At 42.6% G+C, this 288,358-nt stretch overlaps 2 protein-coding genes across 2 annotated transcripts; both read right to left on the bottom strand.

The window, feature by feature from the left end:
- Window positions 1–9,967: 9,967 nt before the first annotated feature.
- On the bottom strand, window positions 9,968–86,012 carry per2 (period circadian clock 2). Its single transcript, XM_041213982.1, has 23 exons — window positions 85,980–86,012; window positions 83,923–84,027; window positions 80,673–80,771; window positions 79,096–79,250; window positions 78,167–78,288; window positions 63,634–63,835; window positions 60,260–60,311; window positions 57,204–57,346; window positions 55,717–55,795; window positions 54,948–55,054; window positions 52,464–52,617; window positions 49,465–49,573; window positions 49,223–49,354; window positions 40,583–40,691; window positions 39,080–39,248; window positions 37,115–37,221; window positions 36,413–36,604; window positions 34,491–34,757; window positions 30,479–31,302; window positions 27,314–27,497; window positions 24,118–24,307; window positions 14,808–14,958; window positions 9,968–10,581 (listed from the first exon to the last, which is right to left on the bottom strand). The coding sequence occupies exons 2-23, from the start codon at window positions 83,958–83,960 to the stop codon at window positions 10,369–10,371; spliced, it is 3,798 nt and encodes a 1,265-aa protein (XP_041069916.1). The 5' UTR covers window positions 83,961–84,027; window positions 85,980–86,012; the 3' UTR covers window positions 9,968–10,368.
- A 65,115-nt stretch (window positions 86,013–151,127) lies between these two features.
- LOC121287514 (vesicle-associated membrane protein 2-like) lies at window positions 151,128–288,018 on the bottom strand. The gene is made up of 4 exons (XM_041205451.1): window positions 287,846–288,018; window positions 155,673–155,808; window positions 152,830–152,988; window positions 151,128–151,205 (listed from the first exon to the last, which is right to left on the bottom strand). Exons 1-4 carry the CDS (start codon window positions 288,016–288,018, stop codon window positions 151,128–151,130), a joined length of 546 nt encoding a protein of 181 aa, XP_041061385.1.
- Between the last annotated feature and the right edge of the window lie 340 nt (window positions 288,019–288,358).

The raw sequence follows: 288,358 nt of genomic DNA, 5'->3' as shown, positions 1-288,358 counted from the left end.
CACCTCTCTGTCTCTCTATCTCTCCGCCCCCCACACACACACCTTAAACCAGCTTATATTTCAACTCTTTCTTGGACTCGAACGCAAGTTCTGTCGAAGGGTCATGAGGACTCGAAACGTCAACTCTTTTCTTCTCCGCCGATGCTGCCAGACCTGCTGAGTTTTTCCAGGTAATTCTGTTTTTGTTTTCATGTTTCTTAAATGTTGGAGCAGGCTTGAGGGGGCCATATGATCTACTCCTGCTCTTATTTTTCATGTCTGTGTGAAAGGGATTCAACACCCTCAATGTCCAGCTGGTATGTGTGACCATAGACAGTAAATCATGCCGGTCAATACCTGGTATCCTGGCAGCAGTCATGATGCCATCATTCTGCAGCAGTCTGCTGTGCCAACTGCATTTGGGCCACCATGGCAAAAACAAAGAGTGGCTACTAGGCAACAATGGCTATCTTTCACCAACATGGCTGATGACTCTGGTGCACAACCCACATACTAGTGTTGTGTCTATAAGACATGAAAAAGATCATAAATTGTTTAAATCAAACCTTACTTTCTGCCTGTTTAAAAATGGACATTGTTGGACTAAAAACAATGCTGCTACAGGTCACATGATTTGCAAGTTGACTACAATTTTGGAAACTTCCAACAGTAATTACTGGACGAAGCTCACCCTCATTCTTGTGGAATCTCACACTTATCATTGTGTGGACCCATTATAATCAACAAAACAAGGGAGCAGCAGATGATCTGTCTCCCCAACTCCCCTGGACTTATAACAAAGAGAGAGCCATTGAAATCCGTTATTCTTGTGGAGGTGCTAATAGCCACCATCTATCTCCTAAGGTGAATAATGGATTTTGACCAGGGGCATTAAAACTGGCCCTCTATCCAGCTTTACCTGTCCCACCCCCCTCTACCAGCTTATATTTCGCCTCATTTATATATTCCCTCAGTTCTGATGAAGAGTCATACGGACTTGAAACATTAACTCTCTGCAGATGCTGTCAGACCTGCTGAGTTTTTCCAGGTATTTTTGTTTTTGTTCAGATTTCCAGCATCCGCAGTATTTTGCTTTTATCATTGAAACTGATTCTCACCCTGAAATTGACTCATCAATGGATAACCCCAAACAAAAACAGAATTACCTGGAAAAACTCAGCAGGTCTGGCAGCATCGGCGGAGAAGAAAAGAGTTGACATTTCGAGTCCTCATGACCCTTTGACAGAACTTGAGTTTGAGTCCAAGAAAGAGTTGAAATATAAGCTGGTTTAAGGTGTGTGTGTGGGGGGCGGAGAGATAGAGAGAGAGAGGGGGGTGTGTGGTTGTAGGGACAAACAAGCAGTGATAGAAGCAGATCATCAAAAGATGTCAACGACAATAGTACAATAGAACACATAGGTGTTAAAGTTAAAGTTGGTGATATTATCTAAACGAATGTGCTAATTAAGAATGGATGGTAGGGCACTCAAGGTATAGCTCTAGTGGGTTTTTTTTTATATAATGGAAATAGGTGGGAAAAGGAAAATCTTTATAATTTATTGGAAAAAAAAGGAAGGGGGAAACAGAAAGGGGGTGGGGATGGGGGAGGGAGCTCACGACCTAAAGTTGTTGAATTCAATATTCAGTCCGGAAGGCTGTAAAGTCCCTAGTCGGAAGATGAGGTGTTGTTCCTCCAGTTTACGTTGGGCTTCACTGGAACAATGCAGCAAGCCAAGGACAGACATGTGGGCAAGAGAGCAGGGTGGAGTGTTAAAATGGCAAGCGACAGGGAGGTTTGGGTCATTCTTGCGGACAGAACACAGGTGTTCTGCAAAGCGGTCGCCCAGTTTACGTTTGGTCTCTCCAATGTAGAGGAGACCACATTGGGAGCAACGAATGCAGTAGACTAAGTTGGGGGAAATGCAAGTGAAATGCTGCTTCACTTCAAAGGAGTGTTTGGGTCTTTGGACGGTGAGGAGAGAGGAAGTGAAGGGGCAGGTATTGCATCTTTTGTGTGGGCATGGGGTGGTGCCATAGGAGGGGGTTGAGGAGTAGGGGGTGATGGAGGAGTGGACCAGGGTGTCCCGGAGGGAGCGATCTCTATGGAATGCCGATAAGGGGGGGTGAAGGGAAGATGTGTTTGGTGGTGGCATCATGCTGGAGTTGGCGGAAATGGCGGAGGATGATCCTTTGAATGCGGAGGCTGGTGGGGTGATAAGTGAGGACAAGAGGGACCCTATCATGTTTCTGGGAGGGAGGAGAAGGCGTGAGGGCAGATGCGCGGGAGATGGGCCGGACAGGCTGAGCGTCAACTCGCAGACACTTCCTCCTACCTCTCCCTGGACCATGACCCCACCACTGAACATCAAGCCATTGTTTCCAGGACTGTCACTGACCTCATCTCCTCTGGGGATCTCCCTCCCACAGCTTCCAACCTGATAGTCGCCCAACCTCGGACGGCCCGCTTCTATCTCCTACCCAAAATCCACAAACAGAACTGCCCCGGTAGACCGACCGTCTCAGCTTTCTCCTGCCCCACAGAACTCATTTCTCGTTATCTTGACTCCCTTCTCTATCCCCTTGTCCATTCCCTCCCACCTACATCCGTGATTCCTCTGACACCTTACGTCACATCAACAATTTCCAGTTCCCTGGCCCCAACCGCTTCCTCTTCACCATGGACGTCCAATCCCTCTTCACCTCCATCCCCCACCAGGACGTCCAATCCCTCTACACCTCCATCCCCCACCAGGATGGTCTGAGGGCCCTTAGCTTCTTCCTCGAACAGAGGCCCGAACAATCCCCATCCACCACTACTCTCCTCCATCTGGCTGAACTTGTTCTCACGCTGAACAATTTCTCCTTCAACTCCTCTCACTTCCTCCAAATAAAAAGTGTGGCTATGGGTACCCGCATGGGCCCCAGCTATGCCTGTCTCTTTATGGGGTATGTGGAACATTCCTTGTTACAGTCCTACTCCGGCCCCCTTCCACAACTCTTTCTCCGGTACATCGATGATTACTTCGGTGCCGCTTCATGATCTCGTCGGAACTTGGAAAAATTTATTAATTTTGCTTCCAATCTCCACCCCTCCATCATTTTCACGTGGTCCATCTCTGACACTTCCCTTCCCTTCCTTGACCTCTCTGTCTCAATCTCTGGTGATAGACTGTCTACCAATATCCATTACAAACCCACCGACTCCCACAGCTATCTCGATACAGCTCCTCACACCCCACTTCCTGTAAGGACTCCATCCCATTCTCTCAGTTCCTTCGCCTCCGTCGCATCTGTTCCGATGATGCTACATTCAAAAACAGTTCCTCTGACATGTCCTCCTTCTTCCTTAACCGAGGTTTTCCACCCACGGTCATTGACAGGGCCCTCAACCGTGTCCGGCCCATCTCCCGCGCATCCGCCCTCATGCCTTCTCCTCCCTCCCAGAAACATGATAGGGTCCCCCTTGTCCTCACCTATCACCCCACCAGCCTCCGCATTCAAAGGATCATCCTCCGCCATTTCCGCCAACTCCAGCATGATGCCACCACCAAACACATCTTCCCTTCACCCCCCTTATCGGCATTCCGTAGGGATCGCTCCCTCCGGGACACCCTGGTCCACTGCTCCATCACCCCCTACTCCTCAACCCCCTCCTATGGCACCACCCGATGCCCACGCAAAAGATGCAACACCTGCCCCTTCACTTCCTCTCTCCTCACCTTCCAAGGACCCAAACACTCCTTTCAAGTGAAGCAGCATTTCACTTGCATTTCCCCCAACTTAGTCTATTGCATTCGTTGCTCCCAATGTGGTCTCCTCTACATTGGAGAGACCAAACGTAAACTGGGCGACCGCTTTGCAGAACACCTGCGGTCTGTCCGCAAGAATGACCCAAACCTCCCTGTCGCTTGCCATTTTAACACTCCACCCTGCTCTCTTGCCCACATGTCTGTCCTTGGCTTGCTGCATTGTTCCAGTGAAGCCCAACGTAATCTGGAGGAACAACACCTCATCTTCCGACTAGGGACTTTACAGCCTTCCGGACTGAATATTGAATTCAACAACTGTGGTCGTGGGCTCCCTCCCCCATCCCCACCCCCTTTCTGTTTCCCCCTTTTTTTTTTTTCCCAATAAATTATAAAGATTTTCCTTTTCCATTATTAAAAAAAAACCCACTAGAGCTATACCTTGAGTGCCCTACCATCCATTCTTAATTAGCACATTCGTTTAGATAATATCACCAACTTTAACTTTAACACCTATGTGTTCTATTGTACTATTGTCGTTGATATCTTTTGATGATCTGCTTCTATCATTGGTTGTTTGTCCCTACAACCACACCAACCCCCTCCACCTCTCTGTCTCTCTATCTCTCCGCCCCCCACACACACACCTTAAACCAGCTTATATTTCAGCTCTTTCCTGGACTCGAACTCAAGTTCTGTCGAAGGGTCATGAGGACTCGAAACGTCAACTCTTTTCTTCTCCGCCGATGCTGCCAGACCTGCTGAGTTTTTCCAGGTAATTCTGTTTTTGTTCTTGGAAGCTAAGATGCCCAAGATCAAACATTTTCTTATCTTGAAAAGAATCATACCCTCACCTTGCAGGAAACCTGTGGCAGTGGGGGCAGTGTCAGGGGAGCCACAGTTATTATAGACAAAGGTTCTATGATTACCAAATAGCGGGAGAGACCAGGAATCCAAGTATGACTGAGGTCTGGACAAGGTTTTGATGATTGATTCGGCCTTATTTCCTGTGGTAGCTGGTAAGTGCTTGCCTATCAGTTGGTGCAAAAATGTTTAAGATTTAGACCCTCTGTTGTGGAATCTGTGCAACATTTCTGAAGCTGCATGATACCAAGTTTTGAAACATCCTGAAATGTGTAAATACAGTCCTTCTTGGTCTTGTACTATATTTTATTTACTGTCTCTTTGCACTTTATAATATCCACAATTGATTGGGCCAAGATGCTCATCCACAAGTAGTATAGTTTCCATGAAGCCTGGAACTGGATCACTAATATTTGTGTGACTGTCAGTAGGGTGGACCATATGACAGACACTGTATGACTAATGATTCCTCTTTCTCTGCGGTTGAAATCAGAAATCAAGTGAAGCCAGAGCCAGCGAGGTGCTCTATTACCAAGTCGCTGCCTGTTTGAATAATAAAGGGAAAGACAGCACCATGGAGCAAAGTGCCTTACAGTGGTTCTTGAAGTCATTTTGAAAAAATGAAGAGCTGCCACCATGGATATTCATTGGTAGTGCCTGACGTAACTAAATAACCACGTTGAAAAAAATTGCTGTGGTAGAGCTGTAGAGTTAATTTTACATTGTTGTGCAGCAGTATATTTGTTATAAAACAAAAACAGAATTACCTGGAAAAACTCAGCAGGTCTGGCAGCATCGGCGGAGAAGAAAAGAGTTGACGTTTCGAGTCCTCATGACCCTTCGACAGAACTGTCCACAACTACTTCTTAGAGGCGTGTTTTCACAATTCTGGTTCACACACTTCTAGTTATTCACCTTTCTTGTATAGTTTCCATTTAAGCATGATATAAAAAAGTTTTGCAAAAGGTGCATGCACAACAGACAAAATCACCACTTGCATTGTACTCTACATTATTGACAACACTTTTTTTATCTTAATGGATGAGTGGATAAAACAGGCTTATATTTTAGTAAAGTTTGAACACAGAGTATGCCACTTATTATTTTCAGCATTCACCCCTTATCGAGGGGACAAGGTTACATCAATTCTAAACTAGTTTCTCTGCAGATAAGAAAAAACAACGGAGAGAATGAAGGAGTGGATATGGTCACTGAGTATTTGTGAACAATTTTCCCATTTTAAGAGAACAGAATGTTGTAAAGAAGAGTGGTGCTTTTCACTGCAGTTTTGGGCTCTAGTATTGCATAGGGCAACGTTTTCCCCCTGTTGGTGGGGGGGGGGGGGGGATGATGTGCGGGAGCGGGTGTGGGTGGGCGAGTTCCTGATTGGGGTCGCGCCGCCATTTTATGTGGGCGGGCCAATTAAGGCCACCCAGCGCGATGTGCGCCAGAAAGCACTATGCGCTCCCTGTGAGGGGATTCCCTGAGCCGGAGTGTGCATTTTCGTGCATGCGCGCCAAAGAATGTGCAGATCTCCCTCAGGCAAAGTGCTGCCTCAGGGAGATCGGCTCAGACTTCAAACTTTAAATAAAAGATGAGGAAATAGTTTCGCTGCCATGTCCCTTCATGTGACACTGTCTCATGAGTTGGGACACATCCATAACTTTTATTTTAACACACTCTGAAATTTAAAAATCCCTCATGAAACCTCATCCCGCCCGTGGATGAGGTTTCATGCTTTTTCAGAAGCCCACAAGGGCTCCCGGCCTGCTGGTCAACCTTAAGGTTGGACAGGCAGATCCATTAATGGTTTCAATTAATTTTTTGGCCTTAATAGGCTGTTGATAGGTCAGCGAGGGCACAGCCGAATCAGCTGTACACCTGCCGACCTGAGAATGTAAATAACACGGGGTAACGTCGGGACGCACACCCGACGTCACCTGCGTCATTTTACGCGTTGGCGAATAGAAGATTCTAGCCATAGAATACGTGAAGAAAAAAGGCGAGGGAGATATTGATCACAGATGTTTGTTCAAATTACACTTTTTTTGTAGCCTTCCTAAAGCCTTGTCAAACAAAATACCTTCAACTACTGCTGACATATTGAACTATGAAGTTTGTTAATCTAACGATATTGTGAACATTTAATAATTGTTTAAGAAATAAAAGCAACCTGGAATAATGAGAAGGTTAGAAAGAGATGGCTTAGAAATTGAAGGCAAGACCCATCTTGCTAAATTATTTAGCTATTAGGAAATCACTGCACAAGATCTGCTGATGTCAGTGGTGTAATTGGCGGTGCACATTTTTTCCACATTTGTGGACTTCCCAAACTACAGATTTTGACACTACAATACATTAAGCAAAAGCAACAGCTTAAGATTGAACTGAAGCAGTTTATTTGTAAAAGAAAAACTCACTCAGGTGTTTGCAATATAAAACAATGAACAAAAGATGGTATAACATAGACTTTCAATCTATTAAATAGTCAAAGTGATCAAAATATATACCCTTTCTATTTTTAAGAATTCCTCAATAGACTTAGGGGAATGGTGCCATAGGCTTGGATGGCAATAACCAATAGTCACAAATCTATTAAAGTTTATCATTTAAAAAATGCAATATCACTCTCCATTTTACATTAAGAGCTAGAAATAAAACATCCCATTTGAAGAGGAAACCTTCAATTAGAAGCCAACTCCAGAATTTAAGGATGGTCACCAGGAAAGAATCCCACTTCTCAGATTTCATGGATTGTGGATAACAGCAATGCAAATTCAAAATTTCTAATTTTCCTTCTTATAAAAACAAGGCCATGATAATGCAAAAAAAGAACTTAGTTATTCTGTAGAATTGAGTTGATGATACATTCAAAACAAATCTCAATATTAGGGTTTTATAAATAAAAAATTGTAGTTACTAAGATGCTTTTGATAAGTTGTATAAGTAACCTTTGTTAAACAGTGGACTGATGATATTGTGTGGGTATTGGCTTGGGAGAATTATCCCGTTCACCTGTGCCATATACTGTTTACAATTGTTGTTGACTAACCCTTGGCTGAATGATCAACTCTGTTTTTTATGCTATTTTATATGGTCAGGCTCAGCATTTCCTTCAAGCCAGCCCTTAAACAGAGCCATCAGCACTCATTATTGTTACTTCTGAATACATTTTTGCAGAGTGTGTGGTGACATCCCATGTAGCATGAGGAAAATTAAGCATTTGAAATCATACTGGACATCTAGAGTAGGATCTGCTGCACAACTAACATGGATAAGATTAGGTCTCTGTTCTACTTCAGCATCTCCATTCTCTCAGCAGCCAGAAAATCAAGTCGCTGTTTGTTTGCCATTCGCAATAAAATGGCTCAGTATTGAAATAACAACCTGAAGTCTTCAATTAAATGATTTTTTGCAAACCAAATCTTTCAAATATTAGAAAATTTCAATAATAAAATTAATTTTTGCACTTAAAAATTCATGGACAGCCCAACGATACACAAATATGCTATGCCTTAATATCAGGGCATAGATTCTGTTGCTATGATTCTTCATAAGCTTCTGGTCATACAAAGATCTGGAGAGACTCCAAACAGAAATAAGGCACTGCCACATAACAAGGGTGTATGTGTGTTAGGAGCTCAGGCAGGTAAGGAAAAGAAAATCAAACTGCGCTATTTTTATTAATCAGCACTTTGCAAAGCAAGGAAACAACCTTCAGTCTGGAAAAGATGCATTTATCTTTTCAATTAGGGAGCAGAATTTGGACATGAGGAACAAAATCAGTGATATTCTGGGGCAAAGTTACTGGTCCGGACGGTACAGCATCAATGGAGCTGCTAAATTTCAAAACTAAAATGTTCTGTAGGAGAAAATAGGAATGACCTGGTTTACTGAGTGTTCTCAAATCTTAGGTGTGCTGCATAACATGCTCTTTCACCATATCTAGTACTCTTATCTCGCTCCTCTATAGGAAGGGATAGAAGGGAAAGTAGTACATACATTCCCACATTTTCTTTCATGTAGTTTGGCATATCCATATAGAGTTTAAAACCAGAGCTGAGATGAGACAAATTTATTTTATGAAGCAAGCCACTTTTTGACTAGTGAACTCCAAAACCCACAATGCCAAAACACATTCATTCCCATCTTCTGCATCACAGGTCCACTATTATTTGTCTGTGAGGCCACTGAAAATAATAGAGGATGTTCTAATTGAAGGAGATGGGACAAACTCTCTCAAAAGAAAGAAAACTATTTAACACTGGAGGCAGGAGAGAAAAGGAGAAGTCAGTAAACTGGCCAAGAGTAGGAGCACAGCAGCCAATAGAAATAGCTGCAGTGCATAATTCACATGCCTGTGCTTTAGGTGCGTGACCAAGAGATATTGCACACACTACAGTAAAACTTCCAATTTTATTGGACACTAGAAATCCTACAGATCAGCAAGTATCTGGAATTCCTTCCTTATATCTGCATTCTTGCCCGGAAACCCCAGACATGGGAGTATAAATTAACATCTAATATCTTAATTATGCTACCCAATGTCAAATAAGGCAAATTGTAGAACACCATTTTATAAAATTATCACATTTCACATCACATTAATGTTATTTGAGATAACTTATAAAATTCCTAGCATTTATGGACAAGTTATACATAAAGTTTAAATTTCCATAAGGAAAGCTGACAATTAGGATGTTTTATGAAAACAAGACTTTTTAAAAAATCTAAGCTAGAAAGTTTATAAATTGGTAAAACACTGTTTACACCTTGTGATGTGACATTGTGCAGAGTTAAGTCCCACATCATACTACCTCAAATACACAACTGCTTCATGACTGTACTTCTTTCACAACTGCTAGAACACAATATTTAGGAGGGAATCTAACGAAGCACTGGACTGTTCCTTGTCCTGTGGGTTCTAAGATTGGAAAAATTATCCACGTTTCATTTTTGTTTACTTTAGCCTTTCTTGGGTCCACTGTTTATTTCTTTGGTTCTGAATTGGTGTGTCACTGTAATTACACTTCTCTAAATGTTCGCTGTTGTACATCTTGCTTGTCCGTTCCAAAGAGGTCCAATGTTCAAAATACCAGCTTTGGTGCATATTCCAATTAAGATCCAATGAAGATCCAGAATTAGAATGACTGAGTTAAAGGCTACAGTTGATTGTCCAAATTCAGGGATCTGCTTGTACACCAGTTGAAATCACAATTACACTTATAGCTCATCACCAAGTATCCAGTCATCGCCGTGTACATTTCCAACCATTGGAATATTGTTAAAATATTTAATTTCATGAAACAAAGCTCTTTCCCACCCAACCCACTACAAATTTAATGCAACTAGATAGCATATTTTGTAAAAGATATTACAAAATTCCACAAGAATATTTAACTATATGGTGAAATTAATACATAAACAATTGACTGTCAAAATAGTTTTATGATTAACAGCAAAAAGACTAGATACATTCAGAAATACTAGTGCCTCATTTACAATAGACATAGATACTTAAAGGTTTGTCAGGTACAATAACACCAGACTCCACAAATATATATTAAAAACTGCAGTTACATTTAGAAATAATTCAACTTGAAGCAACACATCTTATGCTTTTAAATACCTCCGCTTAAAAAAAGTTCCATAAATCTTGCACTTTTCTTCAGCTTGAACATTTCAGTTAAGTGCGATGCAATTTCTTGAAACTCCCAAAAAAGAGTTTTGGGCATTCATACCTATTCAGCAGAAGTCCTTTTGCCAAGTCCAAAAACTTTCAGCTTGCAGACTTTCCAAATGTGCTTGTTGCTATTTCCAGATTAGTGACTGCTATTTCTGCATGTTTTTGCTCTTCAGTTGCAAAGTTCAAGGGCTGATAGCCAACATCGTGGCTTGGTTCCATCAATCCATTTAACTCTAGATTATGGATTTCTGCATCAAATGTCATTGAGTTGCTTTGTGACACATTTTTCTCCCAGCAAACCAAATCCTAAATTAACAAGAGTTAGAATTCAATATAAACCAAATCACTGATGCAATTCTATATCTTAAATCCACTGCCAACCAAAATCATATTTTAGAATGAAAGATTACAATTCTTTTAAAATATTTTGTCTTCTCCATCTCTTTTCTTTCAGTCTTTACATGTTTTAATTGTTCAGAGAGAACACGCTTGCTGAATTTAGTAAACTGGACACCTGCCCGTTTTTGGCCAACCCAAAATTAATTCCATAATTAGTAATCAAAAAAAGGTTTGTTGACACCAAGATCAGATTCATGTAAAAAATGAATCATCTGGGCCCATGGTGATATTTAACTTTGTCTGTTTTAAAAAGCTGCCGACCTTATAGTTATTTGTCCGTTAGCTCTATAGTGTTGGAATAAACCTTGCAAAATAAATCAACAAGTGCATTGGCTGCTTCTCCAACACTGCAGCAAAATCCTATGCCTGTCTGAACCATATGTGGTTCTATTTGATCAGCACCATTCTCCTTACATACAGATACGTTTAATAAACCTGTTCATCATTTCTTATATTCCATTATTTGTCAATAAGCAGTGCAACCAGTTCTAGTATCAGTCAATTTATTTTTCATTTATCAAAATTTATTTTTCTCCCTTGATTTCTATCAAGCAGATCCAATTCTCAATGTTTAAACAGTGATTTTTTTGTGCATTCGAACTAATGCATTTCACAGACTAACTACCTGAAGCATGAACAACTGCACTCCATAAGAAATCAGATGAAACTGTAATCTTATGGCATTTTTGATTGTGTTCTCTACAGAGAAGTGGAGTAATTACTCCTGTTTGATCCATTTATTTATTCACAGGATATGGGTGTCAATGGCAAGGTCAGCATTAATTGCCCATCCCTAAACTCCCTTGAGAAGGTGGTGGTGAGCCACCTTCTTGAGCTGCTGTAGTTCATATGGTGAAAGTAATCCCACTATGCTGTTTGGGGCGGTGGGGGGGGGGGGGGGGAGAGAATGTTTGTTCCAGGATTTTGGCCCAGGAACGATGAATAATGGTTTACAAGTAGAACTTGTAAAACCTCAATTTCTTCTTAAAAGAAGACCTTTTTCATAGAAAAGAATTCAGAATGTTGCGGAAATTTCAACACAATTGTGGAACCAGACCTGCAGCATTGCTATGGTGAGATGACCATATTTCTCATGCAAAATCCATCATCTATGTACACCGCAAATTAAAACAGGTTGTGATGCTTGGGTCCAAATTTGAATTTTGACATTAGAACTGAAGTTTTCAAATTGATGGTCAAAACATCAGACTGAAGATTTCTTAGAATCAGACCAAATATCGAAATATTCTACCTATCTTTAGTTTGGTATGTTTTAGGACAAAACAAAAAACATTTAAGTAAAGAAAAAACAGTAAGTGCCAGAAACACTCCACATCAGGCAGCATTTGTGGAGTGAGAAACATTTCAGGTTAATGATCTACCATCAGAACAGGAGAGATTTAACTGTTTTTGAGCGAGTGCAAAACTAAGGAAAATTGGGATAGAAGAAATAATTAAATTATTTCTAAGGTTTAGACAGCCAGAGTTTTGGTCTCTCGGGATGTGAGGAGCACGTGGGAAAATGGAGTTGAAGCCCAAGATCAGCTGTGATCATAGTGAATGGTGGCGCAAGCTCCATGGGCCACGTGGTCTACTCCTGCTCCTACTTCTTATGTTCTTAAACAGGGTAGATGGTTGGATGTGAAATTTTTAACTTCTTCTAGTTCTGATGAAAAATCAGTGAGCTGAAACATTAGCTCTGTTTCTCTCTCTCTCCACAGATCCTAACTGACCAGAATATTTCCAGAATGTTTGGGTCAAAAATTGATTTTACGTCTATTTTTAAGCATGGAGGTCGCAATCTGCAATCAGTTCACACTTTGTCCTATTAAGGCAGCCAGCACTCAAACTTTGTGCTACCTTCTCATTTCCATGATTGCAGTGTTCAGCTGAGTACGGCAAATGCTGCTGGCTGGTTAAATGTTGGAGGGGTCCAGCAACATGCATGGCTAGCTCATGTTGCAGTGAGCCTGCAACTCTTAAAGGCAGTCTGGTCCCCTTAAAAGGGAGCTGCACTCATTAAGGAAGCGGCTGCTGACTGTATCTTTAGGAGCTGGCTTTAAAGGGAAGCACCCCAAATCAAGCAAAAGGGAAGAGAGGTGGTTCCCAATGTTCAACGAAGAGTGCAGGAGGGCATGCCAGGAGCAGCACCAGGCATACCTCAAAATGAGGGGCCAACCTGGTGAAGCTACAACACAGGACAACTTGTATGCCAAACAGCAGAAGCAGCGTGCAAATGACAAAGTTAAGCAATTCCGCAACCAACGGATCAGATCCAAGTCCTGTAGTCCTGCCACATCCAGTTGTGAATGGTAGTGGACAATGAAACAACTAACAGGAGGTGGCTGGCTCCACAAATATCGCCAACCTCAACGATGGGGGAGCCCAGCACATAAGTGCAAAAGACAAGGCTGCAGCATTTGTAACCATCAAACAGAAGTGTCGGGTGGATGATTCATCCTGGCTTCCTCTCAAGGTCCCCAGCGAGACAGATGCCAGTCTTCAGCCAATTCAATTCACTCCATGTGATATTAAGAAACAGCTGAAGGCACTGAACACTATAAGGACTAAGGGCACTGATAACATTCCAGCAATAGTACTGAAGACTTATGCTCCAGAACTAGCTGCACCACTAGCCAAACTATTCCAGCACAGCTACAACACTGGCATCTACCTAGCAATGTGGAAAATTGTCCCAGTATGTCCTGTCTACAAAAAGCAGGGCAAATCCATCCCAGCCAATTACTGCCCCATCAATCTACTCTTGATAACCAAGAGTGATGGAAAATGTCGTCGACAGTACTATCAAGCAGCAGTTATTCAGCAATAACCTGCTCAATGACACTTGGTTTGGATTCTACCAGGGCCACTTAGCTCATGACATCAATACAGCCTTGGTCTAAATAGTATATGTATATATTATTTATATATGCATGTGCATATATCTCAGCTCCTATATATATCAACATGGATAGAGGATTGGCCACCTAACAAAAAACAGAATTGGGATAAATGGATCATTTTAGATTGGCAAACTGAGGCCTCAACAATTTACAATCTATGTTAATGATTTGGACAAAGGGACAGATTTTATTGTAGCCAGATTTACTACGATACAAAGATAGGTAGGAAAACAAGTTGTGAGGAGGATACAAAGAGTCTGCAAAGGAATATAGGTAGGTTAAGGTGAATGGGAAAAAAGTTGGCAGGTGGAGTATGATGTGGGAAAATGCAAGGTTGTCCACTTTGGCAGAAAGAATAGAAAAGCAGAATATTATTTTTTTAAAAAATACTACAGAATGCTGCGGTATAGAGGGATCCAGGTGTTCTTGTACACGAATCACAAAAAGTCAGCATGCAGGTACAGCAAGTAATTAAGGCAAATGGAATGTTGGCTTTAATGAGACCACACCTAGTGTACTGTGTACTGTTTTGATCACAAAGGAAGGATATATACTTGCATTGGGAGCAGTTCAGAGAAGGTTAGCTGATTCCTGGGATGATGAGTTTGACTTATGAGGAAAGGTTGATTAGGTAGGGCCTACACTCATTGGAATTTAGAAGAATGTGAGGTGATCTTATTGACATATAAGATTCTGAGGGAGCTTGGCAGGGTAGATGCTGAGAGGATGTTTCCCCTCCTGGGGGAATCTAGAACTTGGGGGCACAGTTTTAAAAGCAGGGTTGTCCCATTTAAGAAGGAGATGAGGAGGATTTTTTTCACTCAGAAGGTCATTAGTGTTTTGGAATTCTCTTCTCCAGAGAGCAGTAAAGACTGGGTCATTGAATCTATTCAAGGTGGAGTTGGAAAGATTTTTGATTGACAAGGGAGTCAAGGGTTAAGGAAGACAGGTATGAAAATGCATTTTAAGACCACATCAGAAAAACCATGATCTTCTTGACTGGTGGAGGCTTGAGGGGCCAAATGGCTTACCCCTGCTCCTATTTCTTATGTTAAGAGATTAGTTTTAAGGTATATTGTTGGGACAGAAAGGAGGGAACCTTACTGGAACACTGGCTGTACTATGCTTTATCTGAAAGCACTGAATATGGGCAGGTGAGAAAATGGGTGGACATAATTCACTTTTACTACCAAACTAAATTAAGGAAATTTGGAAAAAAAAAATACTTACTGTGATCTCCAAGGTCTTTGGTAGCATAGTTGTCTTAAACCAGGGAAATACTTCAGAAAGCTCTTTTTTCTGGTCCTCCGTGAATTTGGGTTGGTTTCTCTGCATCATTTTCAACTTTTCTCTGTCTTCCTTTAGAACTGTTTCAATGTCCCTAAATTGTAACAATTATGATCAGCATGCTGATTGCACAACAACTATAGATAAAATTGCATAACAAAATACTAAAAGCAAACCTGTCAGCGATAATTATACTTAACGTATAAATCATAGCAGTCTCTTGACAAGGTGACCACTACAAAACACCATAAAGTCAATAAGGGAAAAAAAAACACACTTCAGCACTGAAATTTCTTTCCTCACAAGTGATGCTTCATCTGTCAGCTTATAACTCAGTCATTCTAGTAAAGGCATAATCCATTTTAAATAATTGTGTTAACACTCAAGATAAAAACAGGAATAAATTCAGATGAAGACATTAACTGTTTATATGCTAGTAATACTAATAGGTTTGTAATGCTAAATCCTACTTTGTAAGCATATCTCAACTCAACCAAGCCAGTTTGATGTCGTACTTTCCCATTTATTTCCCAATATTTAAAGCAACTAGTGAAACTTAGAGGCTGCGAAATTTGGCTCCATAGCCCCCATATTTTCAGCACTAAGCATTTTGTTTAGCCTTCAATGGCATCTATGGTGCATGCACACTTCTGATTGGACGCCATTTTGACGAGGGTGTTTGCACACACACAGAAAGCATACACTGGAAGTATGTAGAGTAGACAGATCATGACATCAATCAGTGTGTAATACCGATCTGATGCCCGTGCTGACATTTTGGAGCGGATCTCTCCAACTCATGCCCTCTCTCAACCTTGCACAGCTAAACCTGTCAGTGTTTGAACTGATGATTGTGAGTGCAGGAGTGAGTGACAGTGTTTCATCTTCATCACTCTCTTCTTGATCTTCCATCATTGCCTGGCCCGGTTTGGGTAATTAGGTATCTGAAAGGAGAAAGGCACAAGGGTAAGGGCGTGGTGAAGGTAAGGGAATAAGCAAGAGTGGGGCTTACACCACCTTCAGCTTGAAACACAGGAGAGATTGTGGGATAAGGGACGTAGTTTGTGAGAAGGTGGATTAGGTATGAGGATACCATCATCTTCAATGGTTTCTGACTGCCACTGGCCATTGTCTCAGTCATAACCATGCCAATAATGACCAGCACCGTCTCCTCCATGGGGAGCAGGACATGCAGCCATGCCTGTCTCTTACCAGTTAGAACTCACTGCCTCCAGCTATGTGATTCCTTGTCCTACGAGAGACAGAGAGAGAGAGAGAATGAAATGTGTTAGTGAACGTAGTGCAGTATATTTGGGTGATGTGCCTGTGCAGTTGCAAAGCTGGCACTGTGTGAAAGCTGTATGTGGGTGTCAGGCTTCCAGCAGTACCTAATGTGTGAGGGTGAAGTGAAGCTATGAGCAATACATAGGAGTTGTTTTTTTCATTATTCATTCATGGGATCTGAGCTTACTGGCTGGGCCAGCATTTGTTGCCCATCCCTAGTTGCCCTTGAGAAGGTGGTGGTGAGCTGCCTTCTTGAACTGCTGCAGTTCATGTGGTGTAGATACACACAGTGTTGTTATGGAGAGAGTTCCAGGATTTTGACCCAGCTGCAGTGAAGGAACGGCGATATAGTTCCAAGTCAGGGTGGTGAGTGACTTGGAGGGGAACTTCCAGTTGGTGGTGTTCCGATCTCTCTGCTGGCCTTGTCCTTCTAGATGGTAGTGGTCGTGGGTTTGGAAGGTGCTGTTGAAGGAGCCTTGGTGAATTCCTGCAGTGCATCTTGCAGATGGTTCACACTGCTGCTACTGTGCGTCAGTGGTGGAGAGTATAAATGTTTGTGGATGTAGTGCCAATCAAGCGGGCTGCTTTGTCCTGGACGGTGTCGAGCTTCGAGTGTTGTGGGAGTTGCACTCATCCAGGCAAGTGGGAAGTATTCCATCGTACTCCTGAATTGTGCCTTGTAGATAGTGGACAGGCTTTGGGGAGTCAGGAGGTGAGTTACTTATTGCAGGATTCCTAGCTCTTGTAGCCACGGTATCTATATGGCTATTCCAGTTCAGTTTCTGGTCAATGGTAACCTCGAGGATGTTGCTAGTGCAGGATTCAGTGATGGTAATGCCACTGAACATCGAGGGGCAGTGGTTGGATTTTCTCTTGTTGGAGATGGTCATTGTCTGACACTTATGTGGCGCAAATGTGATTAATAGAGATCATTGATAGGTGAGTTATGGGGTTGTGGTGCATTGAGCTGTGCTTAGGCTAACTGTACAGTTGGTTGAATGTCGCTTTTGAAAATGCATTCACTGCCTTTGATCACTCGTGCATCTCCAGCACTGCATCCAGGTCCTCGAGGCCTAAGATTCCAGGCACACGCTGGAAGGGTTTCCTGGTCTCGTGTGGATAGGCAACATCTCTTCTCTCAACTTTGTGCAGCAAAACACCTAATACAGCATCAGAAAACCTTGTAGCCAACAATTGCCATGTTGTGTCATTATTGTTTTCTCCCCAAAGCAAAATCATGTTTAGAATAACTTCCAGCACTTTCCCCACCCACAATGCACCTACCCTTTAAGCACATTGTTTGAGTGGCTGCACACTACAGCTACTTAAATTAGCAGGCAACATTGCACATTGCCTGCATTGGCAGCATCAGGCATGGGGCAATCTCGCATCAGGATCTTGGATCCAGCTTTCAGGTCTGTCCAATTTTGCAGCCACAATCTTTTGTATGCTTTTTTTACAACTCCATCCTACCATCAAGAGAATCATAATTAGATTATTTGGACAATTTTACATCTTCAAATGTAAATTCCATCATGCCACTTGTATGCATCTGCAGGGAGTTACTGCAATGTCAGAAATATAAATGTGGGGAATAAGTCTCAGTCAAATTACCACATAAACTAAAACATTTAGCAACTGAAAAAAAATTCAAAATCTGCTGGATTGCTGTCTCAAGGTTGTAATATTCATAAAGCACTCTTATTTGGAAAAAAAAGTACACGCAAAAGCAGAATGTAACTCCATTCAATACTGATGATTTCCAAAACACCTGCTGTCATTTTCAAATTGCTTATCTTTTTGTGCAAGAAGTGTATCAACTCATGGAGGACAGATTGATAGCATTGACACTAACAACTAATGTTGGCATAAAAACAGACCATATATCAAGAACCCATTTATATATATAAAGCATACTTTCTAATAGATAGCAGGGAATGATTGGAAAATGGTTCTCTTGTCTCCGGAGTTCAGAGGGTTATAAACTGCTCAACGTGGTGATAGCTCTTTGATATTATCCAAAACCAAAGGTTAGATTACCAGACTATCCTGTACTCACCACCAGGGGTAAAATTTTTTGCTTGGCGGGCAGGCACGCACCCAACTGAAAGTAAAATGATGTGCGATGATGTCAGGCGTGCGCGATATTTCGGTCGGCATGCGCGCGCCAGAGTCGGCAGTACACCTGACAATTAAAAGGCCGATTAAGGCCATTGAAAAGTTAATTAAAAGAAATTTCTTGCTGCCTGTCCAACCTTACGGTTGGCGGGCAGGCGAAAAGGCCAAGCGGTCTTTGCACTTTTTTGGAAACCTCATCCAAAAGCAAATAAAAATCAAAAATCTCTATTTTTTCATTAATAACATATATTTGCTCACATGACACAGTCACATGAGGGGAAATCAGTTAATCTCCCCGAGGCAGCTCTCTGACTTGGAGATTATGTAGCGCGCATGCGCGAAGGCTGTGCTAGTCCTGCTTGCCCCCGCCCCTCTGGGCCCGCGCTGCCACTCATGTTTCACGCCAGGTTGGCCTTAATTGGCCTGCCAGCGTGAAATTGCCTTTTAGGCCCGATCATGGGTGGCAGTCGGCTTCCCGACTGTCCCTGCCGAGCCTGCACACCAAGCACAAAGGTATTTCTTATTCTTTACAGTACATTGCAATCAGGGATCAATCATCTAACCACAGATAGAAATATTGTAACTGTCCTGGCAGATTAGTACTGCTGCAAAGTTTAATCCTCAGTGCAGAGTTTGTTGATCTCACCCATGGCAAAGGTTGGAGCACCACAAAACATGCTCAGGAGCCCAGGGCCTGGAGTTGTGGGAAAGGGAAATTAAAATAAAATCATCCAGGTTTTATGACTATTATTTTCCACATGGGGAGCCTGGCCTGGCATGAGGTCATGTTGGATGAAGATGAGATTAGAGGTATGTTTGATGTCCATCACTCTTGACCACCTAGAGTGCCGTTCAATCACTGCCGTATCAATACGTGGGCAGCAATTTTAATGTAAAAAACAGAACTGACCATGACTTTGAAATTATACAAGAGAAGTGACAAAGAGGAAATTTAAATGCCGGAGTATAATGAGCGCTGTTTAGTACAATGACACAGAGACCATGTTGCAAAAATTCCTGTCAAACGTATGCAATTCCAACTTCTCATGCTCTCAGGATGAAAATGGATCTTGTTTTTTTTTTAACCTTCCATGAGTGTACTGTCATTCGAACAGTGATGACCCTGCTGCAGTTAGAGACCACGGGATAGATTTTCAAACTGCCACTCAAGAGTAAAACTGGCCTAGTGAATCACCTGCATATTACAGAAACTGCCTTGTTTTCTTTTTTAGGAAGTCAACCGAAATAAAAGACAAGGTATTTTTCTCAACATAGCCAATTCCTTAACATCAGTTTCAGACCCAGGCAGCAAATTTTAAGTCTACCCCTACCCCAGACTGCAAAAAAAAAGTTCTTATGGCATCAGACCAGAATGGGAGGATCGCAAAGTGAAGAAGCACCTCAGTTTATATTATTGAGTTTGCAAAGACTGTCCTTGTCCCAGTCCAGGGAGAGGAGGGCATGTCAGCCCAGTCTCAGTCATGCCCAGCATGTTGTGAGCAGGGCTTTGTCATAACATCACACGCCTCAGGCTGTGGGGTTTCTGGCATAATACCGGGCCCGCAGATGGCACACTAGTCAGGTGAGGCAGCTGCAGCCAACAAATGGGGAAAAGGCATTGTGGCGGTATCTGAGGATGTGTCGGGGGTATATGTTTAACTGCAAGTGGTCACAAGATGGGGGAGGGGTGAGGTCCACACGGGGCATAGGCACATCCACCTCAAAATGTGCAGGGGCTAACAAACGGATATCCACCACAATCACAACTGGATTAAGGAATACAGGAGGAGGATTGAGAGGTCTGAGGGAGGGAAACCTAACCTTAAGCTCCTCTGCGATGATGGGAGAAGTAGTGAGAGCTTAACACCACCATCTTCCAACCTGCAGCGATGGCGCAATACAAAATTAAAATGAGGGGTAACTCTGCTGGTGAGGGCTCAGAGGACGGATTGGAGGACAGGTGCATGCACTGGGGGCACGATTAAAGGGGCACCAACTGAACTGTGTATTCCCAAATGAGGAGAGATGCACAGCTGAGACATGGTGGGAGCCTTTTAATGACAATGCAGGGAATCAGGAAAGTGAAGCAATGATATGTGCTCATGTAGGACTAATCCCGCTAAGTGACACTAATTGATCTCCTTATATTAACCCCTTGTTCACAACGTGGAAATTCCCCAGAGCGATAACGAACTCCAGAGCCTTTGGGCGACTGGACAAGCTTCAGTTATGTGTCAGAAGTCTCAGGCTCCCCTCAAATCATCTAATTTCCTGACTAAACATTTTCCCTCATGTTTACTCTAGTGTAGTATTAGAGTGCAGTGAATGAGGATTCCAGCGCCTGGGCTGAAAGCAGCACACACAAGTGCCTGGCCATAGTTGCTGACACTGGAACAAAGCCCTTGAACCCACAGTCACTGACGAGTTATTTACAGAAATAGGACCTTTGGAGGCTAAAGCTGACTCTGGTCTGATTCTCATCGATGCTGCAGAGGGGAGGCCACCAGGAAGGTAGAGCCTGGGTTTATTGCAACTGCATAATCATATACAGGCAGGAGAGGAGGAGAAGATTGAAAAGGAGACACCCGGCTCACCAAAGGGTGGAGCAAAACCTTCAAGGCCAAGGAGCAGCAGGGTCCCCCCGGACGCAGAGGATGAGGCTCACAGAAATGTCTTGCCGGGGCGATTCGCAAGATCAAGGGCTTACAGATCTCACATGTCTTACTTCCAGATGAGCGAGAGATCGTGTTGCCGGTGCCTTCGCATGTCCAGGGATCTGGTGACTCACGTTTGCCACATTCTTCAGGAATTGGCACCATGGGGACTGGGAGGGCTTCCATTACCAGCGGCTCTGAAAGTAATGGCCACACTGAACTTCTATGCGAGTGGCTCCTTCCAGGGCTCTAATGGGGACCTCTGCGGGATCTCTCAAGTATCCACTCACAAATACATGAGGTCATGGACACCCTTTTTGCCAAGGCCCACAATTACATCAACTTCTACAGAGATCAAGCAAGCCGGCCTGCCAGAGCACTGAGCTTTGCTGAGATTTCTAGATTCCCATAGTTGCAGGGTGTCATCGAATGCACTCGTGTGGGAGACACCATGGTATCCCACATGACTGACAGCAATACAGCTCATCATAAAAAGGAGGCAAGACAAGATGGGATGTGAAATGGGTATGATTCTATTTATACTCGTGAACATTATATAAATGTTGTGAATACCCATGTCACCGTTGTGCTCCTAAGTTTTAACTTTCCTAACCCTATTACTACGTCTTGGTGCTCCTCCCTCATCCACAGCAGAGGTGCAGGCAGCCTGCTGATCACTACGCCATGTTGGCTGTGATGACTTTAGTGGGCAGAGACCTGGATGGAGGGCGCTGGCCTGTTTTGGGTGCCCTACTGTGTGACAGGTGCACCCTCCTCAGCCTGTGGAGCTGGAGGTGATGGGGTCACAGGAAAAGGGGACCGGGATCAGCCAAATAGTCCTGGAGCCAACTGGGTGCATGGCCCCGGGGTGACCAGCTGCTGGTCCTCCTCCCTATGGGTGCTCGAGGGCCCCTAGCTTACTCCTTGAGTAGAAGGGGCAGCTGGAGTGAGATTGAGGTTCCCCGTCCCCCTCTTGCATAGCCACTAATGGATGCCACCAATGGTTATAGTGATGGAGTGCTGCTGCAACAGTGGAGCATCAATGTCCTGGACCAAGGTCTCCATGGCAGCCGCCATCCTATCACCGTTGACCTCAGTACGCTGACATGCTGGCACTATCACCTCAGACTGAATATGGATGGAATCCATCATCTGTTGTAATCCGGGGAATGCAGCTGACATCTCTTCCTGATGTTCCCGTGACTGTCACTGCAGTTCCACCAGCTGATTTAGGACCGAGTCCTGAGGCTCGTCATCTGACTTGGACTCCACAGATTCCTGGCTTCCAACACTCCAAGTGCCAGTGACCTCAGATGTCTCTGCCTCCACCTGCTGTGGATCAGATTGTGTGCTATGGCAACAGATTGTGACCCCGAGGCTGCTCTGGAACTAGGTCCCACTGAGGTGTGTTTCTCTGCACTGCTGGAAAGTGTGGGTGAGCACTATGATGGGTCTTCTATGGTGCTCTCCTCTGGTTCCTCATCTTAGGTGTCATCGGGACAGGAGCTGAGGGCCCAGCTTGTGAGTATCGTCAGGCACTTTCCAGTGGTGCCTATGAAAGAAAGGAGAGATAATTAGTCCATGGCAGGTGACTCTAAAACAGGACAATGCACTCACAGTATGGTTGTCCGAGAGATGAGGTGGTGCAGGATCTTCACTTGGGTGTGCGCTGCCCACCTCACCATCACTGCAGGCATAGTCCACATCCTCTCCAGCCAGTTCTATGGCTTGATTCTTGTAGGGAGTGAGGACCTTGATTTTGGCCACTCAGACCTCTTCCTTTGATTGTGTGCGAGCTTGTCCTGTTTGAAGATGGAGTGTGAGCAGGACACATGCCAGGGTAGATGATATGGATGCCTGCCACGTGTGGGTGGTGAGTGCAGCCACAGATGAGGTAAGGATGCAAACTGCAGAGGATATGAGTCCAGGTGGAGTTGCGAAGGTGTTGTGGGAGTGAGTGGTGATGTCCCTTGAGCTGGCAGTGTCTGAGATGCCAATGAATGTCTGATGGGCTAGTAAGCGTGAGAGTTGAGAGTGAGGAAATGATTGACTTACCCTAGCAGCACGGATGAGAACATTCATCCTTTTTCTGCACTGGGCGGCTGACCTCTTCTGTGCTGCGTTGGCACTGGCAACTGCTGCCACCGCTGCCCAAGCCGGAGCAGTGAGGTTGGTGGGCCTCCTCTGGCCATCATGGGGTAAGTAACACTGTGGTGGGTCTCAACTGCATCTAGCAGGTGTTCTAGGGAGGTGTCGCTGAATTTGGGCATAGCTGTCTTCCTCCCTTTTGGGGCCATCTCTCTCTTCTGTGGCAGTCCTGGGCTACAGACATTGAAAGAGCTCTGCATGGATGCTGTTTAAACATGGCACCCGGAGTGTGAGGACGTGGTGAGCTCACGGCGGGGTGTGAATCAGAGGCCACCTGCCTGCGATCCAGCATGTTTCCCAGGCATGCATAATTAATATAATGGGAAGCAGGCAACGCGGCATGAAAACCCGCCATTGCGGCCAGCGGGAGAGCACTGTTTTTCATGCCTGCCACCACGCTTAATGCATGGGGGTGGGGGGGAATCCCACTCACTGGTCTTCCTCATATTGCTTCCTTCAAAAGAATACAGCTGTTTAACATTCCTATTTCTCCTACAGGTTACGTGGTCTATATTATTCCTATCTCTAGTGAAGAAATGCACTTTTCAAACAAAAAACCTCACTTTTTACAGGATAGGAGGAGGAGGCAGAAGGCATCAACTAAGATTACTGGGTAACTACATGCTAACAAAAGGTCAAAACATAAAAAGTTATAAAAAGGTGAAATCTGTTTATCCCTCAGCCATCTCTTCTTAACAAATTTATGCTTCAAAACTACTGGCCAGAGGCAGCTCTTATCAAACATCATTAAATAAGTGCCGCACAGAACCCACCATTCCTGTTCAGTGGGGTCAATTTCCAGGTGATCGCAGCAAAGAATTTCAATATAAAATGCCAGTCGCAAGGCAGTGCCCAAATAGAATTAAAATCACAAGATTCAGTAACAATGAAAAAATTGGGTAACAGTAACATTAAGGGTCAAGTGAAAATAAGCAAAATAAGCATCCCCATAGTATTTTCAGCATAATTGCAGATTGTGTCAGGAGCACTGCTGACATGAAGAGCTTCAACCGCATCATCGAATCTCCTTTTGGATTCTCAGCACTCACCTCGATGGAAGTTGGTAGGTCATCATGGTTCTCTCATCTATATTTGCCATTGATAGCCAGACTGGGTCCTGGAGTACACAATTAGTGATGTGGTCAATCTTCTTGGTGTTTCTTAGTTTTGATTTGTGGTCATTCTCCGAGGAGTCAATGCTTCCAAAATATTTGCTGGTGTTGCTTAAATGGCTACTTCCTAATAATGATTAAAAAAACACAACTTAGGAGGAGGAAAATAGTCAGAGGAGACACTAAAGTTCAAAAACAGACAAACATGGAACTAGTAAAGGCTATTCCGTTGATCAAAGCTTGCTCCTTCCACAGGAATATGCAATCTACCCTAAATGGAGTTTATTTCATTTCATCAACCAAAGACAGGTTTCATAAAAATCCAATCCAAAAGCAAAATACTGTGGATGCTGGTAATCTGAAATAAAAACAGAAAATGCTGGAAATATCCAGCAGGTCAGCCAGCATCTGTGGAAAGGGAAACCTTCATCAGACCCGGGAAAAGTTAGAAACATAATAGGTCTTAAGCAGGTGAAACAGAGGACAGGGGAAAAAGAACATAAGGGAATGTCTGTGATAGGGAAAAAGACAGATGTTAAATGACAAAAGAGTTGGCAGTGCATTGTCAAAGGGACAAGTAAAGAAACAAAAGGTGTGTCCAGGGGAGGTGTGAATGACAGAATAATGAAAAGCTGCTGTCCAAAAGGAAAATAGGAGAAAAAACATTAAGACTGAAACATGCAATGAAAGGAAAATAGACAGGAGCAGAGATTTCAGTCAGAAATTGTTGAAAGTAATGACGAGCCCAGATGGTTGCAAAGATGAGGTGCTGCTACTCAAGCTTGCAATGAGCTTCATTGGAACACTGTAATATTTCAAGGACAGAGGTCAGCATAAGAACAAGGTGAAGAATTAAAACAACAGGCCACTTAAAACTTGGGGCCGTGCTTGCAGATAGAACAGAGGTGTTCCACAAACTCATGTGTGATCTCCCAATTTAGAGCAGACCGCATTGTGAGCAGTGAATCAAGTATACTAAATTTAAAGTAGTACAGGCAAATCCCGGATTCACCGGGCTGTTTAGGGCTATGGACTGAGAAGAGTGAAGGCAAAAGGACAGGTGCTTTGCAATGGGAAGATGCCATGAAAAGGGGACTGGGCGTTGGGTGTAATTGAGGAGTGAATCAGGATATCATGGAGGAAACAAACCCTTAGATAGCCCAAAGGGGGGCAGGGGAAGATGTGTTTGGTGGTGGCGACACGCGAGAGTCTTTGGAAAAAATGGAGGATAAATATGTTGAATACAGAAGCTGCTGAAGTGGAAAGTGATGACAATGGGAGCCCCATCGTGCTTCTGGGAGGGAGGGGAAAAGTTGAGAGCAGAAATGCTAGAAATGGGTAGGACATGGTTGAATGAGGTGAATCCTTGGATAAGGGAAAAGGAAAGCATAACAGAAGCCAGTATTGACAGTACTGGTGTCGTTGCCTGGTCTCACCATGAACTGGAAAACATCAACCACTTTATTTCCAATTTCAATCCTTCTCTCATCTCATGATCAATCTCTGACACACCCTACATCTTATTAGGATTCCATTCCATCCACCCAGTTTCTCTGTTTCCGTCACATCTGTTCTGAAGATGCAATGTTCCACATCAGCGCTTCTGATAGGTCTTTCTTTTCCCTCATCCAAGAATGTCCCCACTTGATCACGTCAGATGCATTTTCTTCCATTTTACTCTCACCTCTTTCCCCCCCCACCAACTCCTAGAACCACGAGAGGGTTTCCCTTGTCCTCAACTTCTACTCCACTAGTCTCCCATATTTGAAGAATCATCCTCCACCAGTTCCATCTCCTCCAGTGTGATACCACCACTAAACAGACCTTCACCTTCCCTTTCAGTATTCGAAGGGTCCATTCCCTCCACGGCACCCTGGTCAACTGGTCAATTTCCAGGCATAACATCTTGCACCTGACCGTCCCCAGAAGTATGCCTTTTGACAAACTAGCAGCTGCGATTTCAGAGTGCCAGCAGTACCTGCCTAAAGGTAGGGTGACTACTGCCAGAGGCCACTAATACCAGATGCCACTGCGATACACAGGAGATGACGTCATCACATAAAGAAAGATTAATCGCAGTTTGTGATGGCAAAGACCTAATTGCAAGAAACAGAGTAACAACAGTGCCAGGGGCTGGTGGGGCACGGGGTGTGGATTATGAAGACTAACTTCTGTTTCTGCATCCCTGCCTGTTTGAGGCTTCTGCAGCCAGGGAGAGAACAAGTACATACCCCTGCTGGTACTGCTCTGTGGTGCATGTACTAAGGCACAAAATACCAGACATAAAGCCATCTTGTTCTAGGAGTGGCCAGACCGGCTAAGAAACCGGACTGTCCAGTATGAAACTGAACAATTGGCCAAAACAGATTTTAGGCATCCTGAATATGCTAATCAGGGACCTGGTTGTCACATGGGTTGGTAACTGTTGGGAGATAGGAGATAGTAGGAATACAGTGAACATAATATATTTGACGGGATGCGGCCCAAGTTTGCAGATAACACTAATTGCAGAGGCACTGTAAATTGCATAGATGGGAAACAGGAAGTTACAAAGAGGCATAGACAGATTAATTGATTGGACAAAACTGTGCGAGTGTCCACACATGGACAGATCTCCACTTTGTGCAATAAGGTTAAACAGGTGATTAATGAATCAACAGCCAATTCATATCTCTCCCCACTTTTATTTCCACTCACTTCAGTGGAAGTAAAAATCAGTGAAGATGTAGTATGAGCTGCCAACTCCCTTTTGCACATTTTGCATAAAGTCAAGATTTACCCCACAGTCTCCAACTGTGAACCTACAGAACAGAGGCTAATTTGGGCTTCCAACAGTACACCCACTCAGAAGTTAAAAAGGACTTGCATTTGTATAGCATTTTTCATGACCACAGGACGTCCCAAAGTACCTTACAGCCAATAAAGGTGCCTTTTAAATGTAGTCACTGTTGTACTTTAGTCCACCAAATGAATTTATTAGTGAGCTCATGTCTTTGTTTGTATGAATATTGATTTAAAGCATGGCAGGAGGAGGAGGGGTACTTCCAGTTTGTGGCCATTTTTAAATCTTTGGTAAAATGAAGCAGATCTCAAAACTCTGCTAGAGTAAAAACAATTATTCATACAAAGTTACCTGTGTCAGTTCCTGACATTCCACAAACATTAGATGGAGAGCCCGAAGAGCCCGAGGCTGTTGATGCAACATTGCCCGAGCCTGCAGAGCCAGTGCCTGATAGAGAATCCTGAAGTAGCAGATCCAATAGGTCAGTGGAAGTTGAGTGAGCATCACTATTCTGGGCTTCAGCAGGTGATACAGCCTTTAAAAAAACAAAGCAAATGAATTCAGAAATGTTTAGCCTAGTGGCAGCCATTCATTTTATGAATCACAATTGCAAACTGCTGCAATGACCAGTATATTCAGCAGATGTTTTGCATTGAATCAGACAGTATTCGTGAACCAACATGCTACATCAAGTAATGGGTGGACAAAGGTACATTTGCAATCCCCACATTGTAAACTCTGCACTCTGGCTTTGCCATATTGTAAGTTATCCTCTGGAAACACAGTAGATTATTAGCAGAGAGCTGGGTTTAGGCCACTCATCAAAAATTGTATGGGATTTTGGGGATGAGAATGAGCAAAAAAAAAGAAACAGTGAGAGAGAAAACTTTTAGCCAAGACCCATCATGTGGAAAATACTTTAATGCGTTCCGCTCTTGTGACCACTGCTAGCATACAGGGCAAACATTGCTGTTTTCTTGGATCTAGAAGCAGCTGTAGAACCAAAATATATATTTGCCTTGCTCACACACTTCAGGAATATTGTGTTTTCCATGAAAAGAGAATCTCTTAATTTATATCCATTTCAAAAACCAAAACATTAAAAAGGGCAGTGGCATCATAAAAAAAAATACCAAAACAAACAACCACTGTTCAAACAGAATGTATGAGATTCTCCACTAGTTTGCGCACAAAGGTGAAAATCACTGCAATTTTCCTGTCCCCAAACTAAAATATCATAAGTATCATAGCAACTTGAGCACTGATGGGACACTTTTATACAATATATCCTTGTGCCTGAACTGTTGCTCCCTCTACAGCACAGCTAACCACTCTGACCCAATTTTCTCTCTTTTATATGCTGTATTCTCCAATATTTAAACTTTAAATATTCACCAAAATTCCCTCTTAAATTTCATCATAAGCCCAGTTTCAATAGCCACTTGCAGTGCATTCCTTTTCCTAATAATTATTTCCAAATAAGTATTCTTCTAAATTCTCCCTTTATGGTTTTCATATTAATCCCAACTACATATCCATTTGTCAATAATGTTGCTATTTGGCCTCTCAAATAGTCTCATAATTCTCATTGGTTATTATATTCACTTGCTTAACTTTTCTGCACCAGTGAATACAGTCCTTATTTTTCCAAGCCTCTCAATTTTGCAAGCTTTGCAATGTGGGTCAGGAGATCAGAGGCAGAGTATAGCTGTTAAAGGAAATGTACCAATTGGCAGGATGCGACTAGTTGATGTTCATCAGAGAAGGGAAGGGCAGGATCTTCTGGTCGGTGAGGGGGGCGGAACTCCCGACATCACCCTGCGTCATTTCCATTTTCAGGTCGGCAGGGACGCAGCCGAGTTAGCTGCGCACCCACCGACCTGTCAACGGCCTATAGAGGCCATTGAAAAACTAATTAATGGACCTACCCATCCAGCCTTAAGGTTGGCAGGCAGGCCGGGAGCCCTGGCGGGCTTCGGAAAAAGCATGAAACCTCATCCATGGGCAGAATGAGGTTTCATGAGGTTATTTAAATTTTTATCAAATCTTTCAATAAAAGTTATGGACATGTCCCAACTCATGTAACAGTGCCACATGAAGGGATGTCAGGAAAATTTTTTTATCATTTCAATTTAAAATTTTAGTTCCGAGCCGATCTCCAAGGCAGCACTTAGCCTCAGGGAGATCTGTGCGTTCTTTTGCGCGGGTGCACACAGCGCTTCCTGGTGGATGTCATGTAAAATGGCAGCATGCCCCCCAATCAGGGGCGCCGACCCACGCCCGCACTCCTCATCACCCCCCCACCAAATGGGGGAATATTTTCCCCCAGGTTTTGCAGATGATACAAAATTAGGAGGCACAGTAAATTCTGTGAATGAAAGCAGGAAATTACAAATTGCCATTGGCAGATCAAGTGAGTGGGCAAACAGTGGAAAGCAAAAGTTCAAATGTGAGCAAGTGTGGAGTCATCCATTTTGAATTAATTTATCATTTTCTTTTTTTTTTTACATAAAATATAAAAATTGGAGTTTTTTTTAAAATGGCAGTAAAACTAACTTTAAAACACCTGCGGTACATTTATTTTCTGTTCTCCTCCCCCCCCTCCAAAATGCAAACCATCAAATTTATCATCACAGAATTGTAAATCTTACTAAACATTTTCTTTGATGACATTTTTCACCATTTGCTATTTATTTGCTCACTTGATCTCCATCATCTCATTTTAGCTGGTTTATATTTAAACAGGGAGTGACAATGACATCACCAGGAAATTCCAGCTCGTTTGACTATGCTAAGACGGGCCTGGTCGCAGAACTGAATTGAAGGAAAAGGCAAAGCCAAAAGGAATGTGTTTATTAATAACAAACACTTAGTCAAAGAATACCTCAGATAGGTCTGCTGAAGAAAAGAGGGTGTATTCAGGGCTTCCTGTGGGGATTGCTAAATACAAACATTTCACAAGAAAACTTCAGCTCCCTCAACTTGGGTTCTATAAACTATCCTAGGTGTAGGAGTAAAAAAAACTTACTCATTCACCTAATCATATATTGGTCATTTCTTTTCAGTTCTAAAGTTCAGTAGTCCTTTATCAAATCTAACCAGGATTTAAAGATTCAAAGCTTTCAAACCTTTTCTTTTATTTTTATCTGACCTCTTCATTTTCTCTCATCCTGTGGCTAAAGATACCTTTAGGCTTTGGGTCAGTATGACTTTTGGTCACTAGAGCCAGTTTTTAACTTTTCTCTTCCTTGTACCCCTTGCCCCAAGACAAAAATCACCCAATCTAATTTTAAGAAATTCTGAAACAAGAATTATACACTTTTGGGTCTGTTGATTTTTTTAGGTTACCGAGCTTTTCCTTTAAAACTTGGAACTTCACACTACAAAATATTCCATGTCTATAAAATGAAAAAAAAGTGTTGAGATACGTTGCCTTTAAAACTTAATTCACACAAGGATCCAACGTGAATTGTAAGGAAAAAAATTTATACGTTTTTAAATCTATAGGTCACTTACCAGTTCTGCTTCATCCTTTGTCATGATGTCCACATTTGTAACGTTGGCACTGTTGTTTATCGTTCCTCCATCAGCCATTGATCCACTTCCACCTACAATTCCAACAAATGCAATTCCTTCCGATGATTTGGGCATTTCTTCCAACTGTAGCAGATTCAGCTGTAAAGGCGAACTGCACCTGGACTGGAACAATGGAGGGGAAGCGTGGCCCTGTGGTCCTACTGACTGTGGAGTGCAGCAACATGATGGGACACCTCGAAATTCTGGGGCAGGCGCCTTCTCACCTTCTGCTGGTAGATCATAATGTTGTGATGCAAACTGTGGCTGAGACTGGAATGAAGTCTGTGCAGAAAATGGAGCTTGCGGCAAAAGGACTGACTGTGATGGGAATGGTGACTGACTCGCAAAAAATGGCTGGTGCACAGTGTCGTTCATCTGCGGCAGCATGTAATTTGGGAGCACAAATGCCACCATAGGAGTTACCAGGGGTGCAGAGTATGGTGGAGGTTGAATGCTGCAATGAACACCTTGAGCATTTTCAAAGTTAGGCAGAGATGGGTCAGTGACTGGAAGCATACCTCCATGGGCAGAAAATACAGGCAGTTGATAGGGTGGCATAACTGTTGTAAACGGCATAGCTGAATACCTACTCTGAGAGACAGCAGATGGGGACCAGGAGGGTAGTTTATGTTGGTTCGTGCAGGATGCAGTACTGTCAGACAATTCCTGCTGCTTGATGCGTTTTGATTTAAGCTTCTTATTCTTCCCGCCTTTTTTGTACACAGGTTCTGCACGATTCCATCCAGCTTTAAGTCCTTGAGAGCCTGTAGTATGAGTAAACAGAAAGTTGTAAGGACTCACTTCAAATTTTGTTTTTAACATTTTAATACTTGAAAATAAGTGACTAAAGTGACACAGAGGGATTGATTCAAATATTTATAGCACAAGTGATGAAGTGATAATTTTTAAAATTGACCCTATAAGCCAAATCTTTCACTCTTAGTTCCATAATGTTGTCAGGGACTGGAGATTGACAGATCTTCAAGAACTATTAAGTAGATCTTACTATAGCAACTTTTGGAAGAGTTGCACTAACAAAAATCAACATAACAATATTGGTATGTTGGAATAAAAGGAAAAAAAGCTTATCAACTTGTAATAATTTGTCACTAGTATTTCATGTCACCTTGGATGAAAAGAGCAATTCAATATTGGTTTCTCAATTTGAGTACTAGGGTTGTTCAATTTAGTAATTGAAACTGATATTCACAAAGGATGGGACTCTGATAAAAACTGGTCAAAATGTTCCAAACAATCGCAAAAACAGGGGTGGACCCCCCCACCCCGCGGACATGTCAAACCTTGAAGAGATCAAAATGAATCTTAAGCTGAAACAATGGTTTGGCCCGCAATTAGCACAAGAAGTGAGATCTTGATAACTGAGTTGAAGCTTGCGCTGTCCCGAGGATTGTTAAGGAGTGATCATCATTTAAATTGCCTACCAGCACTCATTAAGGAGGCTGCACGGCATTTGATGGATAGAGCTTGAACTAATGCCCTCTCCAAACAGCGACCAGTTGACTAGGAGTAAGCAAGTCATTGTAGATCATTTCAAGCACTACTTAAAAAGTAGATCACCTTTATTGATCACTTTCTGCTGGAGGTTTGGAGAAGACTTTTGAAACATATCGGGAGGCTTTTGCAGACATTTGGGCAAGACATCACCAACTCTATCAACAATTATTCTAAGGATTACATTTAAAAAAAGAGTGAGGGCTATGCTGCTCTACTTTTTAGAAACCTTATAGGGTTCACCAGGAGGAAGAAAGTGCTCAGTTATTAGTACTTTGCTAGGGATTTCTCTTTGTCCATAGGAGGAATGGGAGGATAAGAAGCCAGGCAGAGAGTAGCAGATGCTGCAAGAAAGGAAGGGAGAGGCGGGATGAGTACAGGACATCATCTCAGCTCCAGGACATTACTGCAGGAGTTCCTCAGGGTAGTGTCCTAGGCCTAACCATCTTCAGCTGCTTCATCAATAACCTTCCTTCCATCATAAAATCAGAAGTGGGGATGTTCACTGATGATTGCACATTGTTCAACACCATTCACGACTCCTCAGATACTGAAGCAGTTCATGTCCAAATGTAGCAAGACCTGGACAATATCCAGGCTTGAGCTGACATATGGCAAGTAGTGTTTGTGCCACATAAGTGCCAGGCAATGACAACATCCAATAAGAGAGAATCTAACCATCACCCCATGACATTCAATGGCATTATCATCACTGAATCCCCCCCTATTAACATCCTGGAGGTTACCATTGACCAGAAGCTGAACTGGACTAGCTATCTAAATACTGTAGCTACAAATGCAGGTCACAGGCTAGGAATCCTGTGGCAAGTAACTCATCTCCTGACTCCCCAAAGCCTGTCCACCATCTACAAGGCACGAGCCAGGAGCATGATGGAATCCTCTCCACTGACCTGGATGAGTGCAGCTCCAACAACACTCAAGAAGTTGGACACCATCCAGGGCAAAGCAGCCCATTTGATTTGCACTCCATCACAAATATTCATCCCTCCACCACTGGCATACAGTAGCAGCAGTGTGTACCATCTACAAGATGCACTACAGGAATTCACCAAGGCTCCTTAGACAACATCTTCCAAACCCACGGCCACTACCATCAGGAAGGACAAGGGCAGCAGCCACATGGGAGTTCCCCTCCAAGCCACTCACCATCCTGACTTAGAAATATATCGCCATTCCTTCACTGTCGCTGGGTCAAAATCCTGGAACTCCCTTCTTAACAGCACTGAGGGTGTAACTACATCACAGGTACTGCAGCAGTTCAAGAAGGCAGCTCACCACCACTTTCTCAAGGATAATTAGCGATTAGTAATAAATGCTGGTCTAGCCAAAGATGCCCTCATCCCATGTATGAATGAAAAAAAACAGGGCCTCCTGTGTCACATCTGAGAACGTGTGCACCCTCTCAACCAGTACCTGAGCTTTCGTGAAACTGCTGGGGCAGAATTTTGCCCTTGGCAGGCGGGCCCGGGGGTGGTTGGGAAGCCGACTGAGATCAGGCCCTGATCACGATTTCATACTGGCTGGCCAATTGACGGCCAGCCAGCATGAATTGCATGCTGCAGTGCTGCCATGGTGGGGGCGGCAGGAACTTGAGCAGTGAAGTTCACACATGCGCACGGGTGCATGCAGTTAAAGCTCCCTAAGGCACAAAGTTGCCTCAGGGAGCTGAAGATTTTTTATCAATGTAAACAATTTTAAAATAATGAAAACATGTCCCCTCATGCGACATGTAAAATACGAGTGCAAAAAGTAATTTTTTTTAAAATCACTGGATGAGACTTCATCCTGTCCGATGAGGTTTCGCCAAAACACAAAGGCTGCTTGGCCTTTTTGCCCACCCGCCAATTGAAAGGTTGGATGGATAGTGAAAAATTCCAAACAATTACTTAACGGCCTTAAGAGGCTGCTTAATTGTCAGTGGGTGTGCTGCCGACTCCCATGTGCACCCGCTGACTGAAATAACGCGCAAGTGTGAGATCAGGACGCTTGCCGGAGTGTCATCACACATCATTTTACGCTCGCTCAGGGTTGGGTGGCCACCCGCCCAATGAGAGCAATATTTTGCCCCTGCTGTATGTCAGCCAACCCACCACACATCTTCAGTGCTGCTCCACAAAAATTGCATCACATTAGCACTAAACCTGCACATATCTGTTTCAGCACCTCCAGCAAGTTTCAATTATGATAGTCGCCAGTCAGGCCCAGAATTGGGTGCTAAACCAGACTTTTAAACAGGTGTATATCATACTTGACAATATACAGCATTTTAACATGCAAATATGTATAACAGTACATCAATTTTCATTCTTCCTCTTCTCACATGCTACATCAAATTCAACAGATCTTATACCATATAATACTTTGCGCTCTTGCATTTGAAGGGAAGAAGTAAAATTAAGCCATGTTTGCAGGTTCTTACCACAATCTCCTGAACATTCTTTGCAGTGATCCTGTAAGTACGACTTGCAAGAAGGTTCAAATGTTTTTAATTTACTCAGCTCCTTGAACTTGCTCAAGAATATCTGCTCTTCTTTTTGTGTATGAGCCGCTAAAACTTCTTTGGTAAGGCCAAGTTTCTTGTATGGCTCCTTTTCCTGGTTCACAGAGGGCGTAGTGGTGACCAGCGTAGTAGATGCCATGTTCTCTGCAGGATCAGCAATACCAATTCCATCCTCCAACAGGACTTCTATCAAATTTCAAATTTATAATTGTAGTTACAAGAAAGCATAAGACTTTAGATAATAACATTGCAAAAAATCTGATTTAACAGCTCCATTAGTATAAATGGATAAAAGATTCGGATGCTGCAAAGTCATATAGGTCAGGTATAAGCTCTTCAGTGTGCTGCTAGATATTCTTAACCAGAGTTGCAGTAGGGCTGCAACAATTAGTATCACCACTCCTGGGCTGGGGTGGAAAGGAAAAATATATATCTGTGCTACATAGCATGCATGCAAACATGATTATGTATCAAGCACAGCTATGGTGACTTATAACAGTGTAATAGCTTTGAAGCTTCATTGATAAGTGGCCAAATATCAACATAAGTGGAACTGTTCCTGAGAAGGAGTTTGTGCCCTTAGAAGTGAGAAGCAACTGGGGGATGAAAAAAAAAGCTTGACATTACAACAACAGCTTGCATTTATGTAACACCTTCAAAGTAGCAAAATATTTCAAGATACTTTGCAAGAAAAATTATCAAAGAAAATCAAAAATTGCAAACTGATGATTGCTAGTGTATCACACTGTTGAACTGAAATTGATTCCGGAAAAATGTGCTTAAACAGTTCATTGCTATATTTTGAACTTGACAAAGTTGGTCAAGTTTCAAAGATCTATTTGTTTTAAAAGAAGTAACACTTTTTAAGAAAGACTCAATTAGGAATTATTAAAATTCTTAAACTCTAGGGGAGAGACAGTTTATGTTTTCTTTCCAGCTTCAAAGTTTGTTTACTGAATGTGGGAGGATAACAGCTTACATTTAAATTGCACTTGAACATAGTAAGCCATGGCGTTTTACAAAGAAAATTTAATATCAAACCTCAGAGGTAACAGGATAGATGATCAGAAGCTTAATGAAAGACATAAGTTTAAAGAAGCATCTTAAAGGATGGGAGAGGGGCAGAGAAAGAGAGAAATAGGGAACGAATTTCAGAATTTTGGGCCTAACCAGCTGAAAGTACAGCCATCAATATTGGAGCAATTGAAATAGGGAAGTGCAAAAAGCCCAGAATTGAAGGATCACAGAGGATATAGCTCTGGCTGGAGTAGGTTATAGAAATAGGGAGAGGCGAGTCCAATAGGAATTGGAGAGGTTGAATTAACACAGTCAAGTAACATGATCGCTGAAACATTCAGATTTGTTAAACGCCTCTTTATTAATGCTACGTTGATGCAGTTTCTCACACTGCTGTGCGCAGCAATTCTGACAGATGGCCGCACAAAATGATACATTTCAGTTTAAAGGAGGAAGGATTCTTTCCCACAGTTCAGTTCATAGCAGTTACAGTTCAGAAATTATGAAAGTATGAAGACTATGTTGTTAGACAGCTGCCTGCACATAAAGTGGGTAATTCTGATTTTGGGTGCTAAAATTGGTAATATCAGATCAGCTGCCCATTATAAATCTGTCCTAGACTTTCATTTCCATTGAGATCAAATAGGATGAAAATCAACAGAGATATATAAAGGCTGACAGATCATATATCTCCTTAAATACTCAGAACATCCTTGTCCGATCACATCATTAAGAATTTACAGATGAATTGTACTAGGACTCATGTTATCCAAACAATTATCTTGTACATTCTACTGATACTCTTTAACAAGCATGTACAGTACCTGCATCTGCTTGGAACTTCTTGTCTCCCACGTGGACAATAGTGCTGCTGTAACTGCACTGGCTGGTGACACTTGCTGCCTTTCTTGGCAAGGAGAGTGGCGCTAGGGGTGTACCAACAACAGCTCCAGTGGGCACCTCTTTTGCAGCCTTAAATGGAACTTGGATAGACTGATGTGGTAATGGTGATGCTTCTGCCAAATTAACAGAAGTTATTTCTAATTGGTTGTATTTCTACTTTGTTTCTACTCTGTAATATAGATGACAACCATATGAAGAATTCAAAAGCTGAAGTTTTTATGTTTAAGACTTTCTATTTACAATCTTAAGAATGGGTATTTTACATGCAGAATTTTGGTTCTGGAAGCTAGCAACTCCAAGGAAAGTACTTTTGTAGGTCAAGTATTCATGTTTGTACTTTCCTTCTAATGGATTGTCTTTCTGGAACAAATTCTGAATTTTAATTTTGTGATAGGAGCCATGAAAAGTTTGTACTTGGTACACAACAGCAAAAGAAAACGTTGGCACCCAGGGTAAATATGCATACAGGAACCTCATGGCACAATCATTCTTGCTGATTAAATTATTCATTTTCAGTTAAGTCAGAAATGTCAAATTATTCTACACATACTGTATGTTACTGGGTTTTTTTGATAAAGTATTTCAAAGACAGTTTAGATAAATGACAAAATACTACGAAATACCTTTAGGCACCTGCACATTATGAATTTTTTCTTTATCTTCATCAGATGCTGATGAAGACTCACACTTCCTTTTCACAGTGCTTGGGATATTGTAGCTGTCCAAATACCTGCAAATACCAGAGACAAAATAAACTATGCTACAGGAGGTGAACAGGTCAATCCACACCAACTTTAAAACAGTCTATTGCTACTATTCAACCCCAACTACTAAAAAAGGAGTGCACAAAAGTTACATTTTATATAACTGCATTTTAAGGTTTTCAGATCTTACAAGACAAGTGTCAGATAACTCAATAGTATCACCCTTGCCCAAGCCAAGAAGTTACACACTTAATTCTAATTCTTGAAGACAATCTATGCTTGGGAGTGCTGCATTGCTAGAGGTAATGGCTTTCAGCTGCAATGTTGAAGTAAAAGTAGAGAATGCTGGAAATACTCAGCAAGTCAGGCAGCATCCATTGGAAGATCATCGATCTGAAATGTTAATTCTGTTTTTACCTCCACAGATGCGGCCTGTCCTAAATATTTCCTGCATTCTCCATTTTTATTTCACATTTCCAGCACCTTCAGTGCTTTGCTTTTGTATTAATGTTAAATGGAAGCCCTGAAGAGCATGGAGCTTCCAATGTCTTTGCTGGCAATTATTCCTCAGCCAATGGCAGCAAATCAAACTAAGTGGTCATTCATCTTACTGCCATGGGTGGAAACTTGTTATGAGAAAGTGGGCTGCTGAACTTTCTTACATGTCAATAGTAGCTAATTCACTGGCTATGAAAACTTTGAGATGTACTGAGAATGCGTAACGTGCTAGCAAGTTTCCGATACAACTTTTCCTTTAGCTTTATCCTGTATTCCTTTATAGTTTCAAAAATAAAGTTGATCATATGCTTAATGCTGGGAAGTTCATTAAAACCTTGGTTCCATACACTTGACTTTTGTTACACAGCATCACAGCAAAAGATATACCTAATTTTTAGAATTAAGACAGTTAAAATTAAAATGAAACTAAGCCATATTGTCAACAGATTTTTAAAACTTTCTTTTGATAATAATGCTACAAAAGATAAAATCCCTATGCTCACATTTATGATGAGATTATCTTTGGTAATTTGTTGTTTGAAGATATGTAGGATTTGTTAATGCATTTTTCTGCAACTTGCACAACACAGCTTTGTCTGACCTGGCACTAAATCTAAAACAAAGGGAGTTTTACAAGTATGCAAACCAGCTATAACATCCCTTTCAAAAGGAGCCATCACTTGCATAACTGCACAGGTAGAGTTTTTAAGGTTGGCTTCCAGGCGTGAGCAGCTAGGGAATGGACTGCCACCCGCGATTGGCCCTCAACCACGATTTCACGCTGGCTGGCCAATTAGCGGCTATCCAGCGTGAAGCGTGCACTGAAATGCTCAGCGCTGCTGGAGTGGGGGCAGGCGAAGGGCGGGTGCTGACGTAAGCACGGACGAGAGCGGAATGAAAGCAGAGAGCTGCCTCAGGTAGCTGAAGACTTCAAATATATTAAATAAAGATTTGAAAATCATAACAAAAATGTCCAAGCAGCACTAACAGCCACCTGAACATATAACATTATAAAAATTTTGTCCATAGATTTTTATTATATTTAAAAAATTTAATAATGGAAACCTCATCCCGCCATTGCTGGAGGTTTCAACAAAAACGCAAAGGCCGCCTGGCCAATTCGCCCGTCCTCCAACCATGAGGTTGAATAGGTGATGAAAAAGCGGGACAATTGGAACTTTAATGGGCTTAATTGCCCACTTAATTGTCGGCGGGCGCGTTTCTGACTTTTGTGCGCGCTGACCGAAATTTCGTACGAGCGTGGGATGATGTCGGGACACTTGCCCAACGTCATTACGTGCAATTTTACGCTTGAGCGGGTCGGGCACATGCCCACACGCCAACCTGAAAATTCTGCCCCAGGAAAACAACCGTGGTCTCACTCACCTTATTACGCTGTCCAAGCAGTTGATTTGCTGATAACAATATACTGGCTGTTCCTTGCATCTTGAATCATCCAAGAGCACATTTTTAATGGCACTGCTAGGTGAAGCACCCTTGGATGAGTTGGCTTTAAAGTCTCTGATCTGGCCACTAGTCTCTTTTTGTTGTGTTACTGCAAAACATATGTGCTTCTAGCATTAGGACAAGCTGTTTCCAACATGAAACTTAAAAAAGAAACTTTAACATAACCTTAGAGTGAACTGATCTGGGCCCAATGGCCTAAAAATTGGATCTTAGCCCAACTGGATATTTTTTAAAAAGAAAAATACCCTTCAGTTAAAATGGGGTGGGGGAGAACATCTATTTTAGCTGGATTGACACAGTTTCTAAGTTGCAAGACATTTAGGAAACACTTCAGCAAATCATTTAACATAAAATTTAATCTCCATTCGTTTATCCTTCTCCAAGATACAAAGCGTGCCTAAATTGTGTTTGAAGATGCTCACTGGTACTTTCACAATACAGTGATACATGATATGTGAATACTTGCAATTTTTATGAATCTACATGGTTGGGGTGGGCATCATTCAGCACACACCATTGTAGAATAATGAAAAGTCAAGTAATTCTATAATTTAACAATTGAGGTTTTGGATTATGGGAACCTGCGATATAAAGAATAGGTGGTGACTTGTACTGAACTTGGCTCCCCAGTACATCAACTATCAAATTGACATTTCTTCATGTGAGAGCCTTGTCAGTGAACACTGGCAGGGTATTCAACAATCACAGAGTTTGCAAGAATAAGATGTTCAGCTAGAATTTTAAAAAGATAAATACTATGTGAAACCTGGTTAACTTTCTAATATCAGAGGTATGCACTTCTTGAGTCGTACGTCACATCTACTTTTGGAATAGCATTCACCTTTTCACATATCTGAAGAACCTGTTCTATAGTTAGATTTTTTTTTTGAAGAAAACAAGTGGAGAGGCAAGGAGAAACCAGGAATCACTGTTTGTTAAAATTAAAAATTCAGATAATGTGATTTCCTCTTTAAAATGACTGCCCTTCAAATATTTGTATCGCGAAACTGTAATTCCTCATGTTGCCAAATATACTTCCTTCCTCCCATTCTTGTTTTGTGTTATTACTTAGACAAAATCAAAAATGACAGGAACTGAATGTTTACACACAAGGAAAGTACACCACACTCAGGTAGAATTATATTTCAGTAATATTTAAAAATAAACTACAGTGTTTTAAAGTTGTTGCTTTTACTGTGCCTTTCCAAGTGACCCCAAACTATTGCAACCCATCCAGGTAAACAGAATAATGCTGTTCCACGTCAACTGCCAACGTAGCTACCAGATATGAATAGCTGCAACTCTAACAGCTGTTTAGACTCAACACATGTACAAAGTCAAGATGCATTTCAGTCGAAATTACTTCAAGCCAATTTATCACGCATTTCTAGATAATGACTGGAAAATAATTAAGCCCATTACCAGTTTTGTGCCTGCGCTTTGATTCGCTCTTTCCTCTGCTCTCAAAGAACATGGTTTGTCCTTGATTTTTGACTAAATGCACATCCTTACGAATTTTCTGAAACGTCATCTGAAAGAAACAAAGGATTGAACGCCTATAATTTTCCTCTAAAATGACTGCATGTTTTGTCTAGCTGGCAAAATCTGCTTTTGAGATGTGACAAAACTACACAAAGAACGAGACAAAAAGGCTTGAGACTTCAGCAAATCACTGAAAACTCAAAAAATAATGAAAGCTTTGATGGCAGAGTCACTAACTCATTAAAACATACTAACTATTTTACATCATTTGAATTCAATTCAACTGGCGAATATTTTTAGCTCGACTAATCAACATTCAAATTAAGAGTTAGCCATTGTCTCAGTGGCAGCATTCTCAGCTCAGCCAGGTTGTAGGTTCCAGCCCCAATCCAGAGACGTGAGCGCATAATCTTGGCTGGCATCCATATGCAGTACTAAGGGAGCGCTAACTGTCACAGAAGCTGCCTTTCAATGAGATGCTAAACTGAGCTCCTGTCTTCTTTCTGTAAAAGATTCCCTTGCACTATATGAAGAGCAGACAGATACAGGCCAATATTAATCCCTTAGTCAATATAGCTAAAATAGGTTATATACTTCCAATATAGCTCCAACAACTCATCGACACCAACACCCATCTAGGACCCTCCACCCTTGCCTGTCCCTCCGTCCCCACCCCATCTTCCAATCCCAACCCCAGCCGTGTATTCACTATACCCCCTGACCTTCCCCTCTCCGATGCTGAACGTTCAGTGCTCAGCAAAGGACTTCGTTTCATATCCTTACGCCCTCATCTCAATGAATTTCAGGCTCGGCATGATGCTGAACTCTTCTTCCGCCGTCTTCGTCTCTGGGCTCACTTCTTTGGGCAGGAGTCCTCTCCCAGTTCAACTTTTACCCATGTCCAATATTCTCCCTCCACCTGGACCCCTCCCTCTGGATTCTTACCTTCTCTTGATCTTTTCATTGAGAACTGTCGGCGCGACATTAGTCGTCTCAATTTCTCTGCTCCTCTCACCCATTCTAACCTGTCTCTCTCTGAACTTACTGCACTCCATTCTCTCAAGTCCAACCCTGACATTGTCATCAAACCCGCTGACAAGGGTGGTGCTGTTGTTGTCTGGCGCACTGACCTCTACCTCGCGGAGGCTGAGCGTCAACTCGCAGACACTTCCTCCTACCTCTCCCTGGACCATGACCCCACCACTGAACATCAAGCCATTGTTTCCAGGACTGCCACTGACCTCATCTCCTCTGGGGATCTCCCTCCCACAGCTTCCAACCTGATAGTCGCCCAACCTCGGACGGCCCGCTTCTATCTCCTACCCAAAATCCACAAACAGAACTGCCCCGGTAGACTGATCGTCTCAGCTTGCTCCTGCCCCACAGAACTCATTTCTCGTTATCTTGACTCCCTTCTCTCTCCCCTTGTCCAGTCCCTTCCCACCTACACCCGTGATTCCTCTGACACCTTACGTCACATCAACAATTTCCAGTTCCCTGGCCCCAACCGCTTCCTCTTCACCATGGACATCCAATCCCTCTACACCTCCATCCCCCACCAGGATGGTCTGAGGGCCCTTAGCTTCTTCCTCGAACAGAGGCCCGAACAATCCCCATCCACCACTACTCTCCTCCGTCTGGCTGAACTTGTTCTCACGCTGAACAATTTCTCCTTCAACTCCTCTCACTTCCTCCAAATAAAAGGTGTGGCTATGGGTACCCGCATGGGCCCCAGCTATGCCTGTCTCTTTATGGGGTATGTGGAACATTCCTTGTTACAGTCCTACTCCGGCCCCCTTCCACAACTCTTTCTCCGGTACATCGATGATTACTTCGGTGCCGCTTCATACTCTCGTCGGGACTTGGAAAAATTTATTAATTTTGCTTCCAATCTCCACTCCTCCATTATTTTCACGTGGTCCATCTCTGACACTTCCCTTCCCTTCCTTGACCTCTCTGTCTCAATCTCTGGTGATAGACTGTCCACCAATATCCATTACAAACCCACCGACTCCCACAGCTATCTAGACTACAGCTCCTCACACCCCGCTTCCTGTAAGGACTCCATCCCATTCTCTCAGTTCCTTCGCCTCCGTCGCATCTGTTCCGATGATGCTACCTTCAAAAACAGTTCCTCTGACATGTCCTCCTTTATCCTTAGCCGAGGTTTTCCACCCACGGTCGTTGACAGGGCCCTCAACCGTGTCCGGCCCATCTCCCGCGCATCCGCCCTCACGCCTTCTCCTCCCTCCCAGAAACATGATAGGGTCCCCCTTGTCCTCACTTATCACCCCACCAGCCTCCGCATTCAAAGGATCATCCTCCGCCATTTCCGCCAACTCCAGCATGATGCCACCACCAAACACATCTTCCCTTCACCCCCCATCGGCATTCCATAGGGATCGCTCCCTCCGGAACACCCTGGTCCACTCCTCCATCACCCCCTACTCCTCCACCCCTCCTATGGCACCACCCGATGCCCACACAAAAGATGCAACACCTGCCCCTTCACTTCCTCTCTCCTCACCGTCCAAGGACCCAAACACTCCTTTCAAGTGAAGCAGCATTTCACTTGCATTTCCCCCAACTTAGTCTACTGCATTCGTTGCTCCTAATGTGGTCTCCTCTACATTGGAGAGACCAAACGTAAACTGGGCGACCACTTTGCAGAACACCTGCGGTCTGTCCGCAAGAATGACCCAAACCTCCCTGTCGCTTGCCATTTTAACACTCCACCCTGCTCTCTTGCCCACATGTCTGTCCTTGGCTTGCTGCATTGTTCCAGTGAAGCCCAACGCAAACTGGAGGAACAACACCTCATCTTCCGACTAGGCACTTTACAGCCTTCCGGACTGAATATTGAATTCAACAACTTTAGGTCGTGAGCTCCCTCCCCCATCCCCACCCCTTTCTTTTTCCCCCTTCCTTTTTTTTTCCAATAAATTATATAGATTTTCCTTTTCCCACCTATTTCCATTATTTTTAAAAATTTTTTTAAAAATCTTTTATGCTCTCCCCACCCCCACTAGAGCTATACCTTGAGTGCCCTACCATCCATTCTTAATTAGCACATTCATTTAGATAATATCACCAACTTTAACTTTACCACCTATGTGTTCTATTGTACTATAGTTGTTGACATCTTTTGACGATCTGCTTCTATCACTGCTTGTTTGTCCCTACAACCACACCCCCACTCCACTTCTCTCTCTCTCTGCCCCCCACACACACACCTTAAACCAGCTTATATTTCAACTCTTTCTTGGACTCGAACTCAAGTTCTGTCGAAGGGCATGAGGACTCGAAACGTCAACTCTTTTCTTCTCTGCCGATGCTGCCAGACCTGCTGAGTTTTTCCAGGTAATTCTGTTTTTGTTTTTATATACTTCCTTGCTGTTTCTAGGCAAAATGGGCTGCTGTAATTCTCTATTTTCCATCAGTGACTACACTACAGTCATCCTGAGGTCATGAAAGGTGTTATATAAATGCAAGTTCTTTATAAGGCTACCATGGCTTACAACCAGACATTTTGTATTTTTTGTGTTTCACTTAGGCCAACTATTTCCACTGCTACATTCATTTAATTGATTCTCTTACTGACTAGCTTTTAGTTCTATTTGCTTCAAGTGCCAAGCTTTCCAGCTTATAGATGGACTATGACACCAACTTTTTCAACTGACTGCAAGTATTTACAATTCATAAATAACAGAAAAAAATTATTCAATTCCCACAAAATAGAAACTAAATACTACTAGTTATTAAAATACTTGAATTTTGCATTGGTGCTATAAATGATGAACAATGAAAGATACAAGGCATTTATTTATTCCCTTTTCAGGTAACTCGCATGCGAGTTTTTCCTCAGATTTGATACAAATAATGAACTCTCAACCATAACAAACCAGGAGGTTCAGATCTGACACCCAGCTTGAGCTACATTAGTGATCTCAGCTAGGTAACTGCATTCTCTCAATTAGCTTCAATGAATCTGGGCTGATAGTTTTCTCTTGGGGTGGGGAGTGCAAGGAAGAGGCAGGAGGAATAGCACAGGGAAGGTGGCGCATGTGGTCATTACATAATGATTCCTGCTCAAAAAGCGCACCGATAAATACTGTACTGAGGCCAATAGAAGGCTCAGCACTGATGCTGTACATCATGAAGTAATCTTTCAGTGCTCAAAGTTCAAATGAAGATCAGTTGCGTGAAGCATCACAAGGCTGGTAAAACCCATGTAACAGTAGCCGAGCCAGTATCAACACCAACAGGAAGGGTAGTGGCAGAAAACTGTGGGGAAAATACTTGTACTCCACAGTCGCTCACTGAGAAACAGTTAATAAACAGCAAGTCTTTGCTTAACGTTGTAGTTAAAGTTGCACTTTACAGGAACTTAAGTGGAACAATGTTAAGCAAACCAGATTCTCCCATTATAACCAATGTAAAAGTTGTAGTTATGTTCGGTAGGAGCTGTCTCATCAGAAAAAAAAACATTATATCCTGTAAGTTGAAATACTGTACATTCCTAAATTCCTACATTTATAAACAAAATAACTTTTTAAAATAAAATAAATTTTAAAACATTTTTAAAATGCTAACTCTTTCTACTTCACACCTGGCTCGCTGATCTTCCAGCTCACCAACCCTCCCGCTCCTGGACCTTCCTGTTCATTGCCTCTCCCACTCGCTACTACCCTCCCCAATCCTCCTTCTCACTTGTCACTTCCCTCTCCTGAACCCTTGCTGTGAGTGAGGGCTTGGGAGAGGGGTGGAGAGAGGGGGGAAGCAAGCTAGAGAGTGAGGAGATACGAGTGGAAGGGTCGGCTAGGAAAGCAGCAACCAGGAGAGAATCAGTGAGTGTGTCACAGGAATATTGTGTACAGGCTGCACAATCAATACTTCTGGCATAGATATTCTTTAAACAAAAAAGTCATTGGTGCAATCGAACACTTCTTACACTTGGAACAAAATGGTGCCAATCATGCGGCGCTACGTAGGCCCTGGCATGAAGCAATGGTAAAGCAGAAATCCCAATGCTAAGTGCGCACACCAGTTCCAATATGTACTCAATGTTAAAGCAGAATGACACTGAATGAGGCAACTTAAAATGCGGACTTAGTTAAGTTGAAATATAGCCCACTTAAAGTCACTGGGATAGACTTTCAATGCAACCCAGGTGAATCGGGCACTCATAATAGAAGCTGCTGTTAGAATCATCTCTCTTGAGACTGGATTTACTTTTTATTATTTGGACATTTGAGGCTGCCTGAGAGTTTATTTTAAAAAAAGGGTCATAAGTTCACTTTGGAACTGTCGACAAGCAGACCTCTTCCAAGCAATCACCTAAGCTATATGGTATTTGGGAAGTAGTTGCTTGTTTGTTTTGGACCACAAAGCAATTTAATTAGTGAAAAGCTGGAAGACAAAAAGGCAATCACATGATAGAAACAAACCTTAAGTCTGAACCTGTGGTTTTTGCTTTCAGTCTTGTTGGGGAAAGGCCGAGAACCGAAGGCTACCCCGACCAGCTCTCTCTGCCTCTCTGCTTTGTGAAACTATGTGTGGTGCATTTGTTACACTTCCAGATTACAATCTTGTGTCAATCAGTTCTTGAAACTTGTTTAAAAGGAATTTTGTTTTATAATAAATTAAATCATTAAGTTTTTTGAAAGAAGGCTGATCGGAGCCTCTTTTCTTCTGGGCACTAGAAGTATAGATACACAATTGGCCATTTTGGTGAAAAAATTAAACATTTAAATTAATGGTACAGCCTGCGGGGTGTGAGCTTGATCATTCACGCACTCCTCCCATCCCGGTTGTAACACTGCCCAACTTCAATTTCAATGAAAACCAATGGATATGTAAATCAACAGTTTCAATTATGGCTGGCTGCTCTACAGCACTAGTTCACTAGTTTTGTCTGGGTAACAAAAAAAAAAAAAACAAAAAAACTGCGGATGCTGGAAATCCAAAACAAAAACAGAATTACCTGGAAAAACTCAGCAGGTCTGGCAGCATCGGCGGAGAAGAAAAGAGTTGACGTTTCGAGTCCTCATGACCCTTCGACAGAACTTGAGTTCGAGTCCAGGAAAGAGCTGAAATATAAGCTGGTTTAAGGTGTGTGTGTGGGGGGCGGAGAGATAGAGAGACAGAGAGGTGGAGGGGGTTGGTGTGGTTGTAGCGACAAACAAGCAGTGATAGAAGCAGATCATCAAAAGATGTCAACAACAATAGTACAATAGAACACATAGGTGTTAAAGTTAAAGTTGGTGATATTATCTAAACGAATGTGCTAATTAAGAATGGATGGTAGGGCACTCAAGGTATAGCTCTAGTGGGTTTTTTTTTTATATAATGGAAATAGGTGGGAAAAGGAAAATCTTTATAATTTATTGGGAAAAAAAAGAAGGGGGAAACAGAAAGGGGGTGGGGATGGGGGAGGGGACTCACGACCTAAAGTTGTTGAATTCAATATTCAGTCCGGAAGGCTGTAAAGTCCCTAGTCGGAAGATGAGGTGTTGTTCCTCCAGTTTGCGTTGGGCTTCACTGGAACAATGCAGCAAGCCAAGGACAGACATGTGGGCAAGAGAGCAGGGTGGAGTGTTAAAATGGCAAGCGACAGGGAGGTTTGGGTCATTCTTGCGGACAGACCGCAGGTGTTCTGCAAACGGTCGCCCAGTTTACGTTTGGTCTCTCCAATGTAGAGGAGACCACATTGGGAGCAACGAATGCAGTAGACTAAGTTGGGGGAAATGCAAGTGAAATGCTGCTTCACTTGAAAGGAGTGTTTGGGTCCTTGGACGGTGAGGAGAGAGGAAGTGAAGGGGCAGGTGTTGCATCTTTTGCGTGGGCAAGGGGTTGTGCCATAGGAGGGGGTTGAGGAGTAGGGGGTGATGGAGGAGTGGACCAGGGTGTCCCGGAGGGAGCGATCCCTACGGAATGCCGATAAGGGGGGTGAAGGGAAGATGTGTTTGGTAGTGGCATCATGCTGGAGTTGGCGGAAATGGCGGAGGATGATCCTTTGAATGCGGAGGCTGGTGGGGTCATTTTCACGTGGTCCATCTCTGACACTTCCCTTCCCTTCCTTGACCTCTCTGTCTCAATCTCTGGTGATAGACTGTCCACCAATATCCATTACAAACCCACCGACACCCACAGCTATCTCGACTACAGCTCCTCACACCCCACTTCCTGTAAGGACTCCATCCCATTCTCTCAGTTCCTTCGCCTCCGTCGCATCTGTTCCGATGATGCTACATTCAAAAACAGTTCCTCTGACATGTCCTCCTTCTTCCTTAACCGAGGTTTTCCACCCACGGTCGTTGACAGGGCCCTCAACCGTGTCCGGCCCATCTCCCGCGCATCCGCCCTCACTCCTTCTCCTCCCTCCCAGAAACATGATAGGGTCCCCCTTGTCCTCACTTATCACCCCACCAGCCTCCGCATTCAAAGGATCATCCTCCGCCATTTCCGCCAACTCCAGCATGATGCCACTACCAAACACATCCTCCCTTCACCCCCCTTATCGGCATTCCGTAGGGATCGCTCCCTCCGGGACACCCTGGTCCACTCCTCCATCACCCCCTACTCCTCAACCCCCTCCTATGGCACAACCCCTTGCCCACGCAAAAGATGCAACACCTGCCCCTTCACTTCCTCTCTCCTCACCGTCCAAGGACCCAAACACTCCTTTCAAGTGAAGCAGCATTTCACTTGCATTTCCCCCAACTTAGTCTACTGCATTCGTTGCTCCCAATGTGGTCTCCTCTACATTGGAGAGACCAAACGTAAACTGGGCGACCGCTTTGCAGAACACCTGCGGTCTGTCCGCAAGAATGACCCAAACCTCCCTGTCGCTTGCCATTTTAACACTCCACCCTGCTCTCTTGCCCACATGTCTGTCCTTGGCTTGCTGCATTGTTCCAGTGAAGCCCAACGCAAACTGGAGGAACAACACCTCATCTTCCGACTAGGGACTTTACAGCCTTCCGGACTGAATATTGAATTCAACAACTTTAGGTCGTGAGTCCCCTCCCCCATCCCCACCCCCTTTCTGTTTCCCCCTTCTTTTTTTTCCCAATAAATTATAAAGATTTTCCTTTTCCCACCTATTTCCATTATATAAAAAAAAACCCACTAGAGCTATACCTTGAGTGCCCTACCATCCATTCTTAATTAGCACATTCGTTTAGATAATATCACCAACTTTAACTTTAACACCTATGTGTTCTATTGTACTATTGTTGTTGACATCTTTTGATGATCTGCTTCTATCACTGCTTGTTTGTCGCTACAACCACACCAACCCCCTCCACCTCTCTGTCTCTCTATCTCTCCGCCCCCCACACACACACCTTAAACCAGCTTATATTTCAGCTCTTTCCTGGACTCGAACTCAAGTTCTGTCGAAGGGTCATGAGGACTCGAAACGTCAACTCTTTTCTTCTCCGCCGATGCTGCCAGACCTGCTGAGTTTTTCCAGGTAATTCTGTTTTTGTTTTGTCTGGGTAACAAGTTGACAATTTATCTTGTCAATTTATCTTATCTTGTTTGCATAGGATAGGTCACAACAGAGATCAAACTTACAGGCTTGCCCCAGTGGCTCTCTTCATTGATGTTACCATTACTATCACTGGAAGAGGCTACACTCATGAACTGTGCATGAGATCCATTACTTCCCAAACTTCCATACCCACTGGAACCATTGTTGTAAACTGGCTAAAATAGAAAGGGATGGAAAAGGTAAAAGTTTTAATAGGCAATGTACTAACCAGAGATAAATTATGTTAATGCCTGAGTACAGTTTGAACAATGTGAATTAGCTTTACCTGTAGCAAGAGCTGACGAATCTGCTCAGTGATAGTCTGTATTTCAGGATTGAGTGTCTTCATTTCAGTAAATCCTGGACTAGCAAATACATCTTCAGTCAAAGGACCCCTACATATATTGGAGGTTAAGTAGAGATTTTGTGCAGTGAGTACCTCTTTTATAACATTTAAAAATACTTCTCTGTAGCTTTCTAATACACATTATTTGGAATATTTGATATTTTAAGGGTGATTTTGTCATCATTTGACAGTTAAGTATTCACAAAGAAAGATCGCTTCTAAATTTGTTCCATGGGACATGAGGTGAACAGCTCTGGTCAGAGCAAAAAAGGTCAGAAACAACCCTCACTCTGATTTCTGTCCCCAATTTCTTCCCAAAAGGATAAAACCCCAATCAATTAGATACACTATACGCCAAAACCTCATTTATTTTAAAGATAGTTTAAAGAAAAGTTCATTAAAACAAGTACATTATTTAACAGTTGTGACACAATATCATTCCTTCAAGGGCATTTTGTAAATAAATGAAATTTTTCTTCACATTCTTTCACCTCCTCCCACAGCCACCCAACAGCTTGGAATTTCTGCAGCCCGCGTAGTATCTGACCAACATACAAGTGCTACAAACTGCTCATCTAGTTGAAAACAAAGTAGTGGAGAAGAAACACTTCTACACCGAAACAGTGTACGCAAAACAAAAAACGCTGGCTGCAAAATTAGGTTCCACAGCATCAAGCTTTTGGCACCACAGGTGCCTTATTGGTACCAAAGTGATATCCGCACTGACAACCCACACCGAATGCCATCTCGTTAAGGGCATCAAGAGCATGCTTGTAATACCTAAATAGCCAAGTGGTTATGGTACTGTGTTTGTAACCCCAAGATCAAGAGTTCAAATCTCACAATGGCAAACTATGAAACAATGTAACTTCATCTGAATAGGAACAGATGGAAACGTGTTTGTACTCGAAAGAGTTTTATTAGGCAGATTGTGATGTCAATGTGTAACCCTGATTTCATGTCAGTGCTGCCAATTGGGATCTTCTCATTCCAGACAACGTGCTCTCACATAACCATAGCTGAACATGTGCTCAGCAGCAGGAAATATGCCACCACCATCCTCCCCCTTCCTCCATCACTAGTTCTATTTAATGGAATTATCAGTTACTCTCAGGCTAGCTGCTGATTCATTTCTACTGGCTCTGTTTGCGTTTGTGGAACTGCTTGGTGCTTTGAGGAGTTGGTAAAGTCGAGAAAAAGTGGTTCTTGACATGGAGAAGACCTTGTGGTGACTGCATGGGTTGTGGTCAGATCACTTTCTCCCATGCACGGTACCACAGTTGCAATTCCCCTTGAGCTGCAACATGAGAGGGAAATTGAGCAGAGGCAGCAAAGGAGTAGGGTAGAAGGGCACTCAGCTGGAGGCCTTATCCACTCAGGACTGTCCAGGTGCATTTCTCTTGCCTCCACCTAAACCAGGAGCAGTGTTGTCTCACCTGCACTTTATGAAAGAGGTGTTCACAGAACCTGAAACATCAGAACAGTGCAAGCACAGCACTACCAGTGGTTGAAAAGGTGATTGTGGCTCTGTTTTTTCACTGTACAAGCTACAGCAAATGACATATGTAATGCCTCTCTGCTGCAGAGAGGTGACAGATGTTTTTTATGCCAAGAGAGCATAGCTCATTGCGTTCTCTGTGAACAGAGGAAAGCAGGCAGTGTGTACAGGGCTCTTTCAGGATAGTGGGCTTTCCCAGTGTGCCAATGAATGCCACATATGACTTTGGCAATGCCACATCTAAATGCAGAGAAGTTCTCCAACCGTAAAGGTTATCATTAGCTGAACGTGAAATTGATATGTGACCAATAATGCACAGAATGCCCACTATGCTGTTAGCAATCACAATGCTTTCAATTGGCAGCAACCTGCTGTTCCCTCAGTCTCTCAGCCACATCAAAACAAAGGTTGGCTGCTAAGCCACAAGGGCAATCTTCTTTAAACCTGGCTCATGATTGTACACCACAACCTATCCCACATGTGGCCAGCATATGTATAATAAGCCATGCAAAACAACATAGAGAAGACCATTAGGGTCCTGAGGCAACTATTCTGCTGTATGGACCACTCTGGAGGAGCTCTCTACATGTTCTGTTGTATTTGTCACAATTAAGCCATCATGTAGGCATAGTCCTTGTCACCAGGGATAAGGCAAGAAGCTCAGAAGGAGGGTGGGAAGAGGCAGCTGGCACAATGCCAGTGAACACAATCCCAAATCCCCAACTTGGACAAAGAGGGTATGGAATGGTTATTTTGTTGCTGCTTTTATTCCAGGATTGTGGCCAAGATGATACTGTGATGGTTCGTAGTAGAGGAAAGATAAGATATGGAACCACTATATAGTGGGGATTTGGAGTTGTGTTCACTGGAATTATGCCAGCTGCTTCTTCCCTTCCTCCTTATGAGCTTCTTGCTTTATCACTGGTGGCAAGGACTATGCCTGCAAGGTGGCTACATTGTGGAGGATATAGCAGAACATGTGCACCAGTGCATAGATGACTTCTCTGCTCCTGTGAACTTTCAATGCTGCAGCAGAGAATCTTGGAGCATGTTTCCTGGTCTGTTGCACCATTACCACTCTTCTTTTGTCCAAAAGACTCTTCTTGAGCCAGTTCCAGCAGGGCACCAGAGATACAAGCTGGCTTGAAGCAGTGTAGGCTAGCATCAAGTGGTGCTAGCCTTGCATGAACTTGGACCACCTCCTGAGGCATACAGCAACTCCACAGCAAGTTTGGCACTGGCTACATGCCACCATTAATTAAATTAGCAGGCAGCACAAATTTTACATGGTGTCTGCATTGCTACAAATGGGCACAGGTTCTTCATGCTGATTAATGGCCTAATCCAATTTTTTACCCCGAGATTTAATTCTATTTTTTTTAATTACTTCCAAATTTCAAGTTCAATCAAACAAATCATTTTGATTAAAAAAACTACTTACGTTCTGACTTTGTGCCTTCCAATTATGAAGGATACTTTTCTGCTCCATGGATTAACAAAGCTTGACCAACTGGTGTCAATAGTGACGTATTCACCATTCTGAGAGCAGAATCGGATAGGTGAATGTTCAAAAGGTTGCCCAGCATGTTTCAATACTAAAAGAAAAAAAGAACATGTTTTAAAAAACAACAAAGAGCTGATTTCTTTACGTCTGGTAACTCAATTACCAACAATCCAACAAATACTCAAACCATAATGCTGAAATCATGGAGTGATTGCATACTGTTGCAGCATTAAAAACACCATGGGCAGAATTTTGCCGTCGGCGAGCAGGGGGCGGGGCCCGCTCGCTGACACGTAAAAAGACGCAGGATGACATTGGGTGGAACCCCTTATGTCATCGTGTCCCATTTAAATTTTCAGGAAGGCAGGGGCGCAGCAAAATCAGCCATGGAACCGCTGACCTGTCAATGGCCAATTGAGGCCATTGACAGGATCATTTAAACAATTAAAAGGACCTGCCTGTCCAACCTTAAGGTTGGTGGGCAGGCCAGGAGCCCTGGCGGGAACTAGAAAAAACATAAAACCTCATCTAGCGGTGGGATGAGGTTTCATGCAGGGTTTTAAAAAGTTTAATAAAGTTATTCTGTAAATTATGAACATGTCCCATCTCCTCTGACATTGTCACATAAGGGGCACATGTTAGGGAATTTTTTTCCTCTATTTTTAATCTTTTTCAAAGTAGAAGCGATCTCCCGCTTCTCCAGCAGGGATCAGCTCCCCGCCCACCGGAGATTGGGTCGGGCCCGCCCGCGCGGTAGGCAGAAAATTCTGCCCCATAAATTTAACAAGTTAATTCTTACTAAGGTGTTATCTTCTTCTTTGACCATTAAAAAAAAAATCAAATAAATATGGCACAAACAGTTAATGCAAAATAAAGATTTAACCGTATCTCTGCAAGCTGCATACGCAGTGTAAAGACTAAACTGGAAGTGTCAAATTTTGTCAATACATCTATCCTTTTATTAAATCCTGAATTCATAATCACTCATATAGGAGGCCAAATAGAAACAGCAGTGGGCCATTCAGGCCCTTGAGTCTGTTGTGCTACTTGATTAGATCATGGCTGGTGACCTGAAGCAAAATATCAAAATGAATTTTACTTCCTTACATTTTAATTGCATCTCCTTTAGAAATTCACGTTATTAATTCTCACATATAGAAGGACTGTCATTTCGGCTGGTAGCAAGTGAGTCCACTTGCTGAGGTAAGGCTGGGAGGAAACTACATAATGATTCTATATGGAACCTGGAAAGAAGGGACATTATGAATTGGATGGTCGATTCACATGGCCTGAGTTTTTCAGTCGGCATGAGGGGAGGACCCAATCGCAACGCGTTAAATGACACGTGATAATCTCAGGCGTGCATCCCGATGTCATTGCGCTGTCTCACGATGTTTTGTTCGGCGGGCGCGCTGCTGATAACCGATAGGCCTATTAAGGCCATTAACGATTTAATTAATGTAATTGTTTCGCTGCCCGTCCAACCTTAAGGTTGGCAGGCAAGCAAAAAGGCCGAGCGGCCTCCATGTTTTTTAGGAAACCTCATCCACGAGCGGGATGAGGTTTCCTAAAGATTTTATTAATTAAATAAAAAAACTTTCTGAAATATAAAGACATGTCCCATCTCATGTGACAGAGTCACATGAAGGAACATGTTGAATTAAATTTTTTATCCATTTATTTATTTATTTTTAACAATCCTTCAATTTCGGAGGCAGCTCCATGCCTCAGGGAGATCGAAGCGCTCTTTCATGTGCATGCACGAAAGAGCACTGGCCCTGACTCTCCCTCCTTCCCCCGTCTGCACATGTAGCGCTGAGCGCTACGGCTCATGTATTAGACTGGGCGGGTCTTAATTGGCCCGCATGCATAAAATGGCGGTGTGGAGCTGATCACGGGCGATGATCGGCTCCGCGGCTGCCCCTGCCCACTCCTGCAGAGCCTGCCCACCGACTGAAAAATTCAGGCCCATGTTTCTTAACGTGGGCGCAGATGCTACCAGCAGTAAAGAAACTTCCGGCCTCTGGCTGCAGCAAAGTGCAATTACATTAGCACCAATAATAGTCAAAACTGCCCCCAAAATGGGAAGGGGTTACCTAATCCAACCCACCATCCAATTTTAGAGGGAGCTGGCACCAGCAGCTAAGACATGAAAAGATTTGAAAAATAGTCTGTCTACCCCATGGGGGTAGTTTAATTTGACATCTTGGCCCTCTCTTCGCTTAGACAAAATCGATTCAGTTTTTCTTTACCCCTTAAAAAATACACTGGCCAGATCCAAATGAAATAACATTGGCATAGCTCAGTGGGCATCAATAGTCTGTTCCTTAGGAAACACTGCTGACATTCATAGCAGATAAATTCAAAGCAAGGAGAAAAATAGTACTCGTCATTTTTTTAAAAAATTAGCATCAAACTTACTTTTCTTATGGATGCCTAGCATCAAAGGCCGATCATCTGGGTGCAGATGCATCAGCACAGGCATCCCTATGAGGTCTTGAGGCAAATAACCCAACAGAGGAACAGCCCTTTAAAAGAAAATTGAAGATTCTGATATTCCACACAATGTACATCTACAATAAAATTTTAAAATGTGTAAATGGAACTCATGTGCTTTGACAGACAAATAATGGACAAAAAGCATACAAACTGGATGAACAGAATAGAATCAAAAATCCCAATAACTGTAGCTTATGACAAATGAAACACCAATTTATTTTTAATGCTAGTGTTTTGTTTTCCATAATTGGATATTTTCCACTTTATTTCTCATCCTTCAATATCTATTCACCACTTGCTTGTTCCTTCTGTTGGCCAGCACGATGCACTCCATTGTAAGGAAGTAGGAGAAAGCTTGGGGAAGGACAAGGAGTGCAACAAAGTGAGGGAGGAATGAAGAAACTTTTTTGGAAATGACAGCTAGGTACAATATTCATAAAAAACGTAAACATCGCATATACACCATTTAGTCAGCAGGGGACATTGCAAACCACATAAAAAGACAAGTTTTCGGAACACTTTTGGTCACTTTGACATGATACCCACTAAGGTGGAACTAAATTTTAAAGTTTATTGGAACTTAAAAAGGGTTGGAATTTTCATTTTAAAAAAAAGCACCAAGCTCTCAAGTTGCTGTAAATAGATTTTTCATATGTATATTGTTTAGAAAACCGAAGTAGTGGACTCATACCTCTCATCAACATCTTGGAACACGCAGCTGGATGTGTGAGTCGTGGTAAAAACCCTCTTATCATGAGGAATTCTTGGTGCTGAAAACAAGTTACTTTTCAATGAAATTGGCAGACATAAAAATAGACATTAAAATAGGAAAATGATTTTAATATTACAGAATCCACTTGGCTAACTTAGGCTGGAAGCATAACTATTATTGTAAAACAACTCCCTAATGGCATTTGTGAACTAACTTGGGAAAAAAACCGCTTGATCCAACAATTCACACGTCCATGGTTTTATTCAAACATCCTTAGTAAATAGTTAACGAACATGTCAAATTAAGCTTTTGTATAAAAAACTTCATACAAAATTTAAAAGCAGATCCTCCTAAAACTTAAGATACAAAATATGAATAAATATTCATTTACTTGGAGCTGAAAATAATCTAAACTGCACAAATATTTACAAATTATAGGACATTACCATTATTTTGGTTAGAATAATGTTCACTACAATCCTGACCGATAACAGGTACATTTACGTTATACAATCTTGCAAATAATGAACTGTGTGATATTGAAGATCTTGCTATAAATCCTCTCTGCTTGGTTCCTGTCTTTAGACTAAAACTGTACTGAATTTTACTTTGACATAACAAAGTAAAAACTCAACATATCGAAGTTATCTATAGGTTTACACAAATGCACTGACCTGCTTCTCAGCTGTTCCCACTCTCCAGGAGCAATCAGCTGGTCTCCCAACTGTTCTAGACTGCTGCACGCATATATTGTATCTAAAACTGGTTGGACTCAATTCTGTGGTTGTCTCCCTTATTACTCACCAACTCTGGTCTGCTACTCATTGACTCTCAAGTCAGTAGCAGAATGATCAATTTGGGAGTCAGAACAGTCAGCATTGTTCTCATTTGTCACTAGGTTTGTTGGCTGGAAAGTGATGGCCCCAGCAGCATTCAAAACATTAGATTTCAATAAGGGTCACTTAATAGTGGGTTTATTCATCAATCAGGGAGTTATAATGAGGCCAGCATGGGATGTAGGATCAGGCCAAGAGCAGATACCTCAATACAAAATTAGTGTTCCTGTGGACTTGAAGATATTGGAGACTCCACACTAAGTACATTTTTGGAGGAGATTGTCTCCCATCCTGATCTATTTGGTTGTTAACAAGGCTATTGCACATGTGTACCTAGCCTGCAGTGAGATCATGAATGTAGCTATACTCACTTAGATCTACACAGGTGATCAAATACTATATGACATATCTGTCTTGTGCACTTATTGTTACATATATGGCATGTGAAAAGTTATCAGTCCAAGTTGAACAAAAAGAGTTGCAAAGTGCAATCATTCACAACTAAAATATTCACTTATCTCAGGAAATTAATTGGAAGGAGGGAATCTGGCTCAGTGAGAGTTGAAGGAACCTTTCTCCTTTTATATGCTCTTATGCATAGCATGTCAAATCAAAACAGAAAACTCTTACCTTCATAGCCTGAGTGCACTCTTTCAGCAAGCAACAGACAGCACAGTTGATCGTCATCATCTTCAGACACCCGCACCTTTGTGAGATAAGTAGTCACACGAAAAGGATAGTAATGGATGCCATGATCTCGCTGCCGGTCTCCACTGTGAAACAGATGCCAGCATAAATACAAAGTAGGACAACCAATCCAAAATATAATATTCACCATAAAAACCAACAAAACTACCCCCACCAACTTCTGAGCCTATACTTATGAGTAACAAGGGTGTGAAGCAACATGTTAAGCTACAAAAATAGTGGTTTGTCATCTCAATTTCAAAACACTGTTGGAATTTTCCACCCCTGTTGGTGTTGGGCATCATGGCAGGCATGAGCAGACAATATGGCCAGAAGGCCAAAAATTGGTTTTATGCCGTTGTGAAACCAGCTTGCAATCATTCGCTCCACCAGTCAATGGTGGGCCGCTGTTCCTGCCATCCAACGTCAGGAACCTAATTTCAATGCATTTGCATCTCATCTTGCCTGCCCGCAGCAATCATTTACTGCCCACATTAGTGGGAAAACACGCTGGTCCAGATAATGGCCAGAGTTTTCCGGCCCTCGTCGCAGGCGGGACCCACCGTGGGCAAGGCGGTGCCTCAGCCAGAAGCCCATTGACTTGTGGCAGGACCGGAAGATCGTGGCAGCAGACGGGTGCAGAAAATCCCACCTAATGTCTTGACAAGTGTGACGTGCAGAAGTCAGGACTTAACAATAGGGCCTTGCTCACCTCGTGGACATCAGAGGAGCAGAAGATGCTGGAGCCCTAACAGTTACCAGACCCTGGAGGAACACATGCATCGTAAACTGAATGGATTCTCATGGACATTGCTCTGCCACAGAAACAGTTCGCGGAAGGTGGGAGGTCTCTGTTGGGACATCACGGTCTTGGCCATGGGCTGCTATGAATGATTGTTGAGGAGGGAGAGGAAGGTGTACTGAAGGGGTTGGGAGAGGAAAATCTAGGCTTGGCTGGGAGAGGAAGGTGTCCGGGATGGGGGGTGGTGATGTTGGGAGGGAGTAGGGAGTACAATGGCTGGGTGGGGAGGGTGTAACAGCAGAGAATGCAGCACCTGGGGAAGGAAGGTGTGGGGAAGGAGTCCAGAGCAGCAGTGGTGGGGGGAGTCAAGGAGTCAGAGAGGGGGAGGAAGAGTCCAGGGCCGGGAAGGAGTCCGGAGGGGGAAAAGGAGTCTGGGGGGGTTATGGAGGGAGATGTCTAGGTCAATGCGCATGGGAGGGATCTGTGTGACTGCCTCCTGGGGAGCGAACCATGGCTGGGCATGATAGGAGGGAATGGTGAGTATCAGAGGAGGCAGAGTGAGCCGGAAGGGTGGGAGTGTGTGGGTGCAATGGTAGCGGTAGAAGGGGCGACCAGAGTGGTTGGTGGGGACTCCAATAGATACAGCCTCTGGGGGTGGGAAGGAGCTCAGGGAGGTCAATGTGAATGGGGGTGGGGTTCTCAGGAAGGTAGGGAATACACTCATTCACCTGGACATCCAGGAAAGAAAAGGGTTCTGGTCGGTAGGTGACAGTGGGGAGATGGAAGGTGAAGCCAGGGCATCAGTGATGGAGGAAAAGGACATGGGAAAGGACAGGGGAGTTGAGCAAAATCTGACTACGACCTTGGCTGTAATTTTCCAGAACCTGCTGGGGTAGGATCCCCCGCAGCAGGGGTGGCAAGCCACTGAAATCTCCATTCATAACGGAGGAACCGGATGATCCCGCTGGCGTGAGGGACTAGAAAATTCCGGCATTACCATTGCTCAATTCCCCACTATTAACATCCTGAGGTTACCATTGAGCAAAAGCCGAACTGGACCAGCCATATAAATACCGTGACCACAAGAGCAGGTCTAAAGCTGGAGATTCTGCAGTGAGTAACTCACCTTCTGACTCTCCAAAGCTTGTCCCCATTCACACGGATAACACTCAAGCAGCTCAGTGAGAAAAACTGAATGTGGCCCCCCCATGTGAGAAGGTTGGACAAGCATGGTTTAATGTCTTATCCAAAAGTCTAACAATGCAGCACCGGAGTGTCAGCCAAGATTCTTGTCCTGAAGTGGGGCTTGAACCCCCAGTCTTCTGGTTCAGAGGTGAACATGCTATCTACTGAGTACATGCTACCTACTGACACTGGCTGAATTATTCTCTTTAAGTTTGCTGAATGAAGATACAAGTGCAAAAGGGTTTCACATTACAGAAGGACAATATAAAACTTTGGACGGGGTCGGGGGTGGGGGAGCTGAAGGACAGAGAAGAATAAATATGGGAACTCTGTCTCATTTACTAAACCCTGAAGTCTGTCTGATCAGGGTCAAATTAAAATAAAAAAAGCACACACACTCATGCACTTATTAATTTTAATTAAGCATTAAAAACACAAATATTTAGAATCCGTACAAACGGATTAGATGACTCCAGAGTGCATTCAGCATTCAAAGTAAGAACATGAACAAAAGAATCCCTTAATTAAGTTTACTCCCAATTTTGAGAAGAACAAAATGTTGACAGAACAAAGAGTTCAAAAAGGATATCACTGCAGATTGCAAAAGATCACACTGCTCGTTTACTCCTCTGAGGTCACTGGAGTGTTCTACTTAATGAACGATCAAATTCTTGTGAATGCAAGATATTAGACCTCCACCCCCACCTTACTGAGGATCACTAATCTTTCAGATTCAAGGTGCCCTTGTATTATAAATGCAAATGCTTCAGCATACAACATTTAGCAAACTCTGTGGGCAAAAGGTACGTGTACCTATCAGCAGGTAGTGGCATGAGTTTTAACATTGAACTACCACCAATTTAAAACTCCTAAAACCCAAAAGCCACAAATCAACATTATGCAAATATTAAAAAGGCAAATTGAAGGTATGTTTTCAAAAGCATCACCCCAGATGATTAATTTAATTTTCCTCTTTACCACTCAGATGACATCATTGTCTATACGATTTATTTCTACTCTTCCTTTGCACAAACTCCTCAGTTTGCGAAATTCCAGTCCTTTGAGTACCCACCTAATACGGCAAAAGAAAGACTTCTCTTGCATACAATCTGGAGATGATGAATCTGAAAGACAGTTATTGTAACAAATTACAGCTTCACAATAAAATTGTTGGAAGGGGAGAAAAAGAGTAAAGATGGTCTTAAAAACTCTGCTGGTATAGTGAATGTTCCCTGCAACTTCACTATTAATGTAATGTTTTGTGAAAATTATTAAGGCTTTAGTGACTCGGCACAAAAGAATCAAATCTAAAATAGTTACATTTGGCAATAATTTTCACAACCAATGCAATACTTTTCCTGTGCATTTTGTTGTGGAAACAAAAACAAGTTGCTCATCACTCCCAAGTAAGAGAAAAGAAAAACAACATTTTCCAGTTGAGCCAGGGAGAGCAGAGATCCACCAATTTATAGGAATCAGGAGAGGCAAGGACAGAGGCATTGCTTTGCTTTTTACTTAATATGGGAGTAAGAGATCTGGAACAAGGTTTCTGTATTAAGTGGAATGCAACAGTGCCACTGTCTCTCCCACTCCTGTCATCAAAATCAATATTTCTTGACCTTTTTAACATTTTCCCTGTTTTGTTGTGGGGAAGAAATTCCTTAGCAAAAACAAATTTGCCGGAAATTTTCATGGCTGCAGATATGAGACATGTGGGACAGTGATAATATATCAGGAGATGAGCAAGCAGGTTAGATAAGGTGATAAGCATGTGGAACATCAAAAGCCAATATAATACAGGGTAACCTGTTTCAAGGTTCAGAAATATATACCAGGAATTTTCATTGGTTGGGCAGGCTTGGCGGGAGCGAGCAGGGGCGGTTGCGGAGCTGACCGCTACCTGCGATTGGCTCCCACCGGGATTTCATGTGGGCAGGCCTCCAGTGTGGAACACGAGCGGCAGCGCTGAGCTCTACCTGTGAGGGCTGGGGGAGAAGGGAGAGTCGGATCCAATGCTCTTTCACGCATGTGTGCGAAAGAGGGCTTCAATCTCCGAGGCATGGAGCTGCCTCAGGGAGATTGAAGCGATTGTTAACAAGACATAAATACAGTAAAAATTTAATACGAGACATTGTGTCACATGAGATGGGACATGTTTTCAATATTTTCAAAGAAAATTTTTATTCAAATTGTAATAACTTTAGGAAACCTCATCCCACTCGTGGATTAGATTTCCTAAAAAAATGTAAAGGTCGCTTGGCCTATTCGCCTGCCAACCAACTGTTAGATTGGATGGGCAGCATAAATGTGAAATTAATTAGTTTGTTAATGGCCTTAAAAGGCCTTCCAATTATCAGCGGGCAGGCAGCCGACTCTGGTGCACGCCTGCCTAACGAAATACCACGAGACAGTGCGATGACGTCAGGACGCACACTCAACGTCATCGCACATCATTTTACGCTCCGGCACGTTAGGCCCGCCCCTGCACACCGACTGTAAAATTCTGCCCATAGTAACCTATCTTTATCCCCACCACCAGACAGTAAGTGAAGCAGCCATGAAATCTATCAGTACAACACTGACCACACATTCCTGCTTGACACCTACGTCTCCATCATTTTGGTGAGGACCTTGAAACGCAAGGCTAAGCTGTCACTGGAAACATGCTGGAGTCTCACTAACTTTGTTGGCATATGATACCAATTTTCATAAAAGGACCATGCTGCAATTTACTGATGGACAAGTGTGCATGGTGTACAATCCCCCGCTGACATTTGGAATTGACCAGCCATCTTTGAGGGGCCACTGCAGGCCACTCGGAAGAAGTGGAAAACATAAGTTTGTAAATCATTTTTGTGGGGCCAGAAGCACCCATCCCCGACGACTTACCTATCCCTCCAACAAATCTGCAGTGACTTGGCTCCACAGTAAAGCTGCCAGATTTCACAAGCTCTCTAATCAGCAGTCTGCTCACCGGAGGAATATCAATGAGGCCTGATTCTAATACTAGTTTGGCTTCAGAGTGCTTAAATTGAGTTAGTGGTAATGCTCACTCTGCCTGATGGAAACAGTCAACTAATTGCAGTTATGAGCAATCACAGGATATAAATTGCACAAGACAACAGACCAACTTAGGGCTGAAGTATAAAACATTAAATGGATCTTAATGAATGACGCATGCATGGTTTAATCACACAAGCTCTAATCTATTTAACATGAACTTAGATCAATGGTGGTATCATATTTGGAATAAAAAGTGTGCAATTTTGGGCACCTATCTTCCAGAAAACACATAAGATTGAAAGGGTGACTAGAATTCTTATGGAATTTAGGAACCCAACCCAAGGAAATTCAGGTCATGATCACAGATAATGTAGACAAAAGCAGTCTATGTATCTGCGTCAGCACAGCATTTAAAAGACAAGGGTTAAAATAATCAAGCATGTTAAGAGATTAGAAGGAACCTCCCCCTCCCCAGACAAATGAATACTCAGAACCTAATACAGCTTTAGCAGCTTTAAGAGTAACTCCTCAATAAAAACTGGATAAACACAGTCTTTTGGCAATGATGATGAAGATTACAAGAATAAAGACAGATAAATACATAAAATTATACATACAATGTACAGCACAGAAACAGGCCATTGTGCCCAATTGGCCCATGTTTGATGAGTCTCCTTCCACCACTCATCTAACCCCATCAACAAAGCCTTCTATTCCTTTCTTCCTCATGTGTTCATCTAATTTCCTTTTCCTATTTGGCTCAACTACTCCAAGTGGTAGGAGGTTCCACATCTGACTACACTCTGGGAAAAGAAGCTGCTCTGGAATTCCCCGTTAGATTTATTGAATTCCCCACTGAATTTTATTAAACCCCATTTAAGACTGCTATTCTCCTTGCTCTTCCTAGCGAAATGCACCACCTCACATTTAATCTATACTGAAAATAATTTGCCAATTACAAATCCATCCTGCAAGTTTATCATCTTGTAATTTGATACTTTGTTGTTCACAGTAGTTCCTGCATTGCTATTAGTTGCTGGGGGAGCAGGAGGGGTGTGGGGGTCTTGAATAAGAGAAGGAAACATGCGTTGTCTATAGGCAGACAGCCAGGACTGAATAATGGAGGTGTGAAGATTGATAATTAATTTGCAAGTCTGCTCAATGACTTTAGGGAATGGAGAATTTACACATGAATTCTCTCAGCAGAATAAATGGCTTTGAGTCCACAATGTTGTATTTCCACGAAAAGTGTGGCTGAATGACCCGTTGTTATTGTGTTGTCTCATGTTATAAGGTCATTTGGAAAACTGATTACTAGATTACATAATTGGACAGCTGTATTTTCAATATCTGTGTACCAACCAGCTGCTGGCAACCATTATATAACAAACTATATTTCAAGAGCTGCAAAAGGATCTGTTAATATAATAAACACACACTCACCAGCAGCTGTGCACACACTCCACAGAGGCAGTTGAGATGGCTTGGTAAAGCTGTAGAAAACACCAACGTCCTGTGGAGCAAGGAGCTCTGTGAACTTTACATTTTTGAAGACATCCTTATTGCAATTCAGAATCGAGGAGGCTTGGTCAGAGATATATACAATCTGCCCCGTGATCAAGGAGACAGTTACAGCAAAGATATCCTGCAAAACAGGCCCAAACCGGTGAGTTGAGAAAGATACAAATGAAGCAAATGGTTATTATTACATTCAGTTTCTACATATATACAAACAAGTAAATTTTGTAAATTCTTAATTTACCATTTAGAGACAGGTCTAAGTTATAAAGAAACTGAAGTGCTGTAATGGTGAATTGTACTGTAGCATCCAATATAGCTTTAGAACTGCTACAAGGAGATGATTGTCTCACGCTTCGCCCATTCTACACTGTAATTTCAGCTGCAATTACACATGTAACTGGGATTTCTGCCACTGTTATAGAGATGGAACAAAGCCCAAAAGAAATTTGCTCACAAGGTCTTTAACAGCTTAAAAAAACCCTCCTTTATAAGAATATAAGAAATAGGAGCAAGAGAAGTCCTTATGGCCCCTTGAGTCTCCTTTGCCACTTAACAAGTGCCTGGCTGATCCTTGACCTCAAAAACACTTTCTTGCCCTATCCCCATATCTTCTGATTCCCTTAAGATTCAAAAAATACAATTATATCAGCCTTCAATACACTCCATGACTGAGCATCCACAGCAATCGAGGTAGATAATTCCAAAGGTTGTCAACCCTTTGAGTGAAGGAGTTTCTTATCATCTCAGTCTTTATCCTAAGATTATGATATGAACATATGAACTAGGAGCAGCAGTAGGCCACTCGGCCCTTCAAGCCTCCTCCACCATTCAATAAGATCATGGCTGATCTGATTGTAACCTTTCGCCAACCCCCAATAATCTTTCACCCCGTGTTAATCAAGAATCTATCTAGCTCTGCATCAAATCTGGTCACTTATCTTGCTGCTTTCTTGGGAGCTTGCTGTGCGCAAATTGGCTGCAACGTTTGCCTATGTTACCACAGGATAACACTTTAATAGTTAATTGACTATGAAATGCTTTGTGACAACCTGGGATGTGAAAGGTGTTATATGATTGCAAGTTCCTATTACAGTTGACAAAGTGAGTGAAACAGCAGGCTTTGTACTGGAACAGAGGACATAAACTTTATTATTCTCCGGTCCTGGTTCCTACTTAAACTCTGATACTCCAATGAATTAGCGTGGCATAGACCTAACTTTAATTGCAACCCTCACAGCACAACATTATTTCAAAATATCCAAAAACACTGCTTTCACTGCCTTTTGAGGAAGACTTATGACACTCAAAAAATTTATCCTCATCTCTGTCTTAAATGAAAGACCCCTTATTTTAAACTGTGACCCCTAGTTCTAGATTCTCCCACAAGAGGAAACATCCTCTCCACATCCACTCTGTCAAGACCGCTCAGGATTTTAAAGGTTTCGATCAAGTCACCTCTTGCTCTTCTAAACTCCAATGGATACAAGCCTAGCCATTCCTCATAAGACAACCCACCCATTCCTGGTATTAGTCTAGTAAACTTACATGAACTGCTTCTAACACATTTACATATTTCCTTAACCAATACTGTACGCAGTACTCCACATGTGGTCTCACTAGTGCTTGTACAACTGAAGCATAACCTTCCTACTTTGGTATTCAATTCCCCTCACAATAAATGATAACATTCTATTAGCTTTTTAATACTTGCTGTACCTGCATACTAGTCTTGCGTGATTCATGCACTAGGGCACCCAGATTCCTCTGAATCCGAGCTCTGCGATCGCTCACCATTTAGATAATATGCTTCCTTTTTACTCTTCCTGCCAAAATGTACAATTTCACATTTATCCACATTATACTCCATTTGCCAGGTCTTTGCCCACTCACTTAACCTACCTATGTCCCTTTGTAGCTTCCTTACATACTCTTCACTATAAGACCATAAGACATAGGAGCAGAAATTAGGCCAATCGGCCCATCGAGTCTGCTCCGCCATTCAATCGTGGCTGATAAGTTTCTCAACCACATTCTCCTGCCTTCTCCCCGTAATCTTTGATCCCCTTACCAATCAAGAACCTATCTATCTCGGTCTTAAATACACTCAATGACCTGGCCTCCACAGCCTTCTGTGGCAACGAATTCCATAGATTCACCACTCTCTGGTTAAATAAGTTTCTCCTCATATCTTTCTAAAAGCTCCTCCCTTTACTCTGAGGATGTGCCCTCGGGTCCTAGTCTCTCTTACTAATGGAAACATCTTCCCCATGTCCACTCTATCCAGGCCTTTCAGTGTTCTGTAGGTTTCAATCAGACCCCCCCTCATCCTTCTAAACTCTATCGAGTATAGACAGAGAGTCCTCAAACATTCCTCATAAGTTAAGCCTTTCATTCCTGGGATCATTCTCTTCTGGACCCTCTCCAGGGCCAGCACATCCTTCCTGAGATATGGGGCCCAAAATTGCTCACAATATACTAAATGTGGTCTGACCAGAGTCTTATAAAGCCTCAGCAGCACATGCCTGTTTTTGTATTCTGGTCCTCTCGAAATAAATGCCAACATTGCATTTGCCTTCCTAACTACTGACTCAACCCTGCAAGTTAACCTTAAGAGAATCCTGGACTAGGACTCCCAAGTCCCTTTGCACTCCAGATTTCTGAATTCTCTCCCAATTTAGAAAGTAGTCCATGCCTCTATTCTTCCTACCAAAGTGCATGACCTCACACTTGCCCACGTTGTATTCCATCTGCCACTTTGCCCATTCTCCTAACCTGTCCAAATCCTTCTGCAGCCTCCCCGCCTCCTCAATACTACCTGTCCCTCCACCTATCTTTATATCATCTGCAAACTTAGCCAGGCTGCCCTCAGTTCCTTCATCTAGATCATTAATGTATAAAGTGAAAAGTTGTGGTCCCAACACTGACCCCTGCGAAACTCCACTAGTCACCGGCCGCCATCCTGAGAAGGACCCCCTTATCCCCACTCTCTGCCTCCTGCCAGACAGCCAATCTTCTATCCATGCTAATACCTTGCCTCTAACACCATGGGTTCTTATCTTACAGAGCAGCCTCCTGTGCGCCACCTTGTCAAAAGCCTTCTGGAAGTCCAAGTAGATAACATCCATTGGCTCTCCGTTATCTAACCTACTCGTTACCTCCTCAAAGAATTCTAACAGATTTGTCAGGCATGACCTCCCCTTGATGAAACCATGCTGGCTTTGCTCGATTTTACCATGCACTTCCAAGTATTCTGAAATCTCATCCTTAATAATGGACTCTAAAATCTTACCAACGACCGACGCCAGGCTAATCGGCCTGTAATTTCCTGTGTTTTGCCTCACTCCCTTCTTAAACAGGGGGGGTTACATTAGCGATTTTCCAGTCCTCTGGGACCTTTCCTGACTCCAGTGATTCCTGAAAGATCGCCACTAACGCCTCTACTATCTCTTCAGCTATCTGCTTATTTCACTACTGATTTTCCTAATCATCTTTGTCTCATCAGCAAATTTAGCAACCATACCATCTATCTCTTCATCCAAGTCATTTACATAAATTGTAAAAAGTTGAGGCCCCAGCACTGATCCCTGTGGCACACCACTCGTTACGTCCTGCTAACCAGAAAAAGACCATTTGTGGCTACCCTCTGCTTCCTGTTAGCTAGCCAATCTTCTCTTCATGTCAATATGTTACCCCCTACACCATGGGCTTTTATTTTCTGCAATAACCTTTGATGTGGTACTTTATCAAATGCCCTCTGGAAATCTAAGTACAGTACAGCCACCGGTTCCCTTTTATCCATAGCACATGTGACTCCTTCAAAGAACTCCAATAAATTGTTTAAATCTGATTTTCCTTTCACAAAACCATGTTGACTCTGCCTGATTGCCTTAAACGTTTCTAAGTGCCATGCTCTCACATCTTTAATAACAGTTTCTAACATTTTCCCTATGATAGATGTTAAGCTAACTGGCCTGTAGTTCCCTGTTTTCTCTTTCCCTCCCTTTTTGAATAAAGGAGTTACATTTGCTATTTATAATGGAACCTTTTCCTTTTTAATTTTGGAAAATTAAAATCAAAGCATCAACTACCTCATGAGCCATTTCTTTCAAGACTCCAGGGTGAACTCCATCAGGACCTGAGAAAGGATTTTCCAGTTGGTGAGCAGGGGCAGGGCCCACTCGCCGACTCTTAAAATAACGCACGGTGACGTCGGGCGGGCATTGCGACGTCACCACATGTCATTTCGATTTTCAGTTCGGTGGGCGCACAAATTAAGGCCTGTTAAAAACCTAATTAAAACAGTTAAATGAGCTGCCCGTCCAACCTGGTTGGTGGGCAGGTTAAGAGCCCGGCGGCCTTTGCATTTTTCATGAAGCCACAGGTGGGATGAGGTTTCATGAAGTGTTTTCAAATTCACTGAAAATTATTTAAAGAGTTCAGTGATATGTCCCAGCTCACGTGACACTGTCACGAGGGGGCACATTTTGAAAGTTTTTCTTTTCTTTATTTAAACTTTAAAACCTTAAACTGATCTCCCTGAGGCACCAGAGGTGCATCCGGGAGATTTCTGCGCATGTGCGAAAGAGTGCAGGCCCCGGCTCAAGGAATCTCCCCCCACCCCTGCCCACACAGGGAGCGCACAGCGCCTCCGGGCGAGTGACATGCTGGGTGGGCCTTAATTGGCCCATCTACAAAATGGCGGCGCAGACCCAATCGGGTTCGCGGTCGCACCCGCCCACCCCCCCCAACGTTGGGAAAATTCAGCCCTGGAGATTTGTCAGCCCTCAGCTCCAATAATTTGTTCAATACCACTTCTTTGGTGATTGTAATTTTTCTGAGTTCCTCTCTCCCTTCCATTTCCAGATTTACAGCTATTTCTGAGATGTTACTCGTATCCTCTATAGTGAAGACTGCTGCAAAATGCCTATTCAATTCATCTGCCATCTCCTTACTTTCGACTATTAATTTCCCAGACTCACTTATTATAGGACCAACACTCACTTTATTAACTCTTTTCTTATTTATTATCAATAGAAATTTTTACTATCCATCTTTGTATATCCAGCTAGCTTTCTCTCATACTCCTAATTTTTATTTCCTTATTAATCTTTGTCATTCTTTGTTGTTCTTTATATTCTGTCCAATCTTCTGACCTGCCACCTATCTTTGCGCAATTATATGCCATTTCTTTAAGCTTAATACCGTCTTTAACTTTTTTGGTTAACCACAGATGGTGGGTTCACCCCATGGAAGTTTTCTTTCTCACTGGAATGTATCTATCCTGTGTATTCTGAAGTATCCTTTTAAAAGTCTGCCACTGCATCCCTATGGATCTTAACATCATTTGTCAGTTCACTCTAGCTAGCTCTGCTTTCATGTCCTCATAATTACCCTTATTTAAGCTCAAAATACTAGCCTTGAACCCACTCTTCTCTCTCACAAACAATGTAAAATTGAATCATGTTATGATTGCTGTTACTTAGGGATGCCTTCACTATGAGGTTATCAATTAATCCCATCTTGTTGCACAGTACCAGGTTTAGTATAGCCTGCTCTCTGGTTGGCTTCAGAAAGTTTCTTGGAATAGCACAATCCCAAAAACATTCTATGAATTCCTCATCTAGGCTACCTGTGCCCATCTTATTTTTCCAGTCTATCTGTAGATTAAAATCCCCCATGATTATCATTTTCTGACAAGCTCCCATCATCTCTTCCTTTATACTCTGACCTATCGTGTAGTTACAATTAGTGGGCCTGTACACCACTCCAACAAGTGACTGTTTGCTGTTATTGTTTCTCATCTTAACCCAAACTGCTTCTACATTCTGGTTTCCTGAACTAAGGTCATCCCTCTCTAATGTGCTAATACCATCATTAATTAACAGAGCCACCCCTCCACCTTTTCCAGCTTCTTGTCCTTCCTAAATGTCACAAATCCTTCAACATTCAGGTCCTAATCCAAGTCATCCTGCAGCCATGTCTCTGTAACGGCTATCAGACCATACTTATTTCTATATGCACTATCAGTTCATCTCTTTTGTTTCAAACACCATGTGCATTTAGATATGGAGCCTTTAATTTTGTCCTTTTATTATTTTTTTAATGTCTAGCCTTATCTGCTGATTTAATCTCTCCGTCCCTTCCTGTCATGTTCTGTTTATAATTTCCCATATTAGTACCTTGCTCTCTTGCCTTGTCTCTACTCTTTGGTTTACCACATTGTCCCAAATTTGATCCCTTGCCCCCACTATTTAGTTCAAAGCACTCTCACTTCCCTAGTTATGCAGCTCGCTCGAACATCAGTCCCAGCACAGTTCAGGTGTAGACCATCCCAATGATACAGCCCCACTTCCCCGCGCACTGATGCCAGTGCCCCACAAACTGGAACCCCCTTCTCCCAGACTAGTCTTTCAGCCACGCATTCATTTCTCTAATTTTATTTCCGCTATGCCAATTTGCATGTGGCTCAGCTAATAATTCAGAGATTATTACCTTTGAGGTTCTGCCTCTTAATTTTGTGCCTAGCTCCTCAAACTGCCTATGCAGAACCTCCTGCCTTGTCCTGCCTATGTCTTTGGTACCTACATGGACCATGACAACTGGATCCTCCCCCTCACACTACGTTCCCCTCCAGCCCCAAGCAAATGTCCGGAACTCCGGCACTATGCAGGCAACACAGCTGTCTGGATTCTCGCTCTTGGCTACAGAGAACAGTGTCAATCCCCCTTACTATACTACCACTACATTCCTTTTTGCTCCCCCCACTTGAATGGCTACCTGTACCACTGTGCTATGGTCTGACAGCTCATCCACCCTGCAGCCCTCACTCCCTGCCAAACAAGCTGAGAGAACCTCAAACCTGTAGGACAATTGAAGAGGCTGACACTCCTGCATTCCTGGCCTTTGGGACCCTTACCTGCCTCATTCACAGCCTCCTTTCCTTAACCACATTCCAAATCAGAAGACTCTATCCTAAGGGGTGTAACTGCCTTCTGGCACATGATCCTAGTTCTAGACCAGCAGTGAGCAAACTACAGGCTTTGAGAGCTTTTCATCTGGCCCTCAAGCTGCACTGTGTTCTAACAAGTTTTTAATACTTGTACTGAGAATCAGACACAGAGGACATGGAAATCAGATTATCCGTTTTATCTGCATAGAATAGAATGACCTTTATTGATTGACCACAGGAAGTGGCCCAGGTAAGTCAATGAGCAACGGCAAGTGGCAGGCTTTTTGTGGGCTAGAAACTGAGTGCATCTGCCATGTACTAGGATGTGAGCACATATGGAGGAGCACTGCGAATAGCACAAAGGTTTGCAACATGAGTAACCCTCTGATTATCTCTTTGATTCATGCCGACTGTGTGTTGAGCATTGGAACAGATTTAACTAAAGAGTTTAAAAGTGCCAGTGAGCATAACATATAGGTAGGTTATTTACCAGTTATTATGCCTATCAAATATTTTCATTGAACAAGCATTTATGATGTTCTGTTGAAATATTTTAGAGTAGATGTTGGATTGTTGGTATGTGATTTGTTTTTATCTATAATTGTTAAAATGCTATCTTCTTAAAGCTTATAATTCTTTAAAGTTTTCTGTTATTTAACAAAATTTACAACAGTTGTCAAGTAACCAGTTTTACAGTTTTAATAATGGCACAATAATATTGATAGTTAAGAAAGATTTCAGGTAAACCTGTACACAAATCACAGAAAATTAACATGCAGGTACAGCAGGCAATTAGGAAGACAACTGGCATGTTGGCCTTTATTGCTAGTACGTGGGAGTAAGGAAATCTTGTTGCAATTACACAGAGCTCTGGTGAGACCGCTCCTTGAACACTGGAGACCAAAACTGTATACATCTAAAAAAGGATATATTTGAGAAGGCATGTTCATTAGCATGTTAATAAGTGTCATTTTGCTTAAGTGTGGAAATTACATGGTGTTCTTGATACAATAATTGCCATAACAAATTTGAATGGCAGCTGTTAATACAATTAATTTTGATCATCCAGCCCAAATAATTGCCTATCCCTGTTCCGGACTCTCCAACCAGGGAAACAGCCACTCAGCATCTACTCTATCAAGACCTCTGAAAATCTCATATGTGTAAGTTAAATCACTTCTCATTCTTCTAAACTCCAGAGATTACAGGCTCACTCTGCTCAATCTCTCCTTGTAGGAAGATCTTCTTACCCCAGGAAACAATCCTGTGAACCCTCGTTGCACTAAGACAAAATATATCCTTCGTTAGATATGAGACCAAAACTGTAAACAGTACTCCAGTTGTGTTCTCACCAAAGCCCCGTCTAATTGCAGCTAGACTCCCTTACTCCAACACTCTTGCAACAAAGATCAACGTGCCATTTGCCTTCCTAAATGACTGCTGTACCTACGTGTTAATTTTCTGTGATTTGTGTACAAGGACAGCCAAATCCTTCTGAACCCCAACATTTAATAGCTTCTCACCATTTAAAAAAAATTGTTTCTGTCCTTCCTAGCAAAGCAAATAACCTAATTTCCAACGTTATGCTTCATCTGCCATCTTCTTGCCCACTTATCCAACCTTTGCAGATTCCCTTTGCAGACTCACTACCTATTTTCCTACTGAGCTTTGTACCACCAACAAACTTGTGTACATTACGCTCCGTTCCTCCATCTAAGTTATTAATATAGGTTGTAAGTAGTTGAGGCACTAACCAACACAGATTCTTGTGGCACCCCATGAATTACAGCCTGCCACTCCAAAAATGGCCCATTTATTCCTATTCTGTTTTCTGTCCTTTAACCAATTCTCTATCCATGCTAAGATGTTACCCAACAAACCTTTATTTGTGTGGCACTTTATTGAATATCCTTTGAAAATCCACTGGTTCCCCTTTATCTAACCTGCTTTGTTACATCCCCAAAAAAGCTGTTAATGGATTTGTCAAACACAATTGCCATTCATAAAACCATGTTGACTCTCCACAATGCTATTATGATGTTTTAAGTGCTCTGTTACCACTCCCTTAACAATGGATTCCAGCATTTTCCTGATGACTGCTGTCAGACTAACTCCTGTTGTTCCCTGTTTTTTTCTGCCTCCTTTATTGAATAGTGGTGTTATAGTTGCTGGGAACATTCTACAATCTAAGGAATTTTAGAAGATCACGAGCAGTGCATCCACTATCGCTGCAGCCAAATCTTTTAGAACCTTAGGATGTAAGCCGTCAGGTCCAGGTGGTTTGTTGGCTTTCAGTCCCATTAATTTCCCTAGTAATTTTTGTTAAGTATTAATTACTTTAACGGCAGAATTTTGCCCTTGGCATGCAGGCTTGACGGGGGCGGGAGAGAAGCCGATCGCGATTGGGCCCAGAAGGCAATTTCACACTGGTGGGCCAGTTAAGGCCTGTCCAGCGTGAAACATGAGTGGCAGTGCTCAGCGCTGCCTGTGCAGGCAGGGGGAGGATGGCAAGCTGGCCAAGCGTGAACTTCGCACATGCACACAAGTGTGCGCTACATAATCTCCCTGAGACAGAGTTGCCTCAGGAAGATGAAGATGTATGAAAAAAATAACTAAAAAAAATGTAACGAGACGTCCCCTCATGTGACTCTGTCACATGAGCAGGGACATGTTATTAATGAAAAAATAAAGTTTTCATTTACTTTTTATTTGCTTTTGGAAACCTCATCCCACCCATGGATGAGGTTTCCAAAAAAGTGCAAAGGCCGTTTAGCCTTTTTGTTTGCCCACTAGGTCGGATGGCAGCGAAAAATTTATATTAACTTTTTAATGGCCTTAATAGGCCTTTTAACTGTCAACGGGCACGCTGCTGACTTCGGCGCGCACCCGCCGACCAAAATGTCGGGGCGCATGCCTGACGTCATCGCACATCATTTTATGCTTGGTCGCGCTCACCCGCCAAGCTAAGCATTTTGCCTTAAATTCCCTGCTCAGATTAGACCCTTGGTTTCTCACTATTTCTGAGATATTTTTGTGACTTCTACTATGAAGACAGCCAAAATTGTTTATTTAATGCCATTTCCTTATTCCCCATTATAATTTCTCCTGCCTCAGCCTCTAAGGGACCCATGTATACTTCCACTACTCTTGTTGTTTTTATATACTGTTAAAGCTCTTACAATCTGTTTTTACGTTTCTGGTTAGTTTACTCTCATTCTATTTTCTCTATTAATTTTTCGGTCATCCTTTGCAGGTATCTAAAATTCTTCCAGTCCTCAAGTTCACTAATCTCAGCAATATTTTAATTCCTTCCTTTTAAGGTAATACCTCTTTAGATGACCACAGATGGATTTCTTTTCTCATTAAGCTTTTATTTCTCAATGGATCGTAGCTCATTAAGAATTATTGACTGGTTCTTTAAATGTTTGCTTTGGTTTATCTGTTGTCAAACCTTTTAAACTAATTTCCTAGTCTATCGTAGTCAACTAGTTCCTTATATCCATGTAATTGGCTTTATTTAAGCTCAATCACAAAGGTCTATTAATATTCAAGTTGTCTGATAAAAATTAGTTTGAAGCATTAAGGGGAGAATTTTCTCCCCGTCGGGGGGGTTGGACGGGAGCGAATGCAGAACCAATCGCTGCCTGCGATCGGTTGCGTGCCGTCATTTTACGTGAAGCGTACCTGGAAGCGCTGAGCGCTCCCTGTGCAAGCAGGGAGAGTAGGCTGAGTTGGGGTCTGTGCTCTTTCATGCATACCCACAAAAGAGTGCAGAAATCTCCCTGAGACACAGAGCTGCCTCAGGGAGATTAGTATCATTTTTAAAATTTTTAATTAAAAAAAAAAGAATTTTTTTAACCTGAGCTGGGACATGTCAATGAACTTTAATTAAAACTTTCATTCAATTTATAAACACTTCATGAAACCTCATCCCGCCTGTGGATGAGGTTTCATGATAAATGCGAAGGCTGCCTGGGCTCTTTGCCTGCCCGCCAACCTGAAGGTTGGACAGGCAGCTCTGTTAAGTATTTCAGTTACTATTTAAATGGCCTTAATAGGCCTTTGACAGTTCGGCGGCTGCGCAGCCAACTCCAGTGCACGCCCACCGAACTGGAAATCTGAATTATGCACGGTGACATCAGGATGCACACCTGATGTCACCGTGCGTCAATTTACGTGTCAGCAAGCGGGCCCCGCCCCCCAACTCGATGATTCTGGCCTAGGTAGACATATCAAGCAATTTTGCATACCAGCAGATCTTCTGTGGCACTGCTCATGAGTCAGAATATACACTGTTTTAGAACTGTTTATGCTATACAGGGTTTGGAATAAAGTCTAATTCCACATCTATTAAAATGTATCCTAGGATTTTTGTTGGTTAAGATCCACATTCTGCCCATGTCAAAAACATAACGAAATGTTTCTTTAATTTTGGTTTCATATTATTTACATCAGTGAGTCCAGCATCACAGATGTCAGTCTTAAGTCAATTAGATTCACTCCCTCTGACATCATGAGACAGCCAAATGCATTGCCTACAGCTCTGACAATATCCAGTTTGCATTTCTGAAGACTTGTGCTCTAGAACTAGCCACACCCATAAGTCAAATTCTTCCAGTACAGCTACAGCATTGACAATGTGAAAATTGCACAGGTATGTCCCGTCCACAAAAAGGACAAATCCAATCTGGTGCATCAGTCTACTCTCGCTCATCAAGAAAATGATAAGTGCTATCAAGCAGGATTTACTCACCAACAAACTGCTCACTAAAGCTTAGTTTGGGTTCTATTAGGGCCACTCAGCTCCAAACTTCATTACAGCCTCGGTCCAAATGTGAACAAAAGAGCTGAACTTTAGAGCTGAAGAGAGAGGCTTCAAGCAGTATTTCACCAAGGACTTCTAGTTAAAGTGAAGTCATTGGGAATCAGGGAAAAACTCTCCACTAGCTAGAGAATTACAGACCATAAAAGGAAGACAGGTGTGGTTGTTGGGAGGCCAATCATCTCAGTCCCAGGAAATCTTTGAAGGAATTCTTCAGGGCAGTATCCAGGGCCCAACAAACTTCAATATCAATGGCAATCCCTGTACACCATCCACAAGGCACAAGACAGGACTGTGATGACATACTCCCAACTTCCCTGGATGGATGCAGTCCAACACTACTCAAGAAACTCAACAACATCCAGGACAAAGCAGCCTGCTTGATTGGCACCCTACCACTGCCTTAAGTCTTAACTCACTCAACCACTAGCACACTGTGGCGACTGTATATAAAACTTAGAAGATGAATTGCAGCAACTTGCCAATTACCCTTTGACATCACTTTGGAAAACCACAACCACACCACTTTGAACAAGGGCAACAGATGCATGGGAACACCACCGCCTTCAGGTTCTCCTCCAAGGCACACATCCCAACCTGGTAATATATTGCTGTTCCTTCATCATCAGTGAGTCAAAAATTCTGGAACTCACCAGCTAACAGTGCTGTAGGTGTACCCACACCACAAAGACAGGCTCACCACCACTTTAAAAGTGCAATTAAGGATGGCAAGAAATGCTAGCCTTGTCAGCAATCCCACATCTGATGAAAAAAAAGGCTTTCATTTATATAGCACCCACCATGACCAAACATCCTGAAGTACTTTACAACCAGTGAAGCACTTACGAAAACAAAAATACCTGGAAAAACTCAGCAGGTCTGACAGCATCTGCGGAGAGGAATACAGTTAACGTTTCGAGTCCGAATGACTCTTTGTCAGAACATTTGTCAGAACTTCATCAGTCACTCGGACTCGATGCTGTCAGACCTGCTGAGTTTTTCCAGGTATTTTTGTTTTGGATTTCCAGCATCCGCAGTTTTTTGCTTTTATCTTAGTGAAGCACTTATGAAGTTCTGTCACTGTTGTAGTGTGGGAAATATGGCAGCCAGCCTGCTCACAGCAAGTTCCCACAAATAGCAATGTGAAAATGACCAGATAATCTGTTTTTATAATGTCATTGAGGGATACATTTTGGCCAGGACACTGGGGAAGCTCTGACCTTCTTCAAAATAGCACCCTGGGATCTTTTACATCCACTTGAGAGAGCGGGGGTGGGGAGAGAGGGAGTGTCCCGGTATAACGCCTGATCCAAAAGATGGCACCGCTGACATTGCAGGCACTGGACAGTGTCAAGCTAGATTGTCATGCTGAAGTCCTGAAGTGGGAATTGAACCTACAACCTTCTAACTCAGAGGTGAGAATGCTACCGACTGAGTCATGGATGAACAAACAAACGAAATTATAAAATGAAGGGTTCACAACAAGATGAAATTTGATAAGCAAGTCCCTAAATTTCAACAGTGCTCAATTACCACGGGAAGAGGGGTTGGGCAGGACTTCTTTCCACCTTGAAGCTGTAGAGCTAAACCTGCCACAAATCACGGCCTCAGCTAATTTAAATACATAGAGGTTGATAGGCTGTTGAAATATTGCCTGTAAACTGAAACAGATTTTGGCAACTTCCACAATATGGGTTTTAAAATTTGTAAGTTGAGCTCATAGAAGCATCACTGAGCAAATACAATACATAAAGATCAACTGGACTGTATTAAACATGGCAAGCCCTTGTAATTAGCATCATTCTTATTAAGCTGTGTCACACAGTGACTGTTCCTTCTTTTAGATTAGAAATCTCAGCATATATGCAATGGTTACTTCTTGCCAGTTTATGCATTTAGAGAAATCTGAATTTTTTTTCAAAATAGTGTCTAAGATCTAGAAAATTTTAGAGGGCCTAACAGGGTAAGGTAGGTAAATAAGAAATTGGACGAAACACATTATATTATACGTTATTAGATACATAGCACTGAGAAAGGAACATTACAAAGGAAGAGGCATATGCTTTCTTTTGTTGGTCATGCTGCAAGTTTTAACTCATCCATGCAAAACAAATAATGTAAATTTTATAAAATTTTGGACTAGGCTAGCATGTAATCAGTATACTTACACTACCAAAGTGACACTACCAAAGGGAAGCTGAAAACTTCTGCCTGCACCAAAGGCTCAAAAACAGAACAGGAACAGAACAGAAAGTGCTACTCAGATCAAATGGTGTGACACTTGTGCGTACAGCCTCAAAATTCTTCTGAGCTTCAAAACCAGCAATATTCCCCAATAGTGACCTGATACAAAAAGTCCTAACTGATGAAATATAATAAATTCTTGCTATTAAAATGAAAAGGCACAATCTACCAGAACGCCTGCAAATGGTAGTTACATTGGAACAGCAGTTGGCTATTCAGCCTCAAGGCTGTCAATCAGTTAGATAATGGCCGATCAATATCGTAACTCCATTTTAACATCTTAGTTCCATATCCCTCAATACACTAACTAACTATAAGTTGTTTGGTTTTCTTTTAAGGAATAGAAAAATGTTTACAAAAATAGCATTTATATTAGCTTTGTGCAGAAAGAGCCTATCACAAAGGCTTATGCACTATACTTTGATAGCTTCAGTACTTACAGCATTTTTCAAGGTGTATTCAGAAGTGATGTTCTCTACCTCATCAACTGTGAAGGAGTTCATACTCAAACTACTTGGTTCAGAGTCGTCATTCATTAGAAAATTATAGTATTCTTCATTAGCTGCAGCAAAAATAAACAACAAAATGTTAGCTACATTTAAACACTTATTGAATGAAAAGTGTAATACTCAAAATCATCATCTCAAAATGCTTAAAGACAAAAAGTATCTGCCCCTTTCTGATTTAGCATGCAAAGGCCCCTAAAAAAATTAAAACAAACCTGCTAGACATATCATGAAAGAATCTAGTCAAACTTTGATAGTGAAATGAAACTAAGGAGTGTACAATTATAAAAGCAAAAAACTGCAGATGCTGGAAATCCAAAACAAAAACAAAAATAAAAATACAGACTCGAAACATTAACTGTATTCCTCTCTGCAGATGCTGTCAGACCTGCTGAGTTTTTCCAGGTATTTTTATTTTTGTGTTGAGTGTACAATTATTGTCACAACAGTGCTTTCCTCGCCAATGCAACAGCTGCTAAGAGAATGGAAGGTACTTTAACCCTATCTGCCCAGTGGATAGCAGACAGATGTGCGGTTAAAATCACCCTGGTTACTAATTTTCCCTCAAACCGAGGGAAGACTTTGACCTGCTCTACTAAGCAAATGGCAGGAAAATGCAGCCAAAATTCCGGTTAATTCATTGGGACCTGACTGCAATTTTAACTTGATAGTTCAGTAGGAAGTCAGTAGTTTGAAATTTTCTTTTAAAATTTCCCTCCACATAGTGATAGCCAGCTTTTTGTTTTAATTCCATATATGCTAATATTCTTGACTCTATGGAGGTAGGGTACAGGTGAAAGTGCCTCTCGCTTGCCCATCCTCAAAAATGTTATTCTCTTAAAAGTATAATATTGCAAGCCTACCTCTGACTTGTTTTACACATCGCAGTGCATACTTCAGTGTAGAAAGTGTCCTGGATTTTCCTTTAGTCATCTTATCAGATGGCAGGTGCCTTTTTAAGACACTCAGTGCTTTAATCAACTCTTTCTGTGTCTTTGCTTTAGCGGATTGATCGCTACTGCAATACAAATACAAACTCACAGATTTAGCCCTATATTTAAAGTTTTATTTATAGGCAACACTCATGGCCATCACAAGCTATTATCAAGCAAGTTACATAGACTTGGCTTTTCACCAATTCTTCTCATGGTAGTCATTTCACTCGCTGATTTAGTTCATTTAATTTAAACAGGGCAAAACGTGAGAAGTTTACTGTGATTCCACTGTTGACTATTCCCACCACCATATCATAGAAAAAATAGCTCACTGAGTTTATTCAGAGTAGTTGAGCTATAAAAACCAATAATATTCCACTTTTATTCCCCTGTCTGCGCTGGCTAATCTAAAGCCAGGCAGTAATAGCACTGCAACTCAGCACAGGTCCAGTGGGTTTGAAAAAAGGGGGTGGAAGGATCTAGTGACCCTTGCTGGAAATATGCAATGCGGGCCTCAGGTGATTATATCAGTCCACATGCTTGACTTTCACTCATGAGGCTCACAATGAAAAACAGGACTTGGATGAGCTCTCACTGGGCACTTAGACGTTGTAAAACCGTATCTGGCAAGGGATGAAGATCTTCAGGTAAAGGATATGGAACAAAAAAAGTAACTGACAATTAAACTGTCCCCACGAGCCTGCCATTGTGTCTGGCATATCTGTACATAACTTGAAGGAACAAGCCCACTATTTTAGGTGATGCAAAAATTTTAAATCAGTACACATCATACTTCCAAGAACTGTTAAAGGGAATTTCTAATTATTAAGACAGACAGCACAAATGAAAATATCTTATAATCTATAAGAAATAAAGAATGTAACTGCAAAGCAGATTGCGCTGGGGCCAAAAAATTGTACTTGTAACAGACCAGTATTCATAAATGAAACAAATACAGAGTCATTAAATGCAATATATCGATGTGTTGCTTCATGAGTTTTGTGAGGGGTTGAAATCTGCAAAGCACTGCAGGGAGCTAGCCATCAATAAAAACGTGTTGCATATGTCACGTTTACTGTTAATCCACTGTCTAACTGAGATGGGAGGGAACAAGAGAAGAAAAAAACTACTTAAAAAGGGTAAGTTTATCAGTTCTCTGGCTTACAGGCCAGGCTCACATTTGTTCCCACTGAAAAACTCCCATAGCCAAGAATCAAATATGAACTGCGCCCCTTAGCATTAATTGGTACCTTACTTAGAAAGGCAAGTGTAGAAAATGGAATATGTCAGTGCATTGAGGTGTTAAACAGGTTGCAATTAAAGTGCATGGATGAGCAGATTAGAGGGAGTTTACTATGTATACATATGATGTGCCTAACTAACAAGTACTTGGTGCCAAGAAAGTAACTAAAGAGATAAAAAGTGTTGTATTTACCATTATCACCATTCCTCACTTTAAGGAACTAAAAAATTACCCAAAAGAGTTAAAAAGAACCAGCACCTACCTGCAACCACTTGTTGAGGGATTGTCTTGTTCCGAGCTAGCACTAATGAGACTGAATCCATTTGAGCTGCTGCGAAGTGACAGGCTCTGGGAATTGGAACTGCGTAATAAAAAAAAAGTATCACTTTTATCCCCTAGGACTGACATTATCCCTGTAATAAATGTCCAAAGCAAAAGCAATGTTAAAACATAGCTTCACGCATTTACCAAGCTTCACACTGAGCATTACTGTTGACCAAGTTACAAAATTAAGTTAGAGTTCCCTTCTGAGCTTGGACACTTCGGGGAGGGGGTGGTGGATTTCAACTGCCAGGCAGCTACGACATGTGGGTAGACTGCTGTGAAGCTGTGATGGGAAGCACAATTCATTTCAAGGACTGGGCCTCATTAATATGAAGATAGCAAAGTGTATTGATATAATTCGCAGTTCTAGGCCAACGTATCAAGTGGCCCAGAGGCTGACCCAGCTGAGAAAAAGGTAGATTGGGGTAGGTAGTAACCTGGGGCAAGAGTGGCCCATAATATTCCTGTAGAGCCAAAGCAGCATTCCTGCTCCTCTGGTCCCCACAAAAATGATCTCAACACTTACCTGTTCAGATCTCTTCTGCTGTAGTGCCAGGTATCACTGAGCAGAGCATCCTCAGCTGACACACAATCCTGCAGCCATTAAAGTGGCATCAGGGTCTTATCTGCATCATAAAACCAAGTCATGTGGCATTCCCCAATTTAGGCAGTGCCTCAGTGGTCTATGAAAACCCCAGAGGATAATACGGCAGCTGAATGGAAGGAACCAAGGCACCAAATCCATCACTACAATTTAAACTCCAATGTTGCCTGGTACACTGGGAGGAGGGAGTTAAAAATGAACCTTTTATTTCATGAACTGACAGTATTAACCTGATGGAAAATGCCTCTGCTGTTCCACATCATCCCACTAGTGGTGCTGAAGTAAAGCCAAAGCTGAGCCACTCCAAATACACATCCAGTCGACATTTAACATGGGAGTTCTCAAACATATTTTCTATCTTATTAGGTCAAAACATAGGACAACACAGGAACCCCAGTATTATTTACCATTATCTTGAGTTACATTAGTGTAGTCAATATAAATACTGCCAACACATCCAGAAATACAATACAATAAAATCAAGGCATTGTTGCTTGATTGGGATTTGGTTTATACAGGAAGACCAAGTGCAAGTCATATGCATACACAAACATATCATAGAAACAATAACTACTGAAATTTTTTTTTTTTAAGATATAACAAAACTTAAAGTAAGGGGTTTTCACCAAATTGTCTTAAGAGAACCATAACAGTTTAAAAATAAATGCAACAAAAGCCAGTAGTTCAGCAAAGCTATTCCCTGAACTTAAATTCCATCCATCCTTATCCTACAAGCAAAGGGTAAAACAAAAAAAAAAACCCTTTTAGGATAGGTTTATCTGTGCACCACTTGCAATGAATCGGTGAGAAGGTTTCTGGAGATTCATGATTTTGCTGCAAAGAGAGGTGTTATCCTCACGTTTATTTCTATCTCCCAACATTTAGTCATTTATTTTGATGTCTTCTATAGTTAGTAATTTGTATCTTGTTTTCACTCATTTAGAACATCCTTCTGCAAAAAGCAAAGCAGTAAATCCCATTGATCAGGACAGGGCAATGGGTCAGGGAATGCCATGTAGGGAATGTGCAAAGTTCTAATGCTATGGAAAATACTCCAGGGAAGGTACTTTCTATGGCATTAGAATTATATGTTTATCCAGGAATTTTTATACCAATTCTAGGAACACCTCATGCCAAAGAATGCAGGGTACTGTAATAATGTAGTAAGCAACATCTTTCATCCAATCAGCATTTTAAAGGTACTCGTACCAAACTACTCTCTTATTTTAAAGGTAGCATTAGCTCACTTATGTTAGATGGGTTATGACCTTTTGTAAATAGTGGCAGAGGAATGTGATATGAGCATATCAGCTTTTGTACGCCAATTACAGATAGCAATTTCTCAAAGCTTTTAAAATGCTTTTGAAATGGTTGTGACTGCAGACTCCTCCAGCAGTTTTGTAATATTATTGCAGCACATACCCAGCCTTGAAATCCTGCCTTAAGTACATAAAGCACATGTAAGCAGTAGCCTGTGTTATACAGTCACAGTTATGTGATCTTTTAAATGCTTCGTGGTCAATACTACTTCAATCCAACTGGATTTAGAAGGCACATAAACACAAAGCCTGCACCATTTCTCATTTGATAGGCCATTCTAGAGCTATAGCATTTTGTAAAGCAAAAGAAAATTCAACAACAATTTCTAAAGAAAAAAAGCAAGAGGGAACTTGTCATCTAAAGCACCCTGCCAGCTTCGCTGCAATATGTTGATTCACTATGCACATGTTGTCTAATCAGTCATTCGGTTCTCATTTGAGACTCTCTGTACAGGTATTAATGAAAGGTTTGAATCTTATCTCAGGATATTTACTTTAAAAATTCAATAAAAAGACAAGAGTGAGTAGCAGCCATTCAGGCCCAGAAGGTCCCAGTTAAAAGTTCACAATCTATGCCTGATTAGGATCACAGCAGACAATGGTTGAAGAGCTCATCAGCAGGAGAGAGAGCAGAAAGCCAGTCCAAGTTCTCGCTTCTAATTTTCATCCATTGACTAATGCTTGTGGGAGATGTTAAATGAGCCTTAATTGTGATCCCTGCCCCACTATTGCACAGCTTGTCAACAATAGACTCAGGTGCACAGCCACTTGATCATGCTGCTGGGTGCATGTGAGGAAAGAGTCCCTCCCTCCATCTCTGCAACTAATCAAATATCTTCAGACAAGGTGGAAAGATTAAATAAAGATATTTGTAAATGTATGTAGCTTGTATAAAACTAGAATTGCTGACATGGCTCAATAAACTAAAGAGGAATAATGAGCTGCTGGGTGTCAATATATAGATCTCTAAAAGGGTACCAATCACTAAAGCAAATAAGCTGAATGACATACATATGGCATAAAAATAAAATTATGGCATTGATATAATCAAAGCAAGCTTAGCTCCTTGGAACATGCACTCTTTATCTGAGCTAAAAGATGTTTTCCCATAAGGTCACTTAATAACTTCCTACAATTGTTATTGGTATTACTATCTTTAATGCTGATAAAGAATGTATTAACCAGATGGATAAGAAAATGCCAAACCTCAATACTGTACATCCATATTACTTTAAATACATGAGTAGAAATTACTTGGAACCAACCTGGCAGTAGGATTAAATTTTTCAAATGAGAGAGGCATGAAAGGAAGCCTCTTATTTCGGATATATACTTCATCAAATCTTCGTTTTCTTTTCTTTGTATTAGTACTTCAAAAATTACACAGCAAACATAAGAATGTCATATTTTATAATGTGACACATAAGAGAAAACAAAGTATATATATTTGATAGCTACAGGATAGTCATGCAGCAGTTTATCCATTGTTAAACAAGGCTAAATTTGTACAAGTTACTTCAAGTTATGGATTTTTCAAATGACAATTCAATTCACAAATATCTCCAATATATGCAACATGTTTAACATTGCTTGAGCAATGAAATCAACATGTTCAGCAAAGCTGGAAAATACAGTTAAAAATGCTCCAAACTACTTGAATTTGCACAACTGAAACTATAAAAAATATAACTTAGGTCAAAGTAGCTAATGGAAAGTACTAAATGATTAATATTTCAAAACTTAAAGTTAAAAACTAGAGTGATACAAAGTAAAATAGTCAAACAGCACAAGGAGTAAGACGAGTAATAAGGATTTCTTTTCTTCCTTGGTCTCCCTTGCAGTATATGCTGTTGAGCTGGTGGGCCACCTACACTTCCTCCTCCTCCTCCAATGCAGCTATGAAACCTGCTAGTGGGAAGTATGCATGATCAACCGGACTGGTTCTACCTTACAGTTTTCTTTCCATTTGTGAAGGTGCATGACCTCCATTCAGCACAGTCCAAAAGCTCATCAGGTAACTGCAAGTTTGCCAGAAAGAGGAGGTGGGAAAGCTAGAGTAGTGCAAAGCAACATCCCACTACGCTGGTCAAGCTCACTATGAAACCTAAAAGCAACATGACTACAGTAATACATTATCAAATATTTAATCAACAGCTATCAAATAGAGCTTGACAATACTGTCAATTGCAGAACATATGTGAAAGTGCATCTGCATTGATTTTACTAGTGACTACTGAACTTTCATTTTTATTGGTTTTGATAATTACGTTGTATATAATGCATGGAGAAGCAGGCAAGAGTCACAAAAATGCATATCACTACAATCCAACACATTCAGCATGCATTAGTATATTGCAGATGGTTTGAGGGCACACAATTTGATGCATACAGCAAAAACACAAAGTAACAAAAGACATCTCCAAAAGACATGAATTTCAATGCCAATATTACTCCATTAGAATCAATTATCAGTTCGTAACTCTTTCAAGTACAAACACGTTTCCATCTGTTTCTATTCAGATGAAGTTACATTGTTTCATAGTTTGCCATTGTGAGATTTGAACTCTTGATACTCTTTTGAGTAAACCTGTTTCCATCTGTTTCAGATGAAGTTACATTGTTTCATAGTTTGCCATTGTGAGATTTGAACTCTTGATCTTGGGGTTACAAGCCCAGTACCATAACCACTTGGCCAAGCCATTATCAGTTTGTATTGGTACTCATTACATTCTGCCAGACCTAGTTTTACAATTGTCTTCCAATAAGAATCCCATTATGGTCTACCCACGATCAATGTAGTAGCAAAAAGACAATAGTTTTCCACCCGTTTTAATTCAAAATTAGAACCTTTTCTGGTGGGGATAAGAGAAGAAAGAAAGGGAACAGTGAAAGGCACCAGCTGAACTTTTCAACACTTATCCCATCTTTGTTTTAGAACACCCCTGGATAAATTAAAAAATGACACTTTTCACTGATAAAATGAAAAGATAAATGCTACACTGGTGGTAAACCTATTCTTACTACTAACTCTTTCAATGTTAGTTATTCAGCTCAAAGATCAACAAAAGTGTCAAACAAAGCCTTAGCATTTTTTGAAATGTATTCAGTGTAATTCCACAATGAAACACTCAACAAGCCTAATTTCAAAGTGAAAGTCCAGTATAAATTGATGTCAATATCAATAGTGTTTACAGGTGGATTGACTGGCAAACATATTGTACCATACACAACTAAATCCCCCTCTTCTGGTAGTACAGCCCCTTTAAAGTGGAGCAGCAATAGTGTTATGTATTACTTTAAATACAATTGTACAGTTCCCTACCTTTTGCTGCTCTCTAATGAATCCAAGAGTAAAGCTGAATCTTTTCCATTTTGGCTGGCACTACTGCTCGAGCTCTCTGAAAATTCATTCCCATTTGAATCAGTGCCACTTGAGCCATTGCTTTGCATCTCCACGTCATCATGCAACTGCTGCACTTCCTGATCTTGTGCTTGATCCTGAATATTGGCGCTATTTGAATGCAGGACCAACTCAGCCTTTTGGAATCCAGGTTCAGAATAAGTGGCCATTTTCTGATGTCAGTCTAAGGAGGGAGAATAGGAAGAAACATTTTTACTGTAACTAAGATGGAGATCAGAAATATACTGTTCAATGCCCTTCTCCTGGGGACTGACAAAAGTTGTGCATTTTCTCTGCCAGCAGTGAAAATAGGAAGCAACTGAAGGTTATTTTCAGGATTGATAATGATCTGTACAAGGTCACAAAAATCAAACTTAAAGTCACATTATCCCAATTTTAATCCCTTCCAATCAGTTTTTTTTGTATACTCAGCAGCTTTTCATTCACCAAAGTAAACTCCCTAGAACGACCATAAAACTATAAACTTCAAAAAGTCAAAGAACATTAATAATTCTAAAACAGGTATAATTTCAGACACAAAGTCTGGATGCAAGAACGGGGGTGCACGGGGAGAAATGCAACTCCAGTTCTGTGACATTAGCCTGGAATGGGATAGCACATATGAGGCCATGTCAATCAATGGTGGGGAATGGAACACTCTGGTACCCAGTGTCAAACATGCCAAGATCAGAAAAAGCTCCATCTTATATACCTTAACACTATGCTTCAACTCCAACTGCAGTGGAATAGCTGGTTCCAGTGTGACACTTTCCCCATTTCCTACATCAACCATCCACGTGGTCAGCTTAAGTTCCAACATTTGTTCCACATTTTGAGAAGCTTTAAAGATGTGGACTCTTTAAATTGTAACAGATTTGAGGTTGCCCAATTAGTTTCAAAGCACTCAGAATTTCCAGCCCATCACAGTTGCGCAAAAGGTTTTCCCATAACAGAAACATTGGCAAAATAAAGGGCTGCATGTCCACAATACAATTCAAAAATTTAAAAATGCACATCTGCATTGTAACAAATCTGCTTGGAATTCAGGAGGTTAACTCAAGGCAAGATTGTTCCATAGATATTACATCGCAGGAAGTGCCTCTCAGTCCATAATGCCAGTGCTAGCGAAGCTATTTAACTTGGCTCTGTGCTCAATCTGCATTTCTCTACCCATTCCGACATAGCATGTACATTTCTGTTTCAAATAAATATTTACTCAGGTTCAATGGGGAAAAGCCACAGTCTTACGATAGCATACTAAGGTGCTGGAACTTGTGGAAAAATCCTTGGGCTGTAAGCATCAGAGAATGTTTGACATGAAATGTAACTGCGTATTGTAAATATAACCTTTAATTCTAAGTGTAATGAAGCACCTCAGCGTGCCACATACTCTTGAAAAAAACTGAACAGTATTGCATGTTATGCGATATCAAATTTGAACTATTACATACTTTTGAAAAAAAAATTACTTGACAAAATATTTATCCAATTCCCTTTTAAGATTATATTAGTCCCGAGAACAAATTGTAATTTAAATTGTAAATGGTGGTTCTGCAATCCATTCAAGAGGAGATGGTGGCACAATGGCAATGTCACTGGAGGAGTAATCCAGAGGCCCAGGCTAATGCACTGGGTTCAAATCCCACCAAGACAGCTAGTGGAATTTGAATTCAATTAATAAATCTGGAATACAATGGGCAAAATTTTGCCCTTGATGGGCGGGCAGGCCCCATTGGCTCGGCAGCAGGCGGGCAGCCAATTGCTGCCACCAAAACAGGCCCCACCGCCATTTTGAGTGGGCGGGCCAATTAAGGCCCACCCAGTGGGCCGCCCGGCGGGATGCAATATGCGCTCCCTGTGCGAGGGGTGGGGGGGAGGGATTCCCCAACTGTCAGAGCGCGGTCTTTCACGTATGCACACAAAAGAACGCACATCTCCCTGAGACTAAATGCTGCCTCAGGGAGAGCACTGAAATTTTTATAAACTTCAAAAATAGAAAAATAAAAAAATTAACACGTCCCCCTCATGCGACAATGTTACATGAGATGGGACATGTTAATAAATATCACATAAACTTTATTAAAGGTTTTTAAAACAGACATGAAACCTCATCCCGCCAGTGGATGAAGTTTCATGTTTTTTTCAGAAGCCCGCTGGGGCTCCTGGCCTGCCCACCAGCCTTAAGATTGGACGGGCAGGGCCTTTAATTGGCTTAATTACCCTGTCAACAGCCTCAGTTGGATGGACAGCTGATTGCACTGTCCACCCGCCTTTCTGAATATTTAAATAGGGCAGGATGAGATCGGGGGTTCCCCCCCCGATGTCATCCCGTGTCATTTTCACATCGGCAAGCAGGCTCTGCCCCCAGCTCGCCAACGGAAAAATTCTGCCCAATGTCTCAGTAATGGTGGCCATGATAACTATCAGTAATTGTTGTGAAAACCACCTGGTTCGTTAATATACTTTAGGGAAGGAAATCTGCTATCATTGTGGTTGACTCTTAACTGCTCTCTGAAATTAGCCTAGCAAGCCCTCAGTTCAAGGGCATTTGGGGATGGGCAATAAATGCTGGCCTTGCCAGTGACGCCGACATCTCACGAAAGCAAATAATTGTTTGTATCCAAAAAAATCAAAAAATAGATTAATCAGGTATTTCATGCCACAGCTGTTTGAGGCATTAATGACACAATAGTTGCTACATTTACCTAACCATGCCAATAACTAAAGACTGATGTATTCCCTGGCTTCTTTTCTTTTGCTGAACCAATTTATTTTCCAGCACTGGTTATCAAATAATTAAAGCTCTCAAATTTATGAAGCAGTATGCAGTGGCACAGGTTTAAATCTATCATTTTGAAACAGACCACTGGTTACAGAATCATTCCTGGCCCAACAACCTAGCGATATGTTAACTTAATTTATGCTTTACTGCTTAACCTGCAAAGACTGAACATCAACATTACAACAATATAAAGGGAAATCAATCACAGTATATCAGTGGACTTTAGGATAGTCACAGTAGGTAACAGTAACTGTAAAAATAAAGGACAGTTTGACATTTTGGCTGTGTAACCTTTCTTCAGAACCAATAGTTCGATTAAACATTACACATGAAATGTCATGATCTGTCTTTCCTCTTTACAGGTGCAGACTGTCTTGCTGCATATGTCACTTTTTTTTGAAAGATGGAATTATTTTTTCTCTAAGACAATAGATGGCAAATTAGGTCTAGGATCATACTTTCAACAAAATCTTATTTCCCCCCTCACATAGCAGTAAATGCTGCCATAATCAAACACAGCATCATGCAAATCTAAACAGACCTCTTGCGTGTAAAATATTCTATGGGTATAATACTTTCTTCCACCAAGATCAACGTTAATTTTGACCTTGACAGTTTAAACAAAGCACAAAAATACTACTGGACAGTATACAAAGCACACATTGATCAACAAGAAACTGGACAATCTATTGCTTCTGACACAAATTCCAATCAATGGAACACCCAGAAAACAAGCTACTATGAACAAGTCCTAGCAACATCTTCTATTTTGGCAATAATAAATTGTATTGGGTGTAACTTTAAATATTGACAGTATTTTTAATATAAGTCCAGAGAAAACTACCATGACAATACCCACCAACAGTATGATTCATGACAATTATAGGTAAACTGAAACTAAAATATAATAAGCCAAGTATAGCACACACAGCCATCCAATCACAAGGTTATCTTTCTGGATTAAGAGCTAATCCAAGGAGATTATCTGATTCTGTTAAAGTAATTTAATTGCCACTTCACTCTGCGTCTATCAATCATACTTCATCTTGAAGTTAATCGATTTATTGAAATAAGTTGCTTCACTATGAAGCTCCTCAAAACTATAAATATACAATGTAGTACATCTCCACAAGATCTGATCCAATAGAGAAATTAGAGGATTTCTCCACCCTCTAATAGAAGGATAGAGAAATAATTGGGAAACCAAAAGATACATAAAAGCTTTTGATTCAGAAATGTACTTACAATTCTATTAAGAAAATGTGAGCATTCAGATTTTCCACATTCATTAACCAGTAATGCAACGGCTGTTTCTGAAAATAAACTTTGTATCATGTTAAGAATTAATTCTGCTCTACTATGCCTGCAGCAACAATCACTTGGGTGCTTTTTTTTGAAAATATACTTTATTCATAAAATATCTGGAAGAATATTCCAAACTATTTCAAAATCTCCATCACAAAAGTTCAATCACGTTCAACTTTTACAACATGTATCACAAGGTGCATCAATACAATCAATGAATATTACAATCATTTGCAGACATTCATTTTGAGCTGTACAGCCTGCGGGGCTCTCAACAGTTCCCAGCCCCTCGGTGCACTGTGGCAGAAAGGTCTCAGACAGCGACCCTTCCCTATTGCGCCTTTGTGGTGGCTGCCCCAAGCTTTAGTGCATCCCTCAGCATGTAGTCCTGGACTTTGGAATGTGCCAGTCTGCATCACTCAGTCGGGGACAACTCTTTGCGCTGGAAGACCAACAAGTTTCGGGCAGACCAAAGAATGTCTTGCACCGAGTTGATGATCCTCCAGCTGCAGTTGATGTCTGTCTCGGTGTGTGTCCCTGGGAACAGCCCGTAGAGCACAGAGTCCTGTGTCACAGAACTGCTCGCTTGGGTGCTACTTGGTTGTTGATCCACTATCAAAGTTGCAGTAAAAGACTGGTCTACTGGCACTTGGAAGAGGTGATCTTACTAGCTAAATGATGTTCACTAATTACAATATCACACCTAATCACACAAAGCCCAACTGAAAAAGAAATAGAAAACGTTAATGTAAAAAAAAACTCCTGAAATTATATTAACATTAAAAACTGGAAAGAGCCGACAGAATGGCCAGCTCTTCCTAGTCATGAATGTCATCTGAGCAGCTTCAAGGATTCAATGGAGTACAGGCACATACAGCTCCAATTACCATAATTTAACAACAGTGAGCCTCCCACCCACTGGCAGTACTATGAAAAATAATGCCAACAGTACCTTAGTAAGAAAGTGGTAGAAGATGATGATAACACATAATTCTGGATAGTTGCAGTCATTATGTAATTAGCACACATCACACATGTATCACTTGTGATCTAATTGTCTGGAATAAACCGCCCATCGTCAACTTTTAGCACGAGGGATCCCAAAACTTTTTTAGTCCCCAACTGGGAAAGAGGGAGAGTGGGACCAATGGGTAGTTCTGAACAGACAGAACGGGCCGAATGACCTCCTGTGTTGTTAGATTCTATGAAATGGCCAAACTAAGGGCTGTCTGATCTGAAGAATCGTTTAAAATACTATATTAGCATTTTCTCGACCGCATTTTTTCCATATGGAACACAAAAAAAACCTGAAAATGTATCAGCAAGTTAAAAAAATAAGCTGCATAACACTAACCTTGATTTAGGTTCAAACAGCTGTAAACAAGAATCTCTTGTACTTCGACCAAATGGGAAAAAAAAATTGACAAATACACTTGGATTGTCTCTCCCTCTGCCGCCCGTTAAAATAACGAGACCGTAACTCAAAGCACTGCAGTTCAACAAAAAACTTCGGGAACAAAACTGATCAAAACAAGTAAACATAACATTGCATTTGCAACTGCCAGAAAGGTAGCTTACCTGGGGGTGTGTGTGCAATATGCAAACAGTGCTTCACAACCAATAAATGTAACCTCATGATGAGGAATAGATAATCTTGTTTGTGAGCACGATCACATCAACACATTTCTCAGCACTGATGGGATTATGTAACTGTTCTACAAAACGCAAGGACCCAATCCATTTATTTAAAACCACAAATACCAAATCATTCTGACTACAGCGGATTTAGTCATCCTAGAAAGCGAAAAGCCCATATAACCAGAATCATCAGGTGCGCATTTAATTCAACAATCCAGAGTGTCAGGAAAGAACAACAACTAACATTTTCCACACCCGTATGAAGAACTTCATGCCAAGGTAAAATACAGAAGCTTACCGCTGTCGGCTTCTGCCTTTCACTACCAACAGAAGGAATCCGCTCTGCTCGCAATGTTCCACTTGGTTCGCGCGGCAGCACGCACCAGGGAACGTGACAAGTCCGGCCCCCCGGTTTTTCCATTGGCTCGCAGCCTCCGTATCTGGGGAGCCAGACTATTGTTACGTCAGGGAGGATGCTGGTCGACGCGCTGCCATTGGCCTCTCCAGCTGACAATCTGCCGCTCTCGCTACACAACCCTCACGTGGATTCCAATGTGTTTGTCCTTGGGCTTCCAAGCCTCACCGCCCAGCAAGCTGTTGCCGAAGCGAGAGTCATCCGTCAGCTTCACTGATTGCTTTCTGCCTCGGTTCTATGGCATTGGCTCTACCATCGCATGCTTTTTGCAAGCGTGACTTACACAAGGTGTGGCTTAGGTCAGGTGGCTGGAAGTGCGATGTAAGGTGCAGTTGCAGACCTAAACAAAGGCTCAGAATGTGTTGCATAATGGCGAGCTCTATTCCTGTATTTCTTTAAAAAAAACAATTTGTGGCGAGCAAGCCATACACCATGGGATGAGTAATGAATCGGCATAGTTTGCACCCCTCCCCTCGCAAAATCTCCACTAACCTACCCCTGAGTGTTAAGAAATTATTGCATTTGCCCGGTAAAAACGAATTAAACTCACCCTGGGCAGTTACAACTGCTTACAGACCTGAAATCCTGACATTGTCCTTAGTGGTATTCTCGCTCATTCTTGGAGTCTCAGAAAAAACAATTGAAACTGGACTCTCACTCTTACACGTGGTAAATTGTTGCAAGTTTTTTTTAAAAAAGGAAGAAATGCAGTTTTCCTTTCTGACTTTCCTCCATTCAATCTTTCTTTTACTCACTTTCTGCATTTAATTTGACTCTAATTCACCATATTGCCTTCTCTAGTGTTTGCTCTGTTTCTTTATCCTTTTTTTAAAGCAGACTATTGATCTTGTGATTCACGAGTCACAGGTGCCCCTTCCACCTTAATTTAACAATCTTTCTAAACCACAAAAATTTTACCACTGAGCAGGAAGCCATTTGGTGCTTCATGTCTGCGTTGGCTCTGCAAATGAGCGATTCACTTAGTGCCATTCTCCTGCCTTCTGCCTTCTCCCTCTGAACCTTCTATATTCAGCCAGGTTCTCAATTGTATTTTCTACCCGACATCTGTCATAATCATACTTTTTCTTCCTTATCTTAACTTCTATGCCTTTTGTCATCCAAGGAGCTCTGGATTTGTTTGTCCGACCTTTCCCTTTTGAGGGAATGTACTTTGACTGTACCTGAACTATCTCTTTGGAGGTAGCCCATTGTTCATCTACCATTTATCCTGCTAACTTTTGACTCCAGTCTATTTGGCCCAGATCCATTCTAACCCCACTGAAGTTGGCTTTGATCCAGTTAATTATTTTTACTCTTGCTTGTTCTTTGTCCTTTTCCATACCCAGTCTAAACCTTATGATACATTGATCGCTGTTCCTAACAGTTCTGCTACTGACATTTGATCCACCTCATTCCCAAGAACCAGGTCTAGCAGTGCCTCCTTTCTCATTGGACTGGACACATAACTGCCATGGAAAATTTTCCTGAACATGCTCTAGGAACTCTTGCCCCTCCCTGACCTAAACACTACTATCCCAGTCTACATTCGGGTAATTAAAGTCCTCCATTATGACTATTCTATAATATTTGCAGCTCTGTAATTCCCTTGCAAATTTGTTCCCCTACATCCTTCACACTTGTTGGTGGCCTACAGACTACAGCGAGCAATGTAAGGGTACTTTTTTTTGTCCCTTAACTCTAGCTAAATAGATTCTGCCCATGATTCCTCTGGGACAATCTCTTCCTCCAGCACTGTGATGCTCCCCTTAATCAATACCACTAACCTTGTCACTTTTCTACATTTACCATCTTTCCTGAATGCCTTGTATCGAGGAATATTTAACACCCAGCCCTGCCCTTTGTTGAGCCAGGTCTCTGATATAGCCATAACATCATACTCCCACATGGCAATCTCCACCTGTAACTCACCAATCTTATTTGCTACACTCCATGTATTAACATACATTCACAGTAATCTTGATTTAGACTTTATTACTTTCTCTCTTACTCTGGCCCCCACCTATTAACTTACTATTCTCTGTTCTAGTTCTATCTTTCTCTCCCAGTATACTGTGCACCTTGGTATTCCTCTCTGTTATTATTTTCTGGTTCCCATGCTCCTGCCAAGTTAATTTAAACCCTCCTCAATAGCACTAGCAAGGAACTCAGTCCTGGGTCCAATTAGGTGCAACCCATCTGCAACTCAAAAAGGAACAAGGACAGTTTTTTTTAGCATAAAAAAATGCAATTCTCTCATGTTATGTACTTGATTTTCCAGACAGGTTTCTCATAAAAAAGTGAACTTTATTTACAGGGCTTCAGCATCAGTTACATGCTTCCATCAAGAACCACAGCTCGGCACAGACTCTCCCCTTAAGGTTCCCCACACTTGGGGCTGATTTGTTTGTACTATCAGGTGATATTACACAATACAATAAGTCTTAAAGCTACAGTCACTACAACCCTTAAAGCTACAGTTACAACATTACTCCCCTTCAAAATTGTTTTTTACAATTTGTATTTACAAGAACAACTACATTCATGACATTACAAATATATACACCGATCATGAAATTATAAGTTCAGTCTCTCAGGTGGTTTCCTGATCCAGGTGGAATGTTGCAGTTCCACGACTTTAGAATCTCTTACAGAATCTTCATTTCCTGGAACTGCAGCAACATCAGGTACCTCCTTAGGCACAGGCAGTTCATCATTATCCACTCTGACAGAGACATTTGATATGTCTATCCTTGATCAATCACAATGGGGACCACAGGTTCTACAATGGTTACAGGTGCAACATCGGTTTGTTGGGGTTTTTCCCTTCTTCCCAAATGATTCACGTGTCTTCGGGTGATCCGGCCCACCACTTCTAAGTGGTATGACAATGGTCCAGCCACAGGAACTATTATACTAGGTAACCAACTCGATGCACCACCAAAACTTTGTACAAATATTGTTTCACCGACAGTAAACTCTCATTTTTGACAATGCAAATCGTGAGTCACTTTTTGATTCCCTTGACTGTTCTTTACCTCCCCCTCCAAATTGGGAAGTGCCAGGCTTGATCTCATATGAAGGCGGCCCTTCATAAATAATTCTGAATGTGTTGAACCTGTAGTAATGTGGGGGTGTCGTTCATTGTCTTTCCTGAACCATCTTCCATCTTGTCTTCTTCTGTCTACCACAGAGTTTAGTCTCGTCCTTAATTTTGACTTCACACTCGGCCAGATTTCTCTCAGGCGAAATCTCAACTTGGTTCAGTTCAGGGGTTGAGCTACCCATGGCTTCATCACCCACTTGCCTTTTGGAAAGTTCCACGACTTTTCCTTCTAATGCCTCTTTTGTTTCACTCAGATGATTCTTCAGCTCTTCTGTCTCCTTCTTGTATCTTCTGGCTTCCTCCTGGAACCTTGAAATTTGCTGCGCCTTCTCTGCCAACTGGTTCTTCAGTTTGTTCAGAATGACACTCAATTCATTCTGCTTCTCTTCATAATTTTCCAGAGGTACAAACTTTGATCTGAAGGATCATTGTAGTGTGTGAAGATCTTTCAACATGTATTCTTTTCTTTGTGAAGCTCAATTGCTTCATCTTGAATTCTGTAATTCAGCAAGGTCTCCTTGAGTTTTTTCTGTTGTTCTTCCTTGCTGCTGTTTAAGACAGTTTCCATTTTCTCAGGTTGCTGAATGGCTGCACACTCCTTTTGCATCCTGTGAAGGACTTTTGACTCTCCAGGCTCATTCTGAAGTACCTTGCCTTGTTCCTTTTCCAACTCAGAAGCTCTTCTGGCTTCCTTTTGAAATCTCACTGGCCAATCAAGGTTAATTTCCCTCAACCAATTATGACCTAGAAGACTTGGTCTTTCACCTTCCACTACAATCATGGGGACCTGTGCTGTCTGGTGCTTGTAATAAACAGGTACAGTGGTAATACCTTTCGCTTGTATGGCTTTACCAGTATACATTTTCAATTTGGTTGAAGTCTGCTCCATATTAAATTGTTGAGTACCCTTGTTTACATATTTGAATGTGTGCTCCCCACTACAGTGGTTGATGCAACAGTATCCACTTTCATAACTGAAGGTTTTCCATTGACATGCAGAGTGTTTTCCCTACTTTCATAATAAATCGAGAATAAACATCGGAATTAGTGGTTTCTGGTTCTTCCACATTATGTACTTCGATCTGTTTAGTTTGCTGCCTAGGAGTCTGTCTCAACCTTGCTTTACATTGCTTCAGTATGTGCCCTCTTTTATGACAATAATGGCACTTCACCTCTTTAAAGAATAAAGTTTCAGGGATTTGGTTACTTCCACATCGGTAACAATTCATTTTCAAATTTGCTGCTGAGTTGTCTCCTGTTTATTTTTAAAATTTTCAGGTAGCAGGGAATGTCACCCACTTCGCAGCTGACTGCCTGATTTTCACACCACACCCGGCGTCTGTTTCTGATCCAACCAGAAAACAGTGCCATTTTGTACACCCTGTAAGGCCTGAGAATCCAGCTCTGCACTTCCCATTGCACTTTTAAAATCAGCTAATAACCGTCATTGAATGGCATCATCGTGCACACTGCAGACCAAACAATCCCTTAACATATTGTTTAGGGTCTCCCCAATGTCACAATGTTTAGTTAGCTGTTTCAACTTCGCTACATGCGTTGCTATTGTCTCCCACAGAGCTCTTACTCTCAAACTAAATTTGAATCTCTGCATGATTACTGAGGGTTTTGGTTGAAAATGACCCGTCACAAAGTCTACCAATTGCTAAAGGTCTTCAAATTGGGAGCATTCGGGGTTGCCAAACTAAGGATTAAATTAGAAATTTTATTCCCACAGATGCTGAGGAGAATTGCTTTCCTTTTTTCCTCCACCATTATTTTGTTTGCTTGGAAAAAGAAACCGAGGCGTTCTCTTTATTAACTCGAATCCTCTGTGGATGAGTCGATGGAGTCGATCCTGCCAAAAAGTGGCATACCTGGTGAGTATATTTTCTCTTTCTTCTGTTTAAAACAAGATACTCACATTCACTGCAAGAGACTGTGCCAGAACCAATTTATCCTTGTCATCAGCTGTTGTGTGCTTGATTTTCCAGACAGGTTTCTCATAAGAAACCAGTGAACTATATTTATAGGGCTTCAGCAGCAGTTACATGCTTCCATCAAGAACAACATCTGGACACAAAAATTTCCCCTTAAGGTTCCCCATGCTTAGGGCTGATTCGTTCATGCTGTCATGTGTTACTACACAGTTCAATGAGTCTTAAAGCTACAGTCACTACATTCCGTAAAGCTACAGTTACTATATCTTAATAATTATTTTGCCAGTTTCTTGTACGTCTCTCACTTGTTTAGATTCTAGATAAATTGCATTTGATAAAAGTATTAACTGGCCCTTGAAAACTAAAAGATGTGTAAAAGATCTATGACAACATGCACCGCGCAGTTTGATGGCTCTACTTCTGACAGTTTCAGAGTGAAGAATGGAGTGAAACAGGACTGTGTCCTAGACCCCAATTGGTCTGGTATCTTCTTCTTTGTGGTCCTGACCTTTGTCTTCCCTCCAAATATGAAAGGAGTCGACTTGCACACTAGGTCAGACAACAAGCTTTACAATCTATCAAGACTGAAAGCGAAGTCAAAAACACATCACAACCTGATCAGGGAACTCCTCTACACTGATGATGCTGTGCTAGTTGCTCACTTGGAAACTTAGCTACAAAGACTCATGGACTGTCTCTCCCATGCATGTAACTTGTTCTCCCTGACTAGTGTCAAGAAAATCATAGTCATGGCACAAGGTATTGCATCTCCGCCCCTGATCACACTTCCTGCTGGAATTGGTTAGCTACCTTGGGTCCACGGTGACAAACATTTTGTCCCTTGATGCATTACTTGATGGACACGTAGAGAAAGCAGCTACCACCTTTGGCCGACTCATGAAATGCATATGGAATAACATCAAGCTGACCCTGAGGACCATGCTGATGGTTTATAAGGCCTGTGTTCTCAGCAGTTTGTTCTATGGCCAGGAAACGTGGACAGCTTACAGCTACCAAGAAGATCAATAATTTCCATCTTATTTGTCTGTGGCACATTATGGGTAACTCCTGGCAAGTAAAAATCACAAATGCAGCATTCCTCTCAAAGGCAGAGCTCCCAGGTTTGTTAGCACTTATCAAACAGGGGTGGCTTCATTGGCTCAGGCACATCTGCAGGATGGAAGATGCTCACATATTCAAGGACTTTCTGTATGTTAAAGTGGCCAGAGCCAGACGAAACAGGAGGACATCCAAAGTGCCGCTTAAAGAATTGTAAGCGTGATGTGAAGGCCCTAAACATCAATTATCGCACCTGGAAGTTGCTAGCTGATGACAGAGGAAAATGGTGACACTTCCTGTGCACTGGCGATGATGACCAGTGGCTTGAGCAGCTTGGCTACAGACCCCCAATGCCAAAAACTTTCATAGATGGAAAGATGCTGACACATGTGAATATCTGATCACTAGCATTCAATACAGTAGTTGCACAGTGTTAAAGACAGTGTATAGAGGCTTGAGGATTGGATAATTCTGTATAGAATTTACACTGGCAGGAAACCTGAGCTCCATGGATTGAATTAAGATCTCCATTTTCATGTACAACCTTGGAAATATCTCCCAAAGATAAACTTGACTTGCACCCAAAAGTTCTATTTTTATCAGCTTCTGTAAGAAACATATTCCAAGAAAAGTATTTTAATCCTTTATGGCCTACTTCTTATGTCTTGAAGTATTATGTTGATTTAATATCTTTCCATATTATATGACAACAGAGCGTTATTTAATCTGTGAGTAAATCTGACTAATTAACGTTAGCATGTACACAGTGTTCTCCTGGTGTGGTATTTTCTGTCTTTTGGGAAAGGCACAAGAATGTACAGGGCTGTCAAATAATCTCTGATGTACGATGACATAATTAAGTTGTAATTGTCAACCATGGACATTCTGTTCCATACGTAGCACATGTTTCAGACTGTGGGACACAGTGTACAAATAGAAACTGATTTTGTTTCATGGGGCAGAAATTTGCCCTCATCAGGCGTGCGTGGTGGGCAGGCCTGTGAGTGGCTGCGAAACCGGCCACCACCCATGATCGGGGCCCAACCGCGAGTTCACACTGGTGAGCCAATTAAGGCCCGCCCAGCGTAAAACGCGCACTGCAGCACCTGTGCGTGGGGCGGGGGTGGGGGGGGGGGGAGGTGATGAGAGGAGGACAAGTGTGGAAGTTCACACATGAGAGCTGTCTCAGGGAGATGAAAACTTTTGAAAGTAAAACAAAATTTTAAAAATGTTAAAAACATGTGTCCCCTCATGTGACAGAGTCACATGAACAGGGATATGTTATGAATGAAATTTTAGCGTTTTTATTTAATTTTTATTTGCAGTTGGAAACCTTATCCTGCCCGTGGATGAGTTTTCCTAAAAAATCCCTTTTTGCCTGCCCGCCAACCATAAGGTTGCTGACTGAAATGTTGCGTGAGTGCACGATGACGTCATTGCCCGTTATTTTACGCTCATTCAGGTTCGGGCACGCATCCACCCGACAAGCAGAAAATTCTGCCCATGAATAGAGGAAAAAAATATTTACACTATATGGGGCTGAATTTTATGCTCCCCTGCAGGTGGGTTTTCAGGTGGGGGAGAGTCTGTAAAATTCCCTGGATGTCCTTACCATCACCATTCCACTTTCGCTGGGCTCTCTGCAATTTTATGGTGGGATGGACGAGGCTTAGGCTGGCCCACACATCTTTGCCTCAACTGAGATTCTTAAGTGGGCAATCAAGGGCCAATTCCCACCCGGACCCAATTTTCAGGCTGGCAAGAGGAGTTCAGGAGTGGGGAGAAGCCTGGAAAGTCACACTCTTGGATCTCGGGTGGGAAAGTGGAGGGAGGGTGCCTCCTTCAATGATCTTTCCACATTGGGCACCCCTACCCAGCCCCCATCACAAGGTCTGCCCCCATGGGAAGCTCCCTCCACCACCCCTCCCTGTTGCCTCTTCAGCCCACTCTCCCCACCTCTCTTGGGGCTCACCTGCCCTCCTTGCCGTACGACCACCTGCACTTACTTGGTCCTGGACTTTGAATCTGTGGACTGTTTGTAGTCTCAGTCCTGGCCACCACACTACTGGTGCTGCTGTGATGAATGAGCTGCCGGACAATCCAACTGGCCAGCAGCTCTTGGAAGCAAGACTGCCTCCCAGTTGAGGGGTAGAAGTCCTGTTCCTAGCCAACTAATGGCTGTGGGGCAGCCAGTTTGAGCAGGCATGCGTTCCCCACTGACACTTTGGGTGGCAGGGCAGGAAACTCTGCCATCCAAAAAATTCTGCCCATGGAAAAACATTAAAAATCCCTGTTATTCACTCATTTTTTACATAAATCTCAACCAGATTGTAATTTCAGTTTATCTTTGTGTTTGTTAATTTACCTGTGTTTTCTTTTTCCACCTTCCTGTGAATTGTCTTTCCAAAAAGTGCTAAATTTAACACTACTTGTAGTATTCTGGGAGAAGAACTGATGCTTACAGGGCAAGAATGCTCCTCAATTTCCTAATTCTTATAGGATTTATATCTTTGCTTTATTTCCAGGCTTCAGTCACAAAATAAATAATGGCAGTGTTAAATTTAAAAAGGGGCATTACAAAGAGGTGATCTTTGCTGTTATATAATACTACTCTATCTTTACGGTGGCATTTTTACACTAAACATATTGATTTCATTACCATTGTTCATGTTTGTCAATGGTAAAATCTCATTAACAGGACAAACCACCATTTGGTTTACAAATTTTGAAACTACGGATACTAATAGATCAGATCTAACCTCTGCAGTCCTGCCACATCCAGCTGTGAACAGTGGTGGACAAATAAACAACTAACTGGAAGAGGAGGCTCCACAAATATCCTCATCCTCAATGATGGGGGTACCCAGCACATCAGTGCAAAAGACAAGGCTGAAGCATTTGCAACCATATTCAGGCATAAGTGCTACGTGGATTATCCACCTCGGCCTCCTCCTGAGGACCCCAACATCATAGGTATTAGTCTTCAGCCAATTCAATTCACTCCATGTGATATCAAAAAATGGCTGAAGGCACTAGATACTGCAAAGGCTATGGGCCCTAACAACATTCCAGCAATATTACTGAAGACTTGTGCTCCAAAACTAGCTGCACCCCTAGTCAAGCTGTTTTAGTTCAACTACAACACTGGAATCTATCCATCAATGCAGAAAATTGCCCAGACATCCTGTCAAAAAAAAAAACAGGACAAATCCAACCTGGCCAATTACTGTCCCATCAGCCCCCTCTCATTCATCAAAGTGATGGAAGGTGCTACAGTGCTATCAAGCAGCACTTACTCAGCAATAACCTGCTCACTGACACAGTTTGGATTCTGCCAGGGCCACTCAGCTCCTCGCCTCATTACAGCCTTGGTTCAAACATGACAAAAGAGCTGAACTCAAGAGATGTGACAAGAGTGACTGCCCTTGATATCAAGGCAGCATTTGACCGAGTGTGGCATCAAGGAGCCCTAGCAAAACTGATGTCAATGCAAATCTGGGGAAAACACTCCACTGGTTCGAGTCATACCTAGCACCAAGGAGATGGTTGTTGGAGGTCAATAATCTCAGTCCCAGGACATCACTGCAGGAGTTCCTTAGTGTAGTGTCCTAGGCTCAACCATCTTCAGCTGCTTCATCAATGACCTTCCTTCCATCATAAGATCAGAAGTGGGGATGTTTGATGATGATTGCACGATGTTCAGCATCATTTGCGGCTCCTCAGATATTGAAGCAGTCCATGTTCAAATGCAACAAGACCTGGACAACATTCAGGCTTCGGCTGATAAGCGGCAAGTAACATTCATACTACACAACTGCCAGGCAATGACCATCTATACCATGAGAGAATCCAACTATCTCTCTGTGACAGTCAATAGCTTCACTATCGCTGAATCCGCCCACACTATCAGTATCCTGGGGATTACCATTGAGCAGAAACTGAACTGGACCAGTCATATAAAGACTGTGGCTACAAGAATAGGTCAGAGGCTGGGAATTCTACTGCGAATAACTCACTTCCTGACTCCCAAAGCCCGTCCACTATCAACAAGGCACAAGTCAGGAGTGTGATGGGATGCTCTCCACTTGCCTGGATGAGCGCAGCTTCAACAACACTCAAGAAGCTCAACACCACCTAAAAACCACAAAGAAGCCCATCTGATTGGCACCCTATCCACCACCTTCAACATCGACACACAGTGGCAGCAGTGCGTACCATCGGCAACATGCAACTCAAACCTTGACAGCATCTTTCAAACCTGCAACTTCTACCACTCGAAGGAAAAGGGCAACAGCTGCATGGGAACACTACCATCTGCAAATTCCCCTCCAAGCAACACACCACCCTGACTTGAAACTATATCACTGCTCCTTTACTGTCATTGGTCAAAATCTTAGAACTCCCTTCCTAGCAGCACTGTGAATGTACCTATGCTACATGGATTAAGAAGACAGCTCACCATCAGCTTCTCAAAGGCAACTTGGGATGGGCAATAAATGCTGGCCCAGCCAGAGAAGTCCACATCCCGTGAAAGAATAAAAAAAATCCAAAAATTTAGTTTTCGTTGTCTTGTCTTCTGTCTATTTGTTTTTTGAAATCATAACCATAGAATTTTCTTGACAGAGCTTTCAAAAACAAGCTTCAATTTATGATTGATTTCCATTATTCAATATCTCTAATTTTTATTTAAGTTTTACGCATAGTTCATTGGCTTGCTTATTCATGAAAAGCTGTGACTAAAAATAACAACCATAATAACTGATTTATCTACATCACTTCTTGTTTTCTACTAAGTGTGCTAAAGATTAAAATGTCAACTGCATGAGGAGAAAAATGCTATGAACTTAATTTAAAGTAATTTTAAAGCTTTAGAATCAATTTTTCAGCTTTTTCAATTTATAAATTGAATATTAGCCAAATCAGCAATGTGTGTATGTGGAAGACCGTCTGTGACTCAATCCTTACAAGACAATACACGGTACAACTTTTAACTTACAGAAATACTGATAAGTGGAAAATAATGTCCACAAAAGGCTAATTTAAAACTCCACAAATATCCTCATCATCAATGATGGGGGAGCCCAGCATAGCAGTGCAAAAGATATGGTTGAAGCATTTGCAGCCATCTTCAGCCATAAGTGTCGAGTGGTTGATCCATCTCAGCCTTCTCTGGAGGACCCAACATCACAGGTGCCAGTCTTCAGCACAGAAGACAAGGCAACCTAAACCAAGTTTTTGAATTTTTAAAATTCTGTCACGGGATGTGGGCATCACTGTCTAGGCCAGCATTTATTGCCCATCCCTAAGTGCCCTCAAGAAGGTAGTGGTGAGCCGCCTTCTTGAACCGCTGCAGTCCATGTAGTGTAGGTATATTAACAGTGCTGCTAATAAATGGAAAATAATGTCCACATAAGACATAAAATAATATAATCTTAAACATAGTCAATTCATATAATGACTGGATAAATTACCAATTATTTAACAGATTCCTAAAAAAATGCAACTTAAACTCAGTGCTGTGCTGTTTGATATAAAGGGGCAGAATGTTGGTTCACACCAATTCATCATGCCACCAAGTCTCTAATCTCAGCAGTGAGGAAGTTCAACATGAAGCTCAGGCACTTTCCTAAAGGGGTTGGGGAAGAAAGGGAACAGAAGGCTCCTTTTACAGGTGTCAATCAAAATAAAACACTTGAGAGAAAGAGAAATGTTCATTTGCACTGTGGTGGTTGGAATACACTCTACTATATAATATTGTCTTTTATTTGTTAGAAAAAGAGAAAGAAAAAAATACCAGACTACACAGCTGCACACAGCTGGTAGAATTCATATGGGTGGGACACAAGTGCAAAGTCAAATCTTCTTATAATCTAACATGGTACATAGGGTTACATTTTTGGAGATCCTATGACATGTGCGGGTTCACATAAAGCAGAAACTTATCAGACTTATAGGCGATTTGCCTCGGATTTTTCCATCGTTAGCAGCGCACCATATTTTTTCAATAAACCACTTGCTGCACGTGAGTTCCTTTTGGTGTTGGTCATAACAAATTCATCCATGTCTTCGATAGGACATTTTTGCGTCATTTTGACCTTTGGAAAAACAGATTATTCACTGTGGTGGGAATGTTGCACTGAAAGTAGGAGATTGCAATCTTAAATACTTTACTTTTACTGAATCCAATCACGTTGAGAGCACTAATAATGTGTCATTCAAGCCAAGCTGTTTTGCCCCATAAGTGAAGAAATCTTATGAGCGGTAAATGTTGAAGTGTTGAGGGAGTGAAATTCCGTGAAAGTTCTCCAACTTGTCTGTCATAACTTTAATGGAAGAGTTACGGAAACACCAGGGGAAGAATTTTCCCCCCATCGGGAGGGAAGCGCAGGAGCGGGCGCGGGCAGGTGCGCCTCTGATTGGCACCCTCAATTGGGGGCGCTCTGCCATTTTAAGTGGGCAAGCCAAATAACGCCTGCCCAGCGTGACGTCTGCCAGGAGGCTAAATTCAGTCTCAGGAAGATCCGCTCAGAATTAAACCTTTGAAGGTAAATGTTGAAAAAATTTCCCTGACATGTCCTCTCATGTGACACTGTCACATGAGTTAGGACATGTCCATCACTTTAACTCAAACATTTATTAAATTTTTAAAAACTTCCATGAAACCTCACCCCACTCGTGGATGAGGTTTCATGCTTTTTATGAAGCCCGCCAAGGCTCCCAGCCTGCCCGCCAAACCGAAGGTTGGACAGGTAAGTCCATTAATTATGTTAATGACTTTTTAAATGGCCTCTATAGACTGTTGACAGGTCGGCAGGCGCACAGCTGATTCGCTGCGCCCCTGCTGACCTGAAAATGGAGATGACGCGGTGTGACATCAGGAGTTCTGCCTGACATCATCCTGTGTCATTTTACGTGTCGGTGAGCGGGCCCCTTTCCCTGCTTGCCGACCTAAATATGCTGCCCCAGGAGATAGTAAATTACAGTTTGCACTTTCCAGAGGGGTTTCATGGCTTTTCTGACAAAGTTGTGGCAATTGAGAGAATCTCATGAATGTCTTCTTCAGTACAATGAACTGCATTTTACACATTTTGTCTAAGTTGATATTTTAAGCATGGAGGCAACCAAACAATTATATTTATCTGCACAAAAGTTAAATCTAAAGATTGCTTTGTGACATGTAAAGCAGATAAAACCAGGATGTGGGTTTAGGGAAGACAAGAGTCCTAGTCGATTGGAGATCATAAGAGCTTTTGTAGAAGCCATATCAGGCCCTAATGAACAGGTTGCCCCAAATGATCAACTGTTTCATGAAGACTTGGTGATAGCGGAGAGAGTTAAAAGGCTATTACTAAAGTGGAGGTGAGGTAGCAGGCAGGGGATGTTCAATACTGGCAGTGGTGCAATTCGTATAGGGCCTAGTGATTAATTGAACGGAGAGTTTTGAGTTGATAATTCTGGTGGCCAGTTGAGGGGTGAATCCCAAACAGAATAACCACCATGTCAGTGAATAAGATGAACAACAGGGGACAGTTGTTATTTTTATATTAATTGAGTGTTTAATTACTTGTTCTTCTATAATTAGGAGTAAACTGAAATTGTAGTGGCTGAGTTTTGGAAGTGCATGTATATAACTGAATAAAGAGAATGTTGTCATTTTGTATTCATCAGGAAAGTTGCAAGAATGCCAAATGTCAGAGAGCAACAATTGTACTGCATGAAAAAAGGGTGCTGATTGGTTGGCCAGTTGACACTGATTGGTTGAAGCATTGTTATGGAGACTGCACCAGGGAACTATAATCCCTCAGGTTTTTGTTTAATTCAAAAAGGCACAATGCATGGACATGCTCTTTTTGTCTGCATCTGCCCTGATGAATGCAAGATGAAAATCTTCAACAGCATATCCCTTTTTTCAGCAATACTCATGTTCTGTACTACAGAGAGGCTATTTATGTCTCTGTTCATAAAGGCTTATAGAAAGTGTAAAGATTAGGCTCCAGCTCCATCCTTTATGACATGTCTTTCTGAAATAGAACACCAGCAAGCATGAGTCAACATGGATAAAGGTGTGCAGCATCTCTAAGGGAGTGTAGGAATGAGGTCATGACCAGGGCATGGAATCACAAGAGTCATGGAGAAGCAATAATTGAGACCAAGATCAGATGAGTTTTTTTTTTAATTAATTCCTGGGATGTGGATGTCACTGGCTAAGCCAGTATTTAATAACAGAAGGGCAAGAATTTTGCCACAACTGATGAGGTCCTACTGCCAGGGCCAAAAGCAGGAGGTGACCTTATTTAGGTGGGTGTCAAGGGTAAAAGGGCTTCTTCCTCCCAAATCACCATACCTATTAAGGATGGCGGCCCACCTTCAAGAACAGCAGGCTCAGTCAGAGGCTGGCAGCTCTACAGACTCAGCAGCACCAAGGAACAGGGGCACTGTTGTTGCAAGGGTAATCATTGTTGCCAAAAGAGCTGTTCTGTGGACTGTAGCATGCCCAAAAAGGTGAGTACCACTGCTCTGGAGGCCGTCAGGTTTCATTGGGGCAGTCTCCCCACACTGGTGTCCCCCCACCACCACCGTGCAGGCAAAATGCCCGCGAAGGCTGGAAGTGGCCTTTAATTGGCCATTTAAGTGGCTCAGTTAGGCTCATTTACCACCGTTCCTGCCGCTGGCAAAATGGCATGGTGGTGGGAAGATGCTGACACCACTCACCTGCCACCTTTCTGCCTCTCAGCCCATCAAATTCAGCCCAAGGGCAAAATATTATGCTGGTGGGATTTTTCGGTCCTGCTGAAGTCGTGGACATTTGAACAGCTCTCTGCATTTTATGCCCTGCCGCGATGGAGGCGATAAAATTCTGCCCCCAAGACTGCTATCCATTTTGTACAATAGATATGCCAAAACATTTCATCATTACCTTCATTTTCTGGTAAACATTTAGGTAAGTAAGGCATATTAATTTATCCAGGCAAATTTTTGGTGTACTTAGTTGATTTTGATTCCTAGTTTAAATTGCAATTTGTGTAGCAGAGTAAAGAATTTGCAAGTGTTTCAGTCACTAAAGGAGCCAGCTTCTTTTCAACAGTTTATTCTGAGGTGGCTTTATAGCAGCTTAAAATGGGTAGGTGCAGATTTTCACTGTGTGCACATGAAAGTCAATGTATCCTGCAACTAATGTTCAAAGCACAGTGGATTCTGGAGCTGTGCATGGTATAATATTAGATATAGTGTTTTTGAAGATTACTTTTCAACTGTTATGAAGGGATAAGTAAAAACAAAAACACTGGCACTACACAGCAGGTCTGTCAGCAATTTAAAAAGATAAGAGACAAGTTAACATTTGGATGTTAAAGCAGGATAGTTTTGTCAACAATATCAGCTTGCACTTATATTGAGACATTAATATAGATAAAGATCCCAAGGTGTGTCACAGAGGTGTAATTAATGAAAAATGAATGTCAAGCCAGGGAAGGAGAAATTAGGTGAAGTTTCAAAAGTTTTGTTAATGAAGTGAGTTTTCAGAAATGTCTAAAAGAAGTAGATGGAGGTGCAGCAAATAAAATAGATGAAGTGAGGGAATTCCAGAGTGTGGGGCTTAGGCTGCTGAAGGCATGGCTGATAATGGTGGGGCAAAGGGAAGGACATGCAAGAGACCAGGTCAGAGAAACGTAGAATTATGGTGCTGGAAGCTCCAAAAGTTAGGGAGGGGGTGAGGAAGGAAGAATTTAAACACAGTACTGAGAACTTTAAATTGAAAGTCTTGGGGACTGAGAGCCATTATAGGGCAACAAGAACAAGAATCAGTTGTGAGTGGGACATGGTGCAGGAAAGGATACAAGCATCAGAACTTTGGATGCACTGTTATTTACAGAATATGAAGAATGGGCCCGGAGAGAATTGGAATAGTGGAGCCTCGCGGCTACAAAGGCTTTGATGAGAGCAATACAGAGCAGAAGCAGATGATGTTACAGAAACAGAAATAGATGGTCTTTTTGATGGTGAGGATATGGGGTTGACATCTCAACTTCAGGTCAAATAGGATGCAGAAGTGGTGAAAAGTAGGTTTTGTCTATGCTCTGCTAAGATACTGGTCTCAGCTGTAGAGCTGTGGATGAACACCAAGTGGAGGGCAAATAACTCCTTGCAGGCAAGAGGAATGACTAATTGAATTCCTTTTGAATGTAACCTTACAGCTGTTTGAAGAACAATGATGAAGAATTGGGAGTAAGTTCCATATGCTTTGATTATGAAGGTATAGTGACTGGGGGAAGAAAAGTCTAGCTAACCACCACAGATGCCCTGATTCTAATATGAAGGAGCTTCTGAGTAAGAGACCAGGGAGGGAGAGAATGGAATTGCATGGGTGACGCCTGGAAGTCAAACGAATGGATCGGAATATGCAATCTCAACTCAGTTGTACCAATTAATGTTCACAAGTTCATATTGCATCTCATGACGTACAGTCATACAATGCAATAAAGGAAGCATGCATAATTGGAACTTGGAGATGATCCAGATGGATAGTGGACTTAGAGCAAAAGCTACAGCCAGGTTCAGTAACGCATTCCTGGAATTACTGCTGGGTACAGTTAGGAGCAGGAAGGAGATATTTCTCCCCAGCAATGGGAGAAAGAAACTTGCGGGTTTCATCAAGAAGCAGTTTGATCTAATTGCAGAGGCGAGCCAATGGAGCATAGATTTCAGATCTTGGATGAAATGTAGGGAGTAGTTTAATGGCCTAACTAGGTTGGGAAAATTGAGTTTATCTTTTTAATTCATTCATGTGTTTTGCAAGGCCAGCCTTTATTGTCAACTTCTAATGCCCTTGAGAAGGTGGTAAGACACCTTCTTAACCCACTGCAGTATGTGAGGTGTAGGTACGTCCGCAGTGCTGGTAGGTGGATAGTTCCAAGATTTTGAGCCAGCAACAATGAAGGGATGGTGATGCAATTACACAACAGGATGATGTGTAATTTGAAGGTGGTAGTGTTCCTATGCGCCTGTCACCCTTGCCCTTCTAGGTAGTAGGGGGTCACAGGTTTGGAAGGTGCTGTCAAAGGACCCTTGACGAGTTGTTGCATTGCGCCTTGCACACTGCAGTGATGTTGCACCAGTGGTGGAGGGAGTCAATGTTTCAGGTGGATGTGGTGCTGATCAAGTGGACTGTTTTGTCCTGAAAGGTGTTGAACCTCTTGAGTGTTGTTGGAGCTGCACTCATCCAGTCAAGTGGGGAATATTCCATCACACTTGGGTGCATAGTGGACGGTGGACAGGCTTTCAGAAGGTAGCAGATGAGTATATGGCTGGTCCAGTTAATTTCTGATAAATTCTAACACCCCACCTCCCCCCTAGGTGGTGGTGTTCCCATGTATCTGCTGCCCTTGTGCTTCTAAATGATAGTAGTCATGGGTTTGGAAGGTGCTGTCCAAGAAGCCTTGGTGAGTTCCTGTAATGCATCTTCTAGATGCTGCCACTGTTTGTTGGTGGTGGAGGGAGTAAATGTTTGTGGAAGGGGTGCCAATCAAGTGGGCTGCTTTGTCCTGGATGGTGTTAAGCTTCTTGAGTGTTGTTGGAGCTGCACTTGTCCAGGCAAGTGGAGAGTATTCCATCATACTCCTGACTTGTGCCTTGTGGACAAGCTTTGGGGAGTCAGGAGGTGAGTTACTCGCCACACGATTCCTAGCCTCTGACCTGCACTTGTAGCTACAGTATTTACATGACTAATCTAGTTCAGTTTCTAGTCAGTAGTAACCCCCAGGATGTTGATAGTGAGGGATTCAGTGATGGTAATACCATTGAACATCAAGGAGCAATGGTTAGATTCTCTCTTATTGGGGATGTTCATAATCTGGCACTTGTATGGCGCGAATATTACATGTCACTTGTCAGCCCAAGCCTTGATTTTGTCCAGGTCTTGATGCATTTGCTTCAGTATTTGAGGAGTCACGAATAGTGCTGAACACTGTGCAATCATCAGTAAACATCCCCACTTCTGACCTTATGATAGAAGGAAGGTCATTGATGAAGCAGCAGAAGATGGTTGGGCCTAGGACAGTACCCTGAAGAACTCCTGTAGTGATGTCCTGGAACTGAGATGTTTGACCTACAACAACTATAACCATCTTCCTTTGTGCTAGGTATGACTCCAACCAGTGGAGAGTTTTCCCGCTAATTCCCATTAACTCCAGGTTTGCTAGGGCTCTTTGATGCCACACTCAGTCAAATGCTGCCTTGATATCAAGGGCAATCACTCTCACCTCACCTTGGGAGTGCAGCTTGTTAGTCTATGTTTGAACCATGGCTGTAATGAGGCCAGGAGCTGAGTAACCCTGGCGGAACCAAAACTGAGCATCACTGAGCAGGTTATTTCTAAGCAAGTGCCACTTGATAGCACTGTTGATGACCCCTTCCATTACTTTACTGATGAGGGAGAGTAAGCTGAGGGGTTGGCAATTGGCTGGGTTGGATTTGTCCTGCTTTTTGTGTACAGGACATACCTGGGCAACTTTCTACATTGTTGGGTAGATGCCCATGTTGTAGCTGTGCAGGAACAGCTTGGCTAGGGGAGCAGCACGCTCTGGAGCACATGTCTTCAGTACTATTGCTGGAATATTGGCAGGGCCCATAGCCTTTGCACTATCCAGAGCCTTCAGCTGTTTCTTGATATCATGTGGAATTATGGGAAGGCTGAGTCTGGTGATTGCAAGATTGTGACTTTGCCATAACTAAGTGATATCTTTTTCTCTTCCAGAGCCTGAATGCGTACAACAAACATTGAAGGATATTACAGAATTGTTACAGCACAGAGGGAGGCCATTCAGCTCATTGTGTTTACACTGGCTCTCTGAATAAGCAATTCACTTAGTGCCATTCTTCCGCGTTCTCTCCGTAACCCTGCACTTCCTTCTTTTTCAGATAACAGCCTAATTAGAACATAGGAACATGAGAAACAAGAGTAGGCCACTTGGCCCCATAAACCTGCTCTGCCACTCAAAAAGATCATGGTTGATTTGATTGTGGCCTTAACTCCACATTCCTTCTGAGGCTGCACCATCACAGGACATACAATTGTGCCCCAGCACAAGTACTCACACTTCAATGGATCCACTTAGAGAATTAGTTGGATTTTCACCTGGTGATTCACACCTCACAAGTATGCATGAGCAGACAATGGTGGCACAGACAGCTATGGCTACCTTAAACAAAATACCACATACCTTATCTGTGGCCTTACAACCCATCACTGAACTTCACCAAGCTGGTCTGAAGTAGAGTGATCAGAATGATGTGGCACTGGCCAAGGAGAGGAATGATGACAAAGGGGACATGAGAACTCCACTCAAAGGGCTCCCACTTATCAGCCATTGCACATTCGCTGCCTGCCCACCCACTCGCTCAGCCACCACTGAAACTGGTCAAGTCTGCCCCTATACAGATACAGGTGGAACAGTCTCTGTACAAATAATTTTATGTACAGAATAAATATCCAAAATGCATTACAAAGCAGTGTCCCCAGGATGTGCCATAAGGCAGTAACATAGTGGCTCAGATGATGTAATTAAACCAACAAGTCAAAGCAAATTACAGCTTCATGCTAAAGGCTATGCAAGATCCAAGATGCTCCTTGGATATAAATGAGCAATTTTTCAGGTAATCTGTAATGGTACAAGTTGCACTGTTCTATTTTTAACATTTTGTTCTCTTAACCTATGTGATTGCCATGTGACTTTATGTTTAATCTCATAAGCACGATAAAATTACAAATGACTTATTTGAGGGTTATTAAGGATAAATTCTGCAAAGCTCTGCTCCAGACATGGAGGTCAGTGCATCCAATTCACAACACACCCAATTTTCTGTTGATTAACATTATTGGAAGCAAATCAATTAACTAAAATTAATCCTCAGAAAATCTTGCATCCCTGTGCTCCTGTGTAGCAAAATTTACCCTATAACATCAGTCCATTTCTGTGATCGAAATATAAATGATATCATTTGAGTTTTCATAATTTTCATAATCATTTGAGTCTTCTCTACTTGCAACTCAACACGTGTCAATCTATTAGTAAAGACACCAGTGGTAAACAAAATAATTTTGTAGAGAATGTATTACAAGGCAGTGTCAACTAGTTTGTCCTATCAGGCAGTAACATATAGAGTGGGTCAGGTGAGATATGTATCAATTCCATATATAAAAATATATAAATAGCTCCCCTCCTGCTTGTGAAATGTAGCACCAGGACAATTTTGTCAGATGGAATAATTTTTGGGGGTCCATCGACTGTATCATAAGTGTGGAAATAAATTAGCCTGGTTAAGAAACTCTGAACAAAGCTATTCTAACAATTCTAGTCCTGCTAAAATTTCTGTTTGCTTGATACAGGCCATATTCCACTTACCTAAATCCAGAGAGCTTTAGGTACAGATTAATGGAGCGCAAGCTTAAAACCCACAAGTTTGTGCAGGGATATTTCTGGAGTATAACTAGATGAAGCCAAGTAGCTTACCAGTGCAGAGCACAAGTAAGCATCCCCCTTCTTGGTCAATTCGAACTATTCTTTATGCAATGTGATCCCAAACCGCTAATTGAAATCCTGAATTCCAATGAAATAATAACAAACTTAACTTACTCAGTTGCCTTGAGATAGGGACCTTGTCATTAATCTTTATTCAGGGTCAGTTTTCAGTTCGACCTTGTTTGGGTTTATTCCAATTCTTTTGAAGTTGTTCTTCAGTTTTACTAAGTTTTGCTAGCTGATATGTGTGTTGTTGTACAAAAAAGTGTACCAAACTAGGACCAAATAAAGAAACATACATTTTCTCTGGCAATGTATGCTTGGGCTAATCAAACTTTGACCCAGGGCCATTTGTGTTCTGAATCACAGATGTATGAGCACCTCTGATTCATCCTAATGCAATTGACTCAGTTTCATTTATGCTAATTTTGCTTAAACAATTGGTTTTAGGTATTTCAGTTAGCTAGGCCTGAGGGTTTGGAACATTCAGGCTTGAATATACTGGCATTATTCCAAGGAAAGAAGTTTGTTCTCTCAATTATAGAATCAACAACAACACCTTGTATTTATTTATTTGAATTCTGCTTAATAAAATGTCCCAAGGGACTTCACAGGAGCATTGTAAAGCAAAATTTGATGCTGAGCCACATAATGCATATTAGGGCAGGTGACCAAATCTTTGTGCAAAGAGATAGGAGTGTATTATCGGGGTCAATTGGCTTATTAAAAAGCTCAATTGACCCTTGATTATTTATTTAAATATGGTGGGCCAGCTGCCAATTTGGGTGCCTGCCCACCCGCCCCCATATTATAGGTATGAGTTTGGGGTGGGCAGGAGGGTGGTTGGATGGGCACCAGCCCTATTTTATGTGTCACCCCACCAAAAACACGCCCAGCGAGGCACTTAAATTGCAGCCCATGTCTTCAGTCCCCACTACAAACTCTATCAAACTTTATTCCCTAGCCCAAGACTCCAACCCTCTGCCTGGCAACTGTCTGAGGCTGATCCAGACTCTTCACAACCTTCATGTTACATTGGCTATAAGATGAAATTACGTTGAAGGAGCATCTCAAAGGAAGAAAGATTGTTGAGAGGCAAAGAGGGATATGAAGGGAATTCCAGAGCTAAGGGCCCTGGCAGTTGAAGGCAAGATCACCAATGGTGGAGTGATCAAAATCAGAGTGTTCAAAAGGCCAAAATTAGAGAAGCACCAATATCTCAGAGGGTTGTGTAGCTTGAGGAGACTACATAGGTCAGGAAGGGTGAGGTCATGGAGGGATTTGGATTTCAAAAATAGAGGCACTGCTTAACTCGGAGCCAATGCAGATCAGTGAGCACAGGAGAAATGGGTGAATGGATTTGGTGCCAGTGAGAAGATGGGCAGCAGAGTTTTGGATGATTTTGAGTTTATGGAGAGTGGAAGCTGGAGAGAGTTGGAATAGTTTATGGAGAGTGGACCAGGAGAGAATTGGAATAGCGAACTCTAGAGGTAACAAAGACATGGGTTAGAATTTCAGCAGCAGATGAGCTGTGGCAAGGGGAAGAGTCAGTGATGCTATGGAGGTGGAAATAGGCAGTCTTTGTGATTACATGTATATGTGCACATAAGTTCATCTCATAGCCAATGTGACACGAGGTTGCGAAGAGTCTGGATCAGCCTCAGACAGTTGCCAAGCAGAGTGTTGGAGTCTTGGGCTAGGGAATAAAGTTTGTAGTGGGGGCTGAAGACATGGGCTGCAATTTAAGTGCCCCACTGAGCGTGTTTTTGGTGGGGTGACATGTAAAATAGGGCTGGTGCCCATGCAACCACCTTCCTGCCCACGCCGAGCTCATATCTATAATATGGGGACCCAAATTGGCAGCCGGCCCGCCATATTTAAATAAATAATCAAGGGTCAATTGGGCTTTTTAACAAGCTAATTGACCCTGATAATACAGTGGCCATGCCATAAAACAGTCGGTGTAGGCAGTTGGGCGAGAGTGGGCAGGACAAATTTTTAAAAAACTCTTCAAAGAACAGAAATGAAGCAGGGTGGGGGGGTACTATCTTCAGAGGCCACCCTTTGTGGACTGGGGGCGGCCCCCCTAAAATAGAACCCCCCCTCCCCAACCTTTTCTGTCTGCCAACCTGCTCCATAACACACCATCCTTCCTCCCCTCGCTAATCTGCTCAAATCCTCCCTGCCCAAGACCCTAGACTTACCTGTCTGCGGGATCCATTGGGCCTTCTTCTTCTTCCTCATTCTGGTCTTGGCAATGCCCACTAATGCGCTCTTGGTATTGCCAGGACTGATGGAGCTGCCAGCCAATGGGATTTGCTGGCAACTCCCGAGGACGGGACCTTCCTCCCACTAAGGGCTGGAAGTCCCACACTGCAGCAATTTATCTTGCCTGCAGCACGTTATGGTTGTGGGGTTGGTGGGAAGTGGGTTGTCTCCACACCGACTTTGATTCCTGGGGGGAGGTGACGAGCCAGCCTCCCCGCCTCCCCCCGCCCCCCCAACCCTCGTAATGTTCTGCCCATGGATTCGGTCTTAGCACAAGAAAAGGCCCTTTGACCCATCGAGCCTGCACCGGTCAAACAAGTACCTAACTATTCTAATTCCATTTTCCAGCACTAGACCCATAGCCTTGTATGCCATGGTATCGCAAGCGCACATCCAAATACTTCTTAAATGTTATGAGGGTATCTGCCTCTACCACCCTTTCAGGCAGTGAGTTCCAGATTCCCACCACTCTGTGGGTGAAAAAATTTTTCCTCACATCCCCTCTAAACCTCCTGTCCCTTACTTTAAATCTATGCCCCCTGGTTACTGATCCCTCCACCAAGGGGAAAAGTCCCTTCCTGTCCATCCTATCTATGCCCCTCAATTTTATACACCTCAGTCATATCCCCCCGCAATCTCCTCTGCTCCAGGGAAAATAACCCCAGCCTATCCAATCTTTCCTCATAACTAAAACTTTCCAGCCCAGGCAACATCCTGGTAAATCTCCTTTGCACTCTCTAGTGCAATCACATCCTTCCTATAATGCGGATTCCAGAACTACACACAATACTCTTAGCTGTGTCTAACCAGTGTTTTATACAGTTCCAGCATAACCTCCCAGCTCTTACATTCTATGCCTTGGCTAATAAAGGCAAGTATCCCATATGCCTTCTTAACCACATTATCTACCAGTCCCACTACATTAAGGAACCAGTGGACATACACATCAAGGTCCCTCTGATCCTCGGTACTTCCAGGGTCCTACCATTCATTGTGTATTCCCGTGCCTTGTTTGTCCTGCCCAAGTGCATCACCTCACACCCATCCAGATTAAATTCCATTTGCCACTGATCAGCCCATCTGACCAGCCAGTCGATATCCTCCTGTAATCTAAGGCTATCCTCCTCACTATTTATCACCCCACTAATTTTCATGTCATCCGTGAACTTACTGATCAACCCTCCTACATGCAAGTCTAAATCGTTTATATATACCACAAACAGCAAGGGACCCAACACTGATCCCTGTGGAACCCCACTGGACACAGGCATCCGGTTACAAAAACACTCCTCGACCATCAGTCTTCCCAACCTTTAATTATGAATCCTACTTCATACATGTTAAACAGTGGAAGCAGCAAACTACAGAGAGAACCAGGCAATCCCATGCCCACTGGGTCAGATCAAAGCTTTGTAGACTTCTAACCTCCAGCTGTGAATGGTGGTGAGCAATTAAACAACTAACCAGAGGAGGAAGCTCCATAAACATCCCGTCGTCAATGATGGGGGAGCACAGCACATCAGTGCAAAGAACAAGGCTGAAGCATTTGTAACCATCTTCAGCTAGAAGTGCCAAGTGAATGATTCAGTTTGGCCTCTCCTTGATGTCCCCAGTATCAGCAAATTGAGTTTTAAGCCATTTCGAATCACATGAGTGAAATCAAGAAATGAAAAAAAATATATAAAAACAAAAAACTGCAGATGCTGGAAATCCAAAACAAAAACAGAATTACCTGGAAAAACTCAGCATGTCTGGCAGCATTGGCAGAGAAGAAAAGGGTTGACGTTTTGAGTCCTCATAACCCTTCAGCAGAACTGGGTGAATTCAAGGAGCGGGGTGAAGTATAGGCTGGTTTAAGGTGAGGGGGGGGGGGGGGGGGGGGGGGGGGGGGGGGTGGTGGTGTTGGGTGGGGGAAGAGAAGTGGAGGGGGTGGTGTGGTTGTAGGGACAAGCAAACATTGATAGGAGCAGATAATCAAAATATGTCACAGACAAAAGAACACAGAGGTGTTGAGGTTGGTGATTTTATCTAAACGAATGTGCTAATTAAGAATGGATGGTAGGGCACTCAGGGTATAGCTCTAGTGGGGGTGGGGGGGGGCATAAAAGATTTAAAAATAATGGAAATAGGTGGGAAAAGAAAAATCTATATAAATTATTGGAAAAAAACAAAAGGAAGGGGGAAGAAACAGAAAGGGGGTGGGGATGGAGGAGGGAGGTCAAGATCTAAAGTTGTTGAATTCAATATTCAGTCCGGAAGGCTGTAAAGTGCCTAGTCGGAAGATGAGGTGCTGTTCCTCCAGTTTGCATTGGGCTTCACTGGAACAATGCAGCAAGCCAAGGACAGACATGTGGGCAAGAGAGCAGGGTGGAGTGTTAAAATGGCAAGTGACAGGGAGGTTTGGGTCATTCTTGCGGACAGACCGCAGGTGTTCTGCAAAGCAGTCACCCAGTTTACGCTTGGTCTCTCCAATGTAGAGGAGACTGCATTGGGAGCAACGAATGCAGTAGACTAAGTTGGGGGAAATGCAAGTGAAATGCTGCTTCACTTGAAAGGAGTGTTTGGGCCCTTGGATGGTGAGGAGAGAGGAAGTGAAGGGGCAGGTGTTGCATCTTTTGCATGGGCATGGGGATGTGCCATAGGTGGGGGTTGAGGAATAGGGGGTGTTGGCGGAGTGGACCAGGGTGTCCCGGAGGGAACGATCCCTGCAGAATGCCGCTGTGGGGGGGGGGGGGGTGAAGGGAAGATGTGTTTGGTGGTGGCAACATGCTGGAGTTGGCAGAAATGGCGGAGGATGATCCTTTGAATGCGGAGGCTGGTGGGGTGATGAGTGAGGACAAGGGGGATCCTATCATGTTTCTGGGAGGGAGGAGAAGGCGTGAAGGCGGATGCGCGGGAGATGGGCCGGACACGATTGAGGGCCCTGTCAACGACCGTGGGTGGAAAACCTTTGTTAAGGAAAAAGGAGGACATGTCAGAGGAACTGTTTTTGAAGGTAGAATCATCAGAACAGATGCGACGGAGGCGAAGGAACTGAGAGAATGGGATGGACTCCTTACAGGAAGCGGGGTGTGAGGAGCTGTAGTCGAGGTAGCTGTGGGAGTCGGTAGGCTTGTAATGGATATTGGTGGACAGTCTATCACCAGAGATTGAGACAGAGAGGTCAAGGAAGGGAAGGGAAGTGTCAGAGATGGATCACGTGAAAATGATGGAGGGGTGGAGATTGGAAGCAAAATTAATAAATTTTTTCAAGTCCTGACGAGAGCATGAAGCAGCACCGAATTAATCATCGATGTACCAGAGAAAGAGTTGTGGAAGGGGGCCGGAGTAAGACTGGAACAAGAAATGTTCCACATACCCCATAAAGAGACAGGCATAGCTGGGGCCCATGCGGGTACCCATAGCCACACCTTTTATTTGGAGGAAGTGAGAGGAGTTGAAGGAGAAGTTGTTCCATGCGATCAAGAAATGGTTGAGCAGGATACTGAAAAAGCTATGGACCCCGATAACATCCTGGATGCAATGTGAAGTCTTGTGCCCCATAACTAGCGTTGTCCTTAGCCAACCTGTTTCAGTATAATTGCACCACTGGCTAGCCTGATAAAGTGGAAAATATCTCGGGTGTGTCTTGTCCATAAAAAGCAGGACAAATCCAATCCAACCAATTAGATCAATCTACTCTCAATCATCAGCAACGCGATGAAAGGTATCAACGACAGCGTTATCAAGTGACACTTATTAACCGATATCCTGCTCACAGATACAAAAACAGAATTACCTGGAAAAACTCAGCAGGTCTGGCAGCATCGGCGGAGAAGAAAAGAGTTGACGTTTCGAGTCCTCATGACCCTTCGACAGAACTCAGACCTGCTGAGTTTTTCCAGGTAATTCTGTTTTTGTTTTGGATTTCCAGCATCCGCAGTTTTTTTGTTTTTATCTCTGCTCACAGATGTTCAGTTTGGGCTTCTTTATCTGCAAATGCAGCCTGATCTACTGAGTGCTGATAGCATTTTTTATATTTACAGCAGAAGTGGAGAGGTTCTCTGATGAATGCCAGTGTTCAGTCCCATTCCCAATTCCTCAAATACTGAAGCAGTCCATGTCCAAATGCAGCAAGATCTGGGTAACACATTCAGGTTTGAACTGATACATGGTATGTAACATTTGTGCCACACAAGTGCCAGGCAGTAACTATCTACAAGAGGGAGTCTAACTGCTTCCCCATGACATTCAAAGGCATTATTAAATCCTTCACCAATAACATCCTAGAGGTCACCATTGATCAGAAACTTAACTGGACCAGTCACAGAAATGCGGAAAAGTGTGAGGTGCTGCATTTTGGAAGGACAAACTAAGGTAGGACATACACAGTAAATGGTAGGGCACTGAGGAGTGCGGAGGAACAAAGGGATCTGGGAGTTCAGATACATAATTCCCTGAAAGTGGCGTCCCAGGTAGGCAAGATTGTAAAGAAAGCTTTTGGAATACTGGCCTTCATAAATCAAAGTATTGAGTATAGGAGTTGGGATGTTATGGTGAGGTTGTATAAGACATTGGTGAGGCCAACTTTGGAGTATTATGTGCAGTTCTGGTCGCCTAACTACAGGAAGGATATCAGTAAGAATGAGAGAGTGCAGAGAAGATTTACTAGGATGTTGCCGGGTCTTAAGGAGTTGAGTTACCAGGAAAGATTAAACAGGTTAGGATTTTATTCCTTGGAGTGTAGAAGAATGAGGGGAGACTTGATAGAAGTTTACAAAATTATGAGCGGTATAGACAGAGTAAATGCAAGTAGGCTCTTTCCACTTAGATTAGGAGAGATAAACACGAGAGGACATGGCTTTAGGGTGAAAGGGGAAAGGTTTAGAGAGAACATTAGGGGGAACTTCTTCACTCAGAGAGTGGTGAAGAGCGTAGAACGAGCTACCATCTGACGTGGTAAATGCGGGCTCACTCTTAAGTTTCAAGAATAAATTGGATAGATACATGGATGGGAGAGGTCTGGAGGGTTATGGACTAGTTGCAGGTCAATGGGACTAGCGGAATAATATTTCAGCACAGACTAGAAGGGCCGAATGGCCTGTTTTCTGTGCTGTAGTGTTCTATGGTTCTAAATATTGTGGCAACAAGTCAGAGAATAGATATTCCATGGCCAGTGACTCCCATCAACAAGGTAGAAGCCAGGACTGTGATGGAATACCTCGCAATTACCTGGAGGAGTGTAACTCCACAACCTTCAAGGAGCTCGATTTCATCCATACAAAGCAGCCTGCTTGATCGGCACCCCAGCCACCATCTTAACTATTCACTCTCTCCACCACTGTTGCACAGTAGCAGCAATGAGATGTACAGCAGCAACTTGCCAAGGCTTTGACAATAGCAACTCCGAAACCCGTGACCTCTACTGCCTAGATGAACATCTCATTGGTGTATAGGAATGTCACCACCTACCTCCAAGTTTCCCTCCAAATCACACACCTTCCTGATTTGGATATCACCATTTCTTTAGCTGAGTCAAAACCGTGGAAAACCTGACCAAACTGCAAGTTATGAACTTTTGTGCAATTAGGGATGGGCAATAATGGGATGGGAAACAAAAGCAGAATTACCTGGAAAAACTCAGCAGGTCTGGCAGCATCGGCGGAGAAGAAAAGAGTTGACGTTTCGAGTCCTCATGACCCTTCGACAGAACTTGAGTTCGAGTCCAAGAAAGACTTGAAATATAAGCTGGTTTAAGGTGTGTGTGTGTGTGTGTGTTGGGGGGGGGGGGGGGGGGGGGGGAGGTGGTGGTAGAGAGAGAGAGAGAGAGAAGTGGAGGGGGGTGGTGTGGTTGTAGGGACAAACAAGCAGTGATAGAAGCAGATCATCAAAAGATGTCACCAACAATCTTCCCTCCACCCCTGCCTGTTCCTCCGTCCCCACCCTTTCTTCCAATCCCAACCCCAGCCGTGTATTCACTATACCCCCTGACCTTCCCCTCTCCGATGCTGAACGTTCAGTGCTCAGCAAAGGACTTAGTTTCATACCCTTACGCCCTCACCTCAATGAATTTCGGGCTCGGCATGATGCTGAACTCTTCTTCCGCCGTCTTCGTCTCCGGGCTCACTTCTTTGGGCAGGAGTCCTCTCCCAGTTCAACGGATCCTTTTACCCATCTCCAATATTCTCCCTCCACCTGGACCCCTCCCTCTGGATTCTTACCTTCTCTTGATCTTTTCATTGAGAACTGTCGGCGCGACATTAGTCGTCTCAATTTCTCTGCTCCTCTCACCCATTCTAACCTGTCTCTCTCTGAACTTACTGCACTCCATTCTCTCAGGTCCAACCCTGACATTGTCATCAAACCCGCTGACAAGGGTGGTGCTGTTGTTGTCTGGCGCACTGACCTCTACCTCGCGGAGGCTGAGCGTCAACTCGCAGACACTTCCTCCTACCTCTCCCTGGACCATGACCCCACCACTGAACATCAAGCCATTGTTTCCAGGACTGTAACTGACCTCATCTCCTCTGGGGATCTCCCTCCCACAGCTTCCAACCTGATAGTCTCCCAACCTCGGACGGCCTGCTTCTATCTCCTACCCAAAATCCACAAACAGAACTGCCCCGGTAGACCGATCGTCTCAGCTTGTTCCTGCCCCACAGAACTCATTTCTCGTTATCTTGACTCCCTTCTCTCTCCCCTTGTCCAGTCCCTTCCCACCTACATCCGTGATTCCTCTGACACCTTACGTCACATCAACAATTTCCAGTTCCCTGGCCCCAACCGCTTCCTCTTCACCATGGACGTCCAATCCCTCTACACCTCCATCCCCCACCAGGATGGTCTGAGGGCCCTTAGCTTCTTCCTCGAACAGAGGCCCGAACAATCCCCATCCACCACTACTCTCCTCCGTCTGGCTGAACTTGTTCTCACACTGAACAACTTCTCCTTCAACTCCTCTCACTTCCTCCAAATAAAAGGTGTGGCTATGGGTACCTGCATGGGCCCCAGCTATGCCTGTCTCTTTATGGGGTATGTGGAACATTCCTTGTTACAGTCCTACTCCGGCCCCCTTCCACAACTCTTTCTCCGGTACATCGATGATTACTTCGGTGCCGCTTCATGCTCTCGTCAGGACTTGGAAAAATTTATTAATTTTGCTTCCAATCTCCACCCCTCCATCATTTTCACGTGGTCCATCTCTGACACTTCCCTTCCCTTCCTTGACCTCTCTGTCTCAATCTCTGGTGATAGACTGTCCACCAATATCCATTACAAACCCACCGACTCCCACAGCTATCTCGACTACAGCTCCTCACACCCCGCTTCCTGTAAGGACTCCATCCCATTCTCTCAGTTCCTTCGCCTCCGTCGCATCTGTTCCGATGATGCTACATTCAAAAACAGTTCCTCCGACATGTCCTCCTTCTTCCTTAACCGAGGTTTTCCACCCACGGTCGTTGACAGGGCCCTCAACCGTGTCCGGCCCATCTCCCGCGCATCCGCCCTCACGCCTTCTCCTCCCTCCCAGAAACATGATAGGGTCCCCCTTGTCCTCACTTATCACCCCACCAGCCTCCGCATTCAAAGGATCATCCTCCGCCATTTCCGCCAACTCCAGCATGATGCCACCACCAAACACATCTTCCCTTCACCCCCCTTATCGGCATTCCGTAGGGATCGCTCCCTCCGGGACACCCTGGTCCACTCCTCCATCACCCCCTACTCCTCAACCCCCTCCTATGGCACCACCCCATGCCCATGCAAAAGATGCAACACCTGCCCCTTCACTTCCTCTCTCCTCACCGTCCAAGGACCCAAACACTCCTTTCAAGTGAAGCAGCATTTCACTTGCATTTCCCCCAACTTAGTCTACTGCATTCGTTGCTCCCAATGTGGTCTCCTCTACATTGGAGAGACCAAACGTAAACTGGGCGACCGCTTTGCAGAACACCTGCGGTCTGTCCGCAAGAATGACCCAAACCTCCCTGTCGCTTGCCATTTCAACACTCCACCCTGCTCTCTTGCCCACATGTCTGTCCTTGGCTTGCTGCATTGTTCCAGTGAAGCCCAACGCAAACTGGAGGAACAGCACCTCATCTTCCGACTAGGGACTTTACAGCCTTCCGGACTGAATATTGAATTCAACAACTTTAGGTCGTAAGCTCCCTCCCCCATCCCCACCCCCTTTCTGTTTCCCCCTTCCCTTTTTTTTCCAATAAATTATAAAGATTTTCCTTTTCCCACCTATTTCCATTATATAAATATAAAAAAAAACCCCCACTAGAGCTATACCTTGAGTGCCCTACCATCCATTCTTAATTAGCACATTCGTTTAGATAATATCACCAACTTTAATTTTAACACCTATGTGTTCTATTGTACTATTGTCGTTGACATCTTTTGATGATCTGCTTCTATCACTGCTTGTTTGTCCCTACAACCACACCACCCCCCCCCCCACCTCTTTGTCTCTCTATCTCTCCGCCCCCCACACACACACCTTAAACCAGCTTATATTTCAACTCTTTCTTGGACTCGAACGCAAGTTCTGTCGAAGGGTCATGAGGACTCGAAACGTCAACTCTTTTCTTCTCCGCCGCTGCTGCCAGACCTGCTGAGTTTTTCCAGGTAATTCTGTTTTTGTTTTGGATTTCCAGCATCCGCAGTTTTTTTGTTTTTATAATCTTTTGATGATCTGCTTCTATCACTGCTTGTTTGTCTCTACAACCACACCACCCCCCTCCACTTCTCTCTCTCTCTTCACCGCCCCCCCCCCCCCCCCCCCCCCCCCCCCCCCCCCCCCCCCCCCCCCAACCCCCCGATACCTTAAACCAGCTTATATTTCAACTCTTTCTTGGACTCGAACTCAAGTTCTGTTGAAGGGTCATGAGGACTCGAAACGTCAACTCTTTTCTTCTCCGCCGATGCTGCCAGACCTGCTGAGTTTTTCCAGGTAATTCTGTTTTTGTTTTGGATTTCCAGCATCCACAGTTTTTTTGTTTTTATAATAATGGGATGGGCTTTGCCAGCAACCCCCACACCATGTAAATGAATAAAAAAAAGCAAAAAACATAATTCAAGTGGGCATACAAATAAGTTCCATGGATGATGGAATACTGCTTACGTCAGTAGTTAGCTCCTACTCAAACTTTATATCCCAGTCTTTTTGCCAAATAATAATTTAAGCGTGTGAATGAAAATGAAAATGAGATGTATTTTAAACCATTTTGTGAATACTGGTACAATGCTACAGTGACTTTGCTGCGAATGGTAAAGTACTTAATGCATTATTTGCTTTTGCCAGTAGGTTTACACTCCACCAATCATCACCATTGATGGTTGTGTAATTCAAGCTGTGGACAGATTCTCCTTCCTGGGTAGCACCCAGCCTAGAAAAGTCTGAGATAAAAACAAAAAACAAAAAACTGCGGATGCTGGAAATACAAAACAAAAACAGAATTACCTGGAAAAACTCAGCAGGTCTGGCAGCATCGGCGGAGAAGAGTTGACGTTTCGAGTCCTCATGACCCTTCGACAGAACTAGGCGAATCCCAGGAAGGGGTGAAATATAAGCTGGTATACCAGCTTATATTTCACCCCTTCCTGGGATTCACCTAGTTCTGTCGAAGGGTCATGAGGACTCGAAACGTCAACTCTTTTCTTCTCCGCCGATGCTGCCAGACCTGCTGAGTTTTTCCAGGTAATTCTGTTTTTGTCTAGAAAAGTCTGTATTGATGTAGGAGAATCCTACAGAAGTAACAAAGGCAGTTCAGCTTGAAACAAACTCCACAAATGATTCTGGAACAAGAGGCTGTCGGCCAAGCTTAAAATATACCAGGCTGCTGTTCTGATGGCCCTGCTTTATGTATCTGGACAACATATGAATGCGACATTAAGAAATTGAATTATTTTCACCCCAGCTAGATGACTAGTGAAAGGTCACTGACATTAAAGTTTTTTAAAAAGCTGACAAGAAAGCAAGGCAGAACCATCCATGAAGGCACTTCCTTAGCTTCAGGCCCATGCGGAATGTAATGCGGAAGACTCACTTGAAAATTCAAAGATTTCTGAACTGGCACATCCAGTATCCACTGTTCGATCTGCAGACACCCACTCCAAGCAAAAATCAGTCTCAGCCATCAAATAATTCATTGCAAAAAAAAAGATGATATTCCAGCTGCCTTCTTTAATAACATCAGTTAAAAGATAAATGACGACAAGAAAACGTGCTGTGCTCATTTTTGGATGATAAATCAATGCATTATTAAATATTTTTATCCAGGATTCCCTCTCATTAATTCCATTTTTTCTACGCTACTGCTAGGTTACAAAGTAAAATGTGTGTATGCATACCCACCTGTTTCATCGCTGTTCAATCATTTAAAATTTTCTTTCAACATACTAACAATAGTGCACACAGAGAATTAAACCTCTAACTACTGTTTATTGATGAAATAGAAGGAGTGGGTCTGACGTAAAGCTTATTTGCCTTGGAATATTTTAGCCTAAGGACAAACTAAAGTCTCAAATTTAAACCAGGAATGGTAGGGGGTGAAAATGACAGCTTGGGGAAGCTGGTGCCACAGCATTTCCTCCTGCTTTACCGTCTTCACTACCATGGTTGCCACCCTAGCACAGAAAATCTGGCAGGGCCTAATTAAAACGTGAAAGTCACAGCCTGTTGCTATCATTGGAGCCACAAAACAGTTCTACCTTCAAATCATGGGAAGTAATGAATCTCAACCAATCAGAACTTTTCTTTATTCCCACCTGTATTGGGAAATCAGTTGCATAATTTCAGTATTGTAACGGGGCATGCTAAAATTTATCTCTTCAGATAATAATTCTATTAGAAATTAAATGTGTTATTTTTCTGCTACTAATTTTAAAACTCCACTTGGCATTGGTTTCTTCTGGTGACCATTTTTGGTGTGTCTGTTGTTTTGCATTTTTCCTCCTATTAATGAATAGCCACTGTCTACTTAATATCTGTAGTGGAGATGAAGGCTGTATTTTTGGAAGCTGAAACATGTAATGGCTTTCAATGGATCACACAGAGGCTTGAGAACAATATTTTGAGGAGCTTCTACTACTCATACCCATCAGCAAATACAACTGAGAACCAAGCTGAATACAGAAGGTTCAGAAGGGATGTGAACAAGCAAATAAGATAAGCAAAGAGGGATTATGAAAAAAGACTGGCAGCTAACATAAAAGGAAATCCCAAAGATTTCTATTGTTAGGAAATAGAGATAGTTTAATAAGTTATATTGGTATTTGTGGGTGTTAGGAATGAGTTTCAGATTTAAAGTTTAAGTTTGATTTGTATTTCTGTATCTGTGTTATGAAAGATCAAATGGAGCTTCAGTGTCACTTTAAAAATGTTCTTGCATTTCTAATGAGGAGTTTTACAACTCCTGTAAAGAGAAAGTAAACAAACAAGGGGAGTGGGATTGGACTGTTGCCTAGCAACAGGGGCTCAGAGAGGCAGGTCCCTCCCACAGACACACACACACACAAGTGAAGCAGTGTTATTTTGGAAGCTGTTTGAGTTGGTTCTGAAAGTTGCTGCCAGGAGAGACTGGAGCAAAGGGGACAAATGGCCAGTTCCAAGCTAAAGACAAACCTCAAAAATCCAAGGGAGGGGAAGAAGGGAAAGTCTGAAGAAGACCTTCTAGTCAAAAGAAGGACAGGAACCTGGAAAAGGTCCTGTTAAGTGAAGTTAAGAGTGAAGGGCAGAGAGACTCCATGCTTCAGATGTAAAGAGACAAATGCTACAGAAAGCAGATTTAAATCGAGAATAGCTTGTAAGAGGCAAAAAGGTCCTAAGAGACAACTGAAGGTCTGTAACTCTATGAGCATGTGAAGCAGTGGTGTACTGTTGATGGCTGAGTCAGAGTGCCAGAGAATGTGGAAGACAGCTTCAAAGCATGTGGTGACCCAGGGTAGAGGAACTTCAGAAGGAGAGTTTGAAACCCTAGAGGTGAACCCTTGCAGAAGGTGTCTGAGAGAAAGCGTCGGTTTGGGAGAAGATTCCAAGACGAGGTCTTGGAGAGTGGAGATTGGAACCCCTTGTGTGAAGGATGGAATTCAGTGGGACTGGTTGGTTCACGGTGTGATGAGTGTCTGGGGGGAGTTGAGGAGAGATCCATAGTATCTGGTTGAGGTGGCATCTGTCACTTGATTTCAGAGTGGGGTATGTCTGACTACAGGGTGCCACATGGACTGTGTACTTACTGTGAACATTAGAGTATAAGATAGCTTTTGTAACTTGTAACCTTACAAATCTGTATATATCTGTAAAGATATAGTTGTGGGTGAAGGAGTATTGTAATATTGTTCATCTTTTCTTGTTGAATAAATGCTTTATTCTTTTGTTAAAAGTTCATCAGCTGACCCCTGTGCCTCTGATCAGTAGCTACTCCCCACGTATCTAAACAAACAAATAAAAGTTAGGATCTATCAAACTGGGTTCCAACCTGGGATCAGGCTTGTCCAGGGGTAACCTCAGCTGGGGTCGTAAGACTATAAATACTATCAATAATAAAAGGCGGTAAAAGGAGGAATAGGGCTGATTAGGGACCAAAAAGGGGATTTGCACATAGAGGTAAGAGGCATGGCTGAGGTGTTAAATGAATACATTGCATCTGACTTTACCTGTGAGGTAGACACTGCCTAGGCCATGGTGACAGTGGAGGAAACTCAGTCACTAGAAGGATTTAAAATTGATATGGAGGAGGTATTGGATAAGCTGTCAGTACTTAAAGCTGATAAAGCACCGGGACCGGATGAGATGCATCTAAGAGTATTGAAGGAAGTGAGAGTGGCAATAATTTTTCAATGTTCTCTGGATTCGAGGGAGGCACCAGAGGACTGGAGAATTGCAAACATTACGCCCTTGTTCTAAAAAAGGTTGTAAAGATCTGCCCTGCAATTACAGATCAGTCAGTTTAACTTCAGTGGTGGGGAAATTTCTAGAAACAATTATTTGGGATAGAATTAATAGTAACATGGAAAAATGTGGATTGATTCGGAAGAGTCAGCATGGATTTGTTAAAGAAAAATTGTGTCTAACTAACTTGCTGGAGTTTTTTGAAGAGGTAACAAAGATGGTTAAGGGCAAGGCCATTGATATGGTGTATATGGACTTCCAAAAGGCGTTCGATAAAGTGCCTCACAACAGACTTGTGAGGAAAGTTATAGGTCATTGAATAAAAGGGACAGTAGCAACATGGATACAAAACTGGCTGAGGGATAGGAAACACAGTAATGGTTATTTTTCGGGCTGGAAGAAGGTTAATAGTGGAGTTCCCCAGGGGTCAGTGTTGGGACCATTGCTTTTCCTGATATATATAAATGATCTAGATCTTGATGTGCAGGGAACAATCTCAAAATTTGTGGATGACACAAAACTTGGGACAATTGTAAACAATGAGGAGGACAGTGTAGAACTTCAAGAAGACATTGACACATTGGCGGAGTGGGCAGATAGGTAGCAGATGAGGTTCAATGTGGAGAAGTGTGAGGTGATACACTTTGGTACAAAGAACATGGAGAGACAGTATAAAATAAAATATACTATTCTAAAGGAGCAGAGAGACCTGAATGTATATTTCATAAGTCATTAAAGGTGGCAGGACAGGTAGAGAGAACTGTTTCTAATGCAAATGGTATTTTAGGCTTCATTAAAAGGGGCATAGAGTAAAAGAGCAGGGAGGTTATGATGAACTTATATAACATACTGGTTAGACCTCAGCTGGAATATTGTGTACAGATCTGGTCGCCACACTATAGGAAGGAAGTGAACGCATTGGAGAGAGTGCAGAAGAGGCTTACGAGAATCGTTCCAGGGATCAGACATTTCAGTTAAGTGGAAAGATTGGAGAAGCTGGGACTGTTTTCCTTGGAAAGGAGGAGGTTGAGAGGAGACTTGATAGAAGTTTTCAAAATCATGTGGGCGGTTCGGGAGCGGGCGTGGGCGTAGCTGATCGCCGCCCACGATCGGCTGCGCACTGCCATTTTGCGTGGGCAGGCCAATTAAAGTCCGCCCAGCATTACGCGCACCCGGAAGCACTTAGTGCTACCTGTGCGGGTGGGGGGAGGATAGAGAATCAGGGCCTGAGCAGCGCAGAAATCTCTCTGAGGCATGGAGCTGCCTTAGCGAGATTAGTTTAATAATAAAACATCGCCAAAAGGAAACAATAAAGTTTCTCAGATATGTCCCCTCATGTGACATTGTCACATGAGCTGGGACATGTTCATGTATTTTTAGAACACATTTTATTTAATTAATAAACCCTTCATGAAACCTCATCCCGCCTGTGGATGAGGCTTCATGAAAAATGCGAAGGCTGCCTGGGCTCTTCGCCTGCCCGCCAACCTTAAGCTTGAACGGGCAGCCCTGAGAATTAGTTTAATTAGTTAATTAATGGCCTTAACAGGCCTTTGACGGATCGGCGGGCATGCAGCCGACTTGCTGAACTGAAGATTGGAATGTCTGACATCACCACATATCATTTTACGTGTCAGTGTGCGGGGTCCGCCCCTGCATGCCAAATGGAAGATTCTGGCCAGGGAGTAATTGTTCCCACTCGTAAGCAGATTGAGAACCAGAGGGCACATATTTAAAGTGTTTTGCAAAAGAAGCAAATGCGAGGTGAGAAAAAACATTTTCACACATCGAGTAGTTAGGGTTTGGAATGCACTGCCTGGAAGTGTGGTGGAGGCAGGTTCAACTGAGGCATTCAAGAGGGCATTGGATGATTATTTAAATAGAAACAATGTGCAGGGTTACGGAGAATAGGCAGAAGATGGTACAAACTTAAAATGCTCAGAAAGCTGGTGCAAGCATGATGGGCTGAATGGCCTCCTTCTACACCGTAACTGTGATTTTCCTGCATATGTGGGAAATTTTCATTCTTGGTGTCATTTTATTACTGCACTGCAAGGGAAACTCAACTTTTTCTTTTGGGATGTATGACTCAGTGAATTGGATAAACCATCAATGCTTTACATAAATGGAGGCAACAGAGAAAAAAAAGCAAGATGAATAACAAGAGATAGACAAGAAAATACAGACAACATACAAGAGAGCAATTATCGCACTGTAAAATGGCGTAAAATAATAGTTTTTGAAGGTACAGTTTGATTGCGGGTGAACATAGTAAACACAGTAGGTAAATCAACTCAAATTACAAACTATATATTACTGCAAGTTTCTGTGGTTGATTTTCCTTTGAAATGCTGGTAAAGTATATTGATGAATGACGTGGAACTTCTTGCCAGCAAATATTTCTAACTCTTCTTCCAATCGTGCGATTTTCATGTTGAATGAAATATTGTTGAGGGCTCAGAGAAGAAGGCTTCTTAGAAGAAAATACGTTATACTATTAACTTTAGCTCGTCAGTCTTAATAACATCTTGATTTGTGCCATAAAGTACTGACATCTATACTTTTATGTACATAGAAACAAAGTGAACAGTAGTTAAGAAAGCCAAGCTCTGATATAAATTCTAGATTGACCATAATTACATTTTGTTAATTCATACTCTCTCACACCTTTTAAAATAAATATTCAACAATTTGCATCTGAATTAACTTACATATCTTAGTAATGTGGGTAGTGTCTTGATTAGGAGATCAAATAGTAAAAATTCTGATCAAAGTTCACACACAAAAGATTAACACATTTGCACTATTTACTTGGCATGCTATTTTATGCATCTTAAATTCAACTTGTTTATGTAGCTTAAATTTATCTATTTTATTCCTATGTTGCTTAATCTAAACATTCATGCCTTCACATTTAAATATGAACCATACAAAAGTCAGTCATGCTAACATGTTCAACATTCCAAAATCAAATCTCATGCAATTCTCCGGTGACTTTTTTTTTGAGGTAGTAACCTCTTAAAGCAAGTAAATAAGAAGCAACAAGGTATTTTTTAAAACAAAGTTTTATTTGCCAAGACAATTACATCAATGTTGCACATACACAACATGGAAATTGCATTCAACAATTTAAATAAAACACGCACACACACGCACACACACACAGAATACAAACTCAATGTTAACAAGTTCATCATTGCAACATCAAATTAGTAAATATCTAATGCAACATTTCCATGCAATTCCCAGGTGATTTTTAATGTGGGGGGATGCGTTGGCGGTGGTGCTGTTAGGAAGGAGAGGGGATAACTGCACTCACCTCCAGGTTAAGCACTTAGAAAATACAGTATTGGCTCTTATAGGTTAAAGTTATAAAGCACTATAAGACACTAAAGAAAAATACTACCAACTACCAATTCATTGAAATGTCCTTGAGAGCAGAAAGATATAAAACATTACAATTTTTCTAAACTAATAACAATATTCAAAAACCATTATGCTATGGTATAACAATATTCCAAAACCATTATAGAAAATTAAGAACAGTTTTCTAGGTGCCTGTTTATTTTCAGCTAGAATATTTGTTCAATCCTGGTATTTTTCACTGAGATAAAAGAAATGCTGGAGATCTAAAGTAAAAACTGAAACCTCCATTTTGACGCAAGGTCCTGGTGAATTCACCAACTTGTCTTTTTCCTTTTACACATTGATTGTTCCATTTTCAGCATTCTCAGTTTCCTCCCTCATTGACCTCTGTTCCACCACCTATTAGGGCACAACAAAATATGCCTTGTGCAGTTTTGTGGTTTTGTTTTTAACAAGTGAATGCAGTAGCCTAACTTACTGTAAACATTTCCCTATGTTTCTTTCCCCTCTAAAGACCCACTGAACTGTTCTGACTGTCTTCAACAACAGAAATCAAGGGAAATAATATAAATTTCACCATGTTTTAATCCAAAGTTAGTTAATGTTTCAGATATTCTGGTATCTAAGATCAGTCCCAAGTATTATTCCTTTGGGCATGTCTAGTGACAACACCATGGCATTGTCATTTCCTGCTACTGACACCACATTTCTGATAGTGTTTCTAACCCTAGTACCATACCCTAGTCCTATTGCTAATCACTAACCCCTAACCTTAACATTGACAGTCTTGCTTTAATTATAACCCTGACACCCTTACCCCAACCCCTTAACTTAATCCCAGACCCTAAACCTAACCCTAATTGCTATAACTAAACACAAACCTCCAACAACTAACCCTAACCACTAATATTAACCCAAATCCTAAACCTAACCTAACCACTAATCCTAAACCTAAATCACAGATTATCAAGAGTGTGATGTAGGCCCAGCTGTGGTATCATTGTGCCATCATTAATGATGCAGATCAACAGCGTTGTCAATAGCCATTCCATGTTTATTTCGAAATAAGAATTTTTTTCAAATACTTCCAGTTGTGTGATTGCTCCTGGAATTTTAAATGTCCTCTGTTTCCTATAGTGAAATGGAAGCATTCTGGAAATATTAGGGTCCATCAGGAGTGGTGCGGTGGAATGGGTGGTCAAGGGGGGTGGGGAGAGGGTGTAGAGGAGAACTCGGGTCTGAAAGGAAGAAATGGAAAAAGGTAACCGGAGCCCAAAAGGGAAGGGGTAAAAAGGGGCTCAAAGGAGATCCAGATTCTAAAAGGTGAATGGGGGCATGAAAACTGAAGCTTAAAGGGGAGAAGAGAACAGGGACTCAATCAAAAGAGTCAAACCAGGGCTCGACAGGCCAAATAGTGTGAAATTGTGCTGCCTGATTATTTTAAATGGGTTAGTGCCTTCATTAAATAGTGGGCAGAGGAATTTCATGTAAATACATTAATGCAGTTGTATACCAAAATCTCACAACTTAATTTCACCCATTGTGTTTTTGAAAAATCAACCATGATGCACCCCCACTGATCCGTCTTAACACTCCTTCCGCTTCAATCACTTTTTAACAAAATTATTTCTTCTGAAAAGCTGACTGGTGCTTGAACTCACTTGGAGTATAGTGAGTTTGGTGATACTAAATGAGACTAAGCAACCATTCAAAAATAAATCAAAACAAGTCGAAAAAGAGGATGCCCGTGACTATATTCACTAAACAGTACTGAGAATAAATCAGTTCAAAAATCCAAACATGAAAAGAACAAACTTATAACTCTTTCAGTGGACAAAAGCCCACGAAGCAGTCAAGTATCCTTATGTTCTCAATCATTTGGGAAAAAAATATTCTGCAATATTAGAGAACTTATAAAGTATTAATCAAACATAAAAATATTCTTTGTGCGGCAAAACTAATTTTGAAATTTGGGTACTGAAATTCTTACTGTATACTCTAATGGTTAGTTGATGTTATTGGCAATTGTACAGATTAATTTAACAATAAGCAGCAAATTGTTTCGTAAATCACCAGAAAAAGTTTTTTAAAATAAAATGATGACTTTTAAAATTTTGTTCAAGCAGACCTTCATTTTAGAATGGACTATAGACTTGACTGCTTTGTGAACATAGTTGATTAAGGTAACCACAGCAAGTTGAAGCACTATTGAAAGTCTTAAGGCTAGGTGGCACAGTGGCTAAGTGCCAAGGGGTTTACAGTTACAACTTTCCGTCCAGTGAGTTTTCAATTTCCACTGGGCTGTAGCGCTGGGGGGACAGGCAGATAGCAGGGCTGAGCTCTTTCACAGCAGGAGAAAGGGGGAAAACAAAATGGAGAGGGGAAAACTGCAAAGGCTTCAGCTGTACAGATTCTTGTACTAACTCCACTGTGGCATTAGCAGAAGTAGAGCACAGGGTTGATCAATTGACTCCTTTCTTGTCTGTGATGGCATACAAAGGAACCAGAAATAATAAGGGAAGTGTTTAAACTTAAGAGGTGGTGGTGGCGGTGGTGGTGGTGGTGGTGGTGGTGGGGGGGGGGGGGGGGGTGCGCGCTGGTAGGAGGAGGAGGAGGAGGTGGGGGGGTGGTGATGGGGTGGGGTGAGGAAAGATCAAGCTGTAAAGCTGTACATTTGTATTTTTGTGGGACACTGCTGGAACACATGTACAGTATAGGAATATACACAAAGCTTTCAGAATCTATGTACAAGCAAACTACTTTTACAGCACATTTAGCAAGTAGGGGGTACATGAATTCTTCAGTTCCTCTTTCACAGTTTCAGAGGATAGCACATTACAGATTACACTATATACACAATAATGAAAGGAGGTAAACACTTTTTGGAACAATATTTTAAAAATAGATTATGCAATCCATTCTGACTATCACATATGACTATTTCAGTAAATAGGGGATCCACAAAGTTAAGACCTTCGACAAAGAAAATACCCTCAATAAAGAATTTCTAAACAGAAAGGGCTAGAACATGCATGATGAACAGGTGTGAAAATGTCACTTCTAATCAGGGAATGACTCCCATTAAAAAAAAATATGAGAGCTTAAGGATGCTGCGTGCCACTTATGGTTCCAGGTCACGAGTTGGATGTTATTTATATTCTGTGGCACATTCAATTTGTGTGTTGAAGAAGTCACGCCAAATATCAGCCTATTTTTCTTTTTAGAGAACTTGCAGTGGTACGCCATGGAGGTATAATGGTGTGGTCAAAAACCAATCTTTGTTAAGAAATAATGCCTGGTTTCAGCTAACCCTCAATTCCTCATGTTTAATAGTAGGGATTCTACAGTTCTAGCACATGTTATAAGTAAGAAGAGATCTTCAGTGACACCCATGCCATTTGAAAAACAAACCACAAGTGACCCAATCATGAGATATGCCACAGGTATCCAAGGCATTCTATTTATACCAAATGGGCAATTGTTGCTTGTGTTATTTTCATAATTCTTCTTTTGAGCACTCAAGTTCTATTTCCCCAGTAAAGCAACTGACGATTGGGCAACAGTATGGGAGTATAACATCATCCTGGAAACTTAGATATAAGTCATTGCATCCGATATTTTATATAAGATCACGAGAAATATGCAGGACTGTAAAGTCCAAGCTGAGTTGCTGCACCACTGGATGTGCAGCAGGACAGAACTGACCCTGTTCTAAGTCCTGGGCATGGGTCATCAGCATAAAAAGGGCAGCTCTGTCGAGGATAGGGGTAGCAGGCAAGTCTGGCTAAAGTGGCTACTGACATTTTTTTTAATCACTCATGTTCTCCTTGGTGCAGTTGTTTCTTTATTATAGCATTACAGCAACTGGTATTGGAGGCCCTATGTTCAGCTGCTGCATGGCAAGGAAATCTGCATTATGCTATACATGGTCTGCACATTAGGTGGAAATGGTGGAATTTGTGGTGGCGAATGACATGCCATATAGTGTATTTAAAACCGAGATAGATAGGTTCTTGATTGGTAAGAGGATCAAAGGTTACGGGGAGAAGACGGGAGAATGGCATTGAGAAACTTATCAGCCATGATTGAATGGCGGAGCAGACTCAATGGGCCGAATGGCCTAATTTCTGCTCCTATGTCTTATGGCCATCAGTCCTGTTTTAAACTGTCAACTTAAATTGAAGGGCAAGTTGGGTGGAAAAATCAGCAGACCCACATAGAACCACAAATTTGTTTACTGGGGGCCAAAGGAGTTAAACGCCCAGAAGAAATTTCTGCCCCAAATTGCTCCCCACACCCAATTTGTGTAATTTCCATACCAAATTTGATTATAAATTTTGGGGTTGGGTAGTTTCAAGACAATATTGGACTTAAAATAAATGGTATTGATTAGAATTCGTTGCCACAACTAAATTCAACTGTCTCTCAGCCAACCTCTCTGTTTTGTAGGTAGCATATCTGGTCAAACCTTTAGCATGTAGAATTGGATCTGTATTTTATCTTCCGTTAAGACATTTGATTGGGATAGTGAGTGGCTTATTCAAAGTTTGATGTGCTCCAAATGGTCTATTAACTGCACAAAATTTGGGTTAGAATTTCTGCACTGAGGAAACAGCTACCATCTGATGTTATTCCCAAATCCTCCAAATGTGCACATATCCAAAACAAAACAAAATGGTCTACGTTATATGCTGAAGGTTATGCCAATACAATTATGATCAGCCTAAATTTGACCTTGTTATGTTTTAAAATCAATTAAAGCTTCAGCCGTTTCTTTTATCGGATCTGAGACAGCTCCAAATACTGAACGGACTGCTTACCATTACTCAGATGTTATGCTCATGGTACTAGCTCTGAACCTTTATTTTTAATTTTGTATTTTCATGTGTCATATCTACAATGTAACAATTGATTTGTTTTAAATATGGAATGTTATGTTCAGATCCATCAAAGATAATGTAATTTTCTGGTGATTTTACATTGTATGGTTGTTTTGATGGTGGTTAAGGCTTCAGGCATTTCAGACTGTTACCTCCAGACGACTTGACAAGTCAGAAAAAGGTCAACAGAGATATATTCAGAAACATGATCCAACTATTAAAGGCCAATCTATTTCGTGCTAGTTTTATCTAGGAATGTATAGGACATGAACCTACTTAACTATTCGGCAGTAAATAGCTGGTCAAATTAGTATTCGGATTTAGATATCAATCAATGCACCCATTTGAATAATTAGGGTAGCTTAAAGACAAAATAAAAACAACCATGGTTATAAGCAGAGATTAATAAATAATATCTGACACTGGAGAAGATATGGCTGACGAGAACGAAGCTGAGCTGCATCTTCAATTGGACTTCCTTCTCCTCAGGTGCAGAAATAAACTAGAAAAGAGCCACAAGAAAGAGTTGAAAATCAGAGAGCAACATCAAGCTGGGAAAAGATGGAGTTCTGAACTAAATTTCACTTAAAATTGAGTTAAAAACCATGGGCTGGATTTTGCCATCCCAATGCAAGCCAAACCCATTTTGGGCCAGAGACAAAGGCAGGTGGGACGCAATTCTGGGACTCCCATCCCTATAACCATCATGTGGCATTTTTAAGGGCACAGGATGAGTGTGGGTCACAAGCCCAGATACAGCAATCCTGGTGACTCCATTGTGGCGATGGTGATTTCACACTCCCCTCGATTTTCATGGGGACAAGCTTCTAAAGGAGATGTGGTTCCCACTAGCTCAGAAGTATTGTGGACCATTGGGGAAGCCATGTTGGTCAATTTACTGGTCACTAACCTTTTCTAAACAAAGCTGTATCATCAACCTTGTATTAAGAACACATCAACTTATCATTCAGCATTACATTATGAAATGTGGAGTTAACATCTTCTTTTAAACTTACCTGTCAGAAGTTTCCCAACTCCAGAATAGATTTCCCTCATGGTTCACGATTTGAAATCATTACCAAAATGGAGCTATCAGCATTGGGATTGCAGTATGTGGACTCACAACTCATAACCTTATCCCATGCCTTTAAAGGTATTACACAACATGAATGGAAGTGGGAATCCAAGAATTGGGTCCTGCACACCTCTTTTTACCCCCCATCTGATGTGGGTTCGCCCCTTATCATGATGGCAAAATCTGGCCCAATATATAACATGATGCTACTGTAAAACATTCCATCCAGCCATTAAAAATAAAATGGCAAATGATGCCCATAAGTGGGAGATAGCTTCAATTGAAAGCCAAGGATGGTAATCACTTAAATCTCTAGAGTGAGAGCCTCCAATCTGGCCACCATCCACACAATGTAGATAACATGATTGTCAATCACATTTCAAAGAATACCAAAGTGAATTGAGAGGCAGAGGGGAAAAGGTCATAAAATCATAAGAAATAGGATCAGAAGCAGACCATCCAGTCCATTGAGCCTGCTCCACCATTCAATAAGATCATGGCTCATCTGACTGTGTCCTTAACTCTGCCTGTCCCCCATAACCCTTGACTGTCTTCTCAATCAAAAATCTGTCTAACTCAGCCTTGAATATACTCAATGACCCAGCCTTCATTTCTCTCTGGGGAAAGGAACCTCCATTGAGGTGGCTTCAATTGAAAGCAAAGGATGGTAATCGCTTAAATCTCGAGACTGAGAGCCTCCGATCTGGCCACCATCCACACAATGTAGATAATATGATTGTCGATCACATCTCAAAGAATACCAAACTGAATTGAGAGGCAGAGGGAAAAACTGTTTTTCCATTTTTTTCTGTCAAAGTGGCTAACTCATATTTTCCCACATTATACTCCATCTGCTAAATTTTTGGTCACTCACTTAATTTATTCCTTTGCAGAATCTTTGGGGAGAATTTTCATTTGGGAGCGGGCACAGAGCCGATTGCCGCCCATGATCGGCTCCGTGCTGCCATTTTATGTGGTGAGCAAATTAAGGCTCGCCCAGCGTGAAATGCGGCTCCCAAGGACAGCAGGAGTGGGCGGGCGGTGGTGGGGCTTCAATGGCCGGCGGGGTCAATGGTGGCCCGGCGGCCTTGCAAAGGCTGAGAATCATGGCAAGCAGAAAGGCTTCCCAGAGCTCTGCTGGTGAGTAGGCCAGGAAGGAGGGTAGGTCAGCAGGCAACTATGCTCCTTGCTTTTCTGACACTGCCTTGCTGCCCTCGAGGTGGCAGCAAAGCTGGAGGTCCTCATTCCTAGGGACATGAGGGTGAGGTCCCCCCACATGACCAAACATGCCTGGGAGCAGGTGGCAGAAATAGTCAGCTCCCACGACGTGGTGCGACACACCTGAGTCCAGAGCAGCAAGCATTTCAATGACCTCTTGCACTCGGGAAGGGTGAGTACCATGTTGCTATAGGTAACTTAACACAGCAGGTAGTCTTTCCCCCGTGCCCCCTCCCCCGCAACTCTAAGTGCAGTTACAGCATTGAATTATTCACGGCATGTATCCTTCACTGGGTGGGCCAGCAGATATCGCTCATGCCTAGTTCAACCTGAGAGGGTTGTGCTGAGCTGGGTTCTGCACCCGCAGCCTGTAGTAGACTGACACCCACAGTACTGTTTTGCAGGCTACCACAAGGACCTGCACCTAAGCGCAGTGCTGGAACTGCAAAACATGTCAAAGTCAAGGTGCTAACATGCTGGGAGCAGAGATTCCAGACAGCAAGGTACCAATCCATCTGCTGCCCTTGGCGTTCCATGTGCTTGTGCTTCCTTGCTTTGCAAGATGAAACCGTGTGGTGGCAAATGTGATGGGGGCAGCATGTGGGCAAGGGGGGGTCAGCCCTGGCTACTTGGTGTGTGAATGTGCAGCAGCTGCAGGGTAATGAAGGATTGGAGCCCTGCAATATCCGTCTCTGGTGGGGGTGGCAGGGTTGCGATGGCAATCCAGGTACAGGATGGACTAATCAATGCTCCTCTCTCCTTTTCAGGAGAAGACTGCACACAACACCACTGAGAGGATGCGGACTGGCGGAGGTCGTAATCACCAGATACGAGTTGGAGGCGATGGAGCTGGAGATGCGCCATGCATCCAAGTCTACCGGTGGCGGTGAGGCTGGAGTACCATGCACTGAGGTCACCAGCAGCCATCCCACTGCTGAATGTTCAGTGATTTAAGCTTCCAACATGGATTTACCATTGATTATGGAAGGATGAGCGCAGACCTATCCGGGGGGACAGGCATGCACATTGACATTGTCTCCACTTGAACTAATAAAACAACCTTGTTCCTCCTTTCAGCATCAATGGAGCAGGGCTGGGAGGAGGCAGCAGAGGGGCCGTCTTTCACACCTGAGGACACAGAGGAAATCGACTCACCAGCGTCACACCATCTCTGCCAGGCAGGCACCAGCACAGATACTAGCACCTCAATGGGAATTAGATATTCGTCTAGTGTCCCGGGGCACAGTGGTGAGGGCACTTCACACTCGCTTGAGATGCGAGTGAAGACAGAGTGCCCAGGGTGCTGGCAGTTGAAGGACTGCTGGGGACCAGGAACATGCTCAGTCGGTGGCTGATGATGTGCCTCTGGAGTCGTCCCTGAGTCAGCAGATGCTGGAAGTCCAGCAGGGTGTGCAGGAGGATCTGGTGAAGATACATGAGGCTACATGTGGCATAGTACAAGTGCTGGAGGAGTCCATGTAGAGCATCACCGATGTAATAAGCCTCAAGGCCAAGTGCTATGCTTTTTCCATGGAGAGAGAGGTGACCCTCATGGAGAGGCTCCTCCAGGAGAACAATCAGAGGGCCTCCTGGAGTTGTGTTCGAACCTGCAAGCCCTCACAGCGGCATTGACCTCAGCTGTTCATTGCCCATGTGGGAGATGGATTGGGCACAAGTAGTCCAGCTCGGTGCCCATCCATCAATGGTGAGCAGGAAGGTCTGAAGCGACCTCATGTCGCACAGGAGCTGTCTGTCGTCTCTATGGGTTCCTTTCAGGGCGCTCTGGATGAGGGTAGCAGCTCCTCCGCCCCTCTGCCAGTGACCATGGCATCAGATGAGGCTGCAGCAACTGGGGAAATGCCAGCTGTGGTACTGGATGCTCCCAGGTGGGGCCATCAAAGGCTCCAATGGGCAAGAGGGCGGCCGCCAAGGTCATTGAGGCCACAGGACAGCACAGTGAGCAGCCTGTCTCAGATGCCAGTGCTAGCGACAGGGGAGCACCTAGACATAGCACCTGGGAACGTAAACTTAAGACACCTTAGGCACACCACAGGTTTCTCACTGGTGGTTTTATGTTGCCCCACTATTAGTTGATGACAAGTTGGTGTGATGCTGAACACCTTGGCATTCAGTTTCTTTTCTGCTTTATTTTGTTAATTCATTAAATGCTTCATATATGAACATGGCTCAGGGTGATTCCTTACATGTGCAGGTGGATGGGAACCCATGATGTTATGAGTGACTTGTTTGTCATTGAGCTTTATTGACAAGGCACCTAGTTAATGTTCCTAACCAGGCAGATGTTACTCTCAGGTATCGAGTCTGAAGTCTGCAGCCCTGTCATGTATTGAAGGTCCATCTGTGGTGGGCTAGCTGAAGGTTCATTGGATTAAAGCCTCCCGGGTGTCCCTGCCTCCCTGGAGGATGCCTGGGTCAGCATCTACCCCCTCAGCATTCTCCTGTGTGTGATCATCCTTGGACTCACTGCTGGACACATCGTGTGCAGCCACAGCCACTGCGTCTACATCTTCTTCCTCCACTGTGTACCCCCTTTCCAGCACCAGGTTGTGGAGAGTGCAGCATGCAAACACTAACAGGGACACACGATCTGGGGGTATTGGAGTGCGCCCCCTGAATGGTCCAGGCATCGGAAGCGCATCTTGAGACCAATGGTTCTCTCTACCACAGTCCTTGTGGAGGCGTGGCTCCTATTGTACCGTTGCTCGGCCTCTGTTCTTGGATGATGGAGAGGTGTCATGAGCCATCTTTTGAGGGGATAGCCTTAGTCACCCAGCAGCCATACATCCAGTCGGGCTGGAGCACTGAAAAGCCTTGGCACCTGGGAATGTCTCAGGATGTAAGCATCATGGGAGCTGCCTGGGTACCTTGCACAGATTTGTAGAATCAGCATCCTGTGATCACACACTATCTGCACGTTCATGGAGTAGAAGCCCTTCCTGTTGATGAAGGCACTGGGCTCACCTGCTGGTGCCTTGATGGCCACATGTGTGCAGTCTATTGCACCCTGGACGCGGGGGAAGCCAGCAATGGCCGCGAAGCCTCTGGCTCGCTCTGTCTGGCTGGCCTCATCCCAGCGGTAGAGGATGAAAGTCAATGCATGCCTGAACAGAGCGTCTGTCACTGCTTGACACAAATGTGGACAGCTGACTGGGAGACTCAGCAAAGATCACTCACCGAGCCCAGAGGCATAGAAGTTGAGGGCAGCTGTGACCTTCAACGCCACTGGCATGGGGTGTCCACCCACAAAGTTGGTGCAGATCTCAGGGCCTCTCATCTGACAAATGGAGGTCGCAGTCTTCTTTGAGAGACGAAGCCTCCTTTAGAATTGCACCTCAGACATATTGGGGTAGCTGCTTCGCCGCCTGTAAACCCTGGCAGCAGGATAGTGGCGTCTTCTGTGGCCCTTTCCTGTTGACTCTGTGCCCCTTGTGCCTGCGCCTCTCCTCCCAAAGGTGGCTCCCCTGGAAGCTGAATATGGGCTCCTGGCCTCCTCCCCCTTCTGGCCCTCCTTTCCTCCTCAGAAAGGTACCTCCAGTTGATAGCATAACTCCCACTCCCAGAGTAAGGGAAGGCTTCCTGAAACCAGCAAGGCTCCAAAAATGATGTTTACTCCAGAGTCCTGACCTGAAGCCTATTACAAAAATAAAAACAGAATTACCTGGAAAAACTCAGCAGGTCTGGCAGCATCAGCGGAGAAGAAAAGAGTTGACGTTTCGAGTCCTCATGACCCTTCGACAGAACTTGAGTGAGTCCAAGAAAGAGGTGAAATATAAGCTGGTTTAAGGTGTGTGTGTGGGGGGCGGAGAGAGAGAGAGAGAGAGAGAAGTGGAGTGAATTCCACAAACAGAACTGCCCCGGTAGACCGATCGTCTCAGCTTGCTCCTGCCCCACAGAACTCATTTCTTGTTATCTTGACTCCCTTCTCTCTCCCCTTGTCCAGTCCCTTCCCACCTACATCCGTGATTCTTCTGACACCTTACGTCACATCAACAATTTCCAGTTCCCTGGCCCCAACCGCTTCCTCTTCACCATGGACGTCCAATCCCTCTACACCTCCATCCCCCACCAGGATGGTCTGAGGGCCCTTAGCTTCTTCCTCGAACAGAGGCCCGAACAATCCCCATCCACCACTACTCTCCTCCGTCTGGCTGAACTTGTTCTCACGCTGAACAATTTCTCCTTCAACTCCTCTCACTTCCTCCAAATAAAAGGTGTGGCTATGGGTACCCGCATGGGCCCCAGCTATGCCTGTCTCTTTATGGGGTATGTGGAACCTTCCTTGTTGCAGTCCTACTCCGGCCCCCTTCCACAACTCTTTCTCCGGTACATCGATGATTACTTCGGTGCCGCTTCATGCTCTCGTCGGGACTTGTAAAATTTATTAATTTTGCTTCCAATCTCCACCCCTCCATCATTTTCACGTGGTCCATCTCTGACACTTCCCTTCCCTTCCTTGACCTCTCTGTCTCAATCTCTGGTGATAGACTGTCCACCAATATCCATTACAAACCCACCGACTCCCACAGCTATCTCGACTACAGCTCCTCACACCCCGCTTCCTGTAAGGACTCCATCCCATTCTCTCAGTTCCTTCGCCTCCGTCGCATCTGTTCCGATGATGCTACCTTCAAAAACCAGTTCCTCTGACATGTCCTCCTTCTTCCTTAACCGAGGTTTTCCACCCACGGTCATTGACAGGGCCCTCAACCGTGTCCGGCCCATCTCCCGCGCATCCGCCCTCACGCCTTCTCCTCCCTCCCAGAAACATGATAGGGTCCCCCTTGTCCTCACTTATCACCCCACCAGCCTCCGCATTCAAAGGATCATCCTCCGCCATTTCCGCCAACTCCAGCATGATGCCACCACCAAACACATCTTCCCTTCACCCCCCCTATCGGTATTCCGTAGGGATCGCTCCCTCCGGGACACCCTGGTCCACTCCTCCATCACCCCCTACTCCTCAACCCCCTCCTATGGCACAACCCCATGCCCACACAAAAGATGCAACACCTGCCCCTTCACTTCCTCTCTCCTCACCGTCCAAGGACCCAAACACTCCTTTGAAGCGAAGCAGCATTTCACTTGCATTTCCCCCAACTTAGTCTACTGCATTCGTTGCTCCCAATGTGGTCTCCTCTACATTGGAGAGACCAAACGTAAACTGGGCGACCGCTTTGCAGAAAACCTGCGGTCTGTCCGCAAGAATGACCCAAACCTCCCTGTCGCTTGCCATTTTAACACTCCACCCTGCTCTCTTGCCCACATGTCTGTCCTTGGCTAGCTGCATTGTTCCAGTGAATCCCAACGCAAACTGGAGGAACAACACCTCATCTTCTGACTAGGCACTTTACAGCCTTCCAGACCGAACATTGAATTCAACAACTTTAGGTCGTGAGCTCCCTCCCCCATCCCCTCCCCCTTTCTGTTTCCCGCTTCCTTTTTTTTTTCCAATAAATTATAAAGATTTTCCTTTTCCCACCTATTTCCATTATTTATAAAAAAAAATTTTTTTTAAATCTTTTATGCTCTCCCCACCCCCACTAGAGCTATACCTTGAGTGCCCTACCATCCATTCTTAATTAGCACATTCATTTAGATAATATCACCAACTTTAACTTTAACACCTATGTGTTCTTTTGTACTATTGTTGTTGACATCTTTTGATGATCTGCTTCTATCACTGCTTGTTTGTCCCTACAACCACACCCCCCTCCACTTCTCTCTCTCTCTCTCTGCCCCCCACACACACACACCTTAAACCAGCTTATATTTCAACTCTTTCTTGGACTCGAACTCAAGTTCTGTCGAAGGGTCATGAGGACTCGAAACGTCAACTCTTTTCTTCTCCGCCGATGCTGCCAGACCTGCTGAGTTTTTCCAGGTAATTCTGTTTTTATTTTTGTTATGGATTTCCAGCATCCGCAGGTTTTTTGTTTTTATCTCTGAAGCCTATTACTCCTGTCCAAGCAGTTGTGAAGAGTTTTGAAGTATCCCTGCTCACACAGTAAGTTTAAGCATTAAATGTCTGACAAATAACACTCGTGACCTCAATCACCCCTCTTATCCCACTCATGAATGAGGTTTATAAAAATATGGCCTACCTGCCTGCCCGTTGCGCCCATGTGACAACCTGAAGATCACTCAGGTTCCAAAAAATCGGCATCAATTACTGGCTCAAGGGCCTTAAGTGGCCCGTTAATTAATAGCAGGCACGCATCGGAGGTCATCATGCATCCGCCCACCAAAGTTTCGTGGTGATGTTGGGACGCACACCCGAACTAGTCAGGTGTCATTTTACGTGTTGGTGTGTGGGGCCCGTCTCCGTACAACAACATGAAAATTCTGCCCTTTGAATCCTCCTCTCAACTTGTTTCCATAATTATCTTTGTCTTGTCACCAAATTTGGCGACAATACAGTCGGTCCCTTGATCCAAGCCATTAATATAGATCATAAATATTTGGGGACCCAGCACTGGTCCCTGTGGCACTCCACTGGTTACAGTTCGCCAACCTGAAAATGACCCATTCAACAGGGGTGTAGTGCTGCCAGAGCGCACTGGAATGTCGTTGCGGCTCCTATTTGAAAGCTTTAATATCCACCGCTGGAATGTAAAGTCTCCTTTGCTGATTGGCCATCCATCATACACCCCAACTGATTTTTCTTTTCACTGATCTCACTGATTGACTGGATTTTAATCCTCACTTCCTCCAATATTGAAGTTACTTGTTTCTGGGAGTAACACATGCAGGGGAGGTTTGGTTCATTGGCAACAATTGGAACTGGAGTGAAATCCTCTCACAACTACGTGGGGCTGCATGACTTGTGAAGCAGAGGTGGCTGGTGTGGCGACCATATCGAGTTACCTGTGGTATTATGTGGGGCACAAGAGCAAGTTTGGCCATGAGTTTCTGGAGTTTGTGTTCAGGCTGGACAGTGAGAGTTGCATGGAATATTCTGAACTTGCAGTGTGGCTGTGAATCCGGAGCCTGGCAAGGTTACGAGGTGGTAGAGGGAAAGCCAGGCCTAGAGTCCCAGGCATCACGCTGCTGCTACTGCTGAATGTCTTTGAGTCACTGTGTAGCAGCAGCAACAGCAGTAACCCCCCTGTACAGATCCCTGATTGTAAAAAAATACAGATCTTACAACTGCCTGCAGATAGCTTTCTCATAAATAGACATTTCAGGGCCTTTGAAGCTCAAGGTTCCCAGAATCTAATGTATCATCAATATTCCCAAACACTCTGCTGCGTTTGCCTACTGAACATTAATTCTTTGGCTGTAATGGCCTAAGGATGTGAAACACAGTATAATGTTTGTATTCCCTGCTACAGTTTTACATAGAATTAACAGCACAGAAACAGGCCATTTGGCCCACCTCATCTATGTTGATGATTATGTTTCACAGAAGCCTCCTCCCACCCTTCTTGATCACACTATCAGGGTAACCTTCAGCTTCTCTCTTCCTCATGTGTTTATCAAGTTCCTTGAATGTATCTATTCTAGAATCATAGAATGGTTACAGCACAGAAGGAGGCAATTCAGTACATTGGCTCTATGTCAGTTCTCTGCAACAGCAACTCAGCTAGCCCCAGTCCTCCACCTTTCCCTGTAGCCCTGTAAGATGTTCTCCTCAGATAATTATCCAGTTCCTTTTTGAAAACCGCAGTTGAATCTGTCTCCATGCTCAGGGAGTTCATTCCAGATCCAAACCACTAGTTGCATAAAGAGGTTTTTTCTCTTGTCACCTCTGGCTCTTTTGTTAATCACCTTAGGTTCTCGACCTTATGCCGATGGGAACAGTCCTCCCCCTTTACACTATCCAGACTCCTCATGATTTTGAACACATCTCACAAATCTCCTCTCAACCTTCTCTTCTCCAAGGAGGAAAGCCCCAACTTCACCAATCTATCCACATAACTGGAGTCTCTCATCCTCGGAACCATTCTAGTAAATCTTTTCTGCACCCTTTCTCAAATCTTCACATCCTTCCTGTTGAGGCTGAACCAGTGTTTTATAAAGATTCATATCTTACTGGCTTTTGTCCCTATTTATAAAACCCAGAATTCAGTATAATTTATTAATTGCTTTCTCAACCTGTCCTGCCACCTTCAATAATTTATGCACATATACACCCAGATCCTCTGCTTCTGCATTTCCTTTAGAAGTGTACACTTTATCTTATGTCACCTCTCTGACCAAAATGTATCACTTCCCACTTCTCTAAATTAAATTTCATCTGCCACATGTCTGCCCGTTCCACCAGCTTGTCTATTTCTTCTTGAAGTCTATCACTAAGCTCCTCACAGTTCAAAATACTTCCCAAGTCTTGCATCATATTCAAATTTTGAAATTGTGCCCTGTACACCCAGGTTCAGGTTATTAATATAAATCAAGAAAAGCATTCCCCAGTCAGAAGTAAGTAAAAACAAAAGAAAAAACAAAAAAAACTGCGGATGCTGGAAATCCAAAACAAAAACAGAATTACTTGGAAAAACTCAGCAGGTCTGGCAGCATCGGCGGAGAAGAAAAGAGTTGACGTTTCGAGTCCTCATGACCCTTCGACAGAACTTGCGTTCGAGTCCAAGAAAGAAATATAAGCTGGTTTAAGGTGTGTGTGTGGGGGGCGGAGAGATAGAGAGACAAAGAGGTGGGGGGGGGGGTGAGTTGTAGGGACAAATAAGCAGTGATAGAAGCAGATCATCAAAAGATGTCAACGACAATAGTACAATAGAACACATAGGTGTTAAAATTAAAGTTGGTGATATTATCTAAACGAATGTGCTAATTAAGAATGGATGGTAGGGCACTCAAGATATAGCTCTAGTGGGGTTTTTTTTTATATTATATAATGGAAATAGGTGGGAAAAGGAAAATCTTTATAACTGTAAGGACTCCATCCCATTCTCTCAGTTCCTTCGCCTCCGTCGCATCTGTTCCGATGATGCTACATTCAAAAACAGTTCCTCTGACATGTCCTCCTTCTTCCTTAACCGAGGTTTTCCACCCACGGTCGTTGACAGGGCCCTCAACCGTGTCTGGCCCATCTCCCGCACATCCGCCCTCACGCCTTCTCCTCCCTCCCAGAAACATGATAGGGTCCCCCTTGTCCTCACTTAACACCCCACCAGCCTCCGCATTCAAAGGATCATCCTCCGCCATTTCCGCCAACTCCAGCATGATGCCACCACCAAACACATCTTCCCTTCACCCCCCTTATCGGCATTCCGTAGGGATCGCTCCCTCCGGGACACCCTGGTCCACTCCTCCATCACCCCCTACTCCTCAACCCCCTCCTATGGCACCACCCCATGCCCACGCAAAAGATGCAACACCTGCCCCTTCACTTCCTCTCTCCTCACCGTCCAAGGACCCAAACACTCCTTTCAAGCGAAGCAGCATTTCACTTGCATTTCCCCCAACTTAGTCTACTGCATTCGTTGCTCCCAATGTGGTCTCCTCTACATTGGAGAGACCAAACGGAAACTGGGCGACCGCTTTGCAGAACACCTGCGGTCTGTCCGCAAGAATGACCCAAACCTCCCTGTCGCTTGCCATTTCAACACTCCCCCCTGCTCTCTTGCCCACATGTCTGTCCTTGGCGTGCTGCATTGTTCCAGTGAAGCCCAACGCAAACTGGAGGAACAGCACCTCATCTTCCGACTAGGGACTTTACAGCCTTCCGGACTGAATATTGAATTCAACAACTTTAGGTCGTAAGCTCCCTCCCCCATCCCCACCCCCTTTCTGTTTCCCCCTTCCCTTTTTTTTCCAATAAATTATAAAGATTTTCCTTTTCCCACCTATTTCCATTATATAATAAAAAAAATTAAAAAAAACCCCACTAGAGCTATACTTGAGTGCCCTACCATCCATTCTTAATTAGCACATTCGTTTAGATAATATCACCAACTTTATTTTTAACACCTATGTGTTCTATTGTACTATTGTCGTTGACATCTTTTGATGATCTGCTTCTATCACTGCTTGTTTGTCCCTACAACCACACCCCCCCCCCCACCTCTTTGTCTCTCTATCTCTCCGCCCCCCACACACACACCTTAAACCAGCTTATATTTCAACTCTTTCTTGGACTCGAACGCAAGTTCTGTCGAAGGGTCATGAGTACTCGAAACGTCAACTCTTTTCTTCTCCGCCGATGCTGCCAGACCTGCTGAGTTTTTCCAGGTAATTCTGTTTTTGTTTCAGAAGTAAGTAAAGTTTTCTGTAATTCATAATTTTAATAGGCTTGAATTAAATAACTAAGCTGTTGCATAATGAAATTCCAGCTATTCTAAAGACTAATACCACATGGTTCGAAATAAAATGCCTACTGACACTAATATTTTTCACTTAAAAAGCAAAGATTTACTGATGTTTGGGGACTAAAATGATTAATACATAGGAGAACAACATAATAGCAGATTTAGAAATGATGTGGCCAACATATTTTCTTAGAGTTCCTGCACCGCAAAATTCGGCACTACACCCCTGCCATTTTTCCCAACTCTGTTTTGTTAGTTAGCTACTCCTCTATCTATGCTAATATATCACCCCCAGCACCATGAGTTCTTTTCTTGTTCAGTAACCTTTTGCGTCGCACCTTATCAAATGCCTTTTGGACACCCAAATACACAGCTGCTTGTCCCCTTTGTCCACCCTTCTTGTTACATCCTCAAAGAACTGTAATAAATCTGCCAAACATGATTTCCCTTTCACAATACTCTGTTGACACTGTCTGATTGTATTATGATTTTCTAAATGTCCTACTACTACCCTCTTAATAATGGATTCAGCGTTTTCCCAATGACAGATGTTAGACTAACTGACCTATAGTTTCTTGCTTTGTCTCCTTCCTTTCTTGAATAGTGGTGTTACATTCACGATTTTCTAATCTGCTGGGAGACTTCCAAAATCTAGGGAATTTTGGAAGACTACAACCAATGCAACCATTACCTCTACAGCCACCTCTTTAAGACCCTAGGATGTACATCATCAGGTATCAATATGAACTAACATTTGGAGGTAGAGGAAGTGTCTGTGAAAGGACAGGAGTTGGTTGGGCACAGTTTGATGAGGTACAGTGTTGCCTTGAAGAGCTACTTTCAGACCCCAGGATTTGCCCAATTCATCACATTGAGGACCCAAACCCCCACCTTCTTTAATTCTCAGACTCCAAAATTGCTCTCCCTGATGCTTGTAGTCCTTTGAACTTTCTCTCCCCAGTACTTTTACCATGTCCAATCAAACACTCGCAGACCTCAGTCCCTCCTTCCAACAGTCCAACAGACAGGGACCTCCTTAACTAATGCTCTCATACTTCAGTATACCGTCCACTGCTCCCGAACTCCAATATCCACCTCACATTGACTTAAGATTCTTGGACCCTCACCAAACCCTCCAAGATCCCATCCTCTCACTGCCTAGGATCCCCTTCCAGTACTGCCACAACCAGTAACCTCCTCTAATTTTTCCCACACCATAATATCCCATATATCCCATAACTCATGACAACTGTCACACCCAGCAAGCTTCACAATGTGCAGTCTCAATAATCTTGCATCTCAGAATTCTCTTCCCCCTATTGCCAGACCCAATGACTTCCTTGACAACACCAACATACCTCAACATTCCAATACACCACTAAGACCACCTTCCAAAATTGCCAATCCACACAATCCCACCCTTAATAGTACCATGTGCTCTTATCTACTTGCATTCTGGAGCCTTTCCCTATCACCCTTTTATGCGCTCTGAACTTTAAAAAACAAATGAAGAATACATTGCTAAACAAACATATCTGAATGATTTTAAGCTACTGGACATCTTGGCAGGAATGGGGCATGGTCAACTTGGAAGCTGATTTAATGCTCTGTCAATGGAGAGTAAACTTGGCTGGGGTGTAAAATAAGTGTGTCCCATTCGCACTGGGTGAGTTAGGTTCAAATTGGGACTGCAGATTATAACAAATGTTCACAAAAATATGGACTACTCTCCATTTTCCTCAATCAATCCAGCTCCAACGACACTCAAGCAGCTCGACACTATCAAGGACATAAAAGCCCACTTGTTCGGCACCCTCTTCATCAACTAAACATTCACTTCCTCCACCACTCATCCACAGTGGCAGTAGTGTGTATTATTTACAAGATCCACTGCAGCAACTCATTAAGGCTCCTTCGACAGCACCTTCAAAACTCTCAAACTTTACCAGCTAGAAGGACAAGGGCAGCAGATACATGGGAACACCACCACCACCTGCAAGTTCCCCTCCAAGCCACACTGACTGGGAAATATATTGTCATTCTTTCACTGTCACTGGATCAAAATCCTGGAACTCCCTCCCTAACAGCATTGTGGGTGCACCTACACCACATGGGCTGCAGCAGTTCACGAAGGCAGCACACCACCACCTTCTCAAGGACAATTAGGGATGGGCAAGAAACGTTGACCTAGCCAGTGATACCCACATCCAGTGAACGAATAAAAAATAATATACAGAGAAAAGCTCCATGTGTACAACGGAGTGCTGGGAAGAATGTAGAATCAAGTGTTTTTTTCAAATCTAAATTATCACCACAAAATAAGGCAGTTAGTATGAAACAATGCATAGTTATCATGTATTCCAGTAGAGGTACTTACTTATGATAACGATGATAATGAATGCACATATTGCTCCAAGTATAATCACCATCTATAAGTATAACAAGAGAGAAATTAGGCAAGTAGAGTGGATAAGCATATATTTAGTAAAGTCAGATTTAGTTAATTTTGTTATTTCTAAATACATTTTGTACAGCAATCCTCTTCCACTTGTAGTGATATATGGGAGGTAAAACTGAAGGGGCAGTAATTTCTAATGTAGACGCACCACTCTTTGACAAGAGAAACAGTTAATATTTAAATTCAAAAACCTTTCAAAAGGTTTCCAATCTTAACTATGCACACACTTCCTGTCTATAAAACATCACTTTGAAAGCTTTGAAAGGTTTTTGAGTTGAAATGCTAATTTTGGTTCTCTCTCTCTCTCTCCACAGATACTGCCTAAACTGCTCAGTATTTCCAGGAATTTTCTATTTTTATTTGTGTATTAGTCAACCTGCTGTGTCATGGCCCTTGATGTTTCATTGACAATTTTTCAATTTGATTGATTAAGGGTATACACAGTTGTTTGCTTTGTTCATACAGGTCCCAGATCCCCTGTCAAGGGAACTGTGCAATTTTGATATCCCAGCTACAGCAACGTACCTTGTAAAAGCTCATGGAAACTAAATGTGCAAAGGAAGTCTAAATGTTTGATAAATATGGTAAATTCTGGCCCAGTATTATTTGTAGCTACATACCGAAACTTACAACAGCTTGGGAAGCAGAAAAGTATAAGTGAAATGTTTCAAATTTATTTCAAGAACATGAAGCATCTAATATAATCTAGCTGGGTTTGCTGTAAGAAAAATGTTGAAATTATAAAAAGTAGAAACGAAGGACAGAATAATGAAGTAGAAAGGATATAGAAAAAGGATGACATGGAAAATGATAATAAAGGACAACATTTCCTCAGTCACAAGCACATTCTTTTGAAAGTTTTCTTTTGTTTTATTGAGGTATATCGCAGAAAAAAACCTCCCGAAGTCTACTTAACGTTTGACGTGTTTAGTTTTGCAGTAGAGTTAATATTACAGAACTAAAGCCAATCTTGGCATTTGAATAGCTTTATTATGGAAGCATCTGCATCCAATGAGTTGGCACTGGGAGATTAGAAACATCCTGAAGTTAATGGTTAAAGAAACACATATCAAAGACCTGCTAGATGGGTATTCATGTTCTGCTATTTATGTTTGAATTCATGAACTAAGTGGTAGTTTTTATGAAATGAACCCGACTCTATTAAATACAATATCTATCCTAAATAGTAAACATTTTGATTACATTTAAAATTGTCTCACACATATCATTTAACAGATAGTAAGGTGCAACTTCAGGGCTCTAATGAAATTTTGAATTTAAATGTCATTCCTTAAAAGCTGATATTTGATCTTGCGGTTTATGTTAATGCATTACCATTAATTAGATTATACAGTTGCAGTGTATTCCTTTTTAGGGTTATTTTATCAATTGGGTAAGCATATATAAGCACAGAATTACCCATGTAGTATCAGACAATTAAATTTTAATATCTATCTTTTAACCTTCTGCCACATTAAAAGCTGTAGGTCCTAACATAGATTTATAGCCCTAGTAATATTCACTGCCATCAAGTTCCTTTCATTTTGTTTTCAGGCATTGTGCAGTTTTATATCATGTAATTCAAACATCCTCACCTTGCAATTTTTCCACCAATACTTCCTCTTCAGCTTAGCAGCACTTGTTTCAAATTGTGATGCTCCAGCTTGGAGTGCATCTGCACGATCATCGAGCTCTGATAGCTTCTGATCTCGCTCAAGGACTTTGTCCACATTCACTCGCATGATGTCCACTACCTGGGAAGCACAGACCGAGGACACATTTCACAATTTCAGGCTCTTAAGTATGATTGAACATTTAATATAAATTTCATCATTTCAGTAAGGCATCCACAAGCCATTGTCTTCCACAAATTTTTTTTTAAAGATTTCTCCATCCCACTTCAGAAACATTCTTGCTGTAGGAATATATTTGTAGATTAGATAACATGAGTCAGTTTACATGATAGCCCAGTTGTCCAATCATAAGGTGCATGGTTTGGACATACTTGCCTCGAACGTTCCTGAAACTGGCTCTAGTTCTGGGTTCATAACCTTGGTGACAAGGCAGAGTTCAGACCTTTCTAAAGGGCTTGCAGCAACCTGAAGGGAATTCTACCCAACCTGAAGGGAATCCTATCAAAGCAAAGGAAAATGTCAGTACTTGATCATGTTTGCAACTGATGGCCATGGTTCAAAGGGGAGGCTATAGAAATCATACTGCAGCATGTACAGCAGAGGAGATGCAACCTCTTGCTACCTACTTCCAAGAGTGGGCCTTAGGACTCATCAGGGAAATTGCTGAGGATTTTACTATAAGCAACACTGTCTCAAAAACCTGCATCAGTCCTGGAGAAGGTTCAATGGCCTCACTGGGAATACTAAGGTAGGGGACTGCACTGTTACCTCATAGTTATATAATTCAACAACTATTTCTGGCATGTACATGTTCCATTCCATCCATTCACTCTTACAGTATTTGGCTATCTTCCCACAGTAGCCCTGATGGAGATGCCATCCTTCAGATGATACATTAAACTAAGGACCCGTCAGCCCTCTCAGGTGTTTCATAAATAAGTCCCAGGACATTATTCAAAGCAAAACAGAAGAGTTCTCCCAATGTCTAGGCTAATATTTACTTCTCAACTAACACCAATAAAACAGATTACCCAGTCATTTACCTCATTGAGACCTTACTGAGCTCAAATTGGGTGTTGCATTTCTTACATTACAACAGTAACTAAACTTCAAAAGTTTGGGACATCCTGAGGCCTTAAAAGGTGCTATATAAATGCAAGTCTTTTCCACTTGCCTATTAAATGGCAATGTACATTTTCCAGCATTATTTCCTTCAATAGGAACATCAGCTGTACAATGTTCTGACAACTCTTTCCACGAACAGCAGAAGCACGATGCATAATCTTGTCTTTACAACCCCCAAGGATATCACCCTGATATATATGGATAACTGTGTCTGCCATTCTACCAGTGTCAACAGCTCAATGTGTGCTACTGTTTTTAAGGAGAAGTGAGCACACAATACAATAGAGAGGATGGGAATAGGAAGTGGACCAACAAAACCGCATCCTCTCTTCACATCTGGAAATGTCAAAGCCTTGGAAATGGCTGAAAGTGCACCTCTTGTTTGATCCCAAGTGTAAGAGCCCTTTTTTATCAAGACTGTCTGAGAGAAGTGGGGATTTCTCTGCTGAAACAGCTTACACTTCAAGGGGTTATGATTGAAGTCTTTAAGATAATGAATGGATTACAATTTGTCCAAGTGGATGTCATTTAAGCTCAATAGACAGGGAAGGAGTAGGGTGCATCAGAATAATTGTTAAGAAGAAGAGTTAGGTTCACTGTCAGGTAGTAGTTCTTTGCGTTGAGGTATATCTTTCTCATTTATCTATTTCAAGCAAAAAATACAGGGTAAGTATGAAACAGCAAACCAGTGTCTTCACTATGGACAACTGGAATCAACATATTGTGCTGTTTGCATATTTTTTAAGTGTAGGTTTTATATGTGTTTTACACAGAAAGTTTTAATAAGAATTGAAAACACAAATATTCTAAAAAGTATGGGCCTTATGGACTTTCCTGGGCCAGCAGCAAAAAAGCTGAATTTGTTTTCAAATTAATAATAAAGGGCTTGGGTTTTTAAATGTCGGAAAATGTTTCAAAGATCTTCAAAGAGCGCAATAAGAAAAAAATTGGCACCAATACAATGTAAGTATTGAAACCAGATGCGATTGTAATCTAATTGCATTGTCTACATAGACTTACATTATATATAAATTGGTCTGTATGTAGATAATTCACAGATGACATTCGTTTTTACATCAAGATTGGTTAATGTCAGATTCACCAACTCATGGAAACATAGGGCCACCTAGTGGCCGACCTGGCAGAATACAGAGAAAGATTTCAAGCCAAGGGTGTAGAGCTTATTCATTACTGTGCAAATGTTGTGTTCAGTCCTAACTGGGAGTTATTTCATATTTTGCTTTTAAATCATAGATTTATTTTGTAAGGTGAGACTGAGACCATATTCCCAGGCTGTTGTCAACAGTGTGTATGCAGAAAGCCTGTGGTCTGTTCTGGCGTATTGTGACATTTCACATTGTGCCTCTGGTGGTCTAGGTTACATTGAAAACTCATGTCTGAAAACGTGCACACTTATTTCCATGTAGTCCTCAGACTATTCCTGCCCTACAACCTTTCCGATGCCTCAACCATACTTTGGGGACAGCCACATTTTCAAGTGTTTGTAAAATTTCCTTTTATACACACAGAGAAAAAAAATCAGTCACTTGACTATAGTTTGTTTTAAAACCAGCTTCCTGATGCAATTCCAATGTGCTATATCTTGGATCAACTTGATCAAATGTCAGTGGGCTTAATTTTCCTTTTCTCAAGCCCAGCCACAGTGGAATGGAACCTACCTCATCGACCTGAGCCTGTGTTTGCTGCAGCCTTCTGTTGCTGGTGGTGTTGACTGGTTGCGTTGGTCCTCCATCTCCAGGATTTCCTGGCCCACCTGGAGGTCCTCCTGCAGCAGCAGCTTGGGATGGGGCGGACCTACAAACCAAAGTAAAATAGACCTCTTGTTAATTGTATGGTACAGCAGTAAGCACGTCAATTGTACAATAAGTTCCCTCTACTAGTTCCCTCTAATAGCAGAAATATTAGTTTATTTATTGGAGGCAGGTTACTGTTAAAATGCATGAAGGGGATAGGCGGGTAAAATGGACACGTTTTCTATCCAGAATAGTTATTTGTAGTTCTGCTCAGAACAACATTGCAAGCCTATTGATGGTATCTCCAATAATTATAACAATATGCACCATTACAGAGCACTCCAACCTAATGAGGGTGCAATGTCCAAAACAGCATCTGAACAAGATTTTAGAGGACAGGATTTGCACTGGTTGACCCACTGTTTTCTTTAGGAGGTAACCATTATTCTAATGCTTGGAAGAAAATAGTTTAATTTCCTTTTAGTACAAATTGGACAGTAGGAATGTCCAGCTATGAGATATATGAGACATTTTGTTGAAAGAATATAGACGAGTCTTTATACCAGCATCAAGCTGTTCTTGAACCAAAGATCCCGGAGTGTCACCAGGAAAACCCATAGAAATATAAATCCTACCAACAGAGGGCCTCAAAGCCAAGAACTCAGGCTGATAGTTTTAAAGCCACTGTTCTATACTTTTTGATTAGGTTTATCCCTTCACTGATCGAGCTGAGGTATGAAAACAGTACAGGAAACCAAGTTTCATTTCAATTCATCTGCAGCAACTCAACTAAGTCCTTGAACAGTCAAACAATAGGATCCTTCATCTCCCCAGAGTTGCTGACCTACACTGACTCCTGGGGAAAAATGTCCACCTGGGGGGGAGCGGAACCGAGCATGGGCAGGCATGTCCCGGATTGGTGCCCCCAATCGGGGGTGCGCCGCCATTTTACATGGGCGGGCCTTAGCGTGACATCCGTCAGGAAGCGCTATGTGCTCCCTGTGTGGGCGGGTGGGGGGATTCCCTCAGCTGGGAGTGCGCTCTTTCACGTATGCGCACAAAAGAGCGCACAGAGCTCCCTGAGGCAAAGTGCTGCCTCAGGGAGATTGGCTTGGAATTAAAGTTTTCAATAAAAATGATTTAAAAATTTTCCTGACGTCCCCTCATGTGACACTGTCACTTGAGTTGGGACATGTCCATAACTTCTATTGAAAGATTTGATAAAAATTTACATATCCTCATGAAAACTCATCCCACCTGTCGATGAGGTTTCATGCTTTTTCTAATGCCCGCCAGGGCTCCCAGCCTACCCACCAAACTCAAGATTGGATGGGCTGATCCATTAATGACCTTAATTAGTTTTTCAATGGCCTCAATAGGCTGTTGACAGGTCGGCGGGTGCGCAGCTGATTTGGCTGCGCCCCCGCCGACCTGAAAATGGAAATGACGCGGGGTGACGTTGGGAGTTCCACCCAACGTCACCCCGCGTCATTTTATGCATTGGCAAGCGGGCCCCGCCCCTGCTCGCCAACCGGAAAATCCTGCCCCTGGTCAAGCAACACCTCGATTTTAAAATTCTCATCCTTGTTTTCAAACCCCATTACAGTTTCATCCCTCCTTATCCCTGTAATCTCCTTCAGCCTTGCAACATTCTGAGATTTCTGTGCTCTTCCAAAGCTGACTTCTTGAGCATCCCCAATTTTCATCCCTGATTTTCATCCCTGCATCATTCTTGGCAATACCTTCAGCTGCCAAGGCCCTAAGCTCTGGAATTCCCTCCCTATACTTCTCTTCCCCCCTTTAAGAATCTGACCAGAACCATGATGTCACAACACTGGACATGTACTCAAATTGGCCTTTACTAGAATAAGGGGGGGTGGGGGGGGGGGGGGGGGGGGGGCTATACCTGAAAATAGGTGTGGGGATTGCGAAGCATGATAAATCTGCACCCATTAATCAAAATGCAGGAAGCACATTATCTCCATGATGCCTGCTCTGTTAAATAATTGCAACATGTATAGCCAGCGCTATAATTGCAACTTGCCAGCACCACTTAAAGCTAGCCTATACCTCTTAAAGAAAGGTGCCTTGTGACTGGAGCAAGTTTTTTAAAAATTCATTCATGGGGTGTGCGTGTCACTGGCTAGGCCAGCAATTATTGCCTAAACATCCCTAATTGTCCTTGTGCAAGGAACAGAGTCAACCACATTGCTGGGGGTCTGGAGTCACATGTAGGCCAGACCAATTAAGGACAGCAGATTCCCTACCCTAAAGGACATTAGTGAACCAGATGGGTTTTTACAACAATCGACAATGGTTGTGTGATCATCATCAGACTTTTAATTCCAGATTTTTGTTGGATTCAAATTTCACCATCTGCTGTGGTGGTAGGATTTGAATCCAGTGGGTCTCTGGAATACTAGTCCAGTGAAATACCACTATGCCACCACCTCTATACATGCACTTGTACAGAAAGCAACTCTGTCCCTGGAAACAATGAAGAATGGCAGAATATGGGAGGAGCGGGCTCCAAGATTTTTCACATGTTCCATTGGAGGTCTTGGTGGAAGAGGTGGAAAGAAGGAGAGAGGGCCTGTTCTACAGAGGTCATGTGGCCCTCCAGACACATGCTCAGAAGGCAGTGGGAGCAAACAGCTGTGGAGGCTAACACCAAGAGTCAAGCCCAATGAATCTGAATGCAATGCTGCAAGATGTTCATTGACTTCACAGGAGTGACCAAGATCAGTGAATGGGTCTTCAAATGCCATATCCTACTACTGCATCACTAGCCTCAGACCACTGCTCAATTCAACGCACCCTCATCACTTACCAACCAACAACTTCTATAAATCAGGCCTCAAACTTAACATTTAGCTGATTTGCCTAACCCTCACATGCTTCACACTGCTGCAAGCCATAAATCCACAACTCACAGCTTCCACACACTGCCAGCTATTCAACCATGACGGCCACATCACCCAAACAGATTGTACTTACTGACACATTTCCCTCTGTCCAGCAGGTCAACGTGGTGCATAAAGCAGGCAGCAGGAGCTAGTCAGAGGCAGGCAAATGCATCTGCGTGTCCCTGGAGGAGATGGCGCTGGTCATTATTGGACTGACCATTGCTGAGGCTGTGGTAGAACTGAAACTGTCAAAGAAGATGGTATCCATATCCCTAATCCTCCTTCTCACATTCTATGTCTGCAACATCCCATAATCTCTTCCGAAATACAAGTTGTTGATGGTTGAAGCTCACACCTCTTACTACCCCCACACCATCCCCTCAGCAGAACCTCATCCTTATCTTTTTTTTTTGTTGCAAATACCCAAGAGGTGCAACCTGGCCATGATCGATAGAGGATCAAAATTGCAACTTCCCAGCACCACTTAAAGCTAGCCTGCACCTCTTAAAGAAAGGTGTCATGTGACTGGTGCAAGTTTTTTAAAAATTCATTCATAGGATGTGGGCTAGGCCAGCATTTATTGCCCATCCCTAATTGCCCTTGTGCAAGGAGCATTTAAGAGTCAACCACATTGCAGTGGGTCTGGAATCACATGTAGGCCAGACCAGGTAAGGACAGCAGATTTCCTTCCCTAAAGGACATTGGTGAACCAGATGGGTTTTTACGACAATCAGCAATGGTTTTGTGACCATCATCAGACTTTTAATTCCAGAAGACAGTAATAAAAACAAGAAATGCTGGATATACTCAGCAGGTCAGGTAGCATCTCTGGAGAGAAACAGAGTTAACAATTCAGTTTGGGGTGACCTGACCAAGAGTGTGATGATGAACACATAGCACCATATGACTTCAAGCTCATAGCCGCAAGCCCAGATACTCAGTGTGTAAATATGGATGATAGGTTAGAGACAGGATTTTCACATTGTGAGACACTGGGCATGAGTGGACTGCAGCCAGGGCAAGGAGTAAGGATGTACAGGTGCCAGCTCACCAATGGGTGAGATCACACACAAGCTCTGTTGTAAAGGACTCAGATGAGGAGTTTGATTGGGCCAGCTACAGAAGATGGATCGGCACAACAAAATATTTGGTGCATTGAGAAATCTGCCAGTCAATGTTAAGGGCATGGAGGAGTCCAGCATCAGGTTGGCTCAGGGTTTTGTGCAGAGCTTGGAGCCCATCCTTTGCAGCATTGAAGTGCAGGTCAACTCCACTCACACACTGTGGACCCAGCCATGATTTAGCATCTCATGGCTGATATCTCAGCTCCCATTGCAGCAGAAACCCATCATCTGACTGCTGCAGTGGAAGCTCAGACTGCTGCAATGCCAGTTCACACTGCTGCCATTGTGGATTACAATTTTCAAAGGGACTTTCAGGCAAAATCCACTTTGTTGTCAATGGATAGTCCCTGTCAAACAGTAGCCACCATTGGATTGTGGTAGTGGAGATACGCAGTTTTAGTATTGGTATGGATATTGGAAGATCATCAAGGTCAAATATGACACCAAGGTGGCGAACAGGCTGATTCAGCCTCAGGCAGTTGCTAGGCAGATGGATGGAGTCAGTGACGAATGAACGGAGTTTGTGGCAGGGACCAAAGACAATGTTTTCAGTCTTCCCATTTAATTGGAGGAAATGTCAGCTCATCGAGCAGCCAGACAGCCAGATTTATGCTCAGTAGAGAAGTAATCTGATAACTTAGAGACAGTGGACGAGTTCAGAGAGTTGGTGGTGAGGTAGAGTTGGGTGTCATCACAGTGGACTGACATAAAATGAAGGCACCATGACTGCTGTTAGGATTCCGGGCATTAACCTGTGTGATTCACTGCCTATGGTCACACATCAATTGAGGGAGTAGAGTCAATTTGAATTCTGGTGCAAGGCAGAGGGGGCGTGTGACACCTGTAATTCAATGCGTGCGCACTCTATGGCACCCTGCAGCATGCAATCCTAGGGAAATCATGTGCTTGTCCCGGCCAGCAATCTCTGACAAGAAAGAACAAAATGTAGTTATCTTTGAATAGAAGTCATCAGGACAACAGTGGGGAATGCTGCAAATATCTCCAGCTCCATCTGGAAGAAGCCAGGCATATAAAAATCATGAACACGTTCACCTTCGCAATCACTGGCAATGCTGTCCCTGCATTGCTCTGAGGTAGCAGTTGAGACAGAAGTGGAAGTGGAAGATTTCAGTGATGACATCCTTATTGTTCCTTACTGAGATTCAGATAGGCGAATTGCTCCCTGAACACCCTGAGTGAATATGGCCTCCTGCTGAGAACCCTCCACTTCATCCTCCACCACCTTCTAGAGTTTGTCCTGCTCAGTTTGGCCTCTACTTCTTCTCCAAGTTATGCTGCATTCCAAGGGGAATGCTTACTCCTACACCCATATCAGGGAGCAACTTGTTTGTGCATAAGCCTTGAGATCAGCAAAAATTGCTTCAGCACCTGCCACACCACTTCCTCTAGACTGTTGCAACTTGAAACAAATATAGAAAGCACCAAGTATATGTTAAATCATAGCAAAAGCAATAAGAAATCAACCAGTGACTAACATGTCGATGATCTCTTTAAATAGCACCTGAAGTGGTTTACTTCCTGTTGCTTAATGCATGTACAGTTGTGCGAGTATAAGGCAGGGTGTTAGCTAGGGCTTTTAGCTCCAAAATTACACCACTGCCATCAGATCAGCATTGCATGCTGTTTCTCACCATAGTCCGCCTCTGCTGCATACTTCTGCTAGATTTTACCCATGTATGAAATAATGGGCTGTAGCCTCCTTGGAGTGGCAATTAGCGTCGGATTGCCACTCTGAGACCAATTACTTACTCTAAATTTCATCCATGCCTGTTTCACCCAACCTTCTGACTCTGGCTGGGCGAGATCCAGGCAGCCAGCTGTCCTCGAGGCCCAGCATCGCAGTCCAGCAGAGTCAGATTGAAAAAAGATGCGCCCCTCTTCATTACAGCGTGAGTTGCCGTAAATCAGTTAAGTTAAATGTCCCATTGAAATTGACAGACCAGGGAGAAGGTAAGTGTCTAAGGGAAGTGGATAGGATTTGGGGGGTGGGGGGAATCGGAGGTCGGGGGATAATCGGAGGTCAGAGGGTTGAAGCGGTTGTTGGGATTGGACCTTGATGGGGTGGGGGATTCGAATCTTGGAGGGCGTGGGGTGAGTTGGACCTCAGGTGGGGTGGGACCTCTGGGGCATTGGGTGAACCTCGGGTGGCGAGGGTCAGGAGTCAGGGGTTGCGAAGCTCGGGTCTGCAAAGGGGTGGGGGTTTGGGTCAGATCGGGCCTGCAGGGAGGGGTTGGGTTAGGGGGTTGGGGAGGAACCCATGGGGGTGGGGAAGTGTGAAATACGGTGGTGATGGTGGGGGGTAAAGGGGGGTTGGTTAGCTGGGGGGGCTCTGGGGGAGTCCCCTGGGGGGGTCGGTGGTGTGGGGGGAATCTCGTAGCGGGGGGTCGGTCTGGGTCTTTAAAGTAGTTACCCAGGAGTTAGAAGAGGTTTTAATTCTCCTAACTTTTTCTAGGTAACAATTTGTGTGACACAGTTGGAACCATCTGAAGTTTGTGATTTTAATCACACGTTCAGATGGTTCCCAGCACTGGGAGGATAAAGGAACTGGACATGGTGTGAGTTGGGACAGATTGAATGGTTTTTGATGGCATCAAGTTTCCATGAGGAAGTTTGCACTTCTGGGCAATTGCCGTGCAACCCTTACCTGTGAAGCTCTGAGAGGGATTCCTCAGTGCATCCTTGGGGTACCTTCCGCAATCTGACATTAGGGAGATCGGAAGTTACGACCCAATGTCCACACCAAGATGGCGTCTGTCACGACTCATGGCAGAAGTGTGTGCACATTTCAAAGTCTATTTTGGTCCCCAAACAGCATCCATAGCGCCCAAGCAATGGGGCATCAAGGAGCCCTAGTAAAACTGGTGTCAATGGGAATCAGGGAAAAACTCTCCACTGGTTGGAGTCATACCTAGCAAGATGGTTGCAAAGGAAGATGGTTGTAGTTGCTGGACATCAGTCATCTCGGCTCCAGGACATGAGTTCCTCAGGGGAGTGTCCTAGGCCCAATCATCTTCAGCTGCTTCATCAATGACCTTCCTTCCATCATAAGGTCAGAAGTGGAGATGTTCACTGATGATTGCACAATGTTCAGCACCATTCGTGACTCCTCAGATACTGAAGCAGTCCATGTCCAAATGCAACAAGACTTGGATAATATCTAGGCTTGGGCTGACAAGTGGCAAGTAACATTCGCTCCACACAAGTGCCAGGCAAAGACCGTCTCCAACAAGAGAGAAGCTAACCATCACCCCTTGATGTTTAATGCCGCTATCATCACTGAATCCCCCTCTATACACATCCTGGGAGTTACCATTGACCAGAAACTGAACTGGACTAGCCATATAAATGCTGTGGCTACAAGAGCAGGTCAGAGGCTAGGAACCCTGTGATGAGTAACTCACCTCCTGATTCCCCAAAGCCTGACAACCATCTACAAGGCACAAGTCAGGGGTGTGATGGAATACTCCCCACTTGCCTGGATGAGTGCAGCTCCCACAAAACTCAAGAAGTTTGACACCATCCAGGACAAAGCAGCCCGCTTGATTGGCACCACATCCACAAACATTCACTCTCTCCACCATCAACACACAATAGCAGCAGAGTGTACCATCTACAAGATGCACTGCAGGAATTGACCAAGGCTCCTTAGACAGCACCTTCCAAACCCACGACCACCAGCATCTAGAAGGGCAAGAGCAGCAGATAGATGGGAAAACCACCACCTGGAAGTTCCCCTCCAAGTCACCCACCATCCTGACTTGGAAATATATCACCATTCCTTCACTGTCGGTGGGTCAAGATCCTGGAACTCCCTCCCTAGCAGCACTGTGGATGTGCCTACACCACATGGACTGCAGCGGTTCAAGAAGGCAGCTCACTACCACCTTCTCAAGGGCAACTAGGGATGGGCAAAAATTCTGGCCCAACCAGCGAAGCCCACATCCTGTGAATGAATTTTAAAAAATGGTTGCTCTGAATTTTGTTTGGCCAGTTTGTGGGCATGATCGGCGGGAACAGCTGGGGAACGGACTGCTGACTGCGGTTACTTGCTGGCTGGCCAATTATCGACTAGCCAGTGTGAAGCATATGCTGAGAAGCTCAGTGCTGCTGGAGTGGGGGTGGGAGGAGGGCGAGTGATGGTGTAAGTGTGGGCATGGGCGAGTGCTGAATAAAAGCTCCCTGAAAGCAGAGGGCTGCTGCAGGGAGCTGAAGGCTTGAAAATAAATAAATAAAGCTTTTAAAATCGCATAAAAAATGTGCAGGCATTACAATCAGTCAGTCATCTGAGCTTTTACTTGACAAAAATGCTGTCCATAGATTTTTATTTGTTTTTATTTATTAACATAAACCTCATCCTGCCCTTGGATGAGGTTTCATGAAAAATGCAGTCTACCTGGCCGATTTGCCCATTGCCAACCGCAAGGTTGGACGGACTACAAAAAAGCCGGAGACAATTATAACTTTAATTACACTAACTGACCTATTAATTGTCGGCGGGTGAGCTTCAGACTTTTGAGCGTGCCTGTAGGCTGAAATATCGCGTGAGTGTGGGATGACATTGGGACGCTAGTCTGACATCATCGTGTGCGATTTTGTGCCTGATCAGGTCCGGCGCACACCCACATGCCAACCTAAAAATTCTGCCCCTTGTGTGTACTGAGCATAACCTGACAGGCACAAGTGAGACAGCATTATCTAATGCATAACAAACATCAAATACAGGTTGTGAAGATGGGACATTCTATTATCATCAGTTTTTTAATCTTGAAAATTGTTGGTAGTGACTACGATGCCAGTCATATCACAAAGTTTCTTTATTGTGAATGAGTAATAGAATTGCTGGTTGAATAGGTCGATCATTCAAAAGTAATCTGACACTGGATTTGGGAGCTCAAAGCTTAATTATATCATTATCCGTATACCTCCCACAGACTTGCACCCAGGAAGTCTATGGAATGAGGAGGAAGGCATGCTCAAAGAAGGGTGTGGAGTAAGTTGCAGGTGAGATCTAAGGACAAAAAGAAAGTGAAAGGCACAGGAAACAAGAATTTGGAGGCCTGCAGTAAGTGACAGGGAAGGCTGATGGGTAAGGATGGAAACAAAAAGAGGTAGTAAGTCACCAATTAAGGTAAGTTAGGTGTTATGTCTTTGTTATGTCACCTGGTTCCATTTTTATTGATGTAATTGTAGCCAGAGAATCACCTGCAATGGCTTCTCTTCCTGTTCCCACACAGCCATTACTGGTATCCCCCATTGGTCTATCCTTGGCCTCTTTTTATTTCTCATCTACTTGCTGCACCTTGTGACATCATCTGAAAACACAACTTCAGTGTACCAAGTCTACCTCACCACCACCTCTCTGAACTCCTCCACTGTCTCTAAGTTATCAGCCTGCTTGCTCGATGAACAGACACCTGAGTGTCTGACTGCTAGATGAGGAGAAATTTCCTCCAATGAAATGTTGGGAAAATTGAAACCAATGTTTTTGACCCCTGTCACTGTCTGCTCACCAGCCACTGAATCCATCCCTCTCCTTGATAACAGTCTGAGGCTGTTGGACTGTTTGCAATCTCTATGTCACTTGATCCCGAGATGAGTTTCCGATCACATGTCTGTGCCATCACTAAGAGCGCCTATTTCTACCTCTGTAACATTGCTCAACTTTGCCCCTGCCTCAGATTGTTTGCTGCTGAAACCCTCAATCATGCTTTTGCAACCTCTAGACTGGACTATTTGACTCACTCCTGTCCAGTGTCCCACAATGTCCCCTCTGTAAACTTGATGCCATCAAAAACCATTCAATCTGTCTTAACTCACACCATGCCCAATTCCTTTATCACCCCTCTGCTTGCTGACCTACATTGGCTCCCAATATAGCAATGCCTTGAATTTAAAATTCTCATCTGTGTTTTCAAATTTCTCCATGGCCTCGGCCCCGCCCCATCTCCAATCTCCTCCTACCTCAAAACTATCCGAGATATCTGCAATCCTCTAATTCTGGCCTCTTGAGCATCCTTGATTTTCATCTCTCCACCACTGCCTTCAGCTACCTGGGCCCTCAGTATAGAATTCCTTCCCTAAACCTCCCCACTTTGCTACCTCACTTTCCTCCTTTAAGACAGTCCTTAAAACCAAATTCTTTCATCAAGCTTTTCATCATCAGACCTAATATCTCTTTATGTGGCTCAGTGTCACACTTTCTTTTATAATGTTCTTGTGAAGCACCTTAGAACATTTGGTGACATTAAAGCGATTATATAGGTACAAGTTATTACGTTGTTTTAGCTATAGTAATTTCTCCAAACCTGTGCCACTAGTGAAAATTCACACTTGAAGATAATGAGGATTGGATATAGGACCACAATGTGGTATTGCCTATTGTCTGATCCACACTCCCTTTGACTGCAGTTTCCACTGGCAGATCAGCATTGGTGAATTTGCCCTAATGTTTCCTTATCTGGAGGTGGACATGTTCAGAGGATATTGGTGCCAAGAGAGAACAGGCTCCTGTTTCTCTTAACTGGTTGGTTCAGAAGAAATGGCACACAGTACATCATTCAAAGAAATAATTGGGGCACTTTGTCACTCAATCAGCTGTATGCCTGTAGGTTAGCTTAGTTGGCTGGACAGCTGGTTAGTGATGCAGAGTGATGCCAACAGCATGGGTTCAATTCCTGTACCAGCTGGGGTCATCCATGAAGTCCCCACCTTCTCAACCTTGCCCCCTGCCTGAGGTGTGGTGACCCTCAGGTTAAGCTCATCACCTCTCTCTGAAGAGAGAGCAGCCTATGGTCCTCTGGGACTATGGTGACTTTTGTGAGCCTGGGAGTTGGTGTTGTGGGCTCCATACCATGAAATACATTATGGGCAATTCTAATAATTGTTGCAGCTGGTACGGAGTCTGCAAAAGCAACTCACAGCTGTACATTTGAGCTTGACTGGTAAAGTGCCCCAGTTAATACCCTCTGCTCCAATCCAATCACTGGACTTTGTGTAACCAGCTCATAATGCATGCAGGATGTCATGTATGATAAAATGGATTCCACAGATAAGGGAGAATCACTAACTTACAACAGAGTGAATAAGATCATCCTCCTAAGAGGAATAAATACACTCACATCATAAAATTATTTTCTGCCCAGAAATTATACTTGATAATAACAGTCCGTGAATGTTCTGACATCGACGCTTCTCGATTCAGCCCCCCCATTATGTGTGTAATTTACAACCAGGGAAACTGTTGCAATTCTTCCCTTCTCTTTCATTCGCCGTGGAATGAGCAAACCACCAGCTTCCAACATTCTGGCGACAAGGATGAACAGAAGAGCAGTGCAGAGTGCCTGTCAATATTTTCATTCCTTTCCGTGGAAAAATAAAACAGCCTCTGCTCAGTGCCCCTTCCCTTGCAATGCAGCAATGATCATGAAGACATTTTCGTGTTCTGAAGCAGTGAGCTTTCTGAAAAAATAGCTCCTGACATGCTGACTGAAATATTTTTACACAGATGCGTTCATGCAAATCTTCGTTTTCGGTTTGTCAGTATGACACTATCGTACAAAACAACAGAACTCATTCTACAGCTCACTGGGCATGTGCAGTACACATTGTGAACACAGCAGTTGAATTCCAACTTCCACACTTTATTTCATTTTCTAGCAGACGCCAGATTAACCCCAAGAGCGGAAAGCCTCAACCATCTGGGCCCCTGTAGTGAACCTTCAACTTCGAACAGCGTTTCTACTGTGGACTGCATATGGGAGATTAGAAAGCTTTGTTCAGCCATGAAGCAGTTGTGTCTTTGGCTTGATACAATACTTTGAGAAGATTGCATTTAGCCACAAAACTTACTTCATTCATCACTAGACAAAGAAAGCTGCTGCCCTTCCCTTAACTGCCAGCAGCTGCTCCTTACTGCAGTCACACCTACTCCGGGATAAGTTTTAAAAGACAGCTACACAAACTTCAGCAGACACAGCCAACAAAATCTTAGTTGGCTTGGTTATATCTGAATACAAGACCTTTGTAAATCTCCTACTGTGTGCAGTTCCAGCAGTAAACAACAGAAGTGGCGGGGTGGGGGGGGCAGTTTCACTGAACTGACCCAGTGCATTCCATGCCTCCTGAAAACTGTCACTCCAGATGCCCAGTTGCTTCAAAGAAGCAGCGTAGGTAAAGAGGGAAAACCAGGATGAGATTTTTCTGTTCATTAGCTGATTTATGCTAAAGCCCTGTTTGACAAGCAGACGATGAAGGTGATGAGGCACTCTCCACCCACTCACCACACCTCCCAGCATCTGCCACATTTTTCAAAATGCCCCAATTAACATTTCAAGCAAATTGCATGCAGCAATGTCTGTGGATAAATTAATTTATCGACAAAATTTTCGAAAACATTTGTAGTACTTCTGATTTGCTAAGTCAAATTAGCTTCTACTACAAGTCCAGTGGGCACAAATTGTTAGTATGCTTTTTTTGCCTATTTGCCCCTGATTAATTGACGTATTCATTAAGAGTCAAGAGTTTCCAGCAACATTCTCTTAATGCCTAATGTTGTAACTCCCAAAACAGTTCTTCAAAAAATTGTGAATTCACTAACCAGTGATAATCATATATAACAGTCACTTCAAATGCAGGCAATCACTGTTCTCTAGCATTTCGAAGGGAATTGCAGTCCCTTGCAGAATTCAATACAGTGCGGAATAAGAGTCACAGACAAAGATAACGCAGAAGAGGCTTTCCACTTGTCTAAGTAAGTATAGGGCATTGCTGAATGATGAGCACAGACACAAAGCAGTTTTAATGTAAAGTAATGAGATGGATTCTGATGAATCCTCTCTTTATAGATCAACTGCAAATGTATCTTAATTATCTGCTCTTTTTAAAGAACATTAATTTTTTTGAAACACTGATGGTATCTAATGTCTATTTCTACAGTGCCTGGAAATCACTGAAGGAAACAGCAGCAACTCATCAGAAGTTGATGAACCTATGTTTTTTCCATCTCTTCCAGTCTATATATTGGGAGAGATATGCCATAATGTAGAAGGCATTCAAAGGAAGTGCTATTTTGAGGGTGGGGAGAAAGGCTGTTCTGTCAAATTACATATGCACAAAATGGACTGGATTTTCTGGCGGGCCCCAGGACCCCAGTATTGGATCCATACGGAGATCTCGAGCCTGTCCATGTCATCAGTGCACCCTACGGCACAACCCTTAGTTGGCTGCCTCTGCACTCACCATCTTATTAAGGATGGTGTGTGTGCTCCTGATGTTGGAAATCCAACCAGAGGGCCTGCAGCAACGTCAGGCAGCACCCCAACTGGGCAGCTGACCTAGTTCCTAGCCCATCTCAGGAAAGTCCACTGGAGGCACGAATGCACCAGGGAGCCATCCTGACATGGAGCCCCACCTTCAACCTCTTTTCCACAACGCCGGGAAAATACAGCCCAATGTGTGGTCAGACTCACCATTCCCCCCACTCTACCCCATCAGCCAAACCAATGAGATGATGGAATGGACTATCTATTAGTGTATCTGCTTAGTATCTTACAAGGCACGGTTCATTTCACACAGGCTGCTTATACTCAAAACCAAATTTGTATGGATTACAAGCTACTACTTTCTGGGTGAATATTTTCATTCTTTTCTAGCAGCTACCATATGTGTTGACCCACATATTAATTCAGTGCAGCCAACTACTGGATGTGCTGAATTTATATCTAGTATTTATCTGTATATATTACATGACTCAAGTGTGGCTGGAACCGAACCCAGAAATCGCACAACAGATGTATTGATATTTCAGTTTGCAGCATTTTGTTTTACGTTTGCCTTTCCCTTCACAGGTTGTATTTTCTTTAATCGCTATTTTGTTACTTATTCTAAATGCTTTTAAATGTTCTGTTCTAAACTATTTATTTTTTTGAATGAGTACTATTAGTAGGTTTACTCTGAGAAGCTGCAAGTGGTTGATATCATGAAGGAAATGTCTACTGACAAAGTCATCAAGATTGGAGCTTTAGCACAATGCTGGGACTGCATTTCCCAGCTTTACCATTATTTAATTTCATTTTTTTTTCAAATTTTACCAAGTAAAATTAACAAAACCACTGATCCCAATGGGACACCACCCCCCTCTAACAGCTCCTCATTTCGCTATTTCCTTAGTTCTGTTGAAGGGTCATATGGACTCGAAACGTTAACTGTGTTCCTCTCCGCAGATGCTGTCAGACCTGCTGAGTTTTTCCAGATATGTTTGTTTTTGTTCTGGGACATTTCCAGTGCTTTTGAATAAAACGGTTCACAATCTGTGAAATGGGGATTTGAAACATCTGGTGCTATTTAAAACCCAAGTGATACAAGGGCTTAGTGCCTTAAATTATGAGACCAGGTGACTTCAATTTGATGTTAGAAAGTTAAAGGGATGAAATGATACAAGTGTTTAAACTGATAAAGAGATTCGATAGGGTACATATAAAAAAAGCTTTTTGGTGGGGGAATCCAGAACAAGAGGTCATAATCTTAAAATTAGAGCTAGGTTGTTGAGTGAAATCAGGAAGAACTTTTTCCACACTAAGTGAGTGGAACTTGTTTCCTGAAAAGGTCATAGACGCTGGGTCAAATAAAAATTTTAAGTCTGAGATCGATAGGTTTTTGTGAGGTAAGGCTATCATGGGGAATGGAGCAAAGACAAATAAATGGGGTTGAGGTAAACAGCAGCCGTGCTCAAGTTATATGACCGAACTGGCTCGAGGGGTTGAATGGCATAACAAAAACAGAAATACCTGGAAAAACTCAGCAGGTCTGGCAGCATCGGTGGAGAAGAGCAAAGTTGATGTTTTGAGTCCTCATGATCCTTCAACAGAACTAAGTAGAAATAGGAAAGGGGTGAAATATGAGCTGGTTTGGGGGGTGGGGTGTGGGGGGTTGAAGGTGGGGGCATTGTTGGGACAAGCAAGCAGTGATAGGAGGAGATAACCAAAAGATGTCACAGATAAAAGAACAAAGAGGTGTTGAAGGTGGTGATATTATCTAAAAGAATGTGCTAAACGCAGACTGGGTGACAGAACACCTTCGGTCTGTCCGCAAGCATTACCCAGACCTCCCTGTCACCTGCCATTTTAACACTCCACCCTGCTCTCTTGCCCACGTCTGTCCTTGGCTTGCTGCATTGTTCCAGTGAAGCTCAACGCAAACTGGAGGAACAGCACCTCATCTTCCGACTGGGCACTTTCCAGCCTTCCGGACTGAATATTGAGTTCAACAACTTTAGATCTTAAACTCCCTCCTCCATCCCCAACCCTTTCCATTTCTTCCCTCCCTTTTGTTTTTTCCAATAATTTATATAGATTTTTCTTTTCCCACCTATTTCCATTATTTTTAAATGTATTCCACCCATCGTTTATTTCACCCCACCTCCACTAGAGCTACCTTGCTTGTCCTGCTCTCCACTCTTAATTAGCACATTATTTTAGATAATATCACCATCTTCAACACCTCTTTGTTCTTTTGTCTGTGACATCTTTTGGTTATCTCCTCCTATCACTGCTTGCTGGTCCCAACAACACCCCCCGCACCCCCACACCCGTCACACCCCGCCCAATGCCCCCCACCCCCCACCACCACCCCACCCCCACCACTGCTGCCAGACCTGCTGAGTTTTTCCAGGAATTTCTGTTTTTGTTTTGGATTTCCAGCATCCACAGTTTTTTGTTTTTATCTCTGGGTTGAATGGCATACTCTGTACCATCACCTCTTTCAAACCCTCCACTGTCTCTGTCTGACATCTAGTACTCAATGAGCATAAATTTCCTCTAACTAAATATTGGAGAGACTGAACCCATTGGCTGGGATTTTCCAGCCCCATCATGGTGGGATCTGCTGCAGGAGATCCAGCAGCCCAGCCAAAAGTCCATTGCCAAATTATCAATAATTCCTGTAGCGAATTTGTTATGGTTGGTGACACTATTAGAAGTTTGACATTATTCCTATAAGGAATGGTAAACTTCAGGCATTACTTACCCTGATGGTGCTGAATTGTAGTGGTGTCATATGATACTGCAAATTGATCGGGCTAGGATTCACTGTTTAATGCATAGAGCCATATTTTCTACAATATTTCTGCAGGATACAAGTCTCAAGTCATCAGATTTCTCAACTGAGGAGTCTTTATAGTGTAACTGCTAGTTGGGGGATTACCTCCAATCTCTTACAGATTCTGCCCACTGAAGCAACTCAGTGGGTAAATGCATTCCATGGTGTAGTCCTCGGCCATACAGGGCAGGGGGAAGATATTGGGTTTAATCCCCAGTTTGTGCTGAATGAGTTGACCTCAGTTGGGGGCTCTTGTCAAGGTACTTAATTAGTCTAATTACTTCTGGGTCATGGAGGAGAAAAGGGAACCAAGGGCCCAATGAAAAAGAGGGATATAAGGATATTAGTAAAGAAATAGTACTGAAGAAATTCAAGGGGCTAAAAGCCAACAAACCCCTAGACCTAATGGCCTACATCCTCTGGTTTTAAAAGAGATGGCTTCAGAGATAGTGAATCCACAGGTTGTGATATGCCAGAACTCCCTATATTCTAGAGAGGCCCCCATTGATTGGAAGGTAGCAAATATAACCCTGCTATTCAAAAAAGGAGGCTGAGGGATAAACAGGAACCTATATGCTGGTTAGCCTGTGTTTTATGAGGATGTAACTAGTAGGGTGAATAAGGGAGAAACCAGTGGATGCAGTGTATTTGGATTTTGATAAGTTGCTGCACAAGAGGTTGTTACACAAAATTAGGGGTCATATGGTTGGGGGCAATACATGAGCATGGATTGAGGATTGGTTAACCGACAGAAAATAGATTATTTTCAGGTTAGTGGGCTGTTTCTAGTAGGGTACTGCAGGATCAGTGCTTGGGCCTCAGCTATTTCTATATCAATGACTTAGGTGAGGTGATCAAGTGTAATGTATCCAAATTTGCTGATTGAACAAAGTTAGGTGGAAAAGTAGGCTGTGAGGAAGATGCAAGGAAGCTGTAAGTGAATGGACGAGAAAGAAGCAGATGGAATATAACGTGGAGAAGTTTGAAGCTATTCACTTCGATAGGAAAAATAGAAAAGTAGAATTTTTTCAATGGTGGGAGACTGAAAAATGTTGGTATTCAGAGAAATCTGAGTGCCCTTGTACATGAAACAAAGAAAGCTAACAAGCAGGTGCAGCAAGCAATTAGGAAAGCAAATTGTAAGTTGGCATTTATTACAGTGAGCTGGGAATATGAGTAAGAAGACTTACTGCAATTGTATAGGACCTTAGTGGGAAGGAAGGATACACTTGCCTTAGAGGGAGTGCAATGAAGGTTCACTAGATTGATTTTTGGGATATGGGGATTGTCTTACATGGAAAGGTTGAATAGACTAGGCCTATATTCCTGAGCGTTTAGGAGAATGAGCGGTGATCTCATTGAAACTCTTAAGGGGCTTTACATGGTAGGTGTTGGGAGGATATTTTCCCTGGCTAGGAGTCTAAAACTAAAGGTCACACCCTTAGAATAAAGAGCTGTCCATTTAGTAAATAGGAGAAATTTCTTTATTCAAGGGGCTGAATTTTGCTGTTGGTGAGCAGGGGGTAAAATGACGCGGGGTGTGACATCAGGGGGAACCCCCAACATCACTGCCCCCCATTTAAATTTTCAGGAAGGCGGAGGCACAGCCAAATCTGCTGCGGGCCCGTCGACCTGTCAGTGGCCAATTGAGGCCATTGACAGGATCATTGAAACAATTAAAGGACCTGCCCATCCAACCTTAAGGTTGGTGGGCAGGCCAGTATTCCCGGCGGGATGAGGTTTCATATAGGGATTTAAAAAGTTTAATAAAGTTTTAGTGTAATTTATGAACATGTCCCATCTCATGATGGGGACATGTTAAGGCTTTTTTTTTCTATTTTTAATGTTTTTAAAACTGTCAACGATCTCCCTGAGGCAACACTTAGCCTCAGGGAGATGTGCGCTCTTTCGTGCGCATGTGCAAAAGAGCGCACTGTCGCTTTTGGGGAATCACCCCGCCCGTACAGGTGGACGTCACGCTGGACGGGCCTTAATTGGCCTGCCCATGTAAAATGGCGGTGGGGCCTGCTTCTCTGGCGGGGATCGGCTCCCCGCCCGCTGGAGATTGGGTCGGGCCCACCCACCCGGTAGGCAGAAAATTCTGCCCAAGGGGTTGTGAACCTTTGGAATTCTCTACCACAGAGAATTGTGGATGTTCAGTTGCTGAGTATATTCAAGTCAAGGATCAATAGATTTTTGGGAGCTAAAGGAATCAAAGCAGATAGGGATAGTGAGGGAAGGAAGCACTGAAATAGAAGAACAGACATGATCTTATTAAATGGCAGAGCAGACTCGAGGAGTCAAATGGCCCACACCCGCTCCTGTTTCTTATGTTCTTAATTGGTCCATGTGCCCTTCCCAGTTACTGTCCTGTGACCCTTGCTGAGAAAAATGTACGCACATGAAAATACAGTGAGAACACAATTGTGATTAGCTGTAATAACCCCCAAGGTTCACTGCCTAGGCTCCCACAGCAAAAATGAGCACATTGAGTGAGGTACTGGAGGATGGCCAGCAGCTCCAGAATCAGCATCCTAGTATGGACAAGCACCTTTACACTAGGAGGAAAGAACATGGATAGGAGGAGCACAAAAATGAGGAAATGAGGAGTAGGTCCCAAAACCTCTAATCTTCAAGCCAAAACATAATTTCCTGAATATCCATCATGGACAAATCAGTTTAATTCTCCAATCTTCTTTGGTTACTTTGGCATGTATTAGAAGATGAACAGCACAAGTAAAATTTCACTCTGGAATTACTCCAATGTGACAAAGTTTTGGCTTTCCGCATGTCGGACAGCAAACGTGTCAGCATCTGAAAGCACCTTACTTGCTTTTTTACAAAGTTACTGAAATCATTTGCTACAGAAAAAGTCATTTTCTTATTGTACTTCTTGACAATGACAGCATAAATTCTGGTTAAAATGTGAAGTGAGACCTACAGAATGCACAAGAACAAATGGTTTAGGTGGGATAGGGATGACAAAGCAGAATGGAAATCTTGAGCACTGAAATCCACCCAAGGAGTTTGTTAATTTTGAACACTCATTCTGCTAAAATTGAAAGGAATCGTCACAAAAAATTAATTTCAGTACTAATGGCATTATTGTGAGCAAGTAGCTTTAGTCTTTTAAATCAGAATAGCTCTATTCGGAATAAGCAACAAATGCTGTCTTTGCCAATGACACTCACATCTCATGAAAGAATTTATTTTAAAAATTACCACTTGAAAAAGCACTTCAGCTTTAGAAAAACACCCAGGTGGGAGCAGGTTTGGCCACATCCAACTTATTTCAAAACAAAACTCCAAAAGAACAATTAAATGCCTTCAGAGAAGGATGGAAGAAAACTGGTGGGGGTTGGAGGGGTTGGGAATGGGGGCGTGGGGGAATGAGAGAGTAAGAGTGTCAAAAGGATGTCAATAGTTATATATTTAAAATAAGTTATGCGCTTGTTTCAAAATAAAACAACCACTTGCAAAGAAAGGACAGGAGGCAGCTGAGACTAAATCAAAGTGCCCATCACCATTCGTACAGCCTTGGCTCAGTGGTGGAACTATCTGAGTCAGGAGGTTGTGGGTTCAAGTCACATCCAGAGCCTCGAGCCCATATTAAAAGCTGGCATCTCAGTGTAGTACTGAGGGAATTGGAGGTGGCATTTTTTGGATAAGATCGAAGGAGTTATTTTGGTGTCCTGGAAAACATTTATCCCTTAATCAACAACTAAAAGGGATTAACTGATCATTTATTTAATTGCTGTTTGTGGGACTGTGAGCAAATTGGCTGCTCTGTTTCCTACAGCTGTCACCACAGCTATTATTTGCTGTAAGGCACTTTGGAACACCAAGGTCGTAAAAGTCAAATGGAAGTCATTCTATATTTTTCTTTATTTAATATGCCAAAATGCATGTTTTGAATAGAATGCAAAAATAGCTGATGGTTTGCAGCCAATGGGTGCAATTTAATTCGACCCTTGGGAGTAGGCTAGGAGATGGGGGGGCACAGAGTGTAGAATTGAGAGGGGAAGCGAAGAGGAAGAGTGGTGTGGATTACTCGACACAGTCTAGAATTCTCCCCGATTAAAATCGAGGATGGACTTCCTGCCTGAAGGCCAATTGAAGCCCTTAATTGTACAATTAGTGGTCATTTAAGGGTCTTATACACCTTTGCTGGTAAAAGCTGGTGGGTTTGGGGGACAGCCCTCCTGATTGGGCACCCTGTGGCCTATAGGCAAGGGCCATTGCCACTGAAAGACCACCTTCCCTCCACAATGACGACAAACTCCCATTGGGGCCTGCCTGATTGGCCAGCAAACGCCACAAACTCACCTTAATTCCACAGCCTCCTCCATGGTGGCTGCTCTGGCAGTGGTCACTACTCCCAGTGGCGTTGCTGGCAGCCCTCTGATTGGTCAGCAGCTCTTAGAGGTGAGACCTCTGTCCTTAAAAGGCATTGAAGCCCCAACAGCAGGCAATAAACTGCCTGACTGAAACTGAATTCCTTCAGGGTTTCCAAAAAATGACCACAACAGGGTTGCTCCTGGCTTTCTGGCCAGCAAGAAGCCCACCACTGCAGCCATTAAATTTAGCCCCATAGAATGAGGGGGCAAATTCTAACTCTGCTTGTTTAACTATGTTATGCTAGTACAGCAAAGCTATGGAATATATTAAAAGGAGTCACTGGGAGAATTCAGTATACTTTGTACTTAGAGATATTGTAAAGTTGGAACATATATAAGACTTTAAATATCTTCACAAATTATAAAGCAAAAAGAAATCCTGACAGACTAATGCTAGAGGCTTCTTTATAAAAAAAGCCAACCAGGGCAAAAGCCATGGGCTGCATCTTCCAGTCGGCGAGCGTGGGTGGGGCCCGCTCGCCAATGCGTAAAATGATGCAGGGTGACATCGGGTGGGCGTCCTGATGTCACCCTGCGTCATTTACATTTTCAGGTCAGTGGGCATGGAGCTGAGTTGGCTGCGTGCCCGCCAACCTGTCAACAGCCACTTAAGGCCATTAATAAAGTAATTGAGGTAATCAATGGACCTGCCTTTCCTACCTTGAGTTTAGTAGGCAGGCCGAGAGCCCTGGCGGGCTTCTGAAAAAACATGAAACCTCATCCACGGGTGGGATGAGGTTTCATGAGGGATTTAAAAATTTCAGATTTTTTGAAATAAAAGTTATGGCCATATCCCAACTCATGTGACAGTGTCACATGAGGGGACATGTCAGTAGAAATTTTTCTATTCCTTAAACTGATTTTCACACTTGAGCGGATCTCCCTGAGGCAGCACTTTGCCTCAGGGAGATCTGTGCACTCTTTCGTGCACATGCTTGAAAGAGCACACTCTTGGCTTAGGGAATCTCAGCCCCACCCGCACAGGGAGCGTACAGCACTTCCGAACGAACGTCATACTGGGCATGCCTTAATTGGCCCACCCAAGTAAATTGGCGGCGTGCCCCCAACTGGGAGCGCCAATCAGGAACTTGCCCGCTCCCACACAACCACACTCCGCCCCCCCAAACGGGGGGGGGTTGGGGGGAGGGGGGGAGGTCCTGCCCCATGGGTGAGGTCAATAGCAGTGCAAATTATACAACAGGTTCTATGGTTTTAAGGGAGAATTTGATTTCTTTCATTAATTCTTTTTAAAATTATTTTATGGATTATCTTTTTCTAAATTAACATCAGCTGAAATTTAGGTAGTTTGTGGAATAGTACTATAAAGACATGTTTCAAAGGAAATCAGGGCTATTTTCAACATCTTGTTCAGGCTTAACTAAGCTCATGTTGACACAAGGAAAGCACTTGAGTTGCATTCGAAAAAATGTTTCCAAATGTAAAATCTGTTAAGACATCACTGCAGAGAAAATATGTCTGTAATTGACAACTTCCTCCTTAAGATCTTTTTTGATACCTTTGCATAATGACACATATGATAGCATCTCTTATAAACCCTTAGCAACCTGACAACCAAAACCTGCAGTTTATGACTCGCCATCACATGGTAATCTACTGTGCCGGAAGCAGTTTGCCATTGAAAAACAATCATTGCTCATGTTGAAAACATAGTGCCATAAAGATGGATGCATGATTGATGCCTTATTCAGCTAGAGAAGTATTGATCAATTCATTAGATCACTGGAAGACAGAAGCCGCATTTTTGTCTGGAGTAGCTAATTTTTTTGTAAAACTGCTGGCAGCTGGCAAATCAATGTAGCAGTCAGTCACTCAATAATGCTGTGCCCTTTGTAGATAAGAATGATGCCCTGGTCAAGACCAGAATAGAGCAATAGTTTGTGATGAAAGCCACATTCAGAATTTCACAAGGTAATCATGGATAACAAAGGGCAAGAAGGATCTTACTTCATCCATCCAGAAGCACTCCACCATTGCTGCATCCATTTTGTCTTAAACGATTCCAAACTGTTTTACCTTCATTACTGTATATGACAGGCTGTTGCAGGTCTTAATTGTACTTTACTAAAAATCATTTCCAGCTATTAGTCTTAAATTTGCCTTTAATTAGTTTGAACCTATGTTCCCTGCCATTCTCTTACTATTTAACTTCAAGCAACATTCCAGATTTATCTTTTCCATATGCTTGATTATCTTACATGCTATCTTCTATAAGGCCGCTTCTCAGATATCTCCTGGCTGAAAATTTTCTTCAGTTTGTCCTCATAACTCAGGCCTTTGACATAATCCTGTTGTCTGTGACATCTTTTGGTTATCTCCACCTATCACTGGCCCTCTATCCAGCTCTCTTGTCCCAACCCTACCCCACCTTAAACCAGCTTATATTTCACCCCTTTTCTATTTTTCCTTAGTTCTGTTGAAGAGTCATATGGACTCGAAATGTTAACTGTGCTCCTCTCCGCAGATGCTGCTAGACCTGCTGAGTTTTTCCAGGTATTTTAGTTTTTGTTTTCGATTTCCAGCATCTGCAGTCTTTTGCTTTTATCCTTGACATAATCAGCTCTTCTCTGCACAGCCTCCAGTGTTTAAATTTCTCCCTTGTTTCTTAGCAACCATAATTGGATGCTGCTTTTAAGAATGTGTGACCACAGCACTGTACAATTTAATCACAGTTTCCTCTGACTTATTTTCTACTATTTTAGCAACATTTTACTGGCTTTGTTCATGGCTGCCCTACATTTTATTCAGTATGTTTGGCATTGAAACCACAAAGGCTTGTAGATCACTTCAGCTTCATTCTTAGCTATTTCAACTAATGGAGTCGGCATATTGCTTATTCCTTCTCAAGAGAAGTGCTTTACACTTGCCTGCATCAAATTTCGTCGGTCATTATTATTTAGATTTATCTTGTATAGCTCATTCTGTTAGTAATTATTGAACATACTAACACTACAAACAGGGCCTATTCCACCCCTTCCAATCTTCTCAACTTTCAATTAGGTCATAGCTGATCAGCTTGATCAGCTCCATATTCCTTAACCTTTACCAAACAACAGTTTAAAATCCTTCCAGACAATGCCAAAGTTTCTACTGCTTTAAAAATTAATCATAACCAGTAACTAGCCATTCACCACATGTATGTATCTGAAATGGGGACAGTGCACAGTGGCACCACCAGCATTGTCCGACATTCAGAATGAGATGTTTGTTGAAAATAAAACAGCCTGAAGATTCTCACAGCCATTAGGAAGGTGTCAGATCTAGGAATGTCTAAAAAGACGAACAGGCTCCTATAAATGACAGCGGAATTTCAGTTACCATGGTCAGGGGCTGACCCATTTTTATCATTGGATGTCCTGTTACAGAGGACAAAGAATGCCCAGCTTTGTTGGCATTTTGAGGGATAAGGTACGCTATTGAGATTGGATATCACACTGCTAAGCATGCATATACCCTTGAGCTGCTGTTGTTAGAAAGGGACAAGCGAAAGGACAGCTTGAATTTTATATTTTACTTACTGTATTGTGATGATAGAGACTGTCAACTTTATAATTCAAACATTGTTTAACAGGCAAATGATACTTTAAATAAAAAGGTAAATTTCACTTTAAATAGCCAATAGGATACACCTTACAGAACTACAAACACCCCATCTCCCCGACCCTCAGCTATTTGGCGTTAAACTCAGCTACCAAGTCCCACAGGCCTCTGTATTTCTCAGGTGGAGATTCTGTTCTTTTACTTATACAGTCCCTTCAGATAGCAGTCTCACCACAACTGATTTCGCAAAAGGCACACCTTTCCCAGCCTCAATGCTCAGCTCTCAGAACTCACCATTTTGGTTTCCTTCATTATCAGACATGACTTCCCAGCTGACTTACACCCACAGTTTCACATTCGTGTCCTATTCTCAGAGACTTCTCGCTGCTTCTTCACACCTATGTGTGTCTTTGTTTTCTGCATCTATGTCCTACCCCAAGCTGTAATTCAATATCCCAATTAGCTTTATTAGCTTTTTTTTTAGCTTCCATCCCCATAGCAACATCAGCCAGAGTTGAACTTCTCAGAAGTCTAATGACCTCATTGCCAGAATCTTAGTATCACTTTGGACTTAAAGGAACCTTCGTTAAAAAGAAAATACAGGCTTTTCCCAAAGCGCAAGGTTCATCTCAGTACGCAAAAATGTGCTATATTGTTGCCATATTGTTTGACAACTAAGATCTTTTATTTTTGGAATTCCAGTCTAGAGTTTATTTTTAAATTGTTCTCAGGTCTTTTGCCTCTATGAGGAGTTTGGGTAACTAAGAAGTTGAGTCAAAGGGTGTTTGTGACTGCACCAAGCCTGGATGGAGCACAATTTTACTATGTGCATAAGTGTGTCAGCATACTGATTGCTGCATTTTGTTTGCATTTGATGTCTGGCATATGTAATATGTGTATTAAGGATCTGCAATAGATATCTACCTATAATGCCCAAGCCATCATTAGACTAGATTTAATCAAACAAGTGGCACCACTCATGGGGCAGGATTTTCCCCCAATTGGGAGTGAAGTTGAACTGCGGGCAGGCATAGGTGTGCTTCCAATTGGTGCTATTTTACGTGGGTGGGCCAATGAAAGCCCGCCCAGCATGACGTCCGCACGGAAGCACTATGTGCTCCCTGTGTGGGCGGGGAGGAGATGACTCCCTAACCCAAAAGAGCACTCTTTCGCGCATGTGCACAAAAGAGTGCACTCATCTCCCTGAGGCTAAGTGCTGCCTCAGGGAGTTGGCCTCTACTGTCAAAAGTATTAAAAATAGAAAATAAACATTCCCTGACATGTCCCCTGATGTGACACTGTCATATGAGTTGGGACATGTCCATAATTGTTTTTTAAAAACTTTCATTAAATTTTTTGAAACCTACATGAAACATCATCCTGCCCATGGATGAGGTTTCATGCTTTTTCTAATGCCTGCCAGGGCTCCTGGCCTGCCCACCAACCTTAAGATTGGACGGGCAGGTCCATTAATTAGTTTAATTCCTCTGTCAATGGCCTCAATTGACAGGTTGGCTGGCGCGCAATTGGTTTTGCTGAGCCCCTGCCTACCTGAAAAATGTCACCGCGTGTCATTTTACGCATCGGTGAGCGGGCTCTGCCCTCCTGCTTACCGACGGGAAAATCCTGCCCACGTTGCTTCCTGACACTCTAACAGCACTGAAGAAAAGAGTACAAATGATCACATATTTTATACTCTTGCCTTTGTGAAAATATTTCATTTAGGGGTTGTTTGTTGAGCCTAAAATTCTTCAGAGTTTCTTGTCAGTTGGAACAAAATAAAATATTCATGAAATTCTACCTTTTCACTTCTGTTACGAGGGTGAGGGTAAAATTTGACTCCCCTAATTTACCAGTCCAGGTCTGGCTGTAACAGGGTTTTGTTGTGAATTTAATGAAGATGTACTTTGCTAATACTGTGGGAGTCCCACTATGTATGCTTTCAGATTATGAAGAGTTAATCAGACAGGTTTTCTGACTTTAAATCAAAGAACAAGATAATTCATTTCCCAATAATTCCACTTCCCAAATTTTTTAAAATACTAGATAAATTGTAACTCCCATTCATACATCACACAGATTCCCTGGGTCCCACACACACGCACACGCACACAACTGAAGATGGTAGGATATGAGGATAGACTTAAACTCCCACAGCTATCTCGACTACAGCTCCTCACACCCCACTTCCTGTAAGGACTCCATCCCATTCTCTCAGTTCCTTCGCCTCCGTCGCATCTGTTCCGATGATGCTACATTCAAAAACAGTTCCTCTGACATGTCCTCCTTCTTCCTTAACTGAGGTTTTCCACCCACGGTCGTTGACAAGGCCCTCAACCTTGTCCGGCCCATCTCCCGTGCATCCGCCCTCACTCCTTCTCCTCCCTCCCAGAAACATGATAGGGTCCCCCTTGTCCTCACTTAGCACCCCACCAGCCTCCGCATTCAAAGGATCATCCTCCGCCATTTCCGCCAACTCCAGCATGATGCCACCACCAAACACATCTTCCCTTCACCCCCCTTATCGGCATTCCGTAGGGATCGCTCCCTCCGGGACACCCTGGTCCACTCCTCCATCACCCCCTACTCCTCAACCCCCTCCTATGGCACAACCCCATGCCCACGCAAAAGATGCAACACCTGCCCCTTCACTTCCTCTCTCCTCACCGTCCAAGGACCCAAACACTCCTTTCAAGTGAAGCAGCATTTCACTTGCATTTCCCCCAACTTAGTCTACTGCATTCGTTGCTCCCAATGTGGTCTCCTCTACATTGGAGAGACCAAACGTAAGCTGGGCGACCGCTTTGCAGAACACCTGCGGTCTGTCCGCAAGAATGACCCAAACCTCCCTGTCGCTTGCCATTTTAACACTCCACCCTGCTCTCTTGCCCACATGTCTGTCCTTGGCTTGCTGCATTGTTCCAGTGAAGCCCAACGCAAACTGGAGGAACAACACCTCATCTTCCGACTAGGGACTTTACAGCCTTCCGGACTGAATATTGAATTCAACAACTTTAGGTCGTAAGCTCCCTCCCCCATCCCCACCCCTTTTCTGTTTCCCCCTTCTTTTTTTTTCCAATAAATTATAAAGATTTTCCTTTTCCCACCTATTTCCATTATTAAAAAAAACCCACTAGAGCTATACCTTGAGTGCCCTACCATCCATTCTTAATTAGCACATTCGTTTAGATAATATCACCAACTTTAACTTTAACACCTATGTGTTCTATTGTACTATTGTCGTTGACATCTTTTGATGATCTGCTTCTATCAGTGCTTGTTTGTCCCTACAACCACACACCCCCACCCCCCCCTACACCTCTCTGTCTCTCTATCTCTCTGCCCCCCACACACACACCTTAAACCAGCTTATATTTCAGCTCTTTCCTGGACTCGAACTCAAGTTCTGTCGAAGGGTCATGAGGACTCGAAACGTCAACTCTTTTCTTCTCCGCCGATGCTGCCAGACCTGCTGAGTTTTTCCAGGTAATTCTGTTTTTGTTTAGTATTTTCTGCCTGCTGGGCGGGCGGGCCCGACCCAATCTCCGGTGGACGAGGGGCCGATCCCCGCCGGAGAAGCGGGCCCCGCCGTCATTTTACGTGGGCAGGCCAAATAAGGCCCGCCCAGCATGACATCCGGTGGTTATGCGCTTCATGTGCGGGCGAGGGGGGGTTCCCCAAAAGCGAGTGTGTGCTCTTTCGCACATGTGCACGGAAGAGCACACATCTCCCTGAGGCTAAGTGCTGTCTCAGGGAGATCGCTGACACTTTTAAAAATGTTAAAAATGGAAAAAAAAAATCCTTATTATGTCCCCCTCATGTGATAATGTCACATGAGATGGGACATGTTCATAAATTATACTAAAACTTTATTAAACTTTTTAAATCCCTACATGAAACCTCATTCCGCCGGTGGGTGAGGTTTCATGATTTTTCTATTGCCCGCATGGGGCTCCTGGCCTGCCCGCCAACCTTAAGGTTGGATGGGCAGGTCCTTTAATTGTTTCAATGATTCTGTCAATGGCCTCAATTGTCCATTGACAGGTTGGCGGGCAGACAGCTGATTGCACTGTGCCCCCACTTCCCTGAAAATTTAAATGGGGTGGGATGACATTGGGGGTTCCCCCAACATCATCACGTGTCATTTTACATATCGGCGAGTGGGCCCCGCCCCCTGCTCACCGATGGCAAAATTCAATCCAAAGATTTTTTTACAATTCATGAAAAGAATAGACAAAGAAATATATGGTTAACTGTCCTTTGGCTGCTCTCAATGTGGTGATTTCACGTTGTGGCTTTTTTGTTTAGTTGTCCTCCTGGGTGTAGCTGTACAGAGTAGATTTCCATGTTTTAGCCGCAAAGATCTTGGTTTGCAGTAAATTTTCTCCTCTTGGGATAGTTTCTCTGCAATATACATGCACAATACTTCTGAGAGAGAGAGATAAAGCAAGAGAGAGAGAAAAATAGAGTCGACTTTCTTCAGCCTTTCAGTATATCCTTCTGATCCCTCCTCTGACTTGGTAAACAGTTCTTTAAAAGCCTTGCTAGTTGTATACTCCAGAGGAATTAGGTTACCATATTTGCTATGGTCATTGTGTTATAGAACAAGTAATTACATTTTTGATGTCTCATCTCAGAAACCTTTGAAGAGTAATAGTGTGCAAGTCATCAGGAGATGGGGTCTTTCATGCTCCCCAGGGGGTTTGCGAGTCTGTTCCCTTTCATCCCACTTGGGTGAAATGTAAGTTGTATTTCTGCTGGCTGCAAGTTCCTCCATTGTCCTAATGGAATTACAGTTTCTTAAAATCCAGCCAGTAAAAGAGCAACGAGAAATTTGTTTCTTTTTCCTCTAAAGAAAAATATATCCTTGTAACATTACTTACATCTGAATCATCCAAGTATGGCCTCTAAAGTAGCTGGCTCTGTTGCTCATTTAGTTGTGAGATTCCCTGAGCTGTAACTTCAAGATTTCTTTAATTGTTCTCTACCACCTTGGAACAACAAGGTCTAGATCACAAGCTCCTTCCTCCCCATTGTCACTATGGCTGCTCTTACTCCCTCAAACTCTACCTCCTTAAATCTATGGACCCCAATGGGTATCAAAGGTTGCAATCCCAGCCATTGCCTGGAAACCAGCTTCCAAGTTCTGAAGCATTTTGTATATAATTAAGGGCATCGACTGTTACATAGATAATGATAGTGTTTTTCAATAATGATTGCAGGAAGAGTGTTGGCCAGGCCATTGATAGAGCTTCCTGCTCTGTAAAGAAATTTATAACATAGAATAGGACCTTGATTTAATAGCTCATCTGAAATACAGTATTTCCAACAGTGTAGTATTCAAGCAGCCTAGATAACGCACAGTAGTCCTGGGATGGGTCTCATATCTGCAACTTTGTGACTTCAAGGCAAGAGTCCTACCAACTGAACCAAACTGATATTTGGCAGAAACAATGAGACCAGAATAACTGCGCACTAACATGCATTCAATGCAAGTAATGCAAAGTTCTTCATTATTAAATTACATCACCAGTTGTGCATTTGCGAAGTATTAGAGGAAGATCTGGTTGCAAATTAAGTTATCTCCCAAAAAGTTAACTCCAGGTAGCTACCATTTGCAGACATACTTACTTGGGAACTGAAGCTTTCAACAATGTATTTTATGGGAATGGGTTCATATGCCACCATGATTTATGGGAATGAAATAATCAGGCCCCATGTTTTATGGGGATAGGCTAGTGTGCCAACCTGTTTTATGGGACTAGGATAACGTGTCATCATATTTTATGGGAATAGGATGGTGTGCTAACTGGTCTTATGGAAATAGGATAATGTACCACCATATTTTACGGGAATGGGATAGTGTACCACAATTTATTTTTTCTATCAAATCATTATGGGCTGTCCACTTTCTTACTCCTTAAGTAGACTCTATTGTATCAGATTGCTGTGTTCAGGATATGGCCGATGGAAAATCATTTACAAGAAAAGTGATCACAGAAATGCAGGAACACATAATAGAAACAGGTAATATTTAAACAATAAAAATAGAATCAGTTCACAAGGGACTAAAATCATCGTCAGATTGTGTCTCTTACAAAATCTGACAACTAGAAAGAGCTCTGAAGGACACTACTTTACAAAGGCCCCGATGTAAGGCTCATGTATGGTAAGGTGTTGGTGCAGCTTATTACATCCAACGCAGCTTTCACATTAACCACCAATTAAAAAAACCCACAAATTTCAGTATATATTCCCTATATCATTAGGTCTCTAAATGGAGAATAAATAGTTAATCAAGCCAGCTCAAAGATGAGTTGCCTTTTATATTTTGTCCAGGCCTTGTGTACCTCGTTGATATTTGGATTACATTTTGGATATGCTTAATTTGATTAGCTCCATGACATGGCTCCTGCATTCTGGCTAATCTACAGATCAAAGAAACTTGCCAGAGTCTTGGAAACAAGTTGGAATTGAAAGTTCACTTTCCAATTTAGTTGGCACTGTAAATGTAAATGGTTCAAAATCTACCATATTAATATATATATATATATATTATGGGCAGGATTTCCCCCCACCGTCGGGGGGAATTGCGGGCACACACACGTGCGCCTCTGATCGGCGGGGGCGCGCCACCATTTTACGTGGGTGGGCCAATTAAGGCCCACCCAGTGTGACGTCTGCATGGAAGCGCTGAGTGGTCCCTGTGCGGGCAGGGGGAAATCCCTAAAGCTGAGAGTGCTAAGTACAGGCTCAGGGAGATCGGCTGTTCTGTCAAAAATATTAAAAATATTTTAAAAAATTCCTGGCTTGTCCCCTCATATGACGCTGTCCATAATTTTTTTTAACTTAAATAAATTTTTTTAAAACCTACATGAAACCTCATCCTACCCATGGATGAGGTTTCATGCTTCTTCTAATTCCCGCCAGGGCTCCTGACCTGCCCACCAACATTAAGGCTGGACGGGCAGGTCCATTAATTAGTTAAATGACTCTGTCAAGGGCCTCAAATGGCCATTGACAGGTCGGCGGGTGCACAGCTGATTTTGTTGCGCCCCCGCCTACCTGAAAATTTTAATGGGGTGTGGTGACGTCGGGAGTTCTGCCTGACATCACCGTGTGTCGCTTTACCCGTCAGTGAGAGGACCCCACCCCCCGCTCACCTACAGAAAAATCCTGCCCTATTATATATATATATATATATATATATATACATTATATATATAATTCAATAATTTCTTTTAATACTTTGTTATTTATATATATATATATATACAAAAAACAAAGTATTGAAAGAAATTATTGAATTGCATCTGTTACAATTTTTACCTGTTTGTTTCAGCAAAGTTGATACCATTTTTACATTCCCATTTTTTCCAAAATTCTAGACTGGTATAGATCATGGAGAAACATATTTTATAGTATGGCTTAAGCAACAGATGTTCCTAATATGATCATATTTAGGGATAATTCTGAAAAAACTGCTAATAAACAGACAGGCCCCAATCAATGGATTTGTCAGAGGAGCTATTGCATTCGGAGGAATTTGCCATTATTCCTTTTTCGATGATAATTGCAGGATAGTGACCAACTGACCAATATTCAGAGGTGCTACTGCAACATTTTCTAATTGTAAAGCAGAAGCTCAAAATCAACCAGTGAAAAAAAATTGCATTCTTAACCATATAATACCTCCAGCAGAGTTTCTGTTCCAGAATAGAACACAAATTAGAAAATTAATGCAATCAAAATATTTTTAATAATTCCAAACCTTGGATCAGGCATTTCCTAGGGTTCCATACATTGCTCTCTAAATAATGAGCTGAATGTTACCTATGTTGGGTGGGCTGAGCGGGAGTGGGCGGGGGCAGGGGCGGGCATGGAGCCGATCGCCGCCCGCAATCGGCTGCATGCCGCCACTTTACATGGATGGGCCAATTAAGGCCCGCCCCGTGTAACGTGCAGCCGGTAGTGCTCAGTGCTACCAGTGCGGGCAGGGCCTGTGCTCTTTCGCGCATGCGCGGGGAAGAGCACAGCAATCTCCCTGAGACACGGAGCTGCCTCAGGGAGATTAAGTTGTTAGTGAAACTTTTTAGTAAAGGAGGAAAAAAAATATTTAAACAAGTCTCATCATGTGAGTGTCACATGAGATGGGACATGTTTGTGAATTTCACAAAATTTAATTGATTATTTTAGAAAACCTTCAGGAAACCTCATCCCGCCCATGGACAAGGTTTCCTGAAAAATGTGAAGGTCGCTTGGGCTCTTCGCTTGACCACCAACCTTAAGATTGGGTGGGCAGTGTTGCTAACAACTTTAATTGGTTTTTTAATGGCCTTAAAGGGCCGTTGACAGTCTGATAGGTGTGCAGCTGCCTCTGGTGTGCACCTGCCAAACGAAATATCTAAATGATGTGCGATGACATCAGGGTGCATGCCCGACGTCATAGCACGTCATTTTGCGCGTCGGCGTGTCGGGTCCGCCCCCACACACTGATGGCAATATTCTGGTTAATATCTTGGATAAATGCACAGGAAATTATTTTTTGAGGTGTTATTTTGTTCATAACAAATTTCGAAGGTGTCAGTGGATATTGGTTACTCAATGGGTAATACTTTCTTCTGGAATGGAAATAATTTTGGGGAGAGAAAGCCTCAATTTTGCAATTCGTATCCTTGTTTTTGAATTCCTTCATGATCTCGCCCCTCCCTATCTCTGCCATCTCTTACAGTCTCAAAACCCTTCAAGACATATACGCTCCTCTAATTCTGGTCTCTTCACAGAATCACAGCACAGAAAAGGCCCTTCGGTCCATCGAGTCTGCACCAACACATGAGAAACAGCTGATTTACCTACCTAATCCCATTTATCAGCACTTGGCCCATAGCCTTGAATGTTATGACATGCCAAGTGCTCATCCAGGTACTTTTTAAAGGATGTGAGGCAACCCACCTCCACCACCCTCCCAGGCAGCGCATTCCAGACTGCCACCACTCCCTGGGTAAAAAAGTTTTTCGTCACATCCCCGCTAAAGCACCTGCCCCTCACCTTGAACTTATGCCCCCTTGTGACTGACCCTTCAACTAAGGGGAACAGCTGCACCCTATCCACTCTGTCCATGCCCCTCATAATCTTGTGCACCTTGATCAGGTTGCCCCTCAGTCTTCTCTGCTCCAACGAAAACAACCCAAGTCTATCCAACCTCTCTTCATAACTTAAATGTTTCATCCCAGGCAATATCCTGGCGAATCTCCTCTGCACCCCCTCCAGTGCAATCACATCCTTCCTATAATGTGGTGACCAGAACTGCACACTGTACTCCAGCTGTGGGCTCACTAAGGTTCTATGCAACTCCGACATGACCTCCCTACTTTTGTAATCTATGCCTCGATTGATAAAGACAAGTGTCCCATATGCCTTTTTCACCATCCCACTAACATGTCCCCTGCCTTCAGAGATATATGGACACACACACCAAGGTCCCTTTGTTCCTCAGAACTTCCTAGTGTCATGCCGTTCATTGAATACTTCCTTGTCAAATTACTCCTTCCAAAGTGTATCACCTCACACTTTTCAGGGTTAAATTTCATCTGCCACTTATCTGCCCACTTAACCATCCCATCTATATCTTCCTGTAGCCCAACACACTCAACCTCACTGTTAACCGCCCAGCCAATCTTTGTGTCATCCGCAAACTTACTGATCCTACCCCCCAAATAGTCATCTATGTCGTGTATATAAATGACAAATATTAGGGGACTGTGCACAGATCCCTGTGGTACACCACTGAACACTGGCTTCCAGTCACTAAAGCATCCTTCTATCATCACCCCTCAATATCCTAGATTTTAATGGCTGCATCATTGGTGGCTATGCCTTCAGCTGCCTTGGCCCTCTGCTCTGGAATTCCCGCCCTAAAGCCCTCCTTCCTCCTTTAAGGTGCTCCTTAAAGCCTGTCTATTTGATCAAGCTTTTGGCCAGCTTTCCTAATATTGCTTTCTGTGCCTCAGTGTCACATTTTACACATAACAATTCTGTAAAGTTCCTTGGGCAACTTATTTTGGTACAGGTGTTACATAAACACAAGTTGCTGTTGTTGAAGTTAAAATACAAATAATTCTAAAAACAATTTACAATAAAATAGAAGATTATCAGAACAAACTATTTCAACATATGTTGAACTAATCTTTGAACATGAATGGAAAAGCACAGATTATAAGGTGCAGCTTGTTGGAGGTTCTGCATATCCCTGTCGGAATAATTTTTACTTAGGTTAAATGCAAGCCTTGATATTTGCATCAGAACATAAATCCATACGCTTCAGCCATCATGCGTCAGATACACTAACAATTTTCAGAAGAAGGGTGCACATCCTGAACTAAATATACTTAAGGACTGAATCATCCCATTTGCTACGCACACCTACAGGGCCAAATGTCATTGCTACAGAAACCAATTCCCCTCTTCCATTTACAACACTATAGAGTTGTGAAGCATCTTAATAAAAGAATTAAAATGTGATTCACAGCATGTAACCTGCTGCACCTGGGTTAAACTTGCTTATCAAAATATTGGGTGGAATCATCCCAGATTTGCACAAAGTGCAGTAGTGGACGGGAAAATAGTTGTTTTGCCCACCGGGCACAAAGGTGGGTTTTTGCGCCACATCGTCTCATTCCCATCTCATTAATTTTGCAGCCAAAGGAAACACGCCGTATTGCTGGCGGGCAGCCTCCACTTTGCCATGACATTACCTTGCCGCTTCCTCACGCAGGGCACCATATTTAAACTGCAGCTGCACACACATACTTCTCCATGCTTGTAGCCCAGGACTGCTCTGGTGAAGACATGGCCCCAAAAGCTAAGAAGAGTGCAGCCCTCTAATTCAGTGATGCATCGCTGAGATGCCTTCTACATGCCATGGAGGCCTGCCGCGATGTTATCTACTCCTGCTCTGGCTGCAGGAGGCCCATCAGTCTCACCACTCCATCTTGGGAAGTAGTGGCAGTGGTGGTTGGTGCCAATGCTGCACAGAAGAGGTCAACCACCCAGTGCAGAAAACAGATGAATGATCTCATCCATGCTGCCAGGGTAAGGCAACCATCTCATCACTCTCAACTCACACACTCAAAAGGCCATCACACATTCACTGGCATCTCATCCACTGCCAGCTCAAGGGACATCACCACTCACTCTCTCTCACACACCCTCACATCTCCATCTGGCCTCAGCTCCTCTGGAGACTGCCTCTTCAGCCCTCACCACCTTGAGGCCCACACACACCCTGGGATACCCCCTTTCCCAGTACAGCCCTCACCCTGCAGTCTCTTCCCTTGCTTGAGGCCACTTCTCCCCCTTCCCCAAGCAAGCCCTACCCCTGCAGCTGTTGAAAAGCCACCCCCACCTTACAGCTGGTCTGGTGGGTAGAGGCCTGCCTGTGAGCCCCCCTAAAAATGATATAGTGCTGTCTGCGAAGCCTGGTGCTGATGACCGCAAGTGCTGCCCAAAGCAAGGTAGGCAAACAAACCTTGAAGTCGCAAGCCAAGTGCAGCTCACCAGGTGCAGGTCACTTATGTACAGTTGTGAAACACGCCAACGTGCCCAAATGATACGCAGGTGTATTACAACGAAGTTCCCGATGTGCGGTGGTGGGAAACACAGCTTGTCATTGATGAGCCGAGCGGACAATTGCAAACTGGTTTCATGATGTCATGAAGCCGATTTCTGGCCTTCTCGCCATATTGTCCGCTCACGCCTGCCATGGCGTCTGATGCCAGTGGACATGGAAAATTTTGCCAAATGTATCTCTGTTCCATCTCTAATTAGATTTTTGTTAGCTCAGGCTGATATGGGTATGTTCTAGAAATCAGCCATGCAGTTTGCCCGGGATGGCAGTGTGGTGCAAAATAAAGGCACTGTGATTGTTGCTAGGATATTGAGCATTTACATGGTTCCTCTCCCTGAAACCATTGTCACAATGTTAGATTGGAAATCTCTCCTATTCACAGATGCTACTGAGTTGTTAGCAGCCATAATGGCCATATACATAAATGAGGCCCTCCACTTCAGAACGCTTGCTATCTGGTAAAAGTACAACAACGCCCTTTCATACTCTCACTTTGTCTATGGAGTAAACAATAAAATGAATGTCGCTCTTGCTCATGTGTTTTATGCACCGATCCTCACTAGACTGAAGATTGAATAGTGCAGTAAATGGCACTCATATTTGCTTCTAAGAATACAGTTAAATGAAACTTAATGCTGTGATAACCTTTACAGCTATGCAAGCTGTCCCTATGGTGGATCTTGTTTGTCAGCTGAAGTGGATGCAACAGCATAACTTCACAATTATCTCCCTCTTGAAGCATAAAGGATGAAAGCAGGTCTCTTCAGACATTCCCAAGTAGGTGTGTTTGTGTCTGAAGACTCGACGTCTGGAATGAGGCCAAGTGAGATCCAGATGCCAGAAAGGAAAGTGCACCTGCTTTGCTCCCTTTGCCTGAGCTCCTTCCTGTTCCTCCTCCAAATCCATCATTGCCTTGGGAATTCCCATACTGAACACAGATGGTTGCTGCTAATGAAGCAGTTGTAGGTAGCAACAGTTCTAAGGGGCAAAGGAGTGCTGCAGTACAAAGTAAGCAGGGTCAGCAACTTTCATACCAAAGATAATATAAAGAGCAAAATGAGAATTTTAAAATGCTGCAGTAAACTGTGAATCACATCTTTAACAATAAATACTCGAAAGAGTTGAATACAAAATCTTTGTCAATGCCAATTTTTAATGTGCAAGTAGCGCTGAAAGAATAAAGCATTGAAAAATATTTGGGATTTTGGCACAGGAGCAATTTTATACAATTAACTGTATCACAAAGTGAAATGAAGCCTCACAAATGCTTTTAACAAGTGGCTATATTCAGCATCTCATAAATTAGACATTCTGATCCAATTTAGCAAGGCACACTCCAGGAATGTGCAAGTGACTGAAAGGATGCAAATGTTAAATGCAGCAAGCCAAACCTTATTTTGCAAGACAATTAATTCTTCAACACTATGTGAAGGGGGGAAAAGGAAATTGAGAGGGACCACTTTTTAAATTAAACTTTCTCCAAACTTGCATCAAATCTTGCTCATGCAGCAACTGTGTGCTCGCTCACCTCCACTGACTCCCAGCGCACCAATGATTTTAATTCACATACAAGTACTCAAATTCCTCTATGGCCTTGTCCCTCCCCATCTCTGCCCTAAAACTTTCCAAGGCCTCTACAATCCTCCAACTACAGCTTCCGTGCATTTCTTCACATTTGTAGCTGTGCTTTCACTATCAAGTCCTTTGTTCTGGAATTTCCTCCCCAGTCAGCCTCATTTTCCATCTCTCTTTGTTTTCGGGGTGTTATAATATTTCTCAAAGAAAAATGTGAAGCTGTTGTTAGATCTCTGATGGACAGATTCAGGTGACTCCCAGGTTATGATAGAAATTTTAAATGTCTATTTTGCATCAGTCTTCCCTCTAACAGACAATACTCCGTTGCCATTCAGGCAATGTAAAGGGTAAACTAATGTTGTAAATGTCAAAATAGATGCAGACGTACTCTAGTAACAAATGAGGTGTCTCAAATCAGATCGGGCTGCTGGTACAGCTGGCATTCATCGAGAGTACTTAAAGAAATGGGACCTGTGCATATGAGCCTTTTGCTTTGTTAGGCATTATCACACAGGGGTCTTTAAAGTTTCACAATTAGTAGTGTGATGCTATCATAAAAGAGTATTGTTAATGCCAACGAATATAAAGCAAAATTAGAATGGTGTCCTTATGTGACTTTCGCCTGATCTAGAATACAATATCCAGTTTTGGTTCCCTCATAGTTGGTGATAAAGAGGCCCTAGAAAAGGTTTGAAAGACAACCACTGAATTGATATTTAATTTAAACATCCTTAGTTACTATGATAATTTACAGAGCTGTATCTTTTTACTCTGGAAAAGCGTAGACTTTAGCGAGATATGATCGGCATCCTTAAAACAATGGAAGGACTTAATTGTGCCCGTGTGCAAAGAGTATTTGAATTAAAAAAAGAGTGGAGATTTTTGTATTGTAATAAGCTAGTGTTAATTAAGAAATTAAATGTTTTGGATAACTTAAATGTGCTGCTGAAAGTAGGGAATATCTAGAGGGAATGCAGTAAATGAGAGAGAGAGACTGCAAGAAAAAGGAAGAGAGTTCTGTATCTCAAACAGTATCATTATGCATTTTTTTCTCCCTCCTCCCTTCCCCCAAGGATGTTTGATCAGGGCTTTAGATTAATATCTGTTGTCTCTGTCATGATGTACCTGTAGGTGGTTCTTTACAGCAGTTGCTGCACCCCAGATGCAGCAATGCACTGAAACGAGATATCAGATAGTGAAAGATGAAGATGAGGAGAGGATTGACTTGCAAATGAGACCAGTGAAGGGGACAAATGATTGCAATAGAGAAATAGTGAGAGCTTTTTACCATCTTTGAATTTACTGAATCTGAGCTAGGAACTGGTTTGATTTATTTCGTGGAACTGGATCATTCAACAATCAATCAATGCCCAAATTTTCTTTTTTTATTGGAGTTGGATTCATGCAATAATCCAACCGTCTGATGGGAATAATAAATGCTTCAAATTCAGCAGCTCTGCTCAAATTTCAAATTGGCAAGGGCCTATCTTGGTTTCAGACACTAACAACATGAGGTAGTGCAATATCTTGATGCATATTATCATTTATTGTGAGGGGAATTGATTACAAAAGTAGGGAGGTTATGCTTCAGTTGTACAGGGCATTGGTGAGACCACATCTGGAGCATTTGTGCAGTACTGGTCTCCTTATTTAAAGAAAGATGTAAACGTGTTAGAAGCAGTTCAAGGAAGGTTTACGAGACTAATACCAGGAATGGGCCAAAAATCTTAAGAGGAAAGGCTGGACAGGTTGGGCTTGTATCCACCGGAATTTAGAAGAGTAACAGGTGACTTAATTGAAACCTTTTAAGATCCCGAGGGGTCTTGACAGGGTGGATGTGGAGAGGTTGTTTCCTCTTGTGGGAGAATCAAGAACTAGGGGTCACTGTTTATAAATAAGGGGCCGCTCAGTTAAGACAGGGAAGAGGAGAAATTTTTTCTCTTAGAGTGTTATGAGTCTTTGGAACTCTCTTCTTTAAAAGGCGGCAGAAGCAGTATTTTTTTTAGAGCTGAGCTAGATAGATTCTTGATTAACAAGGGGGTGAATATTTATCGGGGTGGGGGCAGGCAGGGGTTAGGGGGTAACCTCAATCTGGGGTTAGGAGTGGTTAGGGGGTAATCTCAATCTGGGGTTCAGGTTACATTCAGATCAACCATGATCTCATTGAATGGTGGAGCAGGCTCGAGAGGCCAAGTGGCTTACTTCTGCTCCTAATTTGTATGTCCATATGTTCATATTAACTTCACACACAAACTCCATTCCTTAATCCCAGACAACCAGAATAATTTCTACAAAAAGCAAAATAGGGTGAATGCTGGAAATACTCAGTAGGTCAGCATCTGTAGAGAGTGAAACATAGTTAATGGGCTGAATTTTTGTTCTATGGTGAGGACCCCAACATCTGGTGCATTTTTGGGTTCTAAGCCTGCATCGTGTCAGCGTCTAAGCCAGATGCAATTTTTATCAAGCACACCAATTCAGGATGGTGATCATGCTCCTGAGGCTCAAAGGCCAATAGGATGACCTCCAGCACTGAGAGATTGGCAGCCCCACTGTCAGAGCTGAGCGCTGTTGATGTAGATAGGAAAAAGAAAGGGCGCTTCAAGATGTAAATGACCTTTGAAGAGCATTTATAAATTTGTAAATTCAAAAAGGCCACAGCTGCCAGGTCATCATTGTGGAGAGACAACCCCTCCAATGGACAACCCATGGCTGCAGCTGTGGCCCTGTGACTATGGCGGATGGGGGGAGGAGGGTTTCTTAGCTGAATGGAGCACTGGCCTCTCTCCAGTCTACCACCGAGAAGCTACTTCTGTCTCATGGCAGTGCTTCGGCCTCAAGGTTCCAGTCGGCGTCTGCAGAGTGGCCTGAATAGAACCTTTAATTAGCCTAAAAAATTAACCAGCACTTTTGGGCAGGTAGATATCAACCCCTAAACCTACCTGAACAAAAATGGCCTGAAGATGGGACCGTGGTATGCTGGTTGGTAGCGGGAAGTAGCACCCCTCCCCACCCCCCACCTCCCCAGCCAACAACCCCCCCCAGCCAACCTCCCCCCCCACCTCCCCAGCCACCCCCCCCCCCCCCCCCAGCCACCCCCCCCACCTCCCCAGCCACCCCCCAGCCACCCCCCCCCCACCTCCCCAGCCACCCCCCCCCCCAACACACACACACACCCCTTCTCAGGTGATTGAAAATTCTGCCCAATATTTCGGGTTGATGACCTTTTGTTGGAACTGCAATAATTGAATGTTGATATCAATTTCAAACAAGTACAAAGGCAGGGAAATGGGGGAGGGAAGGAAGAACAAAGGGAAGGTCTGTGATAGGGTGGATGGAGGAAAGATTAAATGACAAAAGGGATGAAGGTGCAAGGCAAGTGGAGATGATAATGGGGCAAAGTAAAGAAACAAAAGATGGGCCCAGAGGAGGAGTAAATGTGAAAAGCCAAATCATCATATTAGCCACTGAAAAAATGGATGCAGAGGTTGTGATCTAAAATTAGTAAGCTCAGTGTTAAATCTGGAAGGTTGTAAAGGGCCTAACCAAAAGATGAGGTGCTCTTCCTCAAGCTTGCATTAAGTTTCAATGAAACAATAAAGGAGGCCAAGGACAGACAGCAGAATAAGAAAGGGGTTGAGAATGAAAAAGACAGGCGACTAAAGGCTCAGGATCAAGCTTGCAGATTGAATGGAGGTGTTCTGCAAAGCAATCATCCAATCTGTGTTTGGTCTCCAAATGCCATGGTAACTGTAATGTAAATGATGAATACAGTATAATAAATTGAAAGAAGTCTATCGCTCTTACCTGGAAAGAGTGTTTGGGGCCGTGGATGGTGAGAAAGGAGGAGATAAAAGGGCTGGTGTTACATTTCCTGCACTTACATGGAAAGAGGATGGGGTGTTGGTGATGATTGAGGAGTGGACCAGTGTGTCACAGAGGGAACAGCCCCTTCAGAATGCTGAAAGAGGAGATGAATAACTTTTTGGTACTGGCATCACACTGGAAGTGGTGGAGGATGATCTATTAAATGTGGAGGCTAGTGGGGTGGAAGGTGAGGATAAGGGGAATCCTATCATGGTTCTGGGAGGGAGGGATGGGGAGAGAGCAGAAGTGTGGGAAATGGAATTGACATAGTTGAGGACCTTGTCAACCATGGTGGAGTGGAATTTTTGTTTCAGGATAAAGGAAGACATGTTGGAAGTATTAGTATGGAAGGTAGCATTGTCAGGACAAATGTAACAGAGACAGAGAAACTGAGAAAATGGAATAAAGTCATTAGAGAATGAAGGGTGGGAAGAGATAGAGTCAAGAGATAGGAATCAGAGATTTATCGTTGATATTGGTCAACAGCCTATGCGCAGGAATGAAGACAGAACGTCGAAAAGGGAAAGGAAAAGCCATAGATGGACCATGTGAAGGTGAGGGAAGGATGGAAATTAGAAGTCAAGTTGATGAAATTTTCCAGTATGGGGTGACAGCAGGAGAAAGCACTGATGCAGTCATCAAACTTTGCTGCTTTCTCTCCCCTCAACTACTTCTACCCTTCCATGGTTGATTATCTGTGCTAACTTATTTAGCTAGAGTGTGTGGATCAACTGTATAAAGGAATTTTTTAAAAAGGTAAGCATCACTTTTGCTTTACCTCTGACTTATTAGGGTTGGCCTCATATCCTATAGCAGAAACCTCTGAAACATAAAACAGTAATAATGCAGAACAGCCAATGTTCTTGGTTGTTCTTTATGGAATTCTAATATAAAGTGATCCACATGAAAGAATTTATCATTTATACTAAACCTTTTTGTATTCAATACTTGTCCCCATAAGTCAAACACCAAGGGCAGAATTTTGAGGTCAATGGACAGGCGCGGTCGGCGGGCCCAGAGCAGCTGGGAAACCACCCGTGATCAGCCCCCAACTGCGATTTCATGCTGGTGGGCCAATTAAGGCCTGCCAAATGTGAATGGCAGCTCTCCAATGATCGACAAGTGGCAGGTGGGGGCCTGTCGGCCGCTAGGTCCGATGGCAATCTGGTGAGTAGTTTAAAACTGATACAGTCAGGCCCTGCAAGGCTGCCGGCAATGAGGACAACTCCAGTGTTGTCAGCAGGCGAGTATAATTAAGGAGAGTAATGCGGCTGCAACGCCAGGCAGGAGGGCAGGTCAGGTGGGCCCTCGGCCCCCCCCCACCACCCCCCCACCCGAATTTTCTGATGAGTGCCTCGCGGTCCTCTTGAAGGAGGTGGCTACAAGGAGGGATATGCCTGTCCCCAGTGATGGAATTCAGAGCCACAAGAGGTTTAATGACCTGCTGCTCTTAGGAAGGGTGAGTACCATTTTGGCACGGATCAGTGTGGTGAAGTGTTGGGACCTAGCTGTCCCCCCGTGGAGCTCAAGGGTTTTAGAGTCTGAGTTGCAATTGTCAGTGACGCTGGAGTTGGCCAAGGGGATGAGCTCTGGCTTCTTGGACTAAGTGCCTTGTGGCTTGAGGGCCATGACTCAAATGTGCCCTGCGAGGTGTTCCTCAGGCTGCAATGCTGCAGGTAGAGAGGGGACTAATCAATGCTCCTCTGTCCTTTCAGGAAAAGACGGCCCATAACAACATTGAAAGGTCGCGAACCAGCAGAGGCCCAGTTAACCTTCTGATCCTTTCCAGAAGAGTGCAGCAGAAATTAGAACCAGAATGTGTAATAATGGTAAAAAGTCGAAGAAGCTTAAGGGTCTTTATCTTAATGCAAGCAGCATTTGTAACAAGATAGATGAGTTGACAGCACAAATAGAAATAAATGAATATGACTTGATAGCTATTACAGACACATGGCTGTAGGGTGACCAAGACTGGGAACTCAATATTCAACTCGACTTTCCAGAAAAATAGGCAAAAAGGAAAAGGAGGTGGGGCAGCTTTGTTAATAAAGGAAGGTATGAGTCCGGTGATGAGTGGTGATATAGGTGCAATAGAGCACTAAGTGGAATCAGTGGGTGAAAATAAGGAATAGCAAAGGGAAGAAGTCATGGGCGGAAGTCATCTATAGATCCCCGAAGAATTGCCTCAAAGTATAAATCGGGAAATAATTGAGGTGGTTAAGAAGGGTACGACAATTGGCATGGGTGATTTTAATCTGCATATTGACTGGATAAATCAGATTGGCAGGGGTAATATGGAAGACGAATTTGTAGAGTGCAAATGGGATTATTTCTTAGAGCAATAGTTTGCAGAAGCTACCCGGGAACAGGCTACTTTGGATCTAGTAATTTGTAATGAGGTGGGATTAATAAGAGATATCAGAGTTAAGGATGTCTAAGGGGTAGCGATCACAACATGGTAGAATTTCAAATTCAGTTTGAGAGTGAGCAACTCGGGTCTTAAACTAGTGTCCTCAACTTAAATAAGGGCAAATACAGAGGTATGAAGAAAGAGTTGTCTAAAGAGGGCTGGGAAAATAGACTAAGGGAAAGACGAGTGGATGGGCAGTGGCAGAAAATTAAGAAGATATTTCATAATGCTCAGCAAAAATTTATCCTAGTCAAAAAGAAGGACTCAGTGAGAAGGATGAATCACCCATGGTTAACAAAGACGGTCAAGGAGAGTATCCAGTCAAAAATTAAGGCATACAAAGCGGTGAAAACTAGTGGTAGGCCAGAGGATTGGGAATTTTTTTTTAGGAACCAGCAGGGGATGACTAAAAAGCTAATAAAGAGGGAGAAAATTGATGATGAAAGTAAATTGGCAAGAAATATAAAAAAAAACAAGAGCTTCTGCGGCCATATAACAGAGTGTGGCTAAAGTGAGTGTGGGACCCTTGGAGGATGCAACTGGAGAATTGATAATGGGGAACAGGGGCAGATAATTTAAACCAATATTTTGCATCAGTCTTCATGTTGGAGGACACTATAAACATCCCAAAGGTATCAAATAAGCAAGGAGCTAATGGGAGGAAAGATCTTGTAACAGTCTCTATCACGGGGGACAAAGTATTTGACAAACTAATGGGACTAAAGACAGACAAGTCACCAGGACCTGATGGCCTGCATCCAAGGGTTTTAAAGGACGTGGCTGCAGAGATAGTGGAGGCTTTGGTCGAAATATTCCAGAACTCATTGGGATTCTGGGAGGGTCCCAGAGGATTGGAAAACTGCTAATGTGACACCCCTGTTCAAGAAGGGAGGGAGACAAAAAGCTGGAAACTATGAGTCAGTCAGCCTAACATCTGTCGTTGGGAAAATGCTAGAGACCATTATTAAGGAAGAAATAGCAGGACATTAAGAAAAGCTTAACACAATCAAACAGATTCAATATGGTTTTCTAAAAGGGAAATCATGTTTGACAAATTTGCTAGAGTTCTTTGAGGATATAAGAAGCAGAGTTGATAAAGGGGAACAGGTAGGTGTACTGTATTTGGATTTCCTGAAGGTATTTGATAAGGTGCCACATAAAAGGTTATTGCACAAGATAGGAGTTCACAGTATTGGTGCAATGTATTAGCATGGATTGAGGATTGGTTAACACATAGAAAACAGAGAGTCGATATTAATGGGTCTTTTTCAGGTTGGAAAGACTTAACTAGTGGAGTGCCACAAGGATCAGTCCTTGGGTCATAATTATTTACTATCTATATTAATGATTTGGAGGAGGGGACAGACTGTAATGTATTCAAATTTGCTGATGATACAAAAATAGATGGGAGGGCATGTTGTAATGAGGACATAAGGAATCTGCAAGGGGATATCGACAGGTTGAGTGAGTGAGCAAAAACTTTGCAGGTGGAGTTTAATGTAGGAAAATATGAGGTCATGCACTTTGGTAGGAAGAATCAAAAGGCAGACTATTATCTAAATGGAGAGAGACTCCAAAAATGTGCAGCACAGAAGGATCTGTGTGTTCTTGTGCATGAAACACAAAATGTTAGCATGCAGGTGCAGCTAGTAATTAAGAAGACAAATGGATTTTTGGCCTGTATTGCTAGGGGGTTGGAGTTTAAAAATAGGGAAGTCCTGTTACAACTGTACAGTGTTGGTGAGGTTGCATCTGGAGTACTGTGCACAGTTTTGATCCCTGTATTTAAGAAAGGACATACTGGCATTGGAGGCAATTCAAAAGAGATTCATTAGGCTGATTCCTGGGATGAAGGGTTTGACTTATCAAGAACAATTAAACAGGTTAGGCTTTTATTCACCAGAGTTTAGAAGAATGAGTGATGGTCTTATGGAAACATACAAGGTTCTGAGGGGGCTTGACAGGGTAGATGTTGAGAAGATGCTTCGATTAGTGGGTGAATCTCGAACTAGGGGACATTGTTACAGAATAAGGGTACACTCCTTTAAAACTGAGATGTGAAGGAATTTCTTCTGAGGGTAGTGAATGTCTGGAATTCTTTACCCCAGAGAGTTGTGGAGGCTAGGTCACTGCGAATAATAAAAGAGGAGGTGGATAGATTTTTGAAATATCAGGGAGCTGAGGGCTATGAGGAGCTGGCATGAAAGAGGAGTTGAGGCCTGGGGCAGATCAACTATGATCATATTGAATGGTGGGGCAGGCTTGAGGGGCCAAATGGCCTACTCCTGCTCCTATTTCTTATGTTCCTATGTTTCCAGATACGGGCAGGACACCTTGCACCTGGAGAGGCGCCATGCACATCAGTCACTGGCCGTGGAGAGGCTGGGTGCCAGATGAAGGTAAGAGTGTGGTGCAGAGGTGAGAATTTCAGATGCTGCAAACATTCTTGTGTAGCCTCATCATTGATCAGAGCCTCAAAATTGGATTCCACATTGATCATTGAAAGACAATGGCACCGTGATGCAGATCTCCATGGTCTCAACAGGGTGTCTGGCATGCACAGTGACAGTGTGATGATTTAAACTAATGACATGTCGCTGTTCTCCCTTAGGTTTGCCACCACGTACCCAATCGCAGGATCCTGAAGACACACCGCTGACAGCAGAGGCCCTCCAGGCCCCAGATGCACCTTCGTCACACCTGCTCTCTCAACCAGGCACCAGCGCAGGTACCAGCACCTCGGTGGGCATTAGATCTTCGGCTAGAATGTCGGTGCACAGCAGTGATGGCATTTTGTACTCGCTTGAGGTACAGGTGGAGGCAGAATGTGCCCAGGGCGCCGGCAGTCGGAGGACTGCTGGAGATCAGGACAATGCTCAGTTGAAGGCAGATGATGAACCTCTGGAGTCGTCCGTTAGATGGCAGATGCAGGATGTCCAATGAGATGTCCGCGGAGAATCTGGCAGAGATCCATGAGGGTATGCGTGCCGTGGTCTCCGTTATGGAGGAGTTCATGTGGACATGAGCACTGCGGTGACCCTTGTGGCCGAGTGCACTGCCTCCTTCATTGAGAGAGTGGCGATTCTCATGGAGAGGCAGCTCCAGGGGTTCCTGGGGTTGCGCTTGGACCTGCAAGCCCTCACACAGGCACTGACCTCAGGTGGACTGTGTCCATGTGGGCGAGGGATGAGGCACCCAGTATCCCAGCTAGGTGCCTGTCCATCAATGGTGAGCAGGGAGGTCTCAGGGCGCTATGGATGACGGCAGCATCTCCTCCGCTAGTGACTGTGGCATCTGATGAGGCTGCGGCAACTGGGGAGATGTCAGCCATGGCACTGGCCGTTCCCTCCCAGGCGGGGACAGTACAGGCTCCACTGGCCAGAGGACGACTGCCAAGGCCATCAAGGCCAACAAGACACCAAAGTCAGCAGGTTGTTTCCAATGCCGATGCCAGTGAGGGGAGAGCACCAAGATGTAGCACTCGCAAACATAAGTTTAAAACACCAAGAGCACAAGAGGGACTGGTCACAGGTGACCTTCTGTTGTGCAATGTTTTATTTATTTATCTGGTCTGGGGTTGAAGACCAGAGAAAGTCCTATTAATTTGCTATGACTGTCAACATGAGATAAATTCTCTTTTGTTGTAATAGCCTGAGTATGCTTCACCTTTTTTATTTAATGTGATGCAGGATACACCAGCATGCAAAGCTGGATATGGGTGGCTCGAAACTTTATTGCACAGGCACTGACTGGACTTTGGGTGCAAATGAAAGGTTCATTTCAGACATCTTAAATGGAGCCGGCAGCCCTGGTACGAGGCAGAAGCATATCTTAGGCGTCCCAGCTGAAGGAGTGTTGGATCAACGCGTCCCTGGTGTCCCTGCCTCCCTAGAGGTTACCAAGGTCCGCCTACATGCCTTCAGTGTTCTCCTCAGCATGCTCCTCTTCTCTCTCATTACTGGACTCATCATCTGTGGCCTGTGCAGCTACATCAAGATCCACTTCCACCAGTGGTTCCTCCCTTGCCAGTGCCAGATTGTGGAGAGTGCAGCATGCAACCACTATCAGTGACACCAGCTCTGGGGGGTCATTTTAGTAAACAAATGAATCTTCAGTAATTTTAGCTGGGTTCTGTTTCTGATTTTTTTTAAAAAGTGGTAGTGTATCCCCTGAACGGCCTAGGCATCGGAAGCACATATTCAGAAGACCTATCGTCCTCTCTATCACCGCCCTTGTGGAGGCATGACTCCTATTATAACGCTGCTCTGCCTCTGTTCTTGAGTGGTGGAGAGGTGTCATGAGCCACTTTTTCAACCCAGCAGCTATCCATCCAGTCAGGCTGGAGCACTGAAGAGTGCTCAGCACCAGGGAGTGTCTCAGGATGTAAGCAACATGGGAGCTGCACAGACTTGCAGAAAATGCATCCTATGGTCACACACTATCTATACGTTCCAAGGAGTGGAATCCCTTCCTGTTGACGAAGGCACCCAGCTGACCTGGTGGCGTCTTGATGGCCACATGTGTGCAGTCAATGGCACCTTGGACACAGGGGAATCCAGCAATTGCTGCAAAGCCTCTAGCTCGCTCAGCTTGGTTGGTAAAGAATAAAGGTCAATACTCACCTGAGCAGAGCTTCTGTCACCAGCTTGACGCAACTGTGGACAGCTGATTGGGAGACTCCACAGAGATCCCCCGTTGACCCCTGGAAAGAGCTGGAGGCATAGAAGTTGAGGGCCACTGTGACCTTCAGAGCCACTGGCAGGGGGTGTCCACCAACATAGTCGGAGCTGATCTTAGGCCCAATCATCTGACAAATGGAGGTCACTGTCTCGAGAGGCAGAGTCTCCTTCGGCACTGCACCTCAGACATATTGAGGTAGCTGCATCACCACCGTAAACCCTGGCAGCAGGATAGTGGCATCTTCTGTGGCCCCTTCTGCCTAGGACTTCCTGCTGACCCTGTGCCCCTCCTCCCACAGGTCCATCCCCTAAAAGATGCATTGGGACACCAGGCCTCTTCTCCCTTCTGCCCCTCTCTTCCTCCTCAGAGGAAGCTCCACCAGAAGAGGCCACAGTCCCCATTACCAAGAAGGCTATCTGATATCTGGAAGGGTCCACGTGGTCTAAAACCTCTGGGGGCCTTTGGAGACACCAATGAGCCCTGACATGAAGCCTGGAAATGTGAAGAATGAAGCCCCAAACAGAGGTGAGGCTGTCAAGTATCAATAAGTCACCATCAGCAAACTATGTACCAAATTCCCCACTACTGGCCCTGGCAATGCTGCTCACCACTTTTATCCCTTCCATGGGTGAGGTTTTTGAAATTGTCAGCTGGCTGCCTGCCCGTGTTGCCTGAGCGACGAGCGTGAAATCGCACAGGCAACAAAAAATTGCTGTCTGTTGGTTTTTTAATGCCCTTAAGTGGCCCCTTAATTAATGGCGGGCATGGCTCCGCACGCCTGCCTGCAGGACGTAAAATTCTGCCCAAAGCAGTTGTCACAAATCAAGAGATTATCCAGGAAATGTATCAGATTTAAAACTGATAATCAATTGCAAACAAAAAATTGTGACACATTCATTAAGGTTAGGAATTTTCCTGCAGTGCTAACAATTTGCCTCGAATTGTATGGCTATAATTAAACGACACTGGGACAATGAGCTCAGACAGTCCTCACTATGCCTCATAGCGCATTTATTTTTTATACAGATGCACGTAATGGTTTTATTTTTGTCAACTACAAATTTCATCAAGTCTTTACAACTGCATCAATCTCTTCAGCCCTCTGCTCCCAACCCAAATGATTTTGCTGCAGCTCTGTCATCTCACTTAATATCTGAAAGGGTCTTAGAATGTCTCAAGACTGAGAATAATTGAAATAGGATAACTATAATCTCCAGCAATATAAATTATACTATCCTCATAAGTTCTAGGTTTTAGTTTTAAATTGAAGCATTTTCCAGGATCTCTCCGAAACCCTGGTTAATAATGCTTCACTCTCATTTCACAAGCTGTGGCAGCCAAACATTTCATGTGATAAAAGATGTTATCAAAGATAGTTGTGATTTCACAGTAACATGGTGAAAAGAACTGAATATTTAAAGCCTAAAGCTTCTGAAAAGATCTGGACACATAATAGAAAATACATGCATCAATTTTCCAGTCCTGGTGCTTTCAGCAGAGCAAGATCACTGCCAGTAAACATCTCACATGACAGTGTAGATTATATTTTGAGTTATCGCATTATGACAACAATTTTCATTTGTGTACCACCTTTAATGTAGTAAAATGTCCCAAGTTAATCCATCAAAACATTTGACACCAAGCTATTTAAGGAGACATTAGAATAGGTGACCAAAGGCATCATTAATTAGTGTAATTAATATGTACAGCCAGCTAACTTGTGATAGGATAATAGGAGAATTGTGGGAAATGCCACAAGACTGAAGCTTTAGAGGGCTACTGAGAAAGTGATACAGCAAATGATTATATATGTGTGAACCTTTCTAAAGAACTGGAAATCGTCCAAAGTGTTTGACAGTCTTTTCATATGATGCATGGTGGTGAGGGGAGAGAAGTGGATGAAAAAAAAATTGCAGAGGAATGAAAGACTCTTTGTTTAAAAGAGTGGTGCAGCAACCAGTGTTTAAAATAAATTAGCTATTACAGAAGATGGGTGTAAGGAGGGTTACCCTGCAAGACAAAAATACAGCTTACCTAGCTCAACAATGAATAAAAACAAAAAAACTGCGGATGCTGGAAGTCCAAAACAAAAACAGAATCACCTGGAAAAACTCAGCAGGTCTGGCAGCATCGGCGGAGAAGAAAAGAGTTGATTTTTCAAGTCCTCATGACCCTTCAACAGAACTTGAGTGAGTCCAAGAAAGGGGTGAAACATAAGCTGGTTTAAGGTGTGTGTGTGTGTGTGTGTGTGGGGGGGGGGCGGCGGTTGGGTGGGGGGAGAGAGAGAGAAGTGGAGGGGGTTGGTGTGGTTGTAGGGACAAACAAGCAGTAATAGAAGCAGATCATCAAAAGATGTCACAAACAACAGAACAAAAGAACACATAGGTGTTAAAGTTGGTGATATTATCTAAACAAATATGCTAATTAAGAATGGATGGTAGGGCACTCAAGGTATAGCTCTAGTGGGGGTGGGGGGAGCATAAAAGATTTAAAAATATTTAAAAATATTGGAAATAGGTGGGAAAAGAAAAATCTATATAATTTATTGGAAAAAACAAAAGGAAGGGGGAAACAGAAAGCGGGTGGGGATGGAAGAGGGAAGTCAAGACCTAAAGTTGTTGAATTCAATATTCAGTCCGGAAGGCTGTAAAGTGCCTAGTCGGAAGATGAGGTGTTGTTCCTCCAGTCTGCGTTGGGCTTCACTGGAACAATGCAGCAAGCCAAGGACAGACATGTGGGCAAGAGAGCAGGGTGGAGTGTTAAAATGGCAAGCGACAGGGAGGTTTGGGTCATTCTTGCGGAAAAAATGAATACCATACACCAGACTGATGATAGCAAAATGTATGACCCATACCATCCCATACTACTACAAACGTTACCCACACTATGTCCACACACAATTTCCTGTCTCTCTCATACATCTCCTGCATACCCAGTACCTCAGCTGGACACACAGCTGAAAGTTATAATTGAATGCCTTGATGCACTTGCATCTTCCAAGGACCCCCAACATAAAATTGTTGAAATCCAACCTTGTTTCACGATTCACAGGCACTCAAGATAGGCTAAGATAAAGGGAAAATACTGTGGATGCTGGAAATCTGAAACAAAAACAAAAAATGCTGGAAAAACTCAGCAGGTCTGACAGCATCTGTAGAGAGAGAGGCAGAGTTAATGTTTCGAGTCTGTATGACTGATACTCTGAAGAAGTCATACGGACTCTAAACATTAACTCTGCCTCTCTCTCCACAGATGCTGTCAGACCTGCGGAGTTTTTCCAGCATTTTTTGTTTTTGCTCAAGATAGGCAACTGGTCATTGTTGAATTGCCCTTCAACTTACAACACTGCAAAAATAGTTATCCGCTGACACAGGATGGCACATAATTCAAACTGAAGAGTCATGAACCACATATATTTGTGACTTGGAGAGCAAGTACAGCTGAGCAAGTTACTCCTTTGTAACTCTGTTGTAAAAGGGAACAACCAGATTAAACTATTTTCTGCCTCTGACAGTTGTCTATTTGAAAATGGGGGCGGACAACAGGCTACAGGGAAATTTGACCTTAACTTTTCACAAGTAATTACTGTTTTAAAATGTCTCCCCTGAGATATGGTTGGATTCATGTTCCCTGAAAGAAAAAGAATTCAGTTGTGGATTCAATTTTTTTTTGAAAAGGAAGTGGGGTTAAACTGAAGGGCTCTAAACTAGCTGAGACCTTGCCCTCATAGATGGTCTTTCCACCCTTTCCTTTCTGCCAGCAGAAGCCACTGAACCTGGCTACCAAACCATCAAATATTTACCGAATATTTATAATTTAGTTATTCTGCCAGCTTCTTTGACACAAGACCTACAGCATAGAGTGCACTTTCAATATTTTAATCCAAAAGTGAAAGATCATTAAAATAGATCCTTGTCACAAGCTCACAGCATAGTTTAGGTCATAAAGGAATTGATTTCTTGCTCAAACCTTATTGGCATAAAGTGCAAGTCTAATTATGTTTGAAATTTAATCGGTAATAGTTATTTCAACAACCAGAATAAAATGAGGACAGAAGCCCTGATCTAATGTAAAATCTTCTCACTATCATTTCATTTTTCTAATCAACTATTTCATTTGAGGGCAGATATCTCCATAACGGAGGTCTTGCGGTGTAGTGGGTAGTGTCCTTGTCTCTGAGCCAGAAGTGCCAGATTCAAATTCCACCCCAGGACTTGATAGCCAAGGAAGATGCATTCATAATGTGGCCAAACAGGTTGAATGTCAACCTGCAAATCCTTTCAACACTTGCTAATGGCAGGTGGTAAGAGTTGGAAAAACTCCTGGTCAGCCATGTGATGGAAAGAAAGTTAGAGCCTTGACCATCATTATCCATAGCTCCAGGCTACAACATGCATGTAAAAAGTGTATGTTGCCACAGCAACTTGACCTCCCTGAGTGAACTGTAACACACCACCATCATAAAACTCTATCATCATTTGCAAACTCCTTAAATACAGAATGTGAAAATATTTCTCAAGAAAACATTTCTTTAATTCATTTACGGGGTGTGGGCGTCGCTGGCTGGGCCAGTATTTATTGCCCATTCCTAATTGCCCTTGTGAAGGTGGTGGTGAGCTGCCTTCTTGACCACTGCTGTCCCTGTGGTGTAGGTACACCCACAGTGCTGTTAGGGAGGGAGTTGGATTGATACGAAGGAAAAATAATGCACATTTATTTGCAACAAACATACTCAATAAGTCATCCAACAGCTGGGGAGCAACCTACAGACAACACTAGTTTTGTGTTGGTAGTATAATGAGCTAGATTTTGCTGTGTAGTGGGGCATCTAACATCATCTGTTTAGACTTATCCCTGAACCCTTCAGCTCAAAACATTTTTGCCTTTAAAGTTGCTGAAAGTGTGAGCTTGTATCGGTGCAGTGAGTGAAATGGGCATCTGGGATATGAGTGAACAGGATAACCAAAAGGGTATCTCCTTAATCAGTGAGATTTAAGGATTGGAAAATAAACACAGGAAGAGCTAAGAAGGAGGGTGAATTAAAATAGATGAATTCAATGACAAATCAAAAACAGAAAGTGAAATAAAGTGAGGGGAAAAAGATTGCATTAAAAGAGAGAAAAAATTATAGAAAGGTACATAAATAATAATTGATTTTATTTAAAATGTTAAAATTGTCCCAAAAATACACAACCTGAAAAAATGAGACTCCACATTTGTCATAGTTAATCTTAAATGCCAGAGATGCTCATTGGCAGTCATTAACACTTATCACATCAGTCAGAGGGCACTTACACTTGTAATGACAAGGCTTAATTTTCTGTTGCAAGATTAATTGGCATGTACAACAAGTTCTTAAAAAAGGCAGACTAAGAAGCAACCATTTTTAGGAAGCAACGGAGGGGTGCAACTCAAAAAGCAACATTTGGGTAACCCTGCATCTGCTCGTTGCTTATAGTTGCTGTAGAGCTTACCCACAAAGTCAAACGCTATTAGGCTTGCTGTTATCTAGTTAGCAAAATCTGGCCCTATGAACTTAAGTTATTATGTAACTCACACACTCCTTACTTGGGCTTCACCACCTAGGTGACACAGTCACTCCTCCAGCAACATACTTCTACCGTTTTATAAGCTCTGAAAGCTGCAGAAATCCTACATGTATTTAAGGCATCATTAACACATTCTGAGGGAAATTAATTTTATTCTGACTATTTGGCAAAAAACAGAAGAAATACAAAAGTTAGAACAGAAAAGTGAAGGTTCATTAATTCACTGGACATTCAATTGTCACTTTATTAAAAGCAAAGTCCTCTTGGGAAAAAAACAAAAAGAAGATATCATAGTGAAGTTGTACTCATTTGAAGATACAAAATGAGTTACCTAGTGCTATCTTGTTGGAAGCCTGGAACTGAGAAAATCAGCACTTGTTCAATATCGAAGGTCAAGATAATTGGACAAAACCAAATAAAAGTGACTGACAACTAAGTTGGTTAAATTCAGGGCAATTTAAATCTCTGTGATTTCACTGAAATTAGTAATGCTGCTAAGTTACCAACTCTGGTCAGACATAGTCCTGGAGGTTTCACCACGATCTCCTACTTGGACTGCCTCACCTGGTCAAACAGCCAACCTTTCATGCCTACAATTTTCTTATAACTAATAAATGCAAGTGTTTTAATAAAATCAATAAATGGGCAACTTTTTAAAATGTTTTTCTGGGTATTACTTACAGTAGTGCGAGGGAGATTGATCGTTAATTCCTGGAGACTCCAGGATAATCCTGAAGAGTTGGCAACCTTCGCAAGGCTAATGTTTTTAAACATTTCTTATTGTATAGGAAGAAAACAGAATATTCAGTCCCGTATGCACATATAATCAGAATATCCTGACACACAATGTCATTGTGTAGCCCAGTATGAGTCTCAGTGATGATAACCAGGCTACTCATTTAACTTGCAGTGAAAACATGTAATTTTAGCTGCCAACAAAACTGTCAACATTACAGGTTTTCCATTGCCTTATAGGTATTCACTGCAAACAATGTAAACAATTTTAATATATAGATTTCAAATCCCACCTAGACACTTGAGCCCCAGTTCTAATTGACCTGAAATGTTGGGCTGGATATTATCAGCCCTTTCAAGATGGGCATAAGGTGGGAGAGCTGATAAAATGGTGGCGGAAAGCATCGGAAGTGGAGCCCAACTTCTTCCCAATGCCACAGCATATTACAAACCACAGGCACCTCAGTGGCATGGCCACCCATCGAACAGCAAATTGAGGCATGTAGGTGCCCAATTAAGATCCCTTCTGGCTGTTCCATGGCACACAAAGGGATTCCCCCAGAAGCAATGGCCACACTGCAGCCACTGTGCCACCAAGGGAAAAATGACTCTTCTTAGTGCCAGAGCCTGCCTATCTGATCCTGGCAAGGTTAAAGAGAAAACTTACCTGGATTTTGAGGGCACTTTGGCATGGAGGGGCCCTCTCCTTCTCAGCAGTGGCCACCTTTCATGTGGTACTACTGAAGCTAATGCGTTGCCACCCCTCTGATTGGCTTCTTAATTAGCCGACCCCGGTAAAATGCCAGCCCAGGGTCCAGCAATGTGGGGCTGGCTCTTGTTTTTGGTCCTGTCACCGGATTCTTTCCTGTTTGCAAAATCAGCCTGTTAACTCGGTTTCTCTCTCCACAGATGTTGCTTGCCTGTCGAGTGCATCCAACATTTTCTGTTTTTATTATTTGCCTGCATAACCTGGATTAATTCTTCAGAGCAGTGTTGAAGCCTTTAGGGATACATTAAACTGAGAACCAGTCTTCCCTTTTAGTGGAAATAAAAAAATCAACAGACAAAGAAGAGCAGAGGAGTCCCCCCCGGCATCTGGGTCAACATTTATCCCTCAACCAGCATCAAAGCAGATTAGCTGGTTAATTATTTCATAGCTATGTACAGGACATGCTGTGCCCAAATTGACTTCAATGTTCCCTATGTTACAACAGTGATAACGTTTTGATATCATAGGATATAACAAAGCACTTTATAGCCAAAAGGGTCGTGAAAGATGCTATATATATTAGATCTACCCCAATGCATAATACTACTTTTATCTACATTAAATGTAATCTGCAAGATGTGGACTCACTCTGCGATTAAAATATCCAAATGGAACAGACATATTAAAATATTCAACTCAAACTCTAATGATAGGACAGGAAAACTGTAGCAGCAGAAAGCGCAACTATTTTTTGCCAGTGATGACTTTTGCAACATACTGATGGGAAATCACTGACTCTCTAATCAAAATAGTCTTTCGCTATTCAATCCACCAAAGCCATAATTTTAGCAACCTATATTAAATCCTCTCTTTGCTTGCCCCTTCTCTTCCAGTGGACTTAGTTCAGTACCTCAAGAATGAATGGGCTGATGATCTACTTCTGGTGGCATTGAAATAAAAGGTTGCCCAGGACACGAGGCGATCTACCAACTCTTCAAATAGTATTGTGGAATCTTTAAAGTCTGCCTAGGTAGACAAATAAGGTCTGAACTTAATATCTCAGATAACGATGGTATGTCAGCATGTCTCTGTAACTGCACTGCACGGAAATGAAATGCCAAACCACATTACATACCTGTAATAAACTTGGAATGCAGGGCTAGCTTCTTACAAGAAACAGCAAACTTTATTTACAGACTCCTGATAAGGCTACATGCTTGTTCCAAGACCAAGGCTAAAAAGCTCCGCCCCTAAGATCCACCGTGCTTAGGGATGATTCATCTGTAAAGTCACACGATCCTCATAGCAGTAAGAAATGGTTTAACTTACAATTACTACATTCTTCCCCCTTTAATTTTGTTTTACCCTCTATTTACAAAAATATCTTAACTCATACTATAAACAATTATATACAGTTCATGCCATTATAAATTTAGTCTTTGAGGAGGTTTTCAGATTCAGGTAGACTCTACAGCTAGAGGTTCTTCTATTGGATCGACTTGTAAAGGACCTGCAGCATCAGGGACATCCTTAGACAATGGCAGTTCAGAATTATTTACTTCAAAGGAGATATTAAGTATGTCTATTCTTTGTTAACCTGGCACCTCAGGGGGTGAAGTTGGGGGCCCTTACTCGAGAGTTAAACTTGAATCTTTGCATGATCACTGAGGGTTTAGGCTGAAAATATCCCTTCACTAGGTCTATTAGCTCAATGAAAGATCTGGAATTTGGCACATTCAGAGCTGTCAAACTATGGATTAGATTTTAGGTTTTGCTCCCGCAGACACTTAGAAGAATTGCCTTCGGTGTCTCCTCTGCCATTATTTTATTAGCTACAAAGTAGAAACCTAATTGCTCAATGTACTGACTCCAGTACATTGGATGAGTCGTACAGGTTAATTCTGTCAAAAAGAGGTATTGCTGGTGAGTATACTTTTTTTCTTCCCCTAAAATATTGGAATACTCACAGTCGCGATGCAAGGTGCTGCGTCGGTGCTATTTATTCTCGTTGCCAATTGTAATAAACTTGGAATGCAGGGCTAGTTTCTTGTAAGAAACAGTAAACTTTATTTACAGACACCTGATGAGGCTACATGCTTGTTCCAAGACCAAGACTAAAAAGCTCTGTCCCTAAGAATCCCTGTGCTTCGGGCTGATTTGTCTGTGCAGTCACATGATCCCCATAACAATAAGAAATGGTTTAACTTAGAATTACCACTAAAGCCAAATGCATTGTCGGGATTGAACCTGTTATCTGCTGATTCATAGGTGACAGTGTTACCAGATCAACTACTAGATATTCGATCCTCAATATAATCTGCAGAACATTATGGAAGAAGTAACTAAGGTTTACCCAAAAATTATAGGGATAATACATCTGTTGATTTGGTCAATTCTGATCTACTAATTGTATATTAGTAATGGAAATAAATTATACAATAGCAAATTTGTATGGATAGCTACAATTTACAAACATCTGTGCTGAATTGACTGTATAAGGAACAAAACTATTTAGCGTTTTAAATTTATTTTACTTGTAAGTATTTTGCATCATCAAACAAATAAACAGGCAGAAAGTAAAGGTTCCCACTATTTTCCAAAAGAAAAGGTGAATTGGATCTTTGACCCTCCATTTCAGTTCTAATAAAACCACCTATCTCAGTGCTTTAATTTTAGTGCTTGTTTAGTGCTGTTGAGTTATATGTTTAGAGTTTTTATATTACTTACATTTATGGGAAAGCATCCACCATGTCTATGTTCGAATGCTTTGAGACGCTTTGACCAAATTGTTGTACCCAAATTTAAGAACTTTTCAAGGCCAGTGATAACCATATATGGCACAAAGGCTGCAAAATTCAACTCAGCTTTAGGTGCAAAATAGCATCCATGCCATGCATGAACCCTTCTGGTGTGAACTCTGTTGGATCCCATTTTGGTGAGAGCACTTGTATGGGTGTTAGGAATTTTTGCTGGAAGTATACAGAGTAGCCAGATCATAACATCAGTCAGCATGTAATTCTGCCAAGTGTTGAAAGGAGTGATGTTGTTCATGGTGAAGGCCTTTATTCTTACATCAAGGGATCAGCTCAGGCCACTTGCTGCCAGCCATGGGTGCTGCAGTTACCATCTCCCTTGGCCTGTAGTCATGACAGAGGAGAGGAAACATAGAGGAGGACAAGCTGCTCAAAGAGGCTGGTGGAGAAGGGGAAAAAGGGCTTTCAGCAGGAGGAGACACCCATCCAGGTCCCCAGGGAGCGATTCTTTTACCTCAACCTTAGCGAGGAACAGTGTGCATGACATCTCCATTTAAAAATCTCCCACCTGTTGCAGGCAGAACTGCAAGGCGAGGATGGCATTACCAGTAGATGTAAAGGAGACTGTGGCCAAGGAATTCTTTGCATTGAGACCCCAGAGCAGACAACACCTCTAACTCTTACAGTTCACTGTCCATTGCTATATGTGGGAGGTCGCTGATGCTCTGTATGCCAGGAGAGAGGAACACATTGCATTCTTCCTTTGCTGAGAGAAGTGGGTGGAGTGTGCACGTAGCTTCGCCAGGATAGTTTGGGTTTATCCATGGTGCAGAGTGCCATTGACTGCACACATCATGCGTTGCAGACAATGCATCTAATAGGAAAACAGAAACTGGAGGAGACTAGTCAGCCCCTCAAGCCTGTTCTATCATTCAATGAGATTGTGGCTGATCTGCAGCCCAACTCTGCATACCTGCCTTTTCCCTATATCCCTTAATGCCTTTTGTTAACAAATATCTAACAATAAGAGTTAAAATTAGCAAGTGATCCAGAATTAATTGCCATTTTCAGAAGAGAATTCCAAACTTCTACTCCCTTTGCATCTGAAAATGTTTCCTAATTTCATTCCTTAAAAGTTTGGCTCTGAAAATGCCCCTTAGTCCTGGACCCCCACCCAGCAGAAATATTTTCTCTCTATCGGCCCTATCTAGTTCCTTAATTATCTTGAAAATTTCAATAAAATCACAACTTAACCTTTCTAAATTTCAAGGAATACAATCCTGGCTTGTGTAATTTAACCCTTAGAGTTCAGGCATCATTCTTGTAAACCTATGCTGCATTCCCTTTAAGGTCAATATGCCCTTCCTAAGGTATGGTACCCAGAACTGCTCACAGTACTCCAGGTACTACTTAATCAGAGCTTTGTATAGCTGAAGCATGACTTTTACATCCTTGTATTCTATTTCTTTAGGTATAAAGGACAGCATTCCATTAGCCTTTTTGTTTATTTTCTGTACCTGTTCATGACATCTTATTGAGTTGTATATTGGGACCCCTAAATTTCTTTGGGCCTTCACAGTTTCCAGCTTTACACTATTTTAAAAGTACACCATTCTCTTCCATTTTAGGTCCAAAGTGGATGACCTCACATTTTCCTACACTGAAATTTATTTACCTTTTTATAATTGCTGAACATTCCGCTCCAAGACAACATTAAGAATTTCACTTCATTTATGTTTCTGATTGAAGGTGATGTCAGATTGAACTAATGGTAAATACATTAGATCTTCCAATAAAATTGAACCAACTGGCAGATTTATCAATAAAACTTCAAGTTCTGCATTTTCTGCAATCTTTATGATTAAGTCTGAAAGTGTCGTATAACCAGCCATCATCTTTTGAACATATTTTGCATGGGAATACATAATGCCTGCCCTGGCAATTCTTTTTAAATCCAAAAATCACATTGACATGGCTGCTATATAATTAGGGATACAAATTACAAGGAAACTTGGAGCAGTCAATCAATATCACACAGCAATTGATGCACAGCATACGTATTTATAGAATGATTTATAATGATTATCTTAATGTGTTTCTGTATAAAATCACTTCAGTACCCTCCCACCCCATTTTCCCTCCCTACCCCAACTATTGGCAGCTGAAATACTTACTGCTCTGGCAGTAATGGGAAAAAGCCTTTATTAAAGGCCAGAAAAAGAGCCTATGTCATAGATTGGCTGAAACATAAAGGTGAAGCTGCCTTAAACATGCTTATTCTATGTTATTTCTCGAGTTATCTTTGGGACTAAATATGCCAAGCCAGTCATTAATGAGGGTCACAGGATTCATTTTTAGTAGTTAAACCCTTAAACTTGCATAAATTCACTGAACATTCCACTGGATGGCTTAATGTGCCATCTGTGGTGCATTTAAACGCAAAATCGCACATTGTGATTTGGTTAGTAAATCATTATTTCACAGTGATGGCTGTACTCAGGACAATTCTAACTGAAACCTTGAATCCACAAATTACATGGCACACCTGCTAGCTCATTATTATCCAATTATATTTTCCAAGGTGCAATAAATGTCTCTTCAAAACAAAAACGCCCTGCGTAACTGTGAATGAGAAATGGTAGATTTTCTTTGATGCATTCATCGATATTGGATTGGAAAACCAGGCTCCCATTTCCTCAGAAAAATAACTTTTAAGCTTTAGGTTTGGAAACAGCAGCTCTCACGTTTTCAGTAGTCTGATTTGTAACAACGATGGTAGGCTAATATTCCATGGGGCAGAATTTCACATACCACGGGTAGGCATGCGCCCAACACAACTGGGCATAAAATAACGCTCGATGGCATCAGGTGAGTGTCCCGACATCATCGCACACTTGCGCGATATTTCAGTCAGTGGGTGCGTGCGAGATTCGGCTGCCTGCCCGCCAATAATTAGGCTTATTAAGGCCCTTGATCAATTAAGTTCTACCTATTTTTCACTGCCAGTCCAACTTTGCAGCTGAATCAACCAGGTCGCCTTTTTATTTTTTAGGAAACCTCATCCACAGGCAGGATGAGGTTTCCAGCAGTAATTAAAAAAAACAATAAAAATTTTTAATACGTCCCTGTTCATGTGATTGAATCGCATGTGGGGACATGTTTCTTTCATTTTTAAAATCTTTATTTCGGAATCCACAATTCTTCAGCTCCCTGAGGCAGCTCTGTGCCTTCAGGGAACTTTCAGTATGCCCTCCTCCCACTCCCATCCCCAGCAGTGCTGAGCTCCTCAGTGCATCTTTCATGTTGGCTGGCAGTTAGCTGGCCAGCCAGTATGAAATCGTTGTCAGGGGCCAATCACGGGCACTCAACCGTTACCCGGCCACTTATGGGCCCACCTGCCTAACGACTGAAAAATCCTGCCCATGGTTTCCAACTAGTTCACTGCATTGAAAGTTTCATTTGCAAAATTCGCCAATTATTCAACTGCCTGACAAAGCAGATCAAGGACGTCTCCTGAAAATCTGTCTTGGTTTGGGTAGACTTGGCAGGCTAACTTTCATGAGATTTTGACTAAGAACAGTGACAAATATCCATTAGAGTCTAACGAAGATTCATCTTGCTTGTAATAAACTTGGATTAGGGTACAAAATATCCCAAAAACTCAAAATTATTTCAGGTCAGTATTTCAAAATCTAATTTTCACCCCCAATTGTTGACATTTAGGGGGAATCTTTACTTACCTGGTCTGCAATTTGGGATTCTTCCACAACATGTCACTGACCTCAATTAATGGCTTCCTAGATGCCAGCCTGATTGACGGATTTAGCCTCTGATTGGGTGGGGAGCTAGTTAGTAAAGGCTGCAAGAGCAGGTAATTCCTAGCTGGTTAGATGGGAATTAGGTGAAGGGCTTCAGTAGAGGTTGGGATCAATTGGGTCAATGAGGTGGGATGGGTGGGGTGCGGTAGGGCATTGGGTCTGCTGATCCTGGTCACCTGAGTTGAGGGAGGTCAGAGGCCTTGTGCTAGTGGCGGTGATTGGGGGCCTGGACCCTCATGGGAATGGGGGAGATGTGAGGTTGGAAGCCTTGTGGGGAGGGAGTCCAGAGTCTGGGGCGGGGGTGCTGAAGAGGGGAATGTTGGAGGCCTGGTGATGGCAGGAGGTGGTGTCCTTGTTGTGGGATCAGAGGCCTCGGTAGCTGGGGTTGGAGGTCGAGGCGCAGTGCCCAACATGGAGGCTCCTCAGGCAGGTAACTGGATCAAGGAAGTAGTTGTAAATGCACTCATCTCCTGGATTGACCAAATCCTTGTTTTGATGAAGCTGCTAGGTTACCCGACATTCTGCAAACCCAGCAGCTGATTCCAAAAGTAGAATGATTAGAAGGCCCATAACTTCATTATCTTATTTAAAGTACCAATGTGCCTGCCAGGAGCAGATTGGTAGCCTTCCCACTGATGATCCCCCCCAATTTTTTTTTGAAGTTGCACAGGTGACTTCGTTGTGCAGCCACGCACATGCAGTAATTTAAAGAAGCTGAAAGAAAAGTATTGCGGATGCTGGAAATCTGAAATAAAAACAGAAAATTCTGGAAAAACTCAGCATGCCTGGCAGCATCTTCCGAGAGAAAAACAGAGTTAACTTTCCGAGCCCTTGTGACTCTTCTTCAGAGCCCTCAGAATCACAAGAATTGCTGATTGCTGCCATAAATAATGTGCACTTGAAGGATTCAGAAGCCAGACAGAATGTCAAAGCTTTTCTAAACATTTATAGCAAATGTGTGTCATAAGAAGTTGTTCCAAGAAAAAAGTGACTTTTTAAAAACTTGAGCTTTTACAACTCTCAGCAATAAATCCATTTTAATAAGACACAGATTAAATAAAAGTTGTAAGTACATTGTATTTGGGCTGTAGGTGCAACCACAGGGCAAGTGAAGGATAAAAAAAATAAGGTTGCAAGTATTAAGTAGCAGAAATTGCAATTTACCAGCCAATGTAGTTTTTTTCTCCTAAATATATTGTTATTAATGGTCTGAGTCTCAGGTGGTTCCATTTCTTCCAGTATGTCTGGAGCAACATTCAACCCATCAGTCAAAATGAAGCATTTTTTTCTACACAGCATTCCTTGTGGCAACAAATTTGATGTCACAACCAGATTAAACTACTTATTCTTCCATTATTTATTACTGCCTTGTGATTCAGTCACAGGTACTGAACATGCTTTATTATTTGACACCCACACTAACGTCAGCTCTAGTCTGGCTCACAGCTGTTTTGAATTCAAATATAGCAACAAAATGGTGCAAATTAACTAAATGAGGTGTGAATCCACAGAAAGGGAATGTTTGCCTCCAAATAAAATGTCATTTCAAAGAAACTAGAAACCAGTTTAGCTTATATAAACCAGGCTGATTAGGCTAACCTCCTGAAGTGGGCATTTTGTAACAGCACTTTGAAATGGGTATGGACAAGCATCCACAGTGGAAACTCTTGCATCTGAGTGGTCTTCCAGCATTACTGAGACCTGGACTGGAAAGTGTTGCACAGTGCAGTGGCCTGAAATCAGTCCTGAGCCACTTCACAGATGTCCAGGGCACATGTGTATTCCTCAGCAGGGATGAAACCACTTGTCCTGTGCGTGCAGGAACAGCAATTGAATGCCCTGGAGCTCAAATTTGGCATGATTTTGTCCCTCACACTGTTCATCTTTGGTTGCTGCAGACCAAGCAGGTTAGAAGGCTGCCAGGTGGGAGCTCTGTAAGAGACTGGTAGAATCCACCCTCACAGCTCCAAGATGCACAAGATTACCAGAGAAAGTCTCTCAGACAACTTATATCCATGTTCCATGTTTGAGTGAGCATGTGGTATCCACCAATTTACTTGAAGCTTTCTGTGCCCTGTTGGTGGACACTGCAGGACACCGATTGCTTAATTGACATCAATTTCTAAATCTGCATGGCCACGTGTTAGGCAAGCAATGTCTGTTACAGCTATTTTCCTTCAAGGAGGCTACTTGAGATTGAATGCAGATGAAGGTTGGCACAATTAATTGAAAAAAATATATTCTGGGGATAATTTTGATTTTGTGCAGAACAGCAAGTGAGTGGTGCAGTGTGCATATTATATGAGATTAAATGTTAAGAGATTTAAGATAGAGAGCACAATTTTTTTTAAAAATCAGATGATTGCGCGGCTGTGGGATGCAATATCGGAGTTTGTGACTGAAACAGAGACAATGATCCAGATCTTCCAGTCAGCATTGATGTTATGTATATTGACCCTGCCCACGAAGATTTCTGCAACCTGGTCTTTTGCAGTCTTTCAGCCTGGATTTCTGACAGCATTGACAAGATAGTGCAGCATTTCAAAAGGAAGACCCCTGAACGCTGGAAAAGATGGATGAAGAGCAGACACTTCCCCCTTTTACAACATTAGCTGCCACATTCATGCAATTTTTGAAAGGCCTCAAGTCTTTCAGTGGGTGAGTGGGTGAGTGAATGGGTTGAGTGAGTGAGTGAGTGAATGGGTGAGTGAATTGGTGAGTGGATGAGTGAATGGTTGAGGGAGAGTTGGGTAAGTGGGTGAGTGGATAGTCGTGTGGGGGCGGGTAGTCGGGTCAGGTCAGGTCGGGGAAGGATATTCAGGGGTGGGGTGCTTATGTGGTTCAGGTTGGGGTGGTAGTCCGGTGGGGGGGTGATTAGGTGGGTTGGTTATGGTGATCCTTTCAGTTACACTGGCTGACCACTGAGTTAGACCAGCGTAACTTTCCAGGGTAAGTATACAGTAAGTCCTGCGTGTCTGGCTCAAGTCTCTGATTCAGGGTGGGAGACATTCAGGAACGTCCAGGGCAGTGGAAATCAACCCATTGGAAGTTTAAACTTCCCAGGCAATTTTAATGCATGTGTGTCAACCGTTACACATGTCTGATAAGTTGTTGCAAGGAAAAAAATAAAAGCAATATGGAATAATTAAGGGCACATTGGATTGGATCTACTGCTTGTGTGGGGGATAAACACCAACACAGATTGGCTGGGTCAAATGGCCAGCTTCCATGTTATAATCTCTAAGTAACTAAACATATTTAGATGGTCCAGAAGTGAAGAGGAAAGGACTCATTTGAGATAAGCTCAGATAAACTCCCCTACTCAAAAACAAGACTTAAATTACTGAAACAAAACCAAATGTGGCCCTGACACCCTCAGAAACATCATCCAATGCAAACTTCAGTTGGTGTTCCACATTATTACTCGATGCTCTATTGTTTCATATTTCAAGGTTTCAAATTGTCTGTGCTCTACAATTGTTTACCCTTTTAGGGATGTACGTGAATCAAACTCCATTTACTAAAATACACAAGGCTAATCAGAATGACAATTCACATCTCATTACCCTTTCTACAAAGGCCACACATTCTAGACAGCATCATCTTTTATTCCTTGGAGGTCAGTCACCATGGTTTAGCATGCATGCTGATATCTGCTTGATATTGATAAAGAACAATGGAACAAGGGTGAGTCATCTGTCATTTAGTGTGGCTGCTATAGCTACTGGCAATCAGCAGATTGCATGTCATCCAGTCTGCTGTGCAACAAAATCAAAATAACACACATTTGGTAATGACCAGACCTGTTATTATTGCTTCTGTAAAGCAAATATATAATTTTACTTACTTCAGAAATCCCCAATTGCTTTTCTTAAATAAAAATTACATGCACAATATTAAATTTTGGTTTGTGTGCGAGCAATTAATATGGAGGAAAGGCTAGCTATAATTTTCAGTTGTGAACCACAGATCTGAGGTGCTTAGTCATAACAATAACAACAACATGGTTAAAAGCAGTGAGCTGCATCTGTTGTATGGGCCACAGGGGACAGCCAAGTGCCATTAATATATTCTTCTTTTTCTTAACCTCCTTATCTTTCTCCTCCTCTCATTACAGCCTATTTAGCTGAGATTGAAAAGCAGGAGAAAGCAAGGCACAATTTAGAAGAAAGGAATATCCAAGTGTCGACAACAGGATTGAAATCCCTCCACTAAAGCTATTGGATTTGCTGGTTTTAATTGAGGGCTTTCAGTGTCGCAATGAATGCTGAGATAGATAAGCCTCCACCGCATTCTTATTTTCCCTTACTTTCAAAAGAGGGAAAGCAAGAGAAATGCCTACCAGTCACCATTACATTCCTTACATTACAACAATGACTTCACTTCAGAAGTATTTTATTGGCTGCGTTCTGCTTTGGGGAATCACGAAGTCATGGAAGGCACTACAAAAGTGCAAGTTCTTCCTCACACATTGGAGATTACAATCCTGAGGTTGGAGGATGGGAGATAGGGGGCACAGTTTCAGGTTTTCAGTCGGGAACAAAAACAGAATTACCTGGAAAAACTCAGCAGGTCTGGCAGCATCGGTGGAGAAGAAAAGAGTGGACGTTTCGAGTCCTCATGATCCTTCAACAGAACTAGGTGAATCCAAGGAAGGGGTGAAATATAAGCTGGTTATATTTCAGTCGGGACCCTGACGTCAGAGTCAAATGATAGCCCCAACCCTGTACTGTGTCGGAAGCAGTCATTTGTCAGTGATTTTCGCTGAACTAGCCAATTAGCAGCCAGAGGGCCAATTAAGGGTGGCAGATGGACTCTCTAAGCTGGAGGGCCAGAGACCTTCTCGGAGCTTTTAGAAGTTATGCATTGAAGCATGGCTACAACTGCCAGAGAGGGGGAGCCCCTCCACAGGACATGTGAATACATAGGTGGGGAGGGCCTCAAAGCCTGATTGGTTTGCCACTGGGAGGCCACATCAGGCAGCTGGCCTGCTCTCAATCTAGTGGGGGGGGACCATATAAACCTTTGAATGGCTTTAATTGGCTACTCATGACTTGTGGGCTGATAGCCCTTCTACACTGATCCCCCTTCCAGGAAAATTACTCAGGGGCGGGATGGTGTGGTGAACTGACATCCAGCTGATGGCCGATGGCACAAATTTCCACGCCCAGCCATCTCTGTTCTCGCCCCTCGCATAGGGGCAGGAATTCTGTCCAAAATTTCACATAAATCTGACATGAAATTCAGGACAGTTAACAGGCCAGTTTACATTCCTCCTTGCTCATTTTATGATTATACTCTCAATATTGTCTATGGTCTTCGCATTGCGTTTACTATGAATGGGTGGTAACTGGCTACTACTTGATGACTGATGCGTTTTGTTTTACTGGAGTAGCTGGCAAATCATGTTTAACTAACTAGACTGAGTTTTTTGATGAGGTAACAGTAAGGGTTGATGAGGGTAATATGGTTGATGTGATGTACATGGATGCCCAAAAGGAATTTGATAAAAAGCCACACAACAGGCTTGTCAGAAGAGTTGAGGCCAATGGAATAAAAGGAACAGTGGCAGCATGGGTTTGAAGTCAACTGAGTAACAGGTAACACAGAGTAGTGATAAATGATTGTTTTTGGGACTGGAGGAATGTATACAGCAGTGTTCCCCAGCAATCAGTACAAGGAGCCCTGATTTTCTTGATGTACATTAATAACTTTGACATTGTTTACAGGGCACAATTTCAAAATTTACAGATGTCACAAAACTGGAAGTATTGTGAACTGTGAGGAGGATTGTGATAGACTTCAGGAGGACATAGACAGGTTGGTGGAATGGATGGGCATGTGGCAAATGGAATTAGTGCAGAAAAGTGTGAAGTGATCCATTTTTTCAGAAAGAATGAGGAGAGGCAATATAAACTGAAGAGTACAATTCTAAAAGGGCTGCAGGAACAGAGAGACATGTGGGTATATGTACAAAATTGTTAAGGTGCCAAAGCAGGCTGATAAAGTGATTAAAAAGCATACGGGATCCTGGGCATTTTAAAAATTTCTTTCCTAACATGTGAGCCTTGCTGGCAAGGTCAACATTTGTTGCTAATCCCTAATTGCTCTTGAGAAGGTGGTGGTGAGCTGCCATCTTGAACCACTGCAGTGCATGTGGTGTAGGTACATCTATAATGCTATGAGGAAGGGAATTCCAGGATTTTGACCCAGCGATCATGATGGATATAGTTCCAAGTCAGGGTGGTATATGGCTTGGAAGGGAACTTGCAGGTGGGGGAGATCTCATGCAACTGCTGCCCTTGTCCTTCTAGGTGCTAGAGATCAATGGTTTGGAAGGTACTGCCGAAGAATCCTTGGCAAATTGTTGCAGTGCGTCTTGTATATGCTGCACACTGCTGCCACAATCAGGCATAATCTAGTGGGTTACTTTTGAGAAAATAAAATGTTGTTTAAGGGGAGGAACAAACAAGTAAGATATGTTAAGGAAAAATTTATTAATTTTGCTTCCGATCTCCACCCCTCCATCATTTTCACGTGGTCCATCTCTGACACTTCCATTCCCTTCCTTGACCTCGCTGTCGCAATCTCTGGTGATAGACTGTCCACCAATATCCATTACAAGCCTACCGACTCCCACAGCTACCTTGACTACAGCTCCTCACACCCTGCTTCCTGTAAGGACTCCATCCCATTCTCTCAGTTCCTTCGCCTCCGTCGCATCTGTTCCGATGATGCTACCTTCAAAAACAGTTCCTCTTACATGTCCTCCTTCTTCCTTAACTGAGGTTTTCCACCCACGGTCGTTGACAGGGCCCTCAACCGTGTCCGGCCCATCTCCTGCGCATCTGCCCTCACGCCTTCTCCTCCCTCCCAGAAACATGATAGGGTCCCTCTTGTCCTCACTTAACACCCCACCAGCCTCCGCATTCAAAGGATCATCCTCCGCCATTTCCGCCAACTCCAGCATGATGCCACTACCAAACACATCTTCCCTTCACCCCCACTGTCGGCATTCCGTAGGGATCGTTCCCTCTGGGACACCCTGGTCCACTCCTCCATCACCCCCTACTCCTCAACCCCCACCTACGGCACCACCCCATGCCCACGCAAAAGATGTAACACCTGCCCCTTCACTTCCTCTCTCCTCACCGTCCAAGGGCCCAAACACTCCTTTCAAGTGAAACAACATTTCACTTGCATTTCCCCCAACTTAGTCTACTGCATTCGTTGATCCCAATGCGGTCTCCTCTACATTGGAGAGACCAAACGTAAACTCGGCGACCGCTTTGCAGAACACCTGCGATCTGTCCGCAAGAATGACCCAAACCTCCCTGTCACTTGCCATTTCAACACTCCACCCTGCTCTCTTGCCCACATGTCTGTCCTTGGCTTGCTGCATTGTTCCAATGAAGCCCAACGCAAACTGGAGGAACAACACCTCATCTTCCGACTAGGCACTTTACAGCCTTCTGGACTGAATATTGAATTCAACAACTTTAGGTCTTGACCTCCCTCCTCCATCCCTACCCCCTTTCTGTTTCTTCCCCCTTCCTTTTGTTTTTTTCCCATAAATTATATAGATTTTTCTTTTTCCCACCTATTTCCATTATTTTTAAATATTTTTAAATCTTTTATGCTCCCCCCACCCCCACTAGAGCTATACCTTGAGTGCCCTACCATCCATTCTTAATTAGCACATTCGTTTAGATAATATCACCAACTGCAACACCTATGTGTTCTTTTGTTCTGTTGTCTGTGACATCTTTTGATGATCTGCTTCTATCACTGCTTGTTTGTCCCCACAACCACACTACCCCCCTCCACTTCTCTCGCCCCACCCAACCCACCCACCCCCCACGCCTTAAACCAGCTTATATTTCACCCCTTCCTTGGATTCACCTAGTTCTGTCGAAGGGTCATGAGGACTCGAAACGTCAGCTCTTTTCTTCTCCGCCGATGCTGCCAGACCTGCTGAGTTTTTCCAGGTAATCCTGTTTTTGTTTAAGATATGTTAACGCCTGGAATCAAGTGGGCATGTGTAATTCCTGTTTTGAAGATATTATGAAAAAATGTTATCAGGGCTCATGAATGAGATAAGATGGTAATTGTTACATGTGTAAAACAGTATGAGGAAATGATTGATAGTAGGAGATAGAGTCAGGGAAAAAGGACACAATACCAAATGGGAACTAGAATAACTCACCTTGGGTACAGTTCAATGGAGTATATAAATTTGGTATTGATGTATGTTCTAGTGAAAGGTAGATGAGATGAATATGGTGATGCTTCCTCTTTGAGATATTTGTGTCTTTGCCTATTGTTATGAAGCTATTAATGTATACAACATTTTTGGAATTATTTTTAAATAGAGGGCTAGTCTGTGGTTGTGTCTTAATTGGATTAAAGCCAGCTAGTCTGGGTGCTTTGATGTATATTAATTCTGAGATGTGAGAGGTAGAGTGCATTTGTATTTTGTTGAATAGAGCATTCAAGAAGGGGAGTGAGTTCTGGCACCTAGCTAGCAGAGACCAAGCAATGTTTATATCACTAATACAATTGTACTATGAAAGGGATTTTATTGTTAGAAGAGGTGGAGTTCAAAGGGGCTGGTGATACAATGAGAATTTACATTCATTAAGCTATGTTGGATGTAACAGTCAGCAGGTTTCTATGTGCAGGGCAGGTACAATGTAAGATCAAAGCAGCTGTAAGCCTACAACTGTCTCCACAGGAACCTAAGTGAAAGGAACCTCATTTTGAATTTGTAAGGTGAAAATGCTTTGCCTGGTGTCTGCTGAAAGTCTATGGGTTGCTGTTGCCTTAGTGGAGATTAGTTTGGGAATTTGTTAAAAGTTATGATAGTAATAATTTGTAGTCATGTATATATATTTAACTTGTGTAAATTAATAACTGTCTCATGTATTTTGATATAAAACCTCATGAGAACTGATGGTCTGATTCCTGAATTTAGAACTGCATCTCAAACATACAAAAATCAAAATATAGGTTATGACAGTTGGTTAAATAACTCTGGGATTTTTAAATAACTCAGCTTTACCAACTGCTGGATCGTAACACTATGAACTTTTTTTAAAAGAACTGAAATTGATAACCTGGCCACCACCTGAGACATGGGGCCATACATGGGGAGATAAGCAAAGATCGTGAGACAGAGATCCCTTTGATCTTTTGAGATAATTACCTGAAAGTCAGGAAGAATTATCAGATGGTGGATCCTTTCAAAGACAGTGAAATCTCAAATGATGAAGTTGACTGGCAAAATACACAGCACAATCCCTACAGACCTGATAAGCCTCTCACAAATGCAAAGCAAGGATTTGTGAGAGAAGGCAGAAAGATTACCACCAAGCATGATGAAGTGACATGTAGCAGAAGGAAAACCGCCCAAATAGAAAACTTGAGGAAAAAAAAAATCACTAGAGACCACATCCAACAGATAGGAAAACAGCTGAAGATGACTTAAGAATGTGAAATTCCAACAGAAGATTAAGGAAGAAACTGTGCCAGTGTGCAGAAGTGATTTGTAACTTGTGAAGTAACTGATATGCACGAGTACATGGTGCAGCTGCTCTGAAGAATGGGTCCCCGTTACTTGACAAATAGCGTGGCATGAAATGGTTAGTATGGCCTGAAGAGCAAGGAGGCATTTTTAAATGATCAAGGTATTGACATGTACTCTGTATAGAAACTGACTTTAGGACAATTAAGATGGTCATGATCAGAGGGAGTAAAATTAAAATAAAAGTAAAAGGAATTTTGGTTTGGGGCAATTGAAGGCTCAGGGGAAATAATGCTTAATAAGCATTATCCACAAGAGAGATACAGGTGAAGGGAGAGCTGGAGAATCTTTTAAGTCTATGCATAACCTATTGCTTCAATTATATGTACTTATATGCTGAGAGCCCAGAAATTAACAGCACTCCTGTAGAAGAATAAGGATACTTCACTCTCAAAGGGGGGATCTGTAATATCTGCAGGTAGGCTTGCCAAACCAAGTAATCAGACAATTATAGTAGCTTTAGTATGTTATCTATGATATGTAACCAAGAAATTAGGGAAACAGCTCGTTCTTTAGAAATGACTATGTTAGCTAAAAATTAGTTGTGAGAAGTCAATCAGATTATTTCCTTCTCAAAGGGGGAAACTATAAGACATTGGGATCTTTAATAAACTGGTATTTTCTACATAGCAGGGAGCTTTTATGAGATTAGCTAAACAGCACTGATTCTCTGTCTGGAAAGGAATTAGTAAACTGTGCCAGGAAACGGCAAGGTCACTTGGTTCAGGCTGCCATGTTAACATTCCTAAGTTAGTAGGATGGCATCTTATCCTTATCCACGCAAGTGTTTAGAAAGGGCCAGGAAACGACCCTCAGCATGAAGTAAACTAAAAAGCTGACCTTGAGCAGAGTGACGAACACGGGAGGAGGTAACCACCCTGACATTTTGGGTATCTATCCTGTCTCGATTGGTCAGAAGGGTTTGAAAAGATGACACTGGACAAGCTACCAGCTCCCAGAAAGAGGGTATATTAACATACTCAGGGACAGGAGACAGGACTCCCCAGAAATTGAACTTGACGAGAAACTGACGTGGGCTAGGCATACAAAAACTGTGGCTACAAGAGTAGGTTAGAAGCTAGGAATCCTGAGGTGAGGAACTCACCTCCTGACTCCTCAAAGCCTGTCCACCATCTACAAGGCACAAGTCAGGAGTGTGCGATGGAATACTCACCACTTGCCTGGATGAGTGTAGCTCTCATAACATCCAAAAAGCTTGATATCATCCAGAACAAACCAGCCCACTTGATTGATAACCCATCCACAAAGATTCACTCCCTCCACCACTGACAAACAGTGGCAGCAGTGTGTACTATCTACAAGATGCACTGCAGAAACTCACCAAGGCTTCTTAGGTCGCACCTTCCAAACCCACGACCGCTACCATCAAGAAGGAGAAGGGCAGCGGATACGTGGGAACACAACCACCTGGAAGTTCTCCTCCAAGCCACTCACCATCCTGACTTGGAAATATATCACAGTTCCTTCACTGTAACTGGGTCAAAATCTTGGAACTCCCTTCCTAACAGAATGAGAATGTGGGTATACCTACACCACATGGACCGCAGTGGTTCAAGAAGGCTTCCCAAGGGCAATTAGGGATGGGCAATAAATGTTGGCCTGGCCAGTAAAGCCCACATCTCATAAATGAATAAAAAGCCACCTTCTTCAGATGGACTAAAGCAGGAGGAGGAAGATCAAGGGCAGAGTTCCCTGACAGTTCGACTGGAGAGCAGAATTCTGCTATTACAAGCTACTGAGATCAACACACTCTGTGCTAATAGTCTGTTCATCCTGGGATCAGTAAACCATTTTCAACTGTCACTGGTCATGTAATTTTTCTGTCTAATTAATTAATGCATCATTTCTAAACTGTTGATTCTTAATAAACTATCTTAAAATTACTTACAAATAGTCGACTGCTTATCTTAGGTATCTGTGGACCCAACTCCAAAAATCTTACACCACTGTGTATCAATGGTGGAGGGAGTGAATGCTTAAGGTGGTGGATGGGGTGCCAATCAATTAGACAGCTTTGTCCTGGATGGTGTGGAGCTTCTTGATTGTTGTTAAATCCACACTCATCCAAGCAAGTGGTGACTATTCCATCACACTTTTGAAGGTACTTGTTGGCACGAATGTTGCTTGCCACTTATCAACCTGAATGTTGTCCAAGTCTTGCTGCAAATGGACACAGACTGCTTCATGGTCTGAGGAATCGCGAATGGTATTGAACATTGTACAATCATCAGCAAACATCCCCACTTCTGACCTTATGATTGAGAGAAGGTCATTGATGAAGCAGCTGAAAATGGTTGAGCCTAGGATGTTACCCTGAAAAACTCCTGCAGCAATGTCTTGGGGCTGAGATGATTGGCTTCCAATAATCACAGCCATCTTTCTTTGTGCTAGGCATGACTACAGCCAGCAGAGAACTTTCTCCCCCAATTTCCATTGAATTCAGTTTTGCTAGGGCTCCTTGATGCCACACTCGCTCAAATGCTGTATGATATCGAGGGCAGTCACTCTCACCCCAGCTCTTGAATTCAGCTCTTTTGTCCATGTTTGGACCAAGACTGTAATGAGGTCAGGGGCCAAGTGGCCTTGGCTGAACCCAAACTGAACATCAGTAAGCGGGTTATTGCTGTGTAAGTGTCATTTGAAAGCACTGTCGACAACACCTTCCAACACTTTTTATAAATCAAGGCAGAGAATGCAAAAGCAAGAAAGTCATGATGAACCTTCATAAAACACTGGTTCGGCCTTGAGTATTGTGTCCAACCCTGGGAATTGCGCTTTAGGAAGGAAGTGAAAGCTTTAGAGAAGGTGCAGGAAAGATTTATGAGAATGGTTCCAGGGATAAGAGGCTTCAGATATGAGGTTAGATTGAAGAAGCTGGTGTTTCATTTTTTATACAGGAGGTTGAAAAGAGATTTAATAGAGGTGTTTAAAATCATGAAGAGTTTGGGCAGAGTAGGTAGATAGAAACTGTTCCCTTTGCCAAAGCAGTCAATAACCAGAAGACACAGATTTAAGGTGATTAACAAAAGTACTAAAGGTGACATGAGGAAACATTTGTTTTACTCAGGAAGTGGTTAGGATCTGGACTGCCTGAGAGGTTAGCAGATTTAATTGGGGCTTTCAAAAGGAATTGGATAAGTACCTGAAGAGAAGGGCCATGGAAAAGGGACTACCTGAATTACTCTTGCAGGGAGCCCACAGGGACACAATGGGCTGAATGGCCTCCTGTGCTGTAATCATTCTATGATTCTATAGACCGATGCAAATAATCACTTGATGGTATGGAGCTGTAGCCCACAAAGTACCATAGGCATCTGTCTCCATTAAAGAGAAACAGTTGTTTATATAGTTTCAGGGGATCCACTCCATATCAATTGTGGGGCAAAGCAAGGAGGCGGGCCTTCATGGACTACCACTGCCAGCGCAGGGATTAAACCTGTGCTGTTGGCACCATTCTATAACACACACTAGCCATATAGCCAACTGCGCTAACCGACCCCCACAACCATGGCAATTTTCATGGCATAAGTGAAATTCCAGTGGGTGACAAAGAAACACTGGAGAGTATAATTAAACCATAAGTCGGGGGGAGGGGTAGAGGAGTTATGAAGAGAGAAGTACCTTTCTAGCATTTCCTATATATTATTTGTACACACAGCTGCAGCCTTGTCATACAGTGGATAAGATTCCAGTTATGTACAAGAGCTAAAGGAGTTTATCCAACATTTTTTTTAATTGCAGTGGCATTGTATTATTGTAGCTGACATTTAACAACAGGAAAATCAGGAGGCATGTGAACAGTTCCATCATCCCACCCCTGATCGTTTTATTCTAAGAACATTACTATTAGTGACAGAGCCAATTTCACTAAACCACTATAAAGTGTCAGCCCACGCGAGAGGCTACAGCACATAAACCAGGCTGGCACTTCAGTGCAGTATTCAGCATACTGCACTATTGCAGGTTTTGTATTGAGGATGACGCATTAAACCGAGGATGTTTCAGCTGTCTCACATAGACCTAAAAGATACAACAGCGCTATTTTGAAGAAGAGCAGGGCATTCTCCTGGTGTCCTGACCAACATTTATCCCTCAACCAATGTCAGTAAAACAGTTGATCAGGTCATTTATTTAATTTCTTTCTCTGGGACCTTGCTGCATGCATATTGGCTGCTGTATTTTATATATTACGACAGTGGCAGCTTGTCAAATAGTACTTCATTGGCTGTTAATTGCTTTGAGACATCCTGAAGTTATGAAAAGCACTATATAAATGCAAGGTCTTTCTTTCTTCTTAGACTGACATGTACTAGCCAATGGAAAATTACACAATGTACTTTCGACCTGAAGAACATTAGAGTTTTTATTATTGAACTGTTCAAAGCAGTGTTTGTCTCATTACTCACAGAAGCAGGTCACTATAGTTATTGGCCAGGATTTTACACGCTGTGGTGTGTCTCCCCCCAGCGGATGCGGCGAGCCACTTAAATCTCCATTCATTTTGGCAGGACCGTAATATCCCGGCGGGCGGGAGGGGCTGTAAAATCCTGGCTGTTGTCTTAAAATTTCTCATTTTGTAACTATGACATCGTTGACATATAATCTGTACTCATATACCAAATAGTTGTGTCTAGGGATTTGACATCAAGCATAGTCCTCCTGGCAGAGTGGGTCAAAAGGCCTCTAATAATAGGGCAAGTGTTTGCGGAAATAAATTAGTCACCATTTTCATGTAGTGTATTCTGTCCTTATTTTCATATGATCTTATATCATTTACAGCTGCAATAGAGATGGCACTTTGGAAAGCAGGGAAATTGAGTTGACTAGAATATAAGAGGTTCCCTATGGCACCAACTGAGGAGCTAGGAAATGCAAGATGGAAAAGGTGACTGGAAGTAATATTTTAACAATTAATGCTATATAAATGTACAAAAGAAAGTGCTCACAAACAAAAACTACTGGAAATACATAGGTTAGTCAACATGTACAGATTACTGTTTAGGGTGCAAGCATCAGAGATGAAAGGTAAACAAACCCATATAGAAAAGATGGAAAAAGGATGAGGAGGGAAAATGGAAAAAGAGACAAATGGAGGAAGCTAATGGATTGGATAACCTGCAAACTGTATAATCGAGAAGTAGGTACATATAAAATGCTACAAAGATCATCATAGTGAGGCAAAGGAAAGCTACTTGCTGCAGTTAGGCATCTTGCAGTGTCCCCCATTAGTTAGACTTGTTCAAGTTTCTAAAAGTGTGAGCTGATAATAGTACAGAGAGGGAAACAGTGCATCTGCGACCTTGGACAACAGGACAGAAGCGTATCTTCTTAACTAACAAGATTAAAGGACTGAGAAATGAAGTAAGACAGGCCTTAGAAAGGTGGGGGGAGGGGGTAAGAAGTAGAATGGGTGAAGGCAATATAAAATCAAGTACAGAAGAAGCAGCTCCTCCAAACTTCACATTCAGTTAACTATATTATACAGTTAAGTGTGGTGGTGGCTGGCAAGTTAGGCCTCGTGTAGATCTCCATTTCCTGAATGCAGAATGGCCCAGCACCACCTGCATGCAGGACAAACAAATTTGGGAAAAGGGCCACTAAAGAGTCATTAGGACCCTTACTTTCACATGCAAAGAAACTCATGCCTGTTTCTGGTGCAGGTCCTGGAGGCCTTTCTCAATGCCTAAAACAATATGGCAGGCGGCACACAGGTCGTCGTTGAAATTTTAGGCCAGAATTTCAATTTCTATTTTTATGATTTCCCTTTATAAATAGATCAATGTATACACATATTTTTTTCTGCTTCCCCTTAGAATACCGAATCCATATACTCATGTTGAAGGGGGCAAAGAGGATACCTGCTAGGTCTCTGCTAATGTTGAAAGGAAGCCAGTTATTAAGTCGTGACTTGAGGTAACTCAGGCCTTAATTTAGCCACTCCTCACTCCTCCATGCTGTGAAAACATCTGGCATCTCTTGGGCTTCAACCCAACAGCACTGCTGAGAGTCAAATATAACCTGAATTATAAGGAGATTAGTCTATGAACCAGTTTTCCCATAATATTTAGTGCTACGGAAGGACAAAACAGCTAATTGCAACTATATCTCCTCAATTTCTCTTCTGTTTAAAAATATTGGGTGCAAAATTCATCTGCCCCAAATTTTAGAAGCAGGGGCCATGATTCACAATGTGCCCATGCCCACTGGAAACACAGCAGACAGCATGTAAAATTTGTCTACCCACCTCATTTCCTTGATAGCAGCATTGCCCTGGACTCCAATGCTCCTCCGGTCTCTGTGCACACTGCAGGGGGTTGAGTGGCCTTATGAGAAAGCCATGTGCTCCAAGCAACTCTATTTTTTTTTTAAAAGTCCCCATAAAAGCAATGCTGCAGCATTACACTACAGTCTGCTGGACAATCATATTTTCTCACTGAGGGAGAAGATAAGGTGTGGCAGGGAAAGGAAAGGGCTCCCCGCTTCAGTCATGCCAAAGTGGCTGCACAATGCATAGTGGCAGAGGCCAGGGAGAAGGCCACGTTTCCACTGGGTGGGGGAAGAAGCTATCAAGGCTGAGCCTCTGTAGGAAATGGGAGAACGTGGCAAAGGTGGCTCATGCCCAAAGTGTGGCTCCCAGAACATGGCAGCAGTTTCAGAAAAAGTTTAATGACCTCACTCGGGTGATCAAAGGAAGTGAAATCTATTTTCACATCATATCTCCCAATCACCTTTCACACTGCTCAATATACCACAACTCCATCACTACCCAACAGCACTCCCTGACACTCGGGACTCATCCTGAACATACTTATATTGCACCTCACCCACAGACACCTTCCAATCATACCAGCTACAAGCAAACGCTTTCACACCTCTGCAAACCTATAGCTATTCAGCTATAGCAGGCACATCACTCAATCACACTGTCACAGAATCACACATGGTGCAGAGGAGGCTATTTGACTCATTGTGTTTGTACCAGCTCTCTGAATGAACATTATGACTTAGCATCATTCTCCTGCCTTTTCCCCATAACCCTGCACATTGTTTCTATTTAAATAACCATCTAATGCCCGCTTGAAGGCCTCAACTGAATCTCCTCTACCACACTTCCAGGCAGTGCATTCCAGACCTGAACCACTTGTGTGAAAAAGTTTTTTCTCACATCACATTTACTTCTCTTGCGAATCACTTTAAATCTTGCCCTCTCGGAACAGTTTCTCCCTATCAACTTGGCCAGTCCCCTCGTGATTTTGAACACCTGTATCATCTTCTTAGCCTTCTTCTCTCCAAGGAGAACAGTCCCAACTTCTCCAATCTATCTTGATAACCGAAGTTTCTCATTCCTGGAACCATTTTTTAAACCTCTTCTGCACTCTCTCCAATGCGTTCACATCCTTTCTAAAGCACCCAGAACTGTACACAATACTCCAGCTGAGGTCTAACTAGTGTCCTATATAAGTTTAGTATAACCTCCTTGCACAGTCACTGACATTCTGTCCTTTCTCTTGCAAGCAAACGTTGCCCACAACAAGAGGGATGCCCAACAGATTAGCAGAAGGTTACAATCCCTCAGCAGCCTCTAGAAGATGGTCCATAAGATAGCAGGCATCAATGCTGCAAAGTCAGTGGCACCCAGTGCTGCCAAGGACACAGGGTGATGGTAAGTTGTTTCTTCTGCACTTTCTTCACTCACTTCTGACCCATACCCTGAAAGGTGCCTTGAAATAGAAACTGCAGATGGAGGAGTAACCTCCCCATCCCCTTCCGGCAGCCAGACCTCCCCTTATTGCATTTGTGCTTCCAGATCGTCAAGAACTGATGGCATAAATGAGCTGCAGCCAGACAATGGGGATATGTCAGTTCCAAAGGACAAGGTTGCAGATGAGATCTGCTGGAGGGGACTCAGGTGTGGTCCTTGTTGGGCAGACAATAGGAAAGCATTGAGAAAAGATGTATGCCAAGTTGTTTGGTGAATTTGTAGACCTGCAAGATAGCCCCCACTCACTGGCTAGGTACATAGAGAGTCCAGCTCCAATGTGACACAAACCATCGCATAGAGCATGGAGCCCATCCTTTCCATTACAGAAATGGTGGGTACCTCCAGGGCAGCACTGTCCATTTAAATCATGATGAAGCGCCTGCTGGCTGTTGTCTCAGCTTCCACTGGTGAAGGCCTCCTGATATCTCAATGCTGCAGTGAAAGCTGGAGGTCATAAGATTTCTGATTGCTGCCATGTAGTCTCAGACTGCTGGCATTATGGATGCTGAACTCAGCGCTCTATGGGGCATGCAGGCTCTCACAGCAATCTAGCACCCTGTGTTTCAGCTGATTACTAAGATTGCTGAGATGCTGCCCTGTGGGAGTGACAGTAACATCATGGAGTATGAGCCTGCTGTCCTCTCTCAGGATGACAACTTTCACACTCCCACAACTGCCACGTCCACCTGTGCCCTTGCTGTTTCCTCCAAAGCAGCCAGCCCAGACTGTTACAACCCATGCCATGATGGTGCACTCCAAAGCCAGGCCCTCAAGGCCAAGAGCTACAGCCAGGTGTCCTGCAAGGCTATCTGCAGTCTCCGCCAGTGAAAGTCAACAACCTTCCACCCAGCGCTGCTGAATAAAGTTGTTGAGTGAAGGTTTTTACTCTTGGTTAAGAGGACTTTGCAATGGGGAGTCTGAAATGGAAGTACTGTTACAGAATGGTGGGTATATGTTGGCCTAATGTGGCCCCTCTCACTCTGCCCATTTGCTTGTGGTTGATGTGGTCTCCTCCCTTCTTCCTCCTCTTGAAGTGCTTCCAGGTCCCAGGAGGCAGTGGCTGTGCCCTCATAATTACAAGGTTGTGGAGGACATAGAACATCAACACAAATATGGACACCGAGATAAAAACAAAAAACTGCGGATGCTGGAAATCCAAAACAAAAACAGAAATACCTGAAAAAACTCAGCAGATCTGGCAGTATCGGCGGAGTAGAGCAAAGTTGCCGTTTCGAGTCCTCATGACCCTTCAACAGAACTAAGTAAAAATAGCAAAGTGGTGAAATATAAGCTGGTTTAAGGGGGAGGGGGAAGGGGGGGCGGAGAAGGGTGGGGAGGGGTGTGGGGTTTGTTGGGACAAGCAAACAGTGATAGGAGGAGATAACCAAAAGATATCACAGACAAAAGAACAAAGAGTTGTTGAAGGTGGTGATATTACCTAAAAGAATGTGTTAATTAAGAGTAGAGAGCAGGACAAGCAAGGTAGCTCTAGTGGGAGTGGGGTGAAATAAACAATGTATGGAATACATTTCAAACACCAGGAGAGAAATGGAAAGCAATGAAGGTGAACAAGGCAAAAGAGAGATTCGAAAATCCTGACGGAGAGTAAAACAAAATTTCTTCAAGGTAGGCATTTCTTGAAGAGAAGTGGCAGTCAATTAAACACAGATAAAAACAAAAAACTGCGGATGCTGGAAATCCAAAACAAAAACAGAAATACCTGGAAAAACTCAGCAAATATGGACAAATATGGACACCCTCTTGCTTGCCGCAAATCATCAGGTGGGCCTCTGAAGCTCAGCTATATGAGTGAATTTCGAGCCCATACTGTTTTCCAAAGAGAACACTGTCTACAGTGATCAATGTGACATTTAACCTCAAGCAATCCACAATACATTTGTCATGTGCTCAAGGGCAAACAACTTAGTTTGACCTGACCTATATGTAACGTACATGTACTGCAGAAACCATGACCATACCCCCCCACCTCCCCACCAACTCCCCTGCCCCACCCTGAGTGCTCTAAGCAGCAAAACCCTTGCTTCAGGAGACCGGCAGCTCACTTCATTGTGTTTTGGGTGGTTTTATGACTTTCATTGAAGACCCTCTGACCTCATGTGGGGGGATGGCAGAAGGGTGTCAGAAGGCATGGGTGGAAGGGCTAACCCTTGTCACCAAGCAACCATCCTGCATGATGTCTAGGAGGCTTATGTTGTGAACTGGTGCAGGATAAAAGCATTGTGGATGCTGCCAGTTTGGCGGGCGTTCATCGAGATGAACTTCTCGTTGCAGTCACACATGAACTGCACAATGAGAGAGTTGTAGCCCCTGTGATTGCAGTATTGCTCTAATTGACATTGATGACCTGCAGAGCTGTCCTCACCCTGGTTTAAGGCACCAGGCCAAGGAGGTGACACAACTACCTCCTTTGTGAAGCAAAGCCTCCTGAGACAATGCTCCCAGCTCATTGCAACATAAGGCTGGTGCCCCTGGAAGATCCTCTTTAGATATGACCTTCTAAGGAGAGCCCTCCCTCTCTTTGTTCTTCTCTGTCTCCTCTGCATATTGAGCACATATTGTAGAGCAAGTGGCACTGCGACTACTGCCCCCACACCTATGCAAAGCAATGCTATTTTCTGCGGTTACCAATAACCTCTAAATTCCTCCACAAGCTTACCAAGGTGTTTCCACCAACATTGTTTAAGCACAAATAAGTCAGAAGCATCTCAACTTGTTATGTGGCCCTTTAAATAGCCCCAGAACATGACCCATTTTGATTCATATAATGGTTGTTTCAAGAATGAAGAAGGAAACATTGCCAGCACATTCATCGACCAATTTTGGTGATGCCATGATGGTGTATGTTCAGTGCCAGGAATGCACCTACGTACACCAATGCTGTCCAGGCAGTGGTCAATAATGCCTCATGAGGCCTTCACAGCACAGCTGCATGTATGAATTTTGAGCCCATGCTGTTCATTATTTAAACTCTAACTTTATTATAACGCTGTCCCAGTCTGTTTAACATTTACACAACTGCATGGATTAATTCTTTCTAGCCCCAGTGTTCACATGATGCAATCTGCAAATAGCTGTACAATCGCTTCAATCACAAATTGAACATTGTCCCTGATCTGTGAAAGAATGAGTAAGCAGCAGGAAATTGTCCTTAGTGTAAAGGCAAAAGAATTAAAATAAAATCACAGATAACTCTTACTCTCGAGACTCCCTCCCTGGTTTTGGTTCTGGTTCTCTGAAGAGAAGGCTGTCCACAGTGATAAATATGACATTTAGTTTCAAGTTACCTACACTACATTTGTCATGTGCTCAAGGATAAACAACTTATTTTGACCTGAACTATATTTAATGCCCATCAACACTGGAACACCATAATTTGGTGCAAAAATGTCTGGTTTTCTGACAGTTCAGGGTAGATTACCAATTACAAAAAACTGCAAGTATATCTGGTTTAATTAATAATTGGGCAACAAAATAACTTTAAAGTTACACATTCACCCAATTCTTAGTGAATCACTAACTATGGAGAAAGCAGGTATCCTTCCTTACAAGAAAAGTCTCAGACCCATGGGGGAGAATTATCCCCCCATCGGGGAGGATGTTCAGGAGCGGGTGCGTGCAGGCGTGCCTCCAAATGGCATCCCCAATTGGGGGTAGATCACCATTTTACATGGGCGGGCCAATTCAGGTCTGCCCAGCATGACGTCTGCCAGGCAGCGCTATGTGCTCCCTGTGTGGGCGGGGACGGGGACGGGGGGGGGGGGGGGGATTCCTTAAGCCAAGAGTGGGCTCTTTTGCGCACGTGCATGAAAGAGCGCACTCATCTCCCTGAGGCTGAGGCTAAGTACTGCCTCAGGGATATTGGAGCCAAATTCAAAAATGTGAAACATAGAAAAATAAAATTTCCCTGACATGTTACATCACTTATAATTAAACTTTTATTACATTTTTGAAAACCTACATGAAACCTCAGTGGATGAGGTTTCATGCTTTTTCTGAAGCCCGACAGGGCTCCCGGCCTGCCCGCCAACCTTAAGGTTGGATGGGCAGGTCCTTTAACTACTTCAATTAGCTTTTAAATGGCCTCAAAAGGCCGTTGACAGGTCAGTGGGCACACAGCTGATTCGGCTCTGCCCCCGCCGACCTGAAAATTGAAATGACGCAGGGTGATGTCAGGAGTTCCGCCCGACATCATCCCGCGTCATTTTACGTGGCGGCGAGCGGGCCCTGCCCCCATCACCCCCACTCGCCGAACTCAATATCCTGCCCATATTTACACTTCAACCTTGCTCCATGACTGTTAGTCATTTATTTAGCAAATGCAAACCCCTGAAGCCAAGCGATAGCATTCTCATTAGTCCGCCATTTAGTCTGTAGAGGGGACACACCTCGGTAATGTGCAGCATTGTTTATGTCTTTCCACAAGTGCATAAGGGGTTTGTACTGAGGTTCCAGATATGGAGGTTGGCTGCACAAGGGCCCCAGCCCATCCTGAACCTGTTTAGCAAGGACCATTCTAGCCATCATAGTGCAAAGCTTGCCATTCGACAGATGGGGTTTATCACAAGGAACTTGATTGTGACTTCCAATGTAAGAACCTTCCCAGGTTTTGGAATGACAATGATTTTTGCTATATGCTGCACCTTCTGGAGTGAGTTTGAGCTGATGATTCTTGTGTCAAACTGAGTATTACAGTGCTACAACACTACTACAGTCTGGGTACTGATAGGTGGTGTGTCACAAATGCTGATCCATTGTCCCCCACTGTTCGTCATTAAAACTGTACTATTGAATTTCTTTGCAGATCAATAGTAGTAGAAAACTGAAACAAAAATTGATATTTTTCCTACCAGTGAAGTGTCATCAGTTACAAAGAATGAATTACTAAATTCTAATTTACAGCACAAAGACATGTTGTCATGATATTGCAACATCAAATATGATTCTACTGTAATTCAAATAATGTTTTGCTTAACAGATTTATGAATGTTTATGTACAAGGGAGCATCACTCTCAGATTTAGGGCAGGGAGGTTTAAATTCTGGGACAGGGGATGAGGTGCAAGGTTTCCTGGTGAGGCCCCAGTGAAAAATTCTGCATCTCTTGGCCCTGGGAAAACGAAGAAAAATTATTACCCTCTTATCACACTGCCTTCTCCTCTGGTCAAAAGAGTAGGTTAAAATTATAACCTGCGGTAAATCAGTGGGATTGGAGGGGAAAGGTTGCTGTGGCCATCTTAATTGCCCACTTGTTCATTTTCTGCTGGGCAGGCAGGGCTAAAATTGGCCCTGTTGAGTGGCAACAAAACAGTTTAAAACATTATTCTACACAAAATAATGCTTTACAAAAACACACAGAATATTAGGCATTAAACTGAATTGCAGCTGTAATAATCCAATTGTCAACAGATTGATATCAATGACTCTACATTCAATTAACATTAGCATATTTAATTGCAGCTTACTAGAAACCAAGACTCAATTAATTATGAATTGTCCTTCACCTGCCAGTAGAAAATGTATATGTTCTGTAACTTGCAAAAACTCACAAAAATTCAATTATAATAGCACTTTGTACTGTTAGGAGGAATTCAAATTAATAACCTAATAATAATAAATGCATTTTTCCAAAATATACACTTACCAGAGGAGTTTTCCTTTCCTAAACTCTAATACTTCTAATTTTAAAACTGTACCAGAGGAAATAGTTTCTCTAGCCTGAATTTTCACAGAGATGGAAGGGCTGCACACTTTAGCCAAATTGGCGCTGGAGCCCCAATTCTAGAGGTCCTGCCCCGGCACACACGAATTTGCCTGAAGGGGGAGGGGTGGGGGAAGCAGTGGCAGGTTGTACTTTGCACATCAGTAGTTCATTGAGGGAGATGCACATGTACAAACGCAGTTGCCTACAAACAGATCCAATTTTCGTTTGTTGGATTTCTAATACACAACTTGCGGGCTTCAGTCATTTGAGGAAAAGCCTAAATCTGCCGGAGTTATCTGGAGAGGTGAGGTACCCTTTTGGAGAGGTCAGTTGCCCCCTTGGGATCATTAATAGCAGACATGAATGTGTGTAAAAAATGGATAATCTCTGTGGAACTGCCAAGCTGTAAAGTCAATTAAATCATCAAGTCTTTTAAATTTAAAAAGAAACATCCAGCCTGCAGTTGAAAAAAGTTGGTGCCTATTATCTCAGTTTGTTGACACAAGGATTAGTGCTGCCTGACTGCTTCCCGCAACCTATCTTTACCACAGTAGGGGGTGATGGCTGTAAATTCACAGTTTGAATCTTGACAGCTCAAAGTGGTTATAATGAGATTAGCTGTCTTTGATGTTGGGCTACGGATGCAAATGCGTATTTCCATAAAGGACTTGAAGGAATCTTTGTTTTTGTAAGGGATTAAGTACTTGAAGGGATTTAAGCATTATCAATGAGGGTGTATTTGTTAAATATAGTGAAGTCTACAGTTTCAAGTCACCATGGCCCATTGTGGACACTGGATGAGTTGGCACAAGGACCATTTGGGAAAAAGATGGTAGGTGGGTGGGGGGGTCATGAGTTGGCACAGAGGCTATAAAGGGCCATGGGGAGGAGTAGGCACCACGGATTGGCTTGAGTTGGCAATAAGTTGGCATAGGAGCCACAAAGGGCCATGGGGATGAGTGGAGGCATGGGTTAGCATGGAGGATATGAGGGGCCGGGGGAGGGCGTGGTTGGGTAAAGGGGCATGAGTTGGCCAGGAGGCTATGAGGGGCCAAAGGTGTTAGGTAAAGGGTCATCGGTTGGCATGAGAGACCATGGGGCCATTGGGGTGGATGGGGGCATGAGTTGGCATGACTTGGCATGGATAGAGCAAGGGAACTGTGTGTGGAGTTAAGGGGCATGTGAGGGGTGAGGGCTGGAGGGCTGTTTTTGTTTTACTATAAATGGGACAACGTCCCAGAGCACCGAGGCAGGCCTTTTAAACCGCCCGGCGGACTTTATGGCTTCCTTCAAACTCTTTTCAGGGTCGACAGACGTGGCTCGTGTTAGCACCTGCCCCATTCCCCCCATCCCCAGAGCAAAAATTCAACCGTTCAGGACACTTCCTGAGTCGGATTTGCAAAATCGGGAATTTTCTGTGATCCGACTCAGGAGTGAAAATATGGCCCACTCTATCGAATCCCTACATAATTTTAAACACCTTAATTAGATCACCCCCTCAACTTCCTAATTTCAACAGGAATACAAGCCAAGTTTATAGGCAGAATTTCCCAGTCAGCATGCAGGGACGGGACCCGCACACCAATGCGTAAAATGATGTGGTGTGATGTTGAGCGTGTGTCCTGATGTCACCCACGTCATTTAGATTTTCAGTTCGGCAGGCGCATAGCTGAATCGGCTGCGCGCCCGCCGACCTGTCAAAGGCCTATTTAGGTCTGTTAATTACCTAGTTAAGGTCATTGTCAGGGCTGTCTGTCCAACCTTATGGTTGGTGGGCAGGCCGGGAGCCCAGATGGGCTTCCAAAAAAAACATGAAACCTCATCCATGGGCAGGATGAGGTTTCATGAGGATTTTAAAAATGTTTATTAAGTTTTAACATTCAAGTAATTGACATTTAAAATTGACACAATCTCCCTGAGGCAGCACTTTGCCTCAGGGAGATCTGTGGGCTCTTTCATGCATGCAAGAAATACCCACTGCCCACATAGGGAGCGCATAGCGCTTCAGGGTGGACTTCACTCTGGCGGGCCTTAATTGGCCCGCCCATGTAAAAGGGCAGTGTGCCCCCAAACAGGAGCTCCAAGCGGGAACCCGTCCACCCGCAGACACATCTGCACACCTCCCCCCCACCCCCCGGACAGGCAGAAAATTCTGCCCTATGTGTCGTCATTGGTGTGTGAACCTAATTTCTGATAAATTGCAGCTTGACTAAGAACAGGCTCTGATTGGCTGATAAATTTCAAATCATAATTCTAGACTGTTCTGCAGTCTTGTTTAATGTACTCCACAGAAAGTTGAACACCAATACAAATTTATCACAGTAAAAGCTTTTATATTTTCCCCTAAATAGTTCTCCCATTAGCATTAAAACCTTCATTCAGCCTGATAATCACAGTTTAGCAAGTAAGGTTATGAAAATCCTGTGAATTGGTAAATATTTGTTTCCATAAGAGATAAGCCTTTCACCCTCCCACAGGTTATTGTTGGTGTTTAATAGAGTAGCACAGACATGATAGGCTGAATGGCTCCCCTCTGTCCTGTGACTTTATAAGACTTCTCTCCATTGAACAAATTAATGTTGATTTTATCAGTACTTTTATTTTATCTTCCTGTTTAGATTTGATGACAATTAGGCTTGGTTCAGCCAGATTTTTTTGGCTCCAATATTTATGAGTGCAGGGACACTGGGGAGTGGAGCTACTGCTGAATTTAATGGGACAACCTCATTATAATTTATCTCTCCGGTTTCCTGTCTGGCAGCTAGCCAAATTGTCAGGCTGGCTTAGCTTCAGGAGGCTGCAGTCAGGGACCTTTAGAAGGGAAGGGCTCGGGGAAGGCAGAGGAAGCATCATGAGAGGCTGGGAGAGCCATACAGCCAGAGAGAGATAAAGAACATTGTGAGAGGGAACGACGGAAGGAGGAACGGAGCATGGGAGAGACCATCAGAAGGGAGAAGGAGAAAGGGATAGATGCAGCAGAGAGGCCAATGTGTATGGGTTAATATCCAGGCCTATTTCTCTGACAAGTGCCATGTCTAATCAAACCAAACTTAGAGCATCTCTTGTAAGGTTTTGTTCAGTAGGTCTCACTCAGAGGTTCAGAGGTTTTTAAGGTGTGAACAATCGTGTTTATTGGGTATGCATAACTATATACATGTGGACAAGGTATAGCCCAGGCTATGAACCAACTCCATGCTCACTTCTACACAGGTCTCTGCATATTAATAGACTGACCCAGGTCCCTTGTCATATGACCTTTTACATCATACCGAGCGGTTCTCCAGTTCCACATTAACCCTTGCTATGCCAAACACTCTTATGCTATAGCACCCATTCATGTAAAATAGCCAACTGAACAAAAACACTATTCTTTGCACAATCCTTTGCCATACAGGATCTCTTCCCCTTCCCCGATTATATCCCTCCCTTCTCCATCCCTTACATGCACACACTCATGACTTTCACCATTAGAACAGAAGGAAGAGAAATTCTGCCCATACACCTTCTCAGGCTTGTTGACAATGTCACTTGATGGAAAAAGATTATGTATTTTTAATGAGCTGATGCAGAAATTGCCTTTGTATTCACCTTTGTTTTCTCCTCCACTGTGAAGCACTATTGCTCAACAACTTAAGCAGAAACTTTCCTAGACCAGCCATGTAAATATTGTGGCTACAAGAGCAGATTAGGAACTAGGGGTGGGATTTTCTGGTCCCAGCTGCTGGTGGGATTTACTAGTGCCACTGAAGTCAATGGACTTTTGTTGGCTCACTGCATTCGCCGTGGGGGAACCCACCATGGCGGGGACAGAAAATCCCACCCTAGGTATTCTGTGGTGAGTGACTCCTCATTGTCTATCCGCCATCTACAAGGTACAAGTCAGAAGTGGGATGGAATACTATCCACTGGCTTGGATTATTGCAGTTCCCACAACACTCAAGAAGCTCGATGTCATCCAGGAAAAAGGTACCCACTCGTCTGGCACCCCATCCACCACCTTTAACATTCAGTCCCTCCACCACTGACACATAGTGGCAGCAGTGTGTACCATCTACAAAATGCCCTGCAGTAATTCACCAAAGCTGCTTTGACAGCATTTTCCAAACCCATGGCCTCTCCACCTTAGAGGGACAAGCGCAGCAGATACATGGGAACACCATCACCTGCAAGTTCCCCTCCAAGCCACATATAATTCTGACTTGGAACTATATCACCGATTCTTCACTTCCGCTGGGTCAAAATCTTGAATTTCCTTTCCTAACTCTGGATGTACTTACACCACATAGGCTGCAGCGTTCCAATTAAGGGCAATAGAAATGGGCAATAAATGCTGGCCTTGACAGTGATGCCCACTTCCCATGAAAGAATAAATTTTAAAAAGGCAAAATGTAATCTAGAGTAGCCCAAACTTTGTTTTCTCCTATTCTCAACCCTTTCCCTTCCTGAATTTCCTCATAATTGGCAAAGATTTTATTAAGTTACCATGAATATATTAGATACTATACAGCTTGTGTTTGGTATTGTTGAGCAACTTTGCATTTTATACATCCTGGGAAGATTAATTGCTGTCACTATATTTTTGCTTTTTATTATATGTGTTGCTAAGGAGCCACCTTATTAATAAGTTTCTGAAGGTTTGTGTGTTTGCACTCTAGGATCAAACCCATGTAAAATTTCTCCTCGCCTGGTGAATTTACTAGGAAATAAATAATCTATTAACCTACTTTGGCTTTTAGAATCAAATACTTTTTCCCCCAGGTCTCACCTAACAGGCAAACTGCTGTTCTTAATAATTTTCCTTTTCAGTACACACCCTCAGCAACATTCACAGCCCCATCTGACACAATCTAAATTTCCATACTGTTTTGTTTCTTGTTTGTGTCAGCTTGTTTTCAAGGCATATTCCCTCTCCCAAATGTTTGTTATCATTTTGTTAACCCCAGCTTTATTCCTCAATTAGTTCTTTCCAAAATGTACATTGTCCTTTAATTTTACCAACAAGACAAACACTAGACTCCCTGCACACTAAACATAAAAGAACTAATGGGAGGAGGGGGGTGGGTACATGAACATCCCCATCCTCAATGATGGGGGAGCCCCAACATGTCAGTGATAAAGATATTTGCAACCATTTTCAGCCAGAAGTGCTGAGTGGATGATCCATCTCGGCCTCCTCCTGAGGTCCCCAGCATCATAGATAATAACCTTTGGCCAGTTTGATTCACTTTATGTTTTCTGCAGTTCAACAGTGTTTACATTTCAAAGTGCTTCATTGGCTGTAAAGCACTTTGAGACTTTCAGTGATTGTGAGAAGTGTTATATAAATTCATTTATTTCTTTTCTTTAAAGATCAAGAAGCAGCTGGATGTAATGGATACAGCAAAGGCTATGTGTCACAACAGCATCTGAATAGTTCAGTACAATGAAGTAAGTAGCTAAACTTCAAGCTGAACTCATATTTTGAAATCTATCTGCAACAAAATATTTGGTTGATGCTCTATATTGGACACTAATAACACAAAATTGGATCTAACTGGACTTTTCTAAAATGATTTGTACAGCCAGGAGGCGTATATTTTACTTTGTTTATACAGTGGATGCAAGAAATTATGTTCAGAACAAGTGAAAGATTATAATAGCTATCATGACATGCAACTGTGCTGTTGACTGACCTCGCAACATTTGTGTTTCATGAGTTATTTTTAAAACTGGTACTGGGGCAGAATGCAACATGTCAGGTTAAGCTCTCTGGTAGCTGTACAAACGAGGAATAAAAACATACCCTTTAGATCAGGGGAAGTTTACCACATGACAGGTAAGAAAACCTAATAATCCCATAAAAATCTATTGTCCCCACAAAAGGAACTGCTACCAGCACAGCTTTCTATTTGCCAAATCAATAATTAAAACCATGTGACTTATATGTGCTAATATTTGATCTCTAAAATCTGTCAGTGAAGTAGAAAGAGTTTTCATTATTTTATTTAAATTGTTATATAGTACTTAAAAGATATTGCAGCAATGGTTCCATTCTTATTTTGTTAACAGTATTGAAGCCTTTCTCCGTTCTCACAGGTGAACTTGTATCTTTGGAATGGTCTGTTTACTCCGTAGGAGTAAATATTTGAGTCAAAATGTTTTAAAAATTGTAAAACAGGAAATACCATATAGACAGCATGAAAAAGTTGTGTTATTTCTCAATAAAACAACCTATTCCTATCAGATGACCCTAATATAATTTCAGCCTTGTGTAAAAACACCTTCTTCAATCATGTGATGCATCATCCAACTCACTAGCGCATGCTGGTAGCTGGTACAGATGTGCTGACAGTGGTAATAGTACAGATGAAGACTGTTGCCAGATTTTTTAAAACAACCCAGTAAATATTCTCATGGAATATTAAAAAACACACTAAGGTGGCTGTTCCACTTGCAGCATTTAAGGGTATCACTTGTTCTTGTGTGTTAAGGACTCAACCAAGCTTCTCAAGTGTACTACATTCTTATTACACACTCTTAACCATGAAGTCTCCTCCTTATTATGACTCAACAAATTTCTGTCAAATCATTAATCCTACTCTCCTTCCTGTCATATAATGCTATGTATGAATAAATACCATATATGCAGTTCCAATTGTGTTTACAATATGATAACTCTACCAAGCAAATGCTTTAACACACTCTGCATATGGCTAGAAAGTTTAAAAAAATGCAAATTTTACTTTACATTTGCAGAAAGCAACAACTAGTTCATACTAAACTCAAGGCTATAGTTCAGTTATGGGATCTGCAGAATTTCACACATCATTCATGTGTCATTCTTAGAGTTCACTGGTTGTCAGAACCATCTGATTGAATTATAATCATCTAAGTCATGGTCAATTGTCTATTTTTCTTTGATAGCAACATTCCTTATGGGGGACGTGCAAGTCATTATTTTTCAAAGCACCAAAATTCATCATTTCAATGATGATAAAGGTTAATATAATGGTGTGCAGCTTTTATACTCTTCACTGAATTAACCTGTGATGTTGCCATGGTGAATCAGGCAGTTTTCGGCTTCCTCACTCCTCCACCCTCACCACCACCATTCAATATGAAATTGATACAGATACTTCGTAACTTATTCTCCTTTTGAGGTTATCAGGTAGATGTTAACTAGATAACTGGTGAAACCAAATGATTCAACACATTTTTTTCAGCTAAGTGAAATCAATGAGCCGCCAAAGTCTATTAAATGTATTTCAAAATGTAAATATTTTATTAAATGATAAATTATGCAGATAAACAGAAAAGCTGTAAAAATGAAATAAAAAGAAAAATTGTTGGAAATTCATAGCAATGGGAACACAGCAGGTTGATGATTCAGATGAAGACTCTTAATCAACATTCTGCCCAAAACGTTAATCGTATGTTCCTGTTTTCAGATATTAACTCATAATGATATATTTCCTGCATTTTCTGTGTTTATCTGAAATTATACAATTGTTTTGGCTTCCCATAGCTAAGCTGCTCATTTTTCAGGAGTAAAAACCTCAGGCTGAATGGGCACCTTACCTATTCCCCACATATTAAGGAGACCAGGTCAGGGGTGGGTGGGAAAGTTGTGGGCTAGCCACTCAACATACTTTACATGCCCCCTTGGCCGAAAACACAACCGGGTGTTGGGGGAGAGGGGGCCTAAAATGCAGCCCGTCCTATTTTTTCATTTATTCTCTCACAAGACATGGGCATTGCTGCCTAGACCAGCATATCTTGTCCATCCCTAATCACCCTTGAGAAGGTGGTGGTGAGCTGCCTCCTTGAACCTTTGCAGTCCGTGTGGTGTAGATATATCCACAGTGCTGTTAGAGAGGGAGTTCCTGGATTTTAACCCAGCGACAATGAAGTACTGGCCCAAGTCAGTATGGTGTGTGGCTTGGAGGGAACTTTCAGATGCCAGCGTTCCCATGTATCTGCTGCCCCTGTCTTTCTAGGTGATAGAGGTCATAGGTTTGGAAGATGCTTTTGAAGGAGCCTAGTTGAGTTGCTGCAGTGAATCTTGCATGTTGTACCCACTGTTGCTACTGTGTGTTGATGGTGGAAGGACTGAATGTTTGTGGATGGGGTGCCAATCTAGCAGGCTGCTTTGTCCTGGATGGTGTCAAGATTCTTGAGTGTTGGTGGAGCTGCACTCATCCAGGCAAGTGGAGATATTTCATCACACTCTTGACTTGTGCCTTGTAGATGGTGGACAGGCTTTAGGGAGTCAGGAGGAGAGTTACTTGCCACAGAATTCACAGCCTCTGAACTGTTCTTGTAGCCACAATATATATATATAGCTGGTCAAGTTCACTCTCTGGTCAATGGTAACCCCCAGGATGTTGACAGTGGGGGATTCAGTGGTGGCATTGAATATCAAGATGAGATGGTTAGATTCTCTATTGTCAAAAATGGTCATTACCTAGCATTTGTGTGGTGAGAATTTTACTTGTCACTTGTCAGTCAAAACCTGAATGTTGTTCAGGTCTTGTTGCTTATGAACACAGACTGCTTCACTATATGAGGAGTCAAAAATTGTACTAAACATTGTGCAATGAGCAGCAAAAATCCCCACATCTGACCTTATGATGGAGGGATGGTCATTGATGAAGCAGCCAAAGATGGTTGGGCTGAGGGCACTACCCTGAGGAACTCCTGCAGCGATGTCCTGGGATTGAGGTAATTGACCTCAAACAACCACAACAATCCTCTTTTGTGCTAGGTATGAATCCAATCAGTGGAGAGGTTTCCCCTGACGCCCAAAGACTCCAGTTTTGCCAGAGCTCCTTCCTGCCATATTCGATCAAATGCTGCCTTGATGTCAAGGTTAGTCACGCTAGTGTCATCTCTTTAGTTCAGCTCCTTTGCCCATGCTTGCACCAAGGTTGGAATGAGGTCAGGAGCTGAGTGACCCTGGCAGAAACCAAACTGAGTGTCAGACTATTCCTGAGAAAGTGCTGCTGGCGGATCCCAAACTGGGCATCAGTGAGCAGGCCATTGATAAGCAAGTGCGGCTTGATAGTACTGTTGATGACCCCTTCCATTAATTTACTGATGATTGAGAGCAGACTGATGGGGCAGTAATTGGTCGGGTTGGATTTGTCCTGCTTTTTGTCTACAGAACATACCTGGGCAATTTTTCACATTACCGGGTTAGTGCCAGTGTCGTAGCTTTACTGAAACAGCTTGACTAGGGGCACGGCTAGGTTGGAGCACAAGTCTTCAATACTACTGCCGGAATGTTGTCAGGGCCCAGGGCCTTTGCACTATCCGGTGCCTTCAGCCATGTCTTGAGATCACGTGGAGTGAATCGAATTGGCTGAAGACTGGCATCTGTGATGCCAGGACCTCAGGAGGAGACTGAGATGGATTATACACTTGGCACCTCTTGCTGAAGATGGTTGCAAATGCTTTAGCCTTGTCTTTTGCACTGAGGTAGTGGGCTCCCCTATTATTGAGGGTGAGGTTATTTGTGGAGCCTCCTCCTTTGGTTGGTTGTTTAATTTTGCGTCACCATTCACAACTGGATGTGACAGGACTGCAGGGCTTAGAATTGATCTGTTGGTTCTCTATCTGTACCACATAGTGCTTCTGTTATTTGGCATGAAATTAGTCCTGTATTGTAGCTTCACCGGGTTGACACCTCATTTTTAGATGCTGCTCCTGGAAAGCCCTCTTGCACTCTTCATTGTACCAGGGCTGATCCCCCAAATTGATGGTAATAGTAGGGTGGGGGGATATGCCAAATCATGAGTTTACAGATTGTGGTTGGGTACAGTTCTGCTGCTGCTGATGGCCCACATGAATTCATGGATTCACAGTTTTGACCTGCCAGATCTGTTCAAAATCTATCCTATTTAGCACATTGGTAGTGCTGCACAACACGACGGAAGGCATTCTCAATGTAAACATGGGACTTCATCTCCACAAGGACTTTGTGGTGGTCACTCCTACCAAAACTGTCAGGAACAGATGCATTTGCGACAGGCAGACTGACGAGAATGAAATCAAGTAGGTTTTTCCCTTTTGGTTCTCTGACCACTTGGCGCAGACTCAGTCGAGAGCTATGTCCTTTAGGACTCAGCCAGCTCCGTCAACAGTGATGCTACCGAGCCACTCTGAGTCACAATGAGGTCCCCCACCCAGAGTACATTCTGTGCCCTTGCCATCCTCAGTACTTCTTTCAAATGGCGTTCGATCGTTCAATATGAAGGAGTACTGATTCATCAGCCGTGGTGCGGGGAGGAAGGTAGTAATCAGAAGGAGGTTTCCTTTCCATGTTTAACCTGATGCCATGAGACTTCATGGGGTCCAGAGTCCATGTTAAGGATTCCCAGGGCCACTCCCTCCCATCAGTATACCACTGTGCTGCCACTTCTGCTGGGTCTGTACCTCTGGTGAGACAGGACATACTCAGGGATGGTGATGGTGGTGTCTGGGACATTGTCAGTAAAACATGATTTGATGAGTGTGACTATATCAGGCTGTTGTTTGACAAGTCTGTGGGACAGCTCACCTAATTTTGGCACAAGAGCCCAGACATTAGTAAGGACGAATTTGCAGGGGTGACAGGGCTGGGTGTGCCATTGTCATTTCAAGTGCCTAGGTCGATGCTGGGTGATCTATCTAGTCTCATTCCTTTTTATTTGACTGTAGCAGTTTGATACAACCGAGTGGCTTGCTCAGCCATATCAGTGGGCAATAATGAGTCAACCACATTGTTGTGTGTCCGGAGCTACATGTAGGTCAGACCATGTAAAGATGGCATTTTCCTTCCCTACAGATCATTAGTGAACCAGGTGGGTTTTTACAATAATTGGCAATTGTTTCATGGCTTTTAGTTCCAGATTTCATACGATTTAGGAGCAGGAACAAGCCATTCGGCCCCTCGAGCCTGCTCCGCAACTCAATAAGATCATGGCTGATCTTAATGTGCCTTCAACTCCACATTCTGCCCACCCCCAATAACCTTTGACTCCCTTGTTAGTCAAGAATCCAACTAACTTAGCCTTAAAAATAATCATTGACCCTGCCTCCACGCTCCCTGGGGAAGAGAGTTCGAAAGATTCACGGCCCTCTGAGAGAAAAAGTTTCTGCTCATCTCCATCTTAAATCGGAGACCCCTTATTTTTAAACTATGTCCTCTCATTCTAGTCTCTCCCGCAAGGGGAAACATCCCTTCAGCGTCCACCCCCTCAGGATCTTTTACGTTTCAATAAGATCACCCCTTAATTTTAAACTCCAATGGATACAGGCCCAGCCTGTCCAACCTTTTCTTGTAAGATAACCTTCCATCCCAGGTATCAGTCAAGTGAACCTTCTCTGAACTGCTACTAATGCATTTATATCGTTCCTTAAACATGGAGAGCAAAACTGGATACTGTGCTCTAGATGTGGTCTCAACAATGCCCTGTACAACTGTAAAAAAACATCCTTAAATATTCCATTCCCCTTGCAATAAACGACAACATTCCATTTGCCTTACAAATCACTTGCCGTACCTGCATTCTAGCTTTTCCTGATTCATGTACCAGGACACCCAGATCCCTCTGTACCTCAGGGTTCTACAATCTCTCTCCATTTAAACAATATGCTTTTTTATTCTTCCTGCTAAAGTGGACAAGTTTACATGTTTCTATGTTATGCTCCATCTGCCAAATCTTTGCTCACTCACATAACCTATGTCCCTTTGCAGGCTCCTTATATCTTCTTCACAACTTACCTTCCCACCTATCTTTGTGTCAGCAAACTTAGCAACCATACATTTGGTGTCTTCATCTAAGTCATTAATATAAATTGTAAATAGTTGAGACCCCAGTACTGTGGCACTCCACTCATCACATCTTGACAACCTGACCCATTTATCCCCACTCTCCCTGCTTCCTGTTAGCTAACCCAGTCCTCTATCAATGCTAACATGTTACACCCCCCCTACACCATGAACTCTTATTTTCGGTAGTAACTTTTGATGTGGCACCTTGTCAAAGGCCTTCTGCAAATAAAAGTACAGCACAATTTATTAATTAAATTTAAATTTCACCAGCTGTCATGGTAGGATTTAAACCCATGTTCCCAGAACATTAGGCTAGCCCTATCAATTACCAAATCTAGTAATTTTACCATTCTGCCACCACCTCCTCAATAGTATCAAGGGCAACAAGTTTCAAATGAGGCTGTAATGGACAGGAGTTCATGACTGGTCATAATTTGAGTACCAATCAGCAGTAAGCTAGCGATGGCACTGAGCTTATAAGCATATTTGCTTTAGACTACACAAATGTAATAATACCATGCAATAAGGTATATTCATTAGAGGGTGAGACAAATTGTTGAGGTAGGGTAGCTATGGAGTTCTTAATGCTTGTAATTGATTAATTGATCCTTGAAGCATTTGTGTTCTAATCACTACCACTGACGTGATTTATATTAATGAAAACAATCTAAAGGCATCTATTTTCTTGAAAATTGCAATTGAAATCACATGGTATATTTATTTAACAAACTATGAATTGCAATTTTGATGGTTTTACATGACTCTGAATTTCAATTATGTAGTTTTATATGGTTATATAATAAAGTATTAATTAAGTTACAATTTGATTTAGTAAATTTGTTAGCTACAGTTTTTTAATTGTCCTTCTGTCTTATATCTAATTAAAAAGCTCCTTAATTCTTAATCATTAAGAATACTTATTGTCTTCTCATGAAGATTTTCACTTGTTTCTTTAGAGCTTGAGCACATTAAGTGGCAGATAGAGAAGCAGACGGAGAGACCAGACAATCTCATAATCTTAAATGAGCCCTGTCAATCCTTTTTTTGGTATATGGTTAATAGTGGCCAGGCAAGATGCTGTTAATATCAGACTAAATTGGAGCAAATAAAACAGTTTATTTCTAGCAAACAAAATATAATCTTACCCCATATATATTTTCCCTTTCTCCATTAAAAACTTTGCTCTTGGGTATCACCATTGATCAGAAACTTAACTGAATCAGCCACATGAATATTCTCATTACAAGGGCAGGTTAGAGGCTATTCTGTGGTGAGTAACTCACCTCCAAATTCCCCAAAACCTTTGTAACATCAAAGGCACAAGTCAGCAGTGTGATGGAATACTCCCCACTCGCCTGGATGACTGAAGCTCAAGACAGTCAAGAAGCTCGATGCCATCCAGGACAAAGCAGCCTGCTTGATCTGCACCCCATTCAGCAACTTAAATATTTGGTCTGTCCACCACTGGTGCACAGTGACAACAGTGTGTACCATCTATAGGGTGCACCAAAGTAACTCAACAAGACTTTTTCAGCAGTAAGTCTCTTCCAAATCCTTGAACTCTACCATCTAGAAGGACAAGGAGAGTAGGTGTATGGGAACAACCCCATTTGCAAGTTCACACAACATCTTCACTTGGAATGATATCACTATTCCTTCATTGTTACTGAGTTAAAATCCTGGAATTTCCTTCCCTAACAGCACTGTCGGTGTACCTATGCTAAATAGACCACAATGATCCAAGAAGGCAGCTCATCACCATCTTCTCAAGGACAATTAGGATGGGCAATAAATACTGGTCTTACCAGCAACACCCACATCCAATAATGAGTAAAATAAAAACATCAATTTATGACCATTGGCTTCTGACTTTCGCTTTCTCTACTCAAGATCTCTTCAGATATTATTTGTCTGGCTGGGAGCTACCTATGAGAGGATTCACAAAGGAGGACTTGCAAAGTTATCAGTTCATCACTGAAAACCACTAACTAATCATATTGTGTATCACTCATCGTCATATAGTATTTTATGATAGTTGACAGCTGTATGCTGAGTCATTCATAGCATTGCAGTAGTTCCTCAACAAATATATCTCTATAAATATTAGCAAAAGGACCAAATATATTGAATACAATTTTGCTAATATTTCAGTCATTACAGATGTTAAGGACTAAATGTATAACTATCAGAATTCAAAGTACAAATGGAAAAGATTGTGTAATACTGGTACTTGTAGTAAACTGCTCAGACATTGTCCTTCCAATGACTGAATATAGGTACTTCAACATTGGTTCCAAAGGGCAATGAACCTTCCTGGCTTTCCTCTCAATCTAATTAAAAGCCTTGAAACTCAATTCAATGTTTCCTCATTTATCATTAAATCCAGTTTAGGAGTAAGTCTGAATCATGAACTCATTGTTGCACTTGTTAAACAGTTACATTTACAATAAAGATATACATGATCCCAATCTTCCAAAACCATACGTGCATATTTTTCATTTGTCTTATTCATTTGCAGGATGTGGGTGTCACTGGCTAGGCCAGCATTTATTGCCCATCCCTTCTTAAGTCATAAGGATTCAAAATGTTAGCTCTGTTTCTCCCTCCACAGATGTTGCCAGACCTGCTGAGTTTTTCCAGCATTTTCTGTTTTTATTTCAGATTTCCAGCATCCACAGTATTTTGTTTTTATCTTAGTAAGAATTTTAAAGTTGAGCCATTGTCAAAGGAAGCCAATGCAGGTCAGCGAGCAGACGGGTGATGAGAGAACAGGACTTTGTGTGATTTAGGATATGGGCAGCAGTATTTTGGATGAGTTCAAGTTTACAGAGGATACATGGAAGGCTGGGTGAGAGTTTTATCAGCAGATCAACTGAGGCAGAGCCATTTCAGTGCTGTAATTATTGTTTTTTGGTTCCTGCAATAAAGAAAGGTGGCTGTAGTGCACTGGTAATAGCAGTAGGCCTTAAAAGAGAAGTTGGATTGGAGTTACATTTGTGGCCTTGTAGTTACATAAACTAATAGCATACTGTAGTGAAGTTATTAACCAATTCTTTACAGCCATTCCTTATTTCAGAACTGGAAAAATTATTTGTTTTGCAACATACTAATGATCATTCATAAATACTGATCCATTAGTTGCCTGATTTTAAAATTATTCAAGTAGTGAAAACTCACATTTCCTAATCACTTAGTCAACCACCTTACCAGGTTTGATGTGAAAATCAGAGCTTTGTACCTTTTATATGCCCTCTAAGCATAGAAATGTAACTTAAGTAACAGCTTCTGGGTTATAAAAAGAAAAGCAAAAATGGGTGTGTAATGTATACACAGGTATGGTTTGTAATCTAGATGTTATTGCTTTCAACAATGTCTCCATTATTAGACACTCAAAGCCAACAAATATGAACTTCTAATAAAAATACTAACAAATCACAGAATAGGGGTAAAAAGCAACAAAATGTGTCACTTATTGCTGTGTTGTTCAATTTGCTTTTACAAAAAACATCATGAAACTAGGTTCTAGTGAATGTTAATTCATAAATAATTTCTGCATTCATGATATTCCTTTTATCTGCTATTTTACCAGAGGTGTTAATGTATTTAAAATGACATTTCGTGAAATGAAAGGAGAAACTAATATTGTATTATTATGTATTATAATACTCATTATGTATTCTGTAGCCCCTTGTATGTTTTATTCTGCTTTCCAACTGAATATGGAATAATTTGATACTGGAGACAATTACTGAAAAGTAATCCAATTAACATGTATTGCTTTCAAACAATGCCATAAATTGCAAGAATAAAGCTTCAACAGTTTAAATATCTTCTGAAACTTGAGTTAGACAACGGTCTGGCAATCAGTCCAAGGCATCAATTCTATGTTAATATATGACGCTGATTCTATGTTGTAATTTTATTGTATGCGTTTCTACTTTTGTGCCAGTGACCAATCATACCAACTCTGAATGGCAGTGCCCTGTGAGATTGATGCTGTTTCAGCAAAGTTTATTTTAAGAAATGCACTTTAATTATCGTGATATCATTACATGTGCCAATATAAAAGATTAAAATATTTTTAAAAACATGTGTTATTGTTAATTTTATAAATTAACATCACCAAAATTAAGCTACCTGGTTCTCTCTTATAATATTTAATGGCACACAGGTCTGGAATGGAGCATCAGGTTCTGGACATCTATTATTCATTTAGTCTCATGAAGGTAAGATGTTGAAGCAGGTAGAACTGTTGTTAACGATAATCGTTTTCCTCCAACATCAAAAATAAAACAGTTCACTGAAAGTAAATTATTTCAGTTTACTGAAAGGTTCAGTAGTAAGCAAACCTAATCTCCTTATAGTCTACTCAATCCCAATCCCAGCAGTATCCCAACATCACATTATTATCTTCTTATCAGATAACACCTGTCATTTTGTAAGGGCTAAACATTACATCTATACAGTTGCATTTTTCCGGCCAATGAAAAGACATCTCATGAACAAAAAGACTGAAAGAGACTTATTATTTCAAATAAATGTCCAAACCAAACATTCGAATACCATCTGAATGGACCTTTGTGTACCAGATAAACAATGCATGCCTGTTTGTTATTACCCACATTGTCACATCATGTGTTAAAGCAGTTCATTCTGTTATTTTTTACGACTGAATAAATTTCTGTACCACATCCAAGTACATTTATCCTGTTTATTACATTCATCCTGCATTGTTTTTCTTTAACAGAAAAAATATTATACTGTAATTTTTGCCTCCACTTGGGTTTACTGTTGCAACAAATGGATCAATTTGAAAAACTCTGTTTTAGTTTTTTTTAAAGCAATGGTAAACTGAATGACTCATAAGTGACATTTCCACCTCAGAATGATCAGGAGCCTTCCAATGAAAAAAACAAGTCCAGCTCATGTCTAGAGGCATACAATGCTTTCTTTTGTAAATGTATATTCTCTTCATGTAAAATTCAGGCTTGTTTTGCTTGAATTTAATTACTTGAAAGCAACTTACCACCTGTAATAGTCTGGCTTCGCTTTTCAAAATGGGGTTTAATTAATGATAGACAGCTTACTGCTAAATTATCAAGACCGATATCAATAAATGGATTGTCCTATTGGGTAGAATATAAACAAGGGGTTCTCAGCTTTTTGGCTTGTGCCCCACACACCCATCCCATTATAAAAATTCCACTGACCTGCTGTAACACAATAAAAGTAATTTTTCTGTATAAAAATTGTGACATTGAACAAAGAGCCAGCACAGACACAATGGGCTGATTGGTCTCCTGCTATACTCTTCACAGCATCATGAATCCATTTAAAAACAGCAGGTATATGATTTTGGTACAAAAGCACAAGAACCCCCAGTCCATGAGATAGCTCAATAAAACAAAAACTTGTGTCCCAGAAACACCACCCAAAATATTGGCATTATTTAGCTCTGGAACATTTCCCATGCTAGGGATGGAAATCTCCAATAACATTAGATCTGAACAACTGACTTTATTTTTAGGTAGAATTTATTTCCAAATAATATATAACATAAGCAAAGATTTGATGAATTCTGACATATGAAGGTCAGGAGGTGCACATTGGGGACGATTAATTGCTCTGCAGCATAGCTACTTAACACATTTAACATCTGTATGGTTTCAAATTCCTTAAATTCACAAGTTTTATTTACAAACCTGTCTTAGAAGCAAAAGGTTGTGTTAACATGTTTGACAAGATTTCTAATGGTTGTATTTACTTACTGAAAATATTGCAAAAAAGCCAGGAAGTAAAATGTATTGATTATCCTCCACTTCTAATTAAAAATTTACAAGAGCAAAATAAAATATTGGGACATACACATGGGATTAAGATAGATGCTGAAATATCATAATCTTTATTTTAAAAAACATTGAATTTATCATAATGGAGAAATATGACATTCCACAAATATAAAATTAGTTTATCCAGAGGCTGTTCAGCAATAATTATGAACTTAGTACACCATTTAAAAACTCAGTTACAACTTTTCAAAGGTTTTTACAGTGAGACTTAGGGTAAAAGGGCAAGATCTTGTCGGTTCAGCGATTTCTATTTGATTGTATTCTGTGGATACTTCAACAGTGTATTCTATGGGGAAGCATAGAATCACAGACAGCAACTTCTGGATTTCCATATTTAACTGTGCATGTGTGGGCTCCAGAAGTTGCTGTCAATTTAAGAGGAGTAATAACAGCGAACGCTATCAATTTTGCCAGCAAATATTGCAAAATCCAAGCAATTGTTAATATGTGAGAATTAAAGAGGACAATGCAAAAATAGGCTTGACCATTCAAGCAGGCAATTTGCAGCTTTAAAACAGAAGATTAATGTTTTCAGCCTGTCACTCAATTAAACAGGAATTAATGTTGATGATATCAAAAAATGCGATACCATTCTTTCAGATGAAACATATTTTTATATCGCCTGTATCTCAGACAGAGATCAACAAATCACACTCCAATGTCTGTCAAGCTGTCCCCACAAAATCAATACCTTTGGTATTGCAATCCTATTTAAAGACAGGCAGTTTGCTATCACATTACAGAGGCTGACTACCAAATAATTTCATGGGCATTAGGTTAGTGTGAAGAATTAAAATGAAACATTTGCAAAAACACAAACAAAAGAAATCATTGTGGTGCGTGTCAGAGTAAGATGCTCAGTGATTCTCTTTGCATCACTCTGACACATTCAGGAATTAAACAATTTATTTAATAAGCTGGTTGCAAGAGCTCCCTTCACTGCTCCCCACAGTGTGATGGGATGCTGAAAGGTAAAAGTGCGGCGGGCCGGGAACATTGCATCCTTCACTCATCTATGCAGCAGGCTGCCTCTGTACAAACAGATCTCTTTGTCTTTTCTTCAAACACATATTAAAATCTGTTTGAGACCTTTGACCTTGACACTGGGGCTGTCAATCCTTTAAACCCCGCGTCTGTCCACAGAAAGATAATCGGTTCTAGGAATTCAACTACATCATCGACAGTAATACCCAGGTGATCATCGATAGCAAAGCATTAGGAAGTCAACAGGAAATAATCTTAGAAACAATCTGAAGGTTTGGCAAACCTCTTGAAACCTTTTCAAGAGTCCCTGAGGGCTGTGGACCCCACTTGACAACCCCTGACAGAAACTGTTATTAAACCTGACTTTTAAAACCCGACATCAGTTCTAATGGAGGTATACGCACACTGTTTCAATCACAAAAAGCAAAACAAAATTATGCTCCAAACGATTTTAAGCACACAAGCTTTCTGATAGATGAGGATCCGAAGCATGAAAATTAAGCTTAACTAAGCAAATATATCAAACAGGTTTTGAACATTCCTGTATAAGGTGGGCCTTTGGGTCTCTTTCCAAAATGTTTTTTTTATTGGGGTTTATTAATTAATTTACAAGTCACACTTTGTATTGAACCCTGATGGAGAACAACAGAACATTGGACAATAAACAAATCCTGAAATGAATCCTATGTAAAAATCACTATAATTGTTTTCTAATCCACTGCAATAACTGTTTTCTAAAGTCACACCGTTGACAATGGCCAATAAGTGCATGCCCTACTTGTTTCCCTCCGCACTTTTGAAGGTGCTGGCTAATACTAGGTTCCATTCCAGGGGCACTAATGGATTTCTCATGCTTTGCTTAATTGGTCTTCCTTCATGTGTGAATATAAATAGTTGGAAAACTGGAAAAGTCATGCTTTAGGCCTTATTCTTAAGATTCCCAAATGCACACTTTCCAGTAAAAATCCTTATCAATACTGAGAACCCATTATTCTTCCTTATCTGAGCTAGAAGCATAACAGTCATAATTATAGGATTCCACTAATTCCTTGACCAAGTTCAGCAAACTCAGTACAGATCAAAGATCAGGTGCAAGACTCTCCTGATCTGAGCTTCAAGCTAGACAGAGTTTAACATTGGGGCCATTTGAGTAATTCAGTGTGTACATTAATGTTATAATACATGTAGGAATATTATAAGTCAATAAACACTATTGTCTTGTACAGGCTGGGGACTGTTAAATGGATAAATGTGATAGTTGTAATGATGGCAGTCAATTGAAGCATTGAGAAATTGGCAACAGACTGGAAAATTATGGACTCCAAAAATAGCACAAAAAAAAAGCAAAAGACTGGATCACAGTATACTGTAAATACTAATAGATCTCCTGCAGTGTGTTCCATTGTTATTCCTGTATAACCTTGATCTTTGTTTTTATATTATTCTGTGTACCTAAGCTTCCTCGTGTCCGACTTTTTCTCTCTTGCCTCGTCCCATTGCCTCCAACATTTCTTTCTGCCTCTTGGTTGGTCAGTCTGATCTTTCCTTATCTTCAATATCTCCCTCCATTTATCCTTACCTGTAAATCACCTCTCATTGTATTTCTCTCTCTCTCTCTGAGATTTTCTCTACCCTGATATTTTAGCCCTATGTATCATTTATCACTTATTCACATGTTGGCTATTGATTCCTGTCTATACATGGTATAGGAATCCTTTTCAGCAATATGCCCATCCAGCAACTCTCTGTCATAAAATGTGAGAGATGTTATGGAAGATTGCCTATTTCCTAGTTTATATTTAAACCTGTATGTCACTCCATCTCAGAATTTATATTCTAGAATGTTTTCCTATATCGATTTTAAACATTGGCTACTCTCTTGCAGCTTAGCCTATTCCCATCTGCCTAGCATTCCAAGTGCTTCCACTACACATGTGATCTATCTGCTAATGTATAATGAGCAGGCTGGAACAACGAAACTGGAAATCAAATTGCTAGGATGCTGACAATGGGCAGTTGACAAAGCACAGGAGGCTTGGGAAGAGCTTCACAGACAAGAAGCAGTGGCCAACTGGGGAGGCCAAAGGGCAGTTGTGTGATGGAAAGCTTGAAAACTAGGGTTACATCAGCAGATTTCCTTATAAATGTGGGCATAGGAGTTTATGAAGGAAAAATAACAGAAATAAAACATAAAATGCATTATCTGAAAGGAAGGTTTTGCAGACATGAAAGTGTGCATAGAATCTATCTGCTCAGCCTGTTAATTGTTTCATCTAAAGTTCTTGAATATATTACTGCCTTCAACAGTCTACTATCTGTTATGCTTTGCATGACACATGGAATACTATTGTTACCCAGCAGTAGGCAATTCAACAGATATTATATTCTTTTCAATTAAACACCTCCTTTCTGTTGCTCTAGAAATGTGATTGTGCAGCAACAGTTTTTTGAGTGATAAACAGGTGCTGCAGTGCCCAACATGCGCGTTCACTCTGAAAGTGTGCTGCTTGTCATATTGGTTGGGACACTCAGTAGTTAATCTCTGTTGTTCTCCAAAAGCTGGTGTTATGCAAATAGGGGCTAATGCCAGATTTTGGGCTCCTTTATGAAATTTATTGACAACTGACATCAGTGGACACAGTGCATGCTCCAGTCAATTTCCTCAAATGGCAGCCAGTCCAACAATCCTTAAAGAAACCAGTGGAGGCAGCCACCCAAAAATTAAGCTAAAGGGTTTTTGTTTACCTGACTATGGGGGTACTGATAATGGCCAATGCTCACTCACTTCTTGATTGCCTCCCAGACCTGGATCTACCTTAGAAACATAGGCCTGAATTTTTCAGATGGTGGGGTCTTGCTGCCCACCATCTGAAGAGCCAGCAGACGCCAAGTGCCCCACAGCAATTTTCTGGTACAATGAGCATTATGTGGCTGCAGGCGGGACTTCTGCCCCTCAGTTGGGAGGAAGTCCTGCCTTAAAGAACTGCCAGCCAATCTGATTGGCCGGCAGCTCTCTAGCTCCTGCAGTGACAGCGCTGCAGTGGACTGAAGAAGAAATGCAGGAGGACATCAGAGCCTAAGTCTGGGCACCAGAGGTCCAGGTAATTTCAAGGGGTCTCAGGGAGGGAAGGGCAGGGAAGGCCTGGGGTAGGGGGCGCTAAGAGGGTGATTGGGGTCTCAGGGGAAAGGCCTGTGGAGGAAGGGAGGTCCAGAAACCACCGGACCTTAAGGGCCCGACTTCAGAAGGTGCCCCACCCCTTCCTGCCCGAGATGTAACTCTTTTGACCTTCGGCCCTCCCCCACAAAAGTGCAATCCTCTCACCAGCCTAAAAATTGAGGCTGAGTGGGAAACAGCCCTTAAGTGGCCAATGATTCACCACTTAAGGGCCTCAGTTGGAACAAGGGCAGGCTTCCCATCCAAGGTATTGCCTGACCCAGTGTAAAATTGCTGCATGATGGGGGTGGGCTGGAACCTGGAGAGAATCCTGTCCTTCAATTTGATGCTCCACCCACCTCAAAACCTGCTGGCAGGGGACCATAAAATTCTGGCCATAGAAACAGAAAGTTTACGGCACAGAAAGAGATCATTTGTTCCATGATGTTGCGCCAACCAAAAAAAACATAGGCCTGAATTTTTCAGATGGTGGGGTCTTGCTTCCTGCCATCTGAAGAGCCTGGCAGACTCCGAGTGCCCTGCAGCCATTTTATGCTCCAATGAGCGTTAAGTGGCTGCAGGTGGGACTTCTGCTATCCAGCCAAATTCCACTTTCTCACTCCTGGTCTGTAACCATATAAGTGCATATCCAAGTATTTTTTACATGTCATAAGTGTGTCTGCTTCTACCATCCTATACAGTGAGTTCTAGACCCCCACCACCCTCTAACCAGGCATCTCATAATTTTATACATCTGAAATAAATTTCCCTGCAGCACCCACTGTTTCAAAGGAAGCAAACCCAGCCTATCCAATCTTTCCACATTGATGAAATCCTCCATTCCCAGCAACCCCCTTGTAAATCTGCTCTATACCCTTTCTAGTGTAATCACATTCTTCTGATGACCAGAATTGCACTCTGTGGCCGAACTAGATTGTTATTCAGTTCTAGCATAACCTCCCTGCTCTTATGTTATCTACTTCAGCTAATAAAGGAAAATATTCTGTGTGCCTTCTTGACCATCATTTCTACTTGTTCTACCTTCAGGGATCTGTGGACATACACATCAAGTTCCCCCGTCCCACTATATTTCTCAGTATCCTACCATTTGTTGTATATTCTGTTGCCTTGTATTCCCTTGCCAAATGCATTACCTCACACTTCTCTGCGTTAAATTCCATTTGGCACTTGTCTGCCCACCTGGCCAGTCCGTTAATATCTTTCTGCAATCTTCAGCTCTCTTGCTATCATCCACATGCAAACTTTTGTATTTTTGTCAGCCCTCAACCAGCATTCCAGCCAACCAATCTCACACCTTTCCCCAATCCAGGCCTAGCAAACTGCCTCTTGGACCACTTGTTGGTGACATACAAATGAGGCCAGCGGTCCTGTCACCACCTCTTTGGGCAAATGTTTCATGTACAGCATCCAGGTTACGACCCACTTCAGGCACAAACCAATTTCTGGCCAACAATATGCAGACTTGGTCTGATGTCAAATTGAGAAACTCCCTCTTACCTAACTGGTAATTGTTATAAAAGAAAACATAACAGCACTAGGGAAAAACTTAGATCTTGTAATATTACATTAATTTGTCAATTGCATTCTGTTCACAAAACGATGATGAATATTGATGCTGAATAATAGAATGTTTTACCCAATTAGGCAGTATCCAGAAACTACAGTGGACCAGCCATGTCGGTGTGCCCACAAGAGGTGGTCAGAGGTTGGGAATTCCACAGCAATAATTCACCTCCTTATTCCCCAGAGCATGTCCAGCATCTACAAGGTACAAGTCAGGAGTGTGATGGAATACTCTCCCCTTGCCTGGATGAGTGCAGCTCCAACAACACTCACCATAAGAATATTAGAAATAAAAGCAGGAGTAGACTATACTGTCCTTCAAGCCTGCTCCAACATTCAATACAATCATGGCCGATCTTCTGACTCAACTCTCCTTTCCCGCCCCCTGCTCATATCCCTTGATTCCCTGAGAGACCTAAAATCGATCCATCTCAGCCTTAATATACTCAATGAAGGAGCATCCACAACCTTCTGGGGTGGAGAATTCCAGAGATTCACAATCCTCTGAATGAGAAGTTTCTCCTTTTCTCGGTCTTAAATGATCAACCCCTTATCCTGAGGTTGTGCCCCTGTGCTCCAGATTCCCCATCCATGGCAGAAAATCTCTCATGGTTAAGCCCATTTGGAATCTATTTTGTTTCAATGAGATCACCTCTCATTCTTCTAAACTCCAGAGAGTATTGGCCCAATTTACTCAGTATTTCATCATAGAACAGCCCTCCCATCCCAGGGACCTATCTAATAAACTTTTGCTGTACCACCTCCAATGCAAGTACAGTATGTCCTTCATTAAATATGGAGACCAAAACTGCACACAGTATTCTAAGTGTGGTCTCATCAAAGCCTTGTACAATTGAGCAGGACTTTCTCATTCTTGTATTCCAATCCTTTTGCAATAAAGGCCAACATGAAATTTGCCTTCCTAATTGCTTCTTTGTATAATGACATCCGAGTGTCACTGAACACCAACATTTACAAGTTCACACCTTTCAGAAAGTATTCCGCTTTTCTGTTCTTATTACCAAAGTGAATAAGCTTACACTTCTCCATATTATGCTTCATTTTCCACCTTATTTTCCATATGCTTAGTCTGTCTATATCTCTTTGTAGCTCTTTGTGTCCACCTCAAAGCTTACATTCCCCCTTAGCTTTGTATCATCAGCAAACTTAGATACATTACTCAAGAGGCACATCACCATCTAGGACAAAATAGCCACTTGATAGGCACCCTGTCAACCACCTTAAACATTCACTCCCTCCACCAATGACACACAGTAGCAGCAGTGTGCATCATCTACAAGATGCATTGCAGGAACTCACTAAGCCTCCTTTGACAATGCCTTCAAACCCGCAGCCTCTACCACTTAAGACAAGAGCAGCAGATACATGGGAACAGCCCCACCTACCAGTTCCCCTCCAAGTCACTCACCATCCTGACTTGGAACTATATTACTGTTCCTTCACTGTCACTGGGTCAAAAACCTTGCCTAACAGCACAGTGAGCCAATTGGACTCCTTCTGTATGATTCCTGAAAAGGTGACTCATCCCTCTTGTACAGTCGATGTACAAATAGTATCATCCTTCAAACAATTTGCCTGGAAGAAAGATTCCCTCAGTGTTTCATGTAACAAATATCATGAATCCATTTGTTCAAAAAGTACCCTGATTATTCTGTTAATTTATTAATTCCAGTTTGGCAGTCTTCTTAATTTGCTACCAAAACATAGCAGCAGAGGGTGAAGAGCTACATTATCAAGGTTTGCTTCATTGCAGCAAACAGAAGTACAACATGGATGAATATTGAATCTCTCTGCACAGAGAAAGCTGTACATTTATCAGTGTTGCACTTTAGTGATTCTTGAGGAGAAATAAATATTATCCAGAGGTTAAATCTCTAAGCTCTAAAAAGTCTGAAAGACATTAATGATTTCCACTGGAGAAAGACCAGATGAAACTGGGGTGTAAGATTTAATGGTAAGGGGGAACCAAAAACTAAACAAAGAACTTAAATTACTTCTTTAAACTTAAAACAAAAACAGAATTACCTGGAAAAACTCAGCAGGTCTGGCAGCATCGGCGGAGAAGAAAAGAGTTGACGTTTCGAGTCCTCATGACCCTTCGACAGAACTTGCGTTCGAGTCCAAGAAAGAGTTGAAATATAAACTGGTTTAAGGTGTGTGTGTAAACCAGTTTATATTTCAACTCTTTCTTGGACTCGAACGCAAGTTCTGTCGAAGGGTCATGAGGACTCGAAACGTCAACTCTTTTCTTCTCCGCCGATGCTGCCAGACCTGCTGCGTTTTTCCAGGTAATTCTGTTTTTGTTTTGGATTTCCAGCATCCGCAGTTTTTTTGTTTTTATTTCTTTAAACTTAAGCTTGTCAGCTTATGTATTTGCCACATGGTGCAGAAAATGCTGCTTCAGTTGAAGCCAGCAAGAAAAAAAGGGCCATGTTACAAATTAAAATTAATAAATAGAAAATTATGATCAGCAATTAAATGAGTTCCCAAATATGCATGATCAAGGGACAAGGCTCCCTGCCACAAGCATATATTTAGAAAACTGGTCAATAAGGCTTAGAAGGTAAATGTACTGACCAGTGTGGTAATGAGGCAAGAAGATTATAAGACTCACTTTAATTCTCAGTCTATGTTGAGTTAACAATTATCAGCTGATATAAAGATAAGGGTTCTAATTGGACAATAGATCACCCAAGGTCCCTGCTCTTAATTGCTTTTTAATAGACATAGCTCAAACCTGCTTTGGACATTGGGTTAGGACAGGATTAAGTTCAGCACTAATGCCTTCACAGTCAAATTTTCTGTTGATGCTTCACTACCTAACTTAGACAAGATACCAAATACTGCTGGTGTCTGTGGAATTGCTCCTTAACAAGAGTGGTATCCTTTGGGAGAGGAAAGAAGAAAATTACCAGAAAACAAACATACAATTTCCAAAAACAACAGGATGTTGAGGGTAGGGAACTCACAATCCAAGATAAATAAATATGTTAATGCCTTGATTGGCTTTGGCAAATGTATCTATACATCAGAGTGAACTGAATGGCTGTTCTTTTATCCTACATGTTACAATCATATAATTCTTACACACTTAGAAGCAATTACTACCTCCGTTGGAGTTGCTTCCAGAATGTAACAGGAAGTCATGTTATACTAAACTTCCCATAGCATAAACAATTCTCAGTCTTTAGATGATTTGAAACAACAAGGCACTGTTTTTGCTCTCCTGTTATTTTCAGTGACAACATTAATTGGCTCTCAGCTGATACATGCGTCAGATCTATTCAACAGCAAACACTAATGTTACTAAGCAATATCAATAATATTAAAAACTAAGCAATTCAGTTTACTTTAACAATAGCCTAGAAATAAATTGTTAGCAAGTTAGTGATGGGTCAATGTCAAGCATCCAGCACAAAGCTTGTTTACCATACATTTCCTGACACAAAATTGTGGAAAGGCACAAATGGAGTGTGAATATGCCCATACTGCACATAATGACAATTAAAGACTCACGGAGTGCATTAATCCTGCCCATATGGAACTGGTGCAGGGGAGGAGGTACACTGAAAAACAAGAATCTTCATTTAAAGGACAGTGAATTTAAATTTTCTTTCCATATTCTAGATTTTTGGCTACCATAGGGACTACACTTGTAGATTTGCAAGTACTGAACTTTGCATAGGAGTACCAGAAATATCAAAAATGGAAATGTTCATGACAGACACAATCTGTGCCACTTGATATCAAGTATAAATATCAAGGAGGAATTTGCAGCTGTACAATAATGCAGCAAGCAAGCATTTCTTTGCCAGGCACCTATTTAAGATGTCTGTCTGGGAATGGCACATTACATAATTTCTTAAAGGGCAAAACATTTCTGCCAAGTAATTCTGTACAAACTATCTTGCTTTACATTTTCACACTCAGTTCCTTAAATTCCATATATACTATCATCTTATGCTGGGTTTCTGCTTTTTTGGCAAGTAAACACTGAGCACAAATATTCAGCAAAACTGTGCAGCCAATTTACTTCCTTTATTATGTGCTTTATGAATTTGGCAGCTTCAGTTGATGCTGCTTTTTGATATCAGTGTTTCCTCTCGAACGTATGCTACCTAGTCTATCAATCTTTCTAAGTGATTCTTTTGTGGGAAGAGCAGATGCTTGCTGCAGAGTTTCATGGTTAGGACTCTGGCAGTCCTATGGCTCCTTGGGCTACGCACTCTGACTTGCATGTGTCAGCAATACTGTGACTGCAGTGCCTGATTGGTGTTGCCTGATTTAGCTACCTCCTCCCAAGACTGGTGCAGCAAGCATTTCTTGGCTGGTAGTCAACTGTCTCATATATTGTGTGCCTTTTCTCCTTGATACTTTAATGCAAGCCACAATTTACTTCTGTTTACATCTTGAAAAAGCAAAGTTAAACTTTACTTCCCACTTTCCTAATTTGAATAATATTTCCATGAATTAGGTTAGGTGACCTGTTATTAGAATGCTCTTGGGCCTCCCATGCCAATGCTCACGGTAAGGTGGATAATGAATTGTTTTATAAAGGGTAGGAGGATCACACAATATAAGAAACAATGGATTAATTTGACTGCCAAGATGGAGACATGACCATTTCAAGCAATACACTATAATTGGTGATGAAATCAACTAGACTTTAACAGCAGATTGAAAGTTGCTGGTAAATATCAGGTTCCAGGCTAATGACAGCTTTCTTATTTAAAAATTGCTTTGCAACAGTAACAATGTCTGATTTCTGGAGTATGATTGATTTACATGTAATATGTTTAACAGGGGAAAATTAATTTAAAGAAATATATGAACTGTAGTGGGTCTTCTTATGAATAAACATCACATGACAAGTGGTTATTTTCTCAAAATGTTCTGCTGTATTCTCCAGCACATAGACATGTCAAAAAAAATATGTTTCACCCTGCACCCTCACCAGAGCTTAGTTAGTAACTGTACATAGCATTGTGTGGCAACAAATCTCAGCAACAAGGAGGTCCCATGTTCAAGTACTGGACTGTGTCACTAGAATTGGTGCCAGAAAGATGGGGTGAGAGAAGGAAAATTGGGGCCACAGTTTACAATCCTGATTACTGTGCAGCAATCCTTGTTGGGTGAGACCTTACTCAGGTTCCCTTATGATTCCCCTATAGTTGCTACCACTCACTGTTCATATGCATGAAATATGACCACTTGGCTGAAGTGCCCAAGGGCCACCAGTGTCCATGGGAAAGTTTGATGATGGGGGGGGGGGGGGGGGGGGAAGAGGAAGATGAAAGAATTCAAAAAATCACATTCTGGGTACAGAAATAAAATTCAAACACTCAATTGTGTCCTTTAAAATGTCTGGGTATAAAATATACATGTATTACAATATTTCAAAAGAATTACGCTCTAATTACAAAGTTGTTTTAGGCACATGTTAATTTTATATTCAGAAAAAACTATGCATTTTTATTTCAAATAATTACAACTGATTTCCTTTTAATTACTCATGGGTTTCAGGTAAAATGACAGGAAATGACTAGACTCTATTGAAAGTGGGTGTGTTCCATAGATAAACATGTGAGAAAGGGAAACTTAAGTCAATTTGCTACCAAAACAAGTCACTCTTGGGTATAATGTTGTCTGTTAGCCTAATGCTCAGCAGCGGGGTCACCTCACCTATCTGTGCTGTCAGACCTGCTGAATATTTTCAGCATTGTCTGTTTTTACTTCAGATTTCCAGCATCCACAATATTTTGTATTTGTATTCGGATACCGGCGTCGATTTAAGAATCCGCTGACACTTGTATCCACTGCTTTAATCACACACGTATTAGTTAAAGCTGGTTTAAACTCTTAAAATTCTATAAATAGCGCCGTTTTGGAAATAGTGTCCTGTTACACAATTTCCATATTCAGTTTGTGGGGAGAAAGCACCCTCCTAGGGATCACATTATTTATTTTCCGAAGTTAGGCTCAATTCCTTGGGGATTCAGTGTTATGATTAACTCGTTCCAGCTACACCATCGCAGTCAATGGCCACTGACTGCCGAAAGTGAGGGAGCCAAGTTTCTATACACGTCCACTGACTACGTGCAGAGTACAGCGCCCTGCCATGTTGTAAAGGGTGTCAGTGATAGCGCATATTAAACATAAATCCTGCCAATGTGTTGTGCGGTACAGTACATTCAAAAGTCAATTTTAAAAAATGCGTCCAGCACTGCTCCTTGGTGCTGAATGCTTCGCCCAGAAACGTGTTGCTTTTTTTTGTCGCTCTTTCTCTCTGACTTTCAGCGTGACGGTTGTTAACGCCAGCGAGAGGGGTCTCAGCAGCAATCACAACAATCTGCAACACACTCCCACTCACTCCCTGAACCACTCTCCTCCAGACGTTGGGCAACTGAATCTAAAATGGACAGGAACACTCCTCAATGCGCAGAGCAGTCTTTCAGCACTAATGCGAGAGGACAGCAGCTTCTTCACCTGTGAACTGCAGAATCAGCCAATCTGTACACGAATACATCAAATCCTGCAGCTAGCTGTGTCTGTACTATAGTATCACCGTGCCAGCCCCGTCGCTCTCTCTCTCACTGTATTTCGCGCTGAATGTACTTACATTTTATTCTTCTTTCTCTCTCTCTCACACACACTCGAGTTTTGGGATATTCAACAGGATTCTCCCGACTGTTCCGTCCCTCGGTTCGTAACAAAGATGGCTCTTCAGCAGCCGCCTGACGTCAATGATCCGGGTAGTTCGGCTCCTGGAGGCAGAGCCAAAAATAAAACAGATGCAGAGTCAAATAGATATTCAAAGACAAATACTGACTGAGAGAGACAGATAAAGAGACTCGGAAGGTGGGGGTGGGGGATCAAATAAAGATATACAGAAGGAGTCAAATAAAAAGGCTTGGAGAAAGAGAGTCAAATTTACCGATGGCATAAATATAGGTGGTATTGCAAGCAGTGTAGATGGAAGAATAAAATTACAAGACACTAAAGATTAATTGAATTGGCAAATTTGTGACAAATTGGTTTCAATGAAGGCAAATAGACCTAAAAAGGCTAGATTACAGTACTTTCAAAATGAGGAAAAACTAGAAACAGTGGTGGTCCAAAGGGACCTGGGGGTCGAAAGAGACTGGGGTCCAGAAACAGAAATCATTCAAATGTCATGGGAGGGGCAGAAAATAAACAAAGAGGCGGATCAGATGCTGGCCTTTATATCTAGTGCACTAGAATACGAACAGGTTTGAAGTCATCCTTCAGCTATACAAATTCCTGGTTAGACTGCACCTGGAGTACTGTGAGGAGTTCTGAAAGGATATTTTGGCCACTTGAAGGGAGTGCAGCGTAGATTTGCCAGAATGATACCTGGACTCCACAGGATAAATTACAAGGAAAAATTAGACGAACTAGGGTTATATTGTCTGGAATTAAGAATGTTCAGGTTAATTGATTGAATTAACGATATTAAGGGGAACTGGTCGGGTAGATAGAGTGAAATTATTTTTGTTTGTTGGGGGATCTAAGACTAGAGGACATGACCTAAATATTAGAACCATATCTTTCAGAAGCGAAGTTAGGAAACACCTCACTATGTAGAAGTTTGGAACTCTTTCTGCAAACAGGAGATGATGTTTGGTCAATTGTTGTTTGATTGATAGATTTTTGTTAACCACAGTATTATGGATAGGAGGCAAAGGTGGGTAAATGGAGTTAAGTCATACATCAGCCATGATCTTATTGAACGGCAGAACAGTCTTAAGGGGCTAAATGACAATTCCTGATCCTGTGTTCCAAATAAAGAGTCCAAGAGAAACAGATAATGTCAAATAAAGACATTAGGAGGATGAGAGAGTCAGATAAAGAGACAGAGAAAGGGTCAAATAGAAAGAACCAGAAAGATAGAAAAATGGAGATGTAACCAGTCAAATAGAGAACAAATAAGAGGATCAAGAAGAATGAGAGAAAAAATCAGAGATAGATGAGACAATCAAATAATAAAATAGGAAGAGTGTAGCCTAGAATTTCAGGTCTGTTGAGGGTCAGTCTAGAATTAATAGAAACCATTCCAGAGCTGGTTACATGGAGATATTAAAGAGGATTGGGTTTCGGACAACAGCTACATATCTAATTCATTGTGTGACAAATATCTAGTTTATGGTTCATATTAATATTTTAGACATATTTAGTCTGGGAAGGCTGTTATGAAGGTAAGGTAAGTAAAATGCTGGGCTTTACAGATTGCCAGAACACCTAAAAGAAAATGGCAGTTCAGAAGGTTACCCATGTTTGTTTAAGAGAGTCAGAATAGAAGAGATGGAGCCATAAAGCAGCAGGTGGGCTTACTTAGCTGGAGAACTGGAGATGTGATGTCTGCACTACTTGCAAAGAAGTGCAGTCCAGAGAGATGTTTTGTTTTGGGAGTTAGAGCTAAATTAGTTTATAAGTATTCAGTGGGCTTTGAAAGGCCACATTGTCATGGAAATGGGTGGAGCTTAAAAAGGTTCTCTGGCTTCAGTTTATCTGTCTGTTTTCTGAGAAAGGGGGTTATTTACAGTTTGGACCTTGTGTGGTTGCAAGAGGTCCTGGGGGCTGTGCGATGCAGTTAAGGCTCAACAAAAGCTCTTGGAGAACTGAGAAGGTGGCAGAAGGTTGCTGGCTCTGTGCTGGAGGCAGTTAGGGCTCAGAGAAGTTCTGGGGGCCATTTACAGCTCGTTGCAGCTGGAGACTGAAATTTGGAGAAATCCAGGGACAGCACCGGCTTAGTGAAGCTTGCAGCCTGTGAAAGAGTTGGAATTGTGTCAGTAATTAGAGGCAGGTGTGCATCTTTATGAATCTCATGGAACACAGTCTCAGGAAAAGACACAACCATTAGGAGTTGAGCAGTCACTGGGACAGCCCAAGTTAGAGTGGCTTTTGGGGGAATTCAAAGGTACAATCTTCAAAAGCTAAGATTTAAAATCCCTTGTGAGGGAGACAGAATTTTAAGAAGATTTTGCAATTCACAGTGGTCACAACATCTGGGTGCACTGCTGAGAAATCCATGAGATCTGTCCTGGTTGCACCTGCTTTTTAATGTGCAGTGTAATGTGTTTGACCAGTTTTCCTGTTAATTCATATTTATCTCATGTTAATTCTGAACATTAGAGTATAAGATTTATATTGTAGATTATTTTGTTTTGCTGCCTTTGTATAGTAAAGTTTATTTTGTTTGTTTAAAGCCATGGAATCTTGTGGCTTTATTCTCTTAGTGGGTAACTGGGGTTTTAAACTCTGTCTACTTTAAACATAAAGTTACTGGTAATAATTGTTAATGTCAGTTGGGACATTTAAGTAGCAGCTGGGGGAGATCTGGAATAGTGGTAATGTCACTGGACTGGTAATCCAGAGCTACAGGCTAATATTCTGGGGACACAGGTTCAAATCCCACCACAGTAGATGGTGGAATTTAATTTCAATTAATAGTCTGGAATTGACAAGCTGGTCTTAGTAATGATGACTATCAAGCCATCATTGATAGTTGTAAAAACAAAATCTGGTGCACCTTAGGGAAGGAAATCTACCATCCTTACCTGGTCTGGGTGACATGTGACTCCAAACCCACAGCAATGTGGTTGACTCTTGGATGGGCAGCAAATGCTGGCCTTGCTAGTGAATCCCACATCCTATGAGTGAATGAATAATTAAAAACAAAGTCACTTATTTTGGGCATTCAAACAGCAGCTTCTAATATAATCCCAAGAGCTCCCAGTAGCATTGGTGGGTACAAACAAGGAGGGCCTAGGCTGTGGCAAAATGAGAGTACAGGGTGGAAACCAGGCCCACCCAGAACATGCCATAAAAAATGACAATACTCTTAAATTATGTTTGAACTTGCTGCAGAACATGTAAATTCAGGACCTTGGAGTCAGATATATGGAGGTATAGGAAAAATGCAACTGAGATAGAGAGAAAACCATAATCTGACAATGAAACGTCAAATAGTTAGAGAATGAGTTATAGAACTTGATTTTCCTCACATTGATGTTAGGTTGATCCTATTCTTTGCCAATTGGAGACTATCTGAAACTTGCTGCTTTATGTTGTTGGAGCCTGAATTAACTATTTAGGGTGATTTAGCTGTACTCAGACTGCCCCTCAATTATTTATCATGATGAAAAGGCTGGAAAATACAGTGCTGACATAGATAACCCTTAAGATAGCAGAAAGCACAGCAGCATTTGGCAGCTGGAGGAAACAATACTTAGGTAGAAAATCCAAGAATGGTGACTGCTATGATTTGGCCATGTTTCAAGAATGCAAACAACTAGAGTACCTTTTATGCTCTGAATACAGAGGTACGCAAAACACAAAGACCAGGAAAACCAAGATAGCATGGATGGAACATGTCAAGACTGACTTGTCACAAAAAGAGGTACAGGTGACTGAAGTGACCAGGCTGGTTCAAACAACCAGTGGAATGTATTCATTCAACTGTGTTGTCTCTATTGAGCTGACAGGCGGGAGTTAGTAATAGCATACAGACAGACAGAAACAAAGGGAGATTGAGTACAAGTTTGCAATTCTGTTTCCCCATCTAAGTGAACTAAGCTATATTATTTAACAAAATTTACAATTTGGCTGACTTTGTCCAGTTCATAGTGATTATGTGTTAAAAAACCAATACAAAGATAGAATGGCATAACAGTTTATGATGTCCGTTCACCAACTGTACCAGACATTTTCTTGATACATGTGTGCATTCATACCATGTATTCTATTTTTAACTTTTATGATTAGAAAATAATGTCAGATGTATTTTGATCAAATGCAGGATGTTTTGCATGTTTAGATGGTAAAATTTAGAATATTTTATGTTCCACACAGTCTCTATCCATTTACTTTATACCTTTTGCAAACATCTTTGACATAAAAAGCACCTGTTCAATGGCTTAAGCACTAACAACAAAGATACATGAAACAGTTACTTTAAACGCATTCTTTATGTGATCCCAATGAGAATTATTTCAGTTTTGAATGTAACCTGTATAATACGGCAGGATACTCAATCTCCTTTTATTAAAGTCTGAATGTATTTACCACTTCCTGTATACCAGCTTAGTCACCTTCATAAATAGCACACAATGGAAATTCAACAATATTTAAACCCCACCAGTATGATTAATTCCTTAATAATGAGTGCATTATGTTCACAAGTTGATCATTCCACGTGTATTATTTATATCGCAGATCAAAATACAGGCATATAACACATTTTATATTTAGTACAAGCAATAGTAAAAAGCGGATCCCTATCTCTGATACAACCAGAAGATAATATATGTTCAGGAATGCAAATTGCATTTTAATCAGGACTAATGTCAAATGAAAGAACATTTCAGGCCCTGGGGTGTTGTGCAGATTATTTTCAAAACTGGAATAATAATTGGCTCCACTCTGGAGAACATACCTTCTATTTACATAATATATCCAGCAATTTTTCTAAATTGAGGGACTAGCAAAAAGCACTTTCTCACAATTTAGCACCATCACTGCAATAGATGCATTTACTTGAAATCTTTAATATGAAATAACATTGTGATTAATACTTCCTTTATGAGGCCTTCATTTAACAGATCTCATAACTGTTTCCTTGTTAGATCACAAAGATTCACTTGCTTCTGTATGTACAACTCAAGAAATGCAGTCCTCTTTATTGTTGGTTTATTGCTTGTTTAACATCACTTATGCTCTCATGGAGGCTTTTATACAATATAAATTAAAAGCGTCCCATCCAGATGAGGAAATGAATCTATTATAAAAAGTTTGGTATATTTATGAGGATATTAATTGCTCGTTGAACTAATTGTTCAACGACAATTCAAACTAGGTAATATTTGATTGCATTGTCGTTAAATATTTAATCTAAGCACTTTATAGTATCTAACCATCTCCCCTTGACGTTCAATGGCATTACCATTGCTGAATCCCCCACTACCAACATCTTGGGGGTTACCATTGACCAGAAACTGAACTGGACTAGCCATATAAATGCTGTAGCTACAAGAGCAGTTCAGAGGCCAGGAACCCTTTGGTGTTAACTCACTTACTGACTCCTCAAAGCCTGTCCACTATCTATAAGGCACAAGTCAGGAGTGTGATGGAATACTCTCCCTTTGCCTGGATGAGTTCAGCTCCAACAACACTCAAGAAGCTTGACACCATTCAGGACAAAGCAACCTGCTTGATTGACACCCTATCCACAAAGATTCACTCCCTCCACCACTGACGCACGGTGGCAGCAGTGTGTTCCATTTACAAGATGCGCTTCAGAAACTCACTCCTTAAACAGCACCTTCCAAATCCATGACCACTACCATCCAGAAGGACAAGGGCAGCAGATACATGGGAACACCACCACGTGGAAGTTCCCCTCCAAGCTAATTACCACCCTGACTTGGAAATATATTGCTGTTCCTTCAATATTGCTGGGTCAAAATCCTGGAACTCCACTCCAAACAGTGCTATCCATAACATGGACTTCCAGAAAGGTGTAGACCTTTGAGCGTGAGGTACTAGACCAATACAGCTCATTGGAGAAAGAGGAGAAGCAGAAGTTGTAGGATGAGGAGGAGGAGCAGGAAGATGCAGAATACAGAGGTGCTCCAGCTGCACAGGGAGATGGCTGGGCCCAGCGCAGAACTCAAAGGTCTCATTAAGATGCTGTCAACATCAGGAATCAATTGCTGGAGGCTGAATATTCAGAGGTCTCTCATCAGGGTCTGACATTGCATTTACTTTGCCAAAGTGAAGAAAGTCATTGAACCTTTTCCAGACTGGACCTAATTTCTCTGTACCACATTTCTGTTGCTGACAGCCTTAGCTACCTGAAGGCCTGCTCCTTCCACCCTCTGGAAAGAGGGTCTCCCTCCTATCTTTCCCAGCCTTCAGAAGGACATTGAGATCAGTAATGGAGAATCAAAAGTCAGGCCTACCCCCAAGTGTTAAGCCTCTGCCGCTCTTCCTTGATCCCTGGTGCTTGCATTTTCTCTCTGCACTGCAAATAATTGCCACAGCAATGATTGCCTTGATGTGTTTATATGTATGGAGCTGCACTTCAGTTCTGCCCCAGTCCTGCACCGGGGCCTGCTAATTGGCCAGCCAACCTGCCCTCCAGCCAATTAGCAGTTTGTCTCTGTAAAAATCATGGCCTGTAACAAATTCCAGTACCTGCCTCCCCACCACCGGGGTAGGGCAAAATCCAGAAACAGTCCAACATTGGTTTCCTGATCTCAAAAGGAATAGTTTGCCCTCAGTATCCATCTAAAATGATGCAGAGCCCAGAGTGTTCATTTCCCACTCTAGTCATCCTCCCTTGAAGGGAAGAAGAGACAACATTGATAAGTAACCAAACTCTTATTACTTTTTAGTGATAACAAAAAGTTGATGGGGCAATTAAATCTACTAACACTGAATGAGTTAAAAATGAAGTTTAAAACTTTCCTGAACAGCATTTATTGCAGAGGTGGTAGAAGACTGCTGAGACTGCTTCCCAAAATACAGAGACCACACCTGAATTATACAACAGATTTGGACTTGAACTATGCAAAATGTGATGCGTCTAAATATTTTTTGGTGTGATAAATACTATGACATGGACACAGCAAGGAGGATATCATTAGATCATTCCTTCCACTGTTAGATGACAAACAAGAAAATAAAGAAATTACTAACTGGCAGTTGCATCTTTTGTGGAGCAAGAGGGTTGAAGAGGGAACAATTAAAATTCCAAATAAAATTTCTTCCATTCGTGAACTATAAATCATTATCTACGAGTGGTACACTTGTGAATGTGCTCTTTCTCTTAAAATAAATCCCTAACTTAAATATTAATGAATATTTTTGAAATGCTGACAAGTAATGCACATTTTTAAATACAGTACTGTGAGCTTCAAGTTTATTGATTTATGTTACTCTTCGACTTACAAAAGGGCATTCCCATATTGTCTTTCCTTTGATCTCAGTATAAGGGCAATGTTGTGAGTTACCCAGAGAATGTGGTTAAGGGCACACAAGAATCTCCACTTTCCCTGCCCAAAGATGATGTGAGCTCTTATTGCCAAATCATACTCTGGTCTGTCCCCCACCTACTCCTCTGGTACCATCTCCTTCTTTGAACATCTCACCTTGGTGTACCCGCCTCACCTCTCATTTAAAATTCTCAAGCCCATCTTCCCTGTCCTTTCCACCCATACCTCCAACAACAAGGTCGAGGCGCTCATGGACATCTTTGTTACTAAGATCGAGACTATCCGATCAGCTGCCCTCTGCCGCATTCCTTCTTCAGGAAGACTACCCAGCCAAACTTTCTTAATGATCCCCCTTGACCTAGCCCTGAACTCATATCTTTTTCTAGTTTCTCTCCTATCTCCCCTCATGCTGCCTCTGAGTTTATCTTGTCCATGAGATCCACTTCCTGTTCCCTCAATCCTAATCCCAATAAACCTCTAATCACCCAATTTCCCCTCCAGTCCCCATTTTAAGCTGATATTGTAAATGTTCCTCTCTCTTTAGGTGTTGTCCCTCTCTCCTTTAAATCTGCCATCATCACCCATCTCCTGAAAAAAAACCTCCCTTCACCCTACCGTCCTTGAAACCTCTGGTCCGATCTCCAACCTCCCTTTCCTCTCCCAAGTCCTTGAACATGTTATTGCTTTCCAAATCCATTCCTATCTTTCTCGCAACTCCATGTTCAAATCCCTCCAATCAGGTTAGTACCCCTGCCACAGAAACAAAACTGCTCTTTTTGATCCGATCTGACACTGACAACGGTACATATTCGGAAGTTTCAAAGAATGAATGGTGACCACATTGAAACTTACAAAATTCTTAAAAGGCATATCAGGGTGGATATAGATGAGATGTTTCTAAAACCAGGGGACATCATCTCAGGTTAAGGGGTAGGCCATTTAAGACTGAGATGAGGAGGAATTTTTTCACTCAGAGGGTGGTGAAGCTTTGGAGTTCTCTACCCCAGAGGGCTGTGGAAGCTCGATCATTGAGCATGTTCAAGAAAGAAATCGATAGTTTTCTAGATGCTAATGACATCAAGGGATATGGGGATAGTGCAGGAAAGTGGTATTGAGGTAAATGATCAGCCATAATCTAACTGAATGGCGGAGCAGGCTCAATGGCCTGAATGGCCTACTCCTGTTCCTATGTCCTTGTCCTCCCTGACCTGTCTTCAGCCTTGACACAATTGACCACACCACCCTCTTCCAACACCTCTCAACTGTCATCCAGCTGAATGGACCTGCTCTTGCCTGTTTCCATTCTTATTTATCTAATTTTGCCAGAAAACACTTGCAATGGTTTCTCTTCCTACTTCCACATTGTTACCTCTGGTGTCCCCATGGATCTGTCCTTGCATCCCCCCCACATCTATTTCTCATCTGCCTGCTGCCCATGGTGATATCATCCAAGATCACAGGGTTAGTTTTCACACATGCGCTGACGACACCTGACACTACCTCACCATCACCTCTCTCAAGTCCTCCACTGTTGCTATGATTGCACTGATGCCTATCCAACATCCAGTACTGGATGAGCAGAAATTTCCTCCAAATAAATATTGGAAAGACTGAAGCCATTGTTTTTGTCTCCTGCACCAAACTCTGTTCCCCAGCTATTGATTCCATCCCTATAACTAACCAGTCTGTTTGAAGCCTTGGTGTCACATCTGACCTCCTATTGAGTTTCTAATCTCCTATCTGTGCCAAAACTAAAACCATATATTTCCACCTCCATTAGATCACTTGACTTCACCCCTGTCTCAGCTCATCTGCTGCTGAGAGTCCCATTCATGCTTTTTTTTAGGCTGCACCACTCCAACATACTCCTCTGTAAACTTGAGGCCATCCAAAACTCTGGTTAACTTACAGAAAGTCCTGTTCTTCTATCACACCTGCACTCTCTGACCTACATTGGCTTATGTTTAAGCAGCGCCTAGATTTAAAAATTCTCATCCTTGTTTTCAAATCCCTCCATGGCCTCGCCCCTCTCTATCTCCATAATCTCCTCCAGCCCCATAACCCTCCAAGATATCTGCACTCCTCTAATTCTGGCCTCATGTGGATCCTGATTTTAATCACTCCATCATTGGTGGCTATGCTTTCAGTTGCCTCAGCCCCAAGTTCGGAATACCCTCTCTACACTTTCCTCCTTCAACACACTCCTTAAAATCTACCTCTTTGACCAAGCTTTTGATCACCTGACCGAATATTGTTTTATGTGGCTTGGTGTCATCTTTGATTCATAATGCTCCACAAAGTGCCTTGCGATGTTTCATTACATTGAAGGTGCTATATAAATATAAATTGTTACTTGGGTGTGACTTCCTCTTGGGTCAAAGTGAAAAGAAAGAAAGACTTGCATTTATATGGTGCTTTCCACAACCACTGGACTTCTCAAAGTGCTTCATAGACAATAAAGTAATTTTGAAGTGTAGTCACTATTGTAATGTAGGAAACATGGTAGTCAATTTGTGCTCAGCAACCTCCCACAAAAGGCAATGTGATAATAATGAGGTAATCTGTTTTTTGTAATGTTGGCCGAGGGATAAATATTGGGAAGGACACCAGGCATAACTCCCCTGCTCTTCTTCAAAATAGTGCTATAGGACCTTTCCATCCACCCAATAGGCAGATGAGGCCTTGGTTTAACATCTCTTCTGAAAGATAGCACCTTTGACAGTGCAGCATTACCTCAGTACTGCATTGAAAGGTCAACCTTGATCTTTGTGCACACAAGCACTGGAGTGGGACTTGAATCCAGAACCCTATAACCCAGAGGCAAGCATACTACCAACTGAACAATGGCTTATACTATGTAAACTTAACTAAAATAGAGAAGATTAAACAGATCTCTGAATGAGATCTTAAAAACTCTTAAGAGTTAAATAGGAAGAAAGATAAATAGGAAAAAAAAATCTATTCACGCTGACTATTGCGTCAGTAAGTAAGGGGCATAAATTTGAGATCATCACTCAAAGAAGAAGGATAGGTTAGCAATTTTATTTTATTTAGAAGGACATGGAGTGCCCCACCTAAAATACAGATGGAAGCTGAATTTATAATAGTTTTTAAAAGGAAAATGATAAATATTTGAAGAAAAAAATTAAGAAATGTGGGTAAGAGCAGGGAAATTGGATGTAAAGAATCACTCATTCAGAGCAAATGAAATCAGAAAATGTTGGAAAAATTTAACAGATCTGGCAGCATCTGTGGAGAGAGAAACAGAGTTAACATTTTGAATCCATATGACTCTTCAGAGTTGATTCAGCTCTCATTCACAGTCTCTGACTCATTCAGAGTCTCTGACTCATTCAGAGTGCGTACCCAGGGGCAATGAATTGTAAAATTCCATTGTCAGAGCTTTTGACTTCAAGGGGAATGTAAAACGGGCGAGGTTTGATCATCCATGTGTTATTTACTAAATCCCCCACATCACCTGATTTTCTTTTCCCTGTTTTAGTGTGAAGAAAAACCTGGTTTATAATGTATAACAGATGTGGATTGGCTCTTGCCCATTTTACATACCCAACAGAAGTCAAAAGTCCCAACACACGATTCTAGCATTACAGCATTGAGTTCAGACAAACAATTAAAGGACACCGAAAGACGTCCTGAAAACCACAACTCTATGGAGTCTGACTGCAGATTTCCACATGTATGATGTGCTGCGGACAATTTGCTGCACAGTATTACTGCATTAGAATGACACATCCAGCTGCATCTCTGCATGTGCTCAAATGAATGTGATCATGATGTCAGGATGTATAGAGGAGGAGGCAGAGATGGGAGGCTCTGCAAGGGGCAGGAGAAGGGTCCCTATAAAAGGCCCAACTGACAAAGGATGTTCTATGGGCACCACTCCTACTTAGCCATGAGCCAGGTGCAGTGAGGAGACCAAGCTTCACCAGGGAGGTCATCACAGAGTTGGGCCATTTCCTTCACAACAACCTGCAGCCTCATAGCAGAGAGAGCATGGCCTTCCCAGTGATCATTGCACTAACGTTCTACACCAGTGGATCCTTCCGGGCGAGAGCAGGAGTCATCAGTAACATCTCGCAGTTCGCCACACATGGAAGTATCAGGGAGGTGACCAACCCACTGTGCACGGTGTGAGAGAACTTCACCCTCTTCTGAGGAAGAGGAAAAACCAGGAAGAAAGGGCACACGGATTTGTCAAGATAGTGGGCTTCCCAATGGTATAGGGAACCATTGACTACATGGCAACGGCTCTCTGGGACCTCCATGACAACAGGGAGTGACACAGGAACTGCAAAAGGAAATTGTCTCGGAATATACAGTCGGTGTGCTACCATAAGAAGTTGTTCACCTCAGTGAATTTCCATTATCCTGCCAGCATCTGTAATGGTTTTATCTTGTGACAATCCACAATACAGGCTGTATTCAGGTCTCCAAGATATAACCTAGGATGGCCTCTCAGCAACAAAAGCTATGTATGGCTGAGGAGAAGGAAGGGAGGAGGCCAACTGGACAGAGAAGGAGGGACTGTATTGTGAACAACTTTCCCATCGCAATATGGAGCCACCATTCCCTAACAGTACATTGATTTCAGACTCCCCATCACAATGTCCCCTTACCAACTTCGTTCAATAAAAACCAACATTCACGCTACACAAGTGCCAGGCAATGACCATCTCCAACAAGAGAGAATCCAACCAATTCCCCTTGACATTCAATGGCATTACCATCACTGAATCCTCCATTATTAACATCCTGGGGGTAATCAATGACCAGAAACCAAACTGGACCAGCCATATAAATACTGTGGCTACAAGAGCAGGTCAGAGGCTAGGAATCCTGTGGCGAGTAACTCACCTCCTGACTCCCCAAAGCTTGTCCACCATCTATGTGGCACAAGTCAGGAGTGTGATGGAATACTCCCCACTTGCCTGGATGAGTGCAGATCCAACAATAATCAAAAAGCTTGACAACATTCAGGACAAAGCAGATTTTTGAGTGGCACCACATCCACAAATATTCACTCCCTCCACCACCGACACACACTGGCAGCAGTGTGTACCATCTACAACATGCACTGCAGCAACTCACCAAGGGCAGAATTTTTCCGTCAGTCTGTGGGGGGTGGGACCTGCACGCAGATGTGTAAAATGACGCGGGGTGAAACTCCCGACATTACTCCGTGTCATTTACATTTTCAGGTCGGCGGGCATGCAGCCGAGTCGGCTGCATACCCGCCGACCTGTCAACAGCTTATTAAGGCCATTAAGAAAGCAATTCAGCTCATTAATGGACCTTAGGGTTGGCGGACAGGCTTCTGAAAAAACGTGGTGGGATGATACTTCATGAGGGTTTTTAAATATTAATGAAAGGTTGCAATAAAAGTTATGGACATGTTCCAACTCATGTGACAGTGTCACATGGGGGAACATGGCAGGGAAAATTTTTAAACTTCATTAAAATTTTCAAAATGGAGCCGATCTCCCTGAGGCTGCATTTCGACTCAGGAAGATCTGTGCACTTTTTTGCACGCATACGTGAAAGAGCGCACTCCCAGGTCAGGGAAATCCCCCCCCCACCCCACCCGCACAGGGAGCGCATAGCGCTTCCTGGTGGACGTCATGCTGGGCGGGCCTTAATTGGCCTGCCCATGTAAAATGGCGGCACGCCCCGGACTGCGGGTGCCGATCGGGAACCTGCCTGCTTGCGCCCACTCCCGCTCTTCTCCCCCGACGGGGGGAATATTTTTCCCCAAGGCTCCTTATACGGCATCTTCCAAACTCACTACCGATACCACCTAGAAGGACAAGGGCTGGAGAAAGATGGGAACACCACCGCCTGAAAGTTCCCCTCCAAGCCACTCACCATCCTGACTTGGAAATATATTGTCAGTTCTTAACTGTTGCTGGGTCAAAAACCTGGAACTCCCTCCCTAACAGCACTGTGGGTGTACCTACACCACATGGGCTGCAGCGGTTCAAGAAGGCAGCTCACCACCACCTTCTCAAGGGCAACTAGGGATGGGTAATAAATGCTGGCCCAGCCAGCAGTACCCACACCCCATGAATGAATAAAACAAAACAGCCAGAACCTTCTCTCAATAACTTTATCCAGCACACATCAATATGACAAAAAACCTAGAACTAATCATTCCTGCGCATTCCCTTAATGCCTGTTTTGAGCTTGCTTTTGCCTGTCCTCATGTCCCATGCAGTGTTACCCTAGCGTCTGCAGCATGGCTGGTGGAAGGTTGCTGACTTTCACTGGGGGAGGGTGCAGATGGCCTTGCAGGTGCCCACAAGCAGCTCTGGGCCTTGAGGACCTGACTTTGGGTTGCACAACTTTGCAATGGGTAGCAACAGTCTGGACTGACTGACCAAGAGGAAACAGCAGAGTGTGAAAGTGATGTGAGTACAAATGGAGACGCTGACACTTACATGGAGTGGGACCTCATAAATCCTACAGGATTGTTGCAGGATCTTGAGGGATTGCTGTGACAGTCTGCAAGTTTTTCTGAGCACTGAAATCCACACCCATTATGGCAGCAGTCTGAGCCTGCATGGCAACAGGCATGGATCCTACAATCTCCACCTAAGCTTCCACTGCAGCAACGAGATGTTGGGGGGCCTCTGTCTCTGCTGCTTCGGAAGCTGTGCCTTTAGAAAGGGAAAGCTGCCTGAGCATGTGATTTACAGTCAACTGAGGCCACTGGCAATATTGCAGAGAGAACTGCAGGGCGGGATCCACATGGAACCACACTACAGTCATGGAAATGAGATGGGAGCCCCAAAATTCAATGCTTCCATTCTCCATTGGGATTGGCATAGGCATGCCATGAATTGTAACCCACATCCAAAAACTGAGAGCCAAATTTCCAGCCCTATAAGTCCAAATGCTCACTAACTATGAAACCTAGCAAATAAGTCATGCAAGTCTAGACATGGAACTGGAAACGTTTCCATTTAAAAAATAAGTCTTTCTGATTTGAGCGATGTTATGTGGATCTGTAAATCCATTTAAATCTGTTATTTCCCCTGTAAGGAATTTACAAAATCAACTGTGTAATAGCCAATGTATGAATTTCTCTGTATAGATTGAAAATTAAACTTTCCAAAGTTATCTGTTATGTATATTTTTGTTATCTAGCACTGGTTTTTAAATGAGGCACTTTATATTATTTCTAGAAATCATATTCTGTGGCTTTAGTGAACAATTTAAATTATTTCTCTTCCAGTTTCTTTCTCTTTGAAGCTTAGTTCAGGAGCATACAGCTGGGTTTGCTTACGATCCAGCATAACAAAATGAAGGCATTTATATTTTCTTCTTACTTGAAAATTAAATTTTGAAGAACAGGAATTCTTAAGATTTTGTGTGAGTTCATTTAATGCTTGAAGTTCAAGTAAACAAAGAAGAATCACCTCAGACCCTGGATGATCCATAAAGATCAATTGCTTTGTGTCTCCATTTTTCAGTCTGTGTATTCTTCGGTACTGTTGTAATGGTATAAAGAAACATTGCTTATTTACATTTTTTATGTATATATAATGAAATACATTCCATATTTTCCTTCTATCATCTCCCTCATACTCTTCCTATCCATTGCTAGTGGTCTTTAAATACATCATCTAAATGGCCCTGGACATTTGACCATGGTGGGGTATCACAGTCAAACCCAATCCTATTCTCATACAATATCCACACATGCGCACATCGCTATTGGGTTACCAGGGAACCATCAAGAGTGGAATGTTGACTGAGTTTCCTCTCCTCAGCCAAGGGTACTGAGGCCAATTGCAGGGCCTCCCTGCTCTTTAAGTATCTAAATTGAAGGAAGCAGCTCTTATTTTTGTATGTCTAATTTAAATGTGGTAATACCAAAGTGCATTGAGATGGCAGTATTAGCAGAATTTCAGGATAGATATTACAACTTGCTGCACCCATAGAGCAATCTTTTGCACCCTAAGGATGACTGAAAAATATCTGATGGGTTGGGCTATTTTCCAGTCGTGAGGCCTTAATCCAATGTTAATAAGGACCTAACACTTATTTTAACACCTCTTATGACCTCAGTAACTTTTTTTAAAGTAGACAAAATACAAAATCACTGTTATTTACTAAAGGAATGAAGCCACTAGATTTCATGATTTATAATACAAGGATTTTTACTATATATGAGTGAACAAAGCAAACACTAAATATAATCTATCCTATGCTCTCACATCCAGGATTAACATTAGTTAAACATGAATTAACAGGCAAATTGTGGTCGAATATAAACTATGGGAAAAGCTTTCCCCCTGTTGGGGGGGTGAGTGCGGGAGCGGGCACGGGTGGGCGCGCCTCCGATCGGTGCCCCCAATTGGGCAACACGCTGCCATTTTACGCAGGTGGGCCAGTTAAGGCCCACCCAACATGACGTCCGCCAGGAAGTGCTATGCGCTCCCTGTGCGGATGGGGGGAGATTCCCTCAGCTGGGAGCGCGCTCTTTAGCACAAGCGCATGAAAGAGCGCACAGATCTCCTTGAGGCTAAGTGTTGCCTCAGGAAGATCAGCTCTGATTTAAAACTTTTAATAAACAAGTTTAAAAACTTTTCCTGCCATGTCCCCTCATGTGACACTGTCACACGAGTTGGGACATGTCCATAAGTTTTATTGAAACCTTTCTTAAAAATGTAAATACCCTCAGGAAACCTCATGTGGCCCGTGGATGGGGTTTCATGCTTTTTCTGAAGTCCGCCAAGGCTCTCGGCCTGCCCGCCAACCTTAAGGTTGCTCAGGCAGGTCCATTAATGACTTTAATTAGTTTTTAAATGGTCTCAATAGGCCATTGACAGGTTGGTGGGTGCACAGCTGACTCTGCTGCACCCCCGCCGACATGAAAATGGAAATGATGCGGGGTAACACTAGGAGTTCCGACATCATACCGCATCATTTTACGTGTCGCTGAGTGGTCCTGCCCCCGCTCACTGACCAGAAGGTCCTGCCCTATAAGTTGCACACTAAATGACAGATACAACTAAGACAGATCTTATGAATTAGCTCAACGGTTCACCCAGGCTTTAGTGATCACACCCAGTCACAAAGTTCTTCAAACTTTTCCTCATGAGGAATTTCAGCTCCTCCTTCTAGGAGCTAGTCTAATCTCCAGACAACAGCAGCTCACAACCAATCCAAGTTCCATGGGCATGGTCTTCCCTGCAGATGGCACACATCTGCAGAAACTGCTCAACTCAGTCTGGATGGGGTAGACCCACCATTGTTATCTTCATAACACAAACAGCTGCAGCAGCTTATTCTCCTGGCTTAGCCTCAGCTTCTGGATAAGAACATAAGACCATAAGACGTAGGAGCAGAAGTTACAGGTTGCCATCCTGAAAATGCCCCCCGTATCCCAACTCTCTGTCTTCTATTAGTTAGCCAGTCCTCTCTCCATGATAATATACTACCCCCAACACCATGGGCCCTTATCTTATTAAGTAGTACCTTATTGAATGCCTTTTGGAAATCCAAATATATTTCATCTGCTTGTTCCTCTTTATATCTCCTGCTTGTTACCTCTTCAAAGAATTCTAATAAGTTTGACAGGCATGATTTCCCCTTTATGAAGCCATGCTGACTCTGCTTGATTAGATTATACATTTCTAAATGCTCTGCTATTACATCCTTTATAATAGACTCCAACATTTTCCCAATGACAGATGTTAAGCTAACTAGCCTATAGTTACCTGTTTTTGTCTCCCTCCCTTCTTGAAGAAGGGTGTTACACCTAACCTCTTCCTTTTGAGACTTTCAGCTTGTCCATTTTGCTCCAGTGGACTCAACAGCTGGCACTGCTCATCTTGGATTGATCTGTGTCCTTTAATATCTCTCAACAAGGTTTCATTTTGATCTCCCAATCTCAGCTTGCTCCTGATTTCCTTAGAGGCTGGGAAGTTCAGTTTCATTTCTGCGTTAAGACTTTCTGCTTTCCTTTTAGTTCCATTTTCAGTTCAATTTCTGATTTGAAGTAGAGTCTGCCTCAAAAACATACAAATTAAATTAAAAAATATAGACTTCCTTGCACACCCCAGTGCCAAAATGTGTTGCTCTAAATGAAGGAGATGTTGGGCCTACTCCACTCAGGTTTCTTGGACATACACGTGGCCTTGCCTGAATCACATAAAAAAGTTACGTTGAATTATTTTTAAAGAAAACTTTTGGAGCAGGTCGAGCGGTAATGCACCTTCCAGGACAACAGCATTCCTGAAGGCATCCCCCCCACCCCCTTCACTGTCCTATCCATCC

This window comes from Carcharodon carcharias, chromosome 2 (genome assembly GCF_017639515.1).
Source record: "Carcharodon carcharias isolate sCarCar2 chromosome 2, sCarCar2.pri, whole genome shotgun sequence".
In the NCBI taxonomy this organism is placed as follows: domain Eukaryota; kingdom Metazoa; phylum Chordata; class Chondrichthyes; order Lamniformes; family Lamnidae; genus Carcharodon; species Carcharodon carcharias.
This window is presented reverse-complemented; position numbering and strand designations above follow the sequence as displayed.

What these genes read in the sequence shown, in the direction of transcription:
- LOC121287514 (XM_041205451.1), bottom strand. Translation starts at nt 288,018, where the DNA reads ATGAAACTGAACTTCCCAGCCTCTAAGGAAATCAGGAGCAAGCTGAGA. An exon ending in GAAAGTCTCAAAAGGAAGAG is followed by an intron (nt 155,809 to 287,845) that starts GTTAGGTGTAAC and finishes TTTGGTTTGTAG; the next exon opens with GTCCGCCCCATCCCAAGCTG. An exon ending in ATTGGTGGAAAAATTGCAAG is followed by an intron (nt 151,206 to 152,829) that starts GTGAGGATGTTT and finishes TTATACTTATAG; the next exon opens with ATGGTGATTATACTTGGAGC.
- per2 (XM_041213982.1), bottom strand. Translation starts at nt 83,960, where the DNA reads ATGCCTCTCTCATTTGAAAAATTTAATCCTACTGCCAG. An exon ending in TCTTTCTTTTGCCGTATTAG is followed by an intron (nt 57,347 to 60,259) that starts GTGGGTACTCAA and finishes TCTGTTTCACAG; the next exon opens with TGGAGACCGGCAGCGAGATC. An exon ending in GAAGTTCCAAGCAGATGCAG is followed by an intron (nt 34,758 to 36,412) that starts GTACTGTACATG and finishes GAAATTTGATAG; the next exon opens with AAGTCCTGTTGGAGGATGGA.